The 288358-nt window shown below is 36.0% G+C and overlaps 5 protein-coding genes and 1 non-coding gene across 16 annotated transcripts in view; 4 read left to right on the forward strand and 2 right to left on the reverse strand.

Annotated features, from left to right (window-relative positions):
• The first annotated feature begins 823 nt into the window (after positions 1-823).
• LOC125082425 (proteolipid protein 2-like) lies at positions 824-18905 on the forward strand. 6 transcript variants are annotated; one of them, XM_047698070.1, is made up of 2 exons: positions 824-845; positions 18322-18905. In XM_047698070.1, exon 2 carries the CDS (start codon positions 18464-18466, stop codon positions 18872-18874), a length of 411 nt encoding a protein of 136 aa, XP_047554026.1. In that variant the 5' UTR covers positions 824-845; positions 18322-18463; the 3' UTR covers positions 18875-18905. The 6 variants fall into 6 exon arrangements, 5 of the variants coding, with proteins under 5 accessions (XP_047554026.1, XP_047554023.1, XP_047554025.1 ...); XR_007121967.1 differs by lacking the exon at positions 18322-18905 and adding an exon at positions 15701-15711 and having other exon boundaries at positions 832-973; XM_047698067.1 differs by having other exon boundaries at positions 832-973; positions 18319-18905.
• Positions 18906-31449: 12544 nt separating this feature from the next.
• On the reverse strand, positions 31450-33332 carry LOC125081750 (translation initiation factor IF-2-like). The gene is made up of 3 exons (XM_047696491.1): positions 33261-33332; positions 32211-33208; positions 31450-32060 (listed from the first exon to the last, which is right to left on the reverse strand). Exons 1-3 carry the CDS (start codon positions 33330-33332, stop codon positions 31985-31987), a joined length of 1146 nt encoding a protein of 381 aa, XP_047552447.1. The 3' UTR covers positions 31450-31984.
• ROCK1 (Rho associated coiled-coil containing protein kinase 1) lies at positions 33140-183610 on the forward strand. 3 transcript variants are annotated; one of them, XM_047696920.1, is made up of 33 exons: positions 33140-33476; positions 73264-73345; positions 95191-95291; positions 95831-95968; positions 98844-99019; positions 99865-99949; positions 101196-101340; positions 101670-101808; positions 103789-103880; positions 115653-115812; positions 119333-119393; positions 123168-123256; positions 125499-125547; positions 131044-131179; positions 132898-132989; positions 133097-133343; positions 143175-143281; positions 144689-144839; positions 149657-149817; positions 150943-151127; positions 152895-152964; positions 155285-155379; positions 162093-162258; positions 163223-163316; positions 163759-163847; positions 167669-167857; positions 168966-169125; positions 175012-175082; positions 175289-175377; positions 179418-179496; positions 179644-179905; positions 180588-180795; positions 182050-183610. In XM_047696920.1, the coding sequence occupies exons 1-33, from the start codon at positions 33384-33386 to the stop codon at positions 182054-182056; spliced, it is 4068 nt and encodes a 1355-aa protein (XP_047552876.1). In that variant the 5' UTR covers positions 33140-33383; the 3' UTR covers positions 182057-183610. The 3 variants fall into 3 exon arrangements, with proteins under 3 accessions (XP_047552876.1, XP_047552877.1, XP_047552878.1); XM_047696921.1 differs by having other exon boundaries at positions 182053-183610; XM_047696922.1 differs by having other exon boundaries at positions 123171-123256.
• Positions 135926-136064, forward strand: LOC125082811 (U4 spliceosomal RNA). The gene has a single exon (XR_007122114.1). It is a non-coding gene; the product is annotated as a U4 spliceosomal RNA (small nuclear RNA).
• Positions 183611-206917: 23307 nt separating the features above from the next.
• On the forward strand, positions 206918-252139 carry USP14 (ubiquitin specific peptidase 14). 4 transcript variants are annotated; one of them, XM_047698588.1, is made up of 16 exons: positions 206918-207371; positions 210977-211122; positions 213591-213623; positions 224747-224851; positions 225668-225771; positions 232622-232680; positions 236005-236135; positions 237091-237171; positions 237547-237632; positions 239792-239906; positions 242392-242457; positions 242607-242699; positions 244275-244403; positions 249782-249839; positions 250190-250297; positions 250984-252139. In XM_047698588.1, exons 1-16 carry the CDS (start codon positions 206933-206935, stop codon positions 251133-251135), a joined length of 1905 nt encoding a protein of 634 aa, XP_047554544.1. In that variant the 5' UTR covers positions 206918-206932; the 3' UTR covers positions 251136-252139. The 4 variants fall into 4 exon arrangements, with proteins under 4 accessions (XP_047554544.1, XP_047554547.1, XP_047554545.1 ...); XM_047698591.1 differs by lacking the exon at positions 206918-207371 and adding an exon at positions 207443-207585; XM_047698589.1 differs by lacking the exon at positions 206918-207371 and having other exon boundaries at positions 210961-211122.
• Positions 252140-253940: 1801 nt separating this feature from the next.
• Positions 253941-288358, reverse strand: part of THOC1 (THO complex subunit 1) — a 54629-nt gene continuing 20211 nt past the window's right edge. The window contains exons 10-21 of the mRNA XM_047698587.1: positions 285551-285659; positions 283582-283713; positions 267230-267330; positions 265755-265821; positions 265506-265556; positions 265345-265415; positions 264835-264930; positions 264202-264267; positions 258771-258854; positions 255683-255830; positions 254859-254934; positions 253941-254348 (exon numbers count right to left, since the gene is read on the reverse strand). Coding sequence (XP_047554543.1) covers positions 254053-254348; positions 254859-254934; positions 255683-255830; positions 258771-258854; positions 264202-264267; positions 264835-264930; positions 265345-265415; positions 265506-265556; positions 265755-265821; positions 267230-267330; positions 283582-283713; positions 285551-285659 — 1297 coding nt within the window. The 3' untranslated portion in view covers positions 253941-254052. The remainder of the gene's footprint in view (positions 254349-254858; positions 254935-255682; positions 255831-258770; positions 258855-264201; positions 264268-264834; positions 264931-265344; positions 265416-265505; positions 265557-265754; positions 265822-267229; positions 267331-283581; positions 283714-285550; positions 285660-288358) is intronic.

The raw sequence follows: 288358 nt of genomic DNA on the forward strand, positions 1-288358 counted from the left end.
AGGGGGAGTGGGAGAGAGAGAAGCATGCCTTTCTGCTGAGTAGGAAGCCTGATTCGGGGCTCAATCCTAAACCCTGGGACCATGACCCAAGCCCAAGGCAGATGCTTAACCCACTGAGCTACCCAGGCACCTGGGAGACTTGCTTTTGATGTAGATTTTGGCACACTTGACTCAGATACTTACCACCTTTGGGTAGATGTTGGCAACAGAGCACTTACGTGCCCCTGAAAATGGGGGCCTTCCTAGTTTTTGTGGATAGGCACCTTAGTTGCAGGCCTGGTTAGCAATCATAGACAGCAGTGGTAGTAATTTTGGTGAAAATCAGATGCAAGTAGAAGGGGGGAAATGGTGAGTTCTGTTGGAAACCATCATGTGTAGTTTTGAGAAACTCATTTTAAAAAAACAGTCATCCTATATGCACTTGTAGAATAAATCTTGGGGCGGCTGCAAAAGAATATGCATTGTTGCCTCACATCCTGTGTGGCACATGGTGCACTAGAATTATAAAAACGATTCAAACAAGCTCATAAATATTTTATTATATATGAAGATTTAGATATTGTATGGGTATATGAATTCCCCTTGCACAAATCAAATTATATTTGGTGTATTGTATTCCTCCTGGAAAGCTACAGAGAAGGTGCAGACATGCAGCTGTGTGATTTCCCACTCTGTGTTTGCTTTGCAATGAAGGAAAATAAGATATTTCTTAAGGAACAGGTGTAGTGTTAGTTAGTCAAGAGAATAGCAAACAGCAATGGGCTGCTGTCCTGGAAACAGCCTGGTGTCCTAGCAACAACCCCATTCATTTGCCTGGCCTGCCCTGTGGGGTTCTATCAACACAGGTAAAGGGCCTCCCTAAAGCACTTAAGTGACAGCCTTTCTGTTTCAGAGAAAAGCAAGGCCCGTATATGTAAACCTGGCAGTGAAAGAGAAAACAGATCATTCTCTTAAGCAATCAATGATTTGGAAGGTAAGATAACAGCAATGTAGGAGTTAAATTTATTCACATTTACTTTTCTTCTAGATGGGCTGGAAGTAAGTTTCTTTAACTGTTGGCTCTCCTAAAGGAAGGATCAAAACTTTGGTGGAAGTAGCTAATGTTATGACCTATGGCTCTGCTCTTGCTGCCTTCTTTGGGTTAAGAAGTGCAGTATTTTCCCAAAACTTTAGTTGACCTCTGCCTCCATGAGTAGCCACAAGGAGTAGGAGAAAGAGGACAGGACATATCCTGGTGGTGATTTGAAAGTTATAGCTTCCATTTTCCCACATATTTTAATTGTAATCCCTAAATTTTATGAGAATACTTAAGACCTTTGATTGGAAAATGTTCAAAATAACTTCTGAGACTCACAGGAAATTTCACATGATTGGAACTAGCTGTGGTATAGCATACAGGGTGAATTTTCTGAGGCCAGAGCAGAAACTCAATAGGATTTGTATCTGTGCTGAGAGCAAAGTCTGATGTAAGGCTTGATCTCATGTCCCTGGGATTATGACCTGAAGGGAAATCAAGAGTCAGATGCTCTACTGACTGAGCCACCCAGCTGCCCTAAGAAATCAAATATTTAAATAAAACTTCTATTCCTTTAGAATGGTTCGACACTTTTATTAGTTGGTGTCATAGTCTAGAAAGTCATACACACACATACACAAAATATTTTTAAGTTTTTCATAACTAAATCACCAGAAGCAAAAAAAAAATTATCGTTTTAATAATGAATCTCAGGTCTTAGTTTCATTCCTAAAGGAGGTTCAGTTTTTCATTTTGACTTAAAATGATGATACAAAGTTCTAGGAATTCGTAAAAACTAACACAGGAGGGTAATGAAACAAATCAGAGAATTGGTTTAGAAAATCAAGTGGATGCCCGAAAAATGTCTTTGGTAACTGTGGAAATAATTTTTTGTAACAAAGAACATGTTGAGTAACTATATTGTTATCATTATGACAACATGGGCTTTTAGAATGAAGTCTTACACGAGGGAAATAATTTCCTACTTCCAGCTTGGTGACAAACCAACCAATTTAGAGATTAAAACTACACATGAATTATATTATATTTCACCTGATTACATTTAATTAATTAGTAAAAGGAAAGCACAGATGAAGGAACTTTTTTGTAGTATGGTTGATAAGGAAAGAACAAATAATGCGGAGTGAAGGTGTGAGGCAACTTTCAGCAGAGCACACGGAGAAAGGAGGAAATAATCACAGATAAAGCCAATCAATATAAAGACAGAGAGTCTTGAAGAAGACAACAAGAACATTTTTGTTAAAAGCGAATACAGGGGAAAAAAAGTGAATTAATGAAATTAATATAATATTATATGTCCAATATGCTTCAATAAAAAAAGTGAATATAGAGAAAGTTATAAATGTGTATGTTGCTAATAGCCTTAAGAAATACCCAAATATATTTTATTTTAGCAATGCCTTTAATTAAATATAAACAGCATATTCAGTAGTTATGTCAACTTCTATTTTAGTAACATGTTTAAAACAGATTACAAATCTCCTAGTAACAATGGAGTCACAGTTCTTTGTGAAAAAAAAAAAATTGTTTTTCTGCAGCAGTTTGTTCTAAAAGGCAACGTATTTGTAGAGACAGACTTTAACACCAAAGAGGTACTATTTTGAGGCAAAGTATGTGAATTTCGACTTGGAGTATGCTCCTTGAAGTGCATTTAATTTTCTAAAGGATGTTTTTGCACAAAGTTAAACAAAAGGTTTGACAAGGGTTTTAAAGTCCTGTTAAAAGATTTCCTAAGAGTTCTCATCTCACTTGCCTCCATTTTACTTCTGCTTCTCTGTGGTCACTACTGCTGCGCAAGAAGCAATTTTGTAAGCATTTATATGGCTGTGAGCCATGTATGAGTCAATTAGATTGCCTATTTTTTAAATCTCTCTAACAGTTTATAGAACAGACTAACCCCTTCTCTCACACTGCACCAGGCCTGGATTCTGCCCTTTTGAGGAAGAATACATTAGAACCAAAAAAAAAAAAAAAAAAAAAAAAGCACTCAGTGAGATAAGAGCAGAAAGAGTATTAAATTTTTCTTTCCCTCCTCCTCTGAAAAATGATACACAGGGCGCTTGCGTGGCTCAGATGGTTAAAGTGTCTGCCTTGGCTCAGGTCATGATTTCCAGGTCCTGGGATTGAGCCCTGTGTCCGGCTCCAAGCTCAGCAGGGAGTCTGCTTCTCCCCCTGCTCATGCTCTCTCTCTGTATCTCTCTGTCTCAAAAGAATAAATAAAATCTTTTAAAAAAGTGATATACAAACTCCTCTTGAGATCTATTTGAAACACATGTGCAATACTTAGAAAAGAGTAATTCATTAGTAACAGGGTTCAACAGATTTCCCCCTCCCTAAATACCCTCAACCCAGTCCCTTATTCTTCTATATTTGTTTGTTTTAGATTCACTAAGCCATGTTGTTTACCAAAATTGCAAATAACTTCCCATGAGAAACCCGTTTTCTATGAATACAGGTCTCTGTAGATAGAAGAGAAAGTCAGCAATGTGAAACGTACTCTGTTCAGCATCACTCTAGGCCAGTATTCAACAGAGCTAAACATAATGGACTAATAAAAAGAGTAGCATGGATAATACATAGAAAATAGGAGATAGAAAAAAATGTGTTTAATTGCCTCTGGGGGCACAAGACTTGCCTTCCTTCCTCTTTTCTTCCTTCTGCCCTTCACTTCTATGTCTGATGAAACCAATATTAACATTAGTTTGCATTCCCTGAGCACAGGGCAGATGTTTCAGCCCCTAGTGATGAGAAGTGGGTTAATAGTGTGCTGAAAAAGAATTCAACCTGGAATTACTGCTTCATGTGTTTGCATCTTAAGAATTACTTGGCATGCCTTGATAAGATAATCGGATGCTATTTTATTCAACACATACATTCCACATTAGACAATACAGCCCTTGATGTTGGCCATTAGCTACATAGGATCAGGGACTGAACCTCCTTGTGCTCATCATTACAGCCCCAGAGTCTAGCAGAGCATGGCACAGATTAGACACTCAATAAATACTGAAGAGTAAAGTGGCTTTGGTTTACTTTTTCTAAACACTTACAAATGCTAAAACTATTCACATTTATCCAAACACACCATGTTCTCCATATCTCCCTGTATATTGACCCATGAAAATCAGTGTAGAATTTCTCTTAATTAGCCTTTTGTCTATAGATTCCTACATAGTCCTCAGGTTTGAGATGGAAAAATAATGCTCCTGTGATGCCTGGGTGAACTCAAGTAAAATGAGCCCTATGATGGTCCCAGCTTAGCCAGAGTGAGTTTCCAGGCCACAGTTCAGGCAGAAGGAACCTCCCTGAGCCAGGACTCTTAGGTGACCAGGGTGCCTATTGTCTACAAGGAAAAGTACTGGAGCTTCAAAGAGAAAGAACTCCAGAGACTGAAGAGATTTCCCTCGAGAGAGTCTTCAGCTGAGTACTGATTAAAATTTACATGTAAGACACTACCTGAGGCGGGGGAAAGTACAATGAAAAGGTTTAAAAGAAATAAAAAGAAATAATCCCTGGAGTTAATCCATTGATGGGAATGATACCTGTTCCCTATCTAGAGTAGAAATCCTCCTAATTCACAGAATGTTGGCCAGAAAGGTTTTGCCTCAGTAGAGGGACAAAAATGGCCATAGACTCAAAGCTGCTCTAGCTCCACCAACCCCCAACTCAAAAGCAAGAACTGTGTGCTAGTTTTCTACCCCTGTGTAAAAAACTGCCACAAGTTGTTGGCAGAATTCACTTTCTTGTAGTTGTAAGACAGAGATCCCCACTTTCTTGCTAGGTGTTGGTACAGGACCACTTTCAGCTCCCCAAGGGCCCTCATGGACAACAGAGTAGTGGGAATGTGGTCTCTATAATGTTTCATCATCTTCTTTTAAAGTCTTCTCTGACTTGGTCAGGCCCACCCTGGATGATGTCTCAATGCCTTCTGTGGTTCTAAATATATGTAAAGGCAATATTTAAGACAATTACATTAAAAATGGGAGGTTAAAGGGATATAAAGATAAACACGGTTTATTTGAACTGGTAAATTGTCAACAACAGTAAACTGTGATAGGTTGTACATATATGAAATGTAATACCTAGAATGATGACTAAAAATCTATACAGAGATAAATGCAAATGTACCATATATACATAAAAATGGAACTATAAAAATTGATCATGTAAACTATTAGGAAGCAGAAAAAGGAACACAGAAGAGCAAAAAAGACAATAAACACAAAACAAAAAAATAAAATGGCACATTTAAGTCCTAAAATAACAATTACATTGAATGTAAATTATCTAAAACACCAATCAAAACTTACTATGGAGCTAATATAATCAAGGTCATTTGGTATTGGTAGAAGAATAGATAAATGGACCAATGGAATGGAATGGAAAGCCCAGAAACAGACTTACAACAATACAGTCAACAGATCTTTGACAAGGGAGCAAAGGTAATAAAATGGAGCAATGATTGTCTTTTCAACAAATGGTACTGGAACAACTGGGTATCCACACACACACACAAAATGAATCTGGACACCTTACAGTCTTCACAAAAATGAACTCAAAAAGAATCTCGTGTAAATATAAAATGTAAAACAATAACTATAAAATTCCTGGAAGAGAACATGAGAGAAAATCCATGATCTTGGTATGGTGATGAGTTTTTACATACAACACGAAAGGCATGATCCATGAAATGAATAACTGATAACTTGGGCTTCATTGAAATTAAAAACTTCTACTCTGAAAAACACAAGGACAACAGAATGAGCAGACATGTTGCAGAATGGGGGAAATATTTGTAAATATTTTGCACAATATCTGATAAAGGACTCTTATCCAAAGTATACAGAAAATCCTTAAAACTCAACAGTAAGGGGCACCTGGGTGGCTCAGTGGGCTAAAGCCTCTGCCTTCAGCTCAGGTCATGAGCTCAGGGTCATGGGATCGAGCCCCGCATTGGGCTCTCTGCTCAGCGGGAAGCCTGCTTCCTCCTCTCTCTCTGCCTGCCTCTCTGCCTACTTGTGATCTCTGTCAAATAGATAAATAAAATCTTTTAAAAAAAACCCAAACTCAACAGTAAGAAAGTGAACAATCCAATTTAAAAGTGAACAAAAGACCTAAGTGGACACTTCACCAAAGAAGATGTACAGGTGGCAAATAAGTACATGAAAAGATGTCCAACAGCATATGTCAGTAGGGAATCGAAAATCGAAGAAATGATGAGGTACCATCACGCACCTATGAGAATGGCCAAGATGTGAAACATTGACAACATTAAATGCTGACAGAGAATATAGATCAACAGCAGCTTCCCTTCACTGCTGGTCGAATGCAAAATAGTACAGCCACTTTGGAAGACAGTTTGGCAGTTTCCTATAAAATTAAACATATTCTTACCATATAATCCAGTAATTGCACTCCTTAGTATTTACGCAAAGGAGTTGAAAACTTACGTCCACACAAAAACCTGCACATAGGTGTTTATAGCAGCTTTATTTATAGTTGTCAAAACTTGGAGCAGCCAATATGTCTTTTAGTGGATGAATAGATTAACTGTAGTACCTCCAGACATTGGAATTTTATTCAGCACTTAAAAAGAGCTATACGGGGAGCCTGGGTGGCTCAGGCAGTTAAGCATCCCACTCTTGGTTTTGGCTCAGGGTCATGAGATCAAGTCCCACCTGGGGCTCCACGCTTGGGACTCTTTCCCTTTTCCTCTCCTTCCCTTTCTGCCCCTCCCCTCGCATCCACACAGGCACACACGCTTGCTCGCTCTCTCAAATAAATAAATATAATCTTTTTAAAAAGTGCTACTAAGCCATGGGAAGATACAGAGGAAAATTAAATTGCATATTACTAAGTGAAAGAAGCCAATCCGAAAAGGTTACATACTACATGACTCCAGCCATATGACATTCTGGAAAAGGCAAAACTATGGAGACAAAATGTTAGTGATGTCAGTGGTTGTGGGGAGAAAAGCATGAACAGCTACAGCACAGAGGATTTGGAGGGCAATGAAACTACTCAGTATGACACTATTATGGTGATGACTACATGTCATTATATATTGGTCCATGCCCATAGAATGTAAAACACTAAGACTGAACCCTAACGTAAACTATGGACTTTGAATGATAATGATGCATCATTGTTGGGTCATCAGTTATAACAAATGTGTCACTTAGGTACAGGATGTTAAGTAGAAGAGCCTTTGCATTTCAGAGGCAGGGATATATGGTAACTTTCTGTGCTTCCCACTCAACTTTGCTAAACCCAAAATTGTTCTAAAAAATAAAGTCTATTAAAATTCTTTTCAAAAACGGAGATATTTAGGGGTCCTTGGGTGGCTCAGTGGGGTAGGCATCTGCCTTCGACTCAGGTCATGATCTCGGGGTCCTGAAATAGAGTCCTGCATCAGGCTCTTTGCTCAGCAGGGAGTCTGCTTCTCCCTCTCCTTCAGCCCCTCCCTACCTCATGAGCACACGCTCTCTCTCTCTCTCTCTCTCTCAAATCAATAAATAAAATCTTTTTTTAAAATGTAGATATTTAAAACTCCTCTTTGTGAGTTATTTAGTATTTTTTTAAGGATTTTTTTTATTTATTTGAGAGAGAGAGAGAGAAAGAGAGAGAGCATGAGAGGGGAGAAGGTCAGAGGGAGAAGCAGACTCCCCATGGAGCTTGGAACCTGATATGGGATTCGACCCTGGGACTCCAGAATCATGACCTGAGCTGAAAGCAGTCACCCAACCAACTGAGTCAACCAGGCACCCCAAGTTATTTAGTATGTTTTACAGCACATCTAAACTTGGCTTCTCAGCCACTCGAATGGTTTGGTTTTTCAAATTTTTTCATACTTTTATAATGTTAAAAGTAGTTTAATGTTTAATTTTTATAATGTTAAAAGTATGTTATAATGTCAAAACTTTATAATATTAAAAAACCTTTTTTAAAAAAGATTTTATTTATTTATTTGAGAGAGAGAGAACAAGCTGGGGTGGGGGGAGGAGCAGAGGGAGAGGGAGAAGCAGACTCCCTGCTGAACAGGGAGCCTGATGTGGGGCTCCATCCCAGGAGCCTGGGATCATGACCTGAGCAGAGGCAGATGCTTAACCAACTGAGCCATCCAGGTGCCCCAAGGATACCATACTTCTATTAAAATATCAGATAAGAATATTCCTTCAAGGTCAAAGAATATAAAAAACATAAGTGTACTCATGAGATATGCAATGTAATTATACACACCATATTTTTGAAAAACCTTAAAAATTGTGTAAATATTTGGTCCTTCATACTAGGTACTAGAAAAAGGAAAAAAATTTTAGCTTCCTTTTTTAATGCAACTGAAAATAGTACAGAGTCTTTACTTGTATATTAAAACAAACACACATACACAAATATATTTAAACACATGCAAATTCACAGACTATGAAGTCAGACATCTTATTCAAATTATATTTCTATCTTATACTGGCTTCCTGACATGTATAAGTGAATTCATATTCTGAGACTTAATGTCTTTATCTATAAAATGGAGATATGTCAGAGGGTTATGATAATCAGATAAAAATCTACAAATACACAAGGCACATAATAAGGGCTTAATAAGCATTGGTAAATATAACAAATATTTATTAAAATTATAAATATTGACTATTAATACATTCACCCAACACCTTTCTGATATTTTATTCCATGTAATTTATAAACTTTTAAAATAAATGGTATATCTTAGTGAAAAACCTGTATTTGCCTCCTTATGAAAAAAGTTAAAAAGTGTTTATAATTAAAATTTTTAATCTTTTGGAATGCTTCTATTTAGAAATCTGATCATTATATACTAATAGTGAGAAACTGAATAATGAAATGAACAATCCACTTATAAATCATTGTTTTTTTACCCTTCACGAGTGCCAATTCTTAGTCATTAGTCATTATGAATACATTTTCCCTTTCCCAATTGCCTGTTCATTGAAAAATGCATTAAACTCCAGTTAATTTAGAGTACAAGCAGTTGAGTTAATCAAGTAATTGAAGAAATTTTACACTCCAAATTTGCAGAGTAAATCCCAATCAAAATTAATTCTAAACAGGCAACCTAATTTGGAGAACTTTTTAAAAAATATTTTTATTTCTTTGTAACTATATTCTTTAAGGCTGTGTTGATTTCAGTTTTTATTTTATTTTAAGTTTTCATTTAAATTCTAGTTAGTTAACATATAATAGTGTAATATTGGTTTCAGGAGTAGAATTTAGTGATACATCACTTACATATAACACCCAGTGCTCATCATAAGTCAAAACTTTTTTAGATTATGCTTTCAATTGTTTCTTACAGTTTCTATGAACACATTTTATGTCAATACATGGTGTTCAAAAAGATGGTGCTGAACCCACTAATTCTGAATAATCTAAGCAATTCATTATAATTTGTGCTCAATAAATTATTTTAAAATGTAATTTTTTGTACTTTAATTTTTTTCATCAACCTCACATATTTCAAAACCCACATATACTATATGTGCAGAGACTTTAAAACTATGCTTTGCAAGGGGGCGCCTGTGTAGCTCAGTTGGTTAAGCAGCAGACTCTTGATTTAGGCTCAGATCATGATTTCAGGGTCCTGGGATTGAGCCCCACATCCAGGCTTTGGCTCCATGCTCAGCAGGAAGTCTGCTTGAGGATTCTCTCTTCTCCCACTGTCTGGCCCCCTGCTCACACTCTCTTCCTTTCTCAAACAAACAAACAAACTTAAATCTTAAAAAAAAAAAAGTAACTGTGCTTTGCAGGGTAAAATAGGTGAAGAGGATTAAGATGTACAAACTTCCAGTAATAAATTAAGGAAGTCAAGGGGATATAATATACAGCATAGGGAATATAGTCAATAATATTTCAATAACTTTGTATGGTGACAGATAATAACTAGACTTATCATGGGGATAATTTTGTAATGTATAAAAATATTGAATCATTATGCTGTACACATGAAACTAACAGGATACTGTATGTCAATTATGCTTCCATAGAAAAAAAAATACTATGCAGAGTCTAAAAAGCCTGATTACACAGTAAGACTGTATTCCAGCTGACCTCATCTGAAACAGAAGTTATGTATATATATATCTTGAGCTGTAGTGATGATTGTATATGAATTCTGAGAACGTGAAGACTGGTATTTAGGGGTGATATATTTTAGAAATAGCTGAAGAAAGATTTCTAGCTTTTCAAATTTAGTCTTTTAAAGATAAGATGTACCATGTGTATTCATAGAAATATTTTGTTTCCTTAAAATACCTTTAAATGAACATGGATTCATTGAAAAGAATACAGACAGATTGAATCATCTTGTTAAAAATAGAAAGCAGAGGAATTGGTATAAAGGATAAAATCTTTTAAACATAGTTTGCTTGTGGGGTGCTTGGGTGGTGCAGCTGGTTAAGTGTGGGACGCTTTGTTTTGGCTCAGGTCGTAGTATGTGGGTCTTGAGATTGAGCCCCATGTTGGGTTCCATGCTCAGGGCTAAGTGTGCTTCAGATTCTCTCTCCCTCTCCCTCTGCCCCCCCACTCATGCTCTCTCTTTCTCTCTCAAATAAATAAATACATCTTAAAAAATATTAATTTGCTTGCAATATATGTAAGTCAAATCGTTATGCTATTTGCCCAAACATACAGTGCTGTATATCAATTATATTTCAATAAAACTGAAAGAAAAAAATTTGCTGAAATGCCAATTTTTTCTCTCCATAAAGCAAAAAAGGAATCTGAAAGAAATATAAGCCAAATAAAGGCATCATCTTTCCCAGCTAAAACTGAATTATTAAGATGATAGATCTTATAAGTACTATAAAAAGCAATATTAATAACTAATATTAGAGTATTACAGTTCATTACATTATTTCCTATCGATTATCTTATTTGTTTTGTTTTGTTTTTAATTTTTTTTTTATTTATTTGACAGACAGAGATCACAAGTAGGCAGAGAGGCAGGCAGAGAGAGAGGAAGGAAAGCAGGCTCCCTGCCGAGCAGAGAGCCCCACGCAGGGCTTGATCCCAGAACCCTGGGATCACGACCTGAGCCGAAAGCAGAGGCTTTAACCCACTGAGCCACCCAGGTGCCCCCATTTATCTTATTTGTTTCTCACAGAAACATCTGATGCAGGCATTATCATAATCCTCTTATTCCAGGCGAAAAATTTTAGACTCAGAAAGGATACTCCTCATTTTCATCATTTAATTTTTCTGCCAAATCACAGCAAAGATAGTTTTCCCTTTCTCCAGGCAGTAAGAGTTATTTTCTGGTTTATAGGGATTTTTTTTTTTTTTAAAGCCCCATGCTGGGGAAATAATGGTCAAGAATACGTGGCAAGGGATTACTATTTCCTCTACCATTGACACAGCAAGCTTTAATGGCCAATGCTGCCTTGTTAGGACTAAAAACAACCCAACAGAACTCTCCACTATTTTGAGATCCAGAAATAGATATCAAGCCAATCCTGGCTCCTTCAGGAATTTAGGTTGGCATTTAGGGAGTGGGAGTGTGTATACTTTGGGATTAGGGGTCACTCTGACGCTCAGTCCCTCTGATGTTTACTAGAACACAGTTTCAGGGAAAACAGGACAAGGAAACAGGCCAGAGATCCTAAAATGTAAGAAAAATAAAGTGTTCCATACAGAATTTCAATTCTTTCAAGCTATTATGTCAACTAACCTCCATAGAATGCTTTCTAAAATTTTTCTCTTTTGCTAATATGAGATCACCTTGAATTTGGAGGGCATATGTTTCAGTCACTACACAGCTCTCAACTTGTTCTGAAAGCCAAATAGTTCTGTTTTTAGAAACATGTAAACTACGTAGTTATCTGACAAAAGTAGATTAAGATATGTGAGAGTGTAAGAGGGAGGAGTTCCAGTTTGTGAATCTGGAGAGCTTATATTGAAAAAGATTTGGAGAAAGAAGTATTAGCATGGATGAAGAGAGATATTACATAACTATAAATGGAGAACTCATCAAAAAGATGTAACAATCCTAAATGTGTATGAACCTAAAAATAGGGTTTCAAAATATATGAAGCAAAAACTTATAGAACTAAAGGGAAATTTATACATGGAGGTATCAGTACTTCTTTCTCAGAAATCAATAGAACAATATAATAAAAAATCAGTAGAGTATGAAAGAATGACCCTTTAAACCAACTTGATCATTTATAAAATATTCTACCATCAGCAGAATATAAATTTTTTAAGATGCACATGGAACATTTATTAAGATAGACCACAGTCTGGATCATAAAGCAAATCTTAACAAATTTAAAGACTTAAAACCATACTAGAGGGGCGCCTGGGTGGCTCAGTGGGTTAAAGCCTCTGCTTTCGGCTCAGGTCGTGATCCCAGGGTCCTGGGATCGAGCCCCGCATTGGGCTCTTTGCTGGGCAGGGAGCCTGCTTCCTCCTCTCTCTCTCTGCCTGCCTCTCTGCCTACTTGTGATCTCTGTCTGTCAAATGAAATGAATAAAATCTTTAAAAAAAAATAAATAAAACCATACTAGAATAGGCAAATTCATAGAGACAGAAAGTAGGATATAGGTGCAAGGGGCTGGAGAGAAGGAAGAGTTTTTGTTTAATAAGTGCAGAGTTTCTATTAGAAATAATTAAAAAGTTCTAGAAGTAGATCGTGGTAATAGTTACACAGCATTGTGAATGTGTGGAAAGCCATTGAACTGTACACTTAAAATGATTAAAATGATAGATTTCACATTATGTATCTTTTACCGCAGTGGATAAAATCAATTAGAGAAAAAATTGTTATTAAATATATTAAAATTATGTTATCTAACAAAACAAAATTAAATAAGAAAATAATAGAAAAGTATCAAGAAAATCCTCAAATATTTGGAAATTAAACAATGCATTTCTAAATAAACCAGGTGCCAAAGAGGAAATTCAAGAGGAGTTAGAAAATATTTAAAACTGAATGAAAATATAGCATATAAAAATTTGTGGTATGTAGCCAGTATTTAAAGGGAAATTTATAGAAACAATGCTTGTATTAGACAAAGATCTAAAATCAGTAGCCTAAGATTGCAGCTTAAGAATCTAGAATAAATGGATGAGGACTGCCTGGGTGGCTTAGTCAGTTAAGCAGCTGACTCTTGATTTTGGCTCCAGTCATGATCTCAGAGTTGCTTGGGATTCTCTCTCTCTCCCTCTCCTTTTGCCCCTCCCCTCCTCAAAAAAAAAAAAAAAAAGAAGAAGAAGAAGAAGAAGAAGAAGAATCTATAAAAAGGGAAGCAAATTAAATGCAATGGAAGGAAGGAAATAATAAAGGTAAGAATAGAAATCAATACATTTGAAAACAGAAAAATAATAGAGAAAACAAAAAAATCCAAATGACCTTGAAAAAAAATCAATACAATTTAGAAACATCTAGCCAAACTGAATAAGAAAAAAAGAGAAGATACCAACTACACTGATATTAAGAATGAAATAGGGTCCATCACTACAAATACTACAAACATAATGAGGACAATAGGGGAATATGATGAAAAACATTGATTTCCAGAAACAAAATAACTTAGATGAAATAGAGCAATTCTTTGAAAAACAAAGATTAATAAAACTCCTTCAAGAAGAAATGGATAACCTAAATATCTACTAAAGAAATGGAATTTATAGCTTAAAACTTCCAACAAACAACACTCTAATACCAAATATTTAGAAATATATTGATTCCACACAAACTGTACCAGAAAATGGTAGGGGAAGGAACCCTTCCCAACTTATATGAGTCTAGCATTGCCATGATAACACAACAAGCAAAAAAGAAAAAGAAAGAAAGAAATGTAATATAAACATAGACGCAACAAAACCTTCAAAATTTTAGTAAATTGAATCCAGCAATACATAGAAAGGATAAAACATCATGATAAGTTTGGGTTTATCCAAGAAATGGAATGTTGGTTACAAATCTGTTTTTCGGGGGTCCCTGGGTGGCTCAGTGGATTGAGCCTCTGTCTTCAGCTTGGGTTATGATCTCAGGGTCCTGCGATAGAACCCCGAATCGGGCTCTCTCCTTGGTGGGGAGCCTGTCTCTCTGCCTGCCTCTCTATCTACTAGTGATCTCTGTCTGTCAAATAAATAAACAAAATCTTTAAAAAAAAATCTGTTCTTTTGGTAAATCTGTAATTTACCATACCAACAAAATACAAAAGGAAAACCACATAATCATCTCAAGAGGTGCAGAAAAAACATCTATACTGGAATTTTTAGAAAGCTTATCAAACCAAGAATAAAAAGAAACTTCCCCTATTTTAGTAGAGAACATCTGTAACTAACATAATGGTGAAAGACTGAATGCTTTTCTTTATGATCAGGCAAAGAAAGGACATCCACCCTCATTGCTTTTATCTAACACTGTACTAGAGGGACAACCCAGTGCAAAAAGACAAGAAAAAGAAATATAAACACAGACTGAAAAGAAAGAAACCTCTCTTTGTTGACTGACAACAAATAGAGAACCCCAAAGAATGTATAAGACAGCTATTGGAGATAGTAAGTGAATTTAGGAGAGTCATAAGATTCAAGGTCAATATACAAACATCAATTCTACTTTAATAAAGTAGCAAAAACTATTAGAAATTGAAATTCAAAAACTCTGTTAGTGGGGCCCCTGAGTGGCTCAGCTGGTTAAGGATTGACTTTGGCTCATTTTATATCTCAGGGTTCTGGGATCAAGCCCCATCCCATGTTGGGCTCCCCACTCAGAGGGGGAGTCTGCTTGTCCCTCCCTCTCTGCATCTCCACCCAGCTTATGCTTGCTCACACTCTCTCTCAAATAAATAAAATCTTTTTTAAAAAAGAAAACTATGATAACATATGAAATATTTAGGTATAATCTAGCAACATATATGCTAAAAATTGTAAATTATTGATGTAAGAAATAGAAGACCCAAACAAATGGAGAGTATACTATGTTAATGGATTGGAAGGCTTTTTAGAATATTAATTTGCCCAAAATGATATATAATTTTAATGTAGTGTCCATTGAAATCTCAACAGAGTATTTTGTAGAAATTAGCAAGTTGATTCTAACATTTCATAAAGGACCTACAATAGCCAAAACAATTTTGAAATGGAAAAACACACTACCTGATTTAAACTTACTATAAATCTATGGTTATCAGGACAGTATTGTACTAGTAAAGGATAAACATATAGATCCATTGAATAAAACAGAGTTTAGTTTCATACAAATTGGTCAACTGGCGCTTTACAGGTTTGTCAAAGAACTCAGTGGTGAAAAATTAGTTTTTCAGCAACTGTGATCAATTTGACACCCATATGCAAAACTAAAAGAGAATTATCTTTCTGTTGTTGATTTATAATATTTTATTATGTTCAATTAACATACTTTGTATTGTTTTAATTTATTTGAATTTGTCAAGATGTGTTCTTGCTGGGGTGCCTGGGTGGCTCAGTCATTAAGCACCTGCTTTCCGCTCAGGTCATGGTCCCAGGGTCCTGGGATCAAGCCCCACACTGGGCTCCCCGCTTAGCGGGAAGCCTGCTTCTCCCTCTCCCACTCCCTCAGCTTGTGTTTCCGCTCTCGCTATCCCTTTGTCAAATAAATAAATAAAATCTTAAAAAAAAAAAAAGATTTGTTTTTGCTTCCAGGTATTTTATGTAAAGTCTCATTACTAGTTGTGTACCCACTTAATATTGTTATGTCTTCTTGGTAAGTGACCATCTTACAATTCTCTAATGTCCTTTTTTTATCCTAATAATATTCCTTGTTTGGCAGTTTACCTTGTCTAATATTAAAATACCCACTCCAGGGGCACCTGGATGCCTCAGTCGGTTAAACAGGCCATGTTTGGCTGGCTCAGGTCATGATCTCAGGGTCTTGGGATCAGACCCCGTATAGGGATCCCTACTCAGCGGGGATTCTGCTTCTCCCTCTCACATTGCCCTCCCCCAACTCATGTGTGGGAGAAAGATTCTCTTCCTCTCAAATAAATAAATAAATAAATAAATAAAATCTTTTTAAAAACTAGCTACTCTGGATTCCTTTTGATGATTGTTCGCATAATACATCTTTTCCATCCATTCATTTTTAAGTTTTTTTATATTTAAACTAGGTTTCCTGAGAAGAACATGTAGATTTTTTTAATCCAATGTGACTACTTTTATCTTTTAATTGGTGTGTTTACCATATACATTTAAAATAATTATTTAATATAATTATAATATAATTGGTGTGGTTGGTTTTAGGCCTACTATTTTTCTACATTTTTTTTGTTTGCCTTTTTCCTCTTTCCTACCTGTTTTTGGGTAGTTAAATGGTTTTACTATTATATTTTATCTATTTATATTCTATTTTATATTTTAAACACTGCTCTTGATAGTACAGTAGAATATTTAACATTTTAGAGTCTACTTAGAGTAATGTTTTAATCTTTAAGTAATATGTAGAAATATTACATTTCTACATTTCTACTACATAAATCCCTTACTCTTTTCCCTTCATGTTATAGTTGTCATGTGTTTTAAATTAACATGCATTCATTTTTTAAATTTATTTTTAAAAATGTATTTGTTTATTAAAGAGAGAGGGAAAAAGGGAAGGAAGGAGGGAGGGAGGGAGGGAGCACACAAGCAGGGGAACAGCAGCACGAGAGGGAGACAGAGAATCTCTAGCAGACTCCCTTCTGTGCATGGAACCCAACTCAGGGCTCCATCCCATGACACTGAGAGCACGACCTGAGCCAAAATCAAGAGTTGGATGCTTAACTGACTGAGTCACCTAGGTGCCCCTAAATTAACGTGCATTTAAAACCCCATCAGACAGGGGCACCTGGGTGGCTCAGTTGGTTGAGTGTCTGCCTTTAGCTCAGGGTCCTGGGATTGAGTCCCATGTTGGGCTCTCTGCTCAGTAGGAAGCCTGCTTCTCCTTCTGACCTTTCCCACTGCTTGTGCTGTCTCTCTTTCTCAAATAAACAAAAAATTAAAAATAAAACCCTACAGACAATGTGAAAATTTTTCTTCCAATAATTACACATATTTTGGGGGTAATTGGCTGGCTCAGTAAAGTCTGCAACTCTTGATCTCAGGGTCATGAGTTAAAGCCCCACATTGAGTGTGGAGCCTACTTCAAAAAATGTTAAAAAAATAATTACACATATTTTAAGGAACTTAAAAAAAAGTATTCTATATATACTCAGATATTACTGTTTTTATTCTTCTTTCATTCCTAAAGTTCCAAGTTTCTTCTAGTATTATTTTCCTTCAGTCTGAAGAATTTTCTTTATCATTTATTTTAGTTACCATGTTCTTTTAGTTCGTCTTCATCTAAGAAGATCTTTATGTCTCCTTCATTCCTGAAAGATAGTTTTGCTGGATATAGAATGTTGGGTTAATAGTTCTTTCCTATCATTTTTAAAATGTTGTTCTACTATTTTCTGTTCTCCATGGGTTCTGATGAGAATTCCACCATCATTATTAACATCATTGTTTTTCTATATTTGTCATTTTTTCCTTAGCTGCCTTTAAGATTTTTTTCTTTACATTTAGTTTTCAGTAGTTTGATTATAATGTGTCTGAGTGTGATTTTCTTTGAGTTTATTCTGTTTTATGTCAACTTCTTAAATATACAAGTTAATGTTTCTCACCAAATTTAGGAAGTTTTCAGCCATTGTTTCCTTAAAAATTTTTTATGCATCAGTTTCTTTATAGGATTCCACTGTTATAAATGTCAGATTTTTTAATATAGTCCCATGACTTCCTGAAGTTCTATTCATCTCTTCCCAATTTTTTCCTCTTTGTTCTTCAGACTGAATGATTTTCATTAATCTACAAGTTCACTGACCCTTTTCTCTGTCATCTTCATTCTTCTATTGAGTTCAGCCAGTAAATTTCAGAGATTGGATGTTTTAAAGCTATTTTGTTCTTTTTTTATAATTTAAATTTTTTGCTGAGTACTTTTATCTTTCTATGCATTTTATTTAGTGTGTGTTTACCTTTATCTCATGGAGCTTATTATAGTACCTATTGTTTTAAAGTCTTTAAATTTCAGCATCTGTGTTATCTTAGAGTTTGTACCTGTTCATTGTCTTTTCCCTTAATAATTCCCAAAGAACCACATTTCTTAGTTATTTGCTCATCAGATAATTTTGAATTGTATTCTGGACTTTTTGATCATTAAATTTATAGATATGAATCCTATTAAAATTCTCTAAGGGGTATTATTATTATTATTATTATTACCATCATAATCATCATCATTACTGTTTTAGCAGGTGGTCAACTCAGTTAGCTTCAGACTGCAACTTTTCAAAATCACTTTTTAGACAGCAAGCAAAACAGCTGGGTGTATAGCATCCTGGAATCCTCCTCCAAGTGTGCAGATCCTTCGTGTCTCCAGGAACTCCAGGTCTCACCATGGTGGAGTCTGAGCGCCTCTCAGCCCATGGCTGCTGGACTGCCTTCACCAATTTCTTGTGCACCAGAAAGGGAACTCTCCTATTTGCTGAGACTATACTGTGCCTGGTGATTCTAATCTGGTTCAGCATCTCAACACCAGGATACTCCACTCTGTCAGTGGTTGAGATGATCCTTGCTGAGATCTTCTTTGTCATCTACATGTGTGACCTACCTACCAAGATACAATCCATCAACTGGCCTTGGACTGATTTCTTCCGGTCCCTCATTGCCGTCACCCTCTACCTAATCACCTCCATTGTTGTCCTTGTCGACAGAGGAAATAGCTCCATAATCATTGCAGGGGCACTGGGCCTTGCTGCTGCATGCCTCTTTGGCTATGATGCCTACATCACCTATCCCTTGAGGTAATAAAGATATACAGCAGCTCTGACTGACTGTGCAGTGATCCATGTTGGTGGACTCCCTTTATTTCCCTCTGAGACCTGGTGGGAGGTTTAATTCTTAGTTCAATTCTCAAAGCATTTGCTAGGCAGCTTTGGGTCTGTCCTGTGAATATCCAGCTCAAGAGTAAACTAGGGACTGGTATAGTTTCTTACACAGTATTAAGGAATTCTCTTCTCAACCTCACTTCCTTCCAGGTTTCCTCTACTGTTCTCTGCCCCCACAGAGGTCCCTTTTCCCAATTCTTCTGTGCAGAAAGGGGAGGTTTCTTTTTAGAGTTTTACCTGCTCATATCACTGCTGCTGAACAGTTCTGCAGGATGGGCCTGCCCTAGGGGCAAAGCCAAGAAATAAAAGAGGGGTAACAACAGAACACTATTCTCAAATGTGTTGCTTCTTCAAGTTTTGACTCCACTCCACAATCTGCCTGCTTTCATTACTTTTAAGAGTCCTCAGGTCATTGTTTTTGTGTATTTTGTCCAGAGTTTTTAGTTGTAATCAGAGAGATAAGTCATACCGGATGTACTCTAATTTGATCAGAATTGGAAGTCACATTTTGAGAGTAGATGTAAGGAAAACATTTTTCCAAGGATGTCTGTTAAGATATATAAAATTAACATAATGGAAGAGTAAGGTCTTTGAGATCATACAGCCCAGTGGAACTCCCTCCGTAGTTGCCTGGGGTAGGAAGGGGGTGAGAGTGCTAAGTATAGACAATACCAATCAAGTGTATTCTTAAAATAACTGACCAAAGTCAGACCTCAAGCATTCTAGTTATGTTGAGATATCTCGATGCCCTTTCTCATACTCTTCTTCAGTGGGTAGCTTGCGCAAACATCCTTTAGTGATGTCTAGAATAGTGATTTAGAATTATGCAATTCAGAGCTCTAGGCATTCCATGGAGCCCATTCGGGACCAAAAGTAGTGCAGAGAAGGTATACTCTCCGGCACCACTTCCTGTTTCAATTAGAGTCGTCCACTTCTTTTTTGTTGTTTTTTTTTTTAAGATTTTATGTATTTATTAGAGAGAGAGCACATGCACACACATGCGTGGTGGGGGAGGGACAGAAGGGGAGTAGTAGGCTCCCTGAGCAGGGAGCCTGATTTTGGCGGAGGTGGGGGAGGAGGGATTGATTCTAGGACCCCAGGATCATGACCTGAACAAAGGCAGACAATTAACCAACTGAGCCATCCAGGCGCCCCTAGAGCAGTCCACTTTCATCTGTTTTTCCTAATGGACTATGTCATAACATGTCATAAGAACTAAGATTTACATTGGTAAAACACAAAAAGAATCACCGGTTTGCAGTAAAGATCCTGGGATTGATCAGCAGTTGGCTGTATATGATGGTGCTTTCCAACTCTTCTCTGATGCTTATAAACTAGTTGAGATCCTCTGTATAGGAGGTACTGAGGACTTGTCAGGGATTGCCCCAGGGGCACTGGGGAAGGTTCAGAGCAGTATAAGAGTTTCTGCTTGCCTAATTTAAAGTGGTGGTCTGAATCCTCAAGAGTACACTAGCTGTCATGAGCTTTTGTGCTTCACTTCCTCACTGCCAGAGCAAACTAGCTTTGCTTGATGACTTTAAGTTATCAAACCAAATGATGCTGATCTATTTTATCCCTTTGGAGAATCTTTGCATTTCATGAGGCTCCTGACAATGGCAAGTACTTAACACAAATAAATTGTTTTAATATTTACATTTAAGGCATCAGGCTAGTGGGGGAAGAGACTCTTCCTTGAGTATCTTATAAAACCTAGATTATACAAAGTAAGTTAAACAATCTTGGAGCCATACTTTAAGGTTAGGATGACGGCTGAGTAATAAAGGCACTTAATAGTTCTTCTCCCGATTTCTACTAAATATTCACTAAGAACTACCAAAAGATGAAAATGCACAACAAACTCCAAAAGAATAAAAGTCAGTCATAAGAGAGATTCCTGGAAATATTTCTATTAAGTTTTTAATAGTGCCACATTAAGAAACAGAATTAATCTATTAGGCATGCAGCATCTTTTGAATCAGGAAAGCACAGCCAGAAAATAGGTAGAAGGAACTCTGTATCATAACTTCCCCATGATTCCCCTCATTGCTACCCATAATTTGGGAACAGAGAGCTTCTCAAATGAGAAAGGTAGACAGACATGGCCTTCACTGTGTGGAAACAGACTTCTGAACAATCAGAGTGTCCCTTCCTTTCATAACAATGTCTCTTAATTCAATTTCTATAATCCCCAACACATTATCAGCTAGGATAAAAAGAATGGGACCTTAGTATATGTAGTCCTCTCAAAGGTAAAGAGTTTCAGGTAAGGTAGAGGAACATTAAAAGTAGTAAAAACTGAGGGAGGGGTAAAGTTGTCATGTACCACTCAGTGTCATTAAAGAATAAATACAGTTACATTCTGTAGGTTACACATCCTCTTTCTAATAGAGAATTGGGAAGTGATTCTATTTCATTTCAAAGGAACTACACAAGAAAAATGCCTATTAAACAATAAAAACTGACATAAGGCTGTGTATATCAAATCACAGAATATTAGAGGCAAGTCAGTCAGTAACTAAGTTAGACGGTGAGAGAACCAAACAGCAAAACTCTGTACTTTATCTTTTTTTTCAAACTCTGGGCCTAAATATTTTTCTCCCAACTCCAAGTTGAAAAAAATAGGGAGGAAAAAAGTGGGATGTATGAAATACATTTTTGTATGCAGTAAAACACAAGGGAGAGAATCTGTTTTTGAAGGGTCTTTATCCTCATCTAATACTGGTTTATTATAGGAACAGGAAGAAACATTAAAAAGTTTAAAAAACATCTACATGTCCGGGGCACCTGGGTGGCTCGGTGGGTTAAAGCCTCTGCCTTCAGCTCGGGTCATGATCCCAGGGTCCTGGAATCGAGCCCCACATGGCATCAGGCTCTCTGCTCAGTGGGAGCCTGCTTCCTCCTCTCTCTCTGCCTGCCTATCTGCCTACTTGTGATCTCTCTCTGTCAAATAAATAAATAAAATCTTTAAAAAAAATAATCTACATGTCCATTGACAAATGAGTAGATGAACAAATGTAGTATATATGTACAATGAGATAAGATTTAGCCTTCAAAATGAATGAAATTCTTTTTTTTTTTTTTTAAATGAATGAAATTCTTATACATGGTATAATATAAATGAGCTTGAGGACATTATGCTAAGAGAAATAAGCCAGACACAAAAGAATAGATATTACATGATTCCATTTATATGAGGGACCTAGAATAGTCAAATTCACAGAGACAAAAAGTAGAATATTGGTCACCTGGGGCTGAGGGGAGAAGGGAATGAGAAGTAGGTATTTAATGGATACAGAATTTCAGTTTGAGAGGATGGAAAGTTCTGGAGATGGATGGATGGTGGAACAATAATGTGAGTATACTTAATGTCACTTTACTGTACACTTAAAATAGTTAAAATGGTCAATTTTATGTTATATATATTTTACTATAATAAAAAATGTCACAAAAATCTATAAAAACTAAAGAAATCAGTCACGAAAGCGTATATACCATATGATACCATTTCTGTGAAATTCTAAAACATATAACCTAATCTAATCATGATAGAACCAACTTATGGTGATCGAAATCAGAATATTAATTAAGCTTGGTAAGGGATTTATAGATAGGAAGAATAAGGAAATATTTGGGAGTGATGAAAGTATTCTATAATTGATTGGGGCAACGTTCACATGAGTGTATTTATATATACAACTTTATTGAGTGGTACAGTTAAGGTTTATGCATATTAATAGATATGTTATATCTCAAATCCATGTCTATGAAATACAAGCTATTAAAAAAGAAAAAGCAGGCTAAATTGAAACAAGAACAGACTGTGAAAAGAAAACAAGCTAGAAAAGCCTTCAAGGAACCCCAAATTTAGAAGTGCAGCAACTCAAATAAAAACCATTGGGGGGGCAGTATAGAGCAGACTTCTTGATGCAGAAAATCAAATCAGTGTTTCAGAATACAAATTTGAGACGCTTTCCCAAAATGTAGAAAAAAAAAGGACAAAGAGAAATAGAGATGAGGACAAAGATGAGAGCCCAAGTATTACCAATACATGTTCCTTTAAAAGCAGATGATGAGGGACGCCTGGGTGGCTCAGTTGGTTAAGCAGCTGCCTTGGGCTCAGGTCATGATCCCAGCGTCCTGGGATCGAGTCCCACATCGGGCTCCTTGCTCGGCAAGGAGCCTGCTTCTCCCTCTGCCTCTGCCTGCCATTCTGTCTGCCTGTGCTCGCTCTCTCTCCCTCTCTCTCTCTGACAAATAAATAAATTAAAAAAAAAATCTTTAAAAGCAGATGATGAGATCGGGGTGCCTGGGTGGCTCAGTGGGTTAAAGCCTCCACCTTCAGCTCTGGTCATGATGCCAGGGTCCTGGGATCAAGCCCTGCATCGGGCTCTCTGCTCAGCGGGGAGCCTGCTTTCTCCTCTCTCTCTCTGCCTGTCAATTTGCCTGTTTGTGATCTCTATCTGTCAAATAAATAAATAATTTTTTTTAAAAAGATGAGATAAACAGATCATGTGCAATGAACTAATATATATGAAAATTTTACTGAGGTGAAAAAAGACCCAAGTCTTTTAAAGAGTTCCCTTTTTTAGGAAAAAAAAAAATGATAAGAGATGCACCTCTAGGATTATTCCAGTGAAGTCCTTAAATTTCAGAAATGCACAAAGAGGGGTGCTTGCCTGGGTGGCTCAGTCGGTTAAGTGTTTGCCATCAGGTTTCTTGCTCAGCAGGGAGTCTGCTTCTCCTTCTCTCTCTGCCCCTTCCCCTGCTTGTGCTCTCTTGTGATCTCTGTCTCTTAAATAAATAAATAAAATCTTAAAAATAAGTCACACAAAGAATTCTACAAGAGCTAAGCAAGAAAATGTTGCCAATAAAACAGCAAGACACAGTTTGGTCTTTTAATTTCCTCAGTAGAAGTAAGTCTAAAAAAGATAATGGAGGAAATTTAATGAATTTTTAGGGCAAAAATTTGTGGATCCAAAAAACTATGCCTATCCATGTTTTCATTGATGTGTGAGGAAAACAGATGTTCTTAGAGATATACTGGATCTCAGCTAAGTGTTCTTTATTTTAAAATTATTTAAGGTTTTATTTTAGACTACAAAAAAATGAGTAAAATTAAAATGTGAGAAAACAGATTCTCTACAAGAACTGGAAGCAAATATAGAAATTAAACATACAGAAAGAAATTTAATTTGTAATTTAGTTACAAACCTGAAGGTAATATAATCAAACTTAAAAGATTATAGTGTTTTTAAAAAAGGAGGAGGAGTGTAAGCCTGACAATTCACAGACCTGTACCCCTGGGGCAAATAATACATTCTATGTTAATAAAAATAGTTAATAATAAAATGAAAACAAAAAAATAAAAAAGAAGGAGGAAAGATAAAATTGGGCAGAAAATGTGTTCTTGTCCAAATAGAAAGGTCTCAAAAGTTATAGTTTTATTCTTTTATTTTTTTAAGATTTTATTTATTATTTATTTGACAGACAGAGATCACAAGTAGGCAGAGAGGCAGGCAGAGAGAGGGGGAAGCAGGCTCCCCACTGAGCGGAGAGCCCGATGCGGGGCTCGATCCCACGACCCTGAGATCATGACCTGAGCCGAAAGCAGAGGCTTTAACCACCCAGGTGCCCCAGTTATAGTTCTATTCTTAAAATTTATAATAATAAAAATGCATATTTGATATTGTTTCTGTTTTTTTTTTTAAGATTTATTTATTTATTTATTTATTTATTTATTTGACAGAGAGCGAGAGAGATCACAAGCAGGCAGAGATGCAGGCAGATGGAGAGGGGGAAGCAGGCTCCCTGCTGAGCAGAGAGCCCGATTTGGGGCTGGATTCCAGACCCCTGAGACCACGACCTGAGCCAAAGGCAGAGGCTTAACCCACTGAGCCACCCAGGCACCCTGTTTATGGTTTTTAAAAAATATTTTATTTATTTATTTGAGAGAGAGAGCGTGTACAAACAGTAGAGAGAAAAAAGGGAGGAAGAGGAAAAGGGAGGAGGAAAAGGGAGAAGCAGGATCACTGCCACACAGGGAGCCAGATGTGGGGCTCAATGAGGGGTCCGATGCAGGGCTCGATGGGGGGCTTGATGGGAGCTACATGCAGGGCTCGATCCCAAGATGCTGGGATCATGACCTGAGCCTAATGCAGATGCTTAACCAGCTGAGCCACTCAGGGACCCCTCAACATTGTTTATGTTTAAGGATAACTATTAGTAGACTAAAAACAAGAAATCTTTATCCCTAAATCAAAATCATTGTGAAGCAAAAGGAAACATTAGTTCAAAGTTATATAGAAAAATATAGAAAGCAAAGACCATGACTAAGTAGGAATTTTAAAAAAAGAAAAAAATAACGAAAACCATAGAACTATGAGAACTTTTTAAAAAAAATACTGAATGAAGAAATCATTTAATTGCAAGACAAATCAAAATAAGTAAGTGAGGAGGGACTTGCGCATAAAAGTATTCATTACAGCATTGTTTGGAATAGCAAAAGTTGGAATCAACATAAATGTCCATTAGTAAGGTATTGGTTAAATAAATTGTGCATGTAAAAATGAACTACCCTATAGCTGTTAAAACGAATGAGACAGTTTTATAGTTACTGATAAAGAACAGTCTCTAAGATACATTGTCAAAACAAGGAGAAAAAACATCATTGAGAGAAAAGTCTATGTAACAAATACAAATGATTGTGTACTTAGGGAAAGAATACAAGAAACCAAACAACCATTCCCTTTTGTGTGGGGGAACTAGTGGCTTGTGGACAGAGGTGGGAGGAAGAATTATTTTTCATTATGTATCATATTGTATCTTTTGGATTTATATGTCATATGCATGTGTTAACTGTACAAAAATAATTATGTAAAATTTTACAGAACATGGATTGGAACTAAAACTACTTCGTGACCTCTGTAAGGACTTAAATTCACTATATGGGTATGATGCTGAAGATAATATTTGGCTTATGCACAGGGAGAAGTGTAGAAAGAATCAGTTCAATGACAGAGGAAGAATAAAATAGACCCACAGGAAGCAGAGATGAGAACCATTTTGGCCTGGAAAGACTGAGAGAGTATCATTGGTTCCTCAGAATTTCTCAACTCTTTTGTTCTGTTTTACTTCTTCATATTTTCCAAAATCTTAAAAATAAGTGTGTACTATTTTTGTAATGAAAAGAAAAACATGATTATTGCTTTTAAAGTCCTAGCCTATGCCCTAGGGAGTGTATAAGACAGCAGTGACAAGAACACATAAACAAAGCAAATGTATAAATTCAACTAGCAGATTATTTACACTGTCTGCAAAAAAAAGGTGAGGGGCTAAAGTGCAAAAAGTGTCATGGTTATTAAGAAAGAATATATAGAGTGTATGTTGGTAATATTTATATGTTGATGGGTGAGTATGAAGAATCAGTGCCTCTCTTCAAGTTACTGAAATTTTAGGAAAGATGTTATATTTCGGGAAGTCTTTGAATGATGGAAGGGAGATCAAAATAGTGCAACGTTGAAAGCAGACATTTTTCTCTTTTCAGGTATGGAAGTCCTAAATTTGGGACTGAGATGATTGACAAAAGTTGTGATGAATAAAAAAGGGAAGTAGATATTGGGTGATGAGCCTGTTGCTGCCAAAAAAGGCAATTCTTCAATGAAAAGGCCTTAAAGAGGAAGATGTAAGAACCTAAAAAGCAGTGGGTCAGAAAGCACACTTAGTCTTGGGACTTAGTGGAGTGGTGCTGGGTAGGAGGGGAAAAATTGCTTGGAAGGCTGTTGCAAAAAATGGGAAACAGTATGAGACCATCTGTGTATATCTGTTATAATCTCCTTGATCTGGGTTTCCCTCTCTAATTGTGGTCATGCACCCACCATCTCAGGGGTTCCTTAAACATAACAGTCCTCGTCCTTGGAAAAAATTGTACTGTCAGTGATTTGCATGCTTGGGCTTGTGTGACATTTGTAGGGTCTCCGAGATGGTAATGACATAGAGTGAGAAAATAATTGTTTTACAGAAATCTGTTTCTTTCTATTTCTCCATTCTGTTTCTAGGGTCAATGCAAGTATTTTGCAGTTGAATGGAATAGCAGCCTCTAAGAAATAAAAAACAGATGTTGGAGGAAGGCATTCAGGGTGAGTCAGGAGGAGCCCTTAAGGCACTCTCTTCATTGCGTGCTCTACACTTTTTCTTGCTTTAATCTTGATAGATGCTGAAATTTCCAACTATGCCTAGGCAGCACCGAGGCTGTAATGGATCTAAAAATGACCAACTACACTGACTCCCAAGCCTGACTGTCCTGTGGAAAGAAAAGAATAGCTTGGGTGATCTCATAAGGAGTCCTCTCAGGTAAAGGAATATAGTCTTCCTGATTCACTTCTCAGATCTAGAAAAAAAAAGTACATATATACTATATTGGGGTAAATATTAATCATATAAAACCAAGCTCTTAAAACAGAACCTCAATTTTTTACAACTGTTCATTAAAGTTGTTCAGAATCAAGTGAAGCTGTTCTACATTAAAAAAATTTTTAATGTCCTTTTGGAAAGTTGTGTTAAATATAATAAGTATCATACTTTCTTGGAAATGTTAGCTAAAGTTTCTATAGGAACTTAGCCACATCACATTCTTAGCACATTTGTGGTATGCATTTTTGAAATTGCATGCAATTTATGGTAATGAATTACAATTGATACGCAATTTACAGTATGTACCTGAACTTTTAGTATTTATTTTTAAACAGGATAGGCATGATTATGCACTAAATTGAGAAAATATAAAAGTACAGGTAAAAATGTGTTTTTTAAACTTTATTTTTTAAGATTTTACTTATTTTCTTGAGAGAGAGAGATAGCAAGTGAAGGAGAGAGTACAAGGTGGGGGGGCAGGGACAGAGGGAAAGGGAGAAAGAGACCCCCCACTGAGCAGGGAGACTGATGTGGGGTTCCATCTCAGGACCCTGGAATCATGACCTGAGCCAAAGGCAAAAGCTTAACTGAGTGAGCCATTCAAGTGCCCTAAAAATGTGTTTATATGGGAGTATAAATTCATAATACCTTTTTTTTTTTTTAAAGATTTATTTATTTATTTGACAGACAGAGATCACAAGTCAGCAGAGAGGCAGGCAGAGACAGGGAAGCAGACTCCCTGCTGAGCAAGGAGGCTGATGCGGGGCTCAATTCCAGGACCGTGGGACCATGACCCAAGCTAAACGCAGAGTCTTTTTTTTTTTTTTTTTTAAAGATTTTATTTATTTATTTGACAGAGAGAGATCACAAGCAGGCAGAGAGGCAGGCAGAGAGAGAGGAGGAAGCAGGCTCCCTGCTGAGCAGAGAGCCCGATGCGGGGCTCGATCTCAGGACCCCGAGATCATGACCTGAGCCGAAGGCAGCGGCCCAACCCACTGAGCCACCCAGGCGCCCCTAAACGCAGAGTCTTTAACCCACTGAGCCACCCAGGCACCCTTCATAATACTTTTTAAAATCTGGAAGTATTGGTTTAAAAAGCTTTTACAATTCTCTTGAATAAAGGTTTTGTTGAAGACAGTAAACACTGACAATGTTTGACATTGACAGTAATTGACAGTAAACAATGACAGTGAATTTGTCATTCTTTTACAACACTCCATTATGGGCAGCTTCCTTATATAGTGGATAATACTAAAAAGCATGAAGGTACTCCCAATATATCTATCTATACACATATTTATGAATGATTCTTTTCCTGAAATCCAGGTGTTTGGATTCATTTATTGCTGAGAAACTACCCCAAAACTTAGTGTTTCAAAGTAGTGATCACTTTATTATTTCTTCATGATTCTACTGTGTGGGCAGTGCTTGGAGGGATTAAACTTGTTTCTGTTCCATGTAGCATCATCTGGGCGTTTCAGATGCCCAGGGGCTGCTGGAATGGCTTGACTTGGGTCATAAGTCTGGAGTCTCTGTTCTGAGGGTCTGCTGGACTCCTCCCTTGGTTTCCATGTGATTCCTTCCTGTGGTTAGTAATTGTGAATTTCCTCACACCATGATGACTCCAGTTTAGTTGGATATCCCAGAGCACTAAACTGTTGGTTGCCAGGCAAACTGTCAAAGTTGGGCCTGATATTGGCACAGTGCCATTTTTGCTACATTTTATTGGTTAGAACAGCTCACAAGGCCCCAGCCTTGATTCAGTGTAGGAGGGATCTCCAGGAGGCCATGCATCCTGGGAGACACGGTTCACTGGAGGCCATCTTTGGAAGCTAGCTACCACATCAATGTTTATGAAAGAAATTCCATACACATTAAACTGAGTCTATTTCCTACCAAATAACCAAAAGGTAAGGAATGCTGAACTTAATTGTCTTTCACTATTCACAAGTCTACACCCAAATCTTTTTGATTTTTCCATGATCTTTCCCAAATATGCCTCATTCAAATTCTTTCAGCACTACAGTCTCTTCATTGGGTCCTAGCATGAGTCTCATCTAAACTAAATGTTTCCAGATGTTTGAATTCCCAAAGCCAGAAAAATTAAGATAAAATTAACTTAATCTATGTCTTTGCATATAGTTGCTAACTCTGTAAATTTTAAATTTCCACGTAAGAACATTAAAAACTATATCATTTACTTTTACTTTTGTTTCTAAAAGGTACATTAAAACAAAAAGTAGTAAAAATAATTTCAGACTGAATGGCAGTTTTAAATAGAACTGCTTACTTTATGAAAACATGTAATAATTATTCTCATTTTGCTGCAGGTCAGGAAAACTCCACCAAGGAGTATCACTGGTTCTTGGACCCAGTGTTTGGAAACCTCTAGTCAAGCCACTACTGTTGAACCTTGTCAATCCTCTTTATTCTGAACCTTGCTAAATCATTTTCACATCTTTCCCTAGGGACTATAATTATACTGAGAATATTGCAAATTTTATAATTCCCTCTTTTACATAGAATCATTTAAATATGTGCTAATGTAAATAATACAGTTATGATATACTTATTGTACTAGGATTGGATAGCATTAGCATATTCAGCTGTTAAGAATGGGGACTCTGGGGGCGCCTGGGTGGCTCAGTGGGTTAAAGCCTCTGCTTTCGGCTCAGGTCATGATCCCAGGGTCCTGGGATCGAGCCCCGCATCGGGCTCTCTGCTCGGCAGGGAGCCTGTTTCCTCCTCTCTCTCTCTGCCTGCCTCTCTGCCTATTTGTGATCTCTGTCTGTCAAATGAAATGAATAAAATCTTAAAAAAAAAAAAAAAAGAATGGGGACTCTGGAGTGTGAATGTCTCTATTCCAATCTGGATCTGTCATGACCTTGAACAAGTAACATATCTTTCTGCATTTCAGTTTCCGCATCCATAATGTAGGTATCAGCAGAATTCTTTTGAAGTTTTAATTGGATTCTATGTATAAAATGCATATAGTAATGCCTAGCATATGGTAAACGTTCAGTATGTATATATTCTATTGCACTTAGAATCTTAATATATACTTTAAGGGTGATCCCAAATATCCACAATGCTGTTGAAGAGATTAGCCTTAACTAGACAACAGAATTTAAAAGTTGCAAAGGAACTTTAATGTCATGATTCTACCTTATGACAGGTGAGAACTTTTTTATTTAAAAAAAAATTGATACGGAGTCCATCTATCTTATGGTAAAAGACAACTAGTTGGGAGTTAAAATCATCAGATTAATCTTATAAAAAAGCGAAATACATAGGCCTCACATATATTTCCAGTAGCTTTGCCACATTGGTATTCAATCCACTTATATTTATCAGTGTCACTCATATATTGTCTTAGCTACCTGCACTTTTTCGTATGTGTTCAATGGAAAGCAACATAATGCTCACAGTTCTCTGAGAAACAACAAAATTCCAAAGAATACCTAAAAATGGTAATAAAAAAGGACAAGCAGAGTTTAGGAAATTTACTTTAGGGCAACTGCCAGATTTATTTTAAGCCCTATGCTTAAAAAAAAATTTAATTCACATGACCAGCTTAAAATACTGGAGCCAAGAAAAGTCACTGCAAAAGCATTTAATAAAATACCTGAATTTTGTCTAGTTGTCGCTTTGTTATGATTTTTGTGACGACTTACTTCCTATCGTGATTTATACAGTGGTTTTTGTATCTAAATATTTCTTCTTTATACTAAAGTGAAAATAGAAAAGTCATTTTTCAAACAATAAAACATTTTCCTAACCTCTGACTCACACCATGAAGTTAGTGGACTGTTCACATGCTATGCAGTGTTTTTTACATAGGAAGAAAACTGGTTCATCTGTAACATTTTCCAGTGTGGGGAAACATATTCGTGTTTTCTATTCTTTTTCTTTTTTAAAAAAGATTTTATTAATTTGATGGAGAGCTAGAAAGCCAAGTAGGCAGAGCAGCAGGCAGAGGCAGGCTTCCTGACATACACGGGGCTCGATTCCTAAACTCTGCGATCATGACCCCAGCCGAAGCAGACGCCTAACCGACTGAGCCACTCGGGCTCTCTCCATGCTTTCTATTTCTAGCAATCTTTAATTTGACCTATGAGCCAAACTAAAGATTGACTAGTAACAAATTAAGGTAGATTTCCCGCCGACAGCAGTAAAGATTATCAGCAGATTGAGTAACAAGTCTTTCAACCCTCACACCACAGTCAATGAAGCAATTGACTTAAGAGGAAATGCCCATAATTTTCATATTCTACATTGGTTCTGTTAAAATCACAATTTTAAGTTGCACTGAGCTTTTTGAAATTGAAACAAGCAGGATCACACATCAAAGAGAACTACAACTGGAGTGATAATGGTGTGGAAGAACTCATATGAGTAACTTAAAAATATTGATTTTTCAATGAGGTTCTTTTTTTTTTTTTTTTTAAACAAATTGAACTTGACTTCTATGGACTATATCTTCCGGAGTCAGTATTTTAGTGCTCCCCTGATACACACGCTCGGCTTAGGAGGGTTCAGTACTGCACTGCTTCGTAATTTTCCCATGGAATCGCAGACCGTTTAAACATTGTGGTGTTCCCGGGGGGCCGACGATGAAGTACTACCGAAAAACAAGCTCCGTTGGTGCTAAAATGCTGCTGCCTGCTGGCGAAAAGGCATCTCGCCTAGAAAAGAATCTATTAGCAAAATAACAATATCAAGCACCACTCCTTTCTCGTCAGAAAGCTCCGGACGGCTGCAGCCTAGAGGAAGCAGAGCTGAGGCAGCTGCTTAGGAACCGACCAAAGACACAGCCCCGCGCCTCTACTCGGTACCCCCTTGCCAACCCCAACCTCCTCTCGGGCTCCAGAGCTCTACTTCGCTCCCCGCAGCCTGCTGGGGCGAGGGCGGTGCCTCCCGCCGCACCCTGTCGGCTCCTCCCAGCTACCAGCCTTCGGCTTCGGACCGCGAGGCCCCGTGCGTGCCCCGCCTTCCGCCCCGCCCGTCCGGGCCAGTCCCGGCCTAGCCCCGCCCTGCGGAGGCGACGGCGTGTGTGTGTATGTGTGTGTGTGTGTGTGCGTGCGCGCGCGCAGCGCGGGATCGATTCTCCTTCCGAGCGTCCGCGCCCCGCATGCGCAGTCTGCGCCGGCGGTCTCCGTTTGTTTGAACAGGAAGGCGGACATATTAGTCCCTCACGGCCCCTATCGCCCCACCCCCCAGGCTTTCGCCGCCGCGACTCGCCCTCTCCCGGGCAGGGGACGCAGCTCTTCCCAGAAACTCCCCGATCAGGCGCCGCCGGGACCCGACTCTCGTCTTCCTCACCGCCCGCTCTCCAGTCTCGGGCACCGACCTCGCCCTGCCCCGCAGAACAGCGCGGCAGCAGCCCTAGTAGCGACGGGACAAAATGGGAGAGTGAGCCTATCCCGCGGGGACCAGCTCTTGGCAGAGTTGGATTGGTGCATCGGGTCGCGCCAAGGAAAGCCGGGGATGCGGGGCTAGACCGCCTGTAGCGCCTCTGAGCGGAACGGGTCGGGCCCGTGGCCCAAGCGGCGGCGGCAGCTGGCACAGCTCGGCACCCGCCCTTCGCTTTCGCCTTTCCTCTTCTCCCTCCCCTGCTGCCCGGAGCAGTCTCCACCCTGCTTCTCTTTCTCTCCCACCTCCTGCCCATCTCGGGACGGGGAACCCTCCAAGGCGAAGGCGGCTGGGGCCCGCTAGGCTGAAGCACCTCGCCGGAGCGACGAGGCTGGTGGCGACGGCGCTTTCGGCTGTCGTGAGGGGCCACCGGGTGGGATGCGACTTTGGGCGCCGGAGCGGCTGTGGGTCGCCGTTGCCCCCGGCTGGGGGTCTGGTGAGCGGAGATCCCCTCAGTGAGGGGGAGGAGGGGGAACCGGGCGCACCTGGTGACCCTGAGGTTCCGGCTTCGCCGCCCCGCGGCCGCGAACCCACCGCCGGAGGAAGTTGGTTGACATTGCTTTCCGCTGCTGGTGCTGGTACGAGGGTATTGTCACAGTAGCAGCAACATGTCGACTGGGGACAGTTTTGAGACTCGATTTGAAAAAATCGACAACCTGCTGCGGGATCCCAAATCGGAAGTGAATTCAGATTGTTTGCTGGTGAGTAGCAGTTGTCTTTTGCTTGTCTGGGGTTCTGTATTTGCCGTCCTCTTGCTTTCAGTCTAGTTATTTGCAAAAGAAAGTTTCAGGTGTGCATAATCTTGGAAAACACCAAAATCTGCTGGTTTTCCTGAACAGTCTGCTGTCTAAAATCTCATGCCATGGCCTTATTTATCTTTGGACTGGCCCTGTACTAACTACTCTCTGAACTTTTAGCTCTGACTCAGTTCATTACTCTACAAAAGATATTTATAAACCTCTGTTGCAGGCATCACGTAAAAAGTTACCACGTCAGTTATTTCTGCATGTATAGTTTGTTGAATGACGGTCTTAGTAGTATTAATTTTTTTGATCGGTTTGACAGTAATACTGGAAAGACTACTTTCCACCTAGAGCGATTTAGCTCCTGAGGGTTTAGTTTTTAGACTTGGCAGTGATAATGGAGAATCGATATTGAGGAAGTGATTTTTAAGCCAAAATGTCATAGGTGATTTGAGTAGTGGAGGAACTTTTTGCTGGACTGTTAAGTGTAAAGACCTAAGATAACTCGTAGGTTACCACATTATTAACTCTTTTACAGTATAGTTGATTACAAAAGTAGCGCACAGATATTTTATCGTAACTGCCTTTTTTGGTGCTGGTGGGCTTACCATTATCATTTTTAAAGCATTCTGAGGAGGTTTTTATGAAATGAAAGGCCAAATTCTTAAAGATCTTTAATTGATTACACTTCTCTGTTAATAATTAGAGTTTTTAGGTTTTATCTATTTTCCCTGATACTTATAGTTGCAAACTCTGTAAGCGAGTTTCTCCTTTTACTTTACTGAACAACTAAAAGTTGTATAATAATTCTGTTTTGTCCAAACGAAACCACATAATCTCTAAGGTTACAGGGGGTATGTATACGAATAGTTATTTACAGCCTCCTCAGAGAATTAACGTTAGATGTATACAATATATGGGATTAAGTGAACAAAACGATGCCATTAAGAGAAATATTTAAAAATTTCATCTTGAATCAGGAATATTAATCATTTAAAGTTAACATGCCTTTTAGTTACTGTAAATATCTGTGTATATTTTTAAATATGTACTCTTTTACCAGAAAATTTCTCCCCAAAGCTTTCAGAATTACTTTTATTTAGCATCCTTGATGGTGAAAGGAGAGTCTTGTGGGTTGTGTATTTGAAATGTCTCACCTACATTATGCATGCTCTTCATACTGAGAAACAGGATGGTGGATGCTTAATACAATATCTTATTGAATGAGAGCAGTGGAAGGAATTAGAACACATCTTTCTACTAAGAATTTGTTTCAAGACGCCCAATTCTTTTAATGTTTACCCAGTTTCCATGTATCTTTGATTCTGTTCTGCTTTTTGATCTCCTCATTCCATGAAATAGTGGTATAGGGAGGGTTTTTTTTGTTTTTCTTTTTGTTTTTAACTTGTTGGATAGCCTCTTGCCTTAGTTTCATTGGTGGGAACCTCAGAGATTTGTTGAAATGTGGAAGATACGAAGAAATATAAGGCATGGATTCTTTACTTGCAAGTCTAATCTATTTAGGAAAACAAGACCTAATCTTGCATTTATACACAGAAATAGAGCAGAACACCTTGCAGACTGAAAAAAATGTGTGACAGATTTCAAATAATTGGTGTAGATGATACGTGCTCTTGGTTATTGAAAGGAAGAGTGTGTTGTGAGGGCCAGAGTATGCTTTATGATAGTGGATAGGATTTATATAGAGGGCATTCAGAGGATGAGTAGAGGATAGCATGAATAGAGGATGTGATTGGCTGTGACATGGTTAGGGAATGAGATAAAGTTGGAAACATAGACTAGGGCTAGAATGTGGAGGATTTGATTGCTGGGCTATAGGAGTTTAGGTTTTCTTCATTATGTTGTGGCTATTAAATATTTGTAAACAAGACTGTGCCAGGATCAATGAAATTGAATCTGATAGTTATATGCAGGATGGAGTGTGTAAAAAGAGATTGGAGATAGAGTAAGATTGGGGACTTTTTAACAAATTAATAGCGCAGAAATTATTGAAGTCCCAAATTGGGGCATTAAAATAAGAAAGGAAGAATTGGTAGAACTTGATTTTCAGGGTTGGGAAGAAGAGGGAACCAAAGTGAGAGAAAACAGTTAGATGATGCTAAAAAAACTTTGAGGCTAGGTTATAGGGAGACTGTTGAAAACAAGAAGTGTCAGGTTTGGAAATCTCTTGGGAAGAAAAGGCAACAGATAAGTTTGATTTCAGGTTGTGTTTCAAAGGATAGTGGTGGGACAACCACAGAGAAATGACCTGTAGGCTATTGGAGATAGGAAACTGAGCTCATAATTGAAGATAACAATTTGGAAATCATTTGCACAGAGGTGCAAGTTGAAGCTAATATGACGATAAACGGTTAAAGATGAAAGTTGAACAAAGAGGAAGAGTCAAGAAAGTCAGCAATCGGGGCCTTTTCAGAGTTAGGACAGCCAGGTATCTTGGAACCTAAGACTTGTGAAAGAACATTTGGAAAAATAGTCAAAAGACAGATCACCCACCCACCACCCACCCCCCGCCCCCCCGCCAGCCCCTTGTGGTCTTACAGTCTTGACTCTCTTTTCTGTTTGGTTCCATAACTGTTTATTGATACGTGTTGAAATTTTATTACTGTATTAATCTGGACTTGATAAAGATTGAATTTTTTCTTTGGAGACAAATCCTTTTTTCAGTTTTATAGTGTCTAGCCTGATTTTTCTTTGCATGGTTATTTTGTTTGTCATTAAGTATTCATTCATTCTACCATTCAGAATGACCTATCAGATACTTTTTCCTTTTTTTTAGTGAGTCTGTTTTTACTCTTTCCTATCTGGACTTTGGACATCTTTTGTAGGGATGATACCACTTTTAAGTTGGTTGCCTTTCTTTATTATTTTGGCCATTGTTGATTTATTTAATTGTACTTATTGAGTATGTATTAACGTGCTATGTGCAGCATTCAATTTCTAGGGTCGTGTGTGTGTGTGTGTGTGTGTGTGCGCGTGTGTGTGTGATATCAAGAAATTGTTTGTTCTTCACTTGAGTACATCCACTCTTCAAATGAAAGTTCCCAAAACTTGGTTTCAGAAGAGTCTGCTGGCAGATCTCTCTCCCTTTTTAAAAAGTTTTTATTTTCCTTATTTTTTGAGAGACAGAGGAGAGTGTGTGAGGGGCAGAAGGAGAAAGAGAGAGAATCTCAAGTGGGCTCCTTGGTGAGCGGTTGAGATCCTAATGTTGAGTATTAGTAGTTATAAAATAATGTAGCTGGAAGAAGCCCTGGTAAGTGGCTGTCCAATCTTTTCTCATATAATTTATATGCCTGCCTGCCTCTCACCCTGCTTATTTTCTTTCTCTGTGTCTCTGACAAATAAATAAAATCTTTAAACAAAAAATCCTAAATATCTGATTAAAAAAAATCCTAATATCTGACTGCCCACCAGGCATCTGTCCTCGGATGTCATGTTACCACTTAAATTTCTCATATACTAAAATGAGCTTTATTCCATATACTTCCTTATCATTGATACTGCTACTCTCCCCATCACTCACCTGGAATTTTTGTTGTGAACTTTAACAAGTCTTTGCCACATGTTGGATTATTTCAACAGATTTTTGGCTAGCATTCCTGATTCTAGATTATTGCTGTTTAATCCCTCTGTGTATCATACTAGTTAAATTGATCACATTTGGGGTTATATTAGTGAAATGAAAAGACCTGAGGTCATTAAATCTTTGAACCTAAAGCTGTATGCCTGCCAGTGTTCATAATTTATGAGTTAATGGGTGTTAACCAGTACCAATTGCATACCTGGTTAATTTGGATATCAGTATGTTGCAAGAATTTTTTAAAACAAATTATTCCATTCATTCATTCAGTGGATCTTTGTGTAGGCTTTAAACTTGGATTCAAATGTAGTCTCTGCCATGTACTTGCTAGATGATTTTAGGTGAGTTACTTTAATCTGTCAGAGTTTATTTCCTCTTAAGGAAAGTGAGGGGATAATACTACTAGATTGTTGTAAGGATAAAATAATATAGACAAAGCGGTTATCACAGCATATGGCATTTAGTAAGCATTTGTTAATTGGTAATTACTATCTTTGTCATATTTATAGTATTCCTATTTATGCTAGTCACTGTTTAGGTTGGAAGTTGATCTTTATTTTCTTCTGTGAGTACAGAATAATACTGGCACCTCAAGTCATGCCCATAAATTAATAATCCAGCTGTATTTTACTGAACTGTTCAAACCAGTTGTAACTAAAAACGGAGACATTTAGTTGGGATTGAGTAGAATGGGGAGGGACTTTTGGAGACGGTTTAGTCATGATTTATAACATACATACTTTGTGCCAGGGGTTTATAAGAGAGGCAGTTGGGAGCTGGTTTGCAGATATTTAGTTGTTATCTTGTCCTCTTTCTGTGTGTATCTTTTGTACTTTACAGTATGCATTCTGTAAATAGGCCCTCCTGCACTACAAGTACCCTGTGGGTGTACAGAGAGGTGGCTCAGAGTAACAGCTGAGACATGAATTGGACCATTCATTAATCTCTTGAGTCAGAAATGTTTTTAATTCAGAAGAAGGAACCACATAAAAAAATTTGTAATGAACAAAGAGTAAATTCTCAATTTTAGATTAGTTTTTGCACAACTTTACAGTTTAGTTTTATAATTGTAAGTTTTGCTATGTGTACATACGGTAAAAATGAGATTCTGTTTTCATATATGGCTGAAAACTCCACATGTCAGAAGATGTACATATGGAGTTCTGTTGCTGAAGTAGTCAGTTGGCTCTACTTCCCCATTCCCATCCTCACTAAAAAAGAGGTATATCCATTTAGTTTAAGTACAGAGCATAACTGATGGGTGCCACACTTGTGTGCACAAGATAAATGGTGGTGCATTTCACAATGGAAAATATTTTTTGAAATATGCCATTTGCATGGTATACTAAAAAAAAAAAAAGACAACAAAAAAACTTCTGGCTTGAAAATTGAGAGCATTGGCATAAACTTGTTTTGCTGTTAATTTCTCTCTGTGACCAAGAGAGGGCTTCAGTTTCCCCCTTTGCAGAATGAAGGGTTGGGCCATATAGTTGCTGATGTCCATTGTGTCTCTAAAAATTCTGAGTCTTTGTTTATTATACTTCTGTAAAAACTTAAAAAGTTGTGTCATTGATTCATTACTTAATAGAATTTAAAAGTTAAGTGGTGTTGGGGTAGAAATATAAAAATAGAAACTATCTTTGGTAATCACTATTTTTAGAGCTAGTTCTATATAGCCTTGCAAGATCATCATAAACTAATTGTTAATTGTTATATTTGGCACTTTTTTATTTTTGCATTTGTGACTTGTGTCCATAACACTTTTTCAACAGAGAAGGTAGTAATTGAGTTACTTATTTGCATATGCATTACAATGTATACACGTAGTTTACTTCTCTAATAAACCTGGCCTGCCTGTTGGAAATTTAGGAGTGCATTTTCATTGCAGTTTCTAAACAGTGAGACATAGATGTTCAAATTTGAACATCCAAAATTGATATCTTAGAGGGTGAGAGGTTGTCTTAAACTTGTGTCTTCTTTTAAAAGGTATGCTAACCTGTGCCGCCTCTTTATTCCTTGTTTTTTTTATTTTACTGTTTTATTCCCATACTTTATAGAGTTTATTCCATACTCCTGTATTGACTTTCGGAAAGGAATTGAAAGTTTGTCTCAGAGGAACTAATTTTGAAATAGTGGACCTCATTTAACTCTTCCTTTTTTTCTTTGCTGTTATTCATTCATTCATTCAACAAATGTTTATTTGGCGTGTATTGGGTACTGGGCACTCTGATAGGCCCTGGAGACACTATGTGAGTACAAACAAACATGGTTCTTGGTTTTGTAGAATTGGTAGTCTCAGGAAAAGGGTAAATTTTGAGCAGACAGGAGTGGGGTAAGGCTTAAAGGGGAGGTAAGATATGATCATGCCTTTCCTTTAAGGTTTGGAATATATTTAAAGACTTGTGGTAAAGTAGTCTAAGTGTATAATTTTCAGCTATGTGTCTGTAGATGCTCTGTATCGGATTCACTTGAGGACTTGTTAAAAATGGAATCTGGACCCATGCCCAGACAAATAAAATCAGAATTTTTTGGGATGAGTCCTAGGATTCTTTGGGATGAATTGTGGATTCTTAGACATTCTCAAGTTTGAAAACTATAGGAAAGAATATTTTTGTTTTGTTTGATAATTTTGTAAATGAAAAATTTCAAACATACATAGAAGTAGGGAAAATAGTATCATGAACTCCCATTACCCAGATTCTGAAATTTTCAAGATTTTATTAAACTTGCTTCATTTATCACCCTTTTTCTTACCAAAATATTTTAAAGTAAATTCCAGATATTATCATTTCACCCCTACATACATCAGTATCTCTAAAAAAGAACAGAAAACATTTTCTTCATTATCACCATGGCCGTTATCATGTCTAACAAAATTAAAGTTGCTTTTTAAAAATCTGGATCCAGGGACGCCTGGGTGGCTCAGTTGGTTAAGCAGCTGCCTTCGGCTCAGGTCATGATCCCAGCGTCCTGGGATCGAGTCCCACATCGGGCTCCTTGCTTGGCAGCGAGCCTGCTTCTCCCTCTGCCTCTGCCTGCCATTCTGTCTGCCTGTGCTCGCTCTCTCTCCCTCTCTCTCTGACAAATAAATAAAATCTTTAAAAAAAAAAAAAATAAATAAAAAATAAAAAAAAATAAAAAATAAAAATCTGGATCCAAAGTCTACATCTTCATTTTGTTTGTGAGGTCTTTTAAGTCCCTTTTTAGTATAGTGCAATCTTCTCCCTGTATCTCCCTCACATTGTCTTGTTGAAAAAACTAGGTTGTTGGTACTATACAGTGTGTCACATCCTGGATTTTCGTTGTTGTTGTTTCCTGGTGAAGTCATTTAATTTACTCCTGTATCTTCCATATTTCTTATAATTGGTAGTTAGATCTAAAAGCTTGATTTAATTACTTCAGATTTTTAGTCATAGATTGTGTTTTCTTACCGCATGGTATGGAAACCTATAATACCTGGCTAGCCCACCCTCAGTGATGTTAAGGTTAAGGTTAAGGTTAAGTAAGGTTAAGGTTAAGGCATTTGGGTGGTAATAGCCTGTAATCATTTGCTTTGTAAAATCCTTCTTCATCCTTTCATCCATCCACTTATAATCTTCATTAAATCTATCATTTCATTAGGGATAGCAAAATAATGACTTTCTAATTCTATCATTCCTTTTACATTTATTAACTATAATTCTTCAATTAAGAAAACTTAAGAATTTAAGAACTTTCACTCAGTCTGTAGGGCTGTTTGCTTACCATGAAATACAATTTATAAAATACAGGATGAATGTTTCAGTTTTTCTCCTTTACTGCCACTTTTCCAAGTAAGGTAATTTGGAGCCTTAGTGTGATAGATGTGGCACAAACGGGTATTTGAGAGAACTTTTAAGGAAGGGACTATTTACAAAGATATAGACAATATTTAAGGAAATCAGTACAATCCCATCTAATTTGTATATGACTGTAATAATCTTTGATAGAGCTTCCTTGTTTTGTTTTGTTTTGTTTTGTTTTTAAATAAAAGATGCCCAGGCTCATTTTGTACATTTCTTGCCTGAGACTTGGAAGCCAGCCATTCCTTTCTTTTTATTTTATTTATTTTTTTAACTTTTTTTTTTAAGATTTTATTTATTTATTTGACAGACAGAGATCACAAGTAGCAGAGAGGCAAGCAGAGAGAGAGAGAGGAGGAAGCAGGCTCCCTGCTGAGCAGAGAGCCCGACGCGACGCGGGGCTCGATCCCAGGCCCCTGGGATCATGACCTGAGCCGAAGGCAGAGGCTTCAACCCACTGAGCCACCCAGGCGCCCCCCCATTCCTTTCCTTTTAGTGGGGAATGATAGTCTGAGACCACAATATGAATTTTAGGGATATTCATTGTTGCTGAGTTGAAATTGCTACTTGTTCTTGTTTAATGAATAGAACAATGAGTTTTTATTTTGGGGAAGAAGAAAAAATACACTGATAATTCCAATTTCAGTTTATCATCACTTTGAGTTTATATTTCTTTTGCATGAAAAATCTTAGTTCTAACAACACTCAGAGATTACACTTTTGATTTCTAAGAACGTGGGTATGATATAGTTAAAGAAAAACTGAGCTGATTGTAATGGGGTTGGGGGATCTGAAGCCTTGAATATACTCATCTGATTGACTCTGTAAATTGTAAATTGAGAAATTATATGGCCTTATATAGATAATATCCACTTTCTGAACTTTGGTTTTCTTTAGAAATATAATACAAAGTTCACTAATTGAAACCATCTCCAGATTAATTTGTCTTTGGATACAAATTTCCGTTTCCAACCTTATCAAGAAATTCTGTTTTAGTTATACATCACCTATTCTGTCCTTGATTGCTTAAATTTTACTACTTCAGCAGTAGGACAAAGAAAATGTTTCTCTGATTTTTATCATCCACTCTAAAAGTGTTTACTCGTGTCAGCCTAATTTTATTTCCTTTGCTTATTTCTAGTGATCTGTAATCATAGAGGCAGTATAGTATAGTGGTTACGAACATGCTGTGGAGTATGACTGTCTGATTTTGAACCTTACCCAGGTCAGCTATTTATAAGCCTCGTGGCTTTTTTTTTTTTTAATTGAGCACAGTTGATGCACAATGTTACATTAGTTTCAGGTGTACAACTTAGTGATTATTGGGTAAAGTTCTTAGTTTTGTTTTGTTTTTTTAAGACTCAAACACATCATCCTCAAATAAGATTAATCATAGACTTTTACAGGGCTGTTAGGAGTATTAACTGCGATAATGCATGTAACGTGCTTTGCATAGTTCCCAGCATTTAGTGGATGTTAGCTATCATTATCATCCTCATTGTCATCATTATATATCTTTGTAATTTGTCCTGGGAAAAAGGACTTTTGTGCTGACCAAGTGTGTTATTATCCACCTCCCACACCATAGGCCAGCTTTTTATTTAGTTGTGTGATCTTGGGCAAGTTATCTAACTTCTTTGACCCTGAATATATTTAATCTGCCAAATGAGAATCATGATAATATTTACTTCATAGGTTTTAATTATGAGGATAAATGAAATAATTTATATTCAGTTTCCATAGTTTCATCCAGATAGTAATAGTTACTATTTTCTTTACCTTTATATTACAGATTTGATAAAGGTTCCTCTGTATTTAGCAATATTGCTTAAAAACTTGGAAAAAGAGTAGAATGGGATTCTTCTTTTGAAATGTGTTTTTAAACTCTTTTCTTTGTTTTCTGTTATTGCTGCCCTTCCCAAGTCCAAATTTTTAACCCAACATTCTTGAATTAGTGGGACATCCTAGCAGTTTGCAATATAATCCATACTGTGTATTTCTTTTCCTTTTCTTTTTTTTTTTTTAAGATTTTATTTGTTTATTTGACAGAGAGAGATCACAAGTAGACAGAGAGGCAGGCAGAGAGAGAGAGAGAGAGAGAGAGAGAGGGAAGCAGGCTCCCCGCTGAGCAGAGAGCCCGATGCGGGACTCGATCCCATGACCCCGAGATCATGACCCGAGCCGAAGGCAGCGGCTTAACCCACTGAGCCACCCAGGCGCCACTGTATTTCTTTTTCTTAACTTTAGTGCTTTTTGTCATGTGGTCTTACCTTACCTATTTACTTAGCCTTACTTCCTGTTACTCTCCAAGGTAGATTGGTCCAGGTGGTTTTTTTAGTTTCTACATCATGTTGCCTGCTTTTCCTTACCTTTGCTCTCACAGTTCCAGGCCTTTTTTTTTTTTTCTCTCTCTTTCTGAGTTTTCTTCTGTATTCGCCTCACCAATTTCCTTTTTCATCTGTATATTCTTTTTTTTTTTAATATTTTTTTAAAAAGATTTTATTTATTTATTTGAGAGAGAGGGAGTGAGAGAGAGCATGAGCAAGGAGAAGGTCAGAGGGAGAAGCAGACTCCCCGTGGAGCTGGGAGCCCGATATGGGACTCTTTCCTGGGACTCCGGGATCATGACCTGAGCCAAAGGCAGTCGTCCAACCAACTGAGCCACCCAGGTGTCCCTCATCTGTATATTCTTAAGTCACAACTGTGTTATACTTTTATTTACTTTTTTGAACTCCTATAATATTTGTAATTGTCTTCTGTAGTTCAGAACTTATCACTGCTATCTTGTATGAGTCTGTCTTGAGTGTTGTTCTTACCTCTCTAATGAGAATTCCTTGAGGGCTTATTACAGTTTTGGATATTATTGTTCAAAAATACTTGTCAGTTGTTGTGAATGATTATCACCTCACCCTATACCCCTGTTCTTTCCCTCCAAATTAGTTCGGATTCTTGACAGTTATACATGATAGAACTAAACTTGAATTTTCCTAGGCAAAAAGAATTTATCGATTCAGGGAAACCTGATCTCAGATTCAGTTGAGTTTCAGTAAGAACTAGAGCTTGGCCTCCAATGCAAACAAGGCTCTCTCCCTTTATTTTCTTATTCTTTCTTTTCTTTTTTTTATTATGTTATGTTAGTCACCATACAGTACATCATTCATTTTTTATATATTTGTGTTACTCTCTCTCATTGTAGACTGGTTTTAGTCACTTGTGGAAAATATGGCTGCTCAGAGCAGTGGAGCTTTTGTATCTAATAGCTTCAGCTTCTGATTTTCAAGTCTTTGAGTCTCAAATTCAGGGAGCTCTGGTGCAAAAGAGTCATTGGTTTGGCTTGGGTCAGGGGCCCATCCTTAATTACTTGTAATCAGGAGGGCAGGATCACTTGAAAACTATGAGAATGGGGAGGCAGTTTCCGGGAAAACAAGGGCAGCGGGACAGGGCAAGCAGTAAGAGATGTTCATTATTCCACCCCTTCTTCCTTTCTTCTTTTCTTTGACCTTGGATAAATCACTTAAACTTTCACAGCAGCTCTTTCTTCAAACTATAAAATGGAGTTCAAAATAATTTACTTAATAAGGTAGTGATGAGCATTAAATGCGATGATCTGTAAAACAGAGTTTGAAATCTCACAAAAACAATACTGTAAGCTGATGATAAATGGCTTCCCCTTGGTTCCTTTTGATCTCATGCCCTGTGCTCATCTGGCCTGGCCCCAAAGCTTTTTTGTCTGTAGGTGGGTGTCTTGCCACTCCAGGTTGCTAATTGGCTCTTTTGGTATACCCATATTTAGGTGCATCCCACAAAGCTTCTACTATCTTCCTAGTAGAAGGAGGAAGAAGTTATTAACCTCATGTAGGTTTTCTTGGATAGTTTTAGAATAAATTATTTATTATAACTAAATGAATTGTAATTATAATCTAAGTAAAAGCAGCTTATTTTGTAATTGTAGCATTCAAGCTCAGTCCCTGCCTCTTTCTTCCTTATAATAGTTGGGGAATAGCCATTAGATTTAGTGAAGTGAAGGCTAATGTCCTGTAAAGGTTTGTATTCCTTTGGGGCACCTGGGTGGCTCAGTGGGTTAAGCCTCTGCCTTTGGCTCAGGTCACTATCTCAGGGTCCTGGGATTGAGCCTCGAATCGGGCTCTCTGCTCAGCCGGGAGTCTGCTTCCCTCTCTCTCTCTCTCTCTCTCTGCTGGCCTCCCTGTCTACTTGTAATCTCTATCAAATAAATAAATAAAATCTTAAAAAAAAAAGATTTGTATTCCTTTTTACCTGTATTAACTAGGAATCTTTAGGTTGTAAAGGACTAAAAACCCAAACCAAATTAGCTTAAGCAATAAAGAACATTTATTGTATCTGAATACTTTATAGGTAGATTCTAGCTTTGGGAATGTCTTTTTTTTTTTTTTTTTTCAGGGCTTTAAATGATGTGGTTGGGTGCTGGTTTTCCAGATCTGCTTCTTTAGTATTGTCTTTCTTCTCAGATAACTTACTGTGATTGTAGGATGATTGCCAGTTTAGCTTCCAACTTGACTTGTTCAGGTACAGTGGAAAGAAAAAGCCTTTTCTTCTAACCTTCAAATGAAGTCTCTAACCGATTTGGCCAGCTCAGGTCATGTGCCCATAGTTGAACCAATCACGGTAGTTAGAATATGCTTTACTAATAAGCTTATGCCTTCATCTTGTACTCCACTCTCAATACTGAGGGTGAGACAGCTTGTACCAAGATATATTAGAGTTGCGTGATACAGGGGTAGAAATTGGAGTTCAGTTACCACAAGAAAGGGAAATGACATGCTGAGCAGTTCCAAACAACAAGTATCTACTACATTAGGTAGAGACTCCTCATCAAGAGAATCCCAGGTAATGGTAGTTTATTCTTTATATTTTTTGGAAATGAACTTTTTTATTGAATTACTAAGTTACCTGACACTAGAATTAGAATAAGTATTGTCAGCTAGTTGCCAAAGACTGCCAACTCAAGACTATAGCTGGGATAACATCTGATCCTTTAATGGAGGAATGCCTGTATGGTGCTTTGCCTTTTTTTTTTTTTTCTTTTTTTCCTTAAAGATTTTATTTATTTGTCAGAGAGAGAGCAAGAGAGTGAGCACAAGCAGGGAGAACAGCAGGCAGAGGCAGAAGTAGGCTCCTTCCTAAGCAAGGTGCCTGCTGTCGGATCTTGTGAGACTTGATCCCAGGACCCTGGGATCATGATCTGAGCCAAAGGCAGACACTTGACCAACTGAGCCATCCCAGAATCCTGGTGCTTTTCCTGTAATGATAAATCTTTGGGTGATACATTGAAAATTTTCCAAGTGCCTGTTCATGAATCAAACACATCAAAACCAAATACAGATTCTTGTAGGCTTAACCACAGCCCTACTATATGAGAATTGGAGTTAAGAGATACAAGTATGCTGAAATATGTATTCTCAGCAGAGCCTAGGTGATTGCATAGCCAGGTTTGGGAAGGACCGAATAATTGCCAAGTAGCTAGACATTATGCCTCCTCCATATATCTCATTTTGGAATCTGCTGTGAGGAAAACAAAATAAAGTAGGATTAGGTGGAAAAACTTAACCTCTAATTTAAGAAATTCTTCTTTTCTTTCTTTCTTTCTCCCTCCCTCCCTCCCTCTCTCCCTTTCTTCCTTCCTTCCTTTCTCCCTCCCTCCATCCCTCCTTCCCTTCCTTTCTTCCTCTCTTTCTTTCTTTCTCTTCCTTAAAGATTTTATTTGAGAGAAAGAGAAAGCGTGACCAGAGGGAGAAGCAGACTCCCCACCGTTCAGAGAGCTCAACCCTGGGCTCAGTCCAGGATCCTGAGATCATGACCTGGGCTGAAGGCAGACACTTAACTGACTGAGCCACCCAGGTGCCCCTGTTTTCTCTTTTTTAAAGTAAAGTTTAAGGAAAAACAGGTTATGTGATAGCATTTTCTGAGAAAGCTGGTTTTGTTTTATTTTGTTTGAGCTGATTTTTGGGGGGTGGGGAGGAGAGTCAAATTTGATAAAGAATCAGATCATCATTGTACTCCCCAGTACCTTGTACCTTTGCCTGCCAAAAGGAAAAGTCCTGCTATTTTCTTAGGAACTTATGAAGAAATTGTTTAGATGTGCAGAGGCTATAAAAGAATAGTTTACCATATAAAATACAGAATTTTTCTTTTTTACAAATTCAAAAGAGATTGTAAATTTACTGTTCTTATGAGATTAAAATTTTTTTTTCCTAAATGAAAACACATTTTGATTTGTGAAAACAAATTTGATTTGATTACTTTTGATTTGATTTGATTACTATTTGATTACTTAAATAGCTCTTGGGCTTCAGAGCTATTATATTTTGAGACAGAAATGCTCAGCATGTTAGCTCTGTGAGACCTGGTACCTGATTGTCTTGTTCATTGATGTGTCACTAGTTCTTGGAAGAGTACCTGGCATATTTTAAGTTTTCAATAAATATTTGTTTATTGTTGAATTTCTAGAAAATGTTTCTGTGACAAAAGTCAAGAATGACTGACATGATGTTAAGAGATACGGTATAATTGGTAATTTATTTAAATCTAAGCTATGTCTGTTCTGGGGGATAACATTTTAAAAAAATTATAAGTGGTCTGTATAAGATATAGGTGTGTTTTTCCCCTTGATATATGAATTTTGGATGAGGGACCTAAAGCCTGTAATAACTATTTTTATAAGACTTTACAAATTCATAATTTAATGTTTACAGCAATCTCATTTGCTGGGTGAGGCATATATTATTGTCACTATGTAAATGAAATTAAACCTTAGAAAAGGTAAATGAATTTGCTTATATATCCACTAAGTGGCAGACTTTCTGATACTTAGTCTATAGTATAGTGGAAACACCAGGATTGTAGATACTGTGCTGCAGAGAGAAGTGTTTCCATAGTCTTAAGAGGGTGCTTTGTACACAAAATACACTAAATGAAAAATATTTAAACTGACCGAAAAGTATGGGGATTGGTAAATAATGAAGTGGGGCAAATGAGACATGAAGTAGTAGGAGAAAGATCTTAATGTATTAACTGGGTTGAATGGTAAAGTAAGTCCTATAATATTTTATCTTAGAAGCAATGATCTGGAACTTGACAGAATGAGGGGTGGGAGCCATTTCTTTGATAGAAGCTGCAGTGGATTGCAAGATTCAAATAGTTGCCTGCTAAAATATATCTTTGTGGAATTTGACATGTTTGGAAAGTGAGTGTTGGTAGGCAGTCTAAGCTATAAAATATTGGTGAGCTGAAGTAGAATAAAATGCGTAGTAACAAAACAGCATTGTGCACATGATTAAGAGTAGACAATAGTAATGTTTTCCTGTATTGGTTTGAAATAACATTTGGGATGACTTTGGGAAAATGTTAAAAAGGTTAATATCCTTGTATTTGGATTACTGTCCTGAAGAAGAACTGAACATTGTTCAGGGGCTGGGGATAAAATAGGGGAGGTATGAGGGAATATTTAGGGTGATGCAAGTGTTCTCTATCTTGATTGTGATGATGGTGGTGGCAGTTAGAGAACTGTGTCAAGATTCATAGAACTGTAAACCTGAAAAGGATGAATTTTACTTTACATACATTATATCTCAATAAAACTGACTTTTAAAAAAGGAAAAAAAAATTAATTGGTGAAGGGATTAACCCATGTCAGAACCGAGCGTTTACTTGGTACTTTCAGTAATATGGCCTTTGAATATGAAGGATGTGTCTTTGTGTGGCTTTACTTATATGTATATATGTGTTATTGGGGAAGAACCTCTGCTAACTGGATTTTGAAGTATGATGGCTAGAAAACAACTAATAATATTTGTGGCCAGTGATAAAATTAGAGCTTTTAGGTGAAAATTAGAATTTTGGAAAAGTTGTATCTGCCACCCTGACCTTGACAGCTTCCCAGTGCCTAAAGACTTCTTTGTGAGGTTGGTGATGACTTTAACAAATGTGATTTTTCGATATTGTATGATGAAATGTGTCAGTATTTGGAAGAGCTCATAATTCAATGAGCCAATATATTCTAAATGACCGATATGTGATGTTGTAAAATCATTCATGAGAAAAGATCTACTCAAAGTGCAAGATAGACCAGTACATTTTAATATTGCAAAGAGAGTCCAAAAGATCCCATATTGAAACTAACTTTTAAGAAATACGACTTCTCGGAAAAAAATGAAAAAAGATGGGATTGGGTGGGAGACAAACTATAAGAGACTCTTAATCTCACAAAACAAACTGAGGTAGGGTAGCGGCTGGGTTATGGACATTGGGGAGGGTGTGTGCTATGGTGAGTGCTGTGAAATGTATAAGCCTGATGATTCAGACACCTGCACCCCTGGGGCAATAATACATTATATGTTAAGAAAAATAATTTTTTTAAATGGGGAAAAAAAGAAATACCACTTGTCAGATTTTGTGTTGTAGCAAAGAATTTCCACAATTATCTGAAAATGCTATTAAAATACTCTTAGGGAGTCTGGCTGGCTCAGTTGGTAGAGCGTGACTCTTGATGTCAAAGATTGTGAGTTTGAGTCCCATGTTGGGTGTGGAGTTTGTTTTTTTTTTTTTTTTTTTTTAAAGATTTTATTTATTTATTTGACAGAGAGATCACAAGCAGGCAGAGAGGCAGGCAGAGAGAGAGAGAGGGAAGCAGGCTCCCCGCTGAGCAGAGAGCCCGATGCGGGACTCGATCCCAGGACCCTGAGATCATGACCCGAGCCGAAGGCAGCGGCTTAACCCACTGAGCCACCCAGGCGCCCCTGTTTTTTTTTTTTTTTAAAGATATTTATTTATTTGTCAGAGAGAGAGTGAGAGTATGCAAGCAGGGGGACAGCAGGCAGAGGGAGATGCAGGCTCCCCAATGAGCAGGGAGCCCGATGCAGGACTCGATCCCAGGATTCTGGGATCATGACCTGAGCCGAAAGCAGATGCCCAAACTACTGAGCCACCCGGGCGTCCCTGGATGTGGAGATTACTTAAAAATAAAATCTTTGGGGCGCCTGGGTGGCTCAGTGGGTTAAGCCGCTGCCTTCGGCTCAGGTCATGATCTCAGGGTCCTGGGATCGAGCCCCGCATCGGGCTCTCTGCTCAGCAGGGAGCCTGCTTCCTCCTCTCTCTCTACCTGCCTCTCTGCCTGCTTGTGATCTCTCTCTGTCAAATAAATAAATAAAATCTTAAAAAAAAAAAAAAAAAAAAATAAAAAATAAAATCTTTAAAAAAAATACTCTTTTCCAGCTTAATAGCTACATGAAATCAGATTTTCATACTTCAACCAAAACAATGTATTGCAACAGATTAAATGCAGAAGTAGATGAGAACTGTCTTCTAGTAAGCCAGACAAAAGGGATTTGTAAAAATGTAAAACAATGCTATTTTTCTTATCAATTAAAAGTTTTCACAAAAATATTTATACTAACATGTAATGGATTTATTTTAAAAAATCCATTCTGATGATCTTTTAATGCATGTTAAGTGTGTTAAGAATATTGATATTTAATGTAATTATTAATGCGTTGGGACTTAAGTCATTCATTTTATAATTTGTTTTGTGCTTCTTCCCTTTGTGTCTGTTTTTGTTTTCTCCTTGCTTTCTATTGGGTTATTTATATACTTTTTAGTATTCCATTTTATCTTTTGTGTTTTTGATTCTATCTTTTGTGTAGTTTTTTTAGTGGCTGCTTTTCTGGGGATTTGAGTATATGTACTTAACTTTTCACCATCTACGTGGAATCAGTATCCAACCACTTCATGTGTAATATAAAAACCTTACCCACTACATAGGCCCTTTTATCCTTTATTGCAGTTGTCTTATGCTATTGCAGCTCTAAACATTGAAAACTCCAACAGAAAATGTTATAATTTTTGCTTTCAAAAAAACAGTTTAAATAGCTCAATAGGAGAAAAACAGATACCTATCATTTCTGTTGCTCTTCTTTCTTTGCTCATGTTCCGAGTTTCCTTCTATCATTTCCCTTCTGCCTAAATAATTTCCTTTACGGACTTTGTTTTCCTCCATGTGTAGCTTTTTTACAGCAGGCAGGTCAGCTGACTATGAATTCTCTTATTTTTCTTCCTGTCCAAATTTTATTTCATTCTTACAGGAGTTTTTCCGTGGCTGTAGAATTCTGGGTTGACAGTTCTTTCAACACTTTAAAAATGGTGTTCCACTTTTTTTGTTGTTACTGGAGTTTTCACATAGCTTCTGGTGTTAAATCTAGTCATCCAGCTCATTCTTCTTCTGTAAGTAATGAGCCATTTTCCTCTGCCTGCTCTCGAGGTGTTTTCTTTGTCTTTCAGCAGTTTGATTATAATTTGTCTGGAAGTGGATTCATTTGGATTTATACTGTTGTGGTTTGTTGACGTTCTTGAATTTGTAGGTTGATGTCTTTCTGACAACATGGGAAGTTCTCAACATTTGTTTCCTCAAATATTTTTCCTGCACCATGCTTTCTTCTGTTCTTTTAGGACTCTGATGACATAAATGTTCCCCGTTTTGGTGTCATCACCCAGGTTCTAAAGGCTCTGTTCATTTAAAAAATTTCTTTTTCTCATTGTTGTGGTTAATGTATCTTCAAGTATAGGGAGTCATCTCCATGTTGCTATCAAGTTTTCAGGTGTGTTTTTTATTTTGGTTATTACATTTTTCCAATCTAAAGTTTCCATTTAGTTCTTTTTCTTTTTTTTTTTAAGATTTTATTCATTTATTTGAAAGAGAGAGCGTGTGCACACAAGTGCAGGGGAGGTGAGAGGGAGAAACAGACTCCCAGTTGAACAGGGAGCCTGATGTGGGGCTCAATCCCGGGAATCTGGGATTATGACCTAAGCCAAAGGAGGCTACTTAATCAACCGAGCCACCCGGGTACCCTCCATTTAGTTCTTTATTGACTATACTATCTTCATTAATTCTAATAGTGTTTGCCCTTATTTTTTGGAGTGTTTTAATAATAGCTGCTCTGAAAATCATTGTGAGATCATTTTAACCTGTGTGTTATTTTGGCATTGGCGCCTGTTGTTTGTATTTTTTTTAAAACTTTTTGTCTTGAAATAATTACAGATTCATAGGAAGTTGCAGTGAGGTCCAGCATACTCTTCACCTAGTTTCCCACAGTGGTTACATTTTACATATCTGTAGTACATTATCAAAACCAGGAAATTGCAACTGATTCAGTGTGCGTGTATGGTTCTGTGTCATTTTTCACATGTGTAGATTTCTATAGCCGCGGCTGTAGTCAAGGTACAGAACTATTCCATTACTGCAAAGATCTCCTTTACACCCTTATTATTACCCCCGCCCCCGCCACACACACATCCCTAAACCCTGGCAACTGTTAATCTGTTAGGATCTGGGGATCCCTAATTTTATTCTTTGACAAATGTTATTAGATGAAATCATAAGGCATGTGACCTTTGGAGATGAGTTTTTTTCACTCATCATAATGCCCCGTCATACATTCAAGTTGTTGCATCCTTCAGTTCATTATTTTTTTTTTAAAGATTTTTATTTATTTATTTGACAGAGAGAGATCACAAGTAGACGGAGAGACAGGCAGAGAGAGAGAGAGGGAAGCAGGCTCCCTGCTGAGCAGAGAGCCCGATGCGGGACTCGATCCCAGGACCCTGAGATCATGACCTGAGCCGAAGGCAGCGGCTTAACCCACTGAGCCACCCAGGCGCCCCCATTATTTTTAATAATAGTATTATTCCATGGTATGCATAACTATGGCTTGTTTTCTTATTCACCTATTGAAAATACTTTTGCCATTTCTCTTCACTGGCTTTTAGAGATAACACTGTTAATGAGCATTTATGTACAGTTTTTTGCATGGATAGTGTTTTCATTTTTCTAGGATAAATGCCCATGAGTGCAAATCCCCAGATCATATAATACTTCCTGTGAAACAGTTTTTCAGAGTGGCCCTGCTATTTTATATAGCCACCTGCAGTGTATGAGAGTTCCAGATGCATCCTCATCAACATTGGAATTGTAATTCTTTTTTCTTTTTTTAAATTTTTAAAATTTATTTTATTTTATTTTATTTTAATATTTTTTAAAGATTTTATTTATTTGGCATTTCACCTCTGTGGTGAAATGTCTGTTCATATTTTTTGCTCATTTCTTTTTTTTTTTTAAGATTTTATGTATTTATTTGAAAGAGAGAGGGAGTATGAGAAAGAGAGCATGAGCAGGTGGAGGGAGCAGAGGGAGAGGGAGAAGCGGACTCCCTGCTGAGCAGGGAGCCTGCCACTGGACTCAATCCCAGGACCCTGGGATCATGACCTGGGCTGAAGGCAGATGCTTAACTGACTGAGCCACCCAGGCACCCTCTTTTGCCTGCTTCCTTCCTTCCTTCCTTCCTTCCTTCCTTCCTTCCTTCCTTCCTTTCTCTCTCTCTCTTTTTCTTTCTTTCTTTCTTTCCTTTTTAAAGGTTTTATTTGACAGAGATCACAAGTAGGCAGAGAGGCAGGCAGAGAGAAAGGGGGCGTGGGGGGGGGGGATGCAGACTCCCTGCTGAGCAGAGAGCCCTATACATAGGGGCTCGATCCCAGGACCCTGAGACCATGACCTGAGCTGAAGGCAGAGGCCTAACCTACTGAGCCACCCAGGCACCCCACTTCTGCCTGTTTCTGATCAGACTGTTTTTATTGTTGAGCTTCGAGGGTTCTTTAAGTGTTCTAGTATATGTGGTTTTCAAATATTTTTTCCCAGTATTTGACTTGTCTTTTTATCCTCTTATCTGGATCTTTTTTTTTTTTTTAAGATATTATTTATTTCAATCTCAAGTAGGTGGATAGGCAGGCAGAGAGAAAGAGAGGAGGAAGCAGGCTCCGTACTGAGCAGAGAGCCCAATGCGGGGCTCGATCCCAGGACCCCGAGATCATGACCTGAGCCGAAGGCAGAGGTTTAACCCACTGAGCCATCCAGGTGCCCCTTATCTGGATCTTTTGCAGAGCAAAAGCTGTTAAATTTGGTTAAGTCCAATTTATCAATTTTTTTTTAATGGATCATGCTTTTTCTGTCCCGTCTCAGAAGCCTTCAGTAATTTGTGGGTCTCCAATATTTCACCATGTTTTGTTTTTTTTCCCTAAAAAGTTACCTTTTAAATCAAAAAGATATATGCACTTCTATGTTCATTGCAGCATTATTTACAGTAATCAAAATATTGAAGCAACTCAGTATCCATCAATGGATGGATGAAGAAGATGCATGTGTGTGTTGTGTGTATGTGTGTGTGTGTGTGTGTGTGTGTGTATTTGTATATGGTATATATAACATGTATCCATTTATGTCTATATACATACATACCAGATGGACACATACATATATATACGTGCACACACACACACATATACACACATGTATTTACCATATATACCATACGTATACCCACAGTGGAATGTTATTCAGCCATAAAAAGAATGAAATCTTGCTTTTTTGCAACAACAAGGATCTAGAGGGGATAATGCTGAGTGAAATAAGTTAGTCGTAGAAAGACAAATGCCATATGATTTCACTTATATGTGGAGTTTAAGGAACAGAACAAATGAGCAACAAGAACAAAAAAACAAGAGACAAACCAAAAAATAGACTTTTATCTATAGAGAACAAACTGATGGTTACCAGGGAGTAGGTGGGTGGAGGATAGTGGAATAGGTGAAAGGGATTAAGAGTAGGCTTATCATGATGAGCACTGAGTAATGTATAGATTTGTTGAATCACTGTATGGTTCACCTGAGACTAATATAACATTGTATATTATTAGTATACTGGAATTAAAATAAAATGGAAAAAACCTTACTCTTTATTGTTTAAAATCAGTGATCCAGTTTGAGTTAGTTTTTGTATGAGGTATGAAATTTAGATTGAGCTTCGTTTTTATGGATATCCAGTTCTTCAGCAAGATTTGTTGAAAAGGCTCCTTTTCAAAAAAATGAAAAAGGGTACTTTCTTCCACTGAATTGCTTTTGTACCTTGTTAAAATCATTTGGCTATACTTGTGTGAATCTATTTCTGGTCTTTCCCTTCTGTTCCATTGATCTACAGGTCTGTCCTGTGAATAGCACATTGTTTTTATTATAGCTGTATAAGTCTTAAACTTGGATGTAGTTGTTCTTCCACATTATTCTTCCTAAAAATTGTTTTAGCTTTTCTAATAAAAAGAAAAATCATAGAAAAATTTTGCCTATATCTACAAAACTTGCTGGGATTTGATAGGAATTGTGTTATCAACTATGTGTCAGCTTGAGGAAATTAGATGTCGTAGGATACTGAATTTCCCAATCCATGTCTCTCCATTTATTTAAATCTTTTTAAATTTCTTTCATCAGTGTTTCTTGGTTTTCAACTTAAGTCCTATACATGTTTTGTTAGATTTATACTTAAATATTCCCTTTTTTATTTAAGTAAATGTAAATGGAGTTATATTTTAGTTTTGGTTTCATGTTCATTGTTAATAGATAGAAATACTATTAATTTTTGCATGTTGATCTTATGACCTTGTAGAACTTACTTATTAGTTCTAGGAGGTTTTTGTTTGTTTGTTTTTGTTTTGTTGTATCTTGAGACTTTTCTGCATAGGTAATCATATTATCTGTAAATATGGACACTTATTTTTTTCCTTTCTCATTTGTATGCCTTTTATTTCCCTTATTTGCTTTATTGAACTGACTATGAGTTTGAGTGCTGTGTTGAATAAGAGTGGTAAGATAGGACATCCTTGCCTTGTTCTTGATTTTTGAGGGGAAACATAGTCTTACTATTAGGTATGATATTAGTTTTAAGGTTTTTTTGTAGATTTTTTTTTTAATATAACTTGAGGAATTTACTTCTATTCCTAGTTTTCTGAGAGTTTTTCTCATCAGCAAGTATTGGATTTTCTCCAGTACATTTTCTCCATCTGTTGATACATATTTTTCTTTAGTTTTTCATGTGAATTATATTGATTTTAAAAGTTTTTTAAGTTTATAATTGACATACATCATTGTTAGTTTGAAGTACATAACATAATAATTCAATATTTGCCTCCATTGTGAAATGATCACAGTAAGTCTAGTCAACATTCACTACCACATGCAGAATTTTTTTTCTTATGATTAGAATATTTAATTAAGATTTACTCTCTGAGAGACTTTCAAATATACAATATTATTAATTGTGGTTACCATGCTATATATATTATATCCCCATGACTTATTTCATAACTGGAATTTGTTTTTTTTGTTTTTTTGTTTTTTTTTTTTTTTGCCACCTTCACCCATTTTGTCCACCCCCTATCTCTTGCCTCTGGCAACCACTGTTTTCTTATCTGTGGGGTCTTGTTTTTTAGATTCCACACATATGTGAGATCATATGGTATTTATCTTTCACTGAACTTATTTGACTTAACGTAAAGCCCTCAAGGTCCATCTATGTTGTCACAAATGGTAAAATTCTGTTCTTTTTTACGGCTGAATAATATTCCTCTGTGTGCGTATATACATATACCACATTTTCCTCATTCACTCATTCATTGATGGACGCTTAGGTTGCTTCCATGTCTTGGCTGTTGTAAATAATGCTGATTGGTTTTTGAATATTGAATAATTCTTGTTTCTTTGGGATAAGCCTTTGTTGGTTATGGTGTATGATTTTATGTATTATTGAATTTTATTTGCTAATATTTTGTTAAGAACTTCTGTGTCTATATTCATAAAAGATAATTGGTCTGTATTTGTTTTCTTCATACTTTGTCTCATTTGGTATCAGGGTACTACTAACTGCATAAAATAAGTTTGAAAGTGTTCTCTCCTTTTCTTTTTTCTGAAGGATTCTGCATAGAATTGGTGGTAATTCAGTAAACATTTGGTAGACCTCTCCAGTGAAACCACCTGGACCTGGAGATTTCTTCTTTGGTTGCTGTTACATTATTAAAATTAATGGTACTATTTAAATTATCTTATTGAGGGCGCCTGGGTGGCTCAGTGGGTTAAGCCGCTGCCTTCGGCTCAGGTCATGATCTCAAGGTCCTGGGATCGAGTCCCGCATCGGGTTCTCTGCTCGGCAGGGAACCTGCTTCCCTTCCTCTCTCTCTGCCTGCCTCTCTGTCTACTTGTGATCTCTGTCTGTCAAATAAAATCTTAAAAAAAAAATTATCTTATTGATATTGGGTTAGTTGTGGTAGTTTATGTTGTTTAAGGAATTGTCCATTTTCTTGAAGTCAGATTTGTATGTGGAGTTGTTCATAACATTTCCTTATTACTCTTTGTATAGCTGCAGGATATGTATGATAGTGCCTATTGGTACTTTGTGTCTTCTTTGTCATTCTTGCTAGAGGGTTGTCAGTTGATTTATCTTGTCAAAGAACTGGCTTTTTGTTTTATTGAATTTTCACTTTTGTTTTTCTATGTTCAATTTAATTGGTTTTTGTTTTTATCTTTATTGCTTCCTTTTTTATATTTGCTTTAATTTTTTTGTGCTCTTCCAGTTTTTTGAGAAAGGAGCTCAGGTGATTCAAATTCATGCTTTTCTAATGAATGAGTATTTAGTGACAGACATTTCTTTTTCAGCACTCCTTTAGCTGTGTTCCACAAATTTTGGTATGTTGTACTTTTATTTTCATTCAGTTCAATGTATATTGTTATTTCTCTTGAGACTTTCTTTTGACCATGGATTATTTAGAAACATGTTACTTAGTTTGCAAGTGCTTTGGAGTTTCCCTACTATTTTTCTATTGTTTGCTCTAGTTTGATTACATTTTGGTCAGAGAACACACTATATGATTTTAATTCTTAAAAATTTGTTGAGGAGGGGTGTCTGGGTGGCTCATTGGTTTAAAGCCTCTGCCTTCAGCTCAGGTCATGATCCCAGGGTCCCCGGGCTCTTTGCTCAGCGGGGAGCCTTCTTCCCCCTCTCTCTGCCTGCCTCTCTGCCTATTTGTGATCTCTGTCTGTCAAATAAATAAAATCTTTAAAAAAAATTTGTTGAGGATTGAAGTATGGCACAGGATTTGGCCTAACTTGGTAGGTTTTCTGTGACCACTTATAAGGAATGTGTATTTTGCCATTGTTGGATGGAATATTCTGTAACTGTCAATTAGACCCTGTTGGTTCATTGGCATTGTTGAGTTCTTGCTGATTTCCTGTCTAGTTCTAACAATTGCTGAGAGAGGAGTGTGGTAGTTTCCAATTAAAATTGTGGATTTATATATTTCTTTTCATTTCTGTCCATTTTTGCTTCACCTATTTTGTCGCTCTCTTGTCTAGAACATGCTCATTTAAGTTTCCTGTGCCTTCTTGATGGAGTCACTTTTTTATCATCACATGATTTCCCATTCTGTTCCCAATAATTCTCTTTGCTCTGAAGTCTGTTTTGTTTCAGAATAATATATCAACTCCAGCTTATTTTTGATTGCTGTTTGCATGGTATATTGTTTCTTACCCCTTTATTTTTAATCTACCTATATTGTTACATTTGAGGTAAGTTTCATTTCTGTAGATTGGTCATGTGTTATTTATCAGCTCTGATAATCTTTTAACTTGAATTTTGCTTCAGACTATTTACATTTAATGTAATTGTTATTTTAGGGCTTAAACATGCTGTTTTGTTTTTTGTTTAACTTACCATTTTTTTGTGTTTTTTTGCTCCCTATTCACCTACTTGAACATTTATTCTATTTTGCTTTATCTGTAGTGCTTTTGTGTGTATATACTTCTTTGTATAGCTTTCTCATTGGTTACTCTGGGTATTAAATTAGACATTTGTGGGGCGCCTGGGTGGCTCAGTGGGTTAAAGCCTCTGCCTTTAGCTCAGGTCATGATCCCGGGGTTCTGGGATCGAGCCCCATATGAGGCTCTCTGCTCGGAGGGGAGCCTGCTTCCTCCTCTCTCTCTGCCTGCCTCTCTGCCTACTAGTGATTTCTGTCAAATAAATAAATAAAATCTTTAAAAAAAAATTAGACATTTGTAACATCACATTTGATTGGTGTTGACATTTTACTAGTTTGAGTGAAGGGTAGAAATTTTACCTAGTTTATGTTCATTTATCCTCCTGTTCATAATCTTCTTTAATATCACCTTATATACATTGAGAAACAACTAGAGAACATTATCATTTTTGCTTCAGCTTTTAAGAAAATGAGAGTGTATTGTATTTTTACTCTTTTCATTTGTTCTTCCTTATATCTTAAGATTCTTTCATTTATCATTTTCTTTTTATTTAGAGAATTTCCTTTAACCATTACTTTAGGTCTGCTCATAACAAATTTCTCAGTTTTCTGTCATCTGACTATATATATATATGTATATATATACATATATATATATATATATATATTTTTTAAGATTTTGTTTATTTGAGAGAGAGCACATGTGCACAAGAACAGAGGAGGGGGCAGAGGGAGAGGGAGAAGCAGGCTACCTGCTGAGCAGGGAGCTCAGCTTGGGCTCCATCTTAGAACCGTGGGATCATGACCTGAGCCAAAGACAGATACTTAATCCTCTGAGCCTCCTGGGCACCCCTCTTTTTTTTTCCCTTCAAGATTTTATTTATTTTTTGGAGAGAGAGTAACGCAAGTGTGTGCCAGCTGGGGGAGGGGCAGAGGGAGAGAAGCAGACTCCCCACTAAGGTAGAGCCCCATGTGGGGCTCGATCTCATGATCCTGAGATCATGACCTGAACTGAAATCAAGAGTTAGATGCTTAACTGTCAGAGCCATCCAGGCACCCCAAAGATATCTCATTTTTTATACATTTTATTAATTGAAGTATAGTTAACACACAATGTTAAATTAGTTTCAGGTGTATAGCCTAAGTGATTAGACGACTCTATATGTTATGCTATGCTCACCACAAGTGTAGCTACCATTTATCACCATACATTACTTTTTTTTTCACCATGCAATACTATTACAATACCATTTGACTATATTCCTTATGCGGTACCTTTTATCCCCATGACTTATTCATCCTATCACTGAAAGCCCGTGCCTCCTGCTCCCCTTCTTTTATTTCTCTTTTTGCTGGGTACAGAATTCTAGTCTGACAGTTTTTTATTTGTTTGGATTTATTTGGATAAGTCTTGTTAGTTTCTTCAGTATGTAGGTTTATGTCTTTTGCCAAATGTAGGAAATTTTTAGCCTTCATTTATTTTAATCCTTTTTATATTCTCTTTCTTTTCTGTGATACAAATGTTAAATCTTTTGTTACGATTCCACAGGTCTGAGTCTCAGTTCTTTTTTCCCCCTTATTATTATTTTTTTAAGATTTATTCATTTATTTATTTTAGAGAGACAGAGAAAGAGCAAGTGCACAAGCAGGGGTAGGGACAGAGGGAGAGAGAGAGAGAGAGAATCTACAAGCAGACTCCCTGCTAAGTGTGGAGCCCGACGTGGAGCTTGATCTCAGGACCCTAAGATCATGATCTGAGCTGAATCTAAGAGTCGGCTGCTTAACTGACTGAGCCACCCAGGTGTCCCCATTTATCCCCAAATTATCAAGATCTGGATGGGGTGCCTGGGTGGCTCATTTGGTTAAGTCTCCAACTCTTGATCTCAGCTCAGGTCTTGATCTCAGGATTGTGAATTCAAGCCCTGTTTTGGGCTCCATGCTGGGCATGGAGCCTACTTAAAAAAAATCGGATCTTATGAAAATTTTCATAGGAACTTTAAGAAGATAACATTTGCTGTTTTTTAAATATTGTTGTACTACTGCTAACTAAAGAACATATGACATCCATTTATTATTCCCTAAAGAAAAAAAACCCAGTAATTTGAAAGAATACTTTGAAAAACAACACTCTTTCCCAGAGCAAGATCAAATCATAAGAACTTTTTCATTTATTCATACCAAGAGGAAGTCTAGCTTGTGTTCATCTGTGTCTATACACCTATAAAGTTATAGGGAGGAAAATCAAATTATCCGTGAGTATGTTTCTGTGACTTACTAGGGACATATCAGATTTATAACAGCTCTGTATAATAGTTACTGTAGTTATCTTTGCTTTACAAATGAGAGCATTGAGGCTGTGTGGGGCTAATAACTTGCTATTAAGTTTTCTAGATTAGAATATGACTCCTTGTCCTTTTGAGAGGATAATATTTACGTAGAAATATTTTTCTATTTTTCTTTTTTATAAGGTTAATGTCTTATCTTTGTTTCATCATTCTATACTCCTTAACATTTCTTGGATCCTTAGTCATTCATCGTCTATCAATCTTTATCTCTTCTACCTACCAGTATTCCATTAAGTTTAGGTTCTAATCATGCAAGCTTCTAATCTTTCTCCTTTCTTTTGGCCATTATTTGTTCATTTTCCATAATTTATTTATTTATTTAGGGAGAGAGTGTACACACTTAGGGAGAGTGTAGGGGGGAGGGAGAGGCAGAGGAAAAGGGAGAGGAAATGTTGAACAGGCTCCATGGCCAGGGTGGAGGCCCAGTCTCAGAACCCTGAGATCATTACCTGAGCCAAAATCTGACTGAGTCACCCAGGCTGCCCCTCCATTAATTTTTCTGTCCACTAGAAGCTGATTTATGCCATTCTATTTAAGACTGATAGTGACCTTTTCTTTTTAAATTTCCAAGGAGTTTCATCCCAGTTTCTCCTCTGGGCCTAGACAGTCTGTTGTACATTTCTACTATAATCTCTTGTCACAGGTATCTGTGGTTTATTATAGTTGTACAGCTTTTATGAGCAGTGCCCACTTTTTTTTTTTTTTTTTTTTTTTGCCTGTGTTCCAAGTTATGCAAAACAGATGAGGTTCTTGCCTTAGTCTTTCAGGCATTCTCCAGACAGTTTAGAACAAATATATATGGTAACTTACCAGTATGGTTTTACTCTGCTTCCTTTCGTTCAAGATAGGGGAAATGGGAACCAATCTGCAGCCTGCTCAAGACTAAGCTTGCTCCCATTCGGCGGAAGTGGGACAAGAGTGACTAAAAATGTCACAAAACTTCCTACCATCTGAAGATTGCTTTTACTTAATTGGGCATTTGCTTGACTGCTCTAAACCTTTGATTGTTTTTCTAAGTCACAGAAAAGTCAGTTCAGAGAACTTCTGGGTGTTTTTTTCATTCTGTCTTGTTTCAGTGGGGAATGACAGTTTGGAGCTTACTAGTCCACCATTTTGTTGATGTTCAATAGGACTTTTAAAAAAATTGTAGTAAAATATATATAACATGAAACTTAGCATTTAAATTATTTGTGAGTTTATACTTCAGTGGCATTAAGTATATTCACATTACTGTGCAACCATCTAACCATCTTAAATTATATTTAATTACAAATTACTTGGCTTCTTTTGCTTTTTCCATTCTATTTGACTTCTTTTTGGCATTTCAGTCTGCTTTTAAGTTATAGAATTATCTCAGGTTTCATGATGCTATTATGTTCCATTCACCTTTCTTACTGCTTGTTAACCATATTTGCCTGCTTACCTCTCAGATGCTAATGTTCCCCAGGGTGCTATTCTTTACTCTTTTTCCATTCTCCCATTGTTTATACTCACTGGGTAATTGCATCTGTTTTCATGGATTTAAGTGTGTGCTCATTACACACAAATTTGTATCAGTCCAATCACTCTGTTGAACTCCTACTCATTTTCAACTTCCATTTCATTTTCCATAAAATGATATTCTACAGGAACCTCAAATTTGTATATCTAAAATATTTACCTTTCCAAAATATGTTATCTGCCTTGGTTAATAAAGTCACTACTCACCTAAAATAGAAAATATAAATAGTTGTTTTTCTAATCACATAATCACTCTTAACCCTTCCTTTTTCTCTTTTGGTCACTCACCAGGTTCTTTTGTTTCTAATGCTCCATACTTTTTGCTCCAACTTATTTTTTTATGATTTAAAAATTTTTTTAAAAGATTTTATTTTTTCATTTTAGAGAGAGCGCGAGAAAGAGTGCATATGTGTAGGAAGGGGCAGAGGGAGAGAGAACCTGAAGCAGACTTTGCACTGAAGATCCCATGACCCTGAGGTCCTGACATGAGCCACATCCAAGAGCCAGATGGTCAACTAACTGAACCACCCAGGCACTCCTTTTTAATTTTTTTTAAAAAAGATTTTATTTATTTATGAGAGAGTGAGAGCACAAGTGGAGTGAAGGGTAGTGGGAAAGAGAGAAGTAGGCTCCCCCCTGAGCTGGGAGCCCAGTGTGGGGTTAGATCCCAGAACTTTGCGATCATGACCTGAGCCAAAGGCGGATGCTTAACCAACTGAGCCACCCAAGCTCCCACTTGTTGCTCAAATTTAGTTCAGACTTTCATTTTCTTGTGCTTTTGTTACCATAGTATCCTCCTTATTCCTCATTTCTATACCTGTCTCTTCCTGTTCAAATTTATCATCTTTATCCTTGCCAGGCTTTAGTAAAATAAAAACCAGTCATGTCACTCACTCTCTTTACCCTCAAAATTCCTGTGGTTCCAAATGGATATCAGAAGATAAATACTCAGATTCTTAGCCCATTATGTTATACCTTTAATGTACATTCTGTAACCCATCTTCACAGCTTTCTGTGCATTTCCTTCTTTTCACCCTTTTAGGACCAGAATATTCTATTCTCATTTTCTAAATTCTCCTTGCCTTTCCTCTCTCCTAGATTGCCTTGCTTACCTCTGTCTGATTCTTCCTTAATTCTGTTTTTAAGGATCAGCTCAAATTTCATCTCCGCCTTGAAGCCCAGTTTGGTTAAACTGTCCTTTCTCTGTTCATGTAGTACCTAGTTATGACACTGAGGATCCTGTAATACTTACTTTTTCTACCTAACTAATGAACTCCCAGATATAGGAAGTATTTATTATTATTGCTGTTATCACTACTATGTCTGTTTTCCTATAGAAGAGAAGGGGGGCCTGTACATAATTATAACAAATACAACAGTTCCTATAATAAGAAGCACATAAGAGGTCATTATTAGGGATGCCTGGGTGGCTCAGTGGGTTAAGCCGCTGCCTTCGGCTCAGGTCATGATCTCAGGGTCCTGGGATCGAGTCCCACATCGGGCTCTCTGCTCAGCAAGAAGCCTGCTTCCCTCTCTCTCTCTCTCTCTGCCTTCCTCTCCGTCTACTTGTGATCTCTCTCTGTCAAATAAATAAATAAAATCTTTAAAAAAAAAAAAGGTCATTATTAACATTTTCTTAGCACGTTGGGGAAAGAGCACAAGGTAAGCAACATTTGAGACAGTTTGAATATAAGTACTGTTCACATTCCAGCTGGAGAAAAGAGTAACCGTAAAAGTAGTGGGGTAGAATGAGCGTGACCTATTTGGGAAATAGCTGGAGCACACTGGGCCCAAACCTAGATACTTGCATACAGAGAAAATGAGGCTGGAAAGGTATACCTGAAGACTGATTGGAAAGAACCATTGTATGTTTTACTAAGTATTTAGAATACATAATTTTTTTGCACTGTAAATGTTCTAGAAAATATTGGCATGGATGTATTCATGTCAGACTAGTTAAAAAGATTTTAATCACATTTAATATCAGAAGTTGTTAAAATTTTCTGAGGAAATTCTGTTTTCATTTTCATATCAGTGCCTAATTTTTGAGAAATTCCTTCCCTCTTTACCTAGTGAAGAGATCAAAATATGCTCATTTTCTTTAAATGGTATATTGTCTATTATCAAAACAACTTTCCATCAAACAAATGGAAAGATATACCATGTTCATGGATTGGAAGAATTAGTATTGTTAAAGTATTCACACTACCTGAAGTGATCTATAGATTCAGTGCAATCCCTTTCAAAATAGCAATAGCATGGGGCACCTGGGTGGCTCAGTGGTTTAAAGCCTCTGCCTCCGGCTCAGGTCATGATCTCAGGGTCCTGGGATCGAGCCCCACATCGGGCTCTCTGCTCAGCAGGGAGCCTGCTTCCCTTCCTCTCTCTCTGCCTGCCTCTCTGCCGACTTGTGATCTCTGTCTGTCTAATAAATAAAATAAAAAGGATTTTGGGGGGATCTGGCCAATGAGAACAAAGCCTCTATTTCTGATTTAACAGTCTTGGTGAGATGCATGGGTAGGAGCCCTTCCCTCTCTGCCTGCCTCTCTGCCTACTTGTGATCTCTGTCAAATAAATAAATAAATAATCTTTTAAAAAAATAGCAATTTTTTTTTCCAGAATTGGTACAAACAATCCAAAAATTTGTATGGAACCACAAAAGACCTCAAATTGCCAAAGCAGTCTTGAGGAAGAAAAACAAAGCTGGAGGTAGTGTAATCCTAAATTGCAAGATACTATAAAGCTGTAGTAATCAAAATAGTATGGTACTGGAACAAAAATAGAAAGATCAGTGGAACAGATAGAGATCTCAGAAGTAAGGCCATGCCTATGTGGTCAGTTAATCAACAACTGAGGAGGCAAGAGTATCCAGTGGGGGAAAAGACAGTCTTTTCAATAAATGGTGCTGGGGAAACTGGACAGCTAATGCAAAAGAATGAAACTGGACTTTTCCCTCACACTATACACAAAAATAAATTCAAAATGCATTAAAGACCTAAATGTGAGACATGAAACTATAAAACTCCTAGAAGAAAATATAGGCAGTAATATATTTATAATTTATAATAAATAAATAAAAATCTTAAAAAAAATAAAAAGGGGCATAGGATGTGAATAAACATTCTTTCAAAGAACCCATCCAGATGGGACGCCTGGGTGGCTCAGTTGGTTAAGCAGCTGCCTTCGGCTCGGGTCATGATCCCAGCGTCCTGGGATCGAGTCCCACATCGGGCTCCTTGCTTGGCAGGGAGCCTGCTTCTCCCTCTGCCTCTGCCTGCCACTCTGTCTGCCTGTGCTCACTCTCGCTTCTCTCTCTATGACAAATAAATAAATAAAATCTTTAAAAAAAAAAAAAAAAAAAAAGAACCCATCCAGGTAACCAACAGTCACTAATCATCAGGGAAGTGCAAACCAAAACCACAATGAGATACCACCTCACACTAGTCAGAATAGCTAGTATCAAATAAAAGAGGAAAAGTAAGTGTTGGCAAGGATGTGGAGAAAAGTGCTCCAACTCTGCACTGTTGGTGGGAATGTAAATTGGTATAGCCACTGTGGAAAATAGTGTGGAAATTCCTCAAAAAATTAAAAATAGAATTACATATGATCCAGTATTTCTACTACTGGATATTTACCTAAAGAAAATGAGGGTCACCTGGATGGCTCAGTCAGTTGAGCATCTGACTCTTGATCTCAGCTCAGGTCTTGATCTCAGGGTCATGAGTTCAAATCCCACGTTGGGCTCCATGCTGGGCATGGAGCCTACTTAAAAAAGAAAAAAGGAAATGAAGACATTGTTTTGAAAAGATAAATGTACTCCTGTGTTTATTGCATCATTATTTGTAGTAGGTGTGATATCTCTCCATTGGTAGATGAATGGGTAAAGAAGATGTGATCATACACACATAGACACACATACAGACAGACACACACTAGCACATTACTCAGCCATTAAAAAGAACGAGATCTAGCCATGTGTGACAACATGGATGGACTTAGAGGGCATTATGCTAAGCAAAATAGGTCAAAGACAAATATCTCATGATTTCACTTATATGTGGAATCTGAAAAACAAAGTAAGTGAAAAAACAAACTCATATATACAGGACAAACTCTACTGGGTGCCAGAGGGAAGGCGCGTGGGGCAATGGGTGTGACAGATGAAGGGGATTAAGAGGCACAGACTTCCAGTTATAAATAAGTCACAGTGATAAAAAGTATAACATAGGAAATTTTTTTAAAAAAGGGTTTGACGTCAGTCTTTTAGTACCAAGGGTAGCCTGTTTTAGAAGTAGTTTGGTTTTCAGAGACCCCTGGTTTTACTGCAATAGTTTTCATGTGTTTTTGGTAGTTTCTTAAAAAACAAACAAACAAAAAAACAAAAAAGTAGGTTTAGAATAGTAACCAGTTAGATTTTGAAATTTAACATAAAAATAAATGTTTTTACATGTAGTATATCTTGCTTTCCTCCTGCCATTATATTCTCGTAGCTTATAACAAAAGAATAATACTAATGGACTTGATCCTAAATGATACTTTACATAGAAGAAATAATATTTTATATATGTAAAATGATATTTTACATAGAATTTTGTAATTCAAAATTATCCAGGGAACTAAAGTTTGTAACAGTGTTTAGTTGAGTAATTTTCTTCTACTGGTTCTTTTGCTTAGGTTGTTGTGAGATTTTTTCCTCTTAATAACAACAGTACTTCTTTTTTTTTTTTTTTAATTTTTTATTTCTTTTCAGCGTAACAGTATTCATTGTTTTTGCACCGCACCCAGTGCTCCATGCAATCCATGCCCTTTCTAATAACCACCACCTGGTTACCCCAACCTCCCACCCCCCCACCCCTTCAAAACCCTCAGATTGTTTTTCTGAGTCCATAGTCTCTCATGGTTCACCTCCCCTTCCAATTTCCCTCAACTCCCTTCTCCTCTGCATCTCCCCTTGTCCTCCATGCTATTTGTTATGCTCCACAAATGAGTGAAACCATATGATAATTGACTCTCTCTGCTTGACTTATTTCACTTAGCATAATCTCTTCCAGTCCCATCCATGTTGCTACAAAAGTTGGGTATTCATCCTTTCTGATGGAGGCATAATATTCCATAGTGTATATGGACCACATCTTCCTTATCCATTCATCCGTTGAAGGGTATCTTGGTTCCTTCCACAGTTTGGCGACCATGGCCATTGCTGCTATAAACATTGGGGTACAGATGGCCTTTCCTTTCACCACATCTGTATCTTTGGGGTAAATACCCAGTAGTGCAATTGCAGGGTCATAGGGAAGCTCTATTTTTAATTTCTTGAGGAATCTCCACACTGTTTTCCAAAGTGGCTGCACCAACTTGCATTCTCACCAACAGTGTAAGAGGGTTCCCCTTTCTCCACATCCTCTCCAACACATGTTGTTTCCTGTCTTGCTAATTTTGGCCATTCTAACTGGTGTAAGGTGGTATCTCAATGTGGTTTTAATTTGAATCTCCCTGATGGCTAGTGATGATGAACATTTTTTCATGTGTCTGATAGCCATTTGTATGTCTTCATTGGAGAAGTGTCTGTTCATATCTTCTTCCCTTTTTTATATGATTGTCTGTTTTGTGTGTAACAACAGTGCTTCTTAGGAAATGTGAAATGTTTGGTCCTTAGATATTGTAAAATGTTAAATTTGTAATTAATTATGCTTTCCTTTTTGTGTTTATGTGAAAGTACTTCTCCAATGTGACTAGTCTCTTTCAAAATGATGGTAGACCAGCTATAAATGGTCTACTATCATTGTTCAACTATGAGTAGTAAAGAATTTAATTATTGTAATTCTTTGACTTTGGTTCCTCTCTTATGTGTCCTTCTTCAGTTCTTAAATCGATGATAAAACTATAAAACAGGCATGTTGTCAAAGTAGAGGGTAGCTTTCCTTCAGCCTAAATAATACAGTTAAGTGAAGGAGCAGTAGGACTACATGCTTTGGCTGTTACTCCTTGTGAATTGTTTTTGCACCTGGAGGAATGTTAATTTCTGTTAAGATCCTGAGTTCTGGTACTAGAATATGGACTTTAGGAAGTGGGGAAGTCTTACTCATTACTTATGGAACTTTAGAGTGTTGAATAAAGTCAGAATTCCTTGCCCCAATTTATGGTTGGAAATACACATTCCTTGTATAATTTATCCACTGCATGATAGTGGAAACCTGTGTCCTTCTCCTCCATCACAGTTTCTTGACTCCCCATAGCCTCTGTTTTGCACAAGCCTTAGATTACACTGGATACCTTTTTGTCCTTATTTCTCTGATAAAAGACATAAATTTTGCTTATGGATGATCCTGAAAGCCATACACTATGTCATACTACTATAAATTTAAAGTGTGTGGTTATAGGTCCAGACACCTACTCACCGTATACAATTAGTGGAGACATCTGGTTTTCCATTAACAAATGTGTGATTAAATTCTGTGGCCAAGCAAAAGTCAGATACCTGATGTTTAAAAAAAAAAAAAAATCATAGATGGGGATTACCGTGTTGGAGAAGGGTTTATAGCATAGTGACCTAAGATTTACTCTTAGATTTTTATGACTGCATGACTAATATGTCTATTTTTCTCTTTATGTCATTTCTAGCCATAGTGAGACTAATTTGTAAAACTTTCAAATGTCAGAGAAATAAAGGGAAATGGGACCATTAAGGGTCACTTTACATACTTCACTCATTTAATTCTCACAAATCCATTATGAGTTGTAGGTAGTTATTATCCTCATTTTACAAAAGAGAAAACCTCAGAAAGGTTATTTGACTTGTCCTCCCAAAAGTAGCATGCAAGTATACTGTTTTTTTCTTTAAAATGTTTTTCCTTTATATCTTCATGGTTGAATTCTTTCAACCCATCTGGAATTCATTTTATTATTAAGCATGGCTCAAAAATCATTCATCTCCATACTTATGTCCAGTTATACAAACAACATTTACCAAAGAGTGACACTCTTTTCAGCCCCATCTTGCCCCTGTAATTACTATTGAATGAGCAATTCTCTCACCTTTTCTTTCAGTGCTACAAGTCCCTATAACTTTATGCATTGGTTAATACTGTTTCAGTTCAGTGACATTTATGTGTTCTAGTTAGGATGCTTTAAGTTATAAGAAACAGAAGAACCAATGCAGGGGCGCCTGGGTGGCTCACTCATTAACTGTCTGCTTTCAGCTCAGGTCATGATCCCAGGGTCCTGGGATCGAGCCCCACATTGGGCTTCCTGCTCAGTGGGAAGCCTGCTTCTCCCTCTCCAACTCCCCCTGTTTGTATTCCCCCTCTCACTGTCTCTCTCTGTGTCAAATAAATAAATAAAATCTTTAGAAAAAAAATCCAATGCAATCGAATCAGACAATTCATTATCTCAGGAATGGGTGGAATTAATTCAGTGATTGACCGAACATCATCAGGGACCCAGGTTCCCTCCATCCTTGGCTCTATTGCCCTCCTTGTGCTTGGCTTTGTCTTCTACCAACTTCTTTGAGGCTGCAAGATGGCAGCTGTTGTTTTAGGTGTCACATACAGACATGACAATTTCTCTTGAAAGGAAGATATTTCTTACATGTATTACTTTTTAAGAGAGAAGAAACTTTCCCCCAGAATCCTTCTGTAGGTTTTCCCTCATGTCTTCTGTGACAGATTATTACTATGTTCCTGTACTTAAAGTGAATACTGGCAAGAGTAATGGGCCATGATGTTGGGTTTAGATTAGACTATTAAGAACCAGCTCTTGAAGCCGAGGAAGGTCTTCCCACTCGTTGGAAACTCATGGAGGAAGTTGGGTGGCTTGAACAAAATCACAGTTAAATTAGGAAGGTGGAAGGGGGAATAATTGTCAAAGTAGGAGAGCCAGCACTCTTATCTACTATATTACAAGTAAAATGTGATGCTCAGTTCTGGGGCTTACCTTACTCAAGGCATTTAAAATCTAGCTTGAAGACTGAAGTAAAGAATAACTAAGGGGTGCCTGGGTGGCTCAGAAGGTTAAAGCCTCTGCCTTCAGCTCAGGTCATGATCCCAGGGTCCTGGGATCGAGCCCCGCATCGGGCTCTCTGCTCAGAAGGGAGCCTGCTTCCTCCTCTCTCTCTGCCTGCTTCTCTGCCTACTTGTGATCTCTGTCTGTCCAATAAATAAATAAAATCTTTAAAAAAAAAAAAAGAATAACTAAGACAGGGGAACTGTTAGTTTTTATAGGGTAGTTTAAGGAAGGTCATTCAGAGGAGTGAGTAGTGGTGTAATAAAGCAAACAGGTTTGAGTCCTAGCCAGTGTCCTTTCTAGTTATAATTAGAAGAATGACTTGTGGTTTTCTATTAATTTTTGAACAGTACAGCTTGAGTTTAAATAGACATAGTTATTTTCAATTCCTAACTTCATTTTTAAGAGGTGCAGGATGTTTTCAATCATCTTTTCATCATGGTCCTATATCTTTAACTACTAAACTAAGAGTTAGCATTTTGATTTTGATACAGCTTACTAGCTAGTATTGGGACAAGTTAGCTAATATTTCTAATTGCTATTTGGTAAAGTTGTTTAACAAGGTAATTTTTTGAGGTTCTTTTGTGCTTAACATTTATAATTAAAAAGAAACTTACATGGAGTAAGATTGGAAGCAGTTGTTCCCAATATGTTTACCAAAGAGAGCATGTAAGTAAAATTTAATATGTGTTTCTCTTGCTTTTAATGTTTCATTTGATATTAGAAAACAGTTTAAGCTATTATAATTTAATTCTGAATCTTTTAAAATTTGCATGTGTCTTTGGAAGTAGATGTTTCCTAGGAACTCTTAAAATAACAGTTATTATAAAATGTAATAACATATTGAGATTATTTTCCAGACAACTTTATAGTACCAAAATTTTACCTAAAATTTTTCTTGTGTCGTCAGTAGTACTTGGACTACTCTGTAGTCTAAATTTGGGGAGTGACCTGATGCACTGAAGCTTTAAGAAAAATATTTCTTAAATAATGTAATGCCATTGCTATTGAGCATAAAAATCACTGGCTTAATGTAAATGTTATACCTACTTGTCAGTCATTCTGCAAGGTGCTATAGGAAAAATTGAGATTTTAACTGTGGTTTCTGCCTTAAAGAATTTAAAGTTCTTTTTTAAAAAATCATATTTAATTTGTCTTTTACTAGAAAATATTTCACATGTTTATTGGTTTGATTTTCCTTTTCTTTCTTTTTTTTTATTTTTTAAATTTATTTGAGAGAGAGTGAAAGAGAGCACAAGAGATGGGAGGATGAGGGGGGAAACACACTCTCCATTGAGCAGGGAGCCTGATTTGGGACTCCATCTTGGGACTCCAGGATCATGACCTGAGCTACAGCACTCGCTTAACCAACTGAGCCAACCGGGCACCCTGGGTTTGGTTTTCCAGTTTTAATAGAGAAAGCATTAGCTGGTCTTTCTAAAAATAGTGTTTTTGTAAAAAGGTTTTATCTTTTTTCCCGTAAAAAGTATTACCAGAAATACTCAAATTGCTTAGAAGACTCTGGGAAATGTATCTTAAAGATAGATAAATTTGCAATAACCGAGGAGCTTTTTCTTTAGATCTGTGCAAACTGAATTTTGAAAAACTAGTTATTGGGTGAGTTCGTCTCTTCAAGCAGTCAACAGCATTAGTATTATTACCTATTTTTCCATGTTCAGTTTCTAACTCATGCAATTTTATATATATATATATATATATATATATATATAAATTTTTTTTTTAAGATTTTGTTTATTTATTTGAGAGAGATAAAGAACAAGCAGAGAGGAGGGGCAGAGAGAGAGGGAGAAGCTAACTTCCTGCTGAGCAGGGAGCCTGATGCAGGACTTGATCTCAGGACCCTGAGGTGAAGGCAGACGCCACCCAGGTGCCTGCATTGATATATTCTAAAGCGTGTTTAAATTTGACTCTGCTTTCTGGTTTCCTAGGGAAATATTTTAAATACTTGTATTCTAAAACAGCTGAGTGACCACACTTAACCTCTGGCTTTAATTTTTCCTTCAACCTTTGGTGTACTGGGGGGTCTGCAGAAAATGTTTCTTCCTTTGCTGTTCTGTTTTTATTCTTGAGCTCTGCTGAATTTCCCCAGTTAAATAATATGAAGACTGCTTGGGATTATCTGAATGTTCCTCCTGCTCCTGCCACAACACATAAACTGAATAGGTGTATCCCTGCTTCAGCAGTGATTGGTACACCTTCACATTGTTCTGTAATTAGATAATATTTAAAAATTCACTTAAAAGTAAAAGCCCATGTTTGTCTTTTACTAATGTTTGTCCTGTAAAGTGCTTCAAAGAAAGAAAGAGAAGCCTTATGAAAACCCAGTGTCTTTTTGTAATTGCAAAATGTATCTAAATGCAGATACTTTATACTAAATATCACATTTTAGGCACTGACGTTTAGCTACTGCCTTATAAAATACCGATAGTAACAAATACAGGCCATTTGTTTTTGATCAGTGTCTGTGAAATAAGGATAAATGTAGTAGGGGGAATGAAAGTAAATTTCATGCCCTTACGAGGTCAAGGGCATGTGTTAAAGTCATGTGTAGCCAATTTGTGGTGATTTTGCTGCTTTCTCAGACTGGGCAATTTAGAAGGTGAAAAATCTATATGTGAAATTAAAAAAATTATCTTTTTATGGCACCCGTGTAACCTTGTAGAAGGTGTTAAATGAATGCAAGATATATGAGAGAGGCCAAATTAAATGTTAAAGCATATGTTCTACTCTTTACTCATAAAAAAGGGAAGTGTTCATCCAAAGTGTGATCCAAAAAACTAACTGTTTGTTTGTTTATTTGTTTAGGATGGATTGGATGCTTTGGTATATGATTTGGATTTTCCTGCCTTAAGAAAAAACAAAAATATTGACAACTTTTTAAGCAGATGTAAGTAATTTTTTTGTGGAGGTTAATGACAGACTGTATATAACAAAATCTTCACTTAAATAATTCAAGCCCATCTTTTTAAAATTTTTTTCTTCTGTCTACTCTGGTTATTTCGTCTAAAATTCCTAAGTAAAGTGAGCAGGAAATAGGAAAGAAACGTTATTAATTAGTTTATTGATTTGAGTTCCTAGCAGGAGAATGTTTTGTAAAATATTTTGCAGAAAAGGGAATGAAAAGTAATAGCTAAAGTATGTTAAAATAATAATATACATACATGCACATTGAATTTCAATAGTGTTATATTTATCCTCTATTTTTGTTTTGTAAATTATTAGCCATTATGTTTTAATACCAGCAGTCAAGAACAGATTGCACATGAAAAGCCCTCCTGCCACTGAGAGATACCATTGTTTCTCCATGAAAGCTGGTATATATTTAGGCTTTACAGTTTCTTTTCTAAAAACCTTTTTAGATTTTGATATTTAGATTTTATCACTTAAAATTTGATTAGAGAATTTAGTAAGATAGTTTCAAACTTTTAATCTTAAAAAATAATAAAATTTAAATCATAAAATCTTTCCATTCTATTTCTTTATTTCTGTTCCTAAACTGTACATAGTGATCTATTTGGGTTGGGCTGGTTTTAGTGTTATCATTCAATTTTGGTCGCATATGTTTTGTTAGAAAAGTTTCTTTTTTTTTTAGATCTTTTTACTTTGTTATGTTTATCATCTTTATACTTTGAAATCTTGCCTCAGAATTTTACCTATCAATTTAATTTTTTTAAGTATCTGTTTTTTATAAAAATATTTATTCAGCTGAATTTTGTTTTGGAATTGGTGCCAGAACCTGAATTGGGAACTTTTTAACTATAAATTTCTTAATTTCTCACATCTTACTGAAATTACAGGAGAATTTTATCACTGTTTACATTTGTTTACCTTCTACTTAAAAATAGAGCAAAAGAATTAAAAAGGCAGAGACTTTTGACCATTTCTTATTTGATGAGAGGCAAAGAATAAATGTTCATTGGTACAAAGGAGGGGCTGTGTGATTTTGTAAAGTAGGCAACAAGGATTGGAATATGTTTTCTTAATTTATTACTCATTTTACTGTGCACATTTCTGCTTTCATAATATAAGTATGCCTTTATATTACATTTTAAAATAGAAATATCAATAGCCACAATAGAAATAAGTAAAATAAAATGAAAGTATAAAGCCTAAAGTAAACTTTTAACTGATAAACCTATCTAGATTTTAAATTGGAGAAAAGTACAGAGAGTAATGTAACAAAATTTTAGCAAATTATAGCTAACCGTTATGTAAAAATTGTTACAAAAGAGGGCTTATATTAGGATTGCATTGTAAAGTTAGTTCAAGTTCAAAAATCAATTAGTGTAATTTACCACATTAACATAATAAAAAAGAAAATCCATAATATCACCGCAGGAAATAAAAAACATTTGATAAAATTCAGTATCCATTTTTGATTAAAAATACATCTCTGCAAACTAGGAATTGAAGGAAACTTCCTTGTAGTGATTAAGAGAATCTACAAAAAACAAGCAGTTTAATTGTGTATGACTAAATTCTTTGCCCCTAAGATCAGGAAGAGGCAAGTCTGTCTTCTCTTATTACCACATTCATTCACCATTGTTGTGGAGATTCTAGCTAATGCAATAAGGTAAAATAAAGAAAAATCATGAAGAAGTAAAAAAATTTGTTTTCAGACACCATGTTTTGTATATACAAAAATCTTAAGATTCTACCCAAAAAGCTTCAGTAAGACTGCAAATTAGAAGATTAATATGCAGAAAGCAATTGTCTTTCTATATATTAGTGACAACCAGTTTGAAGTTGATGTAACAAATGTAGTACCATTTACAAGAGAAGCAAAAACATGACAAATTTAGGGATAAATTTGACAAAATATGTAACACTTACAGACTGAAAACTACATAATATTACTGAGAAATTACAGAAGACCTAAAAGAAAAAGTGGATATTCAATGTTCATGGATTGGACAGTTAGTAAAAAAATATTAAGAGTCCCCATATTAACTTATGAATAGAATCCATGAATTCTCATAACCTAAGCAGGTTTTTTTTGTTTTGGTGGTTTTTTTTTTTGTTTGTTTTGTTTTGTTTGTATAAAGTGACTGGGAATTCTAAAATTCATATGAAAACGTGAAGGATCTAGAATACTAGCCAAAGCATTTTGGAAAGTAAGAGCAAAGCTGGAGAACTAACACTATAGGATTTTCAAGATGAAGACCGTATAATATTGATGAAAGAATAAACATAAATAAATGGAACAAAATAGAGAATCCAGAAATAGATCCATACATTCAGTCAACTTATTTTCAGCAGAGATGACAAGGTAATTCAGAATTTGGACCTTACTTCATGCCATACAAAAAGCAACTCAAAATTTTTCATAGGCTAGACTTAAGAGCTAAAGTAGCACTTCTAGAAGAAAACACAGAAAATATTTGTGACCATTTTGGCAAGACTTTCTTAGATGGGACACAAATAACACAAACCACTTTTAAAAGAAGATAGATTGGCTTCAAAATTCAAAAAAAATTTTTTTTAGAAGATACTGCTAGGAAAATGAAAATATGAGCCATAGATTGGGAGAAAATAGTTGCAAAACATGTGAAAGGAGAAAGAATAGTCTTTTCAACAAATGGTGCTCAGACAACTGGGTATCTATATGTAAAAGAATGAAGTTGGATTCCTATCTTAGACCATATGCAAAATAAATTCAGAATGTTAGAACCAAGCTATAAAACTCTTAGAAGAAAATGTTGGCATAAATCTTCATGCCCTTGAATTAGTCAGTTTCTTAGATATAATACAAGCAACAAAAGAAAAACAAATAAAATGGACATCATCAAAATTAAAAACTTTTGTACTTCAAAGGACACTGTCAAGGGAATGAAAAGACAACCCACAATGGGAGAAAATGTTAGCATATCGTATACCTGATAAAGGAGTAGTATATAGGATATATAAGTAAGTCTTACAAGTCAACATTAGAAAGGTAACCCAATTTAAAAATGAACATTTTTGAGTAGACATTTCTCCAAAGAAGATCCACAGTTGGCCAATATACAACATGTTTAGTCATTGGATAATTTCAAATTATGGCCACAATGAGATACTGTTACATATCTATTAAAATAACTAAAATTTTTAAAAAAACTGACAGTATCAAGTATATGTGAAAATGTGGAGCAACTGAACTCTGGGACATTGCTGGGTGGTTTGTAAAATGGTAAGGCACTCTGGCAAACAATTTGGTGTTTTTCTGATAGAGTTATACATACATTTACCTTATGATCCAGGAATCCCACTTCTGGGTTTTTATCCAAGAGAAACAAAAGCATGTGTCTACACAAAGACCTCTATGAGAATGTTAAAGGCGGCTTTATTCAAAATTGCTATAGACTGGAAGCTACTTAAATGCCCATCAGTTGGTAGTGGATAAACAAATTTTGGTACATCCATATAATGGAATATTTAACAGTTAAAAGGAATAAATTAACTGATATGTACAAAACATTAATAAATTTCAAAAGCAGTGTGGTAAGTGGAAAAAGCCAGGCACAAAAGGGTATATACTATATGATTCTGTTTATATGACATAACATTCCCCTTCAGCTCAAGTTGTATTTATGTAATACTTAACACAGAGTAATAGATCTTCATAGAATGATAGGATTTTATATTCTGAAATTCAATTATATGGGTATTTATTGCTTTCATTAGTAAGTACATCAGAATTTTTTTACTGAGGGTGAATGTTTGCTTTGAATTCCTTTTTGCGGACAGATATCAGATATAGTGATATAAGGATACACCTGGAATATAGGATAAAGTCTTTCTCTTTAGTAATTCAACTGAAGTCACACTAGGGTATAACAGCTTTAAAGTATAGCAGTTTGAAATATTTTAAACTTCAGGCCTAACTATATTACAGGTTGTTAATTTTTATCTCTTCATGTTGAAGAATATTTACAGACTGTAAGGGAAATGAGAAACTGTGACCATTTGACTGAATAAATAGTTAAATATAAAGATTTGCTTTTCTGGACTCTTGTGTATGATACCCGAATAATAAGGACTACAGAGAAATGTTTATCATCCTCACATAACTAATAAAGATTTTAAGGTGAATTTTAAGTAGGCATTAGAGAGAGATCCAGATAAAATGGTGGGAGTTAGTTACATTTTAGAAGAAACGTGTTTGGGGGAGTGCATCGGAAGAAAGAGAAAGGGAGTATTTGGAAACAGTGATTATGACTGTATATGTTTGTAAACCATTATGAATGTCACTGAGATTTGAGGTATAGGATTTATAATTATGTTAGTAGAAAGGCAAACTTATTAAACAAATCTAACCAGTCTAAAAGAAGATAATAGAGGAGGGAAGAGCACTGTATGAGAAATTCCATGAACCTGAGAGTAAAAATGTGGTAGAGAGCATTTGTTTGTATAAAAAAAAATAACCTCGAGATGGTATTTTATGGTAGCATACTATAGCATTCCTCATAGATTACAGAAGTGGCATATTAACTCTGGTAGTGATGGTGTAGCAGCTGTCTACTTATAAAAGCATATTAACAGTAGATAGACTTTTTATTTTCTTTATCAATTATTTGTTTATTGAGAAAATATGACAATAATTAGCTATTCGGAGTTAATTGTGGCCAAAAAGTCTGAAATGGTAGCATTTGGGATTTGACAGAGACTTTGAGACAAAGCATTCAGTTTATTTTAGACCAGATTTTCTCAGAAATGGCACTGTTGACATTTTGGGTCAGATAACTCTATTGTGGGGAGGGCTGGTCCTTTACATTGTAGGGTATTTAGTAGCATCCCTGACCTCTACCTTCTAGATGCCAGTAGCATACTTATCTCCTTCCTTCGGTTGTGATAACCAAAAATGTCTCAAGACTTTGCCAAATGTCCCCTTGGCATCAAAATTGCTCTCAGTTGAGAACTACTGTCCAAGACTTTATATTAATGAAGGAGAAAATGCTGGACATGGTTAGGCATGTGCTCCAAGCTTAGAGATTTAATCAAACTTATTTAAAAGATATATCCTATTAATAGTGATTCCAGGTGAAGGATGAATTTCAAAAAGGGGTAAATATAAGAAAGTTTTAGCTCAAGAAATCAGGGTTATTCTACAGAAGTTTCTGGGTTGTTTTTGTTTTGTTTTAGATTTTTATTTATTTACTTAACAGAGAAAGAGAGAGAGAGATCACAAGTAGGCAGAGAAGCAGGCAGACAAAGAGGGGGAATCAGGCTCCCCGCTGAGCAGAGAGCCCGATGTGGGGCTTGATCCCAGGACCCCGAGATCATGACCTGAGCCAAAGGCAGAGGCTTAACCCCCTGAGCCACCCAGGTGCCTCTCTACAGAAGTTCTTAGCTCAGATTGGAAACAACCATATCAAGTATGAGTACATATTCAGAGATAAATGTGAAAGAGTAGCATAAATCTGTAAAAAATGGGTTAGACCAAAAGCCTGTGATGAGCCAAGACTTGTGAGAAATTCTTAAGACAACAAAAGTAACTTCCCCTGCTCATCCTTCTCCATTTAGAGTAATGAGTTGAAGATGTATGAGAAAGTGATAAATTTACTACACATCACCACCTTTCTCTCCCTCCCTCCCTCCCCCTCTCTCTTCCTTCATTTCTCCCATCCTTCCTTCCTTCCTTTTCGAGAGAGCTAGGGGTGGTGGGAAGGGGCAGAGGGAGAGGGGGAGAGAGAGAATTTCCAGCAGTCTCCACACCCAGTGTGGATCCCAAAGCAGGGCTCCATCCCACGACTCTGAGATCACCACCAGAGTGGAAACCCAAGTGTTGGACACCTGGCAGATTGAGCCACCCCAGCACCCCTGCGAGACCATTTATTCTTGAAAAATTTTTTTCATGTCCAGTCACTACAGACATGAAGAATGAGACAGTGTTTTTCTTTAAAACTGTAGATCTTACCATCTTGTGAAGGGAAATACAGGAGCAAATAGTAACTTTTATATATATACTTTTTATAAATGTGAACTTTTATAATTGAACTTTGTAGAGAATGTAATGATACACAGATCTTGAGGTAGTAAAGAAAGCCTTAATACTACTTAACAAACAAAAGTACTTAATACTACTTAACAAATACTAATTAAGTAGTGTTTGAGTGGATTCTTAAAAGACCAGGCTAGATTTTTTTTTTCTTTTAAAGATTTATTTGAGATATTACGACCTGAGCCAAACCAAGAACCTGCTGCCCAACCGACTGAGTGACCGAGGTGCCCATTGGCTAGATTTCTTAATTGAGGAAGAACAATTCAGGCAGAGAGGGAATAGCATTTGTTAAGTCAGAGAGCCATCTAAAAATATGTTATCTTTGAGGAAGGAGGAATTTGGTATAAATTGAACTTGGTTGATGATAAGTGGGAAGGGGTAAGGAGGACAGATAGCAGAAAAGACTGAAATGGTAGGTTACAGTCCCAGATCTAGGCAGATTACACCCTAGAATAGCGAATGAACATGCTGATGTGTTGAGGATCTTTAGAAAACCTTTGCAGAGTAGTGGAGCTGCCAGAAGATTAAAGATAAACAAATGGTCTTTTTTATAAACTGAAGAAAACACCCATGAATGTGGATTTTGGTCAATAGCAGTCTTCACACAGAGGCTTGAACTTTGTTTTGTGTTACAACTGTTCTTGTTCAGGCTTCATCATCTCCATTGATTGATCTCAGTTTAAGTCTTCTGTCTAGTCTCAGTTTATCTGTTTTCCCCATTTACAGTTGGTTTTCTAAGTTGCTGCCACAGGATTCTTTTTCAACTGCAAATTGCTTAAGTCAAATATCACTCCCAGCCTTTCGTACAACCTTCTGTATGACTTTTCAAGTTACATTCTTACCTGTACGGCTACTCCTTTGTTTCCTTCTACCTTCACCACACTGCTTATAGTTCATTACTAGAAAACACTGATACCTTCTCCACAATACTTTTAGATGTTGTTTTCCTCTTTCTAAAATTCCTTCTAACCCCATCCAACTTAAAGGAGTTATCCTTTAAGTTTCAAATAAGCATTCACTTTCGTTTCCTAGCCCCTGGAGCTAGGTCAGATGTACTGTTGCTAGGAATGTACTTTCATGGTCTCTTAGGCACTTATCACAGTTAGGTTATATTTAATTGTGTGATTATATGATTGATATCCATTGCTCTTCTCCCTCATCACTAGACTGGAAGTGTCATGAGACCAGGGGCAGTTGTGTTGCAAAACCTGGCTAAATATTAGGTACACATTAAATATTTGTTAAATGTATTAGAAGTTAAATGCTGACTCGTTAGAGATGATCTAGAAAGTATTCTATTGTTAGTAGAGTTGGGATATGATCATTGTCTTTTTAAATTGTTTTTTATTACCACATATTTCAGATGAATTGATATAACACATATCTGTGTATACATGATCACTGTTAAATTAGTAGTTAATATTTTGCTCTATTTGCTTCTGGTCTTTTGTTCAAAATAAGATGTTAAGTTACAGCCTAGGCCTTGGGCCTCATGTCTTCCCCTTCCAGATGTAATCAGTAGCCTAGAGTTGATGATAATACGTATTTAGTCATTGTTAAACTGTCTCAGAATAGTGATTTCTAAAAAAGATAGCCACCCACGTAAAACCATCAAATCAAGAACAAGCATATAGGTAAATCGACGAATAAGCCACAGTTGGCAAGAACAATATTATTTCAGTTGAGATGTGGAAAATAAATATTTTTCTAAAGTTTCTTTTATCATTTTAAAGGGTAAATCATTGTATCATCATATTAAATTATTATATTAAAGGATTACATTTATCATTGTAAAAGGGTTGTAGCTAAAGTTTTTATTTTTCCAAGTAATTATATTTGGTAACCAATCATATAATATTTTAATGTTTTATAAATTGGAATTTAACCTTTTCTCTAGTGACTGCTTTCTTAATCTCCTTCCAAAAATGAGATTTCATGGATTACAGGCAATTAGGTATTTGTTTTTATGTAAACAGGCAGTAATGGCTATTAGAAAGTTTATTCCTCTTTCCAGGTTTTAATATGTCACTCTGGCAGTTTTCAAAACATAAAATGTTTCTTCTCTGTACTTCTAAAATTTGTAAAATCATGAAACCTTTTTACTTATTAAATGATTATGATAGTTGAATGTTACTATTATCTTTAAATTAGCTATTCATTGGTTGGTGATTAAAATTAGTAAGCAGGGGGCACCTGGGTGCCTCAGTGGGTTAAAGCCTCTGCCTTCGGCTCAGGTCGTGATCCCAGGGTCCTGGGATCGAGCCCTGCATTGGGCTCTCTGCTTGGTGGGGAGCCTGCTTCCCCCTCTCTCTCTGCCTGCCTCTCTGCTTACTTGTGATTTCTGTCTTTCAGTCAAATAAATAAATAAAATCGTAAAATAAATAAACATAAATAAATAAAATTAGTAAGCAGTTATCTTGTATTAAAAATGTAAAGGAGAAATACATTATTTTCAGTTTAGCATATTCTGCTGATTCATCAAAGAATCCATTGTTCATCCAGGGAAGCAAAAACAACTTGACTATGTTTGCCTTAGCTCCTTATAGAATTACACAAAAGGTACATATTGCTCAATAGTAAAGGGAAGACTTTTTCTCACTTTAAATTAAGATCATGATAATAATTCAAACAAAACATCGCAAGACTTATGACTTAATAGAAAAGCCCTCATTTTGGGGCACCTGGGTGGCTCAGTGGGTTAAAGCCTCTGCCTTCGGCTCAGGTCATGATCCCAGGGTCCTGGGATCGAGCCCCACATTGGGCTCTCTGCTCCGCAGGGTGCCTGCTTCCTCCTCTATCTCTCTGCTTCTCTGCCTACTTGTGATCTCTGTCAAATAAATAAATAAAATCTTTAAAAAAAAAAAGCCCTCATTTTAATATTTATGACTAGTTTCTCCTAAGATTGTCTCATTACATACTGTAATATTGAAGATGTGTATTACATTATCTCTAGTAAAACTAAAGATTATTTTCACCTGCTTGGAATATAAAGTTTGATGTAGTTAGAAGTCTATACTTTTTCAGGAATTCTAAGGAGCAACAATTCTAAAAGCAGAATTTATGTACTACCTATATATACTGTTCTACATTTAAAAAGGACAAATTTCAGGGTGTGTGGGTGGCTCAGTCAGTTAGGCATCTGACATGTGTCAGGCCACCCTCAACAGGAAGTCACCTTAAAGATTCTCTCCCTCTGCTCCTCCTGCACTCTTGCCTGTATGCTCACTCATTCTCTCTATCTCTCTCTCAAATAAATAAATAAATAAATAAATAAATCTTTAAAAAAAAAAACCCAACAACAAAACTCCTCTGCAGCTTAATATTAAGGTACATATAGGAGTCTGCATAATGTGGGACATATTCCAGCCAGAAAGCATTGAAATGTAGTAAGGTTTCGGCAGAATTAATTTTTTTTGCATATTAGGTCATGAATGGCTTGCATAGTTTGGTAACTCTAGCACTTGAATGGCAAATGTATTACTGTTTCTGGGAGTTGGGGACAGGATTGTAGTCATAATATATTGGGATTAATTCTTGAACTCTCTAGTGAAGTGTAAGAAAAATAGTACTTTCTTGAAGGACATGAAGATCAATAGATTATCATGGAGGGTGAAGAAGCATACTTTTTTATTATATGAAAATTTGATATAAGCTTAACATGTCATTGGGGAAAAGGTAGCTTATTCAGTAATTCGTATTGGATATCCATATGAAGAGAAAATGAATTTCAGTCTCTACTGCCTTACATATTAGAAATGTAAAGACATAAGGTACTAAATGAAATTATATAGTCTTCAAGTAGGCAGTGTTTTTTTTTTTTAAAGAAGGGTTCTACAACTAGCATATAACTATAAAGGAAACACTGACAGATTTTTGCCTTTCCAAAACTATATATAAGGAAAGACAGATATATAAAGAATGTAGATGGGAACCTGGGTGGCTCAGTGGGTTGGGCCTTTGCCTTCGGCTCTGGTCATGATCTCGGGGTCCTGGGATCAAGTCCCACATTGGGCTCTCCTCGGCAGTGAGCCTGCTTCCTCCTCTCTCTCTCTCTCTCTCTGCATGCCTTTCTGCCTACCTGTGATCTCTCTCTGTCAAATAAATGAATAAAATCTTTTAAAAAATAAATAATGTAGACAAATTGAAAAAAATTATAGTATGTTACCAGTATAAGAAGAATCAATAAGAGAAATAATTTTTTAAATGGACAAAGTAGCTGAATATGTAATATAAAGGAGAAAAGTTATAAATGGCCATTGAACAGTTAACAGTTGAACAAATATATTACTATTTCAACAAATATGGGTTAAAATAAGAAAAAGACACCCCCCATCTGAATGAGTGAGTGAGAAATGAAAATTGGTGCAGTAATTTGAAGCGTAATTGGGCAGTGTATTTTAAAACTAAAAGTGTTCATAAGCTTAACCTAATCTTTTATTTACTTAAAGAAATGTATCCTGCAAAACGGCTCTGCAAATACACAGGAATGTTCATCATAGCAAATATAAATGATTAGATCAAAAAGTTAGAACACATATTAATCAGTAGGAGAAATTTGTCAGCTATCCACAATGTGTTCTGTGAAAAGTGAGTTGCAAAATATCTTTTTATGTGATTAAGTATAGATAACATAGTTTAAGAAATGAATATATTCCATTTAGTGTACCTTAATTTAAAAAACTTTCTGTAATGGTGGACACTTAAATTCCTTCCACTTTTCCACTAGTATAAATAAGGCTGTGATGAACATTCTTGTGCATACAGTTTGGTGTATACTTGCTGCTTCTTTCTTTGGAGTGAATCCAGGAATTGCTGAGTCATAAGTTGTATCCAATTTACATTTGGTATATAGTGCCAAATGCAGTTTATACGAAAAGGTAGTATAAAAGTTGGGATTTTAAAATGAAGCCATAAAATTGAATAAATTATGTAGTATGACCTAGGATATTACAAAAGCTAGTTTGAAGTTATTACTACTAAATTAGATTTTTAAAAAAAGAAATGTTAAATATCCTATTTATTATATCTGTCTATTTTTAAAAGATTTATTTATTTATATATTTGACAAGCAGAAATCACAAGTAGGCAGAGGGGGAACAGGGAGCCTGATGTGGGACTGGATCCCGGGACTCCAGGATCATGACCTAAGCTGAAGGCAGTCGCTTAACCAACTGAGCCACTCAGGCACCCCCCTCTTTATTTATTTTTAAGATAAATCATATTATAAACTTATAGGAAAGTTGCAAGCATAAAGATTCCTGTATGCCCTGTACACAGTTTTACCGAATGTTAACATTTTATATAACACAGCACATTGACAGAACTAACAAATTAAATTGGCATACTACTGATAACTAATTACATACTTTAGTTTTTCCATTAATCTCTTTTGGTTTTGGTTCCAGGATCCAATGTAGAATACTGCCTTGTATTCAGCTGCCATTTCTCCTTCTCATCTAGTCTATGATAGTTTCTCAGTCTTTGCATATTTTTTTTATGACCTTGACAGTTTTGAAGATTACTGATCAGGTATTTTGTAGAATGTCCCACAGTTTATGTCTGATGTTAGACTGGGTTTATAGGTTTATGATATCATGATTATCAGTGGTAATGTTAACTTTTATCACTTGGTTTAAAATAGTAGTCTGCCAGGCTTCTCTCCTAGAAAGTTATTATTTTCCCTTTCCATACCCTATCGTTTGGAATCTGATCACTAGTTCAGCATTTGCTTAAGGGCAGGGGGATAAATAAGCTCCACCTCCAGACCCAAAAGGTTGTATATACTGTCTTTCGCACAGCAGAATTTTTTTATTTTGATAGCCTAATTTATCAGTTATTTCTGTTACGGATTATGCTTTTGGTATTAATGTAAAGATCATTGCCAAACCCAAAACTGATTTGTTAAATAGTTTTGTTGAGATACAATTTATATAATATAAAATTCACCCATTTAAAGTATACAATTCATTGTTTTTTGTGTGTATATTTTTAGAGTTGTGCAGCCATTACCAGTTTTAGAACATTTCATAACCTCATAAAGAAACCCCATTTGCATTAGCAGTTACTCCCATTTTATCCCTAAGCTCCCTAAGTCCTAGCCAATGATTAATCTGTTTTATGTCAGTATAGATTTGCCATACATAATGAACATTACCTATAGATGGAATTATGTATGTGGTCTTTTGTGACTGACTTTTTGAACTTAGTATGGTATATTATTCAAGATTTATCTATGTTGTAGCACATATTCTTTTTAATTGCCAAACAATATTCCATTATGTAGATATACTTACCACGTTTTGTTCATCTCTTGATGAACATTTGTATTTTTTCTGCTTTCTGGCTGTCATGCATACTGCTGCTATGAACATTTGTATGCAAGTTTTTCTGTGGACATATGTTTTCATTTCTCTTGCGTAAATAGCTAGAAGTGGAATTGCTAAGTCATATAGTAATTCTATGTTTAGTGTTTTGAAAAATCCAAGATTGGTTTTTAGATATATACTTTCATTGTTTTGGAGTAAATAAAAGTGACTAGCTTTTCTGTTGTTCCTGAATAGGTAAGAGCTGCATGTAGTTGATTTGTCTCCATTTATAAATAATATCATTAAATGTTTTTAATGTTTCAGTAAGTAGCATTGAGCATGTATGTACATCAAGGACATATCCATGAATGGAGTGTGGTCTCTATCCTTAAGGAAATGGGAATGTACTATATAATAGAAGAAACATAGCTGTATAAACAATTTCAGTCCAGACTGATAGATGAAATAATAGAGACATTGTGGTATTTCAGAGGAGAGGGAGTTAGCCTATCTACTTGAGAGAGATCAACAATGGCTGAAGAGGAGATAGAGGATTAGATCTTGTTTGATAGTAAGTTGGTCAGATAACGTGGGGCAAGTCATTTTAGACTGATGATCAATATCTGCTAAGATATGGAGATATGAAGCAGTATGGTAAGGTGAACAATTACAAATAATTGGGCATTGGTAGCATGTTGGGGAGAGTATCTAGAAATAAAAGACTGGAGAACCAGATAGTAACAAGGTCTAAAAGCCCATTTTATGCTATAAGAATTTGGATTCCTCCCCCTCCCCAATCAGTGTCTCAAACCGGATCACTGTGTGTATGTGTGTCTGTGTGTGTGTACACTGGCAAAACATGGCACATCTTCCTGGAGTTTGAATTTTATTTGAAGATTTGGGCATAAAATAATTTTTGCATTAAAACAGTCAGATTTTTATGGAATTGAATATTACATTGTACATTTTCTAGTTAAGTTTTATGTAATTTTAGTGCTTTTTAGGGATGCTTTGACTACTCTAAAAGTACACAAGGTACACTAGGTTTCTTTAGACAAAGAATAGCAATCTTTTGGTCAGTTTATTCATAGCTTTTATTGGTGTATTTCATCCTGACATTTAAAAAAACTTAACAATTAGGATGTGTCTCACAGTCTGTAGTGGTACATAAAATTATAGTGCACTTTATATTCTCAGATCTTAGTCTAGGTGGATGTGTCTTTTTCACATTAGAAAGCAATAGTCACTATAGAAAATTTGAAATATATAGAAAATGTGAGGAATAAAATAACTGAAATCCCACTGCACTTAGAAGTGATTGCAAATATTTTGCTATATTTCCTTCTGGTCTTTTTTCTGTTCACACGTACCAGTATATATTTGTTTATGTATTTGTGCAGTTTATTCTGTTTATTTCCTCAACATTATATGTTGAGTATCATTCTATGTGATTATTCTTTTTTACTTAAATTCAATTAACATATAATGTATTATTGGTTTCAGAGGTAGAGGTCAGTGATTCATCAGTCTTATATAATAACCAGTGCTCATTACATCACATGCCCTCCTTAATGTCCATCACCCAGTTACCCCATCCCCCGACCCCTCTCTCTTCCGGTAACCCTCAGTTTGTTTCCCAAGACTAAGAGTCTCTTACAGGGGCGCCTGGGTGGCTCAGTGGGTTAAAGCCTCTGCCTTGGGCTCAGGTCATGATCCCAGGGTCCTGGGATCGAGCCCCGTGTGGGGCTCTCTGCTCAGCAGGGAGCCTTCTTCCTCCCCTCTCTCTGCCTGCCTCTCTGCCTACTTGTGATTTCTGTCTGTCAAATAAATAAAATCTTTAAAAAAAAAAAAGTCTCTTACAGTTTGTCTCCCTTTCTGATTCCGTCTTGTTTTATTTTTTTAACACAGTTTTAAATGTTGCCTAATACTCCATTATATGTATATAAAATTATTTAATCTTTACATTTTAAAAAACATTTTATTGTAAAAATCTTGGTTCCACATTATATCTAACTTCCTTAGGATAAATTTCTAGAAGTAGAATTTATTGGATATGAATTGTGACTTTTTTTTAGAGATTCTTAAGAAAAATCATCCATTTGATTTCTAGAAAGTGAGATTGAAGAGTCTGATTGAAATCATTTTGAATTGCTGGTAACCCTGAAACTATAAATTCTCAATCTTTCTGCCACTTTTGCTAACTGGAGATTATTTAGAGACTGATTAGCTAGTTAGTGGCCTCTCAAGACTTACGTTGTCTATTTGTGCTTTGCTTACTGTGCTGTGGAGTAATATCTCATATCTCTGAATCTTAGCTTTCAGCCAGCATCACCTAGCTCAACAAAGTAGACAATCAGAAATTGGTAAAAGGGTCTAATGATTGCATAATCCTATTTATTGGTCTTGGAATTAATGAGGGCTTGCCGAATTTGTAATTTTGCATGAGGCAAATTCTGTAAGTAACAAGTTGTTACTTATTATGGGAAGAACATATAACCACTATAAGAAGGATTGGAACTTTTGAGAATTTTACAGTTTTAAATAAGTGACTAGCTTGGGATTCACTGAAACATGACATTTGAGAACACTGTTGAAGTACCTGAGAGAATTAGCCAAGCAGATGTTTGAGGGAAGGGACTGGCATACAGAGGAACAGCCAGTGTGAAGGCTTTGGGAGGAATATATCTGGCATGTTCGAGAGGCAGAGGGAGAAGCCACTGTGGCTGGGGAGGATTGAGCAAGAATAGTAGGATGATGTCAGAGAAGTAAGGAAATAGGCTAGGTCATGTAGCGTCTTGTTGGCCACTGTAAGGTCTTTGACTTTTGCTCTGGCTGAGAGGGCAAGGCATAGAGAGTTTTGTGCAGAGGAGTGACATGCTCTGACTTGTGTTTTTAAGATTATCACCTAGGGTTAAGAATAAAATATGGAGTATGGAGAGTATGGAGAGTAAAGGATAGACACGGCGAAATCAGTTAAGAAGTGATTGTAGTAATTCTAGGAAGAGGTGATAGTGGCTTGGTCCAGCATGTTAACAGTGTTGAGAGTGGAAAGTTATCAGATTGGAGATAATATTTCAAAGGTAGAGCTAACATGTTTTCCTGAATGATAGGATGTGGTGTGTAAGGGAAAAAAAGGAGTCAAGAATACTTCCTAAATTTCAGCAAAATTGAACTGTCAACAGAAATATAGGTAAAGGTTTTGGGTGAAACCATCTCTTCAGTTTCATACACATTAAATTTGAGAGGTCTGTTACCCAAGTAGATATATTTTATAAGCAATTTGAATATATAAACGCAAAGCTTAAGAGAGAGATCTGGACTAGCCATAAAATTGCTTGACATGTAGATGGCTTTTAAAGCCACCAAAGAAATAAAGGTAAACAGAGAAGAAAACACTGTGAAAGATTAAGACTTGAGATGCATAGTGTTAACTCTGGGAGAGGAGGAGGAGCCAGCAAAGGCAACTGAGAAATGTTAATGAGGTTGAAAAAATATCCTTAGCATGGTTGCAAGAATGTGGAAGTCAAGTAAAGAAAGTATACCAGCAGAGACCAAACTGTCAAAAGCTGCTGATATGTCAAGATGAGAACTGAGAATTTGTCATTGGATTTAGCAACATGGTGGTAATTTGTGAATTTGACAAGCAGCTTTGATAGAAAGGTAGTGGCCAGATCCCTCCTAACTGGATTTGAAAAGCAAATATGAAGAAAGATTTAGAAACTGAGAGGATAGACAACACTTAAGGGCTTTTGCTGTAGTGAAGTTGAGTAATGGGGCAGAAGAAGCTTATGAGAGAAGTGGGGTGAGGAGATTTAAGGTGAGAATGAAAATAAGAATGATAGATTCTGGTTAGAAAAGGGTAAACTTAATGATAGAAGAGAAAGAGGATAGTATTGCTGCAGCCAAAACCTTGAACAAGTGAATAAGGATGTGATATTACTGATGGAAAGATTGTTATAAAAATAGCAGTATTCTCCTGTAGTAGAGGGTGACCAAATATATACCTGCAAATGCTGGCAGTTAAGTATATATGTGTGTGTGGTGGTAAATCTGTGGCAGTTTTCTTCTGATTGTTTAATTTGATTCAGGGTGGTAGCCAAAAACATCTTAGCTACGAATGAGGATCAGTGGGAGTGCCACGCAAGGTTTGAGAAGAGGGAAGAAAGTGTAAAATATGGTTTCTAGCAGAGTGGAGAGTGAACAGACCAGTGAAATATGATGCCAAGCAGAATTAGGAGCCAGCTTTAGATTTGTGATTGGGAATTTAAAGTGGATCAGTCAACATGATTTCATGTATTTTTCCAGATTTATTTAACTGCATAGGTACTGACAGAGTTAGTTGAAGACTTGGATTTAACTAGAATCATGATTTTGCCAAACTAAGTATAATGAAGCAGAAGAGAGCCAAGGTGTATGCAAGAGAGTGATTGTAATGACTGTGTGATTTAATCTGGAGAGATAAGAAAAAGAAGCAGTCAGTGCAGTGAAGTGTAGTAAGATGGGATAGGATGAGTGGATTGGAGGTCTTGGTTGGGCTGGGGATTGGGAGTTGAGTTATTAGAGGGAGTGAACAGGAAAGTTGCTAAGGAGTACTCAAAGGGTGTAAGATTTGAAATTGAAATTATGGGAGGATTATAATTATTGATAATGCAAGAACTAGTATGTGACCATGGAAATGAGTGGCTAAGATAAGGTACAGGATGAGATCATAATGTACAAGAAGAGGAAGTTAAAGGTATTGAGAGACCAGGTTATTAGAAGTGTCATCCGTGGATATAATAAAAACTCTAAGAATTTAATAAAGTATAATAAAAACAGGTGAATCCTGGAGAGGTCAGTAAACCAGGAACTAAAATTGTCTGACAATGAAATGTTATGACCTGAGAGTCAGTAGGTTACAGCAATAATGATAGATAGTGAGAAATGCAACCTAATAACATGAAAATCAAAGCTGGCAGATGGGGGTATAGAGATAGTAGTGGAGTTCACCTATCCCACTTTCAGGGGCAATGGTATAAGGCATGCGAGTAAATGTAAAGGTTATCCCTTGAGAGCTGCAAGGAAATCAGTGTCCTTTGTGGGAAGCTGGGTTTCAATTAGAGCAGGGGTTGACAGACTATATAGCCCAAAGGCTAAATCTGGCCCACCACCTGTTTTTGTATGTCTTATGAACAAAGAACGTTTTTTATATTTTTAAAATGATTGATGAAGGGTCAAAAGAAGAAATATATGTCATGACATGTGAAAGTTATATAAAATTCAGATTTCATTGTCCATAAATAAAGTTTTATTGGGACATTGCCACATTCATTCTTAGGTATTGTCTGTGACTGGTTTTGTGCTCCAGTGGCTGAATTGAGTAGTTGTGACAGAAATCATACTAGACATTGTTACTGGTTCACACTGCTACTCAGCAGTATATTCATTGTTACTGGTTCACACTGCTACACAGTGGTACAGTTAAATGGAACAGTGTTTCATGTATTGTCACCATACCACAGCATTTTATTTTTTATTGCCAGTGCATACCACTTGTGTCAAAAACAAAAAAAAAGAAAACTGAACTTTGAATGTTGTCATTTTGAGGCACAGTGGACTGTGGATTGTTTTTGTGAAGTTAAAAGGCAAAGCATTGTGTTTATTTTGCAGTGACACTGTACCTGTGCTAGAAAAATATATATTGATGTTACCAGAGTGAGTCCTTATAATATTCCTAACTCACAGGAAAGCACCAGTCAGAAAAAATGGTAAAGTTGAAATGGAATATCTCATCAGAGAATTTTCTTCACAAAAATAAAAAAAGAATGGGGCTGTGACCTTACATTAGTTTATGAGTGGCTTATTACCCAAACAGGGAAAACCATTCACTAATGGTGAGTGTTTGCAGCAGCAAAAACAAAAAACAAGAAACAAAAAAAAAACGTAGAGAGAAAAATTTCCTTAAGACTGTTAGCTTTTTGGCAAGAACCATTGCTCAAAGAACTGAGGTCATCGAGAGCAACAGCAAGTCAATTAAAAAATAAGACAAACAATTTTGAGTGATTTTCCTTGACTCTTGTTTATTTGAGGAGTCAGTGCTAAGTTTGAAGGAACTAAAGAATTATCCTATGTAGTCTTCATGGAACAAGTACAGGCAAGAATATTTTTAAAGAAGTTGAGAAAATTCTAAGTGCAGCTTAAAGAGGAGTCTGCTGAGGTGTGTAGGCCTTTAAAGCCTACAGTTATTTTGTATTGTATATCAGCAGGTACTTTGTGGAAAATATTTGAATCTATCATGTGTTATTGAACCACAGTGTGGGTGGTACACACATTTACTCTTATGGCCTTACATCATCAGTTCTGTAAATTTTTGTCAGAAATTGTAACTAAACATCCAGTTTATCTCAGTATAAACTAAGTCGATGTCTTAGTGGTGGTGCTGTTTAATTGTGTGTGTGTGTGTTTTGCTTTTTTTTTTTTTTAGGGCCGTTATGGACTGAATTATGTATTGTCCCCTGCACCTACCATTCATATGTTGAAGCCTTAACACCCTAATGACTGTATTTGAAGATAGGGTCAATAAGGAGGCAGTTAAGGTTAAATGAGGTCATAAGGGTGGGGCTCTGATAAGATAGGATCAGTGTCCTTACCTTGTCCCACACCCACACTAGAGGAGGTCAAGTGAACACACAGGGATGGCAGCTGCCAAGAAGCCAAGAAAAGAGGCATAACAAAATCAAACATGCTGGTCCCCTGCTCTTGGACTTCAGGCTCTAGAACTGTGAAAAAATGAATGTTGTTTAAACCACTCAGTCTGTGGTATTTTGTATGGCAGCACAGCTAAGGTAGAGACCAAGTTGAAGGTTTTTAGAGCCACTCCCAATTGTTAACTGAGTTTTCATTAAATACTAATAGACTTTGGAAGCTATTTCTTGTTAATGTTTCTTAATGAATACAACCTAAAATTAAAAGGCAAAACAACACTTTGATGCCATACTTAAATGTAATAAAGTCATTCTGACAACTAATGTTATTTGAATCATATATCAAGCTGCTTTATACACTTCCTGTGCTGTTAGAAATTAAAACAGGAAGCAAGCTCATCATTCCCACATAAATTTGCAGCAGATATATTTTCTGAGCTCAAACAGACTTTTCAGCCTATTTATGGCTCTAAACCTCACATAACTAGAGCTAGGGATCCTTTCTCAACCTCACAGGCTATTATGTAACACATCCTAGTTCAGGACTTTATAAACTCTCATCTGAAAATTTACAGTACTCCTAAAATTCTCCCCAATCCCAGTCTTGTCCTTATTGAGTTCATCTTTTTAAATATTTCCCAGAGTGGTTTAGCTGAAATGTAAATTTGACTGTTGTTTTTCTGCCTTATTTCTCTTCATGGTGCTTCTCAGTTCCCAGCAGATCCCACAGGACTCTCAGGGGTTGCTTTATGGAACAGTATAAAGTAGATGAAACTCCAGACCCTCTCTGATATCCTGACCACCTCACGACTACCTTCCTGAAGCAGAGCACTTTCTTTTCTATAAAATTGAATTGCTTTAAATTTTATTGTGAGATAAGATTTTTTTTCTGATTAAATACTAGTTCTGTAACTACTGGCCTACAGGTAAAGTTCAAGCTTCTTAACCAGTTGGGGGCTCTCCAGTGTCTCCTTTGAACACTTATCACAAACTTGATACTTCCACAGCACAGAGCTTCTTGTATGTGGTTCCTCTGTGCCTTTGCTTATATGGCCCATCTGCCTGTAGTATTCTGTTTTCTTCTCCCCACCTGGCTAACTGTTGTGCTTCATTTTAGACTTGTTTCGGGTGTTGCATTTTCAGAAAGCCTTTTCTAGCCACCTCCTTCCCAGGCAGGTTTGGGTTAAGTGTCTTAGTTTTCTACAAACTCTGTGCTTATCCTCCTTAGAGCTTTTTTTTTTCTTTAATACTTTCTTTTTCATTGTTTGTTTCTGTTCCATTTGCTAGAGTTTAAACTCCTTAAGAGGAGGAACTATGTAAAGTTATCTTTATATATAATCTACAGTGATTCTATAGAGCCTATATGGTAGACACAAATAATTGTGCAGTATATTGATTATTTCTATATCTTTCTGATGCATCTTGCAGTTGATATGTAACCTAAAGTGTACTTATGTTACCCTTGCGTAAAAATTTGCTTTCTTTTGCATGTGTTTATTGGTCATAAGGCACACAAACACTTAAGTTTAAATGTGCTTTTAAAGGGGCGCCTGGGTGGCTCAGTGGGTTAAGCCGCTGCCTTCGGCTCAGGTCATGATCTCAGGGTCCTGGGATCGAGTCCCGCATCGGGCTCTCTGCTCAGCGGGGAGCCTGCTTCCCTCTCTCTCTCTCTCTCTGCCTGCCTTTCTGTCTACTTGTGATCTCTCTCTGTCAAATAAATAAATAAAATCTTAAAAAAAATGTGCTTTTAAAAAGAAAGACACGAATATAATACAGAGTTTTTATTAACAACTAGAACTTAAGTTTAATAGCTGTTCTGTATTTTGTGCTTCTGAAATGTGAAGCTTTTCCATGTAATCTCATGCCAATGTTGACCCATGTGGATTAAAATAGCCCTATTTTAATCTATGACCAAATTAGGAATTAGAATATCTTTCCAGTGGGGATTTGTAAATTATTGTAGTTTGTAGCGTGACAGGTTTATATAAATAATTGCAGTGATTTGCACTGTGTGTTTTAAGTTAAAATCTAGGTTCAAATAGAGAAACGTATTGATGCATGTATTTTTTTCAACATTGGATAGCTTCGATTATGTATATTTTCTTGAAGAGATTATCAAAACTGACTTGATAAAAAGAAACTTTTATTTCACTAATCTAAAATATATACCCATGATCCCTCAGTGCAGATTTGCTCCTTACTTAACTGATTGTCCTCCATGTGTGTTAGTAGTGTATTTATTTTCTGAAATATCTATCAAGTTAGATTTTTTTTATTTTTTATTTTTTTTAAAGATTTTATTTATTTATTTGACAGAGAGAGATCACAAGCAGATGGAGAGGCAGGCAGAGAGAGAGGAGGAAGCAGGCTCCCTGCTGAGCAGAGAGCCCGATGCGGGACTCGATCCCAGGACCCTGAGACCATCACCCGAGCCGAAGGCAGCGGCTTAACCCACTGAGCCACCCAGGCGCCCTATCAAGTTAGATTTTAATGAAAATATTTTATTAGCTAGAGTGAAGTCATCCCAGAATTTATCTAGAACAATTCTTTTTTTCCATTTTGTATTTTATTTCTTCAGTATTCCAGCATTCATTGTTTATACACCACACCCAGTGCTCATGCTTAATACATGGAACATTTCTTTTATAACTGTTTATTATAAAGTAATTCTTAATCAATATTTTTTGTTTTTCAAGAACTTGAATGTAAAATAAACTGTTGTAATGCTTCAATGATTTAAAGTCACACTTTTCTTTTCATACAGATAAAGACACAATAAATAAAATTAGAGATTTACGAATGAAAGCTGAAGACTATGAAGTAGTGAAGGTGATTGGTAGAGGTGCATTTGGAGAAGTACAATTGGTAGGTTATTATAATGAGATTAAAAAAAATAAAATTAAAAATCCATTTGTGTGTCTAACATAATGTGAGATGATATTGTTTTTTATAAAATTATTGCTTTAAATTGCTCTAGGCAGTCTTGCCAAAGGATGTGAAAGCCTAGAGTCAATTCAGCAGTAGTATGAAATATTTTCCCCGAGCATCCATGGGTAGAGAAGAGGTTTCAAGTGTCAGAAGAAAAATCTTTACTTGTAATATTAGACTTCTAAAATGTTATGGAATCCTAAGCTTTATAAATAGAAAGCAGCATGCATAACAGAGTGGAGAAAGGGGAGTGTGCTATCATATAGGAAATAAAGACTTTTTTCTAACATTACTTGCTTTCTGGTCATTGAAGCCTTGACATCTAATTGGGATAATTCAGCAGAAGAGATTAAAAAAAAAAACAAACAAAACTAGAACAGTAATGTTATATTTAACAAGGTGTTAAAATCATTTGGTAATTTGTTCTGGTAAACACTGGGTAAAAGGTTCATTATTTTCTGTTTGCAATTTTAAAGGTAAGACATAAATCCACCAGGAAGGTATATGCTATGAAGCTTCTCAGTAAATTTGAAATGATTAAGAGATCCGATTCTGCTTTTTTCTGGGAAGAAAGGGACATCATGGCTTTTGCTAACAGCCCTTGGGTCGTCCAGGTATGATTTTGCTGCTGTTTCATTATTGCTGTAATAGTTTCTAACTAAAAATATTGGAGAAGCTTAGTTTGTTTTCTAGAACGTAATAGTTTATTTGGCAATTACAGAATTGTCTAACATATTGTTACTTTTTTTAAGTCATAAAATTTAATTTTATTGAATTGTCTCTAGGAGGAAAGTAAGGCCAAAGCAAAATAATTAATGTGCCTGTAGACTTTAAATATTAGAAAATTTAAATAATCTGCTTTGTTTGAGGAAAGTCATATATTATCATCTTCTGATAGATACTTTATTTAATGTTGAAATTTAAGTTTTTTCCCCAAATATGATATCCTCTTATATTCTGTTTATTTAACCATCTATTCATCTATTTGTCTCATTTGTGGAGAGGAAGGAATGGGAAAATGAAGGAAGAGGGGAGTTAAGGTAATCCTTCAAATAATGTGTTGGCTGTAGGTTTTTCAGTGGGAAGAAAAATACAGTAGAAGTCGGTAGTTTTAAGTTCTAGTCTTAACTGTCAAAAACATCTCTGGGCCTCAGCTTCCTTGCTCAAAAATGTGGAAGTTGGCTTAGATTGGTTATTTTCACCTGTGGAGAATACCTCAGGTGAAATCATTGGGACAAGCAGGAATTTGAGGAGGTTATAATATGGGTTTTCCTTTTCTGCCTCAACTAGAGCAGCTCCATATTTTATGTCTTATGTATTGGGGTTATGTAAGGATGCATATGGGGGAAGTAAATCTTCTGGTTAAAAAAAAAAAAACAGCTGTTGGGTGGACTAGATCATTTCTAAATTCTTAACATGAATTTTATGACTTACCAATTTACAGGATATAATGAACAGTGTCCTAAGTAAAAACAGCAGTAATTGAAATAAAAAGGATCTGGAAAATATTTAAGAGTTATGTATGACTTTTTATATTTGAAATGTCTGCTCTGGTATTTTTTTGTTTTAAGATTTTATTTATTTGACAGAGATACAGCGAGAGAGGGAACACAAGCAAGGGAAGTGGTAGAGGGAGAAGCAGGGTTCCTGTTGAGCAGGGAGCCCCATTCAGGGCTTGATCCCAGGACTCTGGGATCATGACCCAAGCTGAAGGCAGACGCTTTAGGACTGATCCACCCAAGAGCCCATCTGCTCTGTTTTTATCAGCTGTGTGGAGCAGAGATTTTTCAGGCTTGGTATCACTGACATTTTAGGCTATCACTTTGTTTTGTGGGCTGTCCTGTGCAGTATCAAATTTTCAGCAGTGTCCCTGACTTCTACGGGGGTGATGCCAGTATCACCTCTCCACGGGCTGCTTATCATTCATAACAACCAAAACTGTATTTAGACATAGTTGAACATTTACCTGGTGGCGTTGGGATGGGGAAGGGTGGTCAGGTGACAATTATTTCCTCTGGTTAAGAACCAGTGATACAGAAAATCTTCAGTGTTCCGTAGGTGGTTAAAAGACATAGGACATAATTTTAATATTTACAACTTACTACTTGAAGCTTTGTTTTTCTTGACACATTGTCAAGAAAACTACCACCAAATCAACATTGTTTCTTTAATTGTGGTACCCAAATGGTAAATTATATACTTTAATCTGGGCTAGCCATGAGATGCCACTTAGTTTCTTATCCATCCCTAAAATATCTTTTTAAAATAACCAAGTCTGTTGAAACACTATTGAAAAAATGAAACAAGAAGATTTTAAGACACATGTCTGTGTAAATAAAGTATCAATTTCTCTAGGGCTCTATGTTATTTTAGTTTGATTCTGATCTCATGTTTACTTAAAATGTTCTTTTGTAAATTTGCTTTTTTTTTTTTTTAACTTCAACCTAGGTCACATAAATACATTTATACCTGGTATTCTTGCCAATTTCCTGTCAATGGATTGCACTCTTCCTGCTTGACTCTAGCTGCTGCCCTCTTCCTGTTACTTATTTTACTGCTCCTCCTCCCATTGACTATTACTTACTGAGCATCTGTTGTACCAGGTGCTTTCTACATTCACTGATCTTTTTAACAACTCTGAAAGGCAGTTAATCCTTGGTATATCTCCACTTACAGATTAATTTATGTTTCTCCTGATTAGACATTTTGCATTTGCAAACTGCCATTACTAGGTCCAGACTCTGACCAAGTAGCCCGTATAAAAGTCAAACAAGGTATAGTCCCTTACATTTTTCTGGAAGGGATTATAGTGACAGGGACTTAGGGAGGTTAAATAAATTGCCCAGTCACATGGCTAATGGACAGCTGAGCCTGTAGTTCAGTTTTTCAGACTTCTTGAGAATTGTTGTGTAGATATAAATTTAACAGTAGACCTCACAGGAGCACACGTTATATCAGAATCATAATCTCTTGGGGCGCCTGGGTGGCTCAGCGGGTTAAAGCCTCTGCCTTCGGCTCAGGTCATGATCCCAGGGTCCTGGGATCGAGCCCCACATCAGGCTCTCTGCTCAGTAGGGAGCCTGCTTCCCTTCCTCTCTCTCTGCCTGTCTCTCTGCCTACTTGTGATCTCTGTCTGTCAAATAAATAAATAAAATCTTAAAAAAAAAAAAAGATAATCTCTTTGCTTAGGTCACTTGTATATTCTTTGTTGAAGCTACTATAATTTTTAAAAATTCTCACTGTAAAAAATTGAATTAGTGTAGCAGTGTGTAGAGAAAACAGTTTTGATCTGACTCCTCAGAAATAACCACAGTTCCTTTGCATATGCAGGGGACTTTGTGATGTTTATGTTTGTGTGTTTTGTTTTTTTAAGAGTACCTTAGTTACTGCAATTTGACTATTTTAATTAAATTTTAACATTAGTATTTTTGTCATTTTTTAAATGAAACAGTTTTGCTTAATCTTAATGATTTTCTTGTATTTGTATAGCTTTTTTATGCATTCCAAGATGATCGTTATCTCTACATGGTGATGGAGTACATGCCTGGTGGAGATCTTGTAAACTTAATGAGCAACTATGATGTGCCTGAAAAATGGGCACGATTCTATACTGCAGAAGTAGTTCTTGCATTGGATGCAATCCATTCCATGGGTTTCATTCATAGGTAAAGATAAAAATGCTTTAAGTTTTTTCATTTGTTGGAGGGCAGGGGAAGCTGAAAAGTACTTAAACTTTATTAGGTTGACATTTCTACTCAAAACCCACCTATTCTCCATGTGAGATAAGTGGTATTTCAGAATTTAAATCAAAGTTCAGAGTTTTATTATTTCAGTTTAATGTTGATATAAATGTATTCTTTAATTTCCCTTAATCTGATTATATACTTTTATTTGGTTCTGAAAAATAAAAATTATAGGCTGGTTTTCTGAGGTATGTACCAGTTAAACACTTTTAATTTTTTATATGCAAATTAATTTGCTTTTGATTAGTTTTTTATATTCACAATTTTTAATATACAAATAAGTTGCTTTTAATTAGTGAATAGATCATATTTATTTGATAAAAGAACAGTTTCATTTGTTTTACGAACATCACTTGAATCCAATGCAGTTGCTGTGCTAAGTGCCAGGGATACAAAAATGAAAGTGATTTAGATCCTGTCCTGGGGTTATTTATGTACTTAAGTTAAAAAGTGTGTTTCAGTTATTTTTTTATGTCTGAATATTATGGTTTTTTATGGTTATTCTCTCTCAAATGGTTTGCTTTCCTCCTTGGAAGAATCAAACTCTTTTTAAAAGAAAGGGGAATATTAAATGCCTTTCTCTAAGGCATTAACATATAAAGGAATTTCCCTGCTGAAATTCAATTTATAGATATGGACAGAGTGAGCACATACAAATAAAAAATGGCCTTATCTACAATGAGTGGGGATATAGGGCCTAAAATAACTGCCTCATAGAATTTTTATCAGTGTCTGGTTTTAGAAACACTGTTTTTTTCCTCCCTCAGAGATGTGAAACCTGATAACATGCTGCTGGATAAATCTGGACATTTGAAGTTAGCAGATTTTGGTACTTGTATGAAGATGAATAAGGTTAAATAATTTTGCTAATTCAAGATAACTGCTTTTTAGAAAATGCTGTAAGAATGTACTAACCATAGCTAGACTTGTACAGAATTGATATGACCTGTCTTATTTGTTAAAATAGATGCCAGGATTTCAGTGTTTAATTAGTAACTTGTAAGTGATTTATATTTTCCTCTCTACTTAAGTGTTGATTGCCATATTTATTAAACCTTTTATAACAACTCTAATACACAGCTGGTAACTAGGAATGAAACTCATCATTAAACACTAAGACCAGTGTTAAAATTAGACTTTCATAAAAACTGGATTTCAGTGATATGTGTATTTTTTAGTGTTTTACTTAGCCTTCTGTTAACATGTAGAAGATCTTATTGCTTATTTTGGGAGTCAATCTTAAAAGATACCATCTGTCCTCATTATTTACAAAATAGATAACATACTTATAACTGAAGTGGCAAATATGCTACTTGTTTCAGTTGAAATAGTTTATATTCTTGGAAACTTAACACAGAACAATAGCCAAAAAGTTGTATTTATTATTTTAAAAGGAAAATTATTGCCTAGAAGGAAACACTACATGAGAACTTCTATGTGAACATTTAATTATAATTCTGTTGCATTAATATCAGCTAAAATAAGTAATAGGTATATATAGTCTTACATTTAGTTTTGGGGTGTTTTTTTTGGAGAGTTAAATTGCATATTAAGTAGATATTCAGTGTGCTCAGTATTATTACACCCTTTTCCATTACACATACTTCTGCATTTTATATTTGTACAGTTAATTCTTATATTTTCTTTTTTACAGTTTCAAGCATGGTTAGATTGAATGGCTATTTTAGTTAGAAAAAGTTTAATCAGTATTATGTATTAATGTTATCAAGTGATTCATCCTATCAGTCCCTTAATCTGCTTGCATTGGCTTATATACTTGTTCTCTGCAGTTATGATGAGGTCATTATATTGGCACAACTGGGTGGCAGTGTGTCTTTCTAATAAGTAATATTATAATGTAAAAATCACTAATGTATTCAGAAACACAAGCACACACATATTTTGAATACATTGTATATATAATATGTATATGTGATTAGCCTGTGTGTTCATTTTTGTCAAGTTTGCATTAGGTTTTGACATATTTTATAGCCCAAAGACACAGAGTTCTACAGGTTTTATTAGGAAAGTCATTTTAAATAATTCAGAATTTATATTTTTATTCTAGTTCAGAAGTTGACCTGCTTCTGTTTTTTAGGAAGGAATGGTACGATGTGATACAGCAGTTGGAACACCTGATTACATTTCCCCTGAAGTATTAAAATCTCAAGGTGGTGATGGCTATTATGGACGAGAATGTGACTGGTGGTCAGTTGGGGTATTTTTATATGAAATGCTTGTAGGTAAGTAAAGGAGAATTTTGTATACCTCTAACATAGTTGTTCATCTCAGAAGTTAGCCATTTGGCTTCTTCTAATAAGGCATTTATTGCATTAAGCTAAGTTAATTTTGTTTGTAGAAAACAAACTAATTGAAACCTGCTTTGTGTGTTTTTAAAAGCTATTTAGAAGATTTAAGCAACTTTGTGATGTTATTTCTTTTTTATATATTAAGTGTATGTCTTTAGTGCATATATAGTAATCTTTAAACATGTAACATTGACTCTTTTCCTTTGAAACTGGTTTTTTTAGTGTATCTTATTTGCTTTTGTTTTCCCTATCAATTTTTTCAGGTGATACACCTTTTTATGCAGATTCTCTGGTTGGAACTTACAGTAAGATTATGAATCATAAAAATTCACTTACTTTTCCTGATGATAATGATATATCAAAAGAAGCAAAAAATCTAATTTGTGCCTTCCTTACTGACAGGTAAACAATCTTAACATTGAACTTTAATTTATTCTAAGGAAATTCTCATTTTGCTGCTCAGTATTTGAGGTGTGTATCTCAGCTCCTGTATTTGAAGTGGTGGAATAAAAATAATACCATCCCCCAAATCATTAATGATAGTGAAATACAGTGTTTTGTGATATTCTGGATGGCTTTCTGGATCTCAAAGCACTTGTCTTACCTAAGAAATTGGGATAATACTCTTTTCTGATGGCTAGATCAGATGATTTTTTTAAGGTTCATTGTTGAATTTTTAATTTGGTCAAGTATAAAAATTATATTTTCTTGAGTCTGAGGGTTTTTTGACATGTAACATCTCTGAAATTAGAGTGCATCTTATACTACCATATATTAATTAGGAACATTTTTTTCCTAGTGATGGAAAAATTATGCATCTTCTAATTGATGCCATTTAAGATAATTCAGTATTGTATAGTTGAAATTTGCTAAGAGAGTAGAATTTAAATGTTCTTACCAAAAAGAAAGGTAAATAGAAGAGGTGATAGATGTGTTAATTCTCAGTGGGAGAATCCTTTCACAATGTGTACATATGTCAAAACACTTTTTACACTTCACATATCTTAAGATTTTTGTCAGTTATACCTCAATAGAGCTGGAAAAAAGATTTAATTATATACAATTATATGTTTGTTGAAATTAAGTAAATAGTGCAAACCTATAAAGATGTATGTATTTCCGACCTCCTTACCTCTAGAGATGGTCATTGGTATGATGTCTTTCAGATTCAGTAAGCATTTTTATAAATGTATATTCATGTATGTGTTTTAGAAACAAAAATAGTATATTATGTGTACCCCTATGGTTTACTTTTTAAATTTAAACATGAACCACATGACTTACTAAAATTATGTTATTAAAATTATTAATATTTATGTTTGTATATTGTTAATTTAAACATTAGGGAGGCCTAGTACTTTTACATATATTTCAGTTTCAGATTCACTTTAATATTAAATGTACTGCCCTACATATGGTCCTTTAGAGCCTGAAATGTACAGTCTTTTGTATTTTTACATTTTAATACATGTGCTTTATAAATATAAATACTGTGCTGTGTATTAGGTGCTAGGAATATAGAAATGAAAAAGATACACAGCCACTCTTCTCCACTGCCTCATACTCCTTTGAGGGAAACAGACAAGTGAATGAGATGTTTATTGTACAGAAAGTTAAGTACTTGAGTTAAGTACTGCCTGTCTGTTATAGAACCATGGAGAGGTTCCCTGATCCAGTCTGGGAGAGTCCGTGAATGTTTGTTCGGAAGGTGTCACATTATATCAAAAGCAGTTTATCTTTTAACTCATGAAAAGATTTGGAATTTGGGGTATTCTTGTTTATAAGCACTGAAGTAGAAAACAGAAGTTGCGAAGTTCCCCTTTCCAAATCTACTAAAGGCATATTTTTAAACATTTTATTTATATGTTCACCTAAGAGGCCGGGAATCCCATTAAAACTCTCAGTTTTGTAGTAATGTCAAGAATTAGTTGTCATTGGTTTCTGATAGGTCAGAAATATTTATAATAACTTATGAAGGGGAGATTTTAAATTTAAGATGTCTTTCTGAGTTTTTGTTAGCTTTTGATGTGAAGTAAAGTTGGTGGTTGCAAAAAATGTGTAACTACCACAATGGTTAAGAGCTATCAAGAAAATTCACTGTGTTTTATTCATTATGCTAATGAAGCAAAGTGAATGATTATTAGGATTTTCTTTGTCAATAGAAAAGCCATGGAGTATCAACAAGTCTATTTTTCATATGTTTTTTAAAAAAATTCTTCAGTATTATCCACAGCTTACTGAAAACCAATATAATTTCAAGGTGACATAGAACTATTTTTATCATTATGCAAAGATTTAACATTGTGCCCACAAGTATATCTGGACAGGTTACAATAATAATATCTTAAATGGTTAATAACTTTTTCCCCCCTCTCTATTCAGAGAGGTGAGATTGGGGCGAAATGGTGTTGAAGAAATCAAACGACATCTCTTCTTCAAAAATGATCAGTGGGCTTGGGAGACACTCAGAGACAGTAAGTTATTTTTTTCTTGCACATTACAGTGGATATTTGAAAGTAGTTGTAGTAAATACAGTCTTGTAAATACTGCCTTGCTAATATATGTGTATATTTGATGAAAATCTAAAGTACGCAGATGCGATTATGGACATTATCCTACTCTAATTAAAGAGAGAATATTTGATAATATTGGGAAAATTGTACTGCTACTTCTCTGATATTTCATTTGAGAGACCCAAGATGAACGACCATATACATGAGATGGAATTGGTCTTGGCAGTCATAATTTGATATTTGATCTTTGTTAAATTGCATTGTGTCTTATATTTTGATATCTCAATGTGAAGAAAGTCAGTAAATACAGGGTAATTAAAATATATTTCCTGTGAAGAGATAAGTTACTATCTTTTTTTTACTAGACTTAAAATACAAAATATGTGGTCCTGTTATTGATAAATACCAGAATTTAATTAGTCCATCAGACTTGGCAGTTTGCAGTTCAGACATGAAAGCATGTAGTATGCAAGAAGTTTTTTTCAGTCAGTTTAGAACATTTCCCTATTTCAAAAAGCAGTTAAAATAATGAGATGATTCACAGAAAACCTTATTCACCATAGCTGAATTAAAATTATAGTGGTACCAAATGTGCCAAACATCTTCATGGATTTGGAAGGCCAGTAATTCATCTTTCTCCTGTTGAAGTCTCAAGATTTTTTTTTTTCCTGTTTTCACAGAAAGGATAATGTATACCACCAGCTCCTAAATTCCTGCTGTACAACAGCAGTAAACCTTAATAATGGAAATTAATTCAGCTGTGTGGTTTAGAAATAGTTACAAATTAAGTAGTTATTATTTGTCTTAAGGTCTGCCTATCTAGTTGAGACTGTGAGGGAAAAGTTCAGGGGGGAAAGAATCCTGTTAATTTTAAAGAAACAGATGATAGTTTTTGCCAATTTTAGGGAAGTATCCTAGTTATCAAATATTTCTAAAGAAATAGTTATACTACCTTCGGGTATAGCACATACACTATGTACAAACTATACAATTGACTGAGAAGGGAAAAGGGGAAATAAATTATTGGGGAAATTAAGAAATTACACTACTATTAAGAATGACATTGAATGACCTGCTATCTGGGAAAGCTATAGGAGCGGCTTGACCTTGAGAGAATTTGTTAGTAGTTATACACTGGGAAATAGAGAATTTCCATGTCAGTAAATATGACATGATTGTTGTCTTCCTGCTCCATGAGAACTGTTGGCAAAGACAGAGATGAGTATAGTGAGATGATGAATGGTTGCATTGAAAAACTTTGTGGGTTTTTTTTTTCCCAAGCTGTGCTCTTAGAATTTGAAGAAAGCTGAAAACAGACAAATATGATTATAATCTGGAGAAAATTTGAAAGGCTACTGAAGAAAATACAAAGTATCTTTTGTATTGGTTTAAATTCTTTCTCAAAGTGAAACAATGTATAAATAACTATAGAATAACCACAGAGTAAATTGCTCAAAAAAGTAGGGAGGACATACTTCCTTTTGTGTATTGAAAAGCTGGTATTAATTAGGAGAGGAGGTAACCTAGTCAACAAACATTGAACACCTGCTATATATGCTGAGCGCTGTTCTATTTCAAGCACTAGGAAAAAACACCAGTGATCAAACCAAAGATTTTTTTACCTTGTGGAGGTCATAGTATACTGGAATTGGGGAGTCCAAATCAATGGCATTTTATGATATTGTTATTACCTCTTTAATGTAATTTCATATTAATTTAAAAACAGTTAAAGTATATTACCTTATTGATTTAAATCAAACAAACTTTCTATTTAAAGAATTTCTAGGGACGCCTGGGTGGCTCAGTCGGTTAAGCATCTGCCTTCAGCTCAGGTCATGATCCCAGAGTCCTAGGATTGAGTCCCGCGTCAGGCTCCTCGCTCTGCAGGGAGCCTACATCTCCTTCTTCCTGCCGCTCCCCTTGCTTGTGTTCTCATTCTCTCTGGGAAATAAATAAGTATAATCTAAAAAAAAAAAAGTTTCTATAATGAGGTGATTTTGTTAGTATTACTGATACTTCTGTATCTTTTTAAAATCTGTATTATCTGGGGCGCCCGGGTGGTTCAGTGGGTTAAAGCCTCTGCTTTGGGCTCAGGTCATGATCCCAGTTTCCTGGGATCCAGCCCTGCATTGGGGTCTCTGCTCAGCAGGGAGCCTGCTTCCTCCTCTCTCTCTGCCTGCCTCTCTGCCTACTTGTGATCTCTGTCAAATAAATAAATAAAATCTTAAAAAAAAAATCTATTATCTATGATTTTGCTGTAGTGTACTTAGATTTAACAGACTTATAAATATTTTGATATCTTTTCCTAATCCTAATACCTTCTATTTTGTGGTTATTGTTAAAAAAAAAAGAAGAAGAAAGAAAGAAAAAAATTGAAGTCAGTAGAACTTACTGTTCTCTTCTTCCCCTTCCTTCTCCCTACCCTTTCTTCACTTCCCACCCCTAAAATACCAAGAATACTTTTACTGTGAACTGACCTCTCTGACCTGCTAAGCTTTTAAAAATTATATAACACTTATAATTCTTTTTCATTTTGACTCTCCAATTTTCTTTGGCAGAATTGCTTAACTTTTCCAAATAATAGTTCTTTTGGTATTTTACCACTTACATGTCTATAAGCTACAATGGCAATTAATCTTCACCATCTGTTCCTTGGTGGTGTGGGAGCAGGGTACAAAATAGATTGGTTTTTGGCAGAATTTCCATGAGCTTCCTGATCTTATTCACTCTTAATTTAGCGGCACAGAGTATTAAGATTGTAAAATTGCTTTTTTACTCATTTAAAATAGAATTGAAGAAATGACAGGAGTGAGATTGGAGAAAGAAAACAGAAGAAATGAAAGGACATAAATAACCTGCTACAGGTCACACTGCTAGCAGATGACAGTGTCAGGATTCAAATCTGTGTGAATCCAAAAGCCTTAGATCTTCTGGAATACCATGTGCCATTTAAGTAATACCATTCAGTATTATACAAAGTAGATGTGTAGGGAATCAACATTCTTGGCAGTTAAATTTTGGGGAAAATAATATGGTAACATTTATTACATATAACAGATATATTATTAGTAATACTGTGTTAAATAATATGGTAATTTGCAAAACACTTTTATCATTCATGGTATCATTTGAGATAAGATATTTTACCTAATCCACCTATAGCTGGTGGGAAATGACACAAGGTGGTAACAGGAGTGACTGTCAGCTCATGTGGTAAATTTTCCATTTATTTAAAAACAAAAATTTGTTGTTTGTAAGCACATATATGCTATTCCAGGTTCTGTGGATTAATTAAGTCTAGTGTCCTCTCTTTTAGAGTTGTACATTCTCATGGGAGAAATTATCACTGTAGGCTTCATAGGTAAAGAATCTAGGGTCTAGCAAGTTTCAGGGTCATAGGAGTTTAGACTTTCTCAGTATTACGTTGGGGTCATGTTTTAAAAGCATAAACTTTAAGAAAAATTATCTTTTTATTGTGGTAAAGTATATATAACAAAATTTACCATTTTAGCCATTTTTAACAGTATAGCTCGTGGCATTAAGCACCTTCACCTTATTGTGCAGCCGTTTCTACCATCCATCTCTGGAACTTTCTTATCATCCCAAACTAAATTTCTTCACACATTAAACAGTAATTCTCCATTCTCCTTTAACCCCAGCCCCCAGTAGCCACTATTCTACTTTCTGAGCCTATGAGTTTATTCTGGTTACCTCAAATAAGTGGAATCCTATAATATTTATTTTTTTGTGGTTGATGTATTTCACTTAGCTTGTCTTCAAGGTTCATCCATGTTACAGGACATACCAGAATTTTGTTCCGTTTTAAGGCTGAATAATATTTTACTGTGCATGTATACCACATTTTTAAAAAATCTATTCACATATTGACAGACGCTTGAAATGCTTGTACCTTTTAGCTATTGTGAATAATGGTTTTCTGGTCACGGGTATACAAATAAATGTTGGAGTCATTGCCTTCCATTGTTTTGAGTGAATTTTTGTATATGTTGTTAGGTAGAGTCTATCTTCATTGTTTTGCCTGTCAATATCCAGTTTTCCTACACTATCATTTGTTGAAAAAACTCCTTTTTTATTAAGTGGTCTTGCACCCTTCTCAGATCATTTGACCACGTATGTGAGGCTTTATTTCTAGTCTCTCTATGATACACCATGGAGCTGTCTTCATGCCAGTACTATACTGTTTTGATTGCAATAGATTTGTAGTAGCCTTTGAAATCAAGGCTAGGAAAAGCTCTCTGCTTTTCCAGGATTGTTTTGGCTATTTGGGATCACTTGAGATTTCCGCATGAATTTTAAAGTGGGTTTTTCCAGGTGTGTGATAAAGGACATTGGAGTTTTGGTAATGATTGCATTGATTGTGTTTCCAATGAGGTTGCCTTTTATTTCATTTACTTGCCTAATTGCTCTAATTGGAATTTGTAATACTGTGTTGAATAGAAGTTGTGAGACAGAGTCCTTGTCTTGCTCTTGATCACAGCAGGAAAGCTTTCGGTCTTTCACTAGTGAGTATGACATTGGCTGTGTGTGTGTGTGTGTGTGTGTGTGTGTGTGGTCTTGATCTGGCTTTGGAGTCAGAATAATTCTGGCCTCCTGGAATGAATTTGTGTTCCTTCTATTTTTTGGAAGAGTTAGAGAAGGATTGGCATTAAACTCCCAAACTATATGTTTGGTAGAATTCAGCTGTGAAACAGTCTTGTCTTGGATTTTTTTTCTTTGTTGGGACATTTTTGGTTATTTATTAAATCTCTTATAGATTTGTTCAGATTCTCTTTTTCAAATAAGTTTTGGTAGTTCATGTGTTTCTAGGAATTTATCATTTAATCTAGGTTATCTAACATGTTGATGTACAATTGTAGTTTTTTTCTTTTAAGAATTTTTTTTTTTTTTTTTAGAGAGAGAACGCAAGCAGGGGTAGAGGCAGAGGGAGAGAGAGAGAGAGAGAGAATCTCCAGCAGACCCCTCTCCCCTTGCTTGAGTGTGGAGCCTGATGCGGGATTGTTCCCACAATCCTGCTATCATGACCACCCCCCCACAAAATCAGGAGTCAGACACTCAACTGACTGAGCCATCCACAAGCCCTTGTAGTTTTTCCTTTTATTGTTATTTGTAGAAAGTCGGTAGTTATATCTCCACTTTCATTTCTAATTTGTCTTCTCTTTTTCCACCTTAGTCTAGTAAAAGATTTGTCAATTTTGTTGATCTTTGTCACTTTCACTATTAATTTTGTATTCTATATTTTATCCACAATCTATTCTGTATTGCTCTTTCCTTACTGTAGCCCTGGGCTTAGTTTGCTCTTCTTTTTCTGGTTCCTTAGTGTGTCAGCTGGGTTATTGATTTGAGATCTTTCTCTTCCTTTTTTTTCATGTAGGCATTTACAACTAAAATTTTTCTGAGTACTGATTTCACTGAATCCCTTAAGTTTGGTGTGGTTCTCATTTTCATTTGTTCTCAAAGCATTTTCTCTAATCTCCCTTATGATTCCTTCTTTGACTCATTGGTTTTTTTTTTGAGTATGTTGTTTTCACCACTTTGACATCGGCAGCAACTTCTTTCTAGATACATCCCCAGAGGCAAGGGATATAAAAGCAAAAATGAACTTTCATCAAGATAAGAACCTTCTGTACAGCATAGGAAACAGTCAACAAAACTAAAAGGCAACTTTCAGAATGGGAGATGTTTGCAAATGACATATCTGATAAAGTGTTAGTATCCAAAATCTATAAAGAACTTATCAAACTGAACACCCCAAAAATAAATAATCCAGTTAAGAAATGGGCAGAAGACCTGAATAGGCATTTATCCATAGAAGACATCCGATGGCTAATAGCTACGTAAAAAGATACTCAATATCACCCATTATCAGGGAAATACAAATCAAAACTACAACAAGATACCATTTGACACCTGTCAGAATGGCAAAAATTAACAACACACGGAAATAACAGATGTTGGTGAGGGTGTGGAGAAAGGGAAACCCTCTTACACTATTGGTGGGAATAATGCATACTAGGGCAGCCACTCTGGTAAACAGTAGGGAGGTTCTGCAGAAAGTTAAAAAAGAACTACCCTATGATCCAGCAATGGCACCACTAGGTATTTACCCAAAGGATAGAAAAATACTGATTCAAAGGGAAACATGCATCCCGATGTTGATAGCAGCATTATCAACAATATCCAAATTATGGAAACAGCCCAATGTCCATCAGCTGATGAAGATGCGAGGTGTGTATATATACATATATATGTGTGTGTGCGTACACGTGTGCACATGTGCATGCAGTGGAATATTACTTAGCCATAAAAAAGAACAAAATCTTGCCAGTTGCAATGACGTGGATGGAGTCAGAGTGGGAAAGACAAATACTATATGATTTAACTCGTGGAATTTAAGAAGCCAAACAAATGAAAAAAGAGATAAACCAAGAAACAGACTGTTAACTATAGAGAACAAACTGATGCTTACTGGAGAAGAGGTGGGTTAAATGGGGGATGGGCATTTGTTGTGATGAGCACTGGATGTTATATGTAAGTGATGAATCACTAAATTCTACTTCTACAACTAATATTACACTATATGTTAACTGGAATTTAAATAAAAACTTGAAACAACAAAAGAGTTTGCTGTTTTCCAGGTATTTGTGAAACTTCCAGTCTTCCTTCTCTTGTTGATATCTTGTTTTATTCCATAATGGCTTGGTGAAGATACTTGTATGATTTCAGTCTCTATAAATTTATTAAGTTGTATTTTGGCCTAACAAATAGTTTGTCCTGGAGAATGTCTCATGCGCAATGTATATTCTGCTGTTGATGGTGGATTGAGCTTTATATGTCTGTTATATCTTGTTGGTTTATGATATTGTTCATGTCCTGCATTTTCTTATTCATCTTTTGTTTAAATGTTCTGTTCATTTATGGAAAGTGGGTTATTGATGACTCCAGGCATTATTTTAGAACTGTTTCTCCATTTAGGTCATTTTTTATTACATACATTTTGGAGCTATGTTGTTCATGCATACATGTTTATAATTGTTTTATCTTTTGATTAATTGACCCTTTTATTACTATTATCAGTATGCCCTGTTTTTCACTATTTTAACGGTCTTAAATGTCTTTTTTGTCTGATATTAGTGTAGGCACCCCAGCTCTTTTTCCCATGGAATATTTTCTTTCATTCTTCTAACATATTTATGTCATTCGATCTAAAGTGAGCCTCCATATACTGCGTGTAAATGGATCAGTTTTATTAATCCATTCGTCCACTCTCTACCTTTTAATTAGTGACTTTAATTCATTTAAAGTGAATATTATATGTAAAGACTTTTGCCATTGTTCTTTTTTCTGTATTTTTTCTTTCTATTTCTTAGCCCCTGCATTACTGACACCTTTTTTGTCTACTGGATTATTTCATAATGTGCTGTTTTGATTCCCTCTTCAATTCATTTTCTGTATATTATTTAGTCATTTTCTTATGGTGATTATCCTGGAGATTACATTTAGTATCCTAAACTGATAACAGTGTAGGTTGAATTGATACAATTTACTGTCAGAAGCATAAGGAAACTGCTTCTAGGTATGCCTGAGTTGCTCAGTCAGTTAAGCATCTGCCTTCAGCTCAGTTCCTCCCAGGGTCCTGGGATCGAGTTCTGTATCAGGCTTCTTGCTCAGTGGGGAGCCTGCTTCTCCCTCTGCCTGCTCTGCCTGCCATTCCTCCTGCTTATGCTTGCTTTCTCTCTGACAAATAAAATCTTAAGGGGAAAAAAACCCATTTCTCTATAAATCCTTTTTCTCCCTTTGTGTTGTTTTTGTCACAGATTACATCTTTATATAGTCTGTGCTCGTTAACATAAATTTATAATTGTTTTATGCATATTTCTTTTAAGCCCTATAGGAGGAAAAGTGGATTTATAAAGAAAAATACATAATGCTGGCTCTTGCATTTACCTGTGTGGTTACCTTTATTTCTTCACAAAGCTTTGAGTTAGTGTCTACTGTCTTTTCATTTCAACCTTAAAAAAACCAACAATTCTTGTAGGGTAGGTTTGCTAGCAGCAGTCTCTGATCTTTCCCTTACCTGGGGTAATCTCTTTAATTTGTCCTTCATTTTTAAAGAATAATTTTGCCAGATGTAGAATTCTTGCTGAACCGTTGTTTCAGCACTTTAAATATGTTGTTCCACTGCCTTCTGGCCTTCAAGTTTCTGCTTAGACATAGGCTCTTAAGGAGAGCCTGCATGGCTCAGTTGGTTAAGTGTCCGGCTCTTGATCTCAGTGTAGGTCTTGATCTCAGGGCTATGAGTTCAGGCCCTGAGTTGGGGTCCTGTTAAAAAAAAAAAAGAAATGGGCTCTTAATCTAATCAAGGATTCCTTGTATATGTATGACAAGTCACTTTTCTCTTGCTTTCAAGGTTCTATCTTTGTCTTTTCAAAGTTTATTATAATGTGTCATGATGTGGATCTGAATTTTTCTTAGTTGGAGTTCATTGAGCTTCTTGGTTGTGTAGATTCATGTTTCATCAGATTGGTTAGTTTGGAACCATTATTTTCTTTTCTTTTCTTTTTTAAGATTTTATTTATTTAATTGACATAGAGAGACAGCAAGAGAGGGAACACAAGCTGGGGTAGTGGGAGAGGGAGAAGCAGGCCTCCTTCCAAGCAGGGAGCCCGATGTGGGACTCGATCCCGGGATCAATGTCTGAGCCAAAGTCAGATGCTTAATGACTGAGCCACCCAGGCCCCCTGGAGCCATTATTTCTTTAAATATTCTTTCTGCCTCTTACTCTCCTTTCTTGGGAATTTCATAATGTGTATGTTCGTATGCTTTATGGTATCCCAAGAGTTCACTTTTTCGTTCTGTTTTCTTTTTTTTCCTACATTTGATAGTATTAGTGGTCTTGCTTAAGTTCCCTGGTTCCTCTGCCTGCTCAGATTTGCTGTTGAACCCTTCTAGTGTATTTGTAGTTGCAGCTGTTGTGCTTTTGTAGTTGTTAAGATATCATACTCCTAGTTTCCTTTAGTTTTTTGTCCATAGTTTCCTTTAGCTCTTTGAGAATATTTAAGACTGTTTAAAGTCTGTGTAATAAACCTAATATTGGGTTTCCTCAGTGATGTTTTCTAACATTCTTTATACTCTGTGAATACTCCATGCTTTTTCTGTTTCTTTACATCCTTTGTAATTTTTTTTGAAAACTAGACATGTTGAACAGCATAATATAACTCTGGAAATCAGATTTCCCCCTTCCCAGGTTTGCTGTTGTTGCTTATTATGGACTTCAATCATGCATTTGTTTAATAAGTTTTTCAAACTACTTTTACGGAGTCTGTATTCCTTGTCTTGTATGATCACTGAAGACTGCTTTCCATTGTTATGTCACTGGTCAGCCAATGACAATTCCTGAAATGCCAAAATTTAGTAGCTTCTTTCTTCATTAAACATTCCCCTGCTTCTTGTAAGTTTTTTCTTAGATTCCAGAGTTCTGAAAAAGTTGCTTATGATAGTTTTTGCCTACATAATGTCTACTTCAGTGAAAAGGTGGCTTCTTAGAGCTTCCTACTCTGCCATTTTTTTTTTTTTACATCAGCTAGATTCTTTTTATGGAACATGATTCCTATATTACCAGTTATTTATGGAAAGGTAAATTTTTATAAATAGATTACTCTGTATAGCAATAATAATTCTGTAAAGCTATCTTTATCCTTATTCTTATATATTAGTTCTGGCATGATTATAGGGTGTTCTGTAAAACCTAAATGTTATACTTTAAATGTAGATGAAGTATTACTTTTGTAATTCTCCCAGAACTTTCCTTACTTGTATCTCAGAATTTAAACAGAATTTGTCTCATTTTAAAACTACTCTGAAATGGTATACAGTCTATAAAAAGACTAGATTCATCTGAAACAGCAAAAGAAAATTCACGAACCTTCCTCTGTTTCCTTTAAAATTGATCCTATATGATAATTTTAAAGTAGGGCTTTTTACTGTGAACACTATACCAGATAAAGCTTTTTTGTGTGGGCTGTCCTGAACTTTCTTGGATGTTTAGCGGTATCCCTGATCTTTACAAACCACTAGATGCCAGCAGCACACCTCCCCCAGTTATGACAGCCAAAAATGTATTCAGTCACTGCCACATGTCCCCAAGAGGAGCAAGATTGTTTCAGAATTGAGAACCACTGTTTTAAAGTATAATTTATGCCAAGACTATAATTGATTTATTTACTTCACAAGGAGTGACAACTAGCTTCCCCTCCCCCACCTGCCCATTTTACAAATTAGGCAGTTAGTACTATTAGGAAGCTAGAACTGTCTTGTCAGGCTGTTCTCCTGGTCATTAAGAAAAGAGAATAGTGCAAAAGATCTTTTCCTATTCATTGTTAGTATTATAGCTTCTTTGGGTTAAATGTGTTGTTTCATTCCCAAATTCATCAAATAATTCACCATATCTGAGATCCACAACAGTAGTTATTTCTTGTCTGGAAAACCCAGAAAAATTATTCCTTTATATAAGAGATTAATACCATGAAACCAGGTCAGTTATTTTTTGTTGCTCATCTTCCATCTTTTTCTTTGAGGCAATATGATTTGATTGTATCTAAATTATTTACCATTTTGTTGGTATTTCTATAATGCTTTTGGCAGAGAGAGAGAGAGAGAGAACACAAGCAAGGGCGAGTGGCAGGTAGAGGCAGAGGGAGAATCAGACTCCCCACCCAGGAGGGAGCCCAATGTGGGGCTTGATCCCAGGACCCCAACATCATGACCTGAGCCGAAGGCCGATGTTTAACCAACTGTGCCACCCATGTTTTCTTAATACTATTATATCTTTAACTGAAACACATTTTGTCTAAAATGTATTTTTAGATGACTCTCTGTAGCATATTCAAGCTCCAAATTAAGATAGTAGTAGTGTTGCTTTCAAATGGTATTTCCTCCCATATTATGAAGACTGAAGCATTGCCATATTTGGTTTTATTTAATTAAGTATATATGAGCCTTACTATCCATCAGGTTTATAACTCTTGAAAATTGTGTCCGTTTTGTATCTCTGCCCTTTTTTCCTAATAGCCATTTCATAAATACCTCATTGAGTCATCACTTAATGACTTAATTCAGGGAAGGTGGCTAGCCTGAAAATACAATTCAAAATACATTGCTCCTTGTGACTTAATATTATAGAGATAATCAGTTGGGGAAGTGATTACAAACCATCTGGATTTTAGATGAACAAATATATTTTAATACCAAATTGGTTTATCCAGGGCTGTGAAGACATAACCTTAATTTCTAATTTGCTATACAGCAGATTAACAAACAAAATATTGTATTTGAAACCAATCAACTTTGAATCTTTGAGTACAATTTAGTATGCTATGGTTTCTGAAAATCTTTTCTATAGTCTTAACCGCTTTTGCATATTTTATATTTTGATATATTTTAAAACCCCAATACTTGTAATATTCAATTTAAACTTGAAATACAGATAATAATTATAGGTGATTTTGAAGGTAATTGTTTCATAGAATTATAATGATCAATATCAGTTGATTAATAATCTAGTATAATCAACTAAAATAAGATTCAACCCATTTGGAATTTGTAGTTTGCAACTTAATTTGTATGTAAGACACTTAGTAGTTGGTATGGAATCTTTGCTTTCCTTTATTTTAATATTAAGTTTGAAGTAACTACTAATTTTCTTTCCATTTTTAGCTGTAGCACCAGTTGTACCTGATTTAAGTAGTGACATTGATACAAGTAATTTTGATGACTTGGAAGAAGATAAAGGAGATGAAGAAACATTCCCCATACCTAAAGCTTTTGTTGGCAATCAATTACCTTTTGTAGGATTTACATATTATAGCAATCGTAGGTGAGTATGCTAAGCATTGATTTCAGGGGTAGGTAATAATTTTGTTGTGGTCTATTATTTTCTTAGGGATATCTAAAAATCACTTCAAGAACATTTAATGGTATATTAAGAGATATCATAATACGCTGTTTTTCAGTGATGCATGATAATTGTATTATTTCATAGTTCATTTCTTTTAGACTCATCCATTATCAGGATATTGTGTTTCAGAAATTGTTGCTGAATAATGCACTATAAATGTGTTCAAGTTCACAGCAATTAATATATTAAAAGATTCTATCAATACTAATATTTTGGTTAATCTCATCATCCAGACAGCTCTGGTTTTATAATACATTTCGGAACAACAAATAGTTTTCCAGGGTTACCATTACTATATTGATGTTAAAAAGACCTATAATTTTTAGTAATGCAAAAATTAAGTGATTCCTTGCCAAAAATCACTAAATGAATTTACCATGTCTTGCATGTGAGACCTTGTGACCTTGGGCAAATAACTTCAACCTTTTATACCTCCATTTCCTCAAAAATAGGGATGATGATAATAATAATACTTGTCTCACAGCATTATTGTAAGGTTTAATTAAAACAGTAGGACATTTGGAACATGAGCACTCAGTTAATGTTAGCTGTTAATAGTATGAGCTAATGGTAGCTTTAGTCTTCAAATGGACTTGAGATATAAATTAAACGTTTAACATTATCTCATTCATGAGCATTCATTCATTCATTCAATAAACATGTTTGCCAACTAAAAATATATGTTTATAAAAAAAAAAAGGATGGACTTAAAAAAAAAACATGTTTGCCAACTTATTTTTTGTCAGGTATATATTAAGCACGAAGGTACAGGGAGAAAGATGAATAAAATATGGTTAGTACCTTCTCTTAAGATGCTCATATCCTAGTGAGGAAATGGATAATATTTTAAAGTGAAGCATTTTGTCATTTATCCAAAACTTTTTTGTAAGAGCCTATTCAAGTTTAGAAAACAGGAATGCAATTTAATCCTGCCTTAGGAAATTTCTCCTATAATCCAGCTATAGGACAGTACTGAATACTTTTTGTTGCATCAAGTATTACAGGTAGTACTTGACTTTTGACTCTTAGTAAAGTCCAATATTTTAATCCTTACCCACCAGCACCCAGGAATATAATATTGTAGCTATTTTATATTGAAATACACTGACAAGTTTCAGGGTGAATTTTTATAAGAAAAAATCCATCCTTCCTTCCTATTTTTATCAGTTTTTCTCTGGCTTGATTTCTGAAGCACTTGAAATGTTGATATAAATAACTCAAAATGTTTTTGGATTTTCTGTAGTTCATAGCAGTTAATGACTTTATTTGGGTTTATCTATACAAAAGTAATCTTGAGTTAAATAAACATTATATACACTGTTTGTAACAGTACATTGTCATGTACTTGATTATGTTCTCTGGTTTTTCCTTGTATCTATATGATGCATATCCCAAACTAATTTCTAAGTTTCTCAGAAGCAGACATTGCATTCTGTTCTTCAGTACCACTGTCTTATTGAATAACATAACGTTGTTTAGTAATTGCCTATTACATGAATGGTTGAAGGTGTGGTTGATCTTTAAGAATCAGCAAAATACTGATTAGCCTTATGATAATATATAAATATAATGAGTTACTGGCTGAAATAGGAAACTTCTGAAATTCTTGCTTCTGAAATCCAAACATAATTCCAATTACCAAAGGTTAGAGATCTTTATTGTTGAAATAAAGATCTTCCATTCTTCCATAAATGAAGAATGATTTTTAATAGTTTAAAGGTTAAACTTTTAGCTATATTTGTAATAATCTAAAACTTCTCATAAGAAGTTACCTAAATGACCAGATTCTATATGAAAGCAGCAATATAATATATAAAATAACTTTGAAAGAAAAAATAAGACAAAAAGTAGAAGAATGAATGGATGTGTACAAGTAGTAGTGTCAACATTTCCAGTGCTGTATTCAAAGTTATATTATTAACTTTGTAGAGGCCAAATATTAACTTTAGTTTATATAGTATATTATAATTTAGAACATCTTAGGGATCAAATGGTCTGTTTTCATATCTAATTCAGGTTTCACTGGTACTGCTATATGCTTTTATTTACATTACATGTTGTGGAATCCCACACTGAATTTCTGAGACATTTGGTAGTTAATGGAATGAAGTTCTGCTAAACCTAGAATTTGTCATTTGTTACATAGGACCATTTCTTACAAACCTGCTACTTAGTGCCTATTACTGCCTCATTATTTGATTCTCTACTTGATCTAACTAATTTTCCAAAGAAAACATAAAAAGTGACATATTTTCCTGTTTTGTTTTGTTTTAGAGCACTGTTATATATGTTTAATGGTACTTAAAGGAACTTGTCTTCTTTTTTTTTTAACTATTAATGAATGCATTGAATTTATATATAATGAATATGTAGCTGATAATAGCTGCCCTATAACAACTAAGAAGTGTATAGTAGCTATTTGATTTCTTTTTGAGGGTTTTCTCCTAATGAACCAATGTGGTGACTGTAGTGGTGGTTATGGTAGAAGTATTAATAGTGGTAGTTGTAGCGTGTTAGAGGCAGTAGCAGAAGCAGTAGCAGAGGCAGCCATAGTACCTCACCTATATATGACATTTGGGAGCTTAGAAAAATTTTTTTATATGACCTGTTTAAATGTGTTTGATAATCTCATGTATAAAGACTTCTAAAGGTCACTACTATCTTATATGTAATTCTGACTTTAGTGGATTTAAAGAAAGAACCCTGTAAGCCTTAGAGTCTCAAAGATTAGCAGGACATCACCTGAACTATAGGTTATGTTAACCACTTAAGGCAAAACTCTTTTTTGTCCAGAAAGGCAATATCATCCTTGGCTGAAGAATAATTGAGGCAGGGAGAGAAGTTCTGTTCATGTCTTTACAAGTCAGCAATTCCTTATCCCCAATCCCTAATCCAAAAATCTCTAAAAACTGGGGGACCTAGGTGGCTCAGTCAGTTAAGTGTCTGACTCTTGATTTTGGCTCAGGTCATGATGTCAGGGTTGTGAGTCCCAAGTCCTGGGCATGGAGCCTACTTAAAAAAATAAAAACAAATAAAACCACAAAGCTCTAAAAACTGGAAACATCTTAGTGATTTGTTTGGTGGCAAAAGCTTCCATAACCTGCTCTCATGGCCAAAAACCTAATTTGAACTAACTTGGTTTTTAATTTATCCTACTTGGTATGAATATTCATATGTTTTGCTGCAGGAATAGTAAGGTATATAATTACAGAGTGCTGCTTCTGACCTAACTGGGGATTTTATTTAACATATGTATCACTTTCTTACTTTCTAAAAGTAAAGAATTATGAATTTATACTCAACTTTGAAAAAGCATAGCAAGTACAATACTGCACACAAAAATAGGCACATAGCATATATTTACTGGTTGTTATTGAATATTGAAGAGTTTTTTGGTTTGTTTTTTTTTTTTTACTTTTAAAAACTCTTTTCCTTTCAGATACTTATCTTCGGCAAATCCTAATGATAACCGAAGTAGCCCCAATGTGGATAAAAGCTTGGTAGGTATTTTCTTATTAATTTTAAAAAAATTGTTTTGTGGATGGTATATTTTGTGTACATGATAATTAAGTAAGTATGTATTGCTTCTGAATGTGTAGTTAGTGAACTTAAATTTTGATGCACTTTTTACTGTCTCCTTCTAACTTGATTTCTTGCCTGAATATCAAGGGGAATATTTTATGTGGAGGTCATTAGTAAACTATAAATTGCTACACATATTGACAGTGAAAGTCTTTCTAATCTTTGGAATTAGGAATTTATAATAAATCAGTTTATCAGTAAGGGTCTTGACATCAAAACAGATTACACATTCAGAAGCCTTAACTAAAGCAAGTTTTGTGTATATGTTAAAATATACATAACATAAATTTTAGTTTTTAAGAGTACAATTCATTGTCATTAATCACCTTTACATTGTTATATAATTACCACCATCTGTCTCCAGAACTTTTTCTTCGTCCCAGAGTAAAACTTTGTACACATTAAACTCTTTATTCTACTCCCTGCAGCCCTGAGTAACCACTATCCTACTTTCTCTGTCTCTATGAATTTGATTATGCTAGTAGTTTTTTTTGTATGCTCATACAAAAATGAATTTGATTATGCTAGTAGTTTTTTTTGTATGCTCATTCAAAAATCATACAATTTGGACTTTTGATGATTGGCTTATTTCACTTAGCCATAATATCCTCAGGATTTCTCCATGTTGTAACATGTATCAGAATATGATTCCTTTTTGAGACTGAATATATTCTAGTGTATGAATATATCACATTTTGTTTATTAAGAGAGTTTAGCGAAAGGGCTATTTACAGTGCTATGAGCAAGATCAAGGGGAGCAGTGAATAAAGGATAAATAAATACCCATTGATTATCAGCACGGGGAAGTTATTGTCCCCAGTCTAAAGGGACAAAGAGAGACAAGTATTGTTACCACAGCTCAGAAAAGCCTGCCATCATCAAAGAGGAACATAGAATATAGAACACTGCCAACACCACAGTATGACAAAGGGTGGGGAGAATGATTATTTTCTTCCTCCCACCTTCTGATTTGCTGCTGGTGTCTCTCATATGTTCAAATGAACCCTTAAGTCACAGGGCAATAGAATCCAGGTAATGAAATCTGTAGATTGCAAGGCAAAAGTAGGGCAGAGGATGGATTTCATGGCTAGAAAGGAGAGGGAGCAAATGTATAGTACAGTCAAGCATCTGATTTGTCCACTGAAGATTACTGTTGTAAGTAAATATTAGAGACAGGAGTCCTTTTTATTGTCCATATAGCTTATGTTCATGAGACATTTAAAAAAAAAAATCTTACTTAGATTTGAAACAAGGTCCTTTTGGGTTGACCAGGACTCTTCTTTAAAATATTAGACATTAATTGTGGTACTTGGCTGGCTCAGTTGGTAGAGTTTGACTCGATCTCAGAGTTGTGAGTTCAAGCCCCATGTTGGGCATAGAGCTTACTTAAAAAAATATTAGAAGTAATTATTTGGCCACCGTTGGAGCATTCTTTAAACTCTTGTACCATAGCCTACGTATTAGGGGGAGGGGAAGAGGTAGCAATCAGTTTTTAAAAGCTGATGTAATTCTTTCTCCTTGATATATTTATTCTTTAATTAAGAGAACATGTAAGGTGAAGGGAGAGTGGAAAAAAGCAGAATGGACTGTATGAGGACTTGTTAGCTCTTTTGACAATCTCTCTCTTTTTAAAATTCTCATCTTACCAGAGCTATTTCCCAAGCTCAGAAATCTTGAAAGAACCTTTGACCTTGGGAGGGTGATGGTAAGGAGCTGCTATAACCCAGCTCTCACTGTATTACTTATCTGTAGGATTAGTAGTACATAGAACTTTAAAAAATATTTAGTGGAATCATGTTTCTTTGGGCTGATCTTGTTCAGTGGTAATTGCCAGAAGTTCCTGTCACTGACTGCTGCTATCTTTTATCTTTTGCTCTGGTAAGATCACAGGGGAAGTAGAAAACTTCTGTGTCTCTACTGTTTCTGTTAACATGGAGATAAATAGAAAAGTCAACTAATTTAATTTTCAACTCTTCCTTTAAAGCCTTCCAGCAGAGATGCTAATGAACAGCTTTGCAGTTGACAAATAGAATGAATAATTTTCATTCCTGTCTTAAATTTTCTTTTTTACTGCAAATGACACTGATAATCCCTCCTCCTTGGAACTTCCATAACTCTTTGATGTTCCCATTATTTCCTTCCCACCGCTTTAGATTATATTTTCAGTCCTTTTTGCAGGCTCTCTTCCTTCCTCTTCTTCTACCTCCCCCCCGCCCCCCCCCCCCCCCCCCCCGCCTTTAGTTGTTAAATGTTTCTCAAGGTGATTCTGATCTTTGCTTTCTGCTCATTTTCTCTAAGTAATCTTGTGTATGTGCAGCTTGCTCTTCTAAACGCCAGACCTGTATCTCTCCTCTCTCTCTCTGACTGGATTTCTCTTTTTGTGCTTCTTTCAGGCACCTCAGTCTAGGCCAGAGCTAAACTCAATAGTTCTCTCTCGATCCCTTCCCCAGCAGTTCTTACTGTGTTGCCTATCTTTTGTATGGTACTCTGTTCCTCTCCTCTTCTTTCTTTTTCCTTCCTTTTTCCTTCCTTTTTCCTTCCTGCCTGCCTGCCTGCCTTTCTTTCGCCTTTCTTTTTTTTTTATGTTGACACTTTTTAAAAAATAATCCTACTTTGATCTTTAAAAATTTTTTATTATTGAAGTATAGTTGACATACAGTGGTACAGTAGTTCCAGGTATACAGCATAGTGACTTGACAATTCTATACATTACACAATGCTCACTATAATTAAGTGTAGTTACCAACTGTCACCATACATTTTTATTATAATGTTACTGACTATATTCCCTATTCTGCAGTTTTTCATCTCTTTTCTTATTTCTAATCAGTTGTTAGGTTATAAATTCTACCTTCTGACTAACACAGTTATTCATTTCCTCCTCTTCATTCCTGTAGCCTCTGCCTCATGTCAAACCTATATACTCTTGCCTGAACCATCTCAGAATCCTGTTAACTGGTTACTTTGATTAGAATTTGTCTGCCCTCTACTCTCTTCACCTTATTGTTACTGAAGTGATGTTTCTAAAATGCCAGTACTATGTTGTTTCCCATTTTAAAATGCTTAAAGGTTAAAGTCCCTAACTACTGTTTTTGCCTACAAGAATCATAGTCTCACTCACCTTTTCAGATTTTATGAGACTCATTCTCTGTGTTATGTTCTGTGCTCTGCCTATACTTGATTTCCTTCTGTATACAAAATATATCATATTCTCTTCTTCTATACTTTTAGACTCATTCAGTCTAAAATGTCTTTTTTTCTGCTGCCTTCTCCACTTAGTAAATATCTTTATCTTGTAGGTCTGATCTCAAACATTACATTTTCCTGGCAGAATTAGATGTGACCCCTTCCCTCCTTCAGAACACTTTATATATAACCCTGTCATCACCACATTATATTGTAATATTTGTGTGTGTGTCTTTGGCTTATTGTAGGTTCTTTTCACCCTCCTATTCCTTTATGCCCCTCTGTTTAATTCTTAGCCTCTTGAGTACAGGGACCAAATCTTAATTTTTTTTATATTACTAATGCCTACCACAGTGCCTGACATATTTCTAGGTGTTGAAAAAATGCTTATTAAGTTAATAGCAATTTCAGATAGAAAGGAAAAAAGAATGGTAACAAATTTGTTAAAGTTCTCTATGAATATTCTTAGTAGGATGAGTTTTGTTTTATTTTGTTTTTAATTAAAGCAGGAAAATTTGCAAAAAACAATTTATAAGCTGGAAGAACAGCTGCATAATGAAATGCAATTAAAAGATGAAATGGAGCAGAAGTGCAGGTGAGAAAGTACTTTTTATGTTTTTAATATTAAAAATTGTATAGCACATACTTATTTTAAAACTTGCCCTCTATAAAACACTTGAAAAGTAATTGGAAATGAAGTGGAGATATAAAAGTTGCTGCTTATATTCATTCAATGAAGAATGTCTTGGCTAGAATTGGAAAGTAATATTTAAGTTGGCATTAGTTACAGATATATTGTCCTCATAATATTTAAAGTGCATTTGTTCCTGGCAGTTTTGATTAAAAAACTATAATGCTGATTCACTTAGTGCCTGACTTATTATTTTTCTCTGCCATTTTAATTATCTGACTAAAAGGGCAAATTAGTTGACATTAAATAAGGTGCTTTCTAAAATGTAAATGTTATTAAATGTAAAATTCATTAAATCTAATAAGAATCTGTATATTTATGAAATATATAATCAAAACTATTTGAAATAACCTAGCAAAATGTTGAGTTACTTATTAACTACAAACAATAACTTTATTTATATTTTTTGTGGATGGTATTGAATAAATGAAATACAGCGGTAACACAGAGATTAATAAGTATTCAACAAATGGAATTGGGGAAACTTGCAATTTTGTGATTGGGCCAAAGAGGAAACAAGTAATATTCTCATTGCAAACTATTCCGGATAGATTAAATACATAAGTATATAATACAAACTTTTTTCAGAAAAAAATACAATATAAGCAAATATTGACCCCAAAAAACTGATCCCAGGATTTGGAAAGAATTCCCAATTATGAAATGTGGAAATAAGGGAAGGAAATGGAAATAAATATGCTAAGAAGTTTCTTTACCCAAAATTAAACTAGTGATTGTGGCAGTGTAGGGTATCAATTTGAGGAAGAAGTAGGAATCGTCAAAGTGGCCTGCAATGATAGGAAAATGTTGGGGGAAGAGGGGAAGCCTGAGATGGCGGTGGGAAGGTTGACAGAATCTAGGTCTTAGAGGACTTTGTTTTTGACAAGCTAAGGAATTTGGAATATATCCTGAAGATGATGGAAAAATATTGAAAGTCATTCAACTAAGTAAAAAACTGATAAAATTTACTTTTTAAGAAGAACTCTGGTTAGTTGGCAGCACTTGACATTTATTCAACTAAATGGGAACGAGAGAGGAAGAGGAGTCAAGGATGAATCTTAGGTTATGTCTTAGGGACACCTAGAGAAAAACAGAATGACATGGGGTAAGGGTGTGGAGCAGAGGGAATAACATTTTGGGCATGCTGAGTGAGGTATTCGATGAAGCATCCATGTGCAACATTGTACATGCAGATTTGAAGCCAAGGGTTGTATTTAGAGCCAAAGAAAACAAATTGTGGAGATCATACACTTTCAGTTTATCTCAACTTTTTGACTGGGTTGTTCCATGGTACATTTACTCGGTTATATATGCCATGTTACCCTTCATTATTTAACCTTGTATAAAGTTTAATCAGCTAATTTTTGTTTATTAGCAAGTACTACATGAGGGAGTTCAAGGATCCTTAACCTGGAATCCGTAGACCTCCCCCAGAGGATGCATGGATAGAATTCAAGGTTCTTAAACTTGGATGAGAAAAAGTGTTTTCCATAACTTATAAGGAAAATTCAGCATTACTTTCTACTATGAACAAAAGCAGTGGTCTACATTTATTAGCAGTAGTTGTGAATTTTTTATTACTCATAGATACCATAAATATTTTCATGTATTATAGTTGTTATCCCTAAATATCATTTGTGCTCATCACTACTTTGAAATTACTACCACTAGATCTTGTGGTTTAATGTATTAATAAAGAAGCACACATACTACTGAAACATACATTTTATTTATTTATTTAAAGGGGAGAGAGAGAGAGAGAGAGGGGGCGCCCATATGCCGGCGAGTATGGGGAGGGGGTGGTCTTAAACAGGGCTCGACCTCACGACCCTGAGATCATGACCTGAGCCAAAATTCAAAAGTCAAATGCTTAACTGACTGAGCCACCTGGTCACCCCCATGTATTTTTAAACTTAAGACTGAATTTTAATATATTTTTGTTTTTTTTTTAAATCCTATATTTTATTTTATATTTTAAAATACATTGTTTTGAGAAAAGGCCACAGGCTTCCCTAGACTGCCAAAGGAATCCACAGCATCAAAGATGTTAAGACATCTTAGTTAAGTGGAAAATTAAGGAATGTGGTGTTCCACCACTGGGCAATAAAAAACATATTTCTAATCTTTACTGCTTTTGTTTTTACAGAACTTCAAAGATAAAGCTAGACAAGATAATGAAAGAATTGGATGAAGAGGTACTTTTTGTTTTCTAATCAGAAGTTTTCCTTTTTGAGAGTTTTTTCCTTTTTCAGATTGTTTTGTTTTCTGAGAAAATTGCATTTGAACTTTATACGTTGATGTACAGAAGAGAGTCAAAAAACTCTGATGAAGCCTTTACTTAGGAGCTGCAGGTTCAACTGATATAGATTAGATTATACTTCAGTTTCCTTTGTGTATGTACTTTTATTTTACAACCATGTTAAAATTTTAGTACATAAATTTCATTTCAGTGGTTCTTAACATTTGAAAAGTGAGAAAGGAGCAAGAGAATCAAATGGGATCTGGAGCTACAGCAGAAAGAGACAAATAGAAAAGAGGAAAGAGTACAATTTTAAGTTATTTTTAAAATCCTTTTTAAAAGGACTGACATTAACAATTTTATGTGATCAAATGGGAAATGTATTGATTTTAGAATTACTCATGTTTTCCATGGTCACCTAGTAAGAAGTCTTTAGTAGGGAAACATTTCATGAATCAGATGTTTGTTTGCAAATATATAGTACATTGTCTTCCTTTTGATCACCTTATAATGTCTTTCCACTGTGTGTATAGAGAGTACCCTATAAAGAAATATACTTTCTATAGCCTTATTGATTTCTTCTTTTTTTTTTTTAGATTTAATCTTTTAATGGTTTTGTGCTGTCTTCATTTTCTCTTTTCTTAAGGAATAGTATTTGTCAGTGGCTTGTTTTTTGTTTTTTTCATTTGTAGCTTTGGATATGCATATACATATAATACATATATATATACATACATACATACATACATACATACATACACATGTAATACAAATAGGTACAATATTTCACCAACTTATCATTGGTCAGTGTGTATGTATCACAATTTATTTACCTCTAAGTATGTAAGAAGTTCATTTTGCAAATCCTCAGCTTTGGATATTTCATTTCTAAAAAACAGATAAAATTCTGCTATGGTAGATTTAAGTTAAGATCAATCCACTAAGAAGGCATAGCATTCATAAATTTGTATCCACCAAGTAACAGAGCTATAAAATATGTGAAATAAAAGCTGATAAAACTGAAAAGATAGACAATCCACAATTATGTTGGAGACTCCAGTATCACTCTATAGACAGAAAATCCATGTACAGGAGAACTCAACCACACCATTAGCCAACAAGATCTTTTTAACAGTTCTAGAATCTTGTACCCAACAACAGCAAAATATACATTCTTTTCAAACACTCAATACATACCAACATAGACCATATCCTGAACAAACTTCTACAAATTAAAAAAATTAAAATCATAGAGTGTGTTCTCTGACCAAAATGTAATCAAACTAGAATGACTAACAGATATTGGGCAAATCTGCAAACATATGGGAACTAAACAACACAGTTCTAAATAATCCATAGATCAAAGAGTAAGTCTTAACGGGAATGGAAGAATATGTTGGAATGTTAATTATGTCTCATAAAGTTGATGTATATTTGTTGTTGTTGTTGTTGTTTTAAGATTTATTTGTTTATTTGAGAGAGAAAGCACAAGCAGGAGGAACGGCTGAGGGAAAGGGAGAGAAGCAGACCGAGTCACCCAGGTGCCCCCTCATAAAAGTTATGTTGAAGAGTTATAGCTTGTAAGAAAGAATGAAATCTTGTCATTTGCAACAACATAGATGGTCCAAGAGGGTTTTATGCTTAGTGAAATAAGGCAGACAGAGAAAGAGACTATATAATTTCATTTATATGTAGAAACGAGAAAACTAAAAACAGACTCTTAAATACAGAGAACAAACTGAAGGTTTTTGGGATATGGGTGATGTAGTAGGTGAAGAGGATTAAGAGGTACAAACTTCCAGTTATAAAATAAATAAGTCATGATGATAAAATGTATGACATAGGGAATATAGCCAGGTATATTGTAATAATGTTATATGGTGACTACATGTACATTGAGAACTGTCAAATTGTTGTGTTGTACACCTGAAACTAACATAACATTGTGTGTTAACTATACCTCAATAATAAAATAAGTTACTGTTCTTCATCTTTAAAAAAATACTTGAACAATGAAAATAAAATATCAAAAGTTGTGGGATGCAGCTGACATAGTGCCTAAGGGAAACTTATACACTAAAGGCACACATTAAAAAAGATGAAAAAAATCTCAAAATCAGTCGTCAAAGCTTCTACCTCAAGAATCTAGAAGAGCAAAATAAACCCAAAGCTAGACAGAAGGGGAAATACAGATAAGAGCAGAGACCAATGGAATTGAAAATAAAAACAGTAGGGAAAATCCATGAAAACAAAAAGCCAGCTGTTTGGAAAATTGACAGACCTCTACAAAGATTGATAGAGGAAAAAGAGGACACAAATGATCAGTATCAGGAATAAAACAGGGCAGGCATATCACTAGACTCCATACAGATAATCAAAAGGATTATAAAGGAATACTACAAATAATCCTAAACATATAAGTGTGAAATTTAGGTAAACTGGACTAGTTCCTCCAAAAGTACAAACTAGGGGGTATAGCTCAGTGGTAGAGCATTTGACTGCAAAAGTACAAACTACCACAACTCACACAATGTGAAATAGATTATTTGAATAGCCCTATATAACTATCATGAATTCATAATTTAAAAGTTTCCCAAAAGTTAGGGATTCCTGGGTGGGTCAGTTGGTTAAGCATCTGACTCTTGGTTTTGGCTTACGTCATGACCATCTCATGGGTTGTGGGATTGAGCTCCCCATGAGGCTCCATGTTCAGTGGAGAGTCTGCTTGAAGATCCTCTCTTCTGCCTCTCCCCCAACTAGGTCACAGACATGCATGCTCTCTCTCTCTCTCTTTGAAATAAGTCTTTTAAAAAAATAAAAATAAAAGTTTCCCAAAAAGTAATCTCCAGGACCAGGTGGTTTTACTAGAGAGATCTACCAAATGTTTTAAGGAGAATTAGTACCAATTCTACACTATCTCTTCCCAGATATATAAAAGAAGGGAACACTCCCCAGTGAGTTTTATGAAACTAGAATTACCCAGATAACTAAATCTAACCAAGAGAGTACTACAGAGATAACCACACATCGATATCCCTTGTTTACAGCCTACTGACTTTTTACAAAGGTTCAAAAGCAATTTTTAACAAGTGGTACGGGAGCAATTGGATATCCATTGACCAAGATATGAACTTCAACTTAAGTCTCATATTTTATGTAAAAATTAACTCAAAATGGGTCATATATTTAAAGGTGAACATAAAACTTTTAGGAAAAAAAAGTGAAAATCCTTGGGACTTACAGCTTGGTGAAAAGTTCTTAGACATGACACCACAAACATGATTCACATAAGAATAGTAATTCAACAAATTGGACTTCATCAGGATTTGTTCTGTGAAAGACCATGATAAGAAGGTGAAGTGACAAGATATAGATTGGAAACTACGTATCTCAAAAAGGAATCTGTAGAATATTTAAAGAACTCTAAAGCTTAACAGTAAATAAATAAATATCCCATTTGAAAATTGGCAGAAGACATGTATCTTTCCTCAGAGTAAGTAACAAACACATGAAAAGATGCTTAACATCATTAACCATGAGGGAAATGCAAATAAAACTACCATGAGATATCATTTTATAATCATTAGAACAAGTAGAATAAAAAATAGTATCAGTACTAAAACTGGCAAGAATATAGGAAAACTGGTTCATTCATACTTTATAGATGGGAATGTAAAGTTGTACAGTCAGTCTGGAAAATACTTTGGCAGTTTCCTAAAATACTAAACATGCAACTACCAGGTGACCCAGCAATTGCACTTTTGGGCATTTATCCCAGAAAAGTTGAAAACTTATATCCACAAAAAACCTGTGTACTCTTGTTCATAGTAGCCTTATTTGTTAATAGCCAAAAATTAGAAATAATCAAAATGTCCTACCATAGGTGAATGGTCGAACCAACTTTGATGTATCTATATCATGGAGTACTACTCAGCAACAAAAAGGCATGAACTATTGATAACATACAACCTGGATGGATCTCATGGGCATTATATTCACTGTAAAAAGCCAGTCCCAAAAAGTCCATACTGTATGATTCTGTTAATACAACATTCTCAAAAAATGACAAAATTAATACAGATGGAGGACCTGTTATTGGTTGCCAGGGATATGGGTGGTGGGAGAAGGGTGATGTGTGCAGCTATAAGTAGTGGCTAGCTAGAAGGAGTTGGTTTTGCTGATGGAACAGTTCTCTATCTTGACTGGTGTGGTGGTTACATGAATCTACACATGAGCTAGAATAACGTAGAACTACACACACTTTAAATGAGTATCAATTTCCTGATCTGTTACTGTACTGTTGTTACATAAAATCTATGTTAGGGGAATGAAACTAGAATTTCATGAGTTTCATGAAGTGTTCATGAAACCTCTCAGTACTATTTTTGCAACCTTCTGAAATGTATAATTATTTCAAACTTTAAAAATGAAAAAATTTGGGACGCCTGGGTGGCTCAGTTGGTTAAGCAGCTGCCTTTGGCTCAGGTCATGATCCCAGCGTCCTGGGATCGAGTCCCACATCGGGCTCCTTGCTTGGCAGCGAGCCTGCTTCTCCCTCTGCCTCTGCCTGCCACTCTGTCTGCCTGTGCTCACTCTCGCTTCTCTCTCTATGACAAAAAGAAAAAAAAAAAAGAAAAAATTTAAGTTAAAATGATAAAATCTTCGAATTGGAAAGACATTGGATGATCTCCTCAAATTTTACTAAATCTAACAGCATTTTACTTAAAATACAAGTTTTGTTTGATGATGGGAAAGCCCAGAAAAAACACAAGAAAGGAAGTTTCCCCAGTGTGGAGTCTTAAAGATAAAAATGAAGCATCAAAAGTAAGAAATGCTGGAAATGGTAACTCAGAAACAATATACATTTTTAAGTTGTGATGGTTTGGGTATTTTTTTTTTCCTTTAACCCTCCCCTCTCGTGTGGTTTCTTTTTCTAAAATAAGTATTTCCTTCATTGTTTTTTAATATCCATTACTATGTAGATACATAGAACATCTTAGAAAAGGTAAATTGTTGAGACAGGAAGAGGATTAAGGGAGACACACTAGCTCTGGTACCATTTGAGTTCTATACCATTTAATTATCAAATGTGTAATTATTATCTTTCATACCTAATGTCTTTAATTTAGGATTGTAAATCAACCAAAATATTGGTAATACAATGCTCTCTGGTCATCTTAAACTAATAAAGCAGCTCTCTGATAAGATTCATTTTTATATTATGGATTTAAAAATCTGAAAAATTTCCATATCTGGTTTGAAAAGGGGGTTCTATCTCTTATAAGGCTAGCTAATTCTGTCCTCAGAAAGTTGTCATTAGCAGGTATTTTCTGATTTTGAAACAAAAAAAAATCCATCTTAAGTCTTTGTGTGTTTTATTTTTAAAGAACACAGTATTTCTCTAAATAAAGAGTTTAATTTGCAGTGGTGACTTGTATCCTTATGTTTTCAGGGGAATCAAAGAAGAAACCTAGAATCTACAGTTTCTCAGATTGAGAAGGAGAAAATGTTGCTACAGCATAGAATTAATGAGTACCAGAGAAAAGCAGAACAGGAAAATGAGAAAAGGAGGAATGTAGAAAATGAAGGTAAATTGTTACTACTTTTGAAAAGCCCTGGAATTTCTAACACTGTCCTTGAAGTCTTTGTCATGAGGTTGTCTTAAATTTAGGGCCTATGATATATTTTTGAAGCCACAATCCTAAGACACCTCATGAACTAATTACCCATGTCCCAAATAAATGTATAACATATCAAAGTCAGTAATAATGTTTTAGCTAGAAGAGTGATTTTCATCCTTGTGTGCATATTGGAATCTCTTGGGAAGCTTTAAAGACTACTGATGCCTAAGCTCCAGAAATTCTAATTTAGTTGATCTAGATATGTGGCCTGGGCCTTGGTTTCTTGTATAAGCTCTCCAGGTACTTCTGTCTAACAAGCAGCCATTTGAGAACCATTAACTAAAATTTCATGTGTCTTCATATTAGTATTAGAAATACATTTAAGGGGCACCTGGGTTGCTCAGTGGGTTAAAGCCTCTGCCTTCGGCTCAGGTCATGATCTCAGTGTCCTGGGATCGAGCCCCGCATCGGGCTCTCTGCTCAGCGGAGAGCCTGCTTCCCTCTCTCTCTCTGCCTGCTCTCTGCCTACTTGTGACTCTGTCTGTCAAATAAATTAAAAAAAAAAAAAATACATTTAAAATAGCTTTTGCTTCTACACCCTTTGATCCAGTAATTTCATTTCTAGGAATTTATTTTATGTATGCATTTGTGCACACATATGCTGATATATAAACAAGATATTTATAGCATTATGTCTAAGATGTAGCTTTAAGTGAAAAAAATAGTAAAGATTGTTTAAAACATGAGTGCTTATTTTTTTTTTCTTTTAAAGATTTTATTTATTTATTTGACAGAGAACACAAGTAGGCAGAGAGGCAGGCAGAGAGAGAGGAGGAAGCAGGCTCCCTGCTGAGCAGAGAGCCCGATGCGGGGCTCGATTCCAGGACCCTGAGATCATGACCTGAGCCGAAGGCAGTGGCTTTAACCCACTGAGCCACCCAGGTGCCCCATGAGTGCTTATTTAGAGGGTGCCTGGGTGGCGCAGTGGGTTAAAGCCACTGCCTTCGGCTCAGGTCATGATCTCAGGGTCCTGGGATCGAGCCCCGCATCGGGCTCTCTGCTCAGCAGGGAGCCTGCTTCCCCCTCTCTCTCTGCCTACTTGTGATCTCTCTCCTTCTGTCAAATAAATAAATCTTTTTTTTTTTAAACTTATTTAGATATGCTTGAATTGGGTGTATAGAAATGCATGCGAAAACACATTAATGTTTGTGTTTTTATGTTTTAGGGTATAGACACTGTCTTAGGAAGAGTATGTAAGAATTAAGTAATAATTGTTGTGTAGGAGGACAGGTAGAGAGACTGAGACCATGGAGGGGGGAAGGCTTATTCTACACCACAGACCATTTGGTACCTTTTGAATTTTGACCCATTTTTCAGATATTGAACTATTCAAAGATTTGTGCTATTCAAAAATAAATAATAGAGCTAGGTTTATAACGCTTCACTAATAGATTGACTTTATTAAGGTATTAAAAAAATTGAAATATTACAACACTGGAAACAAATCTGTTATATTCGCTATTGTTGAATTTAAGTATAAATACTTGCATGATGAAAGTTGGCTTTGGGAGTGGGCCTGATATAACTGACTGTGGCCTAAGACTCAATTTCATTTTTTTAAAGGGATTTATATGTTTCCTCTACGACAACTTTCTAATTTCTAAATTTTTTCCTTCATTTTCTAGTTTCTACATTAAAGGATCAGTTGGAAGACTTAAAGAAAGTCAGTCAAAATTCACAGCTTGCTAATGAGAAGCTGGCACAATTACAAAAGCAGGTGAGTTCTTGGAATAAGATTTTTTAAAATTATGATTAATTAAAATAAGTTGGTATTTTGGTCAAAAACCTATTCTCTTGCTCTTTTTTTTTTTTTCTTCCCAATAGCTAGAAGAAGCCAATGACTTACTTAGGACAGAATCAGACACAGCTGTCAGATTAAGGAAGAGTCACACAGAGATGAGTAAGTCAGTTAGTCAGCTAGAGTCCCTAAACAGAGAATTGCAGGAGAGAAATAGAATTTTAGAGAATTCCAAGACACAGACGGACAAGGACTATTACCAGCTGCAAGCTGTATTAGAAGCTGAACGAAGAGACAGAGGTCATGATTCTGAGATGATTGGAGACCTTCAAGGTAATATTTTTTTCTTATTATGGTAAAGTATACATAACATAAAATTTACTGTTTTAACCATTTTTAAGTGTACAGTTCAGTGGCATAAAGTCCAGTCACATTTTTGTGCAACCATCACTACTCTACATCTCCAGAACCTTTTTATCATCCCAAACTAAAACTCTATTCCCATTAAATCATAACTCCCCATTCTCCCTTCTTCCAGCCCCTGGTAACCACCATTCTACTCTATTAATTTGACTGTCTCATAAAAGAGGAGTCATACAGTATTTATCCTTTTGTATCTGTGTTTTTCATCTTAGTGTAATATTTTCAAGATTTATCCATGTTGTAACATGTATCAGAATTTTCTTCTTTTTTAGATATGGAGAAAAAGGATCTCTCCTGTGCCTCTCCCACCTTTGGTGGGAATGCACATTGGTGCAGCCACTGTGGAAAACTGTGGAGGTTTCTCAAAATTTAAAAATAGAATTACTAGGGACACCTGGGTGGCTCAGTCAGTTAAGCATCCAGCTCTAGATTTGACTCAGGTCATAATCTCAGGGTCCTGGGGATTGAGCCAGTGTCAGGCTCTGCACTCAGTGGAGAGTCTGCTGGGGATATTTTCTCTCTGGCTCTCTCTACCCCTCCGCCTCCCCGTGCTTACTCTCTTTTTCTAAAATAAGTCTTTTAAAAAAAGAAAAAAATACAGAATTATTACATGACCCAGTAATTCCACTACTGGTTATTTACCCATAGAATACAAAAACACTAATTTGAAAAAGATACATGTGCCCCTATGTTTAGTGCCACATTTACAGTAGCCAAGATAGGGAAGTGTAACCCAAGTGTCCCTCCATAGATGAATGGATATAGAAGATGTGGGGTGTGTGTGTATATGTATATGTATATATATGTATATATATGCACAATGGAATAATTACTCAGCCATAAAAAAGAAGGAGGGTATAATGCTAATTGAAGTAAGTCAGAGAACGACAAATACCATTTGATTTCACTCATAAGTGGAATTTAAGAAACAAAAGAACAAACAAAAAAGACAAAAAATAGGCACTTAGATACGGAGAACAAACTGGTGGTTGCTAGAGGGATGTGGGTGACATAGGTGGTGAAGGGGATTAAGAGCACACTTAACCAATGAGCACCGAGTAATGAATTGTAGAATCATTGTATTGTATACCAGGAACTATTACAATACTGTAATTATACTTCAGTTTAAAAAATTCAAATTTAGGGGCGCCTGGGTGGCTCAGTGGGTTAAAGCCTCTGCCTTTGGCTCAGGTCATGATCCCAGGGTTCTGGGATCGAACCCCGCATCGGGCTCTCTGCTCAGCAGGGAGCCTGCTTCCCTTCCTCTCTCTCTCTGCCTGCCTCTCTGCCTACTTGTGATCTCTGTCTGTCAAATAAATAAATAAATAAATAAATAAAAATAATAATAAAAATAAAAAATAAATAAAATAAATAAAAAATTCAAATTTAAAAGAGAAGAATTTTTCTTCCATTTTAAGGATGAATAATATTCCACTGTGTGAATGCCACATTTCATCAACGGAAGATAGTTTTTAAATGTTTATTTTTAATTGTGGCTAAAACATTTACCATATTAATCATTTTTAAGCATAAAGTAACATAGTTTTGATCATATTATTCTCCATGAAAATGATCTTGGGCACCTGGGTGTCTCAGCTGGTTAAGCATCTGACTCGATTTTGGCACAGGTCATGATCTCAGGGACATGAGATCCATCCCTGTGTTGGGCTCTGTGCTGGGCCTAGAGCCTGCTTGAGATTCACATGCACTCTCTCTCCAAAAAAAAAAAAAAAGGCGATCTTGAAGTGGTTTCTCTCTCTTTCAGGATAATGCTTACTTTTCTGTCATACTATAATTTCTTCACTGTGACAGGCAGCCCTGTGAGGTCAGTAATGTGGTATTTCCAATTTTACAGCTGGATTACCAAGAACTTAATTTTAAAACGTACCTAATTCATAAAAGCCTTACTTGAAGTGGGACTAATCCAGAGAGAAGATTATCACTATTAAAACCTGTGAATTCCTTGAGCATTGTTGGCAGAAATAGAAACTCAATTACAGAAACAGAATCCCACTAAGAATAAAGGATTAGGTTCTTGGGAAGGTTACGACTACAAATATCAGCAGTCTTTATGAATCTAAAAGGAAAAAGATTGAATGTAACTAATAATAAAGGAACAGTTTTGGTAATGGTAATATAATGAATTCATTTTCAAAAAGATCCCTGCCTCTACCAACTTCTCACATATTTTTCTATTCCTATTAGCAACAGCATCCATACTACCTAATCAAAACAGATATGCAGGGAAGTTGCCAGATGGCTCAGGGGAAATTTGGGGGAGGGGTAGTCCTTTTAACCTTAGCCACAGGATGGGAACATAGTTCGGGGTCTCTTGGGACTTGATATTAGCTATAATTCTGTGGAGAGAGGTTAGGGTCAGTTTTTGTGACTATGGAAACGGAAATTAGGATCTCCCTTTGGTTTTTAGCTGAGTGTTGTGCAATCTTATTTCTCAGGGACTAGGCTTAAAATAGATCTGAATATAAAACTGAAGCTTTGCGCAGTGGCAGTATCGTAGCCAATGAGGTTTATCCGAGGCGCGATTATTGCTAATTGAATATAAAACTGAGAAAATAACCTCATATATGTATTTTAAAAGCTTCATGACTTGCCTAAATTGCTTCTCTAGGCTTTTCTTTTTCTTTTTCTTTTTAAGATTGATTTATTTGAGAAAGAGGATGTAGGGGGGGGAGGGGGCATCAGTGGGAGAGAGCATCCCAAACAGACTCATACAGACTCCACACTGACCACGGAGCCTGAGGCAGGGCTGGATCCTGAGACCCTAAGATCATGACCCCAGTGGAAACCAAGAATCGGACCTTCAACTGACTGCACCACCCAGGTGCCCCTCCAGGCTGTTTTATATACAACTTACTACCTGTGTAAAAGTCACTTCACCTACCTTCTGTATCTACAAACCAGAGAAATTAGAATAGGTGACTCAGATGTCATTCCAGTTTTAAAATTCTTTAAGTCTGTGATCTTTTGGGTATGACTGAACTTTGAAGTGCCTTTGCTTTCAAGGAAGAGACCATGATCCATACGTTTATCAACAGTGGTTTTAACTGAATCTAATTTTTAGATGTTGGTGAAGTTAAGGAAAGTTTATAGCATGCTTTATTGTTGATGTTTATCCTTTTTCAGTGCTCCCTAAACTTCAGTTTAGTTTTTAATTTAAATGTGACTCAGAGCTCATATGCATTTAAAAATGCACACAATTTACATGAGGTTCAACATATATACAAAGATACATCATAGTAAAAAAAGAACTTAGTTTCTATATTAATTCTTTATAGTTCATAAGGAATTTCAGGTCCCTCAGGTATAAATTTCTCATTGTTTTTTTTTTTTTTTTTTTAATTTCTCATAGTTTGATGTTGGGCTTCTGACAAGGTCATGATTATTTCTTAGTTGAATGTCTTCCATGTATACATAGTAGGCAGAAGCTTCTTTGTATGTATGGGAAATGACTCCTAAAACACAATTGGTTAGTAACTGTTTTAGGCTTTGTGGGCCACATATGTATCTCTGTTATATATTCTTCTTTTTTACCTTTTACAACCCTTTAAAAATGAAAAAGCATTCTTAGCTTCATGTCTATAGAAAAACAGCTTGAGGGCCTGAAGTTTACCAACACCTGGACTCGTATTTCAGAAAGGCTGCTGTAGCAGACAAGCTGGATTCCAAAAGTCTAGGATGTCAAGGCTTAAACAAAGCAAGTGGACAAAGATTGAAATGTCATGAAGGAATAAAAATTTTAAATGAAATTATAAGCTCTTCATCTAGTAGTTAATGATTCTTAGATTGAAATGCAAAAAAAAATAAATTTTTTAAATTAACCATTTGAAAAAGATTTTTTAAAAACTATTGTTTAGTCGGTTTCTTAACTTTGTGATTTGGAATATTTCAGACATAGACCATAATAGAATATTATAATGACAGTGTACTCAACATCCAGCTTCAGTAATCATCTAACAGCCAGTCTTGTTTTTTTTATACCCCAAACCTCTGACACTGAATTATTTTGAAGCAAATCTCAGACATTACTTTGTTTAGTTTATAAATATTTCAGTATGTCTTAAAGATTCTTAAAGAAAAAAATAACCACAATATCATGAAACCTGGAAAAAAAGTGACAGTATCGTAACATACCTGGTCGTCAGTGCTCACATTCCTCCAGCCGTCCCATTATCTGTTGCTGTTCTTGTATTTATTTTGTTTGAATTTGGATCCTATCAAGGTCTACATATTGCATTTCATTAATGTGTCCCTTAGGCTTCTTTTATCTATAGATTCCCCCTCCCTTTTTTATTCTTTTTAGTTTGTTGCTGTTATGTGAAGAAATTAAGGGTTAAAATTTATTTTATTGAACATCTCCTTCTGAATTTTGCTGATTCTGTCGATTGCTGTCAGTTAACATGTTACTCTGTCTCTTCTGGTACTCTAAGCTGGAACTTCTGGAGACTTAATCTATTTCAGTTAGGGCTTTGGCAAGAATACTTGTAAGCAATATTATTTAAGCACCAGGAGGCAGATAAAGTCTGACTGTATTATTTTGTGATATTAGTAGCCATTAATGATTGTTGCCTAGATCCTGTGTCTATTTAAGAGTTTTCAGCTGTGATGACCAATTTTTATCATTCCTCATTCATTTGTTACCTGGAATACTGCTAAAAAGATAAGCATTTCTCATCATTTATGTAGTACATAGAGGTACAGCTTATAAAAGAAAGATTAAATACATGATTCTTTCCTTTTAGTAAAGGATTCTCCTCCAAAGATGCCCAGTGACATTTTTTAATATATTTATGAACTCCTGGATTTTAATATATTTGAAATGTTAGTCCATTGCAGTATTTTTATTGATGCTCACTTGAGACTAGTGATTGCTTGTTTTTGAACTTTTTATGAATAGAATCATACAGTAAACACTCTTTTCTGTCTGGTTTATTTGATTACCCCTATGTTTATGAGATTTGTCTGTATTGTTGTATAGGCAATGGTTTGGTCTTCTTGCTGTGTGGTATTCCATTTATTAGGTATAACCACTGCAGTTTATCATTTATTCTATGGTAAAACATGTATACTGCAGTTACTTCCATTTGGGGGGTATTATGAATAGCACTTATAGGAATTTTCTTGTACATGTTTTTTGGTTATCATACCTGTGTGTTTTGTTGGTATACAATTAGGAGTGGCAGAGTCATAGAATGTGTTTAGTTTTAGTAAAAATATTCCAAGTATAGATGTGCTGTGTTTTATTGCTCTTTGCTTTATAACACATTGCTATAACTGCCTTTTCTAATAAATTGAGCAATTTACAGCAGCCCTGCATTGAGGAAGTCTTTTAGCACTATTTTCCAACATCATTTGTTCATGTCTGTGTGTCACATTTTGGTAATTCTTGAAATATTTCTAACTTTTTCATTATTACTACATATATTAAAATGAACTCTGATCAGTGATCTTTGGTGTTACTATTATAATTGTTTTGGGGTGCCATGAACCACACCCATAAAAGATCACAGACTTAATTGATAAATGTTCTGTGTGTGCTGACTGCTCTACCTGCCAGCCTTTCTCCTGCCTCTCTCTCTCTCTCTCGGGCCATTATTCTTTGAGGCACAACAATATTGAAATGAGGCCAGTTAACAGTTACCAACAATAACTGCTTCAGTATTCAAGGGAAGGAAAGAGTTGCGTGTCTTTCTAACTCAAGAGCTAGAAATGAAAGCCACAATAGGCTGAAAGCTAGGCCTTTGTGTCAAACAGTAAGCCACGTTATGAATGCAAAGGAAAAGTTCTTAAAGGAAATTAAAAGTGCTACTTCAGTGAACACATGAATGATAAGAAAGCAAAACAGTCTTAGTGCTGATAGAAAGTTTGAGTTGTCTGGATAGAAGATCAAAGGAGCCATAACATTCCCTTAAGCCAAAGCTCAATCCAGAGCCAGGCCTAACTTTCTCTCCAAATCTGTGAGGGCTGAGAGAGGTGAGGAAACTGCAGGAGAAAGGTCTGAACCTGGCAGAGGTTTCCTTAAACATCAAAGTGCAAGGTGAAGCAAACCGCAAGTGATTGAGAAGATCTAGCTAAGATCATTACTGAAGGTGGCTACACCGAACAACAGATTTTCAATGTGGATGAAATCGCCTTCTTCTATCAGAAGAAGATGCCATCTTGGCCTTTCACAATTAGAGGGGAGAAGTCAGTGCCTGGCTTCAAAGCTTCAAAGGACAGGCTGGCTCTCCTCTTAGGGACTAATGCAGCTGGTAACTGTAAGTTGAAGCCATTCTGAAGTTGAGCATTCTGAAAATCCTAGGACCCTGAAGAATTATGCTAAATCTACTCTGCCTGTGCTCTAGAAATGGAACAACAAAGCCTAGATGACGCCACGTTTGTTTACAAGTAATTGAATATTTTAATCCCACTGCTGAAACCACTGCTCAGAAAAAAAGATTTCTTTCAAAATATTACTGCTCATTGCCAATACACCTGGTCACCCAAGAGCTCTGATGGTGGTGTACAAAGAGATGAATGTGGCTTTCATGCCTGTTAACTTAACATTCCTTCTGTAGCTCGTGGATGAAAGGATAATTTTGTCTTTCAAGTCTTGTGATTTAAGAAATATGTTTCGTAAGGCCACAGCTGCCATAGAGAGAATTGTTCTGATGGATCAGAGGAAAGTCTATTGGAAACCTTCTAGAAGTGATTCACCATTCTAGATGGCATTAGGAACATTCATGATTCATGGGAAGAAGTCAAAATATTAACATTACCAAAAATTCAGACGTTGATTCCAACACTCACGGGTGACTTTGAGGGGTTCTAGACTTCAGTGGAGGAAGTCACCGCAGATGTGGTGGAAATAGCAAGAGAAGCAGCATTAGAAGTGGAGCCTGAGGGTGTGCAAGCTCATGATCAAACTTGAATGGGTGAAGAGTTGCTTCTAATGGATGAGCAAAAAGAGTGGTTTCTTGAGAGGGGATCTACGTGTGGTGAAAATGCTGTGAAGATTGTTGAGATGACGATAATGGATTTAGAATCTTTCCTAAACAAAAGCAATGGTTGGCTTTGAGAGGATTGACTCCAGTTTGGAAAGAAGTTCTATGGGTAAAATGCTGTCAAACAGCATTTATGCCACAGAGAAGTCATTCGTGAAAGGAAGAGTCAATCGATATGGCAAACTTCATTGTTGTCTTATTTTAAGAAATTGTCACAGCCACCCCAAACCTTAGCAACCACCACCCTGATCAGCAGCCAAAACATGGAGGCAGAACCCTCCCCCAGCAAAAAGATTGACTCCTGGAAGCTCAGATAATGGTCAGTATTTTTTAGCAAAAAGTATTTTTAAATTAAGGTATGTACATTTTTAAGGCATAATGCTATTGTGCACTTAATAGTCTATAGAGTTTAGTGTAAGTGTAACTTTTATATGCACCAGGAAACCAAAAAATTAATTCAGTTGACTTCATTGAGATATTCACTTTAATTGCTGTGGTCTAAAACTCAACCCACAGTATTTCCGAGTATGCCTGTATATATCAAAGTAGCTACCCCAGTTTATATTCACCAGGAGTGTATGACAGTTCCAGTTGCTCCACTTCCTCATTAAAGACAATATTCATTCCCCACTGAGTTTGTCAGCATTAATGTTTTAGCCATTCTAATGGGGTGTGATGGTATTTCCTTATGGGTTAATTTGCATTTTCCTGGTGTCTAAAATTGAGCAGCTCTACATGTTTATTGATAGTTTGTGATGTGCTGTTCATGTCTTTTGCCTCTTTTTTTTAATTGGATAGTTTGCCATTTTCTAATTGTTTTTTATGAGCACTAGGTATTAGTCCTCTATCAAATACATGTATCATAGTTGTTTTCTCCCTCTCTTTGTTTTGCCTTTTCACTTTTAAATGCTGTCTGCTTATGAACAGGAGGTCTTACTTTTGGTCTTTTTAATGTAGTCCAGTTTGTATTTTTACCTTTATTGTGACCTGTTGGATTGTTTGATTAAATCATGAATGTACTCCCTGTTCTCTTCTAGAAGCTTAAATGTTTCAGTCGGTTTGTGTTATGATACCTGAAATTTTGTTTCTTCTTCCTTTCACAATATTTTTATAATTTTTATGTATGAGGCCTCTTTGTTTTTATGGATTACACAAGTTATATTTTCTTAGCATGTTTTTAAAAATAGAATAAATGAAGAAAATAAACTATTTAATATGTCTTTCATAAGCTTATTAAGATTCTGTATAGGATTCTTCATCTATATTTTTCTTTTTCTTCTTAGGAGTTGGTTTATATTAATCTTATTCTACATGAAAAATTCTGTTTAACCTGAAATTGCTATCTTTGTACAGATACTTAAAGCCTATTATTTATTTTAAATACTGAAGGAAGCATTTTTTTGCTAGTACTTCAACATTTAAACATACTGCCACCCTAGCTTTTTCTCTGTCCATACAAACACATACATAATTTTTATTTTTTGCTCAGTCATTTGAAAGAAACTGGCAGGTGTTTCTTTCTTGTACATGAACATAATGCCAGTATTATCTGTAAATTTGTGTGTAAATAAATTTGTTTCATTACTCTTTCAATCCTAGAACTAGCCTAGCAAAGCATTCGGGTGCCGAAGATGTGATAGTCATTTGTTCATTAAAGAACTAGTTCAGAAACACTAAAATATAGAGGCAGGTAGAGTACATTGAAATCTTGGCAGGTCCAGTAAGTTAAACACTGAACTTAGAGCAATATAGGGTTTTTCCTGGTTTTTTGGGGGTGCTTTATCCATTTCCTGTTGAATCCTAGGTTGCTTTGAATCACAGAATAAGAAAATAGGTTCTTACTTATAATTATATTCATTAATACTAGATTCTGTGTTAAATCTAGTTAAATTTGTGCATTTATTAAATACTTATGCATTAAAAACATGTAATGCCTCAAGCATGTTTTAATGAAGAGCGTTACTAAATATTTAAGTTGCCATCATTGCATGGCATGGGCCTGAGGTGGTAGGTTAAAACCAAGTGTCGTTTAGAGCATTTGAATTCCTTAAATCTCATTTCCTATAAAAAACAGAGTATGGCTTCATTGAGCTTAAGAGTAATTAAAGGCTTTTCAGAATGTCTGGCACATAAAGACTACTGAATACGTGCCTTAATTAACTAAAGGGTCTTACTTTTAATATGATGGAAAAGAACACTTAATAAGGACTCCTGTCTGATTTCTGGACCAAGCTCAGGCTCCATCTCTTTGATCATTTGTGAAATGAGGAATATATACTGGATGATTTCCAATGAGCCTTAACATTTTTATTACTGTATATTGTAGTTATTGTATATATTACCAAGAAAACATCAAATAAATTAATTTTAAATAAAAATATAATATTTTGATAATTAAAAATTTAATAGTAATTTTAATAAATTCTACCTAATCAGGAAATTTAAAAACTTTGTCCTTTTTTAAAAGATTTTTCTTTCTTATTTTAGAGAGAGAGCATGCGTGAGCTCTAGGGGAAGGTAGCAGGGAGGAATCTCAAGCAGACTCTGCGCCAAGTGTGGAACCCATGTTTGGGCTTGACCCTGAGATCATGACCTGAGCCAAAGCCAAGAATCCAATGCTTAACCAACTGAGCCATCCAAGTGCCCCTAAAACTTTTTTGTCTTAATGATCATGCTGAAAAAGAAAAACAAACTCTTTTTTTGATGACTTTGTGACTTGAACTTTCTTCTCACTTAATAGCTCGAATTACATCTTTACAAGAGGAGGTGAAGCATCTCAAACATAATCTTGAAAGAGTGGAAGGAGAAAGAAAAGAAGCTCAAGACTTGCTTAATCACTCAGAGAAGGTAAACGATTTAACATGTGCCAATTATGAGATACTGTGTACTATCAGATATTATAATGTATTTTTATAAAATAGCTTTCTTTCTTAATTCCTGATATTTATAAACTTCCATTTCTAAAACTTTTTATAGTTGGTGGTGGTTTTGTAGGGGTGTATGTGTGTTTACTGCTTTTTATTGTGCTATTTTTGTTTGTTTTTAACCTTGAAGAGTACTAGATGTTTGATATTATCTGATCATCACAAATTACTTTGGTTTGGAAATATCTTTTCTTTCTTTTTTTTTTTTTTTTTTTTTATTTGACAGAGATCACAAGTAGGCAGAGAGGCAGGCAGAGAGAGAGGAAGGGAAGCAGGCTCCCTGCTGAGCAGAGAGCCCGATGCTGGGCTCCATCCCAGGACCCTGGGATCATGACCCGAGCTGAAGGCAGAGGCTTTAACCCACTGAGCCACCCAGGAGCCCCTGGAAATATCTTTTCATGTAGAATTTTTCTCCCATGTTTTCGTACTTGGGTAAGATGAAGGTGCTGAACCTTACTAGCCTTATGAAAAAAGAAAACAAAGGATAGCTGTATGGTAGACACACGTGTGCTTTTTCCATTCTAATGGTAAAAGTTAGCAAAGTAGTAAAGAGCATATATGTTTGCCCTTTGTCTATAGTTTTCTCACTAATCAGAAATATCATTGGTTATCCTCTGTTCTTACCTTGCTAAGAAAAGGATTAAATAGATAATACGCAGATCTGGCTCTCACATTTTTCAATTCCTCCCTGAAATATAGGTTTACTAGATCCTCAGATAAATGATCAGAAAATGCACCACTTATTTTGTCCTTTGGACATGTTTTGTGATAATCAGAGTAGTACATCTAAGCCTGATGTAAATGTGGATGTAGGATGAAAGATGGAAGAGTAGAAGATGCACCCAAACAAATGGGATACGTTTTGACCTGTCCTTTTGTCAAGGCAATGTAAATCTAGGTGTAGATTTAATTTAATCTTAATTTAATGTAAATTAATGTAGATTTAAATCTGAATTTAAATTTTTTTAAAGTAGCAGCAAATATTTTTTTAATGAACCAAAGAACTGTCCTGTTTATTTCTGATCCTAACTTTGAGCCCTCTTGAATATAACCACTACCACAACTCTTCTGGGAGTGGTGGGGGTGATATTTTGCTTTTACTTGTATGTGCTTATCATGTTTTTTAAAGTAAGATATTAGAAATAATATGAAATATTCAAGAAAGTATGAAAAATAAAATTATGTCCTAAATAAAAATATTAAGTAAATATGATATCACATTTCAGGCCCATGTGATTCATATATTATCTCTTACAGAATATTAAATAATGTAAGATTTAATAATATGTCTTTTGCATAGTGTATTACATAACTCATTTTCATTTTACAGGAAAAAAATAATTTAGAGATAGATTTAAACTATAAGCTTAAATCATTACAACAACGTTTAGAACAAGAGGTAAATGAACATAAAGTAACTAAAGCTCGTTTAACTGACAAACATCAATCTATTGAAGAGGCAAAGTCTGTTGCAATGTGTGGTAAGTGTCAGTTTTAATATTTTCTACATGATTAATTTTTTTAATGCCTACCAAAAGAATGCATTTAAGATTTCATTTTATAATAGTATAAACACTTAGAAATTATAAAATGTGATCTAGTAAAAAGATAATTCTCTTTTTTTCTCTTTTGATCCTTCTTTTTTCCTTTTAAAAGATTTATTTATTTATTTATTTATTTTGGTTGCAGGGGTTGTAGAGTTAGAGAGTGTCTGGAGCAGACTTCCTGCTAAGTATGGGGCCTACTTTCACACTCCTGAGATCATGCCGAAATCAAGACCTGGGACACCCAGCCTGAGCCACCCAGGCGCTGCAATACCTTCCATTTTATTAAATTTCTCGTTCTATTTCCCCTCATTCTGTTACCCTCCATTTCCTATAAATGTCATTGGAATCTCTCTTAGGTCCTAGTATTTTTTAGCCCTTTCCTTCATTTTCTTCTTGATCCATTCTGGAACTCATTGTCTTTTTTTGTTCCTTTGCTTTCTTGCTTTGTACCCTCAATTTTCTAAATTCTTTGTATTTCCACTGTACTGGGTATGCCTCTAAACACAACCTGAGAGCAGAACAACCAACGACTTTCTTCACTTCAAGTAATTCTTTAGATAGGGCTTAGCCCAATGCATTATCTCGAACTTCATTTGAGCTGTCAGTTTTAGTACATCATTCACTGTCCTTCTCTCAGACTATTATTTCTGTTCTCAGATGTATATGCCATTTCTTTATCACTCCACTTTTAGTTGAACTTTTATCTCAAAAAGAAATAGTGAAAGCATAGGAGTGAACTCCCAAAGTCCTGTTCTCTTACTTAATCAGCCTGTCTACTTCTTTACTCATCTTCATTGTCTTTCATCTTAGAAGATACTGATCCTCCTCTTGTTCTGGCTAATCCATGCTAGCTGTACTCAGATCTAGTCCCTTCCTATCTCATCTTCTGTCTTTCCTCTTCTTTATCCTTAACCCTTTTCCTCTACTGAATACTTTCTTGTTTGTTTGTTTTTTAAGATCTTATTCGTTTATTTGAGATAGAGCAAGAGTGCATGAGCAGTGGGGAGGGGCAGAGAGAGAAAAGCAGGCTCTCCACTGAGCAGGGAGCCTGCGGTGGGGCTGGATCCGAGGGCCCTGGGATCATGACCTGAGCCAGAGGCAGACTACTTAACCAACTGAGCCATGCAGATGCCCCTGAATCCTTTTTATGAACATGTGCAAGTCTCTTCCATTTAAAAAGAAAAAAAGGGTGGGCACCTGGGGGGCTCAGTTGGTAAAATGCCTGCCTTAGGTTCAGGTAGGGATCGAGCCCTAGATCAGGCTCCCTGCGCAACTGGTAGTCTGCTGCTTCTTTCCTTCTGCCCCTCTCCCACTTGAGCGCTCTCTCTCTCTCTCCTCTCTCAAATAAAGAACATCTTAAAAAAAAAAAAAAGATAAAGTAAAACCCCTGTAGTAATACATGATCCTTACTAACTGCCATTGTTTTATTCCATCCCTTTAGAGCCAGACTTTTAGAAAGAGGCATTTTCCTTTTTTCATCTTGCACTTCTTCATAACCAGCTACAATCTGCAAGTGTCACTTGACACTTTAAATTCAGTTCTTTCAAGGGACACCTGGGTAGGTCAGTCAGTTAAGTGTCTGACTCTTGATTTCGGCTCAGGTCATGATCTCAGGGTCACAAGATTGAGCCCCATGTCCCCATGTCGGCTCTGCATTCAGTGGGAATATGCTTGAGATTCTGTCCCTCTGCTTCCCCCCCACTTGCACACTCTCTCTCAAAATAAATAAAATCTTTTAAAAATATATTAAATTCAGTTCATTCAAGGGAAAAACATATGATTTTATCTGTCAAACCTACTCTTATCTCTTATTCTCATGATGCTAGTTGATGGCTGTATAGTTTTTAGCAGTCTAGGCTTTGAATCAATCAAACAAAGCTACTCTGTGACTACTAAAAAGATATTAAGTGAACAAATGCATAAAGTGCCTGTACATAGAAAGCTTTCAATAAATGGAGGGATCCTGGGTTACTCAGTTGGTTAAACATCTGACTGACTCTTGATTTCAGCTTAGGTCATGATCTCAGGGTCCTGGGATCAAGCTCAGCATCAGGCTCTGCACTCAGCGGAGAGCCTGCTTAAGGTTTTCTCTCCCTCTCCCTCCTCCCTTCTCCCTCCCCCCACTTGCACACACTCTCTCTAAAATAAATAAATAGAAAGAAAAAAGAAAGTTTTTAGTAACTGGGAAATATTATTATTATGGTTAAAGATGGTGATATTCAACATCCAGGAACCCAAGCCAGAAGTCTTAGAATCATTTAGCATTTCTGCTTCCAAGTGATATAAACAATATATTCTTCTTTTCCTTTTCTCTTTTAGTTCATGGTGATGTCATCACTTTGCTTGATCTGTTGCAGCAAACTTTTAATTATTACTATGCCAGGAATTGTTCTGCTTGTCAATCTCTTATTCCCACTTAGGCCAGAGTGATCTTTTTGAAATTAAAATCTTAACTGTGCTAGTCATTTTTAAAATCCTTTTGTCTTTTCAGTGTTTGCAAGATACATGTCAGACTTCTCATGACATAAAGAATCTTTGGGTTAGCACTTAATCTGTCTTTATAGCCTTGCTGCTCTGCACTTCTTACGTGTATCTCGTGATTCAGCCGTATTAAACTACTTTTATTTCTTTCACAGTTGTTAATTATTGGCTGTCTACTATAGACCAGGCATACCTGGGAGTATATACCACAGAATAAGACTTATAAGAACCCTGTCTCTTAGAGATTATATTCTGATGGTGGAGATAAAAAAAGCAAATAAATGAAAATAGGTACAGATTGTAATCATTAATATGAAGAAAATGCCATGTGATAGTTTCCAGGAATTGCTATGTTAGATGTGATTCTGAGGAAAGGCCTCTCTGAACTAAATATATGAGTCAAAATGAACCATCCATTGAAAGAGCAGGAGGAAGTATGTTCCAGGTAGAAGAGGTGGTAAGTTTATTACTCTTATTCTAAGAATAGTGGATAGCCATTGTAGTGTTTTGAGCTGTGCTGGAATGTGTAATTTATGTCTTTAAAAGACCACTCCTACTACTGTGTGGAAAATGCTTTTGAGAGAGAAAACAGTTTAAAAAGGAGATCAACTAGAAGGCTCTAGTCTGTAGGCATTTGTGGTAGTAGAGCTATAAAGAAATGGAGATACAGAAGGTAAGAGTTGTAAAGAATTGGATGGAAAGAGGAAAAAGAAGGAATCAAGACTCAAGCTTTTTAATTTTAACAGTCGGACAGATGTTAATACATTCTGACTTTGAGATGACTGAGATTGGAGGGGTTTAGGAGGGGAGGGAAATAAAGTTGTCTGTTTAGATATGTTAACTTTGAAAAGCTTATTAGATATGTAGGTAGAGACATCAAATAGTCTAAGTCTGGAGCTCAGAGGAGAGGTATCAATTCAGGAGCCATACATATAGAGCTATATGGAGAACTTGATGAGATCAGCTAAGGGAAGAAAAAAGGCAGAGTAGAAAAGGAATCATAAGGAGCCCTTTAGGTAGTCTAACATTTGGAGGTCAGATAAAAGAGGAAAAACCAGCAAAGGAAACCAAGAAAGAACAGCCAAAGGGGTCACAGGAATGCCAAAAGAGTATGGTATTAGAACTTGAAGAGTATTGGAAAAGTGAGGAAGTCGTTCAGTATATTGAATTCTGTTAAGGTCGGTAAAGATGAAGACATGAACGTTGTATGTCCTCTGCATTTTACAAGATGGACGTCATTGGTTATCATACAAAGCAGTTTCAGTGGAATGCAGGAGATAGAAGCCAAATGGAAAGTAATAAATGGGTAGTAGATGAGGCATTGGAGACAAGAAATGTAGATAACTCTTTCAGAGGTTCGTGAACAGAGATGGATGGTAGCTGAGAAGGGATATGAGATCAGTAGAGGATATTTTAGGAGGGGAGATAATAAGATTATTATGTTGATGGCAGTGATTCATTTGGAAGCAGGTAATTGTTGAGGCAGAGAAGAGATGAAATAATTGAAGGAACAGAGTCCAGAACAGAAGTGGATAGATTTATGTTTGATTAGAGATGGGAATTAAGAGGATGATTATTGGTGTGGCTAAGTTGTTTGTAGGGTTGGGGGGAAAGATGAGGAAGTTCTATTCTAATGGTTTCTGTTTTATCACCTTGAGGTCGCTCTCTGAGAGTAGAAAAGCAGACTCATTAAGTTTGAGTCATTTGGTGCAACTTAGTAGGTTTAAAACCTTGGAAATTTAACCTCTCAGAACTTTAGTTACCAAATCTCAAAAAAGGAGCCTCACTGTAGGCTAGTATCTTCTGCTAATGATTAAAGTAGGTATTATTATACTACCATGGAATCTTGTTTATCAGAGATGCATAAATTAGAATTCCTATCAGCCTTAAGTCCACTGTTCTGGAACAATGCAAGGTATAGATGAATAACCACTGCCTTACTTCTCTCTGCTTTTATCTGCACTACCCCCATTTTTCTTATTAGTTCACTTTTTTCCCCAGCTATATTTTCACCTTCTGGTCTGAAAATGGCTCTGAATAATCTCTCATATCATTGGGCATGGGCTGGATTTAGGAGTTTTATTACTTTATTATACTTTATAACTCCCTTCCTTTAAAGATCCTACTATACAATAATTCAAAACATTAGGACTTCTATAGTGAATAGCTCTATTAGAATCCCAGGACAAAAACAGTAGGGATTTTTGGCACCAATTTGTTTTATACAGCCCATGAAAATGAAAATATGTATAACTTTTTTTTTTCCACAGAAATGGAAAAAAAGCTGAAGGAAGAGAGAGAAGCTCGAGAGAAGGCTGAAAATAGAGTTGTTCAGATTGAGAAACAGTGTTCAATGCTAGATGTTGATCTGAAACAATCTCAGCAGAAGCTTGAGCATTTGACTGAAAATAAAGAAAGGATGGAGGATGAAGTAAGAAGAATAGTACTGGTTTTATTCATCTTATAGAAGAGAAACAATCATAAGTTATGACTGAAAAGTCATTATCTGTAATTTAAACACCGTGGAGAAGATTTGAGTGAATAACCTGAATGTATATGTGTTCACTGCTCTGAGGTCACCACTACACCCTTACCTCCTAGGATTTTCCTCTACAAATAGTTTAGTGAACATTCACACCATAAGGTCTATGTCATTTGGCACTATGACAGTACAACTCTGTAGAAGTGTTATAGCTCCTCCCCTAAAGAATCTGACCATCTGCTTTTTTTTTTTTTTTTTTTTTTTTTTAAGATTTTATTTATTCTGAGAGAGAGAGAGAGCCCACAGGAGCAGAGGGAGAGAAAGTAGACTCTCCGCTGAACAGGAAGCCCCAGGCAGGGCTCAGTTCCAACTCTGGGACCGTGATCTGAGCCAAAGGCAGATGCTTAACCAACTGGTAGCTCAGTTGGTTAAGCGTCTGCTTTACCAACCATGACCATTCTGCTTTTTAAAAAGCAAAAAACAAAAACAACCTTTACTGTAAAGTTACCTCGTAATCCCAAAGAGGAACAGTTGCTCTTAGATTTCAAGAAAAGTGTTAAACCACAGAGTTTTGACCAGTTTATATTGATAGGAAGCACAGGGTACACTTTTAGAAAGCAGTAAATAAAAAGATAAAATGATATTATATCCTTGTGGTTTATTATAGGAGGGATGAGATATTACCATTATTTAAATATTGAGTAAGACCTCAAAGGTTAATTATCTGAGAGTCAGAAGCCAGAGTTGGTAAAGGGAACATTATCAGTGGTGATGATAATAAAAGAGTGATTAATGAGCAAAGATAGGTAATTGAAGGACAAAAAAGGACTTGATGTATCCAGAGAAGAAAAGACATACTGAGTAGTAATGGGAAACTTGGGGATCAAAGTATTGATAGTCTTTTAAACTTAAAATGGGAGGCTATAGGTGAAAATACTTTTAGAAAATAAAATTACCTCTCTCCCTTTGCCCTCTCCCCTCCTTGCCCCCCATTCTCTCTCTCTCTCTCAAATGAATAAGTCTAAATAAATAAATAGTGAAATTTAAGATCCCAATTATTTTTCTCATTCATAGGTTAAGAATCTGTCCCTTCAACTAGAGCAGGAATCAAACAAGCGGCTGTTATTACAGAATGAATTGAAGACTCAAGCATTTGAAGCAGACAATTTAAAAGGTCTAGAAAAGCAAATGAAACAGGAAATAAATACTTTATTGGAAGCAAAAAGATTATTAGAATTTGAATTAGCTCAGCTTACAAAGTAAGTCTCAAAAATAACATTTTTCTTTTTTGTGTTATATATTTGCTTATGTTTGATATTTTCTGTGTATAGAAATATTGTATTTGGAGTTTGTGAAAGGAAGACTTCAGAAAAATTCATTTAGAAGTGAAAGAATTTACTTGCAAAGATTTGCAAGGGAGCCTTAGTAAATAAAAAGTAGAGATCTTTAAAAGGAGAAAAAAGATTATCAAGACTACTTACTGACTTTACCATAAAACCAAAAGCTACAGATTTGTCATATTATTTTCATACCTACCAGTCATGTTTGTTGACACTTGAATTACAAAAATCAGGGATAGGATTCAGTACCTTATGGGAAATGTTCAGTGTTTCTTTATTCTAGAAGCTAGAGTTAGACATGATGACCCTGTATCTGTCTTTTTTTGTTCCTTTGGTTCATCTCCGAATGCAAAGTACCTTTTTTCTTCCACTCTGCGATGTGATGTGTTTGTTCACTTACTTGAAGTGGAGACAAAGCAAGGTGTCATTATTGCTTGCAGAATTTGTATAAAGACATCCTTCAGAAATTTAATGTCAAAGATGTGTGTGTCTTATGCCAAGTCATGTGTTTTTATTTCCTCTGGGTTTCTGTTACAATATCTTCCTTTGCCACCTTCATTTACAACATAGTAATTATTGAATAAAATTGTTGGGTTTTGTTTTGTTGCATTTATTTTGGCGAAATTCTTTTCTGCCTTTTAGAGCCATCATTTTTGTGTAATGTGTTTTATAGTTCTCCCAAAATAACTTTCACTCACCATTCAGTGAACATTTATTATGTCCTTTTATCAACCATATGCCTTGGTAGATACAAAGCTATTGCTGTCTAATATGAAAACCTAGCAGATGCAGACAGAATTGTTTACCCTTGGCAGTGAATGTCTGTGGGTTGCATTGTCAGGTAACAGATAATTGTCTTATCTGTTTCTGAGTGAATCATGTTAACGTGTATATTATATATATGTAGATGTGTCTGTGTTCCTTCTCCTTTATCAGTTATTGTTCTTGCCTCCTTTCTTATTCCTTACCTGGGTTTTCATTTCCAGCCCCATCCCCATGCTTTTTTGGATATCATGTATAGTACTATATGTATATGTAATGTATAGCATATATAATATTATTAATATTTATTAAATATTTTCATGTCCCCTCTTTTTATTTGCCTACTTTACTACATATGACACTTAAAATGTGTCCCTAAAGGACAGCTGGGTGACTCAGTCAATTAAACTTCGGCCTTCAGCTCTGGTCATGATCCCAGGGTTCTGGGATCGAGTCCCGAGTTGGGCTCCTTGCTCAATAGGGAGCCTGCTTCTCCCTCTGCCTGCAGCTCCCCCTGCTTGTGCTCTGTCTCTCTTTCTGACAAATAAATAAATAAAATCTTCTAAAATAAAAATAAAATATATTCTAAGAATGCTTTTCTTTATAAAAATTTACCAAAAAAGTATCATTTTTATTATTGCAACTTGGATTAATCCACAATTAACATTCTCCTAAAAGTCACCTTCAGTAGAAAACAGTTTCCTCTACTTTGCATGGTATCACTTTATAAGGAACAAAATGGAACCAGACAGCATGATCTGACAAATATAATCATAAAAGTAATACTGTGTAATGAAATACAGTTTTTAAAAAGCAAAGGTCATTTTAGTAAACATATTTATTTTTAGCAACTTTAATAAATAGAGAATAATATAAAGCCCAATGTAAATAGCATTCATTTACTGTTTTCTCTTTTACCTGAAGACAGTATAGAGGAAATGAAGGACAGATGCGGGAGCTACAAGATCAGCTTGAAGCTGAGCAATATTTCTCGGTAAGAATCATTTTTAAGGGGCGCCTGGGTGGCTCGGTGGGTTAAGCCGCTGCCTTCGGCTCGGGTCATGATCCCAGGTCCTGGGTTCGAGCCCCACATCGGGCTTTCTGCTCAGCAGGGAGCCTGCTTCCTCCTCTCTCTCTGCCTGCCTCTCTGCCTACTTGTGATTTCTCTCTGTCAAATAAATAAATAAATAAATCTTTAAAAAAAAAAAAAGAATCATTTTTAACACTTCACTTGAAACAACATATTAAGATTTTTAATGTGAATTGTGACATTTTTTTCAAATGACCATGAACTGGTTTTCTCCCCCTTTTAATCTCCCCATCTCTACATTTCATTTCTGAATCTGAGTTCATGGTCTGTGTAAGTTGTAAAGAAATGACCATTTTTGTGAAATATTTCTAGAATTGCTTCAAACTAAAGCTATATAGAAGACTTCATTAAGGGGTAGTTGGAGTGTCAGTATTTTCATGCATGGTTCATGTATGCACGTCACATTTGTAGGTATAACTGCATACAGTTATAGGTAGAGTTAATGCTCAAAAGCTTTGGTCTTGTTTTAGCTCCCTGTATGCACTTCATGCATCTGTTTTGCTTTTTCCTCTGTAGAAGTCGTTCTAACTCTTATTGGCTGCAGGGCAGCTTATTTTCACTACTACTTTAACATTTATAGCCAGTGCTTTGAGATTTTTAAAGCCTCTGCATTTTTTGTTTCTTTTGGTTGTCAAGTTTATACTCCACCATTTCAACTTAACATTTACCTAGTTTCTCCATTACTATTAACCCTGGCAGCTGCTTTTTCTACAAGTCTTAGTGCAGTTAAGTGAGAGAGTTTGAGTTGTGTTGGTGAACATGTCCTAGAAACCAACTGAACAATATTGGAAATAATTATTTCCTTAATAAAGAAACTGAACACTGGTAGAGCTCTACAGAACTTTTCACATGTTCAGAGCTTCATGGTGTACTCTGCTCCTGTCCTAAAAACATGGTGACTTTCTGTTTTTTGCCTGTTTCTTGACTTGTTAGACTATCACTGAAATATGTTTTTAAATTTTAAAAAAATTCAGTATTATTGAAAAATTTTTCCTTGGGTAGAGATTAATCTTACTTGTTCAAAGCCACTTGTTCAAAGACCACTTCTGCAGTGGTGTATAATACCATGCACACTTTCTTGTCCATATACTTTCACAGAATAATCTAATACCTCTTTTATTTACATTCCCATTGAAAAATTTGTATTTTTCCCCTAGAAAAGTGCTATTTCTTAGAGGGATAAGTAAGTTTACAGTTTAAAAGTAATTCTCCACAGCTATTTGCTGGTCCTTACTATTTTTTTTTTCCCTTATCTTATATATGAAAAAGGATAGTTTACAAAAAAAGACTGTAGAACTGGAAGTTTCCTTTGTAATCACAGCACCTTAACAGAACATGGGTCTAATGCTCCCTCATATCTGTTAAATATTTGTTGTTGGAGTTGGCAAAAGCTGAATGAATTTTGTAGGAACCATTGTTCTATAATAAGTATGTATTACTTGTTAGCAGAATGTTTGATGAATCTTGTTTGTGGTATTTTGTTCATGCCTCTCAACCACCCACTCAATCCTACCTACCTGAAAAGAGAAGTGGTTTTTCTAACATTATTCATTTTAAGAATTGATATAACTTTTAAATGAATAGTTCTTGCTAAATTTCTTTATAATGTTTTCCCAAATCAATATAATATTTAATGTCCTGGACATATAATTTCTATACAGTTACTCGTAGCAATTTGAAGTGTATGTTTTGACAAATGTGTATACTGTGTGACTACCACCAAAATGAACATATAAAACCTTTCTTTCACCACAAATTCCCAGTGGCCCTTTGCAGTCCCTCTTCCCCACTTACCTCTATTTTCAGGTAACCCCTGATTTTGCTTTCTGTCGCAATTGATTATTTTTACCTGTTCCAGAATTCCACATACATGGAATCATGCAGTATATAGTCTTTAGCACCTGTTTTTTTTTACTCAGCAAAATATTTTTTAGGTGTATTATGTCATTTTTATCAGTAGGTCATTCCTTTTTATTGTTCAGTATGGATACTCCACAATTTTTAAAATTCATCTGTTGATGAACCTGATTGTTTACAATTTGTGATAAAGCTGCAGTGAAAAGCTGCATGTACAAGATTTTGTGTGGATATATGCTTGCATTTGTCTTGGGTAAATACTTGGGAATAGAATTGTTGGATTGTATGTTGTTTAACTTTATAAGAAACTACCAAACTTTTTAAACTCCTCATAAACATTTATTTCTCCCAATCACTTATTTTGCAGACACTTTATAAAACCCAGGTAAAGGAACTTAAAGAAGAAATTGAAGAAAAAAACAGAGAAAGTTTAAAGAAAATACAAGAGCTACAAAGTGAAAAGTATGTCTATCCATTTTTCTTTAGAACAAGAATCACTATTACATCATAGCATTCTTTAAGTTTAAAAATAGAGAGTAGATGTGCCATTATTCTGATGGGAATGATATAGCAAATCTCATTAGGCTAATTCAGAACAAATCAAACTAAATTTAGACTTTATGGTGAAGAAGTCCTACATTAACGCTATGGTAATTGTACAGAGATTTGGTAAACTCTTAACATTAAATTGTTTTCAGGGGTCTCTCAATCTTTAAACATCTATTTGTATTTAAATAGTTCATGTTGTACTTGTAAGTCCTTCTTTTATGCTAGGTAAAGGTATTTAGGGTCTCCCTTTTAGTTATTAGGCAGGTTAAGTTCCATTGCATATCTGCTTAGGGCCTTAGAAGAAGACCTAAAGCTATTTAAATAAAACAACTTCTTATAGCTAGGTGGAACAGATATTAAAGCTAGTTTTCTGACATTTTTATATTCTCTTTTCATGTAGAAATTTTAAAAACTTAACCATTTTATTGCTGAAACCAAAAATACATTAAATATTGTAACATGCACAGATCTATGAATTATATGACAAATGTTATTATAATTACCACCCATGAAAAAGACAGAACCTTGCTATCCACTTTAAAAGCCCACTGCTTTCCCTCTTCTTCCCCCACCACTAAATAATCACTATCGTAACACTTATTTGTTGATGGAACTGGGTCATTTTTCCTGTATAGTTTTCCTCAGTTGCACTGATTTTATTGATTCCATTTCCACATTTGAACATTTTTGTTCTGTGTTTCCTGCAAATCTATGGTTAAATCTAGAACTGTGCTATCCAATATGATAGCCCCTGGTTTTATGTAGCCATTTAAATTTGAACTTATTATTTAATTTTATGTATTATGTACATATGTATAATATGTAATTTTATGTATTTTATGTAGCCATTTAAATTTAAACTTATTTTTAAAAATTTAAATTTATTTAAATGAAGTTTAAAATTTAGTTTTTCAGGTGTACTAGCCACATTTCAGGTGCCCAACAGTCACATTTAGCTAGCGTCAACCGTATTTGACAGCACAGGTATACAGAACATTTCTATCCTCATAGAAAGCTTAATTGGACATCCCTAACTGGGAGTCTTAGTCATATTCAAGTCTGATTTATACAGGGGTGAAGACTGCCTCATACATAATTGTACCGTCTGGTTGCTTCTTTGCGTTGTTAACAACCATAGGCACTCAGTGCTTAGATCTTTAATATATTTAGTTGTATCTAAGGTAGGAGCAAAGGTACGTTTTCTGGTTAGTCTCTGTGACAGTGATAGACCCCTGTTATAGTCTATTGCCTATCATTTGTATGGTGTCTGCAGTGTAATATGCAATCCCATGTTGTGTGCATTCACTGTGAAGAGAGCACCCAATCCTCCACATACCATATTGTTCTATAGGGTTGATATGTTTGCCCTTGTTTGATCTATTTAAAAGAAATATACTGATCGCCACTAGTGTGCTAAGTACAATGCTTCATGCCAGTGATATGATTATTAGTAAGTTATGGTTCTTACCCTCAAGTACTTCAGAATCTAGTCAGGAGACAAATGTAATTAAGGTAAGTGTCTATAACAAAGTGCTAGGAACTGACAAGGTGGTGTCTTAGAAAGCTTCATTCTTTGGAGTGGAGAATGGATTAGAGGCAGAACTGGTGGATACAGGAAGTTGAATTATGTAGCCACTGGAAAATCTAAATGTAAAATTATAGTGGAAGTTGACAGTAAAAGGAGAGGCAAGTACGTGGGGAAAATCGGAATTAGAGGCAATAGGACTTGTAGATTTGGGAGTGTGGGGACAAAAGTTGGGGAAAATTTCAGGTGGGTTCTCAAGTTTCTGACCAGGGAAGTTGGGGTGATGGTAGCACTGGTCCCTGAGTTAAGGAATGCCAAATTTGTGAAACAAGGGGAGACAAGATTTTTTCCATTTCAGACCTATTATAGGCAGTGCCTGTGGGTTGTCCCAAGAGAAATGGTTCTGAAATTGCTTCAGAGCTCAGAGAAAAGATAAGGACTTGAAGCTGATTTGACAGTCATTGTCATATACTGAAACAGAGATAGATGAGATTTGTTAAGGTGATTATGTACATCAAAGTTTATAAACTCATGAACTTACAGTACTATCCGTGTAACTAATTTGAAGCTAGTTGGGTCTGTTCAATGTGTAAATTGTATTAAAACAAACTAAGGAATTAATTCATCTCAGTTTTAACCACTTGCTGCCACATGGTAACACTGATTCAGTATTACAAGATCTGATTTTTCAAGAGGAGCCAGAAATCTGAATTTTATGCAAAATGTTGGCCCAAATTTATTTTAATTGTATGTCTGGAGGAACACTTATGTGGACTCATTTTACCCTCTCAGGTAACAAGTTATAATCCCTAGTGTAGGATGAGAAGACGTAAAGGCTGACGATAGACTACTAGTACCTTTACTTCTAAAGAAAGGGCAGAGGAAGGGAATGTAAGAGGTAACCAGTAATACAAGGGGGAAAACAGAATAAGATCACAAAGTCTAGGAGAATAGAATACTTCAAAGAAGACAAAGTGATTTAAAGTGCCAAATACTCAAAAAGGTCAGTAAAAAATAAATTGTCCATTATATTTAAGGTTATTAGTTATTTTGTTGAGAACAGTTCCTAAATGGTAATAAGAATGGATATTAGAGTGGACTGAGAAATGACTGGTAAGGGTAGAAGTGGAGACCAAGTGTAGACAGTAGCCATATTTACCTCCTACCGTTCAGCAAACTAATCAGTTACTCTTCTGCCTCAGGGCTTATGGACTTGCTGTCCCCTCTCCCCTCTTCCTGGAACATTTTTCCTCTGAGTATCCACATGGCATGCTCCTTCACCCTCTTCAGGCCTAGGTCTAAATGTCATCTCAGAGGGGCCTTCCCTGAATATCCTCCTTAAAATTGTGCAAACCTCCCCCACCCCACCTTGCTGCCCAGTTTAGTACTTCCTTACATGTTTTGTTTTTCTCTGTAGCACTTTCCCCTTCCCAGTATATTATAGCATTTGGTGACTTATTTTACTTACTGTTTTTCTCTCTGCTAGAACTTAAGCTCAGCAAAGAAAGGAATTTTTAAACATTTTGTCCTTAACTCTGTTTCACTGTTATATATGTAGCACCTGGAATTGTACCTAGAACATAGTAGATGGTCAGTAAATATTTGTTAAATTAAAAAATTCAAGAAATGTGATTGTTGAGGCAAGGAGATAGAACAATAGCTAGAGGAGAAGTTGAAAAAGAGCCATTTCTTTTTAAAGATAGCAGAGATTTGAGCATATTTAAATGAGATATGGGAAAGATACCAGAGTGGGAAAAGTTGCACATCTATTCATTGACTGAAACAAAATTTCTGAGCACTTTGTATGGGCTGGAGACTTCAATACAGCAGTGAACAAGAACAAAGCTCCTGCTTATAATCTTATAACCTAGAAGAAAAAGGAGTCGTTAATAAACTGATTTCATTAAGGAGGCAGGAGAATAAAGGTGACAGATTGGCCTTAGGCATTGGTAAAGACAAGTCTTTTATTTATGGGGAGTTGTGAAGGAAGTCGGATGGCTATAGTTGCAGACAGTTTTACCCTGAACCATCTCATTGTTTCTTGTTTTCTCTTGCACAGTTGCATAGCCAGGGATAGAACTGTAATTTGGGATAAATAGGTTTTCTGGCATTTTAATATACAACTTAGATACATTTACCTGAATTTGCTACAAAGCAGTAAGCCCAGGTAGGAATACATTTGTCAGTCTCAAGCCTTATGTTATAATAGCTCAGAACTATCCCTAGGATCATAGACTTAATTAACATTGGCAGTACTTCCTATCTTTTCCTAACATACTAACTTCTCTGCACTTTGAGATAGCTATTTCATATCTTCTGCTTTCTCCTCAGATCTTCAGCAACCTGTCCTCATCCTCACACTCAACAAACGGCCTTGCTTCCTAGAAGTAGAGAACTTCTGCTCTGTCCCACCCTCATAGCTACTAACCTCATAGCTACTAACCTGTCTGCCTCTGTAGCTATAAACCCTGCCTTCCTTGACCATTGTAAATAAACAAAATGTGCTTTTAACCACCTCGATCCCATTTTCTGCCTACATAAGAGTATGACTTCAGGAATCCTCACCTTTCCTGGGTTCATTTTTTTCCTTCATACAGTCATTCTCATTATTATGTAAACATACATTAAACATTTTTTTAAAAAATAACCATCTTCTAAGTGCATTTTACTTCCAGCTGCCATCCTATTTTTCTGCTTCCTTTTGTAGCAGACTTCTTTGAAAGGTGACATTACCATTTATATTCAGTTCCTCTTCTCCCTTTCTCTCTCTAGCTCATTCCAGACTTTTGCACTCATGATGCTACCAAAATAACCCTTCCCATGGTTACTGATAACTTCTAATAGTTAAAGACAATAGTCAATTCTCAGTCCTTATCTTATTTAACAGTAGCTGTTGACATAGTTGATTACTCTCTCTTGACAAAATTTCTTCAGTTGGCTTCTGTGACATCATGTGGCATTTTTTCTTACTGAACTGGCTGCTTTTAACCTCCTTTGCTCCTTTGTCCCTTCCCCTCTCTGAGACCTTTAAAGTTTGGAGGGCCCAAGGGATCACTCTTTCCTTCTTCTCATCCAGCCTCATGGCTTTAAATAGCATCAGCGTACAAGCACACTCTCCCCCGAATTCCAGACTTGTATGTCCAACCGTCTGTTTGACTCCACTTGAATGTTTAATAAGCATCTCATTTTTAACATGTCCAGAAAAAATTTCTGATTCCCCTACCTTGCCAACCTACTCCTCCCTGTTTTCCCCATTTCAGTATTAGCAATTCCGTTATTTCCAGTCGTTTAAATAAAAAACCTTAAAATTATCCTAGACTTCTTTGTTTTTTTCTTATACTCTATGTGCAGTCCATTTAAAAAGCCTTCTTAGCTGTAATTTAAAAGTATATCCAGAATCTTATCAGTTCTCACCATTTGTACCATTTCCCATATTGCCACCATCTCCGATTTTGGTACTTTCATTAGCCTCCTAGCTGAGATCCTTGCTTCTGCCATTGTCCCCCAACAGTCTGATCTTAAAACTGCAGCCAGAATAATCCTTTTAAAACCAAATGCTCAAAAAGCCAAAGTTCCCTATACTGTCATAGAAAGCCTTACAAGGTCTGTTCTCTCTCCCCACTTCTCTCAATACATTTCTCACAACTTTCCTTCATCTCTCACCTCACTCACATTAGCTTCTTTCAGACCAAACTTAGGGCATTTGTTACTAGATATTTCTTCCATCTTAACCCTGTATTTTCAGATGCCTGCATAGCTCACTCCCTTACTTCTTTCATATCTCTTCTCACATGTCTTCTTAGCAAAGAGGCCTCCTTGATCACCCTGTATAAAATGCACATTCACAGCCTCTTCCACCTTTTTTTGTTTTATTTTGTTCTGTGTGGATGCTATGTACTGTTCATCTTTTTAAAATTGCTTCTTTCATCCCATTAATATATGCTTCCTCAGGGCAGAGACTTTGTTACTACTGTATGTCTTAATTCAGACAGGGGTGTTTGACACATAGTAAACATTTAGGTAAATGCTGGACAAATGAATAGATATTCTTTTTTTTTCTTTTTTTTCTTTTTCTTTTTTTTTTTTTTTTTTTTAGTTAGTATATGTCTCCCTCCTTAACCTTGAGAAAGAAAATTTCATTTGGGGCGCCTGGGTGGCTCAGTGGGTTAAAGCCTCTGCCTTCAGCTCAGGTCCTGGGATCAAGCCCCGCATCGGGCTCTCTGCTCAGCAGGGAGCCTGCTTCCCTTCCTCTCTCTGCCTGCCTCTCTGCCTACTTGTGATCTCTGTCAAATAAATAAATAAAATCTTTAAAAAAAAAAATTTCATTTGTATTATTCGCTTAGTAAAAAACAGATGGAAGTCATTCATTCACTTAGCAAACATTTATTGAGTATCTACTGTATATAAGGAAGATACAGTTATGACTCAGAGAGCTTATTGAACAGAAGTTCTTTAGGAAGAGCAAGCAAACTGGAATGATCTGGTCCTGGTCTGAATGTCACTTCCAAAAAGCTTTAAAGTATAATTCCCAAGGAGCATTCCTAGAATAGTTTATAGTGGTTTACAAATCTATTTATAAGTCATCATAATCTCATTACATTTCAGAACTGAAAGGGATCTCAAAAATCATTTAACCCTCTCATTTTACAGATTTGATTAAATTGAGCTCCAGGAAATGTAAGAAATTTGCCCCGTGTCCTTACCCAATTAGTGAAGAACAGGGATAAGGGTTAAGGTCTGGCCTCCTGGTTTACAAGCCTATTACTTTTCCTCTCTCCTATGCTACCTTCCATTCTGAATCCATAACAAGTTCGTTTTCAAAAGTAGACTGCTTGCCATTGCTGTACTACCTTTTCTTAGTTAAGCACAACAGCAGGTACAGGATTAAAGAGTTCTTTACTTTGACAGTTTTTCAAAATATTAGAAGTTAAATTTATTACTTTTATAGAATTTTTGCATTGGATTCAATAATGAATTTTATTTTAAGCAATCAAATACTTAATTCTTATTGTTTAAATATAGTTTTCTTCTTTAAGCATATCATTAAGTTGGAAAAATAACTGAATTTCTTATATCCATTTCTCTTATAAATCTATTGCAGGGAAACTCTTGCTACTCAGCTGGATCTAGCGGAAACAAAAGCTGAGTCTGAGCAGTTGGCTCGAGGGCTTCTAGAAGAACAGTATTTTGAATTAACCCAAGAAAGCAAGAAAGCTGCTTCCAGAAATAGACAAGAGATTACAGATAAAGATCATACTGTTAGTCGGGTAAGTGTGATTGTCAGGTAAGTTTTATGACTGAAATTTATCTAACTCAAAATAGGTCACATCTTAAAGTGTTAGGGTAAATATGTGTGCATATGTATTTACTTTGACTTATACAGAGTGGTCAATCTGTACTTACGTATAAAATAGTTTATATAATCCAAAACCATTGTTAATGGTTTGTTAATGACTGAAATTCTTATTCAGTGTAATGTGTTTTTTCTCTTTCTAGCTATAGATCTTAATATATTTTATGTAAAGAAATGCTTGGGTTAAATTTATTTGTTGTATTATCTTAATACATTGCAACTGACTTTGTGACCAGAATTTTATAAAAGTCAGAGAAACTGTTTTCGGATGAGAAATTCTTTATGGATATCTACAAATTAATCCCAGAAAACCAGTACTACAATTACTATTCCTGAAATTTACACTATTTTCTATATAGATCATGGAGATTGAAAGGGGAGTTAGATTTTTCTTTTGAAGTTACCATAAAGTTCTCTGGTATTAGTAGTCCTGGGTTCAAAGCTTAGCTCTGCCGCTGAGAAGTTACATGGTCTTGGCAATTTACGTTACTACCTTAAACCTCAGATTCTTCGTCTATAAAATAGAAATAATACCAGGGTGCCTGACTGCCTCAGTCAGTATATCATGTGACTCTTGATCTTGGAGTTGTGAGTTTGAGTCCCATGTTGGGTGTAGAGTATACTTTTATTAAAAAAAAAAAAAGAAGGAAGGAAATAATACCTATTCCACAAGATTCTTATGAAGGTTAAATGAAGTATATTTGAATTTAAGTATATTCACTTATGTTAAACCAGAACCCAGGCGTTTTTATAACAAAGCAGTATCTGACTCCACATTTATGGAGAATGCAAAGTTGTTTGTTTTTTTTTAAGGTCATTGTTTTAAATACAAGACTAGCAAAGTGAATGTAACTTAAACTTTTGTGTATTTTGTTAAGCTTGAAGAAACAACCAGCATGTTAACCAAAGATATTGAATTATTAAGAAAAGAAAATGAAGAGATAACCGATAAAATGAGGAGGGCAGAGGAGGGTACGTAAGGTTTTTTGTTTCTGTTTTTCTTTTTTAATCATAATGTTTAATCAAGTTCAGTGGTAAATCTTGAGCTATTCATATTGTGTGTGAGGTTTTTGAAATTTGTTTTCATATGTTAAATAACTTTTGTAGCCTTGAGAATTATCTTAGTAGAACTTAAATGTTCTCAGCCCCAAAAGGGTAAGTATGTGAGGTAATGGATGTGTTCAGTAACTTGATGGTAGAATCCTTTCATGATGTATACTTGTATCAAATCATGTGTACAGTTTAGGTATCTTACAGATTTGTCCGTTATAGCTCAGTAAAGCTGAACAAAAAAGAATTATCTTTACAAAGTTACTAAAAGTTATGTAGTGTATACTAATTTGAGTAAAGAACATTGTTAATTTGGAACACAATTTAATGTCATATAATAACACTTTATATAATTTATTAACAGAATATAAATTGAAGAAGGAGGAGGAGATCAGTAATCTTAAGGCTGCCTTTGAAAAGGTTATCAATACAGAAAGAACCCTTAAAACGCAGGTATACATGCTCTCTTAGCCTTTTCCAAATGTTTGTATTTGAATATCATATATTCAGAAATTAATATTTTTGTGTGTGTACTTTTTCTTAAAACTTAGGTTATAATGTTCAGACTTTTCATTGGAACAAATAATGTAATATTCTTTCTTCATTCAATATAGAAGACTTTTCAGAAAATTGGATTTCAATTGAGTTAAGAAAGAAGATGTGAGATAGATAGATAGATGGAATAGTAGTCAGCCTTAAAAAAAAAAGAATGAAATCTTACCATTTGCAGCCACAGGGAGAGAACTGTATTGTATTATGCTAAGCAAAATTAGTCAGAGAAAGACAAAATACCACATGATTTCACTGATGAGTATAATTTAAGAAAACAAATGTATATAGGGGAAAGGAAAAAAAAAGAGGGACACAAACATAAGAGAGACTCTTAACTATAGAGAACAATCTTAGGGTTGCTGGAAAGGAGGTGGGGGGTAGGCTAAATGGGTGACAGGCATTAAGGAGGACACTTGTGATGAGCACTGGGTTAGTTAATATAAGTGATGAATCATCAATTTCTATCCAGAAGCTAATACTACACTATATGTTAACTAACTAGAATTTTAATAAAGGAAAAAGAAAGTAGCTTGCCTGATCATTTGACTAGTAAGAACATATTTTAGTTTGTACAGAAGACCCATAATTGACGGTAGGAAAACTTAGTGAAAACACTTGACTAAAGCCAAAAGAGAAGAACTAGGAATAAATAAACTATAGGGATGGCTGTATCATTTTGCTGTGTATTTAGTGAAGCAGCTAGATTAGATTTAACTTGATATCTTATCATTTTATTAAGTTATCTAGTAGTTTAAATTCTTCATAACATATTGTGTACCTCAGTTGATTTTATGATAAAATAAATTTTTTTACCTTTTCTTTTTTTTTTTTTTTTAAGATTTTATTTATTTATTCACCAGAGAGAGAGAGAGCATGTATAAGCAGGGGGAGCAGCAGGGAGAGAGAGAAACAGGCTCCCCGCTGAGCAAGGATCCTGATGTAGGACTCAGTCCTAGGACCCTGGTATCATGACCTGAGCCAAAAAAGATGCTTAACAGACTGAGCCACCCAGGCGTCCCAGTATTTTTTTACTTTTTTATTAAACATTTGTAATAGCTCCTTTGCCACTTACCTACTCTCCATCTTAGCAGTTTTTTATGTTGCAACCAGATTAATCTTTCAAAAATGCACTTAATATCTGTTGAGAATCCTTCAGTGGAAGTTCTGTGTACCTTTATATACAGAGACCATGAAGAAAAAAGATTGACATTTGACGTTTATTACACAAAAATTCAAGTCTCTGGAGTCCAAAACAACATAAGCTGAAAGAAAAAAACTAAGTAGAGTATTTATAGCAAATACAGATAAATATAAAGAGTATCTCCAAATTTTAAAAAGGCAATTTAATGTGGAAAAAAGGAGGGCATTTGAGAGAAAAGGAAACAGTAAAGAATTTTAAGAAGCTCAACCATAACAGTAAGCCAAGAAATAGAAATTAAAGTAATAATGAGGTATGTTTTTGACAAATGGGCACATTTAAATTAGATACAATCCTCATATTTGGCAAGAACATGGGGAAATTTTATTTGTATAGTTTTTGAGGGAGTAAACTATGAGAATGATTAACACAGACTAACACATTTTAATGTGCATATTCTTTGACCTAGTAACTGCACATTTAGGAATTTATCCTATATTAAAATCTCCATAAATGCTCAAAAGAAGTATATACAGATGTAATTATGCAACAATATTTTTAATGGTGAAAAGTAAAATTAACCCAACCACCCATCAGCATAGTATTGACAAATCATAATACATCCATGCAGTGCAAAGAAGCCTTTAAAAATGAAGTAGGGGCACTTGGGTGGCTTAGTCGCTTAAGCATCTGCCTTCGTCTTGGGTCATGATCCCAGACTCCTGGGATCAAGTACCATGTCAGGCTCCCTGCTCAGTGGAGAGTCTGCTTCTCCCTCTCCCTTTGCATCTCCCCCTGCTTCTCTTTCGCTCTGTCAAATACATTTTTTTTTTTTAAAGTAAATAGATACATAATGACATAGGGAAATATTTCTTATGATGTATGATATAAAATCAAATTTAAAAAGCAAGTCGCAGCACAGAATATACAGCATGATTCTGTTTTTAAATTTAAATAGATTTGTAATCAGCTTATATATATATAGGGAAAATTTAGATACACACCCAGCAGATTGAAAGAAGAGACTTAAGCAGAGGTGCTCTTTGATGGATGATACTACAAGGGCTTTTCACTTTCTTCATAATACATTTTTGTGTTTGATTTTTCTTGTAATATGTTAGATTTACTATTGTAAAAAAAAAATACTCATTATGAGTTCAGTGAAGTAAGTTTTTACTGCATTAAAAAATTTATGGGCTCCTCATCCTAGATAGGACCAAATCTACATGGAAATGATAGTGGCTCAGGTTTTTTTCTATATTTTTTTTAAAGGCATGTTTTCTTAAGATTTATTCATTTATTTATTTATCAGAGAGAGAGGGAGAGTGAGCTCATGCACAAGCAGGCAGAGTGGCAGGCAGAGGCGGAGAGAGAAGCAGGCTGCCTGCCAAGCAAGGAGCCTGATGTGGGACTTGATCCCAGGACGCTGGGATCATGACCTGAGCTGAAGGCAGCAGCTTAACGGACTGAGCTACCCAGGCATCCCCTTTTTTCTATTTTAATGGAAAAAATCTTTTTTTTTTTTTTTTTACATCATTGCTGAAAATACCATGACTTATGTTTTAGTTTATGTAGCTTAATGTTTTTAAGACTTCTGTCTCATTTTGAATATATTCTTTCCTCTGGCAGAAGGGGTTAGCCTCAGCTAACATTTATATTCCCTCTTACATGCAAAGGGACCTCAGTATGGCCTAGTCTGGTTCCCTGTCTGCTTACTTTTCTCCTTGTCCAGAAGAAAAAAAGTATTATCTTAGGCCCTATTGCCTGTGTATTGTTTCATCTGATCGTAATGCCATTCTTGGCTATCCCTGACTCCCCTCTTTAATATTGTTTCATTTTGCTTATTCAGCTCCTGTTTGTCTTTTTAAGAAACATATGTGGACACATAGCAGGTACACCAGGAAGCCATCCCTGACCTCCCAAGTTTCAGTTAGGTACTGCTCCCATAGCATCCCTTTGCCTCTTTTCTTTTTACTCACCATTCTCTACTATAATGCTTGCTTGTCTGGCTCCTCCACCAGATTAGGGATGATGGACGTAACTTTGGGGCATAACTGTATATTCTATTTTTTTAAAGATATATTTATTTATTAGAGAGAGAGAGAGATCATGAGCAGAAGGGGCAGTGGGAGAGAGAATTCCTGGCAGACTCTGCACTGAATGCAGAACCTGATCCTGAGCTCTATCCCACTACACTGAGATCACAACCTGAGCAGAAACCAAGATCAGAGGCCCAACCAACTGTGCCACCAGGCGCCCTTGTATATTCTATTTTTATATCTAGTACTAGTCATAGTGCCTACATTATAACAAGTGCTGAATAATTGTTGAATTATAAATGGATTTTTGCAAGCCTATTTGGTTCTTACATTTGAATGAGATCAAACAGTAATAGTTACTCACGCTACTAGTTATCATGTCCCAACCTTCATTAGGTTCTTATCCTTACACACACAGTCCTGCTTTCTGATTTTGAAGGAAAGAAAAATATATTTTAGTGGAGATTTAAATTAGATATAATTAGATTATAGTATATAATTCGATGATATAGACCTTTATTAATAATATTTTAATATTTTAATAGGCTGTTAACAAATTGGCAGAAATAATGAATCGGAAAGATTTTAAAATTGATAGAAAGAAAGCTAATACACAGGATTTGAGAAAGAAAGAGAAGGAAAATCGAAAGCTACAACTGGAACTCAACCAAGAAAGAGAGAAATTCAACCAGATGGTAGTGAAACATCAGAAGGAACTGAATGACATGCAGGCGGTAAGGTTTGTGTGTGTGTGTGTGTGTGTGTGTTTGCAGGATTATTTTCTTAATTTGTCATTGCTATTTATACCTGTCATCTGTTGATCTTATCTAGATTTTTTAGTATAAAAATGCATATTCAGGTTTGTAGAGTCCACAGATTGATTTTTATGACTCTGATATGAACCGTGATCTTGAAAAACTAGAAAGATACTCTGTTATCTATTAACCATGATAATTTGAGTAATTTTTACCCATTAGCATTTGCTTGATTAAAGATGCTGCTTCGAGAGAAACTACCAAGGGTTTACCTCTTTGACGTTAGACTGAAATAGAGATAGGACTAGGAAAATACTAAGTATAGTTGAGATAAAGGATTTGAAGTATTATAGATTTTTTGTTTTCTCTAATTAGGACTCACTTTTCAGAAATCAAAATATCAAACTTAATTTTTTGATATTTCCTGGCTTGTTAATAGTACAAAATAAAGAACATGGTCTCTGGACCTAGACTGATTTAGATGCAAGCACTGGCTATCATTTGTGGTTTTACTGTCCTGAGCAGCTTTCTGTACCTTTTAAACTATTTCATTCGGAGCCGTAAAAGCATTTCCTGTTGTTTTTAACAGGTGTTTGGTGTTTGGTTTTTTATGCTTTGTATTTATTTATTTGTTTGTTTGTTTGTTTAGAGAGAGAGAGAGAGAGGGAGGGAGGGCCCAGCAGACAAAGAGGGCAAGAGAGAATCTTAAGCAGGCTCCCCGCCCAGCACAGAGCCTGATTGGAGGCTCGATCTCACAAGCCTTAGATCATGACCTGAGCCAAAATCAAGAGTTGGGTGCTTAACCAGCTGAGCTACCCAGGTCCCAGCTGCTTTGTATTTAAAAATTAAAACAAAAGATCTGTTTAAAGCAAGGAGAAAAGGAGGTTACCCAAACAATCTATTACTGAGGAAGAGAACTTACATTTTTATAATTATATCATAATCTGTAGTATTGAGCATTCATGAAGCTTACATTAATTTTTTAGGAAGAGCAACTTTAGATTCTTTATCATTTACAGTTCTATTAATTCTTAATTTCTTAATGTTGGAAATTTGATAATGATTTTTTTTGTATTTTTCAAAATAGCAATTGGTAGAAGAATGTGCACATAAGAATGAGCTTCAGATGCAGTTGGCTAGCAAAGAGAGTGATATAGAGCAATTGCGTGCTAAACTTTTGGACCTTTCGGATTCTACAAGTGTTGCTAGTTTTCCTAGTGCTGATGAAACTGATGGAAACCTTCCAGGTAAGAATATTCCTGTTCATTCAGGTTTGATTAAAGACATGGAAATTAATGTATGTTTCTTTCATTTAACTTTCTACCCTTTGTCATTTTTTTCCATGGACCTTAAGATGTTTCTGTCTCTGATAGCCAATGTCTGATTATGTCTGCATTTTATAGAATAAGAACAGTCGAAAGAAATCTTAGGCTAGTGAAGTAAATCTGAGAGGCCGTATCTGAATAAAAATCTTGAAGAACCTTATGAACCCATGAACGCTTAACTCCATGGTGAAAGTTGAAGCTGCTGCTTTTACCTTTCACTATTTAAAGAAAATTATATGTTTTCATGAGTAACAGCTTTTTAATGTTTATGTTTTTGTTTTTTTGTATTGGTGTACAAAAACTAAGAACTGGGCTTAATAATCAAAACCACAGCAGCCTATAGAGAGACCTTTCTAATGTAGTAGTGATAAACTTTGGTGAGACTTTAAGTTTCAAATTTAGAGAAATAGATTAAAAAGGATTGAGAGATGCAGTGAGGGGGTAGTCAATTAAAGACAAAAGTGAGTATGTAGCATTTCAGACTTTTTTCCTTTGTCTTTTTTTTTCCCCGGTAGAGAGTATATTAAAAAATAAACACCCATTCTTGGGTTTATTGTAGTATAAGTTATAGTACATTTATATATATATATATATTTTTTTTTTAAGATTTTATTTATTTATTTGACAGAGAGATCACAAGTAGGCAGAGCAGCAGGCAGAGGGCAGAGCGTGGATGGGAAGCAGGCTCTCTGCTGAGCAGAGAACCCATTGCAGGGCTTGATCTTGGGACCCTGGGATCATGACCTGAGCTGAAGGCAGAGCTTTAACTCACTGAGCCACCCAGGTGCCCCAGTACATTTATATTTTTTTTAACAGAGGTAGGCAATACACATAAGTTCAATTTAGGAATAAATAGGGTGTAAATATACACACACGTACATTTGACATCTACATATCCTTTGTTCAAGGTTTTAGAAGTTTTGTTCACATGGTCATAAACATGAAAATCGATTTTAATTTATGTATTTCCTGAATAATGTGTTAGATTTAACTCTTACTTGTATACCATGTCATCCCTGCCCTCTTCCTTTTGTGTCTTTGCTAGCCCCAAATTAGATACTTGAGAAGGACAGAGAGTGAAATTTCTTATTACAATGGTCAAGGAGTTCCTTCTGTTTTCCCATTATTAGTTCTCTGAAACCTACTGCGTCTTGAAAATCTTGTAGGTGCATGTCCTTTATCAGAGGATCACTTTGGATTTAACAAGAACCTCTTATTTCAGCTGTTGTTTGAAAATCTTTCAAAAGTTAGATTTAATCATCAGAGTATGACTTTTAGGGATGTTTGGCTACATTCTTGAAATTGTTGAAATTGTAGCTTAGAGTCCCTCTTCATTAACCCCAAGCTGTGTCTTGAGTTATTTAGTAAAGGAATTCTTACTCAATTTAGTGGAAGTTAAATATCCTGACCAGGTTTTTTGTCTTTATTCCACCCATTTCCGTTTAACTTTGATTATAATGTCTTATTATGTTTGCCTTGGTTTTCTTTATATTAGGTCAAACATTGCAGAGACTTTATTGATGAATATTACTTAGAATAATTTGAATTGAATGATGAGTTTGGGAGACATCTAAAGAGGAGGCAGGTGACGAGTTTTGTCTTCCATTCTGGCTTATTCAAGAAAGTTAAACTCAGGATGATCAGATGGTTTGATTGGCAGATTTAAATTAGGGCTCCATTTAAATTTCTGAATCCTGACCTAATAAATCCATTTAGGAATCAGTCGGCAAAGAAACTGTAAAATGTTGCTACTGGGTCTGAGTTACATTACTTAGAATAGCTGTGTATTTTCAGAGATTTTGTTGTAAGGTTTTCAAAATTCAAACCAAGTGAAGGAAAAAATAATACTGGTGGGCATTCTTCATTGCTATAAAATGAGACAGTCAGGTATCCCTGTCTCTTATTAGTGCACTCTTAGTCTTGAAACGTTACAAAGATCTCTGTAGTGCTAACTTTCACACTGTATGTAGACAGTAGTGCATAATCTTTATTTTTTTAACCCATTTTTGCATCAGATGTTTTGCTTAGTAAATTAAAAATCTGTTCTAAATCTATTTACTAGAACTTGGGGTGCCTGGGTGGCTCAGTCATTACATGTCTGCCTTCGGCTTAGGTCATGATCCTAGGGTTCTGGGATCGAGCCCTACATCGGGTTCCCTGCTCAGTGGGAAGCTGCTTCTCCTTCTCCCATTCCCTCTGCTTGTGTTCCCTCTCTTGCTGTGTCTCTCTCTGTCAAATAAATAAAATCTTTTTAAAAAAAAAGAGTTACCATTAAAAAAAAATCAATTTACTAGAACTTAAAAATGGGCGTTGGCAAATAAAGTTAAGGTTTTGCCATCATATCTAGGAAGAACTGTTAAAGAATTCTGATAGTCACTCTTAATTTAAGAGAGTTACATATGATTCAAGTATCTAAAATTTTTGAAGATAATGACTAATGATTAATTTTACTTAGTTTAGAAAATTAGTTAATTAAACTACAGGCTGAAAAGGGAGAACTTTGTATGGCATACATTTACTTAACAGTTAAAATAAAGGCCTTTTGAAATATGGATCATTTTTTTAGCCCAGCAAGATTTTTTTTTAAGATTATTTATTTTAGAGAGAGAAAGAGAGAACACACATGCATATTGTGCATGCAGGTGGGAAGGAGGGGGAAGGTCAGAGAGAGAGAAGGAGATTGAGGTGGGGCTTAGTGCCAGGGCCTTGCAATCATGACCTGAACTGAAACCAAGAGTTGGATGTTTTAACTAGCTAAGCCACCCAAATACCCTGAGATATTTTTTGTTGTTATTTTGTTTTTTTTTCCCTCCCAAGAAGTTGGGTGGATCAGGGCACCTTTGCCTCAGGTCATGATCCCAGAGTCCTGGAATCTAGCCCCATATCATGCTCTCTGCTCAGCAGGGAGCTTGCTTCTCCCTCCTGCTCAGCCTGCTGCTCCCCTGTTTGTGCTTGCTTGCTCGCTTGCTCTCTCTCTCTCTCTGTCAAATAAATAAAATCTTTAAAAAAAAAATGAGTGGATGAACTGATAATGACTTAGTAATAGATTTCATCATTCAATATAAAGATTTTCATTTAATTACCATGTATATCTAGGGCTAAGCCTCTATAACCTTAGTGGGCATCTTGTCCTTAACTAGATGATTCCTCTTAAGTTTCCCAATTCTAAAAAAAACTTAGGAAAAAATGATCTGTCGTACAATCCTGTGAAGTTCTTAAAATCACTTTTATTCGCCTGATTCTTTTATGTCTTCACCCTCTTTTTGGTTCTGTAGCAGGTTGTATCTTAGTGCAGTATAAATATAGAAGTTACACTTGGGTTAAGATTTTCCCATTGCCTCGATGACAAAAGATTAACATGGTAACTGCCTCTCCTCCCTGTTCTTTCTCTTTCCTTCTTTTGGAACCACTGAGCTAATAATCTGAAAAGAATGTAAAAGTAGATGAAGCACTAGAGAAAACACTTGATATCAACACTCTGTTAATATTCATTGTCTCATGGATTATCTGCATTATTCTCTCTCCATCTAGCTTTATCTCAGTCTATGTAATTTAAACCTGTAAATAGTGGATTTCTTAGTGTGTTTCAAGTATTTGAGTATATAACAGCTTCTGATGTGCCCAAATCTAATCAATGGTTTGGAGATAATGCATGTGAAATCTTGAGCATTGATTAATTTCCTTTTTTATATCACTTCTGAATACAATTAAAATATTTTGGGATGGTTCCTTAGCTGTGTTTCTTAAGAACCTACAGCCATAAGGCATAAATAATTTTGGCATTTATTCTCATAGAGAAATAACTGGGGGATGGGGTATTTTGGCATACACAATTTTATATAAATGTCAAGATTTCAGTGACTTTCACATCTTTTTTGTGAGGAATTACTTGATTAAATAGACTTAGGAGGAGTAAGAGCTGCAGTTTGGGACAAACTGCAGGGAAATTTTCCTAGCGATAATTTGTTGCTTTTGTAAGATAGAATATTTGTGAGTGATTAGCAACCTTCTGCATATTATTTAATATGAAGCTGCCCTTTGGTTTTTAAATTATAGCAATTATTTATGAGAGTGACTGGCTAATTCAGAAAAAAAAATTGCAAAATAATCAACAAATATTTGTCAAGTACCTACCTACTCTTGTGTGTCAGATATCTTGAGGTGTATAAAAATAGTGTTTTGATATGGTCCCTGATCTTACAAAACTTATCAAGGAACTACCTAAGAAGATGAAATAATTATTGCTGAACTAAATTAACAGCAACTAAGAAAAATGTTGGGAGAAGAGGAGGATCATTTTGAGCTCAGGTTTCTCATTATCTTCTCCACCTTTACAACTACAGTTTAGATTAAGGGGAATAACAAAACCAAAGGACATTAGGTGCATGGAAGAAGTTAGAACAAGAAGAATATTACTTCTGATTCAATTAACTGCAAAGCTTTTTAGTTAAAGGACAGAGTAGCATTATGTTCTAGGAACACAAGCCCAGAAATTAGGGTAAACCTACTGTTTTGACAGTTTCTGATAGAGTGTACTCTTGAGCAAGTCTGTTTACTTTCTAAACCTTAGTGTCTTTTTTTGTAAATGGAGAATGATAGTAGAAGCTATCCTATCCTGTATTCACAGGAATATAATATCTTATATTCATGGGATAATAGGTATGTAATATGGGATGTTACTTGGAAAGCACATGTCAAACCATAAATGTTCAGTAAATGTTACCTATTGTTTTAATTACTCTAAGACTTTGATGTTTTACAATGGTTTATGTGGAGAAAGACATTATATATTCCCATTAGGGTCATGATTTGAGCATTATACTTGAAAATTGGCTACTTTTCTGTTTTTTTGTGTCTTAAATATTAAAGATAGAAAACAATTAAATGCTCTTATTTCTAACCTAATATAAAATAATCATTTCTAACAGAATCTTCTTTTCCTCCATATATTTCTAATAAGCATTAATTATATTTAAATAGTAATAATGTTTATTTTTAAATGCCTTGATTGAATTTGTCAAGGAATTTCTAGTATGCACAAACTGGTTAAAATATTAGCAGCTAACCAACTCAATTCTATGTTCTTTTGCTGTTGATCAAATTCTGTTATAACATACTTAAAAGACTTCGTTTATATCTCTTTAGTTTGGTAAGAATTGCATTTGGACTTAACTCTAGAATTAAGTACTCCCCAACCAGATTTGGACAGTTTTATTGAAATTTTATAGGTGCTTTACCAAAAAGTTTATCAGAATATTGTGCTGAGAAAACAAATAAAATGCTTGTTTCTTATTCTTTATATCTAGTTGATTCTGCCTGCATTCCTTATTTATTTATCTTCTATTCTTATCTTCTGTGAGTAATAGGATACTTCTCTGTACTTTTGCTTGCTCTTTCTTGTGTAAATCATCGCTCTGATTTGTTCCACTTGCTGCATTTTTTTTTTTTTTTTGCTAAGTATTTTTATGAGTGTTAAATGATATTTAAAGTCTTCTGTATCATATCCCATTTAAGCTGCAATCCATTCCAGTCTTGCCTGGCTCTTAAGGGTATTGTTTTACCTCATACTTTTATAATTGAGTACTAAATGTTAATTATATGGGAAAAGTGGCTTGGGATTTTTTTCCGCAACATTTGTATGGCCATTAAAGTTGATTTGTGTGATTTGAAGCATGGAAGAGCAAATTATAGCACTTATTCATTTAGCTGTGTTCAAATGCCTGTTGCTGCATGCTGTCAGACAACATGTAATAGCTTTTCCTCTTGTTACAACTTAAGACTGAAGACAATATATTATTTTTCTCCTAGAGTCAAGAATTGAAGGTTGGCTTTCAATACCAAATCGAGGAAATATCAAACGATATGGCTGGAAGAAGCAGGTATTATATTCCTCATTTTTTCTAATTGATATTCTGTTATATATTTTACTTCTAAAGCATAGAACTTGTATTAACTGATCTATTTTTAGCATTGATCTCAGATTAATACAGTACACTTTAGACATAAATGTCAAGTATTGTGCTTATTATTTTAAACCAAGTTAATGTTGCTTGTATATATATTCCCATTTTTTTTCTCATTTCAGTATGTTGTGGTGAGCAGCAAAAAAATTTTGTTCTATAATGATGAACAAGATAAGGAACAATCCAGTCCATCCATGGTATTGGACATAGAGTAAGTTGCCTTTGGTTGAATTTTAAATCAGTTAAATATTAACTTATGATAATTATTTTTATACTTATAATTTAGGTTTTCTTTTTTCAGATTTTATTTATTTATTTGAGAGAGAGAGAGAGAGAGAGATCTCCAGTAGGGGGAGGGGCAAAGGGAGAAGCAGACTCCCCACTGAGCAGGGAGCCCGACATGGGGCTCCATCCCAGAAGCCTAAGGTTATGACCTGAGTTGAGGTCAGCTGCTTAACCAACTGAGCCACCAGGCAGCCCTGGACTTAGAATTTAGTTTATATTTTGTTAAATAATGTTGCATACTTCTCTTAACAAACTTTAAAACTTTGCATTACATCTTTAGCAAAATGTGAGAGGGAAAATTTTGCATAGCAGATTCATGTATTCTAAAGACACATTTTTTATTTCAAGTGTTGATTGGTTTTAGGTTCTAAGAGCATCTCCAAAAGTACTATATATAATTATGTAGTCATTGTTAAGGAAATGTAAATATATCTTTTGTTTTTAATAGAGGCCTTTAATAAGCTTAGGCTTTTTCCTTTGTATTCATTCTAAAACCTTTTCTTAAGCACTGCTGCCTGTATCATCATGGGTCTTATAGATTGTACAAAGATGAGTGAGATGGTTCCATTTTTAAGGAGCTTACAGATAGTAAGAAGTAGTAGGTAAAAGAAGTAGTAAAAAAGGTAAAACATGCAACAAAATATAAATTCAAAGTGAAATGTGGTGGGTGCTATTCATGAAAAATATAAACTTAAAATGAAGTATTGCCATTCCTTTAGAATTAAACATTTGTGAAGTCAGTTATAGCTAGAATATAAAAAGAATTAAGTAACTACCAAAGAGTACTGAAATTTTATTTCTCAATTTTTCTTTTTCAAGTATAATTAATATACAGTGTTATATTAGTTTCAGGCATATAACAAAGTGAGTCAACAATTCTGAGCATTACTCCTTACTTAACACAATAAGTATAATCCTAATCCTCTTCACCTAGTATTTCCCCCACTGTCCCACCCACCTCCCCTCTGGTAACCATCAGTTTAAACGTTCTCTATATTTAAGAGTCTGGTTTTTTAGTTGTTTTTTTTTTTTTTCTTTGTTCATTTGTTTTGTTTTTTAAAGTCCACATATAAGTGAAGTCATATGGTATTTGTCTTTCTCTGACTTATTTGATTTAGTTTTATACTTTCTTTACTCCACATATGTTGTTGCAAATGGCAAGATTTCTTGTTTTGTTTTGTTTTGTTATGGCTGAATAATCTTTTCACCTATGGTTGTACACTTCTGTTGCTTCCATATCTTGGCTGTTATAAATAATGCTGCGGTAAACATAGGGGTTCATATATCCCTTTGAATTAGTATTTTCATATTCTTTGGGTAAAAACCCAGTAATGGAATTATTGGAGCATATGGTTATTCTATTTTTAATATTTTTAAAAACCTTCATACTATCTTCCACAGTGGCTGCTCCAGCTTACATTCCCACAAGCAGTGCGTGAGGGTTCCTTTTTCTCCACATCCTTGCCAATACTTGTTATTTCTTGTATTTTTAAACCTAGCCATTCTGACAGGTATAGGGTGATTCCTCATTGTTGTTTCTATTTGCATTTCCCTGATGATTACGAATATTGAGCATTTTCTCCTTTGTCTTTTGGCTATCTGTATGTCTTCTTTGGAAAAATGTATGTTCGTGCCCTCTGCTCGTTTTTTTAAGCTTTTATTTATTTATTTATTTGAGAGAACAAGTGAAAGAGAGGGAGCGAACACAAGCTGGGGGAGGGGGAGGGCAGAGGAAGAAGGAGAGAAGCAGCAGACTGCCTGCTGAGGAGGGAGCCTGAGGTGGGGCTCGATCCAAAGACCCCAGGATCATGAATGGAGCCAAAGGCAGATGCTCTGCCTCAAAGGCAGGTGCCCCTCTTCTGCCCTTTTTTAATTGGGTTATTGGGGGGGGTGTTGAATTGTGTAAGTTCTGTATATATTTTTTATATTAACCCCTTAATCCATAGATCATTTACAAGTATCTTCTCCCATTCAGTAGGTTATCTTCTTGTTTTATTGATTTTTTTTTTAATTTTCTTTTTGCTATGTAAAAAGCCTTTTTTATGTAGTCCGAAGAGTTTAATTTTGCTTTACTGTCCCTGCCAAAGGAGACCTATCTAGAGAAATGTTCCTGTGGCTTATGTCAAAGAGATTACTACCTATGTTTTCTTCTAGGAGTTTTATGGTTTCAGGTCTCATATTTAGGTCTTTCCTCCATTCTGAGTTTATTTTTGTATATGGTAAAAGAAAGTGGTCCGGTTTCATTCTTTTGCATGTAGCTGTCCAGTTTCCCAGCACCATTTGTTGAAGAGACTTTTTCCCATTTTGTTTTCTTGCCTCCTCCGTTGTAGATTAATTGATCATAAAAGGCATGGGTTTATTTCTGGGCTCTCTTTGCTTTTCTGTTGATCTGTGTGTCTGTTCTTGTGCCAGTACCATATTTTTTTTTTTATTTCCTAATGTCTTAAAGGAGCATTAGTTGTGAAAATTTAAATGACCAACTTAGGTGGAATAATACATAAACACTAATATTAAAGATACCATCTTTCAACTTCAAAAGTTAAGTACTTTCAGAATGATGAAAGTTGGTTATTTTACCCTTTTATTGAGGCAGAATTTTTGTGTAATAAAAATGCATACATCTTAAGTATTATGTTCACTGACTTTTGACAATTACAAACACCCATGTAAAACAAGATAAAGAATATTTCCATCACCTAGAAAGCCCACTTTTTTCAGGAGGAAGAAAAAGATCATCTGAATTTTATTATCAAGTTTTGCCCATTCTAGAACTTCATGTAAATTTATATGTGCCTATTCATTTTCTTTATGGTATCTTTTAATGGAAGCCAGTTTTAAGAATTACAACCTTCTGTAGTCTAAGAAATTTTGCCTACCCAAAGGTTGTGATGGTATTCTGTGTTTTCTTTAAGGAATTTTATTCTAGGCTTTATATTTAAGTTATGATTAATCTCAAAATTTACTTTTGTGTTTGGTAAGAGGTTGCAGTTGAGGTTAGTTTTGAATGTGTAAGTGTGTGTTTTTCCATGTAGATATCTAGTCGTTCCAGTACTACTCATTTTTATATATTGATCTTGAATTCTTTAATCTGGCTGTTTACTTACTAGTTTTGTTGGGGTGTTTGGTGGATTCCACAGGACTTTTCTACAAATATAATCATGTGCTTCTTTCTAATCTATAAGCCTATGTCACATGTATGGATTCATATGAACACCACCAGTTACAGAACAATTCCATTACAGGGACCCATCTTGCTACCCTTTTGTAGCCATAACAAGGGCCCTTTCTCCTTCCCACTCTAATCCCAGGCTACCTGTTCTCTGTTCTCCATCTCTGTAGTTTTGTCATTTTAAGAATGTTACATAAATGGGATCAGATAGTATGTAAACTTTGAGATTGGCTCTTTTCACTTAATTCTCTTGAGATTCATCCAAGTTGTTTATTTCTCTTTATTGTTGAGTAGTATTCCATGGTATGAATGTACCACAGTTTGTTTAACCATTCATTTGGGTTATTTTCAGCATTTGGCTATTATAAATCAAGCTGCTGTGAACATTTATGCACAAGTTTTTTTATAAATATAAATTTTCTTTTCTCTGGAATGAAGGCCCAGGAGTGCAAATGCTGGGTCATATGTTAAGCATATGTTTGTTTAGTTTTGTAAGAAAGTGCCTTCCTGTTTTTTGAAGTGGCTCTGCAGCTTTTACATTTTTGCCATAATTGTGTGAATGGTGTAGTTTCTCTGCATCTTCATCAGCATTTGGCATTATCACTATTTTTAGTTTTTAAATTTATCAGGTATATAGTGATACTGTAATTTTAATTTGCATTTCTCTGATGACTAATGATGTTGAACATCTTGTAATGTTCTTATTTGCTATCTCTATGTCTTCTTTAATGAAATATCTCTCTTTTACTGAAGATGAGTTTTTATAATAGCTTAAATCATACTTATTTTTATTTTAGTAAATTGTTTCACGTTCGACCTGTAACCCAAGGAGATGTTTACAGGGCTGAAACTGAAGAAATTCCTAAAATATTCCAGGTAAAAACCATAATAGATCTTTTACTTAAGTACTAAGTGCATTTTGTGAAGTAAATGCAAATATTACCAATGCTTTTTATAGATGTGAAACTTTTATGTACAAATTAAGACTTTTTAAAATCTTTGTTTTACCATTCCTGAATGTAGATACTATATGCAAATGAAGGTGAATGTAGAAAAGATGTAGAGATGGAACCAGTACAGCAAGCTGAAAAGACTAATTTTCAGAACCACAAAGGCCATGAGTTCATTCCTACACTCTACCACTTTCCTGCCAACTGTGAGGCCTGTGCCAAACCTCTCTGGCATGTTTTTAAGCCACCTCCTGCCCTAGAATGTCGAAGATGCCATGTTAAGTGCCACAGAGATCACTTAGATAAGAAAGAGGACTTAATTTCTCCATGTAAAGGTAAGGCATAAAAATTACTTTCACAGTTTATAAAAAATTAGAAAATTAAGTCCCATTTAAATAGCTTCTTCAAGTGTAGCATTTTCTACACCAATTTGAAAAGAGATTGTAAGAAGTAATATTTTGACATGGTGGAGCAACATGTGGCTGTCACTTCACAGTTACAGATTTAGCTTTGAACACAATGTTTTTAAAGAGCATTATCCCCTTTATAAAAAATGTACCTCTAAGAAATTACTCTAAATTGGAGAGAAGGACTATAGGTGAGTTCCACTGTATTATTCCTCCATGAGTTTTTTCTTCATACTTGTTTTCTTTTTGTCTGGTTTTCACTGCCTAGACCAACATGCTGGATCATAGACAAAATGGCCTCTAGGTTAGCAGAGGTAACCTGATGGAAAGAATACAGGCAACAGCTATTTTAAGATAAGAAACTTATGTTCTAAAAATACATTAATTTGTTTCACTTCTGCATTTTTTTGTATTTCTGTTTTTATTTTTCTTAATAGTTTGTGACTTATGTTTTCTTTTTAAATGTTCGGCCTTAATTAAGGAGAAAGAGGTATTTTCCAAGCTTAATTAAGCATAGTAAATCTCTTAAAATTTTAAGAACTTACAAAATTATGCTTCAGTAGAGCCATTTTAGGTATTGTATGACTTTGTCTTTGTTTTTTTAACATAGTAAGTTATGATGTAACATCAGCAAGAGATATGCTGCTGTTAGCATGTTCTCAGGATGAACAAAAAAAATGGGTAACACATTTGGTAAAGAAGATCCCTAAGAATCCACCATCTGGATTTGTTCGTGCATCCCCTCGAACACTTTCTACAAGATCTACTGCAAATCAGTCTTTCCGAAAAGCGGTCAAAAATACATCTGGAAAAACTAGGTAAGGATTGTAGTGTTAACCTCTTTGACAGTGTGAAAGTGATTAGTATCTATTAAATCTAAAATCTAATTGTTCTTTTCCTTATAGAGGGCATCATTTGTAGCTAAGTATTTATAATATATGACTTAAAATAACTTTACAAACTACTTTGATTCCCGTTTGAAGTTCATAATATTTATAAATGTCATATTTAATTCCACATCTATGTCAGATTTTGCTATCATTGGTTGGTATATACGGCCCATACTTAGCCCTTAATTTTTTTTTTTCCTTTTTTTTCTTAGCCCTTAATTTTTTAAACAACTTGTGGATTGTCACCCTTTTTAAATGTAAATAGATTCATATAAAACTTTGCTCTTCTTTAACTATGTTGGCATAGATTTTTTTTTTAATCAAAATTCTTATTTTGGTATCACTGATGATGGTGTTGCAAATAAACTTCCCAGTTAAGTATACACCTCTTTTTTTTAACTGGTTTTGATAGAATTTTTTCAAAAATATTTATATGTTATAATAAACAATTATAGGACGTAATTAAATCCCTTCCTCAAGAGAGGTTATGATAGATATCTCATTCAGTTCTCATACATGAATAAATGAGGCCCAGAGGAATTAAGCCATTTGGACAAGATCCCACATCAAGCTAGTGGCATAGTCAGGGTTGAAACCTATTTTTATCCAATTCTAAAGCCTAAATTTTTTCTCCTTTACCAAATACCAACTTTCCTAGAGTTTAATCCCTATATAAGAGGAATATTGATTTGAGGAAGCTGAGACCTAACATTGATTTGCCTCTCTGTTAATGTCAAATTCATCCCATTTTTTTACTCCTTATTATCAGTAACTGAGTCTAATCCTTTGAAATGAGTAATAGGTATTATACCATCTGTATTCTTCAGCCACCATTACTACTCCAGGGTATTATCATCTCACTCCTGACTGACTTCTGTAAAATCCTGTTATCACCTCTCTCCTGTATAAGATAAAGCTGCACCCAGAATTACTTAAAATTGAATTATAGCTTTGTAAAAAACAAAACAAAAAAAGACCATGTGTTTGAAATAGAGTAGAAGTAAGAAGAAAATAATGCTAAGTATATTTTTCCTTTTCTTTTCCAAATTTTGTGTATTTCTTAATCACATATAAAGATAATTTATATTTACCTCTCCCTACAATCTTGTTTCTTGTATTTTTAAACTGAGTATATTTCCTTAATTACATTTTTTTCTTTTTCTGCCCCCCTTCCCTCTCCAGCAGTTAACCATGTGACCTAACGCCTTTTGGAATCATGTGGAATGCTACCTGATAAACCAGGCTTCTTTAACCATGCAGAGCAGACAGGCTGTTCCTTTGACACAAATATCACAGGCTTCAGGGTTAAGATTGCTGTTATTCTGTTCTTGCTTTGGCACAAAAGCACACTGAGGGTTTTTTTTGTTGTTGTTGTTTTGTTTTGTTTTTAATTGCGGGTTTGCCTACAGGTAGATTAGATTAATTATTACTATGTAATGCAAGTACAATTGGGGGAAAGCTTAGGTAGGTATATTTTTTTAAAAAGGTGCTGCCTTTTTGAATTTCTAAGAAAATGCCTGTCAATCATGATAGAACACAGTTTTCCTCATATGAGTGAGAGGAAGGGACTTTCACTTTCAAGTGGAATGGCCATCACTATGAAGATCAGCTCATGGAAGGAGTAAAGAAAATATCTCAAAATGAGACAACTGAAATTCTTTTAAATGACTTCAGTCTTTGTGCTCTTGCAAGACTCTATACAAAACTATTTTAAGAAAGCAGTGACATCACTTGACTTCAGTGCCCTCACTGTAGAATTTAAAAGCCTCACTTTTGATTGCCCGTGGCAGACTTATGGAGAATAATTATTTTGCATTATGCTTTACAAAATACTGTATGTGTTTCAGCACGTTTGTAGATTGGGGAAATGGGAGAAGGCAAAAAAAATTAAAATTTACATTTAATCTATGCATTTTTGCCAAGCCATATTGAGTTATTTTACTACTAGAGACGTTAGGAACTAACTGTACAAAAGAACCAAGTTTTAAAAGCGTTTTGTGGGGTACATCATTTCTGTAATTGTATAATGTATTTCTTTGTGGTTTTAAATGATAAAGACATTAAGTTAACAAACATATAAGAAATGTATGCACTGTTTGAAATGTAAATTATTCTTAGAACACTTTCAATGGGAGTTGCATTGCCCTTTTAGTGCCTTAATTTGAAAGAATTATTTTACTGCCATGACTAAATGTAGAAATTTCAAAAGAACATATTTTCAAGAAATTTTGTGTCAGTGGGTTCTTCATTGATAATTGGTTTAATTTAAAATGTTTAGAGTTTTGTTGGACTTTCACAAATTGAGTACAATCTTTGCATTAAACTACCTGCTACAATAATGACTTTATAAAATTCTGCAAGATATGTAGGTTTATGTCAATATAAAAGAAAATTATGGCAATACATCTGCGATGTTTTCCAGTTAACATAGGAATTACCAGATAAATACTGTTAAACTCTTGTCCAATAACAAGAGTTGATTCATACATATGGGCAGTATGATTTATTTTTTATTTTTTTAACCAAATACCTCCTCAGTAATTTATAATGGCTTTGCAGTAATGTGTATCAAATAAGAAGCACTGGAAAACTGATTCGTCTCTAGGATGATATGCATGTTTCAAGTGGTATTGAAAGCCGCACTGATGGATATGTAATAATAAACATATCTGTTATTAATATGCTAATGACTCTGTGCTCATTTAATGAGAAATAAAAATAATTTATGGATGGATACCTTTAATATGACTGGTGTTTTCTTGAATAGAAACCATGTTATACATTAGTCCCTGACTGTAAACAATGTTTGTTAAAGTCCATGATTAGATTAAAGTGGATTTTTAAAAGAAAATGTGATTTGGCTCTAAAACTAGTGGCTACAGTTGAAGAGTTGAGTAATGTCTGTTGGAAAACAGTTCTCTGTGGGTCTCTTGCATTTTTCCGTGTCCTGTGAGCAGTGGCTCTAGCAGCTTTAGTTCTGGACTATCTTTACCAAAGAGATTTGTATAATCAACAGCCTTGGACAATATCATGTCTTCCTCAAAGAAAGGCAAGTTGTTTACTATCCAGTATAATAAAAGATAGTATCTCCCTCTAGAGCAAAAGCTGGCAGATTTGCTTATGTTCCTTATAAAAGATTCAGGTATCCTAAACTTCAGGTTCCTCATCTGTAATGCAAACCCACTGCATGCTCAGCAACCCCCTGGGCCACTGTGCATCTGCATCTCCTTGGAGGGCAAGGAGAACTGACAGGAGTGTGAACCTCATGCTGCTTGCTATATTGTTAGTATACAGTTGTTTGGTTCTGTACAAGGTCCAGTAAAGTACAGAGAACAGTTAATTTGAATTAGTTTAAGGAGAGGACATTAAAAAGAAAAATTAACCTGAGCATGAAACTCTTTTGAGAACTAACAGATATTTGAAGAATGACTCTAAATGCCACGTTGTAGAACCAGGTCAGCCAAGAAGGCTGCTTCTCTTCTAAATTCAGAAAACCACTTAGGGGTGCCTGGGTGTCTCAGTCAAGTGTCTGCCTTGGGCTCAGGTCATGACCTCAGGACCCTGGGATCTAGCCCCACATTGGGCTCCCTGCTGTGTGGGGAGCTTGCTTCTCCCTTTCCCTCTGCCACTTCCCCTGCTTATGATCTTTTACTCTCTCTCTCTCTCTGTTAAATAAAATTTTAAAAAATAGGAAAGAAAACCACTTAATCCCAAAGTATACCAACATGGCAAGGACCAGGAGAATGCCTTGTTCAGGAAGGCACCCTACTCCTGGTTCTTGACAGTGTTTTGCTATGCCTGCTGCAATCCACACCAAGTTAGATGATTTCCACTGTTCTTCCCACTTACAAACCTTGTGTCTGGACACTGGAATCTGTCAGCACTGCCAGAAAAATCGTTTTCATCATCTCACTTCTGTGGGTACATTTGCTTGTCCAAAACAATCACATTCAGAACTCCAGCTGCAAGGAATTTGGGGAAATGTACTCTCACTTTTCTGTCCACTTTACTACAGGAAGGTATACTAAAAGGTTCAGCATCAAGCGTGCACATTCACCACACCTGCAAATTTGTGCTGAGACCAAGGGTTCTGGGCTAGAAAGAAAACAGCCACTATCCTTATTTACAGGCTGGTAAGTGTGAGTCACTTTGTCATTATTTGAAGTTACAGCTTAAAATAACCTAACTTTTGAAGGGGTGGGGGGTGGGAGGTTGGGGGCACCAGGTGGTGGGTATTGTAGAGGGCACGGATTGCATGGAGCACTGGGTGTGGTGCAAAAATAATGAATACTGTTATGCTGAAAAAAATAAAAAAAAAACCCTAACTTTACTTAAAAAAAAAATGGCAATCAAATTCTGCTTGGTAAAATATGTTCTCATTTTCATATCATTAGATATTCTATAATAACGAGGGTGCCTGGGTTGCTCAGACGGTTAAGCGTCTGCCTTTGGCTCAGGTCATGATTCCAGGGTCCTTGGATTGAGCCCCGTATCTTACTCCCTCCTTGGGAAACTTCTGTCTCTGGTCCTCCATTCCCACTCGTGGGCTCTGTCAATCTGACAAATAAATAAAATACTGGGGGGTGGGGGGAAGGCCCATTTATTTTACTAATTATACTCACAATATTGGTATTTTTAAGTCTGCAAAAGAATGTAAAATGTGGGGCGCCTGGGTGGCTCAGTTGGTTGGGCGACTGCCTTCGGCTGGGGTCATGATCCCAGAGTCCCAGGATCTAGTCCCGCGTCGGGCTCCCGGCTCCATGGGGAGTCTGCTTCTCCCTCCGACCTTCTCCCCTCTCATGCTCTCTCTCACTCTCTCTCAAATAAATAAATAAAATATTTAAATATATATTTATATAACGTATTTTTATATCTACCATCCAGAATCAGCAAATGTTATATTTGCTTAAAATTGCTCTTAACAGAAAAACATTTAATCAAAGATCTTTTTTGTTCCTCCTCCCCATTCCTATTCTCTTCCCTTCCTCCACAAAGCAGTAACTGCCATTAATTTGATATGTATTAGGGATGCCTGGGTGGCTCAGTGGGTTAAAGCCTCTGCCTTCAGCTAAGGTCATGATCCCAGGGTCCTGGGATCGAGCCTCAAATCCGGCTCTCTGCTCAGCGGAAAGTCGGCTTCCTCCTCTCTCTCTGCCTACTTGTGATCTCTGTCAAATAAATAAATAAAATCTTTAAAAAAAACTTTTGATATGTATTATTCATATCTCAGCCCTTTACTGAATATGCATATATCTGTATATAAAGTTGTATGTGGCTTTACATTTATATAAATGACTTTATATTTTTCATTTGTAATATTCTATAACTTGTTTATTTCATTCATTATTGCTATTTATGGTGTTTATAATCTATTTCATTATAATCTACTTCATTATAAGAAATAATAGCATTAGAACTTACTATAGTAACAGTTGCCTCCCAAATTTAAACATTTTATTTATGCAAATCTTCATGTAGAAACCCCTGGTAATTAGTTTTAAGTCAGCTTCACTATTTTTGATTTTCTAAGCAGAAAAAATATTTATGCAAAAATAACATTGTTAAACTATAATTAAAATCTTTTCTATTTTAGTGGCATAAACATCCCAGCCAGGCTTTCAAGAAAGTGCATTTGATGTAATAGAAAAGTTGGAACATCTTCCTAATCTTACACTTAAAATTATATTTCTCATTGATTCACATTTTTTTTTAATTAGTTAATCCACACTTGCACCACAAATGCTCAAAAAGTTAAAACCACATACTAGCATGTCAGCAGTAATTATGATCTTAACCACATAATTTTTACAAATTATTTACATAGTAATTCCTATTTAACTATAAAAGTGGTCTGTCAACTCAGAAAAAACACAATTAACAAGGAACCATCAAACTCCAGAACAAGACTAGGATTCTTACTATTGAACCTTATTCTGAGGATCCTAACAAATAACAGATAAGAAAAAGAAAATATTACAAGTACTGAAAGGAAGAAGTAAATCTGTCTTTATTTGCTAGTTATGTGATTGTTTACCAAAAATGTTCATAAAAATCAACTGGAAAATTACAAGAACAAGAGGCCTTAGTAATATTCAGCCTTCATAACTGTTTTGTTAGACTCATACAGCATTTTTAAACTGTTAAGTTGCTAGTTTTTAAATTGGAATATTTCAGTTAAAACCCAATTTCCAGTAATTCTTTGTCAAGAGTAAGTTTGGGTAACACTGGACTTGAATCATGCACAGAAGCAATTGCCTGAGCCATTTTTTTAAAAAGATTTTATTTACTCATTTTGAGAGAGAATGAGCAGGGGGAGAGGAAGAGGGAGAAGCAGGCTCCCCACTGAGCCAAGAGCCCAACATGGGGCTTGATCCCAGGACACCAGGATCATGACCTAAGTGGAAGGCAGACATTTTAATCTGAGCCACCCAGATGCCCCATCTGACCCATTTCTGATAGGGCATATACTTTCCAGTTCCTCCAGTCCTACCTGGGCCACTTCACCTAGTTGTGTTATGTCTAGTATTTAAAACCATCTGAATTTTCAGTGCTGTCAAAAATGTAACATTTAGCATACTTCATATGTAAAAATGTAAAGGTCTATGCCATCAAAGACTCCTGAGGCAAAATTAAACTATAAATGACACTGCAAAAATATTTGAAAAATAGATTAAATTTTTTTGAAGATTTTATTTATTCGACACAGAATGAGAGCACAAGCAGGAGGAGTGGTAGGCAGAGGGAGAGAGAGAAGGGGCTCCCCTGTGAGCAGGGAGCCAGAAGCGGGGCTAAATCCCAGGACCCTGAGATCATGACCTGAGCCGAAGGCAGACGCTTAACGAACTGAGGCACCCAGGCGCCCCAGAAATTCTAAAATTCCTGCCAGTCCACAGTTTAAAAAAATGAAGGAAGGAAGGACAGTATGGTGGGGTGGCTGGGAAAATCCTATAGAAAAATAAGCTAAAGGTAATGAATAGAAAATGTATTTAAATATACAAATGGCTGATAAACTATGGATTAAAGCCAACATAGCCATTTTTTGCCCATTAAGTTTATATTTTTTTAAAGATTTTATTTATTTATTTGACAGAAATCACAAGTAGGCAGAGAGGCAGGCAGAGAGAGAGAGGAGGAAGCAGGCTTCCTGCTGAGCAGAAAGCCCGATGTGGGGCTCGAACCCAGGACCTGGGATCATGACCTGAGCCGAAGGCAGCGGCTTAACCCACTGAGCCACCCAGGCGCCCCAAGTTTATATTTTTTAATCATTTTAATTAGATAGTATCTTCAAGAAATGGGAAAATAGCTGTTAATTAGGTGAAATTTATTTTGGTAGTATTTATAAATACTTTAAAAATATATATGTATATGTCATCATCAAGATGGCACAATAGGAGGACCCAGCCTTCATACCCTGACAAACACCGATTTAACAAATACCCATGGATAAAAGCATCTTTATGAGACCTCTGGAGTCTAGTTGAGAGTATCCAGCCTCCCAATGGAGCACAAAATCCAAGAGTGGCTGCACTGAAAAGAGTAAGAATACTTTCTTCTTTTTTTTTTTTTAATTTTTTTATTTATTTGACAGAGAGATCACAAGTAGGCAGAGCAGCAGGCGGTGAGGGGGCTGGCAACAGGCTCCCCGCTGAGCAGAGAGCCCAATGTCAAGCTCAATCTCAGGACCCTGAGATCAGGACCTGAGCCAAAGGCAGAGGCTTAACCCACTGAGCCACCCAGGTACCCCAGGTAAGAACACTTTCAATTTAACTGTTGTCACCCCTCCTCCAAACTGGCACAGCTCAGCACTGAGAGAGCTGCTTTTGGTGCCTGATTTCTCTCTCAGGGGAAACAGAGAATGATGTGAGCATCCAGCTTCCCCAGCCTTTTGGGGCACTGCTCAAGAGGGTGTTTCACCTCACTAAGAATGCTGAGGGAATAGATATAGCTAAATAACATGGGGCAGCTAAGAACAAAGAAGGGGTGAGGGCTCAAAGCCTTTGGTCAATGAGACCTTTGGAAGCCCACAGACCCCCGTGGCTGGTGCTCACTGCCCCTGCAGATGGCAGCTCCACACGCTCTCACAGATGGCTTATGGATCTCATAGCCATCAAGGATCTCAGAAGTTGGCTTGACTCTGCAAGACTGGGAGAAGTGCACAACCTTAAGATTGCTCCTTCGGGAGGGAGGGAGAGACGTGAAGCTTGTGCTCATCATCACAGCATCTCAATGCACAGCCATTAGGAAAAGGAGTGGTTGACTCTAAGCACATGGCACAACACTGCAGTGTAGGGAGAAAGCGCACAATCCTAAAACTTCCACACCAGCAAAGAGGAGTGGAGCAGCTGTGTTCATACATTCTGAGAAACCGCAGAATCTCTAGTTTATTCTGAAAGCAAGTCAATAAAGGCTAGAAGAGGTGACTGCTTCTTCAAATGCACAGACATTAATGCAAGGCTATAAGGGACATGAAGATTAGGGAAACAACACAACTAAAGGCAGAAAATAAATTTCCAAAAACTAATCCCAAGGAACTGGAGATCTATGAATTGCCTGACAATTCAAAATAATAATCTTTAAAAAACTCAATGAACAGCAAAAGAACATAGACACCAAGAGAAACCATAAAATAAGATCTGAACTGAAATCCTAGGGCTGACAAATAAAATAAATAAAATGAAAAATGTAACAGCTCTAAAAGCAGACTCAAGGGCGCCTGGGTGGCTCAGTGGGTTAAGCCGCTGCCTTCGGCTCGGGTCGTGATCTCAGAGTCCTGGGATCGAGCCCCGCATCGGGCTCTCTGCTCAGCAGGGAGCCTGCTTCCTCCTGTCTCTCTGCCTGCCTCTCTGCCTGCTTGTGATCTCTCTCTGTCAAATAAATAAATAAAATCTTTAAAAAAAAATAAAAAAAAAATAAAAGCAGACTCAAGCAGAAGAATCAATGAACTCAAAGATTGATTGATTTATATTTTATTTTTTTTATTATTTTTTAAAGATTTTATTTATTTATTTGACAGAGAGATCACAAGCAGGCAGAGAGGCAGGCAGAGAGAGAGGAGGAAGCAGGCTCCCTGCTGAGCAGAGAGCCCGATGCAGGGCTCAATCCCAGGACTCAGACCACGACCTGAGCCGAAGGCAACGGCTTAACCCACTGAGCCACCCAGGCGCCCCGATTGATTTATATTTTAAAGACATCATCTTAAATTATCCAGTCAGAGGGGCAAAAAGAGGAAAGAATGAAAAAAAAATGAAGAAAGGCTATAGGACTTAAGGCATACTATCAAGAAAAACAATATATGCATATTGGAATCCCAGAAGAATCAGAGAAAGAGAAAGGGAGAGAAAGCTTATTTAAAGAAATAATGTTGAAAACTCTTCAAATATGGGGAGGGAATGGACATCAGATGCATGAAGCTCAAAACCCCCACGACTGGCAAACCTAAAGAGGTCTACACTGAAACACTTATAATTAAATTGTCAAAAGTGAAACACAGAAAACGAATTTTGAAAGCAGCAAGAGAAAAGGAGCTCATTGCCTACAAGGAATGCCCAAAAGATTATGAACAGATTTTTCAGCATAAACCTAGCAGGTCACAAGAGAGTAGGATGATTTGTTCGAGATACACAAACAACAAAAGTAACAGCAAACTGCCAACCAAGAACATTATACCTGGCAAAACTGTTCTTTAAAAAAGGAGGAGAGATAGACTCCAGACAAGTAACACTAAGGAAGTTTGTCACCACAAGACATGCCTCACAAGAAGTGCTAAAGAAAGTTCCTCAGGTTGAAATGAAAGAATGCTAAACAGCAACACAAAAGCATATGAATGTATAAATCTCACTGGTAGGAACATCCGAGTGTCTCAGTCAGTTATGCATCTGCCTTCAGCTCAGGTCCTGATCCCAGGGTCCTGGGATCTGCTTGCAGGGAGCCTGCTTCTCCATCTCCGCTGGCCCCTCCCCCTCTTCTCTTGTTCTCTCTCTCTCTCTCTCTCTCTCAAATAAATAAATAAAATCTTAAAAAATAAATCTCACGGGTAAAGGTAAATATATAGACAAACACAGAATAATGTAATACTGTAATGGTGGTGCATAAGTCAACTTTAACCCTAGAATAAAAGTTAATAGATAAAAGTTTTAAGAATAACTATAACTGAAAAAAATCTGTTAATACATATGTAATATAAAAGATACAAATTATGACATCGATAATATAATACCAATAACATCAATAATGAAGTGTATGTGTATGAAGTAAAAGTGTCTTTTTTATGCAATTGAAGCTTTAAAATGGACTTATGTTTTTTTTTTTTTTTAAAGATTTTATTTATTTATTTGACAGAGAGAAATCACAAGTAGGCAGAGAGGCAGGCAGAGAGAGAGGAGGAAGCAGGCTCCCTGCTGAGCAGAAAGCCCGATGTGGGGCTCGAACCCAGGACCTGGGGATCATGACCTGAGCCGAAGGCAGCGGCTTACCCCACTGAGCCACCCAGGCGCCCCATGGACTGTTATGTTTTATGTAAGCATCAGAGCAGTCACAAAGAAAATACCTAAAGAAAATGTACAAAAGAAAAAGGAATCAAAACATAACAATATGAAAACTCATCAATCACAACAGAAGATAGCAAGAGAGGAAGAAAGGGAAAAATGACCTACAAAACAGACTGAGAATGATTAATGAAATGGCAGTATGATGTTCTTACTTGACCATCATTACTTTAGATGCAAAGGAATTAAACTCCCCATTTAAAAGACATAGAATGGCTGAATGGAAAAAAAAAAATTAGATGGAGCTGCATCTGTCTAAAAGGAACTCACTTTAGGGGTGTCTGGGTGGCTGAGTCAGCTGATCGTGGGAGTCTTGATTTCAGCTCTGGTCATGGTCTCAGGGTTAGGGATTGAGCTCCCAGCTGGGGTCTGTGCTCACTTTGGAGTCTGCTCGAGATTCTCTCTCTCACTCTGCTACTGCCTCCCCTCTGTCTCTCTGTCCCTCTCAAATAAATAAGTAAATCTTTTTTAAAAATTAAAAAAAATAAAAGGAACTCACTTTAGATTCACATATAAGACACACATAGGCTAGGGGCACCTGGGTGACTCAATTGGTTGAGTGACTGACTTTTTTTTTTTAAGATTTTTATTTATTTATTTGACAGAGATAACAAGTAGGCAGAGAGGCAGGCAGAGAGAGAGAGAGAGAGAGGAGGAAGAAGGCTCCCCACTGAGCAGAGAGCCCGATGTGGGGCTCAATCCCAGGACCCTGGGATGATGACCTGCGCCGAAGGCAGAGGTTTTAACCCACTGAGCCTCCCAGGAGCCCTGAGTGGCTGACTCTTAATTTCAGCTCAGGTCATGATCTCCCAGTCCCAGAATCAAGCCCAGTGTGGGGCTCCACACTCAGCAGGGAGTCGGCTTGAGATTCTCTCTCTCCCTCAGCCCCTCCCCACACTCCTGCTCTCTCTCTCTCAAAATAAATAAATCTTTTTAAACAAGGCACACATAGGCTAAAAATGAAGGGATGAAAAATGATATTCCATGCAGTAGTAACCAAAAGAGAACAGAGGTGGCTACACTTACAGCAGACAAATAGACTTTAAGTCAAAAACTAACAAGAGACTTGGGGCACCTGGGTGGCTCAGTGGGTTAAAGCCTCTGCCTTTGGCTCAGGTCATGATCCCAGAGTCCTGGGATCAAGCCCCATATCAGGTTCCCTGCTCAGTGGAGAGCCTGCTTCTCTTCCTCTCTCTGCCTGTTTCTCTGCCCTACTTGTAATCTTTCTCTGTCAAATGGGTAATAAAATCTTAAAAAAAAAAAAACTAACAGACAAAGATATATGTGTTTTATATATATATGAATGGTATATAATGATAAAAGGGTCAATTATATATATCATTATATAATGATACAATACATACATATATATACATTATATGTACATATATATAATGATATAATGATATATCATTATATAATGGTAAAAGGGCCAATTCAACAGGCAGATAGAACAGTTATGAATATGTATGCACCCAACATCAGAGCTTCTAAATTTATAAAGAAAACATTAACAGATATGAAAGGAGAAATAGATAGCAATACAGTAATAGAAGGAGACTTCAATACCCATTTTCATTTAAGGGTATAACATCCAGACAGGGTGAATGAATAAGCAGAATTGAATAACATTATAGACCAAATGGACCTGATAGATATATGCAAAACACTTCATCCAGAAGCAGAACAATACACATTCTTCTCAAGTACACATAGAACATTCTCTAGGATAGATCCTATGTAAAAGACAAAGCTTAACAAATTTAGCAAGATTGAAATCATCCCAAATATTTTTTCCAAACACAATGGAATGAAACTAGAAATTAATAATGCAAGAAGATGGGAAAATCCATAAATATATGGAAATTAAATAATACACTCGAATAACCATCGGGTCAAAGAAGAAATCAAAGGGAAATTAGAAAATATCATGAGAAAACACAACACACAAAAAATTATGGAATGCAATGAAAGCAGTAGTAAGGGAATTTTATGGTGACAAATGCCTACATTAAAAAAAAAGAAAGATCTGAAATAACTAACTTTATACCTCAAGGAACTTATAAAAAAGGAAGAAACTAAGCCTAATTAGCAGACAAAAAGAAATAAAGACGAGCAGAAATAAATGAAATAGAAACTAGAAAAACAATAGAAAATTTTACAAAACTAAGGGTTGATTTGAGGGATAGTTTGTAATATAAGCCCTTAATGGGACACCTGACACCATCCGTCAGTAGAGCATGTGACTCTTGATATTGGGGTTGTGAGTTTGAGCTGCGTGTTGGGTGTAAAGATTACTTAAAAATAAAATCTTAAAAACAAACCCTTAGCTAGACTAAGAAAAAAGAGAATACTCAAATAAAATTAGAAATGAAAGAGGATATATTACAACTAATTCCTCAAATAAAAAAAAATCAGGGACTGTTCTGAACAATTATTTGCAAAAAATTGGATGATCTAGAAGAAATCGATAAGTTCTTGAGACAAAGTGCCAAGGCTGAATCAAGAAGAAATAGTAAGCTGGAAGAGACCAATAACAAAGAAGATTAACTCAATTTAAAAAAGGGGGGGGGGCGCCTGGGTGGCTCAGTGGGTTAATGACTCTGCCTTCGGCTCAGGTCATGATCCCCGGGTCCTGGGATGGAGCCCCACATCGGGCTCTCTGCTCAGCAGGGAGCCTGCTTCCCTTCCTCTCTCTCTGCCTGCCTCTCTGCCTACTTGTGATCTCTGTCTGTCAAATAAATAAACAAAATCTTAAAAAAAAAAAAAAAACTCCCAAAAAAGGAAATCCCAGTACCAGATGCCTTCACAGTTGAATTCTACCAAATATTTAAGGAAGAATTAGTACTAATCCATCTTAAACTGTTGGTTCCTAAACATTGAAGAGGGGGAAGGCTTCCAAACTTACAAAGCCAGCATCACCCTGATACCAAAACCAGTTAAAGACATCACAATGGAAGAAAAAAGCCAATATCCCTGATGAATATAGATTCAAAAATTCTTAACAAAATATTAGAAAATTGAATTCAATTGCACATGAAAAAGATATACATAACTTATCCTTGGGAATGCAAGGATAGTTCAACATATGCAAATCAATCAGTGTGATCCATGAATTAAAAGAATGAAGGATAAAAATCACATGATCATTTCAACATCTACATTTGATCAATGTAGACAAAGTATTTGACCAAACTAAATATCCTTTTATGATAAAAACTGTCACTGAATAAGATATAGAAGATATAAAAGGTCATATATAAAACACCTACCACTAACATCATACTCAATGGTAAAAAACTGAAAGCTTTTCCTTTAAGATCAAGATAAGATAAAGATGCTCCCTCTTGATACTTCTATTCAACATAGTACTAGAAGTTTTAACCAGATAAGTTAATCAAGAAAAAGACAAGATACCTAAATCAAACAATCCCATTTGCAAACATATCAAAAAGAATAAAATATTTAGGGGATCCCTGGGTGGCTCAGTTGGTAAAGTGTCTGCCTTCAGCTCAAGTCATGATCCCAGGGAGCCAGGATCAAGTCCCACATGTGGCTCCTTGCTCAGTGGGGACTCTGCTTCCCCCTCTGCCGGCCACTCCCCCTGCTTGTGCTCTCTCTTTGAGAAATATATAAAATCGTAAAAAAGTATAAGAATAAAATACTTAGGAATAAACTTGAGGTGGAAGATCGGTACACTGAAAATTATAAAACACTGACAAAAGAAATTTTTTTAAAGATACAAATAAATGGAAGTACATTCTATGTTCATGGATTGGAAGAATTTTTATTATTAAAATGTACATACAGGGACGCCTGGGTGGCTCAGTTGGTTAAGCAGCTGCCTTCGGCTCAGGTCATGATCCCAGCGTCCTGGGATCGAGTCTCACATCGGGCTCCTTGTTTGGCGGGGAGCCTGCTTCTCCCTCTGCCTGCCATTCTGTCTGCCTGTGCTCGCTCGCTCTCCTCTCTCTCTGACAAATAAATAAAATCTTTAAAAAAAAAATGTACATACAAACCAAAGCAATGTACATATGCAATGTAGGCATTGCAACAGGCAACAAAAGCAAAATAGACAAATGCGGTTACATCAAACTGAACTTCTGCACAGGAAAGGAGAAAATTAACAAACTGAAAGACAACCTATGGAACAGAAGAAAATATTTGCAAGCCATGTATCTGATGAACGAATAATATTCAAGAAATATTAGGAACTCAAACAATAGTGAAAACAACCAAATAACTTGATTTTAAAAATGGGCAAGGGACCTGAACAGCTGTTTCTCTGAAGAAGATATATAAATGGCCAACAGGTATTCGAAAAGGTATTCAGTATTACTAATTATCAGGGAAAAACAAATTAAAACCACAATGAGATATCACCTCACATCTGTTAGGATGGCTATTATTAAAAAAGAAAAAGGCAGGGGGTGCCTGGGTGTCTCAGTTGGTTAAGTATCAGACTTTTTATTTCAGTTCATGTCATGATATCAGTGAGGCTGTGAGATTGAGCCCCATGTCGGGCTCACTGCTGAGTGCAAAATCGCTTGAGATTCTCTCTCTCCCTCTTCATTTACTCCTCACCCTGTTCTTACTCTCTCTATATACAATAAATAAAATCTTTTTTAAAAATATGATTTTTTCATGTCAGTGAGGACATGGAGAAAAGGGAACATTTGTACACTGTTGGTCAGAGTGTAAATTAGTGAAGTCACTATAAAAATGGTATGGAGGTTTCTAAGTAAAAATGGAAATATCCTATGATCCATTAATTCTGCTTCAAGATAGCTATCCAAAGGAATTGAAATTAGTACCTTTAAGAGATATCTGCATTCCCATGGTCTCTGTAGCACTGTTCATAATAGTGAAGACATGGAAACAACCTAAATGTCCATCAGTGGATGAATGGATAAAGAAAATATAGTATATACTCACAATGGAATATTATTCAGCCATGAAAAAAGAAGAAAATCCTGCCACTTGTGATAACATGGATGAGTCTGGAAGACCTGATGGTAGATGAAATAAGCCAGACACCAGAGAACAAATACTACATGATCCCGTTTATATGAGGAATCTAAAAAATAGTTAAACTCATAGAAGCAGAGAATCTGAGAAGAGGAAATGGAGAGGTGTTGGTTGAAGTGTACAAAGTTGCAGTTTTGCAGGATGAATATGTCCTAGATATCTACTGTTAAGCATAGTAGTTATGGTTAATAACACTGAATTGTATACTTAAAAACTTGCTAAGATGGCAGATCTTACGATGTTCTTATGACACATACAATAAGTAAATAAAGCGGGTAGGAAGACTTCTGAAAGTGAGGGATATGTTTATGGCATTTTGGCATTAATTGTGGTAATGGTTTCATGTATGTGTACTCATCTTCAAATTAATCAAGTTGTATACATTAAATATGTACAACTTTATCCATTTAATCATACCTCAATAAAGTGGCTTAAAATGTGTATATGCCTTTTGATAAAATATCTATAAATTGGTCCCATTGAAATGCTTGCACATATGCACCAAGATATGCATACATAAGGAAATTTAATGCAGTGTAAAAGTACATTACCAAGATATTAGTGTCCCCTCATCATCATATTTGTGCTTCAGGGCTGCCTGGAACATAACTCCAACCCAGGGTTTATCTTGATTGGTCTGCGTCCCTAAAGGAGAATTCAGTTGAATGGTTTAAAGGAGAAGCAAAGAAAGTTGGTGCTATAAATTAAGGGACATTGGAGGATGGTCCAAACTAATCCAGGATGGGGAAGGAAGGTGGGGAGGGTGAGAAGGAGCCTATGGAGGGTCCCGGACCCCAGGTGGATTTCATATGGGGATTGTACCGAGCTGGCTGTGTGAGTACCAAGGAAGACTAATCATGAAGAGCCCAGGCTCCGCGGACAGTTTCAATGGTAGCATCTAAAGTAGGTAACAGAAGGATTAGCAGTATTAGGGGCAACCTCTGTGGATTAAATTCCAGATGCCTCCCATCTTCCTGGATCAAGATAAGCTCCTGGGTTCCAATGCCATCTAGTGGAGAAGGGCAAAGACCCTAAATATGAATGACTGGTAGTAGAGTGACCCCATATATTGTCAAGCTGGGACGATTTGAAAGAGTAAGGGGCTTAGTTATACCAAGATAACCAGTGTAATCTGGGAGAAATGGTCACTGTAATAATAGTAAATGTCTTATCTTCTTTGGAAAACAGGAGATAATATACAGGCATCCCTCATGTTATTGCACTTTCTACAAACACTGCATTTTCTACAAATTGAAGGTTTGTGGCAACCCTGCATCGAGCAATCTATCAGTGTCATTTTTCCAACAGCATTTGTTCTCTTCCTTTCTCTGTGTCACATTTTGGTAATTTTCATGATATTTCAAACTTTTCTCATTATTATATTTGTCATGGTAATCTGTGAAAAGTGATTTTTTATGTTACTATTGTAATTGTTTGGGGTCACCATGAACCACCACTGTAATATGGCCAACTTAATCAATAATTGTGCTTGGGTCACCTATCTGGCTCAGTCATTAGAGTTTGTGACTCTAGATCTCAGGGTCATGAGTTCAAGCCCCACGCTGGGGGTAGAGTTGCTTAAAGCAATAAATAGATAAAATAAATGTGTGTGCTCTGACTGCTTCACTCACTGCCCTTCCCCTTATCTCTATCCCTCTTCTCAGACCTCCCTAATCCCTAAGACAGAATAATATTGAAATTAGATCAATTCATAACCCTCAATGGCCTCAGGGTGTTTAAGTGAAAAGAGCCACATGTCTCACACTTCAAATTAAAAGCTAGGAATGATTAAGTTCAGTGAGGAAAGCATGTTGCAAGCCACAATAGGCTGAGAGCTAGGCCTTTGTGTCAAACAGTAAGCCACATTGTGAATGCAAAGGAAAAGTTCTTGAAGGAAATTAAAAGTGCTACTTCAGTGAACACATGAATGATATGAAAGCAAAACAGTCTTAGTGCTGATAGAAAGTTTGAGTTGTCGGGATAGAATATCAAAGGAGCCACAACCTTCCTTTAAGCCAAAGCTCAATCCAGAGCCAGGCCTAACTTTCTCTCCAAATCTTTGAGGGCTGAGAGAGGTGAGGAAACTGCAGGAGAAAAGTCTGAACCTGGCAGAGGTTTCCTTAAACATCAAAGTGCAAGGTGAAGCAAACCGCAAGTGATTCAGAAGATCTAGCTAAGATCATTACTGAAGGTGGCTACACCGAACAACAGATTTTCAATGTGGATGAAATCGCCTTCTTCTATCAGAAGAAGATGCCATCTTGGCCTTTCACAATTAGAGGGGAGAAGTCAGTGCCTGGCTTCAAAGCTTCAAAGGACAGGCTGGCTCTCCTCTTAGGGACTAATGCAGCTGGTAACTGTAAGTTGAAGCCATTCTGAAGTTGAGCATTCTGAAAATCCTAGGGCCCTGAAGAATTATGCTAAATCTACTCTGCCTGTGCTCTAGAAATGGAACAACAAAGCCTAGATGACGCCACATTTGTTTACAAGTGATTGAATATTTTAATCCCACTGCTGAAATCACTGCTCAGAAAAAAGATTTCTTTCAAAATATTACTGCTCATTGCCAATACACCTGGTCACCCAAGAGCTCTGACGGAGATGTACAAAGAGATGAATGTGGCTTTCATGCCTGTTAACTTAACATTCCTTCTGTAGCTCGTGGATGAAAGGATAATTTTGTCTTTCAAGTCTTGTGATTTAAGAAATATGTTTCGTAAGGCCACAGCTGCCATAGAGAGAATTGTTCTGATGAATCAGAGGAAAGTCTATTGGAAACCTTCTAGAAGTGATTTGCCATTCTAGATGGCATTAGGAACATTCATGATTCATGGGAAGAAGTCAAATATTAACATTACCAGAAGTTCAGAAGTTGATTCCAACACTCACGGGTGACTTTGAGGGGTTCTAGACTTCAGTGAAGGAAGTCACCGCAGATGTGGTGGAAACAGCAGGAGAAGTAGCATTAGAAGTGGAGCCTGAGGGTGTGCAAGCTCATGATCAAACTTGAATAGGTGAAGAGTTGCATCTAATGGATGAGCAAAGAGTGGTTTCTTGAGAGGGGATCTACGCGTGGTGAAAATGCTGTGAAGATTGTTGAGATGACGATAATGGATTTAGAATCTTTCCTAAACAGGGGCGCCTGGGTGGCTCAGTGGTTTAAGGCCTCTGCCTTCGGCTCGGGTCATGATCCCGGGGTCTTGGGATCGAGCCCCGCATCGGGCTCTCTGCTCAGCAGGGAGCCTGCTTCCTCCTCTCTCTCTGCCTGCCTCTCTGCCTACTTGTGATCTCTGTCTGTCAAATAAATAAAAAAATAAAATCTAAAACAAAACAAAAAAAAGAATCCTAAACAAAAGCAGTGGTTGGCTTCGAGAGGATTGACTCTAGTTTGGAAAGAAGTTCTATGGGTAAAATGCTGTCAAACAACATTCATACCACAGAGAAGTCATTCATGAAAGGAAGAGTCAATTGATACGGCAAACTTCATGGTTGTCTTATTTTAAGAAATTGTCACAGCCACCCCAAACCTGAGCAACCACCACCATGATCAGCAGCCAAAACATGGAGGCAAAACCCTCCCCCAGCAAAAAGATTGACTTCCTGAAGCTCACATGATGTTTAGTATTTTTAGCTATAACAACATTTAAAATTAAGGTATGTACATTCTTTTTTCTTTCAGAATAATGTTGTGCATTTAATAGACTATAGTCTAGTGTAAACATAAGTTTTATATGCATGAGTTACCAAAAAATTCATTTGACTTACTCTATGGCAATATTAGCTTTTTTGCAGCATTCTGTCTCTGAGGTATACCTGCATGTAGATGTTATTTTATATAGCAAAACAAAGGCTATATTTCTTATAATGAGTGTCATGTGACCATTTATATCATTGTCTTTGTCATAATAAAGAATTAAAGTCAAAATATCTGAGTTTACGAACATCTGAATTATAAAATTCTGTATGCACATGATATAAACTGAAATTAGATTTGTATGTACAGACACTGAAAGGTAAGTATGATGTAAGAAAATTCTGAAAAATTCCCTGTGGCTTTTGTGTCGTGTCAACTTGGTTTTATACTACAACTATGGTTTCCATAATTCCACACCCTTATGATATTGGATTTGAGTTGGCCAAAAGAGAAATGTATTTCAGAGTTAGTTAGGATATGGAAGTAATGCATCAGATATTACTCACTGAAGGTCCTCATGGTTAGATAGAGTCTTATCTCATTGTTTCTAATTTTAGGTCTCTAATTTAGAAATCCTAGCCAATCATTAATTATATTTCAATGTTCATGTTATTTTTTTCAAGGAAAATATTTTCAAAATCACCATTCACCAATGGTGTAAAAAAAAAAAAACCCTCCTTCATTATGGGATAGTTTCCATATCCATATGGGATAATGTCTTCAAAGCATTGTTCTTTGCAAGCTCCCTCAGAGTCCTTTTTTTTTTTTTTTTTTTTTTTTTTTTTCAGTAGAGTCTACTCCCTACCTCAGAGCATGGCACATAAAATTGTTCACAATCAGTAATTCATCTGTTAATAATGCCTCATGAACTAGTAATCTCTATTTTTATAGGCCTCAGGTATATTAATTATTAGTGTTCAATATATTCTTTTAGAATCCAAAAGGAAATTACAATTAAGTTTTATACATAATTAGAACACAATTTATTATAATTGCTTCAACTGTTGCTGTACTTCTGTCTAGATGGCATTTTTAACCTCTTTTCCAACTCCTGAGGGAATTTATATAATCACTTATGATTTAAGTATCAGGATTTCACGGCTTCCACCTATAAGTCTCACTTTCATTTAAAAAAATTTTTCAGCCTCACTTTTAAAATCCTTCTTTCTTCTTTCTTTTCTTTTCTTTCTTTCATTTTTTTTTTCATTATTTCTTATTTCGATTGCAATTTCTTTTCACATAAAATCAGTTCAGGCTTGAAGAAGCTTCCTGTTACTAAACTTCTATACATGAGGCTCCTTTATGATTCTGGCACTATTGCAGGCCATATGTTTTTACTATTAAGTAATACAATTGACATCTAATCAGCTAAGTTTAGAAAAAAAAAATTTGGAGAAAAAAATGATGGTACAGATTTTCTGTGTTAATACAGTGTTAGTCTTAGCCTGCATGATGATCCTAATGCAGCTTTGCCTAGTCACCACTGCAACGTTAGTCAGGGGAGGCTGGATTATGCTGTGGTATCAAACAATTCCCCAGATCTCAGTGGTTTACAAACACAAAGGTTTATTTTTCTCTCACAGTGCGTGTCCCTTATGGACACAAAGCAGCAGCTTTGTTCCACATCCTATTCACTCTGGAACCCTGGGTGATGGAGCACGGTCCATCTGGCACATCGAGGATTATCACCGCAAAGGAAAAGAGAACACGTGACCCATGAGTGAACTCTTCTGCCCAGACATCACACGTGTCACTTCCATTCATATCGCACGGCCAAAGCAAGTCACAAGGCCAAACCTGCCATTAAGGGGGTGAGGATACATCATAGTCCAGTAGGGAAGTGCAAGAAATACTGGAGAACAACAATGTATCTTACTACAGTTTTTTCCTTTGACCCAAAATATATAAGTTTTTATACATGAGCACCTCAAATTAATATCGTTTTACTGAAAGAAAAGTGTTTTTGCTTATCTATTTCTTCCTATTTAATAGAGTCTCTTCCATTTTCCCGCTCTGGGCTGTATTTCTAAGAGTGACAAAATTTTAATGTTGGAAGTGCCGTACGGACAGTCCAACTCAAGCTACTTACAGTATCAATATCCAGGGAAGAACCTGCAACATGTCCATGTCCTAAACTGCAGTTAGATACAAAGTAGAATAGAACCCAAGTCTCCCAGCTCATAATTGAATGCTTCTTCTACCACAGATAATGCTTTGTTTCCAAAATTGAGTTATTAAGATGGTGTGATTTTTAATAAGTTAGAGCACATGGTATCATTCAGTACATAAAACATAATTATAGAAAACACTTATTTTTTAAAGATTTTATTTCCTTTGCCAGAGAGAGCAAGAGAGCATGCATAAGCAGGGGGAGTAACAGGTAGACGGAGAAGCAGGCTCCCCACAGAGCAGAGAGCCCAATGTGGGACCTGATTCCAGGACCCTGGGATCATGACCTGAGGTGAAGGCAGATGTTTAACTGACTGAGCCCCCCAGGCACCCCTACAGGAAACATTTAACCACGTATGGGGAAAAAAATGTAAAGACGGAACTTGTATTAGGATATCATTTTTGCAACATATGCTTTTGTATAAGGAATCCTTTGGCTGCAAATAGAGAACCCAACCAAACTGGTTAAAGAAGAGGAAATTTATTGACTCACATAATTAAAACGTTTAGTGGAAAAGTTGACTTTGACCATGAATCCAGGGGCTTGAATGACATTATCAGGATCCTTATGTCTTTGGCTCTTTTCTCCTCTGGGTCGACCTTCTACTAACACAGTCACTGAAGCACCAGGCTTCCATTCTAAAAGTGTAGTATCTCAGCCAAAAGCCTAATCGTTCCAGGGACCTGGGGAAATCCTCTCGCTGCTTGAGTCATATGTTTATCCTTGAGCCTATCACTATGGCAGAGGGAAGCAGAGTTCTGATTGGTTATGCCAGATTCACGTGAGATCAGACCCACATATACTACCTGCACAGAGAGGGGACAAAGGGTTGGTTTGTAAGGGAAAAATCAAGAAAAAATCTTTCCAACCAAGGCAAGAGGAAAAAGCAATACTGTTCCTCAGAGCTACCAGTTACTCTAGTTCTCCATGGGGAAGACCAAGAAACTTCACAAAATTTTTATTTTTTAAAAAATGAGTAAAAACCATAAAATGGATTTGGTAAATAGGTGTATGGTGGAAAATAACATACAGGAATGATTACTACAAGAAATTTTAGCATAAACATGATGAACTCTTCCGTGGAATCAAAGAACTCTGAATGTGAGGATGAAAAATAAATTGGGAATGAAAATACATGATTAAAAGAGTCTGTTTTTCTTTGGGAAGTGTCTACATATTTTTCTCCTGTTTCCCTCCCAACCACACCACCCACCACCAATCTTTGTTAACATATGCGTAGGTTTCTCAGAGAAGAAAAATTTCTAGTTTTGTTGCTATGGTTCCCAGGTGAGTTGCTAGCAGGAAAACAAGAACACCACTGTGATTTTTTGACAGTATATCCTGTCATACCAAGAAAACCCTTGAGAGCAAATGAACAATTTTAAACTACTGCTTTTGTTATTACAACCAGTTTTCCATTTTGATTTTCTGCTTCAGTGTTCCAGAAATTTTCCTCCAAATTACGTGATATTCAAATCATTATTTACCTTATTGTTGATTTGTTAGAGAGAATACAGTAAAAACTTATACCTTCAGGTGCACTATTCAATCAATAAAATGAACTTCAAGATGTATGTTGATATTTAAAACAGAAAAAAAAGTGACTGAAATAAAAGTGCCTTATATCTATCTTCCTTCCTTCCTTCCTTCCTTCCTTCCTTCCTTCCTTCCTTCCTTCCTTCCTCTTTCTTTCTCTCTCTCTCTCTCTCTTTCTTTCCTTTCCTTTCTTAGTGGGAGGCATGCCCAGTGTGAAGCCCAATGAGGGGACTGGGATTGATTCTGAGATCAAGATCTCAGCCGAGATCAAGAATCAGATGCTCATCCAACTGAGCCACTCAGGTGCCCCAGAGAGGGGAATTATTTATTGAGGATACTGGCAACTTAGAAGTTTACAAGAATCTCAGACTTTGATTTCAAACTAGTTTAGAGAGAACATAGACATTTCTGTACTGGATAATGAAATGTTTCTTTCATAGTCACCTGATTTATTTTCCCGAATAGACCCCACCTCACTATAAGAGCTGTGAAAGCAAACATCCATTTCAGAAATTTTGTAGATGCCTTTTCACATTTAAAAATCAAGTTATAGGGGTGCCTGGGGGGCTCAGAGGATTAAGCCTCTGCCTTTAGCTCAGGTCATGATCTCAGGGTCCTGGGATGGAGCCCCGCATTGGGCTCCCTGCTTGGCAGCGAACCTGCTTCCCGCCCCCACCCCCCCGCCTGCCTCTTTGCCTACTTGTGATCTCTGTCAAATGAATAAATAAAATATTTTTTTAAAAAATCAAGTTATACTAGATAGTCTGAAACTTTAATATGTTAAATAAGTAAATATGCATGGGCAACAGTTTTAAATAATTTAAAGGGATACCTGAATAATTATACTTGATTAAAACCTTATCAAAAATAGTTTGCTTATGAGTATAATACCAGAAATATCATACTTAAAATTTGTTTACATAATTAAAGATGAGTAATGAAGGAACAGGAGCTGGGGTTGTAGTAAGAAGTGATTGAAGGATATTTTACTCATTTCATAGTAATGGTATTGCAATACCAATAAAGGAATTATAACTATAAAAATTGGAAGAAGGCAGGCAAACGGGAAGAGGAGGTGGATATCTCAGAAAAAGCTATATCCTCATATTTTATAAGGGGTATTAATTGATATTGCTTAAACTTGATAAATAAACAAATAGAATTTTAAGCACATTATTTAGAATTATGAAGGTGATCACAAGGAAGTTCTAAAATCATAAGAGGTTAAAGTCAGTTGCCTGTGAGAAGTAGGTTTGAGGATGGGATGGGGAGAGAGAGAGATTCATTCATCTTTACATATTTTCCTGTTACGTTGGAATTTTAAACCTTGTACATATATTATTTACTAATCATAAAAGTAGAAAACAGCAAAGTGGTTTTTCTGCTTTGACGCACAGGGATCCCTATGTAAGAATCATTGACAGGTCAGATCATTGCTTTGGAATGAGAGATAATCTGGGAAAATCTAACATATGGAAATTTCAATATGACTTTTCTTGTTTGTGGTGGCGTGTGGCTTTAAGGAGCTAGAAAATCCCATGTAATTGAGATGAAACGTTTTATCCTGACACTCAGGCTCTATAATCACATCCCATTTCACCCACCCCACGTTATCTACTGCCACAGCCCCGTGCATGTCTTCTGCTCTATTCTAGTTGGTCTCCTTCCTACCCTCCACATACAGTTATTACCTACTTTAATATTTTTTCTACATTTTCTGGTAGACCATGAGCTCCTGCAATGCAAGGCCCATGAGTAGACAATCAACAAGAAATTGTTAAATGAGGGGCGCCTGGGTGGCTCAGTGGGTTAAGCCGCTGCCTTCGGCTCGGGTCATGATCTCAGGGTCCTGGGATCGAGCCCCGCGTCGGGCTCTCTGCTCAGCAGGGAGCCTGCTTCCTCCTCTCTCTCTGCCTGCCTCTCTGCCTACTTGTGATTTCTCTCTGTCAGATAAATAAATAAAATCTTTAAAAAAAAAAAAGAAATTGTTAAATGAATGAATTTGATTGCTTTGAGATTTTGCTTTTTCTGTTTCTCTAGAATCCTTCTGTCCCCAACTGCCTCCCACTTACTTCAATTTCTTTCTGCTCTGAAAGCCTATCACCAACACATGTAATCCACTGATACTTGCCTATATTTCACCAACATTATTTATTTACAAGCATGCAGGTTAAGATATTACTAATATATTCATTATTTAAAGAGGTCAATCTTAAGCAGAAGATTCTTTTTTTTTTTTTTTTAAGATTTTATTTATTGATTTGACAGAGAGAGATCACAAGTAGACAGAGAGGCAGGCAGAGAGAGAGAGAGGGAAGCAGGCTCCCTGCCGAGCAGAGAGCCCGATGCGGGACTCGATCCCAATACCCTGAGATCATGACCTGAGCCGAAGGCAGCGGCTTAACCCACTGAGCCACCCAGGCGCCCCATTAAGCAGAAGATTCTATCCATTAGACACATATAGACCAGGGCTTAGTAACAGACGGTATATAGGGTAAATTTACTATCATCTACTGTTCCTGCTGACACCCTGCCTATGAGGCAGGAAAGTACCTCAAATTTGACTTGAATTTCTTTGAAATTTCTCCTTTAACTTATAGGCTCTACTTCTTATCTAGAATGCTTGAATTTACCTTTCCCAAGACAATTTTGAGTTTGAAGAGGCCTCAGAAACATCCAGTTGAATTCCCTCTTTTTCTAGATTCGGGAAACCGGTCCAAGACAAGTGAAAAGCTATGGGCAACTCTCACCATCGTAGGGCATTTTATTTTATTATTTTATTTTTATCTTTTCTTCTCACTGGATTCAACCTAGAGTTCAAACCGGTTTTGAGGAACAACAGTAACACATTACAATCAAGGCAGGCCTATCTCTGCAGCATTCAAAGTCTTCTGACACGCATTTTGTCACAAAATCCTAAAAGGGAGAGCTGGGTATTTTTATTAAGTAGACCCAGGTGAGGGGGGGGTGGAGCAAGGCCCGAGGTTTTTTTACCGGCTATATTAACAAGGGGAAAAATATGCCCAGCTCGAATCGAACCCCTCTTTCGAAAAAGGGGAGAAAGGCTTTCTTAAAAAGACAGCTGCGGGGCACATGGCTGGCATCCAGCGGGGGCCAGGAGGGCAGGGCCAGTCCACTTCGTGGCGGGCGCGGGCAGCACAGGGCAATGCGCAGGCGTGCACCTGTACTGATGCAGGGGCCGCGTGCTCGCGCTCGCCCGCCGCCTCGCCGGGCTCCGCTCCCACCTCCCTCAGCTCTCCACCCTGCAGGCCCCGCCTCGCCGGCTCAGCCCGCCCGGTCTTCTCCAGCCTTCGCCCTGTTGGTTTCGCGGCGGGCAAACTGCGTGTTGCTGCGTCATCGCCAGTGGCCGGTTTGAATGAGACTCTCGTCGCAGCCGTGCTGCCGCCACTACCGCGCCTCTGCCTTGGCCGCCGCCACAGCTACATCGCGTTCCTTTCCCTTCGTCGCCCTTGCCAGGCCCAGCCTTCCTGCACCGCCGCCGCCTCTTCCGCCGCCATGCCGCTTTATTCCGGTGAGCTCCTTCCTCGCCCTGCACTTCCGCCCTGCGCTAGGCCTCTGAGTAGGCCGGGACTGCAGGGCCAGCACCCGGCTGAGCATGGGGCTGGGGAGGGTACGGGCAGGCATGGGCGGGGGCTACTGCGGCGGGCGACGACCCTGGCCCCTTTCTCTCCGCCCTCTGTTTCCGAGCTCTGCCACCTGAGGGATCGCTGTCCCCTCCGGCCCGAGTGGGTGGGAGTGGGAATGGGGAGCGCGAGTCAGCTTCTGGGAGTGGTGACTCTGCAGAATAGTTTTTCTGTCGTGTCCTAGTGAGCCAGGAGAGGTGAGGGTGTGTCCCGAGGCCCCCGGGACCAGGCTAGAGGTGTAGTGGGATTTGCTTGGACTCGTCAGTGGTAGCTGCGGAAGGAGAGGGTCGGGAGGAGGAAGCCTGGGGAAAGGGAGGGATGGAAGGACCTGGGATGGACGGTTAGCTTTCAGGGTGCTTCGGGTTTCCCTTAACAGCTTCCGATAGCTTACCCCTTGCTGCCTTTGGCTCAAACACCCCTTTTGTATAAATTTCAGTTTTATCCCGAGGTAGATTGTGAACTTATGTTTTCATCAAACGTTATATTGGGTTTCTACGTCTGAAGAATGATGTTAAGCTTTGAGACTTAGATGAACACAAATACCCGCAGGCGTCATTTCCTTTTAAATGGCATTTGGCTTTTTTTTTTTTTTTTTTTTAAATTTTGCTTGAGGCAGGCCAAGGTATTAGCCAGGGATCACATTTTCACTTAGTTAATGGACCTTGCTGTTCTTAGTCTTTTTTCAAAATGGCACCTAAAACGTATGTGGTGACTTTGGTTCGCAGTGAATGTGTGATTCATTGGCCATTCCTAACTCCATCATAATTTCTTTATTGAAGATTCAGCATTTCCAAAGAATGATAGGAATCAAAGGAACAATGTTTAATTTCGATGTGGATTCTTGGTGTTCTAGAATCTTGAACCGAACGCTTTAATGATTGCTCAACCTCTTTCTAAAGCCAAGATTAACAGTAGAATGGTACTTGAAATATTTTATTTATGCAATGTAGAATTGAGGGGTTATTAATTAAGTGATGGAGATAAATACCAGTGTATGCTAATACTTAAACACACTGGTAGACTCATACAACACCACCAACCTCTCTTTGTTCCCCTCAAGAAATACTTGTATTCAGCAAACTATCTATCTTAACATTGAGTTCTGTCTTAAATATTTTAACCATATCTTTCCCTTATTTCCAAAATGAGAGAATTGAAGTAGATTTCTAAGGTTTCTTCTTTGACCTTTCTATATTGAGAATTTATATTTTCAGGTTCTGCAAAAAAACCCCTATATTAAAATGAGAATATTTTAAGTACTATTTCATAAGTTTTAGTAGAAAATTAAATAGATTCGTATATGGTTAAGGATAAGTGCTGTTAAAATTAATGGACACCTGTATACCTGGCACAAAGCTAGTATTTCTATACATGTTGCTTTGTTTTAACCTTCAGCATAACCTGTGACACCAGTATAATTCTCTTTGATGGATAAACAAAAAGTTTAAGTAACTTGCTCATGGTGACACAGCTAAATTAATTTCAGATAGGTTCCTCCTCATTATTTCTAGTACTGTTTTAGTTTAGTTTAATCTTTTGCTTGTACATTGTTCTCTATTCCTAGTTTATTTCGAGATTACAGTTGTGTCCTCTTCAAACCCATTTTCCCCAGCTGCTGCTAGAACATTCTGATGTTCAAACCAGACTAAAGTGGCGTTTCTGAAAACCTTTCACAGATACTGCATTTCTATAACATAAAACCCAAAGCCTGTATGTTTTAGCATGACATGTTATCTTTTGTGACTTTCTCCTTGGTCAGCTTCCAGTTTCAGTTTCCTCCCCCCTCTCAGGGAATTACTTAAATCTCAGAGCACAAAATGCAGTTTTATGCTTTTGATGTTTTTCTTATCTTTTCCAGGAATGCTTATATTTAGGCTAACACTTAATTTTTTCTTTGAGACTCAACTCAAAGAGAAGTTACCACTTCCTCCAGGCAATCTTTCACTCATGAAGCATTCCTTTGTGATCCTCTAACATTTATAATATTTATATTTATATTTTATTGTTAAATATTTTTACCTTTTCTCCCCCTTTTCTCTCTTTTATTAAATTCTAAGTTCATAGAATCTTCCTAGAGCTTGTTCTGGGGCTTACTGAATGAATGTTAAACACATTAATTGAACTAGTGAAGGAGTTGGGATTTGGAGTAAGGATTAGTTTTTCATATTTTGGTTTTATTGGAAAAACAGACAACTCTTGTGAGATTCTTATTTGAGTAGGTATGAAGTTTTCAGTGGCAAGGTATTTATATTGTGTTTACTTACTTTTATGTTATTTCAAACGTTAGATATTTCATGAGGCCAATAGACTTTTTTTTTTATTATATGGTAAAATATATGTAACCAAAAATGTACTGCTTAAACTATTTTTAAGTGTACATTTTTTGCATTAAGTACATTCATATTGTTGTGCGACTGTCCTCACCATCCACCTTCAGAACTTTTTCATGTGCCTACACTGAAATTCTGTACCCATTGAACAATAACTCTCCATTTCCTCTTCCTTCCAGCCTCCTGGCAACCACCATCCTACTTTCTATGAATTTGACTACTGTAGGTACCTCACATAAGGGAAATCATAATGTTTGACTTTTGGCATCTGGCTTGCTTTGTTTAGCATAATGTCTCCAAGGTTCATCCATGTTGTATAGTATGTATAAGAATTTCATTACTTTTTAAGGCTGAATGATATTCACTGTAGGTCTGTACCACATTTTGTTCATCTGTTTATCTGTTGATGGACACTTGGGTCACTCACATCTTTGAGTCTTTTGGGAATAATGCACTATGAACAGGGGTATACAGATAGCAGTTTGAGTCCCTGCTTCATGCTTTTGAGTATATACTTAGAAGTGGAATTCCTGGATCATATGGTAAGTTTAATTTTTTGAGGAACCACCATACATTTTTCTGCAGTGGCTGTACTGTTTTATATTCCCATCAGGAATGTTCAAGGGTTCTAGTTTTTCTGCATTGTCACCAGCACTAGGTATTTTCTTCTTCATTGGCTTCTTTTTTTTAATAGCCATCCAAATGACTGAAGAAAGATTTCTGTATTTTTTAATTTTTAATTTTGAAATTTCTGTATCTTTTAATTTTTGGATTTTTTTTTAAAGATTTTATTTATTTATTTGACAGAGAGAGATCTCAAGTAGGCGGAGAGGCAGGCAGAGAGAGAGAGAGGAGGAAGCAGGCTCCCCACTGAGCAGAGAACCTGATGCGGGGCTTGATCCTAGGACCCTGGGATCATGACCTGAGCCGAAGGCAGAGGCTTTAACCCACTGAGCCACGCAGGCGCCCCTAATATTTGGATTCTTAATATTTGACCACCTCTTGCATAGGAACCACACCTTTCAATTCTCCCATGGAACCTTTCTTCTTAAAATTCAGAATCTGCATTCCTACACGTGTTTTAAATATGCTTTATTTTATTTTATTTCTAAAAATATGCCTTATTTTTAGAAATGAAAAAAAAATTATGGTTTTGTTTGCAGTTACTGTGAAATGGGGAAAGGAGAAATTTGAAGGTGTAGAATTGAACACCGATGAGCCCCCCATGGTGTTCAAGGCTCAGCTTTTTGCACTCACTGGAGTCCAGCCGGCCAGACAGAAAGTTATGGTGAAAGGAGGAACATTGAAGGTAAAATTTAGTCCAGATTTTCATTATATACTATTATATAATTAGTGGAAACAAACACTAGAAAATGTAGCATTTGAGGTATATATATTTTTTAATTTGTTGAGAGTGTATAGTCTGTGAATTTAAAACTTTCTTATTCATGTTGGTGTAGAAAGGAACACTGTAGCCATTTCAAAACACTGTATTATAGAAGCATCATTAAAATTTTTATTTTAAAATGCATTGTATGACTGAATACTCATAGGAGTCAGGGGAGTGGGGAATTTTCCATTTATCTCAGTTGTTTGGATTTTTTTCCTGGTGAGGGTGTGTTAAAAATATTTTATTTTGTTTAAATTAATATAAAAATCTATACATCCTTAGTAGTTTTCTGTTATGGGGTGGAGAAAATTTTATCTCTTAAAAATATAGAACAATATGGTAGATAAAAAAAAAAAGACTACAGAAGGTATTTTTGTACATGCATTCAGTGTTGAAATTCAGAATAGTTCAACATCTTTACCAAAGTCTCATTCTGAATACTGGAAAACTGTTAATTTTTTTGGCCTGTTTCATATTCCACTCATTGAAAAAGGGCTCTTAGCACTTAGGGAGTAATTGCTATGTAAAACCTGTTTGGAGGTAGGAGAAAATATTTCTGTTAAAAGAGAGCAAACATAATTTTTTCTTCAGTTTCCTTGGGATGGTCATATTGACTACAGTTAGGAGTCTAAGCTTCCTGGTGTCATTGGTGATGTGCCACAAAAACATGCAAGTATTACTGTTTGTAAAACTAGGGAAGTATAGTTTTAAAAAAATAATACCCTCAAGAGTTAGGTGTGAAATGCCAAGAGCTATAGTTAACTTTATAGATATGGCTTGGTTGCCCCTGTCAGGTGGGCAGTGAAATTGATGTTGGTGAAGAAAACATTGTTTCCCCTCCAAGTTGCAGTATGAGCTTTTTAGTCATTAGTGGCTTGATAACTGAATTTGTGATGAGCTGTATACTGGTGCTGTACTATGGAGAATTACAGAGAAATAGTAATTAAATGAAATTGACTACTAATAGTAATCACTTACTGAATAATTATTCTGTGCCAGGCTTTTATTTTCTTTAATTCTCAACTCTGTATATTGGAAAAATAAGAATAAATGTATTTTGTAATTTAATAAATGAGGAAACTTAGCATCAGAGAGATTTAAGTAACATATAGCAGGTTACCAGAAGAGCATGTTACTAGAAGAGCAAGCCAAGCAAATCTCAGTTCATTTTTTTCAGCTTTGTGTGACCTCAGATAAAGGAACTGAGGGAGCATGTATATAGTTATCATTCCTTATGATTAATAGAAATGGACCTTAAACTGAGAAGGATATTTAGGAAGTTACTGTTGCGCTTTGAAGCATGATGCCCAAAGAAAAAATTGGCACTACCAAAGGGAAACTAACTGGGTGCCTGGCATTTTGTCTGAAAAAGAAGTTATGTGGAAATGACTTTATTCTGTGAAGGGAAAGAGTTTAGCTGCAGTATGTGGTAGGCCAGGATGTCTGGGGGCCAGTCATGGCATTAAAAAAAATTGTTTTAATTGAATATATTGAAGTGAAATATTTAATTACTTCATAGATGTGAAATTTAGGACTTGAAAAAACATTTGTGGACACAGCAGATGTCATTAAGGGTAGTTTGCTTCTGGTATTCCTGGTATAATTTTTAATAGCACTTTCATTTTAAGAATCTGCTTTGAAAAAAAAAAAAAAGAAAAAAAAGAATCTCCTGCTTTGGACAGTAAATTATATAATCATTGTAATTATATTTAGACCTTATTTCATAAGTTACTCTTAATTCCTGTCACATAAGCTAATTACTAGTTTTGCTGGGTGCATACATATAACAAACATGGAGAAAAATTAATATCTATCATCAAGGTTTAGTACAGTCAGGTTTATTGTTTTTTAGATTGTGTCTTTTGTAGTTTAAGCAATTGTTTTTTTTTTTAATTATTAACAGATAATGTATTATTTGTTTCATGGGTACAGGTCTGTGAGTCATCAATCTTAACACGATTCACAGCACTCACCATAGCACATACCCTCCCCAGTGTCCATAACCCAGCCACCCTATCCCCCCAACCTTGCCACCCCCCAGCTTGTTTGTTTCCTGAGATTGAGTCTCCTAAGGTTTGTCTCCCTCTCCGGTCCCCTTTTATTTTCATTTTTTCTCTCCCTACTCCCCCCACAAACCCCCAATATAGTTAAAGCAATTGTAAGACTTACTGATTGTAGCACTGCATTTAACATAAAATACTTTTGACTATAGTAATTTTAAGTAAAAATTACTTTTTTTATTAAGTAATTTTTTAAATAAGATTTTTTAAATAAGTAAAAATCTGCAAAACAATTCTGTTTTGGAGTAGCTTAAAATTCATTGATTATTAGAATATGTTCAGATTATAAAGGTGTGGTTAAATGTTTTTCATTTGTTTCTAAAACAGGATGATGATTGGGGAAACCTCAAAATAAAAAATGTAAGTATTATCCTAAGAGCATTTACTGTAATTCAGTTTCTTAATTATTATATACAAATGCGTTGCAGATGCCTTTTTTCCATAGATGTATCCAGTTGTTCCAGCACTATTTATTGAAAATACTCTCTTTTTCCCATTGACTTGTCTTGGGAAAATCCATGGCAGATTTACTTTTGGATTCCTCTTTCACTGATATATTTGATTATAACTTATGCTAGTACACATGGTCTTAGTGATTAAAGCTTTTAATAAGTCTTGAAATGAGATAAGTTCTCCAACTTCTGCAAGAATATTTTAGCTTCTTTGCGTTTCCTTTTGATTTTAGAATAAGTCTGTCAAATTTTACAAATGGACTCTTGGAATTTTAAGATCGTATTGGTTCTTTGTTCAGTTTGGGGAAAATGGCCATCTTAACAGTATTTAGTATAAAATCCTTAAAATGACGTACTCTGTTTAGGTCTTTATATTCTCCTAAACTGAGTTTATAGCTTCTTAGTGTAGGATCTTCATGGTTTTTGTTAGATTCTTTGGACTTAAGATTTCGTGGCTCTTAAATGATATTTTAAAAAAAATTTTGTTTCCAGTGTTCATGGGTAGGTTATAAAAACATAGTTTATTTTCATCCTGTGACCTTGCTAAATTCACTTAATAGTTTCATTAGTTATTTTCTAGATTCCACTGGGGTTTTTTATGTACACGAGCATGTTATCTGCAAATAGAGGTATTTTTACTTCTTCCTTTCCAATCTTTATGACTTTTATTTCTTATTATTGCCTTATTTCCCTGGGCTAGGACTTCTTATAATACAATGTTGAATAGAAAGTGGTGAGAATGGTCATCTTTGTCTTATCCTAACTTGTTCACTAGGACTTTTAAAATTATGAATGACTGTCGAATTTTGTTAAGTTTTAAAAAAGATCATATGATTTTCCTACTTTATTCTGATAATCTGGTTAATCTCATTGATTTCTTCTTCTTCTTCTTCTTCTTTTTTTTTTTTTTTTAAAGATTGTATTTATTTATTTGACAGGCAGAAAGGCAGGCAGAGAGAGAGGAAGGGAAATAGGCTCCCTGCTGAGCAGAGAGCCGGATGCGCGGGGCTCCATCCCAGGACTCTGGGATCATGACCTGAGCCGAAGGCAGAGACTTTAACCCACTGAGCCACCCAGGCGCCCCTATTTTTAATTTTTTTAAGTTTATTTATTTATGTATTTGAGAGAGAGCGAGAGAGTGCATGAACAGGAGGGGAGGAGCAGAGCGGGAGGGAGAAGCAGATTCCCTACCTAGCAGGGAGCCAGATGTGGGGCTCTATCCCAGGACCTGAGATCAAGGCCTGAGCAGAAGGCAGACGCTTGACTGACTGAGCTACTCAGGCACCCCTCATTGATTTTTAATTGTTAAATATTGCATTCCTGGGATGTGCAACCCTCAAATATTTTTTTGCAGCCCTAATTGCACTTATATAAAAAGTTATTATTTTTAAACCCCAAAGAGTTTCATATATATTCGTTTATATCTATTGGCATTTACCATATTAGAAATTAAAACAAATTAAAAAGTCTATTTATTTAGAAATAACAATGACAAACCCATTACATGTTAATTTTGTATTTTTAAATGTTTCCCTAGAAATATTGTGAAAGGACTGGCAGTGCTCTATATTTTCGCAAATCTCTTGAAAATCTGTCTTAATAAAAGATAAACTCTCATAGTTGCTTTTACATTTAGTCTGCTGCGATAAGTTGTTTTAGTTGAGGTGTGTATAATAAATCTGGCCTCACATAAATAGTTTCAAAAGGGAGGTATCTTTTCTGATAAAATTGTGAATATTCATCTTTCATAGTATACCCAAACTCAACATGTAATAGCTAATTATTGGTTAGTTTGTGGTAGAAACCACATCAGTGACTTTTTGTGCATACAAATCTACTTGGCTATAATTCAAAAGGTGCCAAGTATATAGTGACAGATATAAAATTCGAATTTTCACTCGAAAGCTCTAATTTTGTCATTGGCAACTTTATGTAGTCATTTATTTTTCCTAAAGCAGCAAGCTCACTTCATTTATTTGAGAAATATTGGCTAAATACTTGAGTATAAAAACCCATTATTTGTAGTTTTAAGTAAAAATGATACTGAAAAAGTAACTAGTCTGTGTGCAACTCATACATTTAACATAAGCTATCCTGAAGAAAATGATCATGTTTTGGTATGCAGATGTGTTATTTCTATTGATTATTTTCATATGTGTGTGTGTATGTAATTTATTTAGACAAGGAGTGGGTAGGGGCAGAAAAAGTGAGAGAGAATCTTAAGCAGGCTCTGTGCCTAGCAAGAGCCTGACACAGGTCTCCATCTCACAACCTTGACATCGTGACCTTAGCCAAAATTGAGTCGGACATCAAGCATTGGATGCTTAACCAACTGAGGTACCCAGGTGCCCCATATATCTACATATATTTTAAGATTTTATTTATTTGACAGAGAGAGCATAAGTAGGCAGAGCAGCAGGCAGAGCTGAGCAGGGAGCCTAATGCGGGGCTCAATCCCAGGACCCTGGGATCATGACCTGAGCTGAAGGCAGAGGCTTAACCGACTAAGCCACCCAGGCGCCCCTCCTCTGATATATTTTTAATAGACTTTATTTTGTAGAACAGTTTTAGATTCACAGCAAAAACTGAGTGGAAGAAACAGAGCTTTCCCATATATCCTCTTCCCCACACAGGCAGAAGCCTCCTCCATTACCAACATCTCCTACCAGGATGGCACATTGGTTATAATTTTTTTTTTTTTTAAGATTTTATTTGTCAGAGAGAGAGTGCAGGCACGTGTGTGAGCACACAAGCAGGGGACGCAGCAGGCAGAGGGAGAAGCAGGCTCCCTGCTGAGCAAGGAGCCCCATGTGGGACTTGATCCTGGGTCCCTGTTTCATGACCTGACCTAAAGGCAGAAACTTAACCAACTGAGCCACGCAGGCATCCCACATTTGTTATAATTGATGAACTTAAATTGACACATCATTGTTGCCCAAAGTCCAGGGTTTACATGAGGATTCACTGTTGGTGTTATACATTCTGTGGGTTTGGACAAATGTATAATGACATGTATTCACCATTATAGTGTCATACAGAGTAGTTTTATTGTCCCCAAAATTCTGTGTGCTCTGCCTATTCATCCCTTCAACCCCCTGACAACGATTGATATTTTTACTGTCTCCATTGCTTTGCCTTTTTCCAGAGTGTCAATGTATTGGGAATCCTACAAGATGTGTCCTTTCTTTCACTTAGTAATATGTATTTAAATTTCCTCCATGACTCTTCATGGCTTTGATAGTATAGTTCTTTTTAGTGCTGAATATAGTCCATTTTATGGATGTACCAGAGTTTTATTTACCTACTAAAGGAGATCTTGGTTGCCACGAAAGTAAGTCTTTTTTGAATGGGTACTTCTCATTTCATAACACAGAATATCACAAAGAAATGTATCCAGAGGTCGAGATTTAATAAAATCAATAATCATTTTTACCAATTTATTTTATATCATTACTTTGATATGTGCTAAACTGTTAAAAATTTTTAGCCTCAAGTGATTTACCACCATTAGTGCAGATGTCAGCACAGTGAAAAAGGGACAGTAACATCGTAGTATTAGGAAAATAGTTTTGATCTTGCTGGCTCTGTGAAAGAATTTCAGAGACCAGTAAGGGTTCATAAACACTTTGAGAACTGGGACAAACCCATCAAACCCATTGAGTCATGATTTACTTATCTCCTTAATACATTGCTGGATTTAATTTTCTCATTTAAAAAAAAGATATTTGTATATATGTTCATGAGAGGTATTAATATTTTTATTTGGGAATGTATTGCCCTTTCTTTTCTAAATGAGTTTGTGTAAGATTGGCATTTCTGTAAATACTTGAAATAATTTACTAGTTAATTTTATCTGGACCTGGATTTTCCTTAAGACTTTGATATTTAATTTCTTTAATAGATAAAGGGTATTTAGGTTTTCTGTTTTTTATGCCAGTTTTGGTGAATTTTCTCTTTGAGAAAATTTGTTTAAATATTGAATTTATTGGCATGAAGTTGTTCATAATATCCAGACTGTTCATTAATTATTCTTTTATATCTGTTATCTTTATTTGTTGATGTTCCCCCCTTTCCATACCTGATAAGTCTTTGGTGTTTTGTTTTTGGTCAGTGTTGCTAAGGATTTATCAATTATTCTTTTCAATTATTTACTTTGTTTACTTCATATATTATCCATTTTCCAGTTTACTGATATTTACTCTACGTTATTTTCTTTTATTCTACCTTGGTTCAAATTGCTTCATTTTCTTGCTTTTTAAGGTGTGTGCTTAAATCATTGATTTTTTTTTAATACCTTCTTTCCTTATGTAGACACTTAAAATTATTATTTTCTGTTTAATCACTTGTAGTTGTAGCCACAACTTTTGATGTGCTATGTTTTTATTATGCAGTTAAATATTTTCTTATGTCGTGGGTGTTTTTTTGGTTTAGTTTTTTGCTCTTTTACGTATAGATTATTTAGAATTATGTTGTTTCATCTCCAATTATTTGGGCTTTTTTCTAATACATTTCTGTTACATATTTCTCATTTGGTTCTGTGTAGTCCCAGAACATACCAATGTTATTTTGGTCATCTGAGTTTATTGCTCATTTTTAATGGGCTGTATATGGCCCAGAAAGCCTAAAATGTTTATTATGTGATCCTTAATAGGAAAAGTTTGCTGACTCTTGGTATAAGGGTGCTAAGATGATGACTTTGAGCTGCTCCTCTAGGATTTATATTACATATCTTTAATCATCCTCTGCCTTAAATAACAAATGACTTCAGGTATAGTATAAGATTCTTAAAATAGTATGCTTCCATTTCCCTGGTCTTTGGTGCTATTGTTGTCATACAGTTTACTTCCACATGTTAGAAATCTTATACTTCATTCCTATTTTTGCCTTAAATAGTCACTTATCATTTAAAGAGAGTAAAAATGTTTAAAACTCATTTACCATTTTTGGCATTCTTCCTTTGGATCCAAATATAGATTTCCATCAGATACCATTTTCTTCTGCTTCAAGAACTTACACATTTCTTACAGAGCATGTCTATGAATTTTCTCTGCTTTTGTTTTTCTTAAAAGCTCTTTATTTCACCTTTATTTTTGAAAGACATATTTGATAGGTATAGATTTCAAGATTAACACTTTTTCTTTGAATACATGAAAAATGTCTTCTGATCTGCATAGTTGTCATTCTTAATTCCTTTATATATAATATGTCTCGTTCCTCCTGATGCTTTTGAGATTGCTTTTCAGCAATTTAATTACATGTCTTGGAGAGGTTTGCTTATATTTATTCTGTTTGAGTTTCTTGGATTTGTGAGTTTATAGTTTTTATTAAATTTGGAAAAGTTTAAGCTATTTAAGTTTGTTTTCTGTGTGCCCTTCTCTCCTCTTTTTTGAGACTACAGTTCCATATGTTGGGTAGTTTTGCCTGTTGTAAAATTTTGGTCCCTTTTATGTGTGCGTGTGTGCACGCATGTTCATCTGTTGATGGATATTTTTGTTTCTGCTTTTTGACTGTTATGAACAGAACTGCTGGGAACCTTCATTTTTGTAGATGCATATTTTCCTTTTTCTTGAGTAAATAACCTGTGAGTGAAATTGCTGGGTCTTATGGTTAAGAATGTGTTTAACTTTGTAAGAAACTGCCAGATACTTTCCAAAGTGATGGTTGTACCATTCTACATTGTTATGAACAGTATATGATAGATCCAGTTGTTCTGCCATCACAGCATTTGACTGTTGTCAGTCATTTTTGTTTTAGTCATTCTGGTGGGTGTTAGTGATACTTCCTTGTGGTTTTAGTTTACATTTATATGATGACTGATGGTATTGAACGCTTTAAGCTTATTGGCACCTTTTAGATCTTTTTGTGAAACATCTGTTCAGATCTTTATTTTTAAATGGGTTATTTTCTTACTTGCATATAAAGAATACCTACTGGGATCAAGTCTTTTGTGAGATACATCTGCTGTGATATTTTCTTTCAGTTTCTGATTTTTTTGTCTTTTTAAAAATGTTTTTTTGAGTAGAAATTTTAAATTTTGTTCAAGTATAACCTATCAGTTTCTTTCTTTTATGGTTTTGACTGTTTGTATCCCATCTAAGAAATCTTTGCCTGTGTCAAGGTCACAAGAGACTTCTGTTTTCTAAAACTTTTACAAGTTTTATCTTTTATACTTAGGTATATCATCCGTTTTGAGCACACTCTTGTGTTTGTTGTTAAGCAGTGGTTAAGGTTTATTTTTTTCATATGAGTGTTCAGTTGTATGAGCACGTGTAAGTCTGTTTCTGGATTCTGTTCTGTTGATTTGTATATGTTCCTTTACACCAGTACCCACTCTCCACTGTCTTGATTATTCAAGACTTGAAATCAAGTAGTAGGAGTCCAGATTGTTCTTCTTTTTCAACACTTATGGCTAGCTATTCTAAAGTCTTTGCATGTCCTTTGAACATTTTAGATTCAGTTTATTTTCTACAAGAGTCTTCTGGGATTTTGATTGGAATTACATTGATACTATATATCAAACTGGGATGTCTTTTTAAAAATTTTAAAAATATTTTTCTATTTTGAGAGAGAGCTTGTATGCATGAGTGGTGGGGGAGGGGCAGTGGCATTGGGAGAGGGGGAGAGAGAATCTTAAGCAGGCTTCATGCCCAGCATGGAGCCCCATGTCGGGCTTGATCTCACAACCCTAAGATTGTGACCTGAGCCAAAATCAAGAGTCAGATGCTTAACTGACGGAGCCAGCTAGGACCCCCAAATTGGGACATCTTGAATCTTCTGAAAAAAATTTCCCACAACAATGTTTTATATATTTTTTTCTTTTGTTTTAAAGATTTTATTTATTTATTTGAGTACGTGCTTGAGTGGGGGGCAGAGGAGGAGAGAGAAGCAGACTCCCTGCCAAGCAGGGCACCTGATGCAGGGCTTGATCCCAGGACCCTGGGATCATGACCTGAGCCAAAGGCAGATGTTTAACCTACTGAACCACCCAGGGGCCCTATTTTTTTTTTTTTTCTTTTCTTTTTTTAAAGATTTTTTTACTTGAGAGAGAGAATATGTACACACATGCATGCGCATCAGGGGAGGGGCAAAGGGAGAAAATCTTCAAGCAGACTTCTTGCTGAGCGTGGAGCCCAACAAGGGGCTTGATCTCATGACCCATGAGATCATGACCTGAGCTGAAACCAAGAGTTGGATGCTTAATTAGCTGAGCCACTCAGGCACCATTTTATTTTCAATACAGGATCGTACACGTTTTTTTAAAATGTTATAAAGTGGTTCATGGTATTTGATGCTATCATAAATGGCATTTTTCAAATGTCATTTTCCAGTTATTTATTGCTAACATATACAAATAGAATTAATTATTATATATTGATCTTGTATCCTGTGATTTTGCTGATTTTTACATATTAGTGTTTAGGATTATGTAGGTAGGATACAATCATGTTGAAATAAGAATGGTTTTATTTTTTTCCTTTTCAATCTGCATGCCTTTTATTTCTTTTTTTTTTTCCCTTGCTTTACTGAACTGGTTAGGATGTTCAGCACAATGTTGAGTAGAAGTGGTTGACATTGTACACATCATTGTTTTTTTTCCTGATCCTAGGAGAAAAATCTCCAGTTTTTGTTGGAGTTGTTTTATAGATGTTCATCATTAGTTTGAGGAAGTTCTCCTCTATTTGTAATTTGCTGAGAATTTTTATTCATGAATGGGAGTTGAATTTTTCACATACTTTTTCCATATCTATTGCAAGGATCATTTTTTTATCCTTTAATCTGTTAATGTGGTGAAATAAATACATTGACTCTTTTAAATAGTAAACCAACCTTTCATTCTTGGGCTAAACCCCACTTAGTCATTATGTATTTTCCTTTTTATATATTGCTGGATTCTATTTGGTGGTATTTTGTAAAGGATTTTTGTGTTTCTAGTTGTGAGAATTACTGGTTTATAGTTTTCTTGATTTGTCTTTGTCTGCTTTTGCTGTCAGTGTAATCCTGGCCATATAAAATGGGTTAGGAGGCATCCCCACCTCTTCTGTTTTCTGAAAGAGATTTTCTTTAAATGGTTCATAGAATTCTCCATTGAAAATTGGAGCTTTCTTTGTGGGAAGACTTTCAGTTAGGAATCTAATGTATTTAATAAATGTAGGACTCTTGATGTTATGTTTTCTTTGACATCTGTTTTGATAATAGTTAACATCTTTTAAGGAATTGGCCCATTTAATTTACAGCTTAAATTGTCAACTTGATTGACATAATACATTCTTACTGTCCTTTAATTCTAGACTCTCTAGTGATGTTTTCTCTCTCTCTCTCTCTCTCTTTTTTTCCTGGTATTTTCCTGGTTTCTCTCTAACTTTCTTCATTATCTACCCAGAGGTTTGTCAATTTCATGAATTTACCGCCCCCAAGAGAATCAACTTCTGTTTATTATTTTATTGATTTTACCTCTTTGCTTTATTTCCTTCTTTTACTTTGTATACTTTTTCTAGCTTCTTACAGTAGAAGCTTAATTTATTTTAAGCCCTTTTGTTTACTGTTTATATCTTTTGTCCAGTTTTCTATTGTTTGCTTTACTGATTTTTTTTTTATGTGCTTCTATATAGTGTAACCTTTTTACCCGTTTTCCTTTTAGATTTTGACTTGTAATGTTTTGTAGAAGTTTTCAAGAACTATGTAGTAACATTAGTCCTTTCATCTTCTATGTCACTTTTAGAAAATATTCCAGCAAAGCAAGGTTTTTTTAATTCACTTACATGTTTTTGTAATTATTTGTCTTATTTATTTATTTTAAAAGATTTATTTATTTTAAAGAGAAAGAGCATGAGCGTGTGCACGCAGGTTGGGGGAAGGGCTGAGGGAGGGAATCTTCAAGCAGACTCCTGGCTGAGTGTGGAGCCCATCGTTGAGGGGCTCGATACTCTCTACCCATGAGATCATGACCTGAGCTGAAACCAAGTGTTGGACGCTTAACCCACTGACCCACCCAGGCACCCTTTGTTTTATTTCTTAAGTCTTTTAATTCATTTTGGGGTATGGCATACCGTGAGGTGGAGAACAGATGATATTTTTTTTTCTAAATTATCCAGTTTTTCTCAACATTCCTCATTGTATAATCTATTTTCTTCTTAAATGGCATTGTTTTAATCTTTATTTTTTAGAAATTTCTAGCTCTTATGGGTATAAACTTGGTATATGAATGAATCATTTTGTAAAGTTTCAAAAAAATTAAATTCATGTAATAATTTAGAATCACATCTTTACAGTCATTTTTCCTGCCTAAAAACTGTTAATGACTTTCAATTTATTATTTAGGTGTATTTTATATTCCTAAGTAAAGCTTTATAGTTTCTTATTAAAATATTACAGGTATATTCTTACATTTACTGTTATTTACTGATATTCTTTTTCTTTTTTTTTTTTTGTAAGATTTTATTTATTTGACAGAGAGAGACATAGCAAGAGTGAGCACACAAACAGGGGGAGTGGGAGAGGGAGAAGCAGACTTTCCCGCTTTGCAGGGAGCCTGATGCGAGACTTGATCCCAGGACCCTGGGATCATGACCTGGGCTGAAGGCAGATGTGTAATGACTGAGCCACCCAGGCACCCCATTTTCTTTCTTTTATATCATGTTTATAACAGACTATTTGCTAGTACATCCTTTAAATATTTGGTTTTCCTGAGGGTAGTCTTTGGGAAAAGATTTTTTAGTGATGGTTTAGTATTCCTTCTGCTATCACAGAAAGTTTAAGTTAAAATAATGGGTGGTAGAAAGAAGGTTATTGGATTTCAACATAGGTGCTCTCAGGACTGAGTTTGTTGTCCTTATTAATTTTCTTTAAAAAATTTTTTTTAAGGTTTTATTTTTAAGTAATCTCTGCACCCAACATGGGGCTCAGACTTAAAACCCTGAGATCAAGAGTCACATGCTCTACTGACTAAGCCAGCCAGGTGCCCAAACTTTTTAACTTTCTAATTTAATCCTCATGTGGAAATTTCTATCTTCTCTTACTTTTTTCCTTCTTAAACCTCCATTTTTTGGCTCTTTTTTTTTTTTTTTAAACCTCCCTACTCTTTTCTTTGTCTTATGTGTTTATATCTTCCATAGTAAGATTTTGTTAACATTTCAGGATTAGTGATTTAGGGGACAGTGTCATCTTCATTGTTTTTCTGTTGTATGGAATGTTACGTATGTGTTGAATGTAAATATTCCCTTATGTATATCCTATATATAATATATATTCCCTTATATATATTCTATAATGTAGAATTATAAAATTGGATATTTTGAACTAATTTATGTGTTTGGTATAATGTTTTCCAATAATGGAGGGTTTGGTGCTCTCAAAATAATTCCATTCAATTATAAGTAATTGTTACATTTATACAATATACATTCACAAAAAGAATGCTAACTGCACTTTGTTATGGGGAGAAATGATTCCACTAAATGTTAATAATCATTTCGAGAATTCCCTCCCCTCCAGTATTTTAAACATTCTCAACTGTTTTTATGACACTATTTATTTTTCCCTAGCTTCATTGAAGTATAATTTATATGGATTAAAATTCACCTACTTTTAGTGTGCAGTTTGAATTTGGGTAGTTCTATATAGTCATGTAACTACCACCACAATCAAGATACAGAAGTTTTATCATTCTGAAAAGTTTCTTTGTGCCCCTTTGAATATAAGCAGGGGACCTTTGGCTTGAAGCAGCCACCTCAGTATTTTTTTTTTTTTTAAACTCTTGCTGATTTTTAGTATTGACAAGAGTTGTGTAACCTTCACCACAGTCCTAGAACATTTCCATCACCCCAGAAAGAAATAGGTGTCTGTTTAAAGTCACTCCCTCTTTCCACTTTTAGCCTTAGCAATCGCTAGTCTGCCTTGTGTCTGTAGATTTACCTTTTCTGGCAAATGCAAGCATACAATGTGTTTTATTTTTCTGTGTCTGGCTTCTTTCATTGGACATAATCATTATCAACTTCTGAGCATTTTTATGAAATGAAATTTTTTTTAAAACAGGGTATGACTCTACTAATGATGGGGTCAGCAGATGCTCTTCCTGAGGAACCCTCAGCTAAAACTGTCTTTGTAGAAGACATGACAGAAGAACAGTTAGCATCTGCGGTAAGATACACCACGTTTTGTATAAAGATGATTGCTACAGGTACTAAGATGCCTTTCAGAAAGTAGCATCTAAACGTTTTAAAGATTTGGGGCGCCTGGGTAGCTCAGTCGGTTAAGCGTCTGACTCTGGATTTCAGCTCAGGTCATGATATCAGGGTTGTGGAATCAAGCCCTGTGATGGGCTCCACCTCTAAGAAGAGTCTGCTTGAGATTCTCTCCCTCTTCCTTTGCCCCTTCCCCTGCTCAAGTGCACACACTGTCTCTCGAAAATAAATAAATCTTTAAAAAAAATAAAAGTGTTTTGAAGATTTAATTGGTAATATCAAGATATATGTTCTTGTTTAGTTTGAAGATTTTATTAGAGCACATGGGTGAGTTGTGGGGGGAAGGGGAGAGTGAGAGAAAATCTCTAGCAGATTCCCATTGAACATGGAGCCTGACCTGGGGCTCCCCAAGTTGTATGTTTTTAGAACTAAAAGGTTTTATTTTTGAAATTGGCTTGAGGAGTTCTGATATAATTGGATAATTCAGTGCAAAGTCAATTAGTGTCTTTAATAAATAAGTGTTGGGCAGTGCTAGCAGTGCTATTATTTTATGGGAAAAGAGGCTTTCAGTATTTTTGAGAAGGGAATTAAAACAGAATGTCAACATAATGCAAGTGAACATTTCTGTTAGAAGTATAAAACTATTACTTTTGGGTAAAGTTGGAATATAAATTGGTATGAGTTGGTAAATTATACTTCAAAGTGTGAACTTTAGTGATTTTATATATGCTATGTCATTTTATAAAAATGTTTTAATCCTTGTCCTTTTCAGATGGAATTACCATGTGGATTGACAAACCTTGGTAACACTTGCTACATGAATGCTACAGTTCAATGTATTCGTTCTGTGCCTGAACTCAAAGATGCCCTTAAAAGGTAAGACAGAAGATAAATGTGAGTTCTTTTGGTGGGTAAGGGACACTCACATTTTGGTGAGTAGTGTTTTGTGTATAAGTGTGTGTATAATTTTTTAGCAACTTTACTGAGATACTCCTTTATTGTATAGTTCATCCCTTTAAAGTATTCAGTTAAATGGTCTTTATTCAGCAGGTTGTACAACCATCACAACAGTCTAATTTTAGGATCTTTTCTCCCCCCCCCACAAAGAAACCTTATATTCACAGGCAATCAGTCATTTTATCATTCCCACGTCCAGCTTTAGGCAACCATTTCCCTACTTTCTGTCTTATAGATTTTCCTGTTCTGGACATTTCATATAAATGGAATCATAAAATGGGTGACTTTTTGTGACTGGATTCTTTTACTTAGCATAATATTTTCTGAGTTTATTCATGTTGTAGTATGTATCAGTACCTCATTCTTTTTTATGTCTGAATTAATAGCCCATTATTAATGAACATACTGCATTTTGTTGATCAGTTCATCTGTTAACATTTGATTCATTTCTAGTTTGTAGCTCCTTTGAGTAATGCTACCAGGAACATTCAAGGACAAGTTTTGTGCAGACCAGTTTTTTTCATTTCTTTTGGTTATGAGTGGCTTGCTTGACCACATAGTAACTATGTTAAACAACATTTTGAGGAACTGTCAAACTGCTAGGCACCATTTTACCACCAATGTAAGGGAGTTCCAATTTCTCCACCTCCATGCAAATATTGTTATTGTATGTCTTTGATTATAGTCATCCTAAGGGTAAAATCGTCTCTCATTTGTAGTTGTCATTTGCATTTACATCATAACTAGTGATGTTGAGCATCCTTTCATGTGCTTACTGGCATGTATATCTTTGGAGAGATATCTGTTTAAATCCTTTGCCTGTGTTTTAAATGGTTCATCTTTTTATTATTCAGTTCTAAGTGTTCTTTATATATTCTGGATACAAGTCCTTTTTCAGATAGATAATTTATAAATTTTTCATTTTGTGAGTTGTCTTCGCTTTTTTTTTTTTTTTAAAGATTTTATTATTTATTTGACAGAGATCACAAGTAGGCAGAGAGGCAGGCAGAGAGAGAGAGGAAGGGAAGCAGGCTCGCTGCTGAGCAGAGAACCCGATGCGGGGCTCGATCCCAGAACCCTGGGATCATGACCTGAGCCGAAGGCAGAGGCTTTAACCCACTGAGCCACCCAGGCGCCTCTTGTCATCACTTTCTTGATGTTGTTCTGTAACACAAAAGTTTTTATTTTTGATTAATTTACTTTTTGTGTTTTGTGTGTGTGTATCTTACGTATGAAACCATTGACTAATCCTAGGTCACAAATACTTCTATTTTGTTAAGAGTTTTAAGCTCTTAAATTTAGGTCTTTGATCCATTTTTATTCTGATCCATTTTCAGTTAATTTTTATGTATAGTGGGGAGTTGGTAGTTGGTATTCCATCCCCTTCTTTTGCAAATTGATATCTAGTTTTTCGAGTACCACTTGTTGAAGACTGCTCTTTTCCCTGTGGAATTGCCCTAGCACCTTTAAAAATCATTTGCTCATAAGATGTATGTAGTAAGATTTATTTCTGGACTCTCAGTTCTAGTTTAGAAATAAATACATTGATTTGTATTGATTTGTCCTAATGCTAGTGAGTAATGATTTTACAAAGAAGTAAAACTTTCTTTTATACCATATACAAAAGAAAAAAGAATAAACAATTATCCATGTTTTGAAAGCCTGTGAAATAGTCTATAAATGAGAATCACTTCTCAGTGAGTCTAAATATGTAACTTAAAAATAAATAACTGAATTCTGACTAAATTTATTACAACTGTCTTGATATATATATACACTGTCACTTCTTAATGTAGGTTAGAGTTGTAAACTGCAGTTTGGATTCTTAGCCAGCTTTGTGAATGTTGATTTTTTTTTTTCTTTTTCCTTAGTGGCTTGGGAAATGCTTTGATAGAACTAAGCAGTAGAGAGGAGAGAGAAGGATTATGCAGAAACCTGAGAGTAACCGAAAGGTTTTCTGAATTTCTCTGAAGTGAATAGTTGTCAAGTACTTAAGAACTTGCCTAGATTGTAGCTGATGTACTTATTAGTGTACAAGACACACGACATTACGGTCTTAATTGAGAAAGGCCGTCAAGTTTGGTACTGTTTCAGAACTGCTTTGTTGGGAAATGTTAAAGTCAAAGTTATTTTTCCTTAGTTTGTAGTTATTTCTCCACTATTTTCCTTTGCGGCTTGTTACTGATAAAAGTTCTAGTATCAGTCTTAATTTCTTATTCTTTTCTGTTAATAACTTTTAGGGTTTTTCCTTTATTTTTGTTTTTCATAGTTTTCTAGTAGGGTAGGTGTGGGATTTTCTTTTTTATCTTATTTAGTGCTGAGTGAGCACTTTTTCTTTCTTTCTTTCTTTTTTTTTTTTGTTTTAAGATTTTATTTATTTATTTTAGAGAGGGAGAGAGAGAGAGAGAGAGAGTGCGAATGGATGGGCAGGAAAGAGGGGCAGGGAGGCGAATGTGGGGCCCTGTCCCAGGACCCTGGGATTGTGACTTGAGCTGAAGGCAGACACTTAACTGGCTGAGCCACCTAGGTGCCCTGAGTGAGCCCTTTCATTCTGAGGACTCTTGTCCTAAACTTTGGACATTCTTGACTCTTACTTCTTGAGAGAAGCTTCTCTATTTTATATAGCTTCCCTGATATTCTGAATAGTAGAATATCTGGATCTATTTTTCACATTTCTTTTTTTTTCCCTTTGCACTTTTATTTTTTTATTTTTATGTGCTGTGTTCCAGGAGAGTGTGTTAGTTCTATTGTATATTTCACTGATTTGTGCATTAGCTTTATTTTACAGCTTCTTATTTATCACAACCTTCTTTTCTTTAATCTCCTGTTCTTAATTTTGGATGATTCCTGCTTTTATTTCTCCGAGGCTCTGAAGTACTCTTCTTACCTCCCTCCCACCAAGCCAATATTTGGTCCTTTCGATTTTAACTGTTCACTTGAGATGTAAGGATTGATTTCGTATTTGTTTGAAGATTGTGTACTTAGGCAACCATGTCCCAGTTGCAAATGATCTAATGAGCAGCTTGTTGGGCAGCTCCCTGCCCTAGAAGGTGGCTACTTGGGAGAGACTTGCCTTTTTTCCAAGACTTCTTCTGTACTTTTTTCACCTGGGATACCTTCTAGCTTCTATTCCAAAGAGAACTCTTCCATGTGTTGGAGTTATTTCTCTGAGTTTTGTGTAATAAGCAAGGGAGATTTCATCCTGTTGAGTCAATGTTCTTGAAACCAGATGAAGTATTTTTTGAATGCTTAGACTTTACAAGGGGTTGGAAACCGTTGTACTTAACTAACTTAACACAAGAGGACATGGATGGGGTTGTATGTCTTTGGAAAAATGGCGCTAACTGATAAAATAGGAATGAAAGAAGAGAGGAAAATTTCCATGGAAGATGTTTTACAACTGGTGATGCTGAAGCTCATGCTTCAATACTTAAGGATTTTTATTTGGCAGGTTCTGGAGAGTGGGATATATGTTATAAAGGCTAGAAAGGAAATAGACTGGGTTAGCTGAAGAGGCAATGAGGGCCAGGAACCAGAGCTGCAGGTAAAATCTGATTTGGTTGATGCTGCCCAATAGCGGAACCTCATGATAATGTTGGAGTTCTGAATTTAGAACTTAAAGTGAAAAGTGTATATAATAAAAATTACCCTTAAATTCTGTGAGTTACGAAAAACAGTATCTCATGGCCATATTTTTATCTTACTGGAAATTGGCAAGGCACCTTTTGGGAAGTACCACATAGTTTTTTCATTAGCAGTTACTAGGTTGTTATTTTACTTGCATTTTCAAATTTGTATAGGGATGATCTGTTCTTGATAGAACTTAACTATAAAATTGGTTGGACCCAACCTTTTTTTTTTTTTTTTGCGTTTTAAATGTACATTTTCTGTGTCTTTTAGGGTCAGTTTTTAAAATTTGTTTTCCTATGAATTTGTCCTTATGTCTTTAAGATATTTTAGCATAAGAGTTCTCTATTTTGGACCTGTATTTTCCCCTATTTTCACTTCTTATTTGCTAGATATATAGAAATTTATACATATAAATTTACCGTTGCCAGAGGTTTGTATATTTTATTTTTCACAGAAATCAGTTAGTAGGTTTATTCAGTCAGTTCTTTTCAGTGTCTGACTTATTCTTTTTTTGTTTTGATTTATTTTTTTTCCTTACGCTGTTTTATTTTAAGTTGTATGCTTAGATCATTTATTTGTTCTTTTGTACTAATGAAAGTATTTAGTTTTGAGTGTTGGTCTCTATTCCAAATTCATTAGATGAGACTATTCAGATATATTTTTTTAAAGACTGTAAAATCTCTTCCTTTTGACTCCCAATTTTCTAATTTAACAGACATTTAATAGACATTAACATACAAAAAAGAGTACAAACGAACTATCCTAGAGTGAACACATCTATGTAACCAATACAAACAGAACTCTATCAGCTTCTAGAAATCCCCTCACGACTCTCCCTTCCTGATTGCTACTCCACCTTTCTGTTCAAATTCTTAATACCAATGTGACTTTTAACCTCATAGATTAATTTTGCCTGTTTGGAATTCTTTGTGAACAGAAACATAGATTGTGTTCATTTGGGTCTAGCTCATTATTTTTTGGGTTAACTGTGTGTTTGTAGTTGTAGTTCATTCATATATATGCTGTATAGTGTACCGCTGTATGCACATACTACCAAATAATTATCCATTTTTCTGTTGATGAATGTTTGCGTTGAGCTGATGTATGATTGATGTGAATATTTCACAGATGATAGAAGAGTCAAGGTATACTCTTTTTGTAGGTGAAAAAGTATTAGTAGACATTAAATTGATGAATTATATTCAGATTTTCTATGTCATTACTTAATTTTTATATATTGTTGACTTGATAAAGACTAGAAAAGGTACTTTTTTTTTTTTACCTATTTCTGTTACATCTCTTAGTACTCATGTCAATTCTTCCTTTTACTTTCTAACAGTTATTCTTTGTAAAGTTTAATTGTTAATATTATTTGGTTTATTGGATGGTTTCTTAGAAATTAAATGTTGGTGTAATGAGAGTTTTTTGTGGGGGAATGCTATTAAATCACTCATGATTTTCCATTTTCAGTTATTAAGAAAAAATTATTAGTGTAGCCTTTGCCATAAATGTAGGAATAGTTACTTAGCAGTGTCACCCTGTAACTAGAAGTAAAATCAGTAACAGCAGCAGTTGTGTCATTACATACTTCACTGATGTTTTGGCATACACTTGTTTTATTGGTACTTCAGCTTCAAAAATGCCTTTTAGGTAGTTGTAAACTGAGTGGGAAACTATTAATGATTTTCCCTTTTTAAAAAGAACATATGTAATTTAGACATTATGAATTATATATTAAAAAATTAAAAAAAACTTGAGTCACAGCAATTTCTGAAAGATCTAAATAAACAAAAGAGAAAAACGGAACTTCTTAATTGGATATAATTTAACATATTTTCTGTGACCTCTTTCATTCTACTTATATAGCACAGAGGTTTTTTTGTTTTTAAATGGAAATATTTACACATAGTAAATATGAAATATCTTGTGTTTGGTGTGATCAGTTTTGATAAGTGCAAATTCTCTGTAACCCATTTTACAAACTGTAGAACATTTCCCTCATCTCAGGATCTTTTTGTACTTTTATCTTTTCCCAGTCCTCATCCCCTCCACCACCCAGCTCTACAAGCAGCTACTGACCTCATATTAGTTTTGTGCATTCTGGAAGTTAAATGTACAGAGATTTGGCTTAGTTCACCATCATAGTCTTTGAAGTTTATCCATGTTATTGATGATATGGATAGTTTGGTTGGTCCACATTATAGCCACTCTTGGTTGATTTCAGTCTTTTTCATTTTAGTCCTTCCAGTGGGCGTTTTCTTTTGTTTTGTTTTTTAAGGCTTTATTTATTTATTTGACAGAGAGACAGCAAGAAAGGGAACAAAAGCCAGGGGAGAGGGAGAAGCAGGCTTCCTGCTGCACAGGGAGCCCAATGAGGCGCTCGATCCCAGGACCATGGGATCATGACCTGAGCCAAAGGCAGATGCTTAACTGACTGAGCCACCCAGGTGCCCCTCCACTGGCTGTTTTAATCATAGTGAATAGGCAGTCATTCCCCTACCTCTCAAGTGTTTCATATTATCTGAATGATAATTTCTGATCCTGTGTCATAAGACATTATATGAGTGAAAACTATTGTATTGTAATATTCATAATGGCCAGTCCTCTGTGCTGTTTTAAATTAAATGAGGATTATAAGTTGAAAGTGAATTTAGAAGTCATTTAATAGAAATGCTGCAATATATAGGTAGCTGATGGACTTGAAAATTAAGTGACTTATTTAAGGTTACATAACAAGTGAATGCTGAATGTAGGTGTATTAACTTTGATTTAATGTTTTTGACCTAAGGTTTTTTTCTTATTTCTGAAAGTGTGTTTTATTTTCTTTGTAATAATGGACATTAAGAGTGTACTTTATTGTTTCACATTGTTTTCAGGAATTTTTTTTTTTTTTTTAATAAGTTAGGAGAAAGAATTTCAAGTAGGCTTCATTTATCTAAATTCCCTTTTTTCCTAGTGTTCCTTTTTTGCCCATATAATGGTTATAGGAATAAGACCAGAAGGGAAGAAGATAAAAAATGGAAACAACTCAGATTAAGTTGCAGTTGAGGGTGTCATCATAAACTCTTTTAATTAATTTCTTCCCTTTTGAGTTTCAGAATGAATTGAATCCTATTTAATTCTGCCTTAATGTTCCCAGGTATGCAGGTGCCTTGAGAGCTTCAGGGGAAATGGCTTCAGCACAGTATATTACTGCAGGTCAGTATCTTAAATATATGCCTTTCTGATAGGACAGTGTGTAGTATTCAAGAAATGTTACTTTTCACCCAGTTTGTTTAGTAGCTTTCAGTTTACAAAAGATATTTTGTAGAACATCATCTCATTTAAAACTGGAGTACTTATACTTAGTGTTAAGCAACTTAAGGACCTATTTTATTATTCAAATTATAAACCAATGATGTCTGTTTTTTCTGAAAAATAGTCTGGATTTTTTGGATTAAAATTAATTTTGGCTTTAGGTTCTATTAGTAAAATATATCTCTGGGCATATACAGGGAGAGGTTTTATTGTAGTTGATACAGTCATTATAAGAGAGCGTCTTAGTGGGTGTTAGTGTAAGGAAACAGTATAAAGTATGAGGAGAAACAAATTCTTAAAGGATAGAAATAACTTATTTCTTCATTACATGAGACCATATATTTTGTCCCCATTTGTTTTGGGCTGGTTTTAAAAATGAATACTCTTAAAGCATTAGGTTAGGTTGGTGTAGGGTATTTTTATAGCCGTGCCTTTTTTGGGGTAGAGGGTAACAGCTTTATGGAGATAAAATTCACATCCCATACAGTTCACCCACTTAAGTGTGTAATTCAATGTCTTTTACTATATGTGGAGCTGTGCAGCCATTACCACAATTTTAGAATGTTTTTGTGGCCTTGAAAAAGAAACTGTAACATTTAGCACTCAGTTTTCTCCTCCCCACTCCCAGCTTTATGCAACCATTAATCTACTGTCAGTCGCAGTATATTTACCTATTCTGAACTTTTGACATAAATGGAATTATATATAGTATGTGGTCTTTTTTGACTGGCTTCTTTCACTTAGAATGTTTTCAAGGTTCATTGACAATTTAGTATGCATTAGTACTTTTTTTCCTTTTAATTGCTGAATAAGATTCCATTGTAGGGATATATCACATTCCATTTGTCCTTTCATCCCTAATAGACATTTGGGTCGTTTCCACTTTTTGACTATTACAAGTATCGCTGAAAATTTTTACAAACTTTTCTGTGGACATAATGTTTTTATTTCTCTTGGGTGCATATCTGGGAGTGGAATTGCTGGGTCATATGGTAACTATATTTAACTTTTTGAGCAACTGCCAGGCTGTTTTCCAAAGCAGTTGGCATCATTTTATATTTCTCCCGTGAATGAGGGTTCCAATTTCTCTTAATAATACTTGGTATTGTCTGTCTTTGATTATAGCCAGCCTAGGGGTGTGAAGTGGTATCTCATTGTGGTCAGCTGTTCATTTGTAATACTATAAACAGTAGGTTTCTTTGTGTCATTTGGGGTTAGATTTTCCTTTGACCTTTTTTTCCCTGAAAGTAGATTTATTTGTTGAAATGAGGTTTTTAATGAGAAAAATATGATCACTTTTATCTAGTTTAGTCAATTGCTTGTGTATCTGAGAGTAACTTGGAATGGCAGCAACTTCTCCAGTATCCTATGAGTCTTGTAGTGAAGGGATGAAAGATACTGTTCTTCATTTTTAAATTTTATTCTGTGCTAAATTTAAAATTAGCACAAAGAACAGTTCCAAGAATTCACCAATTACAAACTTTTTTTCACAGCTGGTTCATCATTCTCTGTAACAGTGTTCTTTTTTCTGAACCATTTGAGAGTAAGGTACAGACATCCTGTCTTATTCCTGAATGCTTTAGTATGTATTTCCCAAGAATAAGGACATTTAGAACCACAAGACAATCACCATTTTTCAAAGTCTAGGAGTTTAACATGGATAAAGTACTCTAAAATACAAATGACTTAAATTTTGTCAGTTGACCCAATATTGCCCGTTATAAAGTTGTTTTTCTATTTTGTTTTGGGATCCAGTTTAGGATCACATATTGATTTGCGTTTAGTTGTCATGGCCAACTAGTCTCTTAATGTACAGTGAGTGCATTTTTTACTTTTTTATTTCAAACTAATGAAGTACTTTGAGATCCTGTTTATGGTATACATTAAATCTTAAATCATTTTTTATTTTGGGTAATGTGTACCTTAAAGTGTTACTACAATTTGGGCTTTTCTATTTTAAGAAACATTACATTGGTAGTGACACAGGATTTTAGCTATCCCTTCTCCCAGAAGTTTTTTTAAAGATTTTATTTATTTGTCAGCACACATGCACACAAGCAGGGGGAGCAGCAGAGGGAGATGGAGAAGCAGACTCTCTATTCAGCAGGGACCCTGATACGGAACTTGATCCCAGGAAACTGGGATCATGACCAGAGCCATTGGCAGATGCTTAACTGACTGAGCCACCAAGGAGTACCCCCAGAATATTTTAAATACCATGTTTAGTTGTCTTATTTGGGAACATTTTATTAAATACTGGCTTTGTGCTGAGATATAGTATTTGTGGGTCTTCCTTTTGTATAATAATGGTAGATAACATTTCACATATTAGTTAATAAAACAAGTCAGGAAAGGCTAGACTAGAATTTTGCTGTACTTGAAGTAAAGGCAAGGTGTGATAGCTAGGAAGTCAGCAGAGGAAAAGTATTCTCAACTCCCAGAGCAGGGCTGTGACTGACCATGAGATTTATGAAGGTGAGAGAGGATGGTGGAGGAAAGATTTTGAAGAAGGCAAATTAATTTTGGTTTTTAGCTATCAATAGAGTTATGAGTTATGTTTAACAGATTTTAAAATTTAGGAGTTGAGTAGATGGGAACCAAGTACAGGCTTATAAGGAGGTAGGTTGAGAGTGGTGACCTGATGACCTGATAATGGCATAGTACCAGAACAGTAACATTAGCCTGTATGATCTCTAGACAGAGGTTATGTGTTTGCTCTAGTGAATGAATATGCCCTGCTTTGTTTGGGAAGACAAAGCCTGGCAAAGAGAGAGACCGAGGGGTAGGACTCAGAAGTTGTTTATAGTTAGTCATTACATTATGAAGTCTGGTCAGTTCTTTAAGATTTAAAAACAAATTTTTTTTAAAAAAGATTTTATTTATTTATTTGACAGAGAGCGAGAAACAGCAAGAGAGGGAACACAAGCAGGGGGAGTAGGAGAGGGAGAAGCAGGCTTCCTGCTGAGCAGGGAGCCCGATGTGGTGCTGGATCCCAGGACCCTGGGATCATGACCTGAGCCAAAGGCAGACGTTTAGTGACTGAGCCACCCAGGTGCCCCCAAACAAATCTTTTTCTTATTGTGAATTTGACAATTACAAAAGTAGTAGATATACTTAAAAATATTACTCAGCAGTTTTTGTTTGTATTAGTCTAGAATTAATATACAGTAACATGTATTACATATGTCATCATTTTATTAAAGCCGTGTTTGCTTTGTTTTTAAGCCCTTAGAGATTTGTTTGATTCCATGGATAAAACTTCTTCTAGTATTCCACCTATTATTCTACTGCAGTTTTTGCACATGGCTTTTCCACAGTTTGCAGAGAAGGGTGAACAAGGCCAATATCTTCAACAGGTAAACAGGGCAAGGTTCTGTGGTTTTCATTTTGTAAACATAAAACTTAGGTGTTGTACACTTACTGTGTTTATTTGTATTTCCAAACATGCTCCAATTTTCAAGTCCTCTGTGGTTCACATCATCCTCATTTCTTGGCTGGAGTGGTCTGTTAACTATTACCTTGCTTCTGTTTTTGTCCTCCTGCAGTGCTTCTCCACACAGTCTCCAGAGTCTATAAAATGTAAATAGGGTTATCTTGGTCCCTTGTTTGTTACCTCCTAGTGATTTTCTGTCCTAGTCCTGAATAATTGAGGTCCTGTGTCCCTGTCTGAGCTCTCATGTGCCACTCTCTCCCTTGCTTACTTCTTTTGACTCTCAAACACACTGGCTTCCTACTTACTTTTTAAACCCTCCAGTACCATCTTTATGCAGGGTCTTTGCTCTTATTTCTTTGGCTCTCAGATAGTGCATGGCTTGCTTCCTCACCTCACTCAGGTCTCATGGCTCAAAAGTCAAGGCATCACAGATGTTTCCTTGACTCCCCTATTGAAATGGCACACTTCTTTCCCTTCATCACTTTCTGTTCCCATATTGCTTTTTTTATTGTTATTTTTATTATTTTTTTCATACTTCTTTTTTAATTCATAACTTTTCTCTTTAGGTGAATTTGTTATATTTTGTTTATGTCCCCATTGAGAACGTTTTCTGTTTTGGTTATTGCTGTTTATTCCTGTTTCTAAAATAGTAGTTAGCATAAGGAAGAGCTCAGTAAACATCTCTTGGATAAATGAATATTTTGGAATTCCTCATTGTTCTGAAGATTGTATTATAATCTAGTTTGACTTAATATTTTAAAATAAAAAACAGCTTTCTTCCCCTTCCCTAAGGAACCAGTAATTCTTTTGGAAGGATTTTGTAGATAAAACATTATCAACAGCCAGGTTTATTTACTTTGTCATTTTTTAAATTACAGGATGCTAATGAATGTTGGATACAAATGATGCGAGTATTGCAACAGAAATTGGAAGCCATAGAGGATGATTCTGTTAAAGAGGTAATTGACACGTTTGTGATTATAGATTTTCATTATACCTTGATAATTATACTCCCCCCCATGCCAAAAGCTTGAAATAAATTTATCCTAATAGACATGTATTTGAATACTTTGGATGCTCAGCCTGTAGTTAGAATTTGAAAGCTTGCATTTGACACTTGAATGCATTGTATTGTTTATTAAACTCAATTGATATTACTGAGCATCTGTAGTCTTTTGGTAGTGTTTTTTGAACAGTAGAAGGATTTTCCAGAAAGGGATTACATTTTTAAAAGCCTAAATATGTATTTACTAAACTGGATTGTGTGGGGAAAATAAACATTAGTACCTATATAAAGAAAAATTAGAATTTTTATTTCATTTTAATTTTTGCAGACAGATTCTTCATCTGCATCAGCAGTGGCACCTTCTAAAAAGAAAAGCTTAATTGATCAGTTCTTCGGAGTTGAATTTGAAACTACGTATCCTTATGAGCCAAGATTTGTAGAGATGTACTCATAACTTACTAGAAGTGAATTGGTACCAGTAGCCTTGTTGACTCATTGGAGTGGTGGGTGGGGTATATAGATAAATTCTTCAGAGGCTTTTATGCCTAAAAGATATAATGAAACTTAGGAATTTGGAAAAATACCCCATCAGAGTAATCCTAAAGTTAGATAAATGTACACTTTAAGGATATTATTTTTTCCTAAGAATATCTTTAGCAGAGTCAGCCTCATTAATTCACTTCATAGGAAATTAATTTTTATTGTATGAAACAGAGTATATCAGCCAGATTTTATATATAAGATTGAACTAATTCATAAAACATGAATTCAGGGAAGGACTATTTTCTAGGTCATGGGTGGAAACTTAGATTCTTTTTATATATTTTTGTGTTAAAACCATTTTAAGACTGTATAAGTACCAGGGCACCTGGGTGGCTCAGTGGGATAAAGCCTCTGCCTTTGGCTCAGGTCATGGTCCAGGGTCCTGGGATCAAGCCCCGCATTGGGCTCCCTGCTCGGCAGGGAGCCTGCTTCCTCCTCTCTCTCTCTCTGCCTGCCTCTCTGCCTACTTGTGATCTCTGTCTGTCAAATAAATAAATAAAATCTTAAAAAAAAAAAAAAGACTGTATAAGTACCAACTTACATTTGTTTAGTTTATCCTTTCATTACTTTTATTATTCATTACTCATATTGTTAATTGCATGAAGCACTTTAAAATATGTTGAAACAAATGTGGGAAAACAAAATGTTTAAAATACCAGTGGATAATGCTATTTTTAAAATTTCAGTATAATTAATATACAGTGTTACATTGGTTTCAGATGTATGATATAGTGATGCAACAGTTCTATACATTACTCAGTGCTCATTACAATAAGTGTACTCTTAATCCCTATCACCTGTTTCATCCAGACCCTTACCCACCTCCTTTATTCTTGTTGAGAGTGAAATAATAGTATTTCTTACTCTGACTTACTTCACCTTTATTATATACCTTTGATCCATCTATGTTGTTGTAAATAGCAAGATTTCATTTTTTATGGCTGAATAATATTCCATTGTAGATACCTCCCACATTGTCTTTATCCATTTATACATTTATCTATTGATGGATAGTTGGATGATGGATAGTTGCTTCCATAATTTGGCTATGGTAAATAATACTGCAATAAACATAAGGGTACATATGTCTTTTCAAGTAGTGTTTTTGTATTCTTTGTGCAAATACCTAGTAGTGGAATTACTGGATTAAATGGTAGTTCTATTTTTAATTTTTTGAGGGGGTTCTTTTTTTTTTTTTTTAAAGATTTTATTTATTTATTTGACAGACAAAATCACAAGTAGGCAGAGAGAGAGGAGGAAGCAGGCTCCCTGCTGAGCAGTGAATCTGATGCGGGGCTCCATCCCAGGACCCTGGGATCATGACCTGAGTCAAAGACAGAGGCCTTAACCCACTGAGCCACCCAGGCACCCCAAGGCAGTTCTATTTTTAATTATTTGAGGAAACTCCATATGTTTTCCATAGTGGCTGCACCAGTTTGCATTCCCACCCACAGATGTGTATGAGAGTTCCTTTTCCTCGCCAACACTTGATTTTCTGCCCCCCCTCAGAGATGGAGAGAGAGAGAGGTGGGGGTGGGGGAGGGAGAATCTTAAGTAGGCTCCATGTCCAGTGCAGAGCCTGATGTGGGGGTCAATCTCACAACTCCAAGATACGACCTAAGATGAAATCAAGAGTCAGATGTTTACAACTAGCCACACAGGGACCCCAGCACTTGTTTTTCATGTTTTTGATTTTAGCTATTCTGATAAAGTGTGAGGTGACATTATGGTTTTGATTTTCATTTCCCTGATGATGAGTGATATTGAGCATCTTTTCATGTGTTGGCCTTCTCTGTGTCTTTGGAGAAATGTCTATTCTCTTTATATCTTCTGCCCATTTTTAAATTGAATTATTATTTTCGTGTTGTATAAGTTTATATATTTTGGATACTCACCCTGTATCAGATATCATTTGCAAATATTGATGCTATTAATTTTAATAGCAAGAGGATAATTTATTATGTTCAACATATAAGTTATTATAGCAGATTGATTACCTGTTGGGATATTCCTTATCCTATTTCTCAAAGCATGAAATGTACAGAATCTGAAGAAGAGGAGGTCACTAAAGGAAAGGAAAATCAGCTTCAGCTTAGCTGTTTTATCAATCAAGAAGTCAAGTATCTTTTTACAGGACTTAAATTGGTAAGATCAGTTACAGTTGATCCTCATTATAAATGGATTCTGTATTTGCAGATGCACTTCCTTGCTAAAATGTATTTGTAACTCTCAACATCAGTACTTGGGTGCTTTCATGGTCATTTGTAGACCTGCTCTGATTGGCAAAAATTTTGAGTTGCCAGACAGTCTCACCTGAGCTCCAAAAAGGTGATGCTTTGCTTTCTTGTTTCAGTTCATACTGTTAACAAATGTCCTTTTATAGTAATTTTAGTACCTACATTTTTTTTTCAATTTTGTGCTTTTTATTGGTGATGCACTATTTAAAATAGGTCTTCAGCCATATCTTTGAAGTGCTGTCTAGTATTCTAAGCCCAAGAAGGCTCTATGTGAATGTTTATTTAGATAAGCCTTAAGGAGAAAATGTTGGATAAGCTTCATTTAGGGATGAGTTATAGTATAGTTGGCTGTGAAGACCATGAATTGTCATTAAACAGAAACACACATAACACAAGGTTATGTATTGTTAGGTCAAACAAAAGCATCGCAGGAAGCCTCAGAGGGTATTTAATGAGGGTTTATTAGTAATGACAAGGTATAAACTGGGATCGTACTGTGTAAATCAGGCCATGTAGGCCCTCTGCCTTTTACCAGTTTTGCAGTTGAGGCCCTGGAATGTAAGTGACTTCATTGCTTTGTGGCAGAGCTGGTCTAGAACTTGATTCTCCGGTTAGCACTCTTTCCCCATTTTTATACTATAGAATGCACTCTGATGAGCAGATTGATAAAATATAAAAGTTTGGCTTGTGAATTTAGTACTTTGATATGGTTTGGGAAATATGTACATGTTTTGAAGGATAGGCAATGAATTGGGGCAGGGATTGTATTGATAAACAAGATAATTTGTCATTAGGGAGTTCCCATCTACAGTTCAGGGTAAGATCAATTAGGGGAGTGGTTGGTAAATGCAGGCATAAGAGGCAAATAAAAAGTAATATTCTCTGCCCTGTGATACTGAGGGGGGCTGTAGTGAGGCATATTTTTAAGAGAAGTTCATTTTAAAAGCTTAATAATAGCTAATCACTAAGAGCACTATAGCAGGTTATAATGTGCAAGTTTCAGGACATCAAAACAGGAAGCATAAGTGTCATTGGAGAGTATAGAATGGAATGTTTTGGCAGGGACTCTCCAGGATGATACTTTTCTTCATAATTTTATAAAATCCTGGAAAAAAAACTAGATCTACTTGGAGCTTTTAGATGATAGTGGATTGGTAGTGATTGGATGGTGGATTGGATTGATAATATGTGTAGCTTACCTGATGAATAACATCACACCAGATACATGTTTTTGAGAAGCATGTATTTATGAGATGTTGTGTTATCTTTCCCACTGTTTAGATGCATTGTCATCATTGATTCCTGTTATTCTAGAGTGATTTGACTCCATATTTCTTTACCTTTTTGTTGCCAAACAGACTTGATTAAATGTTAAAAAGGAACACAGTGATTCCTTTTGTAATGAGATTAGTAATTTTCTTAAAAATTAATTTTTTATACAAGTAACGTGCTTACAGTGAACATTAACAGTAAATTTTTAACTCTAATTTCTTGTGTATTAATGTTCTTACAAAGCAGAGCACATTAGTAGTGCTTTTTTTATAAAATTAGAAATAGTAGCTTATGTCTGTTGAATATAGAATATATGCCAAATGGTTGTCCAATTTTTTTTTTACATGTACGTAACTTACGTAGTTCTAACAACAGCACTATGATATAGGTATTATCATCATTTCCATATGATGCCCGGAGGGGATAACTGTCTTGCTGAGTGTCACACAGGCTGTAAAAAATGGAAAGGCAGACACAATGGTTAAGATATGTATAGTGGCTAAAGTCTACTCCACATTTGTTAGATTAACAGGTTTTCTGTGTGACTTTTCTCATTTGAGAATAATTGCTTCTAGAAGGCTTTTATACATAAAGAATAAAGAACAGGGGTTTCCTACCTTCTCATAATTGTCCTTCTGCATGAGTATTCTGATAATCTGTATATAGGCAGAAGCTATAAAGGCTTTTTAATGTTATATAAAATACATTGTAAACTCAGAATCTGAGCAACATTTGTGTTACAATTTAAAACTTCAAACATTATTTACTTTCTGAGGAGTTCACACCAGTATAAATTGATACCTTTTAAGAACTGACTCATATCTAAAAACTTTCCTACATAGTCTTCATTGAAATTATTTTTCAGTGGTATGAATCCATCGATGTATGTTGTCTGTTAAGGAATACTAATTTTTAAAAGAACTAAAAGTGTGCTTCTGGGGGTACCTTGCTGGTATGTGACTCTTGATCCTTGAGGTCATCAGTTCAAGCCCCACTTTGGGTGTAGAGCTTACTTTAGGAAAAAAAGTGTGATTCTATATTGCAGAAAAGTATTCTTTTTTTTTTTTTTAGAAAAATATTCTTTAAAACTAAAAATGTTTGGTCTCCTGTTCTTTTTTTAGCGACTTCAGGAGGAAATCACTAAACAGTCTCCAACATTGCAAAGAAATGCTTTATATATCAAATCTGTAAGTTGTGCATTCCTTTTGAAATTAAATCCGTTTTGATGAAAAATTTCCAATAAATTTTACCCAGTCTTTGTTTTTGCCAAACCAAGGCATTAAAAACTTGTGTTGTATTTGCATGTGATAGGATTTCTTGCATTTTTTTCCCTCAGTCTAAGATCAGCCGACTACCTGCTTACTTGACTATTCAGATGGTTCGATTTTTTTATAAAGAGAAGGAATCTGTGAATGCTAAAGTTCTTAAGGTTAGTAATGAACTTCAGTATAATAAAACATTGTAATTCTTTGACAGCAATCCCTAATTCACAATAGATTTCTTTCTTCCTTTAGGGAGAAACTTTATTTGAAATATTCTGAGTATGGAAGTTACTAACATTAGACAAGTGGTTCTTTTTTTTCTTTTCTTTCTTTCTTTCTTTTTTTTTTTTTTTTTAAGATTTTACTTATTTGTTAGAGAGTGAGCGCACACAAGCAGGGAGAGCAGGAGGCAGAGAGAGAAGCAGACTCCCCACTGAGCAGTGAGCCCGATGCTGGACTTGATCTCAGGATCCTGGGATCATGACCTGAGCTGAAGACAGATGAGTAACTGACTAACCCACCCAGGCACCCCATCCTTTTTATTTTTAAACATATACATGCCTGACTTTCACCACCAGCCCACCCCTAGTGTTTGACTAGGTAGGGCCAGAGGTCCTAAAAATTGTTCAAAAGATTCCCAATTAGTTCTCATGGATGCCCTCCACTCCCCAGAAATACTGCTCTTGACCAGATCCTCAACTCCACAGATACTGACCCAGCAGGTTTGGAGGATAGGAGTGTGGGGAAGAAGGCATGCTGCATTCTCTAGTGCAATAATTGTAGTTTCTTGAGTAAGAGCCAACCTTATGATGTAACTGTTTTGTAAAACTGTAGCTCTGCTACCTATCCACACTCCATGATCCCTGGGAGAGGTAAATGTAATCCTAACCTCCTGAGCTAAAATTCATAATACAATTTCAGATATACTTACTATTATACGATAAGGTTAAATGTATTTAGAATATTTAATACTGTTAACTTTATGTATTTTTTTTAAAGATTTTATTTATTTATTTGACAGAGATCACAAGTAGGCAGAGAGGCAGGCAGAGACAGAGATGGGGGGAAGCAGGCTCCCTGCTGAGCAGAGAGCCTGATGTGGGGCTCGACCCCAGAACCCTAGGACCATGCCCTGAGCTGAAAGCAGAGGCTTTAACCCACCGGGCCACCCAGGCACCCCAACTTTATGTATTAATATTAGTTATTGAACCGTATCACTTATTTCTGTGTAAAGGTGTATTTCACATTACAAAAAGTCATTAAGTGGCCCCCATTTGTAAATTGATTCCATTTTTAGTTGCAGGTATCCATTATTTTCACAGAGGCTGATGTGCTGTATTTCTAAAATGCTTCTTTTGTCATGTGTGTTTTGGTAACTCTTCTGTGCTCAGAGTCATGGGTTTAATTGGAAAAAAAGCTAAACAAATTTTTTTAATCTTAAAAAGTTAGGACCAGGGGGTGCCTGGTTAGCTCAGTCAGAAGAGCATGCGACCCTTGATCTCAGGATTGTAAATTCAAGCCCCACATTAGGCATAGAGCTTATTTTTAAAAAAAAATTGGCACCTGATTTTGAAAATAGGCACTATGAAGTTTTCAGCTGCGTAGATTTCCAAGTGGTTTTTAAATAAATTTTATTTTCAACTTCATTTGAATTATGAAAGTACTACTGTAAAAGCATGAAGATATTTTAAATAACTACTTTTATAAGGGTGTTGACACATTTTTTTTTTTTTTTTGTATAGGATGTAAAATTTCCTCTTATGTTGGATGTGTATGAACTGTGTACCCCAGAACTTCAGGAGAAAATGGTCTCTTTTCGATCAAAATTCAAGGATCTAGAAGATAAAAAAGTGAATCAGCAGCCAAAGACAGTAGGTTCTTTTTGCTGATTTTCTCATCTTAATAGTTCAGAGTTTAATTAATATTCAGCAGTTACCTTGTTAATGTCCGTAATTTGTTAATCTCTTAGTAAAAATGGATGAACCTGTAGTTTACTTAGCTCATACACAAAGTTTTAGGTTTATTTTAGTGTAAGAAAAAGGACTCTAGTTATGGTAAATAGGTCCCTTATGGTAGAGTAAGCTTAATATTTTCTTTTCTCCTATAATCTGTAACCTGTATTCCTTTTATATGTATCTCCTCAGAGCATTTCACATAAAATCTTGCCCAGTATTTTCAGTGTATTTTACTGTTTTCCTTGTAAGTCATGGAGTTACCTCTATTTTTAGATGGAATTAGTGGTGTAGAATATTGGCTCATCTATGCCTATAGTTAAATAAGTGTATCTTTCAATTTTTATGTAAATTCAGGTTAGTTAACATGGAGTGCAGTATTGGTTTCAGGAGTAGAATTCAGTGATTCATTACTTGTATATAACACCCAGTGGTCATCATAACATGTGCTCTTCTTAATGCCCATCATCATCTAGTCCATCTCCCACCTGCCTCCCTCCATCAACCCTCACTTTGTTCTGTATGGTTAAGAGTCTTTTATGGTTTCTCTTTTTTTTCCTCCCTCCCCCTCTGTTTATCCATTTTGTTTCTTAAATTCCACATGAGTGAGATCATAATGGTGTTTGTATTTTTCCTGATTGACTCATTTCACTTAGTGTAATACACTTTAGCTCCATTCACGTTATTGCAAATGGCAGGATGTCCTTCTTTTTGATGGTTGAGTAATATTCCCGTGTGTGTGTGTGTGTGTGTGTGTGTGTGTGTGTGTACACATATCTTTATCCAGTGGACATTTGGGCTCTTTCCATAGTTTGACTGTTGTGGATAATGCTGCTATCAACATCAGGATGTATGTACCCCTTCAAATCGAATCTTTTTGTATTCGTTGGGTAAATACCTAATTGTGCAATTACTGGATTGTAGGGTATTTCTTTTTTTAACTTTTTAAGGAACTTCCGTACTGTTTTCCAGAGTGGCTTCCCACCAGCAGTGCAAGACGGGTTCCCCTTTTCTCTGCATCCTCACCAACAACTGTTCTTTTGTGTTGTTAATTTTAGCCATTCTGACAGGTGTGATATATTGTATCTTTTAATAAGTGCTGCTTGTATGCCTGCCTGTCACTGCTAAAATCACAACCTTAGGAAACTTTAATAAGTTGTATTACTTTAGGGTACACCTGAACTGTGTTGGATTTTCCCCCCTCCACGGTGAAAAAGATCTTTCTGGAAACTAGAAATATTTCCTGTGTGATATTATATATATTTATATTCTTCTGCAATTGCTGTGTGTGTGTGTGTTAAATGCTTTTTTAAAAAACATTAAACTTTATTTTGAGATAATTGTGGAATCACATGCATTTATAAGAAATAATATGAAGAGGGGTGCCTGGGTGGCTCAGTTAGTTAAGTGACCGCCCTCAACTCAGGTCATGATCCCAGGGTACTGCCATTGAGCCCTGCATTGGGCTCCCTGCTCAGCTCCCTGCTTCTTCTTCCTCTGCCTGCCACTCCCCCTTCTTGTGTGCATGTTCTCTCTGTCAAATAAATAAATATTTAAAAAGAAAAAAAAGTTGAGATCCAGATACCTTTTACCAAGTTTACCCTGTGGTAATATCTTGCAAAACAATAATACAGTATCATGATTTGGATATTAACTTTGATGCAGTCTAGATACAGTACATTCCCATCCCTCCAAAGATTCCACATACTGCCCCTTTGTAGCCAAACCCACTTTCCTTTGGCCTCTGCCGCCTCCTCAATTCCTAGCAACTGCTCATCTGTTCTCCATTTCTGTAGTTTCGTCATTTTAAGATATGAAATGGGATATCTGTATATCTATATATCCATTATATATATGATATTTATATCCATATATATTATATATATATATATAACACTATATAAATGAAATCATATAGTATGTAACCTTTTGGGATTTTTTTCTCCACATACATAATTCTCAGGAAATTAGCCCAGGTCATTTTGTGTAGCAGCAGCTCCTTCTTTGTTGCCGGAGAGTATTCCATGGTATGCATATGCCATATCTTGCTTAATCATTCAGCTGTTGAAGGAGAGCTGGATTCTTTCTAGTTTCATTTATTTTGCATAAAGCTACTGTAAGTATTCATGTACAATTTTTTAAAAAGATTATTTATTTATTTGAGAGCATGAGCAGGGGTAGGGGCAGAGAGGGAGAAGCAAACTCCGGGTTGAGCAGGGAGCCTGATGCGGGGCTCAATCCCAGGACCCTGGGATCATGACCTGAGCCGAAGGCAGAGGCTTTAACCCACTGAGCCAGGTGCCCCTCCCAGACATTTTTAAATTAAATATTTACCTTCCTTTGTAGTTATGGGCTATTCACATGATGTGTTTTGTATTAGGTTTGTTTTCTTGGAATTGATCCATTTTATCTAGCTTGTCAATTTTGTGTTGTAGTTGTTCCTTGTAGTTATTTATTTATTTATTTATTTATTAAAAGATTTTATTTATTCATTAGACAGAGATCACAAGGCAGAGAAGCAGGCAGAGAGAGGAGGAAGCAGGCTCCTTGCTGAGCAGAGAGCCCGATGTGAGGCTTGATCCCAGGACCCTGGGATCATGACTAGAGCCGAAGGCAGAGGCTTTAACCCACTGAGCCACCTAGGCGCCCTATCTATCTATCTATCTATCTATCTATCTATCTATTTATTTATTTTAAAGATTTTATTTATTTATTTGAGAGAGAGACAGTGAGAGAGAGCATGAGTGAGGAGAAGGTCAGAGGGAGAAGCAGACTCCCCGTGGAGCTGGGAGCCTGATGCGGGACTCCGGGATCATGACCTGAGCCGAAGGCAGTCGTCCAACCAACTGAGCCACCCAGGCGTCCCCCTATTTATTTATTTTTGATGTCTACAGGGTCTGTAATGATATCTGTCCTCTGTTTCATTCCTGATACTAGTAATTTGTCTTTTTTCTTTTTCCTTGGTCAGTTTTGTTAGAGGATTGTCAGTTTTATGATCTTTTCAAAGAACTGGCTAAATGAATCTGTCTCTGTATTTCTGTAGTATTAATGATTTCTACTCTTCTTCTGCTTGTTGGGGTTTTATTTTGTTTTCCTTTTTCTAGGTTCTTAAATTGTGAGAGCTTAGGTTTTTTACTTCAAACTTTCCCCTAATGTATTCATTTAGTGCTATAAGGTTTGTCTCAGCAGTGCTTTCACTGTGTCCTACAAATTGTTAACATTTATTTGCATTTTCATTCTGTTCCTTGTATTTTTTTTTTTTTTTTTTTTAGGGTTTTACTGATTTATTACAGAGAGCACAAGAATGAGAGAGAGCATGAGCAGGGGCTGGGGTGGGGCTGACGTAGAGGAAGAAGCAGACTTCCCGGATCAGGGCGCCCTATGTGGGGCATGGATCAGACCTGAGCTGCTTACCCAGCTGAGCCACCCAGGCACCTCTCTGCTCCTTGTATTTTTAAAAAATCTCCCTTGAGACTTCTCTTTGACCTTGTATTATTCATAAGTGTCTGGTTTAGTTTCCAAATATTTGGAAATTTATCTATTATCTTGCTGTTACTGCTTCTAGTTTGATTTCATTGTGAGAGAAAGCACTTGTGTGATTTAAATTCCTTTAAATTTGTTCAAGTTTGCTTAATGGCTTAGGATGTGATTTATCTTGGTATATGTTCCATGGGTACTTGGGGGGGGGAATTGTATTCTACTGTTGTTGAATGGAATGAATTTTCTATAGATGTTGATTAGATCCAGTTGGTTGATGGTGGTCTTGCATGTTCTATAACGATGCTGTTTTTCTGTCTAGTTGTTCTGTTAGTTTTTATGAGATGAGTGAGGAAACATAAATTGTGACTTTTATGTGTTTCTCCATTCAGTTCTGTCAGCTTTTGCTTTGCATGTTTTGTACTTCTGTTATTTGGTGCATACATCTTTAAGATTGCTAAGTATTCTTGGTGGAGTGACCTTTTTATATTATGCAATGTCCCTCTCTGTCCTTGGTAATTTTCTTTATTCTGAAGTTTACTTTTCTGATATTACTATTGTCAATGCTGCTTTGTTTCTGTTAATGTTTGCATGATGTCTTTCTGTATTCTTTTACTTTAAATTTGCCTATATTATTATATTTGAAGAGTTTCTTACAGACCGCATAGAGTTGGTCATGTTTTTTAATATACTGTTATATCTTTTATTGGTATATTTAGACCATTTACATTTAATTAATATAACTTGATTTGTTAAATCTGTTATATTTTGCTTTCTCTTCTGTTTTTCACTTCTCCCTATTGCCTTGTAGGTTTACTTGACCATGTAATAGAATCTAATTTGAGGGGCGCCTGGGTGGCTCAGTGGGTTAAAGCCTCTGTCTTCGGCTCTGGTCATGATCCCAGGGTCCTGGGTTCGAGCCCCGCATCCAGCTCTCTGCTCAGTGGGGAGCCTGCTTCCTCCTCTCTCTCTCTGTCTGCCTCTCTGCCTACTTGTGATCTCTGTCTGTCAAATAAATAAATAAAATCTTAAAAAAAAAATCTAATTTGACTTATCTTCAATTTAAAAAAAAATACTTTTCTTTGTATACCTTTTTCTGTGGTTGCCTTAGATGTGAAATTTTAAGACAAAAAAGAATGGTTGTCTTCATTGACTTAATTGCCATTTTTTTGTTGTAGGAGCCTTTAACTTGTCACTCCAGCTATCTTTAACCTACTTGGAGTGTGTTCATCATCATTATAGTTTTTAATAACTTTGTGCCCATATGCCTAGATAAGTTTAATATTTTTATATTACACTGAACTGGGTTGAGGCAGGGAATTCCCACCAAAAATCTTTGTCTAAAATAGTAAATTCTGTCTCTTTCAGTACTCAGTTCATTTGAGCAGTTGGCCATGTCTTAGTAGGTTTAACGTTTTTTGCAGCAATTTGACTTTTGTTTCATTGTGGTACTTTTTTTTTTTCTTTTAAATCCTTTCTGGTTTGTGATAGTATTTTGGTAAAAATATAGAGTTGGGTTTTCCTTTCCTACCCTAGAGAGCTGTTTATCTGTACTGCTATATTCACTGGTATGCTGTAGGTTTAGCAGCTCATAGTTTGTCCTAGAATCAGAGGGTCTGTTACTGTGCATACAAGACTGTATATTGTTTAAGTGTAGCTCCTTTGGGTTTATAGTTTTAACTATAGTTATATCGTTTTAGTAATGTTGTAAGGTAGTGTTTTGCATTGTCGCCAGTAAATATTTGTGGAAATGAATACTTATTGAGAATACAAATTTTATTTCCAGTGTCATTATTTAAAATTAAATTTTTTCCCCTCAGAGTGACAAAAATAGTCCCCAGAAAGAAGTTAAATATGAGCCTTTTTCTTTTGCTGATGGTAAGTGGAAAAAAATCATTTCAATTGAGTTACTCTTTGTGTATTTGTGTGTTTAAGGTAAAATTACTGTCTTGACAAACTTACCTATTTTTTTTATATCATGCTTTTTTTTAAAAAGAAAGATTTCTTAAAATATGTTACCTTAAATTGGACATGCAGTAAAAATCAGTCTTTATAGTTCTGTGAATACCATACTTCTTAAAATATCTTCCATAAATCCTTAACTTTGAACTGTAGTATCTTACTGAATTCTAATAATAGGCTAACCTTCAGACTTCTTGCTTGCTACCTAGCTGGAGAAAGCACATCTCTTCATTGTCTAATATTGTGGGATTTACATCTTTCTTTAGACATTGGCTCCAATAATTGTGGATACTATGACTTACAAGCAGTGTTAACACATCAGGGAAGGTCTAGCTCTTCTGGCCATTATGTATCATGGGTGAAAAGGAAACAAGGTAAGGATTATGCTTTTTGTTTCTGGTTTGTTTTGTTTTGTTTTGTTTCCCCAATTGTTAATTATTTTAGCAGCTTAGTACAAATTTTATAGCACAGAAGTTTTCAAACTTTTTAGTGTCAGAACCTCTTTATATTCTTAATTGTTGAGGTCCACAAAGAGCTTTTGTTTGAGGATTCTCTTTAATATTTACTATAATAGAAATTAAAATTCAGAAATTAACTCATTGGAAACTGGCAGTAATAAACCCATTACATACCACATAAGTAACAAAGATAACAGTATTTTCCAAAAACAAAAAAACAGCAAGAAATAGTATTGATTTGTTTTTGTAGGCCTGCTTTGTCTGGCTTATTAGGAGACAGCTGGATCCTCCTGTTTCTGCATTTAGTCTCTTGCTTTATCACACATCCTGTTTCTTCTGGAAAATTCCAAAGCACACTTGAAAGAATGAGAGGATAAAGGCAAATAATGCTTTAGTGGTGATAAAAAAAAATTGTGACCTTCATGGTACCCCTGAAATGGTTTTGAAAACCTGAGTGGCATCTGGATCACACTTTGAAAACTATTAGTATGGCAGATGGAATACTGCTGTGCATAATAAAATTACTCAGTACCTTTTTTTGAATGGAACTTAGAAAACCATGTAATAAAATATTAATTTCATTTTCTTCTCTTGTTCTTTAGATGAATGGATTAAGTTTGATGATGATAAGGTCAGCATCGTGACACCAGAGGATATCTTACGGCTTTCTGGTGGTGGAGACTGGCACATAGCATATGTTTTACTCTATGGGCCTCGCAGAGTTGAAATAATGGAAGAGGAAAGTGAACAGTAATCTTCATTTTAGCTATTTATGTTTAGGTGTGAAATAAATGTTATTTGTTGATCATTTCTATAATCCAGAGCTGTAGAGGAAGATATTTAGGTGGTGTTATGTGTTTCCCCTCTCATGTGGAACAAAAGAGGGTGAAGCAGACCACTCTGGATCAACCTAAAAAAATTACAGAAAAAAGAAAATTGCCTTTGGGACTGTGTTGCCCTGTACAAAGGTTGCAGGAAGACATTTTTAAAAAGCTTATTTCTTGCATTAATCTTTAAAAATTCTGATCTGAAATGCCTTTCAGCCATTGCCTTCTGTGATAAATTTTCCCCCCTGCCTTTTCAGCCCAGGATTCAGCAATCAGATGTTTATTGCACACCTATTACTCTTTTTGTTGTTGTTGTTCTTGCATGGTTCAAACCACCAGTGATTCATAGCTGCCCATCCTTTGCCTTATCTAACAAAAATTTTGCCAGGAAGGTGGAAAGGAAGTAAGTGTTGCTCTCATTGTGTTACTCAGTGCTGCTGCCCACATCCTATGGAAACATGGGTACAATCAAGTATTTGTCCAGCCTGACTGTTGCTGGCTTTTCATGACTTTAAAATAAATTGTGATCAGTAAAGTACATTTGATTATACATTCATTATTGTGTCTCTCTGATGTACTATGGTTTGTATATTTAACTTTGCAATGGTTTTGTAGTAATCAACCTTAAAAAACGTTGACAAGCTCTGGTTGCTTATTTTTAGAAAATGAGGATATTTAATAAAAAAAAAAAAGAGGGACTAACAGCTTCTGACCTCAAGTCTTTTGTCTGAGTGTTGGAGCTTGGCTTGTTTAGGTATAGTTAATAGCAAGCAGTTGCTGCACGTGGTTAGTTTTACTCTGCTGTTAGGCATCCATTTAAAAATGTTCTCTTCTGCCTTCTCACATTATGTTCTGTTTAAAAGAAATATAAAGTTGTAAAATTAATGGAGTTCTTTGGATGCTGAATGCAACGATGTTTATTGGTCTCTTTTCTTTGGCTCAGTTGATGTCTTTACTCTCGTCTAGTCCCAAAATCTTAATGTCTTATCTCAGAATCGAATAACAGCAATGATTTTTAAAGTGATGGTGAAAGTGCCAAGAGTAAGTGATATTTCAGTGTGGTAGGTTTCTTACATTTTAATACATTCTAATTAATTAGTTCCTTACCTTTGTTTCAAGGGCCTTGATTGCTAGACAGAGGATAGGAAAGTAGCTATTTGTCTCTGATTTTGAGTGAGGTATATAAAATGAAGTTTGGGGATTATCATGAAATCTTATGCTTATATTTATGCTGTCTTCATGCTCTGCAGAGCATAGCACTGGTTAACTATTAGATTCCTAGAGAATAGTGGCCATTTTCTTCTCAACTTTGAACAATGTGATAATATCTGAGAACGCTAGGGGATAAAATAAGGATTTCGGGGAAACTTATTTGTATGTAGCTTCTTCCGCTAAATGGTAGTTACTGGTAATCATTACTCCCTTTGCCTTGGTGGAGAGTGCAGATTAGAATGGGGAGGAGGAGATCCTAAGAAGTGTAATGATTCTTAGATATTGTTATGATGCTTGTTGACTCTGCATTTCTTATTCAGTCTTACTTAGTCGAACAATTCTGAGGACATAAATTTAGCAATTAGAATTCTAGTTTCTGATTTGCAGGATGCTGTAGTTGGTAGATAGATGAGGTAGGTTTAGAACAAAGTATATGCCTTGAATGGAATTAAAATTTTAAAATTGTAATTCCTTATAAAAATTTTCATTTTATTTGATCCAAATAAGCATTATTCCAAAGATTTTTTTTAAAAGAAATTGGACCTATACTATGTTTTAAATTTTATATCTTTAAATAAGGCTGTTTTAGAGTTCAGCCTTGCATATAAGTTGAGAAGGGAAAGTGGTTGAGAAAATGTCAATTCCTGAGTGTGCCTTCTATGCTGTGCCAAGAGCACTGAGGCCCTTCTGCTATTAGAGCTGTGGTGTATCACTGTTGCCTAGCCAGTGAGGTTACGCCCAAGCGAGAACATTTATGGTATAATATCCACTTAGTAGGCTTTCAGGATACAAAACAATAATGCCCTAATGTTAGAGCCTTACAAGGTAATTACACTTAAGTGGGAACAAGAAAAGTAGATGGTACTGTTTCCAGCCATTATTACATAGTGCTTTGCTATTTATAGATTGCTTTCACCTACATCTCAAACTTCACATCAGTCCCGGGAGTTATCATCCCTATTTTAAGGATTTAGGATTTTTTAGACTTCACCCTATTTCTTCTAAAGTTGGGGGCTGGCAAACATTTTCTGTAGTGGGTGGGGTGGATAGTAAATATTTCCAGTTTTGCAGACCAGATCTTTGACATAACTAACTTCCACTGTTGTAGCATAAAAGGATCTGTACTTAAGTCAGCAGAGTTGTGTGCTGATAAAATTTTACTTGTAAAAATAAGTGGGAAATGGGCTATTGTTTGCTGATCCTCTGCTTTAAAGCATAAATAAGACTAGAGCAGTCATATGGTTTCAGAAAGTCATTCTGGGATTTCCAGAAGAGCAAGTTAAATTTTGTAACTACTAATGGCATGGAGGAAACGCAGTTGGCATGGTGTATCTTAGGAAACACCATGCTCCCTAAAGATTGCTTAGTGACTTCATTATATTTTAACAAAAATAGGTGACCTTGAAGTCACTTTAGTCCACTTTCCCAGCCTATTCCCTTCTCCTAAAACCCTGAGATCAGTTATCAAGAGCCAATACACATTCTGTTATTCTTGGAGCACCAGGCAACTGTACAACAACTGTTATAAAAATGTTTATTGTTTACCAAAACCATTGGACCTCTTATCAAATGCTGCTTGGTAACAAAATCTTATCACAGTTTTAATAAAAAAAAAAAAGAGAAAGAAAGAAGCTAACTATTTGTCTCATTGTCATTAGTTAGACTTTCTGCAAGGTCACTTAATCCGGACTTATTCAGTGCATTCATCAGATTCTCAGGTGTTGCATGTACTCCCTCCTGATCTTGCCAGGCAACCAGTAGCTGCTTAGCTCTCATCTTCATGTCTTCACTGTCACACTCAATTTGTCTAATTTCCGAGTCTTTCATTTCCAAGTAGGGAGCCAGGATCTTCCATTGCTCGCCCAGTTTACTGGCAAACACCTCTATTTGTTCCCCTGTTACAGGTTTGTCTCGTCGAACATCAGGGCCTAGGAAACACAGGAGATGTGAATTATGTACAAAGTGTGAGGATATGTACAGTTCAAAATATACAACAGAACTGGGAAGATACAGGGCCTCTGAAATATTAATCACCTTTCATAAGCTTTATTTTAGAAGTAGAATAATTCCTTTCTGTATTTTCCATGGGGTAAATATTGTTCTAACAGACATGATCACTAGGTAGCTGTACTTTTAAAATGGAAGCTGCTGCCTTTATTTTAATAATGAAGGCCTCCCCTGAAAAGCAGCTAACTGCCCCCCTCCATTAACAGGTGAGTCACCTTCAAATGTAAATACTTCCCTTCCCATCACTTCTAAATTTTATTGCATAAAGTGTAATATTTTAGAAGTTGTCAAGCAATGTTTAAAATTCCTCATATAAGAAACATCTGAGATAAATGGTAGAAGTTGAGAAGTAGATCAAATAACGTACCTCTCAACAAAGAACCCCAATCTTTTCCAATTTTGTAAAATAGCCAAGAAAATTCAATTCTTACTTTCATTTTCCTTCAGTAAAGCATCATTATCTTCCTCATCTTCATCCTCACCTGTTTTTATTTCTTCAGAAGGAGGCTAAAATGAAGAAGAAAGTTTAAAAGAATGCCAACTTGTAAAACTACTGGGGATACTACTGGTTTAGACATGAGTGGCTGAGATTCCACATACAGGGCCCAGAACTTTATCCTTGAGCATGTTATATGTGAAATTCTGATAAGGATCACGGATGTGGGGTGGTGTTAACCTGGAGAAGGAGTGGATGGGAAAGACCCCTCTTCCCCCACACCTGGGAAAAAGGGAGCCACTAAGGAGTATGGGAAGATCAAAGATGATTTGCAAACATCCAGTGTACAGTAACAATGGACTAGAGAAAACTAGGGAAGCAACCAGGTCCTTAAAAATTATCGAGGAATTTTGCAGGATAGTTTTACCATATTGTAGTAATACAATGAGAAAATTTTATTGGAAAAGAGAACAGAGTAGAAAGGTCAAGGTGCCTACTGCTACCCATAAAAGATCCTGTTTGATAAAGACAACACACTGGCAGACAGGAGAAATTCACGTCTGAGTTTACAGGTGAGATAACTGTTTAACCAAAATACTGTGAGCTTTAAAATTAAATTACATGCTTTATAAAAAATTTATCAATTTATGTACTTCCTATAAATGTACACCGAAATGCATTTTTCCTTATTCTTAAATATGAAGGTTTGTAGGTGATTTTTTTTCCCTGCGATGAACTGTAAATTCAGCTTCTTAGCGATAGTACTTTTAAGTAAGATAACAACTAAAGACTATGAAAACACGGATGGATATTACTTACTGGTAATTCCTTTGCTAGCTTTATTACCATGTTTTCGAGATACTCTGGCAAACTTTTAAATTGCTGGTTGGTTGGCTGGAAGAAGTGAGGGCTTCTCCGTGCTAATAGTCTCAGGGCTCTCCAACCATAATTTGAATTGTTCACAGCCCTAGGAAAAGAAATGTCCGTCTTGTAATTTATGGTTTATTTCTATATGCCTTCCAGTTAGAATATAGAATGTCACACAGTAAATTAGGTTAAGTAGCTAAAGGCACCATTCTCTTTATTCTGATCTTATTCCTAAAGAACCTCTAAGGGTGCAGTACACTTACAAATGAACACTAGAAATCAGAATCTGATGAGGCAGGTTCTTATGCAGCAAACACATCTGAAAAGTTTATATACATTTTACTTAATATAAAAAGCTGGTATGTGTATAGTGGTGAGGTTCTGTTGCAGGACAGTTATCATCTACCTCTTTGGAAAAAATAGGTTTACTATATTCAGTGAGTTGATATACTGCAATGCCATCTGCAGGTGTGAATTTCAGAGTATTTTATAAGTTCAACATTGACTTCTGACCATATTCAATGTCATTTTCCGTTTATATAAACATCTCATTTTAATTTGCTTAATAACAAACTCAATGAATAAAAATGTTTCCAAAACAAAAAGGGGGAAGCATGAATGGCCACCCCAGTGAGCAGTGATGACAGAGTCCACGAACTGTTCCCGAATGAAGCACAGCAGCAGGTGCCGCACAGGGAGAATGGAAACCTCACAAATGCTAAAAATATGTTCCAGAACCAGCCACGCTGCAGAAGAATTCAGAGCACAAATTGTGAAGATCCCCCTAAGTTCTTAAGGGTAGCAACCTGGTTTATTTAGTCCTCTCTTACAAATGAGCGTCTAATTTTAACAAGTGCTAAACTTGCAAAACTACTCTTACACTGTGGTCTTGCCAACTTAATGTCATGGTATAAGGCTTTGCCTGATCAGTTAACCAGCCTATTTCTCTGACAACTTTCCATTTAAGCAGTTTCAGTCTTTTTAAGCACTTTCAAAATTCCCCACCAGTAATACATACAAACTTTTTTACTCTCCAGGAATGCATAACACTCAGGTTCTGAAACCAAGGTTCGTGGAGAACTATCTAACCTTCATTCACTCAACAACACTCAGACCTTATGGGTACCCTGAACACTTGAGACACTATAATCTTGCAGTCAGAAGCAGGGCCTTGAGACCAGAGTGATTTCCTGGCTCTGGCATTTACTAGATGAGAACTTCAATACATGATTCACTCTCTGCCTCACTTTGTTTAACTGTAAAATGGAGATAGGGGCAGTTTCTACTATACAGGTAAATATGGTAAGTGCTCAGGGAGTCCCTGACAGACCGTGAATGTGTAAATGTACTGGCAAGTGTCACTGCTATTGATAAACACAAGGTATAAGAATTTCACACAGTGGTAAGGATGAGAACATAAGAAATGAAAATTTCAGGTAAGGAGGAGCTTCTGGGCCAGGGAAAACTGCCCTTAGGCAGTATCTCAGAGGAGAGATGAAGTGAGCCTATACCACAGGAATAGCCTGGGCAGAAGTTTCAAGTAAACATAATAGCAAATGCCAAGGTCCTGAAGTGGAATGACCTTCTTGAGTTGAAGAACAGAAACCTGGCTGGTGTAGCGAGAACAGAGGAAATGGGCTGAAAGTTGTCAACAGCCAGACTGAGGTCTTTTAGGCTCCAGCAAGGAGTTTGGGTTTCATCCAGGCAGTCACTGAAACAGTTTAAGCAGGAGACCAGACTTTCTGAGTTTAAAGACCACAATTCTCATGCTGGAGAACTGACCAGAGCATCCTTCATTAAGAGATCATAGTAACTAACTCGTAACTAGTCCAAGGTCACGCTAGTCACAGCACTCTATTTACTGTGTGCTAACTACATGTCCTGTGTGGTTCAAAGCGAATCATCTTCTTTAATCCTCAGAATAACCCCATGAAATGGGTATTATTACTGTGTAGCAATGAGAAAACAAGCAGAAAGGGGTTACAGTCGCCCTAGCAGTCTAGCCAGTGAGTGACAGAAGTGTCTTGGATTGGAACCTAGGCAATCTGACAAAGCGCTTGCCCTTAAAATAGGACACCACAATGCCTATTTAAAACGATGGGGCTGGGGAACCTGGGTGGTTCAATCAGTTAAGCATCTGCCTTCGGCTAAGGTCATGATCCCAGCTCAGCCGGGAGCCTGCTTCTCTCTCTCTGCTTGTGCTCATTCTCTCGAATAAAGAAAAGAAATAGCCATGGGGCTGGGGTACATGGGTAGCTCAGTTAGTTGAGTGCCCAGCTCTTGGTTTCTGTTCAGGTCATGATCTCAGGGTTGTGAGATCAAGCCCCACGTAGGGCTCCACCCTCACCATGGAGTCTGCTTGAGAGTCTCTCCCTTTGCCCCTCACCTTGCTTGTACACTCTCTCTAAAGTAAGTAAATAAATAAAACCTTAAAAAAAATCTTTAAAAACGGTTGTGTGGTGTTGCCTAGATTAGACGAAAAACCTGAGACTGAGCCCTAAGGTTACTCCAAAATCTGGGAGTTAGGCAGAGTGGAAGGGGAGCCAGCTGAGATGCAGTGAGGCAGGAGTGTAGTTTAATGGGTGTAAAGAGAATACATTATGGAAGGAAAGAAAAGTGGGAAATGCTGGGAGGTTGGAAAAAAGATGCTATGACCTTGACAACCGCTACTTCAGTGGAGGGACAGGGAGACTACCCAGTGGCAGTGAGCTGACAAGGGAACGGGAGGTGAGGAAATGAAGGCAATGGTTATCAACATGTCTCAGGAGGCATTGACTGGAAGGGGAAAAAAGGATCATTAGAGGGAAGGTGGAGGCCCAAGGGGATTGTTCTTAATTTTCAAAACAAGTGTGATTCTGTCATGCTGGTCAGTGGGCATGGCCACTGAAATCAGGAATGTGTACCTACGTGAACCTGGTACATAAATTCACCTAAGAGGAAAAGTACTAACCTGTCAATGGTCTCCCTTGATTAGTGTTCTAATGTACACAATTCCTAAAAAAATATTGTAGAATGTTAGCTCATAATAAATACTACTTACTTGTATTCACTTTCAACCATGTTCTCAGGGTCTGCCTGTTCAATGGCTTCTTCAAAAAATTCCTCCAAAGTTGGCATGTATTCCCTGAGTGTTAAAAAAACAACTAGTGAGGATCATATGTGTTTGTTCTTAATAATAAATACTCCTAAAATAATGGCAATGAAAGATTCTAATATTACCCACACTTGAGTTAGTCACATTACTTAGGAACTCCGATTTTTAAGGAGGTAAATGACTCAGAACGGAACTTCTCAAAGAGGACAATAGTCAGTGTGGTCCTGCATCACGTCATATACTATACTCCATGTAATGTCTCACTAACAGTCACTGGGCTCTATCCTATAATATTACTTGGTCACAGGGGCAGCTGGGGCTTTCAAAGCATTTGAATTTCCCCAGCAAGGAGAAAAATGTCACATCCAGTGTCCGTATTCAAGCACTTTTTTTAAGCCAGAATTAATAAAACCTACACTAACACCCAGGCCACACTGAGATTTATTTAACTGTGAGCTTATTTTAGGTCATTCCCATGATAGCATGGTTGGTTTTTAATTGCATCTTTCTGGAATTTGGTTTTAGAAATAAGATTTTGATAGTCAAGCAAATAAGACCCAAGGGTCTGATTATAAGACATCTTTGACTAAAAACTAGAAAAATGGGCTCTGTAAGGAAACCTCAAGCACCCAATCTTAGAGCTTTCATTACAATAACACACTCTCTAACTGGTAAACATTAAGAGGGCTGGAAGGTTTCTCTGGAGTTTACCACCACTCTTTTATGTATCACACTAGACAAAGCAAGGTGACACTAAAATCCCAACCAGACTATCATTGATCAGTGTTTGGAACCATTTATTAGTTTAAAAATTACTTATACAGTTGATCCTTGAACATCACTGAGTTTGAACTGTGTGGGTCCACTTATTTGTGGATTTTTAAAAAATACAGTACTCTAAATGTATTTTTTCTTCCTTAATATTTTAGTATTTTTTTCTCCAGCTTCCCTTACTGTAAGAATGCAGTATATAATACATATAACATACAAAATGTATTCATATTTTGTATATCAATATATCATGTGTATATGTTACGAGTAAGGTTTCCAATCAACAGTAGGCTCCTGAAGTTTTGGGGGAAATCAAAAGTTACTTATGCATTTTTTTACTATGTGGGGGTTGGCACCCTAACCCCTGTTTGAGGGTCAACTATACCACGAGCAACCAAGACTAAAAACAGAACGAACCTCCCAGGCACTGCCATATATATGCATGTGTTTTACAAATACAAATATATAAAAATAACTACAAATATATATATACAATTAAAATATATACAAATAAAAATGTATACAAATAAAAAAAAATCTACCAGTATTTATGTAGTGTTTTACAAACATTACAAATACAACTCCCCTCTCTGATCTCATTCTCTTTCCCCAGAGGTGGCCACACTTCAGAATCTGATATTTATCACTTAGTATTTTTGTGTGTTTTTTTTTTGAGTGTATACTGTTTTGAAGCTTTTCAAACTTCTAACCCTGATTTTTCTGAAACATGTCTATCTGATGCAATAGTCCTCAACCTCATTCTGATGCCTGATGTACAGCAGTCCCCTACACAAACATATCACACATTATCCATTCTCCCTTTGATATTGAGGTGGTTCCCCCATTTTTGCTGTGACATTGCTAAATGAACATTCTGGTACCAGTCTCATTTGTGCAGGTGAACTAGTTTCTTTAGACACTATGATCTTCAAACTTCCCCTACAACCCACAGTAAGGAATTAACTTCATATTACAACTCAAAACACACACATAAATGCAAGTATGTGTATCATAATATGTAAGTAAAACTAATGTTTCACAAAAATGCATTTTCTGTTTCACTAAAAAAAATGCCAGTAGCAATTAATAAACTGACTTCAAAAATCAGCAATTCTCGGGACGCCTGGGTGGCTCAGTTGGTTAAGCGGCTGCCTTTGCCTGAGGTCATGATCCCAGCATCCTGGGATGGAGTCCCACATCGGGCTCCTTGCTCGGCAGAGAGCCTGCTTGTCTCTCTGACTCTGCCTGCCACCCTGTCTGCCTGTGCTCTCTCTCCCTCTCTAATAAATAAATAAAACCTTAAAAAAAAAATCAGCAATTCTCAACCTGTAGTTTTAAAAGAACTACTTTAAGATCAACCAACCCAGGAGTGGAATTGTCAGGATGTACGGTATGCACATCTTTAATTTCTAGTTACTGCCAAATTGTTTTCCAAAGTGGCAGTACCAATTTAGGCTCCCACCAGCATCACTGGCAAATGATTCTCTCTCTCTTTTTTTTTTTTTTTTTTAAAAGAATTTCTTTATTTCTTTGGCAGAGAGAGATCACAAGTAGGCGGAGAGGCAGGCAGAGAGAGAGGGGGAAGCAGGCTCCCCACCGAGCAGAGAGCCCGATGTGGGGTTCAATCCCAGGATCCCAGGATTATGACCTGAGCCAAAGACCAACGCTTTACCGACTGAGCCATCTAGGCGCCCCATATGATTTCTTTGATTCTGGCGTTACTTAGAAGTATCTGAAAGCTTTTAAAATATATTTTGTTACTCACGTATAATTTAAGTGCATTTCTGGGAGTGCCTAGGTGGCTCAGTTAAGCGTCTGTCTTTGGCTTAGGTCATGATCCCAGGGTCTTGGACTGAGTGCCGCATTGGGCTCCCTGCTCAGGGGGAAGCCTGCTTCTCCCTCTCCCACTCCCCCTGCTTGTGTTCTCTCTCTTGCTGTCAAATAAATAAAATCATTTAAAAAAAAATGCATTTCTGTAAGACTGAAGTCTGTTAATCATCTTGTTAAATCCTAAGTTTTTTTGAGCAAACTTACTAAATACTGAAAGTATTGAGTGTCAAAATTCCAGTAAAACATTTTGCAGAAGTGTCAAAATGAAGTGTCAGGATGATGGACTGGTTAATTTCTCATTCTAATTCTGTCAGTTTCTTGAAACTACATTTTTTAGAAACAAGGCTTAGAATATTTATTTCGGATGCATTTTTTTCTTGTATCTTTCTGCATTGATTGTATCTTTAATAATGCTTTCTGCCTTTAAGACTCTTCTGTCTGATATCAATATAACTATTCTTCCTATATCACTTTTTTTTTTTTAGTTTCAGCCTTTCCATATCCTTAAGGTGTTTCTTATAAATAACATACAGATGGGCTTTTTTTTTTTTTTAAGGATTTTATTTATTTTTTTGAGAGAGAGACAGAGAGAGCACGAGTGAGGAGAAGGTCAGAGAGAAGCAGACTCTAGATGGGCTTTTAAAATAGAATACCAACTTCTATCTTTGTACTAGAAAGTCCATTTCCCTTTATTATTGTACCTGAATTTCTTTTAACTATATTGTATTATGCCTAAGTTCCATCACTTGTTTCTTATGTGCGCCTTTCTCCTTGCCTATTTTTATTTGATTGCTTGAGTTTTCTTACTTCCTTTTGTTCTCATCTGAAAGCTATATATTCTATTTCTTTTACATACTTAGCAAGCATGCTTAATAGAAGTTGAGTTATTCATTATCTCTATCTTCATATGTAACATTCTTTAATTCTGATCATTCCTTGTATCATGTTACTTTTATCAAATATTTAGTTCTACCTTTTAAAATAATCCTCAACTAGGAATTATTACTGCCTTTATACAGCAAGTTCTTGATGAGATTTATTCATGTTTACCAATGTCTTTGAACAGCAATGCTTCTTGCAATTTACTCAGTGTTTTCCTGGGTCAATTTCTTTGACAGCTTTTTTATTAAGAACTGTTGATAACGGGGTGCCTGGGTGGCTCAGTGGGTTAAAGCCTCTGCCTTTGGCTCAGGTCATGATACCAGGGTTCTGGGATCGAGCCCCGCTTCGGGCTCTCTGCTCGGCAGGGAGCCTGCTTCCCTTCCTCTCTCTCTCTCTGCCTGCCTCTCTGCCTACTTGTGATCTCTATCAAATAAATTAAAAAAAAAAAAAAGTCTTAAAAATTAAAAAAAAAAAAAAGAACTGTTGATAACAAATTCTTATGGTTTTAATCTGAAAGTAACTTTATGTCTCAATCACTCCTGATTGATCCACCGTTTAACTTGTTATAGAAATTTGGGTTGATACTTTAATACTGTGAAGGTGTCATTCCAATTTTCTGGTTTCTTTTATTCTTAAAGTCAGCTATCAGTCTAATTTTGCTTTTTTACAGGTAGTCTGGTTTTTCTCTCTGGTGACTTTACAACAAAGTGTAGAGATAATGGATTTATTCTGTTTATCCTGCTTAAAACCTGTATTTCTTGAACCTAAGAATTTATGCCCATTTCCAGTTCTGAAGAATTCTCAGTCATTATCTTGTTACTGTCTCTCACTTTATTTCCTCATTCTGTTGTTCTTGATCTCACTCTTTTGTATTTTCTAACTCTTGATCCCTTTTACTGCCTTCCTGGTGATTTCTTATTCATTAATTCCTATTTCCACCTGTGTCTAGTCTAATATTTAACATGCCTATTAAATCTTAAAATTTCAATGACTATTATTTTTTTTATTGCTAGAATTATTTTTTTCAAATTTATTTGCTCCTGAGAGTGTCCTGTTCCTTTTTAAGTTTCAATTCCTTCTTTTATATCTTTAACTATCTTAAACACACTTATTTTAAGCTGTATTTACTGGATGGTTTCATTATCTGAAGTGGTTGTCTAACTTCTGTTGTTTGTTTTGTTTGTTCTACCTGCTGATTCTTTCTCATGGTACATTGTTTTTTCGAATGTTTTAAGTTCAGATGCTTGAGTATCTTCAGACTTTTATCTGTAGGATCCTTGTGTGGCTTAGGTTGAAGGTATGACCTCCAGAAAGCTTTGTAACATCAGACTGAGACATCTGAATTCACCCCCTCAGCTAGGGTGTTCCTTTCAAACTGGAGGACTGCATGACAGCAGACCTGTGGTTATTGTTTCTCCAGGTAGACTGTTTTTCTTTTCACCCACACCCAGTTAGAAATGGGCAAGCTTATTTCCTGGCCCAGTGAGCACGTCCCTCCTCCCCAGTCTGCTCTTCTATGTTTAGTGCAGTGCTTCAAGGGCCTCAGCTTTATTCAAAGGAAACTCAGTAACAACTCTGCAGGCCGAAGGCCCTACCTTCTGTCCTTCATGGCTCTTAAAACCCAAGCTCCCTGGCTCCCCAAAGTGGGATGCATCTGCAAGCTTTCCAGCTAGAAACACCCATATTGGCTCATACTTTGGTTTTCGGTTCCCTAACCCTCTTCTTTTGTGAATTTGTATTTTCCTGTGATTTCTAAAAGTATTTTATCCACACTTCTAGGTGTTTCATGGTGGGAAGCCATACTCTGCTATGCCAAAATCAACCATAACAAATTAATTTCATTCACTTAACATTTGAGAAAAGCAGTACCTCATGTGAAACATTTTAAACTTGCCTTGTCTCTGATTTGCAAGCTTCCATATTATCAGGACAAAGATTCCAAAGCCTTGTTAACTCCTCACTACAAAACAGACACATAAATACATTTTTAATGGACATCATCCTAGTATGCCTTACGGTTGCAAAAATACTTAAACAGTGAATTTTTAGGGGGTGACAGAATGAGTTTTAATTTTCTTCATTAATTTTTGGTATTTGGCAAACTTTCTACATATGCTTGTATTTAATGATAACAATCATTTGTTCTAAAAATATTCAAGCAGAATATAAAGCAATGAATCATTAACTGGAAGGTAACAGAAATTGAAGGATCATGGTACCTTGCAGCAACCGGAAGTGAGCTGGATCAATCTAATAGCAATTATACTGTCTGTGACATGGAAAAAATAGAACAGTCGAGAGCCACGGATTTGGGAAGCAGGAGACAAAATGGAAGCTTATCTATCTATGTGAATCCATGTAAAGGGCCCTTGAGATTGAGAGCATGTGGTCTGTTTTAGTCATCTATATATGTACCAAACACACACAAAAAGTGAAAAACACAGAAACTGGGGAGGTCTTACACTAACATCTTAAAAAAAAAAAAAAAAAAGAATACCATCCTACATATGGAGACAGGTAAACCTACTTTCCCATCAGAATCTTTTTGTTAGGTCCTTTCCCTAGGAAGTCCTCTGGTGCTGTTCTCTTGCGAGCTACTCTTGTTGGCTTGGTGTCTGACGTTCTGTGGTGAATAAAAAACACTGGAATTACAAATGGATAGCACACATAAAAAGTGTTTAATGTAAAAGAAAATTCAATTATTGTTTTCTTCCCATAAAAACATAAACGTTTTCTATTATTATAGAACACTCATCAGAAGAGAAAAATGCCACATCTAGGGACAAATTATAAGGAGTGGGTATATACCATTTTTTCCCAATAATAATAGATTAATCTGTTCTGGAAACTTAATGACAAGAAATCTGAGGTGAAAGATTCAACTAGAAGTAAAAACGGTTGTATTCTTATAGAGTTAAACCTATACTTTTTAATATGAAATACATACATACATCTGTACATGATGTAAAATAATCACGTCAAACTGTATTTTGAAATGTCTTTCTTCTCATAGTGCTTGAGAGGAGTATATATTTACCTTTCTTTCACAAAACTTGGGCAGCCTTCATTTTTCCATGAGTTCCAGTTTTCTTCAGTATTTAATATATGCTGGGAAAAACACAGAAATTAATTTGTGTAATGAAGGCCTTTGAAATTCTATTTGGTGCTAAGAAGACTATGTAAATATAAAACACATACCTCTACCATCTTTGAAAATCTTTCTCCATCGGGGGGGTTTTCAGATAGTAGCTGTGATTAGAAAGAATATACTAAGCTTTCAACAACTTTCTGCATCATAGGAGTGGTTTGCAGGCAGAGGACCAAGAAGTGTTTGTGGTCTTGTACCTGAGCTTAACTTTATCCTTATTTTCCTATTTGGGGCTGAAACAAAGAAAATTCTAAATTTCCATTTTGTTCAATCATGGGTTTGTTGCCTGTTGAACTTACTTGATACACTGATTTTGTAGTATCTTCAATCCAGAGTGATTGCTCATCAGTTAAAACATAGTTTGAACTAGGGAACAAAGCAACAAAAGTGGGCTTGAGTTACAGCAATGTATATTCAATTTTAAGGCTTATATACAGTCTTATAAAAACCCAAGGCATATAATAGGTAAGTTAACCAAAAGTGTCAAATAGTGTCAAAAATTACCAAGATAAGAACAATCACAAATGAGAGGATTATAAGAGAAAATGCTTGCATTTCATTTAAGATGGTTAGAATTTAAGACACAAAGGTGTATGAAGGAGGATGACACTCAATCAGTCTGATTAACTATGAACAGAGCAATGAGTGTTTCCTAAAATAAGAAATTTAACGTGGAATGAAAACCTCAGAGAAAATAATAACATATTCCTCTCCCTGTTGTACATTCAGTACATTGCTCCAAAAGGCAATCAAAATACAATAGAAAACCTTAGAGAAAGCTGAAGGCAGACCCAAAGTGTTAACGGGTGCCATTACTCCAGCTTTCACTAGCACCGAATGCGTTATAGCCAGGCAGTAAACAGTGACGGACTACTGTGCCAGAATGAGCACTTTAGATGCATTATTCATTTAATTCTCAGAATGAGGATGTATGCTTATTAAACAGAGACCATATAGATAAAGCTTGAATTCAAACCTAGGTCTGGCTCTAAAGTCCCTCATCCTCCTGCCCTGCTATATTGAAACTCAACAACAGAAGGATAAGAAATAACATTTTGAGTACTTGCTATGTGTCATCTTAAAATCACAAGTCTGAAAGCTGAACTGCACCCAGTGTGTCATGAAAGTGGGACTCAAAGCTAGCAGGTAGTAAAGGCATGTTTTTCACACAACTAAAAATGCAACATTGCTTTGCAAACTTAAAAACGCTATCAAGTAATGATGAACTAGACTTCAGTTACGGGTAGGTTGAGAGGCAGTGGCTGTGCTGCAGGTGGAGGTACTCAGGAAGCCGAGGAGCTGATTAGGGTTTCTAAAACCCCAAAGAAACTGGAACTCCTCTGTCTTCAAAGATTTACTTCACTTTTTTTGAGTTCTAATGTCCTAGACCGTTTCACATCTCATGAAAGTATTACAGGCTTAGTCTTCCCATCAGGTTTGGAGATGCCTGAGTGAGGTGAGAGGTGAATGGTGGAAGTCTGGAACAGAGATGCACCCACACAGCTGAGGACCCCAGCAACCTCAGTGCTCAGCAGGACTGACTGCCACTGACAGCAGATCTAGTCAACACCTTTCTCTGAAACAACTATCCTAACATCCAGAATCTCTAAGAAAAGCCTCTGACTATCCAGAGTTGCTGCAAAAGGAAGGTTTCAGGGATGTGACCCTCACGCATTAAATGTGTCTGATACATAAGAAAAATATATCAGTATGTGAGTCCTCTTTTAGAGAGGGCTGTTTAGAAATCATTTACTACCCACCCATATGAACTTACCTTTTGAATTTGACCTGCCCCTTGAGATACTGGAATAAAATGAGATATTGCAACAGGATGTGTCGACGAAAGTTACTGTCACTCAGTTGTAAATCCATCAACTAGTTGAAAAACAGGCACACAAACACAAAACACATTAAATTCAAGTTTTGTGTAAAGGTATAGGTTATGCTATTGTAGAAATGAAAGATTTTAATTAAAAAAACATTTGCTGAGGGCTCACTGACTATGATGCATTACCGCACAAGCCCTAAGATAGAGGAACAAAGGCTTCAGAGTTTTTAGGCATTTTATGCCATGAGATATTTATGTTGGTAGATAGCACTATTACATCTGTGGTCCCGAAGTCAAGATAAAGCAGAGCAGAAACAGACATAGGTCAAAGCATGGCTGCCACTTGCTCATACATAAAGAAACGATGGCTAGAGAGCGGTATACAGATAATACCAAGGGATGCTCATTTTTGTAGCCCTACGACGTGCCTGCAACAGAGCCAGCTGGTGCATGGTAATAAACAAGGAATTACAAGTGAAAAATCATCTGTGAATTAAGTGGGCTATTTACTTATATTTTAGAGAAAACTGTATCATACTTGTATTATCACAGACTCGGCATCAGAAAGGACTTGAAGGTCCCTTACGAGAAAGTTGTTCAACAACCCTGCCCCTAGGTGATCAGTAAGAATGGCTTCCAGCATGAAGGCAGTCAGGCTGATTATGTCCCTAGAGCACTGAGGAACGCTGAAGTCTATTATCCACAAAGGTGCCCTGCTTTGCGCGTGGGTGGCTCAGTGGGTTAAGGCCTCTGCCTTTGGCTCAGGTCGTGGTCCCAGGGTCCTGGGATCGAGCCCCGCACTGGGCTCTCTGCTCAGCAGGGAGCCTGCTTCCTCCTCTCTCTCCCTGCCTGCCTCTCTGACTACTTGTGATCTCTATCAAATTAAAAAAAAAAAAAGGTGCCCTGCTTTAGCCTTCCCGAGCTACAGCAACAATAGAAAGCTATCTTATTTTTTTTTTTTTAAAGATTTTATTTATTTGTCAGAGAGAGAGGGAGAGAGAGCAAGCACAGGCAGACAGAATGGCAGGCAGAGGGAGAAGCAGGCTCCTGCTGAGCAAGGAGCCCGATGCGGGACTCGATCCCAGGACGCTGGAATCATGACCTGAGCCGAAGGCAGCTGCTTAACCAACTGAGCCACCCAGGCGTCCCGAAAGCTATCTTATTTTAAATGAATGATCAACCCGTAAGACACCTGAAAGCCCTAGGAATGGAATCCAGTTGAAGATCCTAAGTTCCTTTGGCTATGCTTCTATTACCTAACATTCACTAGCCACTCCCACCTTTTTCCCCATTTCATTCATTCATTAATTTTTTTTCAGTGTTCCAAAATTCATTATTTATGCACTACACCCAGTGCTCCCTACAATACGTGCCCTCCATAATACCCACCACCAGGTTCACCCATCCCCCAACCTCCCTCCCCTCCAAAACCCTCAGTTTGTTTCTTAGAGTCCACAGTCTCTCATGGTTTGTCTCCCCCTCCAATTTCCCGCAACTCACTTCTCCTCTCCATCTCCCAATGTCCTCTGTGTTATTCCTTATGCTCCACAAGTTAAGTGAAACCATATGATAGACTCTCTCTGCTTGACTTTCACCTTTTTAAACATCACTGGCTTTCTAGTCTGGTGTGTCCACCTGTCAGTCCCGTTCTGTTTTTACTGTAACCCTATTTTGGTTGAGATAAGGGATCAGCAAACTTTCCTTGGTACATATTTTAGGCTAGGTGAGCCAAGGGGGCATATTATAAGATATTACACAGGAACTTTTATAAACATTTAAAATGAAAAAAACAAAACAAGCAGTCAGATTTGGCCTGTGGCTGCAGGTGGCTGAGCCCTGGTCCTGCCTTTTTGGTTTATCTCTTCAACTACTTTGTGCTACACTTCTGTCACATCTACGGTGCAAAATGGCAACCCCAGATCAGACTAAGTTACTCACCCTCTATCAACACTAAGACTTCCCATGCAGGATGCAGGTGGAGCTGCCTGAAAGAAAATATAAACCACACAATTCTGCAGATGGTAGCACAGCTGTGCTCTTGCCTCCACCTTAAAACTGGTCTCTAATCAGCAATCTTTCTTTAATCTCCAAGGCTATTACTCTCTCCTCTTCTCCACAACAAATCCTTTCGACTTATCACAAGCATTACTTCACCACCCTCTCACTCTCAGTACATTAACTACAGACACCTTCAATGAGAAAAATATATTAAACTGGAAGCTTTAGCTTCACGCACATCTGGACATCCCAATCTCCCTGAATTAACTGAGTCTCAAAGAGATCTCTCAAAGAGATCCTCAGCCTCTCCCCATCCTCACTGAACAGCCAAACTTCTTCAGAGAATTGGCTACATTCAGTTTCAATTCACCCCTCCACTTGCCATAATCTGTGGCTTCCTAGTTCACCAATTCACTGACAGTGTTTTTGCCAAGATCACCAATGACTTATTGTTAGATTAGTGAACACCCCTTCTTCCTCGACCCCCTACCTTGGCCCCATGAACGCTTTTTTTTCCCCCACAAGTCCTCATCCTACTCTATGTGCTTGGCTTCCATGAGGACATACTTTCCCAGTTTTCCTCCAATCTCACTGGCTACTCTTTTTTTTTTTTTTTTAAAGACTTTATTTATTTATTTGACAGAGAGAGATCACAAGCAGGCAGAGAGGCAGGCAGAGAGAGAGGAGGAAGCAGGCTCCCTGCTGAGCAGAGAGCCCGATGCGGGGCTCGATCCCAGGACTCTGAGATCACGACCCGAGGCGAAGGCAGCGGCTTAACCCACTGAGCCACCCAGGCGCCCACACTGGCTACTCTTCAACCTTCTTCCTCTTCCCTAACTATCCCACCCCTTAAATTTAATTGGTTTTCTTCAGGACTCAGTATGATGTTTTCTTTTCTTTTCAGTCTTTATTTTTCCTTGAATTACCATATATAAGCTGGTAACTACACTATATAACAAATTTACACTCTCAACCTAGACTGTGTTCCTAATCTCCACACCTGTATACTTAAAGAAGCTACTATTTATCTCTATTTGAATATTCAACTGACACTGGATCAGATTTCATGTTCAAAGGAAAACAGCAATTTTCCCCACAAAGCCTGCTCTTCATCATTGTTGGCTAATTCAGTAAGAGGCTCCACCATCCATTTGCCTAGGCAACTCTAGGAAGACCGTCGGGTAAAAACACAACTATAAAGCACAGGAGCAAATCTCTAGTTGGAGTATGCAAGAAGAAAAACAGGAGGTACCAAGACTCTGAGCCCAGTAAGAGACTGGCCTGTTTGAAGACCTTAAGTAGTTCAGTCAGGAGTGAGGACAGACAAGCCGCCTGGCTTGAAGAAATGAGCTGGAGTGGCTAGGTGCTGTGTACGAACTCTTCATCTACCTCAGGCTTTAAGTCCTCCACATTTATTTCTGTTGGAAGGTATTTTTTGATCGGAACAAAGGACTGAAAACAGGAGTCAACAAGACACTGAATCAGAGGTGGGAGGGGACCAGTGTGCTCATTCAAGCTAACTGCTTCACATTATGCTTCTGAAAACCAGGACCTCTGCAAGATCACACAGCTAGTTAGTGACAGAGCTGAGACAAATTGACACACTCAACTGTACTCTTTCTTCCATAATGTGTATTTTCTAAGTTCTACTTTTCTTTAGCTATTTAAAAAATTACACCAGTTACATCATGGGTCAAATATTTCTTTGTTGTCTTTGTTTCTTGAACAAAGGGCCTTTTATTGTCCTTAGCTTTACTGCACATCTCAGCTCAGGCCTCAGCATTCCTGATTATTACTCTAAACCTAAATAAGGATCATGCTATTCTTCTTAGTTGTCTTTCTGTGCCCTTCTGTCAATAAACTGTATATGTAAATAATATTCCTGGTAAAATTAAAGTATGAAATTTTTCATTCCTATCACTTTACAGAAAGTAAAATCTGTACTAGAAAAAGTACTAAGCGCATTCTCATTAAAATATTACTGACTTGTCATTAACACATTAGCTGTATCAAATTATTTAATTTTCAAATTATGAAAAATTTTAAATTTCAAAAAAGTACAGGTAAGTTATGTAACGTTCATGTCCCCCTATCCAGTAATGTATCAAATCCTAACATTTTCACCTGTTCCATGTTTGTTAAACAAAGAGTTATTACTGAAACTGGTGAAGCTTCCTCGGTAACCTCCCTTTTCTGCTCCCCATCTTTCTCTCTACTGTGGTAAATGCTACCGTGCATTTGGTGTTTATGATTGTCATGAACATTTATACTAACACTACATAAGTAGTATCTATAAATAATATACTGAGATATTTTGCATGTGTTCAAACTCTATCTGATTTATTATTCTGCAATAAGCTACTTTCACACATTATGTTTGAAATTTATACAACTTAATACATGTAGCACTAGTGCAGGGGTTGGCAAATTCCTGCGAAGGGCCAGTTAGTAAATTATTCTAGGCTCTGTGGGTCCTACAGTCTCCATCACAACTACTGCCTTCTGCTGTGCCCGTGCAGAAACAGCCACTGACAACATGCGGATAAACAGACAGCCGCTGTGGGCTCCACTAAAACTCACTTATAAGAACAGGTGGGTAGGGGTGCCTGGGTGGCTCGGTGGGTTGAGTCTCTGCCTTTGGCTCAGGTCATGATCTCAGGGTCCTGGGATCGAGCCCTGCGTCAGGCCCCCCTGCTCAGCAGGGAGCCTGCTTCCCTCTCTCTCTCTCTGCTTGCCTGTGATCTCTCTTTCTCTGTCAAATAAATAAATAAAATCTTTTAAAAAACAAACAAAAAAAACCAAACAGGTAGGAAGCCAGATTTCCCGACCCCTGCTCCAGTGAATCCACTCTCAGTACTCTGTAGCTTATATTGAAATGACTAGGTCCACCACTATTACGTTGAACAGAAATATAGTTAGTAGACATCTATGCCTTGTTCTTGAGTTTACCAGGAATATTTCTCAAAGTTTGATCATTATGTATGATACTTGCCACAGAGTTTTTATTAATCCCCTTAAGTTAGGAATATCCCCTTCCACTTCTGATTTGTTTTTGTACTGAACATTAGATTTTACTGTAAGAATTTCCTGGCATATGAGATATCATATAGTTTTAAAATATTTAAACCTTTAAACCGTAAGGCTGTTAATTTGGTATTAATCTTTCTGATGTTGAACTTACATTCCTGGGATAAATCCTGTTTAGCCTATACTTAAACAAAATAACTACTTTTGATTTATTTATTTATTATTTTTTAAGATTTTATTTATTTATTCGACAGAGAGAGATCACAAGTAGACGGAGAGGCAGGCAGAGAGAGAGAGAGAGAGAGAGAGAGAGAGAGAGAGAAGCAGGCTTCCTGCTGAGCAGAGAGCCCGATGTGGGACTCGATCCCAGGACCCTGAGATCATGACCTGAGCCGAAGGCAGCGGCTTAACCCACTGAGCCACCCAGGCGCCCTACTTTTGATTTATTGAGTTAAAATTTTTTCATCTCTATTTGTGAGACATATATATATACTTCTTTCCTGTTCTATCCTTACTGGGATTTTATTTAAAAGTTACATCAATCTCATATTAAGGACCTGGTTACTTTTCTTCTTCTTCTAATCTCTGAATATTTTCACTTACATCTATTCCTTGAAGAGCTGATAGTATGTGAGTAAAAAAATCAGCCTGATGTCATTCAAAAGGTATCATTTTTTTACTACAATTTCTCTAATAATTACTTGTTTATTCAAGTTTTCTATTTCTTTCTGAGTCTATTTGGTGATTAAATTTTTCTACAGAGTTACTATTTCTTTAGATTTAAAAAGGTATCAGCAGAAGTTGTTCAGAATACATTCTCTTACATATATTCACTCTTTCTATGTTTTCAATTATGCCCATTTTTGTTATTTATTCATCTTATTGTTTACTGGTACCTTTTCACTTTTTTTTCCTTTAAGGCCTGCTCTATAAAGTTTTTATAAAAATTGTTTCTAGGGCGCCTGGGTGGCTCAGTGGGTTAAGCCGCTGCCTTCGGCTCAGGTCATGATCTCAGGGTCCTGGGATCGAGTCCCGCATCGGGCTCTCTGCTCAGCAAGAAGCCTGCTTCCCTCTCTCTCTCTCTCTCTCTCTCTCTGCCTGCCTCTCCGTCTACTTGTGATCTCTCTCTGTCAAATAAATAAATAAAATCTTTAAAAAAAAAATTGTTTCTATATAATTTTTCTTTAAAAAGAAACAGCTTTTGGTTTTACTGAAGTTCTTTGTTTTCCTTGCTCTACTTCATCAATTTGTCCAATTATTATTTACTTCTACTTTCTTAAGATTCTGTACCTAGCTTCTTGAATGGTATTCTCAATTCATTTGTCATTCTTAAATTTTTCATTAATGTAGTTAAAGGTGTAATTTTCTCTTTACTTCTCACTGTATTCGTAACCCACACATCTGATATTATAATACAGTTTTGCTATACAATATCTTTACAGCAAATTTAGAGCTTCCATTTTTTATTTCCTCTTTAATTCCTGGGGAAAGCTTTTCAACTTGGTAAGTTATCTCCTTTAAGCCATCCTTTTTATAGTTCTAATTTAACTGCACTGTGGCCAGAGAACGTGCTCTGCAGGATATAGAATCTTTCAAATTTGCTAAGATTTCCTGTATGGCCTACTACACAGTCAAATTTTGTGAATGTCCCATATGTATTAAAACAATAATTATCTCTATTTCTTGTGTACAGGTTTCCATATATACTACAATAAGCTTATTACTTTTATTGTTCAAATCTATCATATACTTCTTAATACTGGTCTGCTTTATCCATCAGTAAATCAAGATTATTTTTGTTGTTCAAATCTTCCATATACTTACTAATCTTTAGTCTGCTCATCCCATCAGTTTTGATTAAGGCACTTGAAAATAACTCATTAAAATTTATGATCTGCCAACTTCTCATAATTTTACAAGTTTTTTCTTTTATCTTTTAAATAGAAACATCACTTTTATTGACAAGTTAGAGCCACAACAGACAGCTTCCAGAACAGAAATAAGACAGTCCTAAGACAACGGAGTGTAAAATCGTAGAGAAAGGCTAATACTCTTCACCCTCATCTCCCTCTGCACTATCCTCTCCAATCTCCTCAGAATCCCTCTCAAGAGCAGTCATGTCCCCAAGGGCCTCAGAAAACTCTCCTTCCTCCATGCCCTCCCCCACATACCAGTGAACAAAGGCACGCTTGGCATACCTCAGGTTAACCTTATGGTCCAGGCGAGCCCAGGCCTCAGCAATGGCTGCGGTGTTGCTCAGCATGCACACAGCTCGCTGTACTTTGGCCAGGTCTCCACCGAGCACCACAGTGGGAGACTGCTTTTTTTCTTAATAGATTTTGAGTGCATAGGAGTTCACGACATCTTCTTGGTGACTTGTTAATGTAGTATCCTTTATCCTACTTAAGCTTTGTGCCTTAAATTCTATTTTATTTGGTATTTATGTAGCTGTTTTGTTGTTAATTCTAGCTTCATGTGTCTCTTTCCATACTAACATTTCAACCTTTTTGAACGGTTTTAAGGCATATAACCTACGCGGACATAAAATTATAACATCCTCCTATATCCCATTTGTTAAATTTCTCCTGTGTTCTTTTACACATAAGTTACTTAGGTCTATTTTTCTTCATTCTTTTTTTTTTCCTCTAAAGATTTTATTCATGCACTTGACAGACAGAGATCACAAGTAGGCAGAGAGGCAGGCAGAGAGAGGGGAGGAAGCAGGCTCCCCGCTGAGCAGAGAGCCCGATGCGGGGCTCGATCCCAGGACCCTGAGAACACGACCCGAGCTGAAGGTAGAGGCCTCAATCCACTGAGCCACCCAGGCGCCCCTATTTTTCTTCGTTCTTAATGCAACCCTTTGGAATTACAAAGCTTAGTTATGTACTGCACATGAAGTAGGAAGGGTACAATTCTAAGACACAAAACTCTTTAAAAGGAAACTGCTGCTCCCTGGAAGACAAATAAACCAATGACAACTGAGTACATGGGAAGCTGAAAGCATCTGTATAGATATGAATCTATGTTTTACTCTTGAGCCCTTAGTGAAATGGGTTTCTACATGCCTTTTTTGAGCAGTGAGAATGTTTCCTTTCCTTGGTAAGTAAGTGTCCTGTATAATCTCTAGTTTGCCTAATAAATTCTGATAAAAAGCTATCAATTTTAATATTAAAAATTTCTTCTGTTGACTGAGTATTAGGCTCATTTTCTTTTCGTTTTTGTGAAAGCCCACTGAATTATAGGTCAGGGAGTAGGAATCAGGCAAATCAGGCAGCAGTCTTTCTGATGCCTAAGTAGTATGGCTGTAGGAGTTGCAGATTTTGCCAAAAAGTAATGAGTGTATTAGTATGAGGCATAAAACTCAAGTCAACTGCATGTCTTGAGAGATTTCTAGCAAAGTATAAAATCTCTCAAGCATACTAGAGTCCTTCTTAAATTGTTTAAAGACACCACACCACTAAGTTCCTTTTTTTTTTTTTGAGAGCACACACACATGTTGGGGATGGTTGTGGCAGTAAGTGCAGAGGGACAGAGGGAGAGACAGAGAATCTTAAGCAGACTCCCAGCTGAACACGGAGTCTGAGCCAAAATCAAGAGTTGGGATGCTTGGGCGCCTGGGTGGCTCAGTGGGTTAAAGCCTCTGCCTTCAGCTCAGGTCATGATTTTAGGGTCCTGGGATCGAGCCCTGCATCGGGGCGGGGGGTGTCTCTGCTCAGCAGGGAGTCTGCTTTCCTCTCTCTCTCTACTTGTATTCTCTGTTAAATAAATAAATAAATAAAATCTTTAAAAAAAAAAAAAAGAGTTGGGACGCTTAACCAACTGAGTCACCCAGGTGCCCCAGCATCACTAAGTTCTTATATTTCTGGGAGAGCTGTGAAAAACTCTCTTTGGACAATTAAGAAAGAAATAAGCCAAAACTCCAAATGCTTTGAATATATCCATTTTCTCCCTAAACTGGGAGAAATACAGGTTCCAGAGTTATTACTTTAAAAAAGTGCCATCGTTTATACTTTTAATTTTCACAAATGTTGGATATTGAATTAGGGTTTAGCAGACTAAACTGTAAAGTAGTTTTCTACCTGGAATAGGTTCATATATCTTATTCAACTAAATCATCAGACAGCTGGTTTCTGAGGAGAAAAAGAATATAATACCTATTACATAAAAACTAATAGACTTACACAGTACTCCTATTTACTAATAATTTTTTAAAAACTTTCCTTCAGAAAAAAAAAGTTAAAAAAAAATGAAGAATCTAATTTTAGTTTAAGGAGCTCAGTGTCCCAGCTGAGTTACAGGATAAAGAAAGTATGTCCACAGCAAAGCAGAGATATTACCTGTCAGCTCTTTTGCTTTAGTTAAAAAGGTTACTTACAGGTATGGTTATAAATTAAAAGATTCTAAGAAAACCTTCTGTACTCATACTTTTAAGGAGATTTAGAGGACTTAATATCCCTCAGTAAAATAAATACCAAAAATTTACATTTTAAATCTCTTTCTCCTAATACATCTAATTAATGTAAAATACAAATTATTTTAGTAAATGCAAGACTTCTTTTTGGCCTCCAAAAGCCTAAATTAACTGGAATTTCCTAACCAATACAGGTTATGTTGTTACCCCTACAAAGATTTAGGATTACTTAAACAAACACATGTGAACTAAATCAAGTTGTGATTAAACAGCCAATGTCTCTTTCTATATATTTAAACCTCAGACAATACTGCAAATTATGTGACTCTACTGAATACTCCTATGCTATTTCGTAAAGTTTCAATAATCTGTAGTTTCTTTAAGAAACTTCTAAAGACATTAAAATTCAGATATGGAAAGAAATAAAAAGTACCTAACCACTATATCATTCCTATGTGTGTTTTTCTTTAAAGATTTTATTTATTTACTTAACAGACAGAGATCACAAGTAGGCAGAGAGGCAGGCAGGGTCGGGGAGCAGGTTCCCTGCTGAGCAGAGAGCCCAATGCGGGGCTCAATCCCAGGACCCTGAGATCATGACCTGAGCCGAAGGCAGAGGCTCAACCCACTGGGCCATCCAATTCCTATGTGTTTTCAACCTAAGTCTCTCTCAATATATATAAACACATTTATCCTTCAGAACACTCAAATTAGGATGATGAAATCAGTGTGTACTTTTAAAGTACTTGATAAAATTATTTTAAAGACTAGTTTTAAAACATTAATACTGTCATTAAACATACTGTTTGATAAATTAAAACATAAATATTAACGTATATTTAAAGTTTAAAAACACTTAGAGGAGGGAACTTGATTAACTTGGAAAGACAAAATTAAGTTCCTGGGATTCAATCCATTCTCAAGGGTAGGAAAATGTTCTTTGCCTTCCATACATTCTGTCAGGTGGTAATAATCACTGCCCTCATCAAAGCACATTTTCTCTTTAAAGAACTGTTTACATTTATGAATATACTATTTTATGCTTTTGTGTAAATCTTGACCACATAAAACGAGATGAGAGCTGTCATTTCTAAAGGAGCAAAGATTTTAATGCTATTCATAATTAACAGAAATGATTATTAGTTCCTATTACTCTGGATAATGACATAGAAAGGTTAGGCCATTTCTCATTCTATCTTTGCTCTTATCTTTATCTTATCAATTAACCAGCCTCCTGGGCAACTCTTTTAGACTTTGTCCTTCTTCAGAATCAGGCTCCAAATCCATGGCCTATGGGTACCTTCTGGACCATTTCTGCAGCCTTTCCTAGATCGCCGCTTGGCAGCACCAGGGATTAGACCTTTTTATCGTGCTTGCACAACTACGGCCTGAATCACAAACAGAGGGGATTCTAAACACAACAGAGTGATGAGTATGCTCTAAATTTTCCAGTATGCTCAGTGATATTTAAAGAGCTACCTATTTGTCAGGCCCACAAAGTACAACGTGTCACAATTAAGAGCACAGCTCATGCCTCCCACTTTGAGGACCACTTCAGACAGATTTTATTCACATAAAAAAAGTTAATCATATTGAAAACTCCTAGTCTTGGGGCGCCTGGGTAGCTCAGTGGGTTAAAGCCTCTGCCTTCGGCTCAGGTCATGATCCCAGCCTCCTGGGATCGAGCCCCGCATCGGGGAGCCTGCTTCCTCCTCTCTCTCTGCCTGCCCTCTGCCTACTTGTGATCTCTGTCAAATAAATAAATAAATAAAATCTTTAAAAAAAATGTTATTGTGTTCCTTTCTAAAACAAAAAAACAAAACAAAAAAAAAAAAACCTCTTAGTCTTATGCATTTATCTTTTTAGATGGGTGGGTGCATACCCACATGCTAAAACTGACGTTAAGTGTCAGCTAAACACTTCAAACTGCAAAGTTTGTAAAGCTCTAAAGATTCATCAATGCCTTCACTGCCCGTAGCAGAGATAGGCAAACAACCAAATAAAACTCTGAAAAATAAAGTAACCCAAAAGTCTGTACATAATCCAACTGACAAGTCTAGACACATTATCTATAGCTTATACAACGGTGAGATCTATAACCTGCTCTCTCTCAAGAAATATTAATGGTAGACCAATAAAGTTTCCATTTACTTTCCATTTCTCAGTGGCCACACAAGTGCCAACATTAATAGGCCTTATGTTCAATTATATCAAAGCCCAAATCAAGTCTGTCAAACCATTTCAATCACAGCTGTGAGAAGTCCAATCAGCTAACTCAGATGGGCAGTGTCAAGATGTAAAGCTCAATGACTGATTTACATTAAGGTTCACTAGTAGAAAATATCAATTAGTAAAAAATATCACTCCAGTCCTGCTAAGAGTTGCTGAGTCCTTATGTACGATTTTTAAAATAAGACCTTCTTCCATCTTGGAACCAAAAGAAAATGTTAGCCCCTGCCTATTTAACAGCTTTTGCTATTAACTGTTTTGTCTCAAGGCACAGGGACCAACAATCTAGTTTCTATTTAAATTTCAGACCATGATAATGACCTATAGAACCTCACAATAAAGTCCTGGAATTTGCTGAAGGGCTGGCTCTATCTCTGGCCTGCAGACAAAGAAAACTGAAACCAGGTTCCAGAGCTGTCCAAAAAACCTCCCAGACCAGTTTAAAGGGAGGCTTCCATGAAACGACTAATGAGACAAAATTACAGGATACAGATTAGCCTGTCTGTTCCTAACTAAGCTGTAATATGTGTCATAAAGGAATAGACCTATCTTCGCCTTCACTACGAAGATTTTATCCTCAGATACTTCTCAAATGGATACAGAAAGTATAAAACATTTAAGGCAGAACAACTTTCTACCAGGAATTCTCTTTTTTTAAATGACTAAAAGTCTTTACTTGAGAGTTCTGCACACAATGCAGAGTCTGGGCAGGCTGTTAATTTTCTTTTCCCCGTGAACAAGAATGGCCTTAATGCCCACACTAAGATCAATATTGTGGGACTGGTGGCTACTCTGGTAACTGCTGGCTGCCAAGTACTCCACCTCATCTTTTCCATTTGGACAAAGTCTCAACTCTCCAGGGAACAAGAGTTAGTACTGTGAAGAACTGGGCAATCCTGATGTCTACACCTAGTTACTAGTAGTACTTGTTGCTACGAGAACTCAGATTCTAGAATACATTCCTTTTAATATTATGTTAACTATCGTGTTAATATCATGGTACTTAAATACTTTAAAATGTTGGTTCTGCTTTTATATGCTACATAGTGCTGAAGGAGGGATCTCTACAATACCAGTGACTTTCACGTAGGTTTGATAAATGAGATAATTAGAGGTGAAATTCTCCCTTAAAAATTTCTGAGTATGACTCTGGACTAATCCGAAGGAACAGGTACTTCTCCACCAAAAAAACCAAAAAGAAACAAAAAGCCCCAAATTCCTCAGCACTACATTCAGCGACTGCTATTGAATTATTTTACTATGCTAATAAGAAAACTGTAGTTAGATCTTAGTGTTCGCAATCATACCCAAGGCAGCATAAAAATAGGGGCCCTTGGGGCGCCTGGGTGGCTCAGAGGGTTAAAGCCTCTGCCTTCGGCTCAGGTCATGATCCCAGGGTCCTGGGATCGAGCCCCACATCGGGCTCTTTCCTTGGTGGGGAGCCTGCTTCCTCCTCTCTCTCTCTGCCTGCCTCTCTGCCTACTTGTGATCTCTCTCTGTCCAATAAACAAATAAAATCTAAAAAAAAAAAAAAAAAAATAGGGGCCCTTGAAAATTACAATACCACTTTGTTTCTAGAAGAAATATCCCATTTTGAGAAAGAAGGTATGATAAGTTACAAAAACACCTATTTTATTTGTAGAACCTGCGCCTACCTGTGGTTACCATATAAATGGCCTGTCTCTAACTACAAAGGTTGTATCATCCTTTCTGTGCACGGATATTGATTCTCCTTCCCTAAGGAAAAGTATGATCACATTCATGTAAGCAAAACACAATGCTTCTGGGTAATAACATTCCCATTAGATGTGCAAGTGTATCAAATGGGTTTAAATGTATCAAATGGGTTTAAAACATTGTGTAAAGTATTACAGAGATGTGGAAGGCTTCTCTCAGAGAACAGTAAAACTTAAAATATGGTGCATACTTTTAATGCTATAGGTAATGCACTACACATATTTTCATTTTGATACTGAATAGTAAATACTGCAAATATACTGTAAAAATAGGAAGAATGTACAAGACGGGTTCTTATACGGATCTAAGTTTAAGATAAAATTGTTAAGAGGTAGTAAAGAAGAAAACTGAAGATACAAAACATTACATGCTTCACATTCTCTTTGTTACAATTCTCTGTGCCTTTTCTCTTTTCCATATTATAAAGTATGAAGCTTCTCAAACCTGCTTTTACCCCTCATGGTATTAAGTAATTCCAGAGCTTAACCCTGGTTAAGGGTTAATTCCAGAATTCCAGAGCTTAACCCTGGAAAGCTCATGCTCTACTAACTGCTGGTGAAAGAAAGCTCACAAAGAATCAATAAAGAAACTACTCAGAGAGCCAGTTCTGAGAAAGTGGTACATAGAAACCAGTACAAAGACATAGAATTAATACTCCAGTGTAGAAATTTCTCTGAAAGGTGTATATTCTTGGTTGTTTTCTATTGTTAAAACGTCCTTAGAAATGTTATTTATTCAAAGAACTTTTAACAACATCCAGAGTTTTGAAACAGTTGTCATATCCTGAAAAATGTAACTGGTAACTCCTAAAAGTATACAGAAATTTTACTGGTTTTATTTTGGAAGTTTTTTTGCCCCAGTTGTTATTTAAATAGACATCTAAGCTTTCTGAAGTGTGTCTTTAGGAAGGTTCTTTGTTAAAGCTAGAAGAGCTTTGGGATTTTCTTCCCCTCTTCTAAATAGGGTAAAGTAAAAATTTTGAATTCTTTATTCAACCAAAGAGTTTTTATAGATTTCTGTTAACAAATATGGCCAGAGTTTAAAAAAATCCATTCTGATAAATCATCTGTCTTAAATCTGTTTATACTTCCTATTATTGATATAGTTGGATTTACTTCTACCTACTTTTTTGTATTTTTTTTCTCCCTTCCTACCATCAGTTGGGTTTACAAAATTATCTATATTCCTTCCTGTGCCCCCTTTAGCTTTTTGCTGTTTAGGAGCCACAAGTTGTTTTCCTTTGGTTTTTAAGGGTTTCTCTTTATCCCTGAAATTATAGCATGATGTACTGAAGTATGGATTTAACTTTCTTTATCCTGCTGGTAGTTGTAGCATACTTTTAATCTGAGAACTTGGTTATTACCTTTAATTCTTTTCAATATAGTTTCCCTACCATTCCCTCTATTTTGTTCTTTAAAAATCCTATTGGATATTTGCCGCAATTTCTCAATTGACCATGCCTTGCTCTTAACTGCTCCTTCCAAGTTAACAGACTCCTCTCACCTCTCCCCACCCCATACCCTATATCTGGATGTTCTGGGTGAACTTTTTATCATTATCTTCCAGTCACTAGTTCTCTTTTCCTCTATGTCCAATCTATAGTTTAATTCTGTATGTTCTGCTTTGGTTTAGATGATCCCATTTTTCATTTCTAAGTCTCTCAATTAGTTGTCATAGTCAATCATTCTATTTCATTTCTGCCTGTTTCAGTTTCACAATTTTTTACTCATTCTCAGTGGATGCTATATCATCAATTATCTCTGTGAATGATTTTAAAGTTTTTAAAAGTCATGGCCAAGCCGTGTATCTGAAATAAATACATGTATATCCCAATAATTGATTTGGTTGGTGATCTTTCCTAGTATTGGATTTCTTTATGAATTTTGAAATTGCAATGTATCAGAGTTTTGAATGAAAGGCTTTTGTTTTGTTCACTTCTCCTTCTTTCTCCCTGTGTACATCCTTTCTTGTCAGTAGTTTTGCATTTGCTTCCATCAGGACCTCTGGAGTCAAGTTTGGGAAAGGCCTTATGATGAATTTCTGGAGCCAACTATTTCATTAGTATATTGCAGATATCATATATCCAGTACAGAGCAAACCAACACAAAGCTGGACCCACAGCTTCCTATGAATCCATAGCCCTGGCAGAAAGAAGATTGGTAACATCTTTTCTTAGCTTCTTTTCAAAGGTAAGTCAAGTTCCCTCCCAGATTGTGGCTTCAAGCAGTGAATCTGGCTCTGGTCAGTGGACCCACATGAAAGACACCAGGTGTCTATCACTTGTAGACAAACTCTTGGGTGTCACCTCCTGCTTGGGATGAGGCCAGCAGGCCTGAGACTTCAGTTTCACTTACTACTTGGTGTTTCTGATCCATTAAGATACTTTTCTTGTTTCTGGAAGGCCAGCTTTGTCTTTTGGTTTTCTCCTTTCATATTTTACCTGTCATTTCTATGTGTTTAGAGCTAAGGGAGTTAAGTCAAAACATACACTTAATGTGTCATCTTGACTGGAAAATTTACATAATCCCTTAGCACTGTATCTGAACAAAATTTACTGCAGGGAATGTTTACACCCCTTATTTGTTCTTAAATGACAAACTAATCATAAAATATTGTTTTTATAAATGCAAATTAAATCCTAACTTGAGGTTCAAAATATATACGCCTGAAAATTAAACTGCAAAATAAGCCTATAAAACTGACAACGCAGGACTTCTTTCACCTCTGAAATCAAATTACTCTTACTTGTGCAAGGAATTCACAGGACTCTCAAACCAATACTTACCAGCCTTAACCAAAAATAAACATTTCTATGAAACTTAAAAAGAATATCAGCTAAATAGAAAAAAAAAAAGACCATTACTTATTATGCTTAGCAAAAAAGAAAAATTTGTACCTTTTCACTTGTTAAAAATTTTGCAAAATATACATGTTCTCCTCCTGTTTTTAATTCTTCCATCTTTTTCCTGGAGGCTTGAGTATCATCTAATTTATAACTCTTAAAAACAGCTAGAACTTCTTCAGAATACTGTAAAGTAAAAATACCAATTAGTTTGATTTGGCATTATTGCCCAATAATGCTTTAGTGCTTTTCTATATCAAAATACTTACAATTTACTCATAGTTAATCATGTATGCACACTGTAAGGCACATTAAATAAGAAAAACTATGATGGCAAATGGGATTAAAACTACTTGGAATGAAGAGTTCATGTATTGTCAAAACAAGAATAAACTCTCTACTAAAGAAATATAATTTCTTAAGCAGTTTGTTTAAGGGGCAAACAGAGAAAGTAATGCTTTGAAAGTATACAGAAATTTAAAAGTGAAATTAGATGTTTAACTGGTTGTGGAAAATGCTCAAGCATTTCTTGGGCTAAACGCTGTGACCAAATAAAACAATGATGTCAAATCCTATCCAGCTGGAGAATAATCCCACATGATTTCTCACTCACCACTTAATCTGAATATCATGCTACTTTTAGGAGCTACCTATTTACCTTGGATTTTGACTACAACCAAAAAGGACAACTGATATTTAAGTAGCCAAATAAAAGAAATAAAGAGAATTCTTACAAAATAAGAATTACCCATTTTTTTCTGATAATAAGTATGTTAGGCTTGTTCACCTTTTTTCCTTTTTTTTTTTTTTTAAAGATTTTATTTTTAAGGAATCTCTACACCCCAAGTGTGACCTGAACTTACAACCCTGAAATCAAGAGGAGCATGCTCTACTGACTGAGCCTGCAAGGTAACCCATTGGCTTGTTAACCTTCAAAATGAAACCACCAAAGGTGCCTGGGTGCCACAGTTGGTTAAGTGTCTGGCTCTTTGTTTTAGCTCAGGTCATGATCTCAGGGTCCTTATATCAAGCCCCACATCAGGCTCTGTGCTCAGGGTGGAGTCTGCTTGAGGTTCTTTCTCACTCTCCCTTAGCCTCTCCTGCTCATGTTCTCTAAAATAAGTAATTCCTCAAAATAAAATTAAACTGTTATTTCACCAGCAAAAAAAAAAAAAAAAAAAGGGTTTATTTGGGAATAACTAAGAACTGTAATCTGGGACAAGCAAGCTCCAGGTCTGAGAGAACAAAGAGGAATGCTCTTTTATAGCGGAAAGGAGGAATCAGTAGGGGCTGTTATAAACTACAAGTCCATTGGACTAAACTGGGAGTTCCAAGTATAGTGGCTTCTAATTGGCTGAGCTGTGACTGCCTCTCATTGGACTGTTGCTGGGAGAAGAAGAAATCTTCCTTCCTTCTGTTGGAATAGTAAAGTACTTTGACTGGCAAGGTCCATCTCTTCCAGTTGGCTCCACAAATGACAACTAGTGCAGAATGTGAGAGTCCCTCTACTGGCTACCTGATTCCATTTTAAATGAGGTTTCCTTCTATTAATTTTCACAGGCTATATGGCTGATATGGTCCCAGTCACACTACTCAAGTCTGCCGTTACAGCACACCAACAGCTGCAAGTATTAGCATGGCTGTGTGCCAATATCTCTGTCTAGGAAAACAGGCGGGAGCCTGGATTTGTCCTATAGCCATTAGTTTGCAACCCCTGTTCTAACAGGATACTTGAAATAATTTTGTGCAAAGTAAACACACTATATTTGACAAAAATTCATCAGTTCATGTTGATAATACTATGTAGAAACAAACAAAAAACCCAAGTCTGTAATTAGGAGCTTTTAAATCCTTAAGTCATTTACAAACTACTCCACAAAATCAGTGGTTTAACAATATGAAATAGGCATAAAAATGTAAGAGATAAAATTATATAATAAAAAGTATGCTGGATAAGAGTCAAGTTTTGCCTCTGCCATTAACTGTTAGAATATAGTTTTGGGTAGTCTATGACTGAACTCACCTTAAGAAAAGTTTTCCATGAAATCTTCTCATAGCATTGCACAGGGTTCCTGAAGTAATCCTGAAGTGACCAGAATTTTCGATACAGGTTGTAATCGATTGGAATGGAGCTAATAAAATAAATGATATGTTAAATAAATAACTTAAGTTCTTTTAGGAATAATCTAAGTGCTCCTAACTTTAGGTCATACACCTCTCGAAGAAGCTGACGAAAGCTACAGCTCCTTTCCCCAGAGAAGTGCACTTAAACAGACTTTTATAAACAATTTCAGGGGATTCATAGACCCTAACAGACCCACTTTATCTATAGTGGTAGAACCCCTGAACTGTGCCCCAATACATGGTTATTCAGAACTAAAGACTATCTTTCTCAACCTCTCTTGCAACTAGGTGTGGCCCCGTGGTTAAGTTCTGGCTAGCTGGGAGTAAAAGTCATATGTGCAAATTTTGGGCCATGTTTTATCATTTTCCTTTTTCCCTTTCTGCTGGCCAGAACGCAGATATGATATTGAGTCACATGGACTATAGACAAAAAAAAAGCAAACATCAAGAAAAGGTGGGACAAGAAGTTAGGAGGAACACAGGTTCCTAGACGATCTCCCAGCTCTGAAATGCCTGTCTCCAGACTTTTCCATAAGAAAGATATCAACTTCCACATTGTTTAAGCTAATATCACCTTGAACCTAAGCTAAAAGCCATAGCATGAGACAAATATGTAAAATACATATCAACTGTATATATATATAAACTTATATTTATATATATATATAAATTGCCTCCTGTTTAGTGTCATTATTACAGCATTACTAATTCAATTTGCGATTTCACTGCTACAAATCTGCACTATCAATACATTCTTTTAATTTTTAAATTTACCAAAATCGTTATACTATGTTTTAATTTTAAAAGTTAAAACATTTTAGACTTTTTTACCCAAGAGATTTTTGTTTTTGACAAAATCTATGTCACTCCAAACAGCCATTATCAAAAATGCTTTAGGTATTGACTATCTCATATCCTCAAATATCCACAAAAATTTTCAACATCACCTTTGTAAAATTAATTTTACTTGTAAACACAATTGTGTACTACTTTCTATTCTTTCTAAATAAACTTAATAAACTGAATCTATGGATTACAGTTAGCATTTTTTCTAAGCATCACAGCCATACAAGTGTTCCAAGGAAGACTGTAATTTTATGTGGCAAACAGGAAGGGGGTTTAGTGATCCACACAGTACTATGATATTAAGGGTCTTAACTTCTCTAGTCTGGTCAATAATAGGAAATAAGTAATCTTCCACTCTTCACCTTTGAGATGGGTATATTTAAAATTACTTTAATGACTATGGAGTATCATGGGCCAAATCATAATGCATTTTAATGGATTATAGTAAATTAAACGAGTATAATTTTTGTCATGTACTTTTTAAGCTTTCTTGGATGGGAGTGTAAAGTTTAAAAGACTGAAAAATGCCTTACTTTATATATATATGTAAAGGAAGGTTAGAGTAGAAAAGTAAAAAGTAATTTGCTAGTGTAAAAAATCAATTTTCTACAAAAATGTCTTAAAAGGCATTCGTTAAGAATGACAAAGGGGAAAGTAGTTTAGTATAACATATGGAAGCACATCTGATGAAGATTCTCACCATGACTCTAATTCACATATGGTTAAGATTACAAACTACTAGTTGCTATCATAAAATGCCTGCTTAAGGAATGTTATTAAATTTACATTAATTGGCATATCAATTAAAAAACCCTCACACATCTACACACACAGTAACAGATCACTTATCTTAAATTCACACTTCTGACAACTGTTAACTGTCTGGAACTAAGCTGTGAACTTGGCAATAACTGAAAAAGTCCTTGGTCTGCAAGGAAACAGCAGTCATAGGTTGCATGCACTTTATTTTACACAAGAGGCTTGAAGTTATGCTTAGGTACTTACCCAGATTACAATCGCTTTGAATTATGTATAAAGGTAAATAATTAAGCAAGCTAGCTAATTTTGATAAAAGAACGCTAACTTTGCTAGACCAATTACTAGTATTTGAAACATGTGGCTCTTCCTTCAAATCAATAATGAAGAGTACTGACAACTTTTAATTGACCAAAATCCAGCTCCTGCCAGAACTTTTATCAAGAACCAACAGTATTTGAAAGAATCTAATGGGTATATTAACTTTCACTCTTTCTACACTCTTTCCTAGTAACAACTCTGAAAACAGGAAAATAATGATCTGAACATTAACTGACATAAACTATTTTCTATAACTGAAGTGATTTTATTCATTTATAACAATAAGGTTGTAAGTTTGGGTTTTCTACAGATCAAGTAAAAAAAAAAAAAAAAAAAGCCACACACACCAAAAAAAACCAAAAGGAACATTTTCCAAAATGTGCAAGTGAATTAGAAAAAGAAAAAGCCACATATAAAATGATTTACACCCATGAAATAATACTATAACTAGCATTTGTGTAGTTACATACACTTAATAAAGGATGTTTTTGAAACAAAACTGCTTTTGAGGATTTTATATAGTTTTATACATATAGTTATATGCACACACATAAAATGTTAATCAGTTACCACATATAAGAATATAATAAATACCTCTTGAATTGTAGTATAAGGAAAGTTGGCCTGTTAAGAAATGGGACACTACCTCTAATCAGAGAATGAGAATTATGTAACCATTGTATGGTCCACTACTGTTTTGGTTGCCAGAAAACTCACATTTTAATTTAATGTTTGATACTAACAATAATCTAAGGTGTTAATTATCATCTCCTACTTGTAAAAG

This window comes from Lutra lutra, chromosome 12 (assembly GCF_902655055.1).
Source record: "Lutra lutra chromosome 12, mLutLut1.2, whole genome shotgun sequence".
In the NCBI taxonomy this organism is placed as follows: Eukaryota; Metazoa; Chordata; class Mammalia; order Carnivora; family Mustelidae; genus Lutra; species Lutra lutra.

Bases quoted from the DNA above. Each gene is read 5' to 3' on its own strand.
- LOC125082425 (XM_047698070.1), top strand. From the start codon at position 18,464: ATGGTGGAGTCTGAGCGCCTCTCAGCCCATGGCTGCTGGACTGCCTTC.
- LOC125081750 (XM_047696491.1), bottom strand. From the start codon at position 33,332: ATGTCAACCAACTTCCTCCGGCGGTGGGTTCGCGGCCGCGGGGCGGCG. The intron at 33,209-33,260 runs GTGCGCCCGGTT...TCCGCTCACCAG, and splicing joins CGGAACCTCAGGGTCACCAG to ACCCCCAGCCGGGGGCAACG. The intron at 32,061-32,210 runs GTTGGCAAGGGG...TTTTGCTAATAG, and splicing joins GAGCCCGAGAGGAGGTTGGG to ATTCTTTTCTAGGCGAGATG.
- ROCK1 (XM_047696920.1), top strand. From the start codon at position 33,384: ATGTCGACTGGGGACAGTTTTGAGACTCGATTTGAAAAAATCGACAAC. The intron at 123,257-125,498 runs GTGAGAAAGTAC...TTGTTTTTACAG, and splicing joins GAAATGGAGCAGAAGTGCAG to AACTTCAAAGATAAAGCTAG. The intron at 152,965-155,284 runs GTAAGAATCATT...CTTATTTTGCAG, and splicing joins AAGCTGAGCAATATTTCTCG to ACACTTTATAAAACCCAGGT.
- USP14 (XM_047698588.1), top strand. From the start codon at position 206,933: ATGGCTGGCATCCAGCGGGGGCCAGGAGGGCAGGGCCAGTCCACTTCG. The intron at 225,772-232,621 runs GTAAGACAGAAG...TAATGTTCCCAG, and splicing joins CTCAAAGATGCCCTTAAAAG to GTATGCAGGTGCCTTGAGAG. The intron at 237,633-239,791 runs GTATCCTTATGA...TATTTCTCAAAG, and splicing joins GGAGTTGAATTTGAAACTAC to CATGAAATGTACAGAATCTG.